Source organism: Scomber scombrus, chromosome 2 (genome assembly GCF_963691925.1).
Source record: "Scomber scombrus chromosome 2, fScoSco1.1, whole genome shotgun sequence".
In the NCBI taxonomy this organism is placed as follows: domain Eukaryota; kingdom Metazoa; phylum Chordata; class Actinopteri; order Scombriformes; family Scombridae; genus Scomber; species Scomber scombrus.
In genome coordinates, this window is record NC_084971.1 from 35,780,656 (window position 1) to 36,015,131 (window position 234,476).

At 39.9% G+C, this 234,476-nt stretch overlaps 10 protein-coding genes and 1 long non-coding RNA gene across 14 annotated transcripts in view; 5 read left to right on the top strand and 6 right to left on the bottom strand.

Moving 5' to 3' along the window:
• Positions 1-26,733, top strand: part of LOC133999141 (protein jagged-1a-like) — a 35,025-nt gene extending 8,292 nt beyond the window's left edge. The window contains exons 3-27 of one of the 3 annotated variants that reach the window (XR_009927372.1): positions 204-261; positions 4,602-4,859; positions 5,628-5,688; positions 5,928-6,058; positions 6,908-7,027; positions 8,369-8,482; positions 8,594-8,707; positions 10,659-10,772; positions 10,886-10,932; positions 11,965-12,138; positions 13,960-14,110; positions 14,806-14,970; positions 15,857-15,970; positions 16,072-16,185; positions 17,436-17,549; positions 18,379-18,495; positions 19,355-19,382; positions 19,901-19,986; positions 21,316-21,429; positions 22,366-22,475; positions 23,329-23,559; positions 24,255-24,386; positions 24,924-25,074; positions 25,240-25,992; positions 26,126-26,733. Coding sequence is in view for 2 of the 3 variants with exons in the window: in XM_062438317.1 (XP_062294301.1) it covers positions 204-261; positions 4,602-4,859; positions 5,628-5,688; positions 5,928-6,058; positions 6,908-7,027; positions 8,369-8,482; positions 8,594-8,707; positions 10,659-10,772; positions 10,886-10,932; positions 11,965-12,138; positions 13,960-14,110; positions 14,806-14,970; positions 15,857-15,970; positions 16,072-16,185; positions 17,436-17,549; positions 18,379-18,495; positions 19,355-19,382; positions 19,901-19,986; positions 21,316-21,429; positions 22,366-22,475; positions 23,329-23,559; positions 24,255-24,386; positions 24,924-25,074; positions 25,240-25,757 (3,336 nt within the window). In the remaining variant the exon portion in view is untranslated. Of the gene's footprint in view, positions 1-203; positions 262-4,601; positions 4,860-5,627; positions 5,689-5,927; positions 6,059-6,907; positions 7,028-8,368; positions 8,483-8,593; positions 8,708-10,658; positions 10,773-10,885; positions 10,933-11,964; positions 12,139-13,959; positions 14,111-14,805; positions 14,971-15,856; positions 15,971-16,071; positions 16,186-17,435; positions 17,550-18,378; positions 18,496-19,354; positions 19,383-19,900; positions 19,987-21,315; positions 21,430-22,365; positions 22,476-23,328; positions 23,560-24,254; positions 24,387-24,923; positions 25,075-25,239 lie in introns of all 3 variants that reach the window. The other 2 variants (XM_062438317.1, XM_062438328.1) reach the window with 2 other exon arrangements.
• A 30,580-nt stretch (positions 26,734-57,313) lies between these two features.
• Positions 57,314-68,021, bottom strand: LOC133999205 (NACHT, LRR and PYD domains-containing protein 3-like). The gene is made up of 9 exons (XM_062438395.1): positions 67,829-68,021; positions 66,507-66,699; positions 66,086-66,406; positions 64,620-64,703; positions 61,337-63,194; positions 60,777-60,950; positions 60,383-60,556; positions 59,527-59,573; positions 57,314-59,425 (listed from the first exon to the last, which is right to left on the bottom strand). Exons 3-9 carry the CDS (start codon positions 66,384-66,386, stop codon positions 58,872-58,874), a joined length of 3,192 nt encoding a protein of 1,063 aa, XP_062294379.1. The 5' UTR covers positions 66,387-66,406; positions 66,507-66,699; positions 67,829-68,021; the 3' UTR covers positions 57,314-58,871.
• A 4,969-nt stretch (positions 68,022-72,990) lies between these two features.
• Positions 72,991-181,990, bottom strand: LOC133999111 (uncharacterized). The gene is given in 22 exon segments (XM_062438276.1): positions 72,991-74,318; positions 75,280-75,326; positions 77,544-77,717; positions 78,742-78,915; positions 100,636-100,809; positions 129,149-129,322; positions 130,765-130,938; positions 131,258-133,028; positions 133,110-133,335; positions 133,410-133,488; positions 135,548-135,661; positions 159,783-159,956; positions 160,600-160,773; positions 176,629-176,802; positions 177,518-177,691; positions 177,971-178,144; positions 179,000-179,167; positions 179,429-181,211; positions 181,310-181,538; positions 181,623-181,696; positions 181,699-181,787; positions 181,890-181,990. Coding segments are annotated over 22 exon segments (6,942 nt in total). The 5' UTR covers positions 181,979-181,990; the 3' UTR covers positions 72,991-73,785.
• Positions 79,618-85,212, bottom strand: LOC133999400 (protein NLRC3-like). The gene is made up of 8 exons (XM_062438620.1): positions 85,039-85,212; positions 83,411-83,512; positions 83,209-83,313; positions 82,993-83,106; positions 82,673-82,786; positions 81,813-81,891; positions 81,509-81,737; positions 79,618-81,425 (listed from the first exon to the last, which is right to left on the bottom strand). The coding sequence occupies exons 2-8, from the start codon at positions 83,497-83,499 to the stop codon at positions 79,618-79,620; spliced, it is 2,538 nt and encodes an 845-aa protein (XP_062294604.1). The 5' UTR covers positions 83,500-83,512; positions 85,039-85,212.
• Positions 85,220-113,163, top strand: LOC133999532 (uncharacterized). The gene is made up of 10 exons (XM_062438744.1): positions 85,220-85,444; positions 86,760-87,095; positions 87,193-87,474; positions 91,798-92,127; positions 110,841-111,122; positions 111,234-111,320; positions 112,041-112,163; positions 112,249-112,280; positions 112,364-112,420; positions 112,587-113,163. Exons 1-10 carry the CDS (start codon positions 85,384-85,386, stop codon positions 112,656-112,658), a joined length of 1,662 nt encoding a protein of 553 aa, XP_062294728.1. The 5' UTR covers positions 85,220-85,383; the 3' UTR covers positions 112,659-113,163.
• Positions 116,184-143,805, top strand: LOC133999540 (uncharacterized). Its single transcript, XM_062438756.1, has 10 exons — positions 116,184-116,690; positions 116,802-117,137; positions 117,235-117,516; positions 121,789-122,115; positions 141,684-141,965; positions 142,077-142,163; positions 142,883-143,005; positions 143,091-143,122; positions 143,206-143,262; positions 143,428-143,805. Exons 1-10 carry the CDS (start codon positions 116,630-116,632, stop codon positions 143,497-143,499), a joined length of 1,659 nt encoding a protein of 552 aa, XP_062294740.1. The 5' UTR covers positions 116,184-116,629; the 3' UTR covers positions 143,500-143,805.
• Positions 127,061-127,896, bottom strand: LOC133996130 (stonustoxin subunit beta-like). Its single transcript, XM_062435694.1, has 2 exons — positions 127,803-127,896; positions 127,061-127,701 (listed from the first exon to the last, which is right to left on the bottom strand). The coding sequence occupies exons 1-2, from the start codon at positions 127,894-127,896 to the stop codon at positions 127,061-127,063; spliced, it is 735 nt and encodes a 244-aa protein (XP_062291678.1).
• On the top strand, positions 147,243-153,013 carry LOC134000071 (uncharacterized). 2 transcript variants are annotated; one of them, XM_062439377.1, is made up of 5 exons: positions 147,243-147,528; positions 147,640-147,975; positions 148,073-148,354; positions 148,576-151,644; positions 152,875-153,013. In XM_062439377.1, exons 1-4 carry the CDS (start codon positions 147,468-147,470, stop codon positions 148,608-148,610), a joined length of 714 nt encoding a protein of 237 aa, XP_062295361.1. In that variant the 5' UTR covers positions 147,243-147,467; the 3' UTR covers positions 148,611-151,644; positions 152,875-153,013. The 2 variants fall into 2 exon arrangements, with proteins under 2 accessions (XP_062295361.1, XP_062295366.1); XM_062439382.1 differs by having other exon boundaries at positions 152,872-153,000.
• A 7,168-nt stretch (positions 181,991-189,158) lies between the features above and the next one.
• Positions 189,159-199,121, bottom strand: LOC134000139 (myelin and lymphocyte protein-like). Its single transcript, XM_062439457.1, has 4 exons — positions 198,979-199,121; positions 192,011-192,178; positions 191,720-191,842; positions 189,159-189,351 (listed from the first exon to the last, which is right to left on the bottom strand). The coding sequence occupies exons 1-4, from the start codon at positions 199,066-199,068 to the stop codon at positions 189,277-189,279; spliced, it is 456 nt and encodes a 151-aa protein (XP_062295441.1). The 5' UTR covers positions 199,069-199,121; the 3' UTR covers positions 189,159-189,276.
• Positions 199,122-210,329: 11,208 nt separating this feature from the next.
• On the top strand, positions 210,330-225,313 carry pgap4 (post-GPI attachment to proteins GalNAc transferase 4). Its single transcript, XM_062439318.1, has 2 exons — positions 210,330-210,591; positions 220,546-225,313. The coding sequence occupies exon 2, from the start codon at positions 220,830-220,832 to the stop codon at positions 222,018-222,020; it is 1,191 nt and encodes a 396-aa protein (XP_062295302.1). The 5' UTR covers positions 210,330-210,591; positions 220,546-220,829; the 3' UTR covers positions 222,021-225,313.
• On the bottom strand, positions 214,580-217,469 carry LOC134000202 (uncharacterized). The gene is made up of 3 exons (XR_009927404.1): positions 217,286-217,469; positions 217,072-217,237; positions 214,580-216,618 (listed from the first exon to the last, which is right to left on the bottom strand). It is a non-coding gene; the product is annotated as an uncharacterized LOC134000202 (long non-coding RNA).
• Positions 225,314-234,476: the final 9,163 nt, after the last annotated feature.

Genomic DNA, 234,476 nt, shown 5'->3' on the forward strand with positions numbered 1-234,476 from the left:
CTAATTTATTAAGGTAATTAAATAGTGATTAGTTCTCTAAATGTAATTGATTTCTCTTTTTCCCGCCTAATTAATCAATTAGTGACATCACAGCTTCCTGGAGACTAAAGTGATGTCATCAGTGATGTCATCAGTATTTAACTGAAACTAATTCAGAGGATCAGTTTAATATTTTTAACCCTTCGCTCTCCGTCTCTCTGCAGAGATCGTACACGTTGATCGTGGAAGCTCTGGACTTCAACAACGACTCTTCATCCGGCAGTGAGTATCATCATCATCATCATCATCATCATCATCTTTTCATCTTCCTTCATCTTCCTTCATCTTCCTCATAGACTGTATATAAAATGGACGTAACATCTGTGACGTCACCCATTGGTTTGTGGACTGCTGCTCGGAGGCCAATAGTATCGGATCTGAGCAGCGCCATCTTGAACATTTCAGGTGCATGCTGGGAAAAAAAAAAACAGGGATTCTACTTATATGGGCATCAGGAGGAGCATGAGGCGCCCTCCTGAACCTGTGAACCAATCAACCTGTCAATCACCACGTAGCCACGCCCTAATGCATACCCTGCTTTATCGTCACATATAAAATCAGGGAGGCCAAAATGTCCCAAATGAACATCATACTGCATTGAAGAAGGCTTTAAACTAGCGATTGAGACCATAAACACATTTTGAAAACGTTTACTGAGGTTAGAAATCAAGTGAGAAGTTGGTGAATTCTCCATTGACTTGTATAGAGACGGAAGTCCTTTTGACACCAAAACAGTCGCCCCCTGGTGGCCTTTTGATAGAATGCAGTTTTAAGTTACTTCCACGTTGGCCTCATTTCAGAGGACCAGAACTCCCCGCCTGGTCTTCCTTCATCTTCTCTCCGCTCAAAACAAACATGACCTTTGACCAGCGAGCTCGCCGCTGCAGAGTGATGTCACGTCTATGTGAAAACCTGCAGAGCGTAAACACTGAAATATATCAGAGGTTATTATGGTCTGTTACAGTCAGAGGTTATTATGGTCTGTTACAGTCAGAGGTTATTATGGTCTGTTACAGTCAGAGGTTATTATGGTCTGTTACCATAGAAACATGTGAGAGTAATGAGTTAATAATTTAATGTTGAGCTTTAAAAGTTTAATTATCTGTTTATCAATTCCAATTAAGAACATTTAAAGACCTCAAACTGAACTTTTCAACTTTTTTTGACCCTTTACAAACTAAATGATTAACAATAAAAACACTTAAGGACATTTAAAGACATTTAAAGACACTTAAAGACATTTAAAGACACTTAAAGACATTTAAAGACATTTAAAGACACTTAAATACACTTAAATACACTTAAAGACATTTAAAGACACTTAAAGACATTTAAAGACTCTTAAAGACACTTAAAGACATTTAAAGACACTTAAAGACACTTAAACTCTGCGTCTCAGTCTGAATTTTAAACCCTTTCCTGGACTTCCTGTTTATTTATAGAATGAATATAATAATATATCCTGTGTGAGTGTCTGAGTCTCAGCAGCAGCACAGTGTTGGCTCCCTGCTGTATTTGGCGTCTCGTTAGGAACCATTATAGAGCCGGTGTGAAGCTGCTGCTGAAGAGGAAGAGGAAGATGAAGAGGAAGATTTTAGAGCTTAAAGGTCGAAGATGAAACTGCTGCCGAGCCAAAAGAGGAAAAACAAATATTTACTCAGAGTTTAACGTCAATGAGCCAAAATGTGTCCGAGAGGCTTTAATCTGCTGCTGCTCACAAAACACCATCATCCTATTTATAGTTTATTATTTATAGTTTATTATTATATAGTTTATTATTTATAGTTTATTATTATATAGTTTATTATTTATAGTTTATTATTTATAGTTTATTATTATATAGTTTATTATTTTAAATCTTATTATAATATAGTTTATTATTTATAGTTTATTTATAGTTTATTATTATATAGTTTATTATTTTAAATCTTATTATAATATAGTTTATTATTTATAGTTTATTTATAGTTTATTATTATATAGTTTATTATTATATACCTTATTATTTATAGTTTATTATTTATAGTTTATTATTTATAGTTTATTATTTATAGTTTATTATTTATAGTTTATTATTATATACCTTATTATTTATAGTTTATTATTTATAGTTTATTATTTATAGTTTATTATTTATAGTTTATTATTATATACCTTATTATTATATAGTTTATTATTTATAGTTTATTATTATATACCTTATTATTATATAGTTTATTATTTATAGTTTATTATTTATAGTTTATTATTTATAGTTTATTATTTTAAATCTTATTATAATATAGTTTATTATTATATACCTTATTATTATATAGTTTATTATTTTAAATCTTATTATTATATAGTTTATTATTTATAGTTTATTATTTATAGTTTATTATTCTATAATTTATTATTTTAAATCTTATTATAATATATTTTATTATTTTATATTAACTTTAAGAACCAAATACATTAAATTGTACTCAGTGAACACAGTTAAAGCTTCCTTAAACAATTATAAATAAGATACTAATAATAATAATAAACTTTATTTATTGAGCAGAGAAAAATACATAAAAATACAATAGAATAAAATAACAAGATCCGGCGCTGCAGTTCCTCTGACGGCCACCAGGTGGAGTCAAGAGTGGTGAGATTATTAAAGCGAATGTTAAAATATTAACAAATCTCTAATTTACAGCTTATTATTAAATCATGAAGAAACTTTTTTAAGGCTCAAACTTTCCCATGTTCAGTTTTATATTAGAACAACGATTAATAATCAACTAATACGATAATAAATTAATCGTTTTTCGACTTTTTCCCCCCCAAATTTTCTGATTCTAGCTTCATACATGTGAATATTTTCTGGTTTCTTGAGTCTAAACGAGACATTTGAGGTCTTTGAGAAACACTGAACCTCATTTTTTAATTTCACAATTAATCAATGCGTACACTTTGATTGACAGGTGTCTCGGCCAATCACAGTCGGTCGTGATCCATCGAGCATCTTCAGCCACTTTTAGTCCTAATGAGCTTTTTCTTCAGTTTAATTACAACAATAAAAACAATGAAGACGATGTTAATATAAAATAAATGAAGCATATTTCTACATATTCCATACAGAACATTTAATTATTATTAATTAATAAGTATAAATAATGTATAAAAGTCAAACTCATGAGACATAAACTGATATATAAACATGTTAAAGTTGGGTTTGGGTCTCTTGGAGTGGACAGGAAGGTCAGGCTGAGTTTGTCGTGCAGGTGTCGACTCCGCAGCTCGTCTTCATCGATGAAGTGCCAGCTTTGAATATTTACTCAAATCTTTCGGTTCGGAGCCGATCCAGCTGCGTTTTCTGCTGCCTGCGTGTTATTCTGAACCTTCCCGTGTCGATGTGAAGCATCACAGTTTGCTCTCAGACCGACGGCGTTTCGTTACCTGCTGCCTGCTTTCTGGATTCATGATGATTTCAGTCCAGCACACTTTCCACCCGGCTGGTGAAATACCACAGAACTGCTCCGAGAGTTCAGACCAACCACGCTGGAAGATTACAGAAGATTATTATTACTCTTTATTTCATTTTTAGCCCTTACATACTGCTGGTATATACTTTCCTTCCTTCCTTCTTCCCTTCCTCTCTTCTCTACATTTCTCCCTTCCTTCCATCTGTCCTTCTTCCCTTTCTTCCATCTTTCCTTCCATCTGACCTTCTTCCCTTCCTTCCTTCCTTCCATCTGTCCTTCTTCCCTTCCTTCCTTCCTTCCATCTGTCCTTCTTCCCTTTCTTCCATCTTTCCTTCCTTCCGTCCTTCCTTCCTTCCTTCCATCTGTCCTTCTTCCCTTTCTTCCATCTTTCCTTCCATCTGACCTTCTTCCCTTCCTTCCTTCCTTCCTTCCATCTGACCTTCTTCCCTTCCTTCCTTCCTTCCATCTGTCCTTCTTCCCTTTCTTCCATCTTTCCTTCCATCTGACCTTCTTCCCTTCCTTCCTTCCTTCCATCTGTCCTTCTTCCCTTTCTTCCATCTTTCCTTCCTTCCGTCCTTCCTTCCTTCCTTCCTTCCTTCCTTCCTTCCTTCCTTCCATCTTTTTTACTGATCCGGCCCACATGGGATCAAATTAGGCTGTATGTGGCCCTTGAATGACTTCCTTCCTTCCTTCCTTCCTTCCTTCCTTCCTTCTTTCCTTCTTTCCCTGTATGTGGCCCTTGAATGTCTTCCTTCCTTCCTTCCTTCCTTCCTTCCTTCCTTCCTTCCTTCCTTCCTTCCTTCCTTCCTTCCCTGTATGTGGCCCTTGAATGACTTCCTTCCTTCCTTCCTTCCTTCCTTCCTTCCTTCCTTCCTTCCTTCCTTCCTTCCCTGTATGTGGCCCTTGAATGACTTCCTTCCTTCCTTCCTTCCTTCCTTCCTTCCTTCCTTCCTTCCTTCCTCCCTTCCCTGTATGTGGCCCTTGAATGACTTCCTTCCTTCCTTCCTTCCTTCCTTCCTTCCTTCCCTGTACGTGGCCCTTGAATGACAGTGAGTTTGACCCTCCTGGTTTATATCCAACCTCTCCTGACCCAGTCTCTCCCGTCCTCAGGTGTGGGCGGCGCTCTGATAGAGAAGGCGGTCCACTCTGGGATGATCAACCCGAGCCGTCAGTGGCAGAACCTGAAGCACACCGGACCGGCGGCTCAGTTCCACTTCCAGGTCCGGCTCAGCTGTGACGAGCACTACTACGGCTTCGGCTGCAACAAGTTCTGCAGACCCAGAGACGACTTCTTCGGACACTACGAGTGCGACCACAACGGGAACAAGACGTGTCTGGACGGCTGGTCGGGTCCGGACTGCAACACCGGTGAGACTCTGAGCTTATTAACCTTCGTGTCTTTCCTTCTTCCTCCCTTCTTTCCTTCCTTCCTTCCATCCTTCCTTCTTCCTCCCTTCCATCCTTGTCTCTTTCTTTCCTCCTCCCTTCCTTCTTTCCTTCATTTACTTCCTCCCTCCTACCTTCCCTCCTTTCCTTCCTCCCTTCCTTCTTTCCTTTCCTCCTTTCCTTCCTTCCTTTCCTCTTTCCTTTCCTACCTACCTTCCTTCCTTCCTTCCTTCCTTCCTTCCTTCCTTCCTACCTTCCCTCCCTCCTTTCCTTCCTTCCTTCTTTCTTTCCTTCCTTCCTTCCGTCCTTCCTTCCTCCTTTCCTTCCTTCTTCCTTCCTTCTTCCCTCCCTCCTTCCTTCCTTCCTTCTTTCTCCCTCTGTCATTATTTCCTTCCTTCCTTCCTTCCTTCTTCCTCCCTTCCATCCTTGTCTCTTTCTTTCCTCCTCCCTTCCTTCTTTCCTTCCTCCATTCCTCTCTCCCTCCCTCCTTCCTTCTTTCCTACCTTTCTTCCTCCCTTCCTTCCTCCTTTCCTTCCTTCTCCCTCCTTTTCTCCCTTCCTTCCTCCCTTCCTTCCTTGAGGACAACAGGAGGGTTAAAGGAGCAGTTCACAGTTTCTAACCTGTTCATACTGACGATGCTTTCATTTATATTAATATGAACTGTGTGTGTGTGTGTGTGTGTGTGTGTGTGTGTCTGTGTGTGTGTGTGTGTGTGTGTGTGTGTGTGTGTGTGTGTGTGTGTGTGTGTAGCTATCTGCAGGCAGGGCTGCAGCACTGAACATGGATCCTGTAAAGATCCTGGAGAGTGCAGGTAAGAAAACACGTAGTTTACAGTTAGTTTATTATGGGATGGAAACACAGACTTTAGTTGAGTTTTTTGCATTAAAGATAAATAAATACTGTAACTGAAACCTTGTGTGTGTGTGTGTGTGTGTGTGTGTGTCTGTGTGTCTGTGTGTGTGTGTCTCTGTGTGTGTGTGTGTGTGTGTGTGTGTGTGTGTGTGTGTGTGTGTGTGTGTGTGTGTGTGTGTGTGTGTGTGTGTCTCTCAGGTGTCTGTACGGATGGCAGGGTGAATACTGTGATCAGTGTATCTCTCACCCCGGCTGTGTTCACGGCAGCTGTGTGGAGCCGTGGCAATGTCTGTGTGACACTAACTATGGAGGACAGCTGTGTGACAAAGGTACACACACACACACACACACACACACACACACACACACACACACACACACTATTATTATTAATATTATTATTTATTATTTATTATAACTTATTATATTATTATTTATTATAACTTATTATTATTTATTATAACGTATTATTATTATTATTATTATTTATTATAACGTATTATTATTATTATTATTTATTATAACTTATTATTATTATTTATTATAACGTATTATTATTATTATTATTATTTATTATAACTTATTATTATTATTTATTATAACATATTATTATTATTTATTATAACTTATTATTATTTATAATATCTTCTTCTTCTTCTTATTAGTATTATTTATTATAACTTATTATTATTATTATTATTATTATTTATTATAACTTATTATTAGTAGTAGTAGTATTTTTTATAACTTATTATAATTATTATTATTTATTATAACTTATTATTATTTCAGTAGGAAGAATTTATTTTTTTACAGAAATGTCGTCAGATTGGTTGAAGCTCTGAAGAGAAATGTGTTTATAACTGATTTATATTTATAATTGATTAATAAGAGTATTGATGATGTCATGTTGTTGTCTATAGATGATTAATAACAGTATTGATGATGTCATGTTGTTGTCTATAGATGATTAATAACAGTATTGATGATGTCATGTTGTTGTCTATAGATGATTAATAACAGTATTGATGATGTCATGTTGTTGTCTATAGATGATTAATAACAGTATTGATGATGTCATGTTGTTGTGTATAGATGATTAATAACAGTATTGATGATGTCATGTTGTTGTCTATAGATGATTAATAACAGTATTGATGATGTCATGTTGTCTATAGATTTGAACACGTGCAGGACTCGGCAGCCTTGCCTGAACTCAGGAACCTGCAGCAACACAGGACCTGATAAATATCACTGCTCCTGTCCTGAAGGTTTCTCTGGAGTCAACTGTCAGAGAGGTGAGGCTCATGTTATACTGTCAGAGAAGTTAGACTCATGTTATACTGTCAGAGAAGTTAGACTCATGTTAGTGACTGTTATACTGTCAGAGAGGTGAGGCTCATGTTATACTGTCAGAGAAGTTAGACTCATGTTAGTGACTGTCAGAGAAGTTAGACTCATGTTATACTGTCAGAGAAGTTAGGCTCATGTTATACTGTCAGAGAAGTTAGACTCATGTTATACTGTCAGAGAAGTTAGACTCATGTTATACTGTCAGAGAAGTTAGACTCGTGTTATACTGTCAGAGAAGTTAGACTCGTGTTATACTGTCAGAGAAGTTAGACTCGTGTTATACTGTCAGAGAAGTGAGACTCATGTTATACTGTCAGAGAAGTTAGACTCATGTTATACTGTCAGAGAGGTGAGGCTCATGTTAGTGACTGTTATACTGTCAGAGAGGTGAGGCTCATGTTATACTGTCAGAGAGGTGAGGCTCATGTTATACTGTCAGAGAAGTTAGACTCATGTTAGTGACTGTTATACTGTCAGAGAGGTGAGGCTCATGTTATACTGTCAGAAAAGTTAGACTCGTGTTATACTGTCAGAGAAGTTAGACTCATGTTATACTGTCAGAGAAGTTAGACTCATGTTATACTGTCAGAGAGGTGAGGCTCATGTTATACTGTCAGAGAAGTGAGACTCATGTTATACTGTCAGAGAAGTGAGACTCATGTTATACTGTCAGAGAAGTTAGACTCATGTTATACTGTCAGAGAGGTGAGGCTCATGTTATACTGTCAGAGAAGTTAGACTCATGTTATACTGTCAGAGAAGTTAGACTCATGTTATACTGTCAGAGAAGTTAGACTCATGTTAGTGACTGTCAGAGAAGTTAGACTCATGTTATACCGTCAGAGAAGTTAGACTCATGTTATACCGTCAGAGAAGTTAGACTCATGTTATAGGTATGTATATGTATATGTCGTATATCAACGTGATGACGTATGCAACCGTGTCTGAGTACACTTGAGTTTTGGGTAATGTGAGTGCGGGCCAGTGGGGATCAGGGGAGGGGGGACATCCGTGCTTCAGCACCGTACGGATCAAATGGCCCTAGTGTGAGTGCGCCCTTAGTCATTATTTAGTTTTCTGTAACAGTTAAAAACATCACTTTTAAATTGAGAAACTCTGATCAACTATTTAATAAACTAAACGACTGAATCAATTACATCAGATTCATTGATAATAAAGAGTTACAGTTAGTCAGACAACAGGAAATGTTAGTCTCATTATTTCCTGTATAAACCTGCAGCGTTGTGGCTGACTCTTCATCGTTCCTCTTCCTCTTCCTCCATCAGCTGATCACGCCTGCCTGTCGTCTCCCTGTCTGAACGACGGCCGCTGTGAGGAGACCGCTCAGGGGTTCGAGTGTCAGTGTGGCCCCGGCTGGACCGGACCGTCCTGCTCCATCAGTAAGGCCCCCCCCCCCCCCCTCCTTAAATAACCCCCCCCAACCCTAACCCTAACCCTAACACCCCCCACCCAACACTCTTTCTGTCTCTGACGCTTGTGTCTGGTTGCAGATGTGGACGAGTGTCTGGTGAATCCCTGCAGCCACGGAGGAACCTGCCAAGACCTGATCAACGGCTTCAGGTGCAGCTGCCCCCCCCAGTGGACCGGCAAGACCTGCCTCATCGGTCAGTGGGGGGGATATAAAAAGATTTAGTTATAAGCATACAAGTAATACATTAAAGAATAAGAAGACTAAATCTGAACTAGCAAATTCAAGGGAAATTTTGAGTGCCACGGGGCTGCTGCCGGAACGAGTACACGAAGCCCCGTGAAGCCCCGCCCCCTACCGAGTGTCACCTGTCAATCTAAGTCACCACCCCTACCCTAAACATGGATGCTATTGCTGAGAGCTAGCTCGGTTAACTGGCAAAACAGACAGACAGGAATTAGCTAATCACAAAGAAGTAGCTCAGTTTCTGCCCAGCAACAGGTTGCTAAGGGCAGCTAAGGTTCTACGGTTGCTACGGCGATGTGAGAATCTGCTGCCCAGAATTTGGCTTCTGACAAGGTCCCGAACAATTGCAAACTGTGAGAAAACCGTAACTCCTGTCCAAAAACCGAAAACACCGTGAGAGACACAGAAGCCGGCAGATTCTGTCAGTGTTTATTTTATTCAGATACTCCTTAAAATGAGCGCGTAAGCTCAGTGCGAAGACAGAGTGAAATTCATATGAAAAAAAAAGACGATTACATTACAGTCAATGGGGAGCGAGACAGGTATTACCGCCGGTCTCGGCCCCCCCGTTTAAATTTTGTGCAGACCCCGCCTGTCAATGTCACATTTTATGAATCCCAACACCTATGTCTACATTTTGACAAAAAATTATTTGTCTCCTTTTCACGGTTTGGCCGTGAGCTCGAGTTAAAAATAAAAATTAAGGTTATTTTTTACTGCTTCTCACACTCAAGCTAACTGACGCTTCCACTCTAACTTTGAAGAAAAAGTGATTTCCACTCCTCGTTTGACTGCTCATAGTTGGAAAAGTTTACATGTTATGTAAAAACAGTTTGGTGTTTTGGAGAGATCACAAGTTTTCCTCCGTTTTAAAGTTTGAATCACATTTCTACGTGCAGGTATGAGAGAGCTATGTGACTCCGAAAAAAGGTGAAATTTTGTGGTTTAAAAAAAAATTCCCATTCATTTTCAATGGAGAATTTTCCCGGTATTTTGGGAATAACTTGGGGGAAAATTGGAATTTGAAAATTCCAAATAATAGCACCCCTGTCCCGATCGAGGAAGTAAAGGAGGAAGGAGGGAAGGAAGGAAGGAAGGAAGGAAGGAAGGAAAGAAAGAAAGAAAGGAGGAAGGAACTTGCTTTGTGTGAGACAGAAAGCCTCATACAGCAGCAAGTACACCATCGCCTCCATGTCCTCCATTGTTTATGTGTTTGTGTCGCGTAGAAAACAATCGTGCAGCGTTGCTATGACGACGTCTTCAAGTTCTACCACTAGTCCAGTTGTTTCCTCTTTATATAAAACCAGTCCGGTGCTGAGGTTCCCCTCTAATCTCAGAGCGTCTCAGGAGGACTGATGTGGTGTTTGTTTAAGCTTAGCGCCTCCGAACGTTTCTCCGCAGCTGATCCACCGCCGACCGCCGACCGCACGACGCTCTGCCAGCAGCACAGTCTCATCTGCTCAGAGTTTAACACTGAAGACACCCAGCAGGGTTTATCTGACCTCTGACCTCTGACCTCTGGGTTATCACAGCGTCAGGATGAGAAAATAGAAAAATATAGAAAAGATTGAAGGGTGACAGTAAAGCTGGCAACTGTATTGATAATAATCTTTATTTATTATTTATTATATATCCTTATTATTTTATCTTTTTTTTAAAAGTAAATATCCCCCAAATGTTCCCATTTTCAGACTCTAACATCTGATTTTATTTGTCAAACATGAAAGAAAATGTTTTATAATGAACTACATTATTTGGTTTATTGTAGTTTTATTGTTTGTTTTTTGTAGTTTTTTGTTTAGTTTATTGTAGTTTATTGTAGTTTAATGTATTTTAATGTGGTTTATTGTGATTTATTGTTTGATTTTTGTAGTTTAATGTTTTTTATTGTTTGGTTTCAGACGCTAACGAGTGTGCAGAGAACCCCTGCGTCAACGCCAACTCCTGCAGAAACCTGATTGGAGGATATTTCTGCGAGTGTCTGCCGGGTTGGACGGGTCAGAACTGTGACAGCAGTGAGTAACGGGTCTGAACCCTAAACCCAAACCCACAGCCCTCCTCTGTGTGAGACTGGTTCTCTTTATGTTCTTTAAGTGTCTGAAATGTTTTAAACGTTTTATTTCTGCAGATATTAACGACTGTCGAGGTCAATGTCAGAACGGAGCCGCGTGTAAGGTGAGGCCTCTACTTCCTGTTACACACTCATATTTACCCCCATGAGCTGTGTGTGTGTGTGTGTGTGTGTGTGTATTACTGTGTGTGTGTGTGTGTGTGTGTGTCTGTGTGTGTGTGTGTGTGTGTGTGTGTGTGTGTGTGTGTGTGTGTGTGTGTGTGTGTGGTCTCCATGGCAACAGCAGATCAGATTACTCCGTACAGAAAACAAACAGTCTGTCCTCGTTCTTTTCTAAACGTTGATTGTTATAGTTTTTTTTTCTTCTTCTTCTCACAAAGAGTTTTTTGTTTACTGACAGAAGACAGATTATATTTCAGTTCCACTCAGACTGGACACAACTCAGCTTCATCTACAGGAGTTATGGTTCAGTGTCGGCACAGAACAGATCAATCAGAGGGAAAGTTACTGAGCTGCAGATTCATCTAAGTCTGTCTGTAGAGGATTTCATCTTTAACCCTACTGTTCTCCTCTAGTAGGAAGGAGGGAGGAAGGAAGGAAGGAAAGGAGGGAGGAAGGCAGGGAGGAAAGGAAAGAAGGAATGATGGAGGAAAGAAGGGAGGAAAGGAAAGAAGGAAGGATGCAGGAAAGAAGGAAGGAAAGGAAGGAAGGAAGGAAGAAGGAAGGAAAGGAAGGAAAGGAGGGAGGAAGGAAGGGAGGAAAGGAAAGGAAAGAAGGAATGATGGAGGAAAGAAGGGAAGAAAGGAAAGAAGGAAGGAAAGGAAGGAAGGAAGGATGGAAGGGAGGAAAAAGGAAGGAAAGGAGGGAGGAAAGGAAAGAAGGAAGGAAGGAATAAAGGAAGGAAGGAGGAGGGAGCAAAGAAAGAGGGAAGGAGGGGGAGAACGAAGGAAAAATTAAAGAAAGAGGGAGGAAGGAAGGAAAGAAGGAACAGTCAAAAGAGACAGGGTCAATTTGAAACATACAGCAGTGACATTATTCTCCTTTTATAATAAATACTAAAGTCCTCTCTTCTTCTTCTCTTCTTCTCTTCTCTGCTCTTCTTCTCTTCTCTTCTTCTTCTCCTCCCTTCTTCTCAGGATCTGGTGAACAGTTATAAATGTGTGTGCTCTCCGGGTTTCGGCGGCGAGCACTGTGAGGAAGACGTGGACGAGTGCGCCAGCGGTCCGTGCCTCAACGGCGGCCGTTGCCATGACGAAGTGAACGGATTCCACTGCCTGTGCCCACCTGGTTACTCTGGGCAACGCTGTCAGGTGAGCCGTCGCTAGGCAACAAAGCTGGCTAACAGTAACTGGAGATGCTAAATGACACAATGAACTTCTTCCAGCTTTAAGTTTAAAGACCTACTTGTTCTTTCTTTCTCCTCTTCCTCTTATCTTCCTTTCTTTGTTTCTTTCCTTCGTTCTTTCCTATTTTTTCCTTCTTATCTTCTTCCTTGTTTGTCTTTCTTTCTCTCCTCCTCCAACTTTGTGTTATTTCTTTATCCTCTTCCTCCTTTCTTTCTTTCTACTCTTCCTCCTTTCTTTCCTTCTTTCTTTCTTTCTTTCTTTCTTTCTTTCTTCTCTTCCTCCTTTCTTTCTTTCTTTCTTTCTTTCTCTTCTTCCTCCTTTCTTTCGATCTATCTTTCTTTCTTTCTTTCTTTCTTTGTTCCTCTTCCTCCTTTCTTTCTTTCTACTCTTCCTCCTTTCTTTCCTTCTTTCTTTCTTTCTTTCTTTCTTCTCTTCCTCCTTTCTTTCTTTCTTTCTTTCTTTCTTTCTTTCTTTCTCCTCTTCCTCCTTTCTTTCTTTCTTTCTTTCTTTCTTTCTTTCTTTCTTTCTTTCTTTCTTCTCCTCTTCCTCCTTTCTTTCTTTCTTTCTTTCTTTCTTTCTTTCTTCCTTTATCTTTCTTTCTTTCTTTCTTTCTCATCTTTTCATATGCAGAAAAAGGCCCAGTAAAGTAGTGCAACTCATCAAAATGCCTCAAAAGTGAAGCCCAAACATCTGGGTCGCCCCCTGCTGGCTGGCTGCAGTATAGCTCATAAGCCCCGCCCCCTCCATGTTAGCAGATGAGACCTGAAACAAACTAAAAAAATCCAACTACAACATGATTTCTATCACTGTTTGTCCAAGTTTGTTTTTAATTAGTTATAACGGGGGGATGACATCATGATTTACGGCTGACTCTGGCTCCAAATGATGTCAAACAAGCAAGATGGCCGCTCCTGGAAAGCAGATATTTTGGCTTCACAAGAAGAGAAACGTCATCTATTTTTATATACAGTCAACGGTTATGATTTGTGCTAATTTGATATTTTTACAGCAGTGAGAAACTAAACACTATTTCATGAAGAAGGTTAATTTACGACCTACCAGCGAAGGAATGTAAACCTTTGAACAGGACGTTATATTAACATCTGGCAGCTTGCACCAGTTTCCATCTGCTTTTGGTAACTTTTGTTTTTTGCAGATTTGAGCTGAATCCATAAAACTGGAAAAAAGGGGAAAAAATATTGAACTTCCAGATCTTGAAATAGTTGAATAGTTGCTGCAGAAACTTTTCACTTGACTTGAATTGAAACATTTCGCATGTTTAACCTTCGTGTCGTCCTCCCGGGTCAAATTGACCCCGTCTGTTTTGACAGTTCCTTCCTTCCTTCCTTCCTTCCTTCCTTCCTTCCTTCCTTCCTTCCTTCCGTCTGTCCTTCCTCCCTCCTTCTCTCATTCTTTCCTCCCTACGTTCCCCCCTTCCTTCTTTCTCCTGTCCTTCTTTCCTTCCTTCCTCTTTTCCTTACTCCCTCCTTCCTTCCTTCCTTCCTTCCTTCTTTCCTCCATCCTTCCTTCCTTTCCTTCCTCCCTTCCTTCCTTGCTTCTGTCCTTCCTTCCTTAGAGATATATTGTTTTTATCAACATACTGAGCAGATGTTTGACTTTAAATAAGAGATATCATATTCTATGTCATCATATACTGAGCGTGGATCTTGTTACGCTCTCAACGGTCGGTAACTAAGCTGTAACTGGTTACCATGGAGACGTGTATAGAAACAGTAAGATGCTGACATGTATTCTCTCTCTCTCCTCTTCTGTCCCTCTCCACAGTCGGACATCGATTACTGCCTGAACGGTCCGTGTCAGAACGGCGGTCAGTGTTTCAACCTGGCGTCCGACTACGTCTGTAAATGTCCCGAAGACTACGAGGGCAAGAACTGCTCCAGCCTGAAGGACCACTGCCGCACTACGCCCTGCAAAGGTTCACATCTCACTGATCTTTACATCTCATGCTCGGATAGTTTAGTCACAAAATACTTTAAATAGAAAATCTGCATAACTAAGTTCTTGGAAGGTTTGGTGTAATTTGGTGCTAATAACAATGTTCCTCTTTCAATGAATCCCAATTATCCTCGAGTCAAGGAAGGAAGGGAGGAAGAAGGATGGAAGGGAGGAAGGGAGGAAGGAAAGGAGGGAGGAAGGAAGGGAGGAAGGAAAGAAGGAAGGAAGAAAGGAGGGAGGAAGGAGGAAGGAAGGAAAGGAGGGAGGAAAGAAGGAAGGAAGAAAGGAGGGAGGGAGGAAAGAAAGACAGAAGGAGGGAGGGAGAAAAGAAAAGAGGAAGGGAGGAAGGAAGGAAGGAAGCTAGGGGGAGGAAAGAAAGGGAGAAGCAGGGAGGGAGGAAAGAAGGAAGAGAGGAAGGAAAGGAAGGAAGGAAAGAAGGAGGGAGGGACGAAGGAAGGGAGGAAAGAGAGAGGAAGGAAAGAAAGAGAGAAGGAGGGAGGGAAGAAGGACAGACGGAAGGAAGGAAGGAAGGAACAGTCAAAACAGACGGGGTCAATTTGACCCGGGAGGACGACAGGAAGGATCGTTACTTTTTAAACGATACCCAGCTCTATGTCTGAAGTACCAACGACCTCATACGAAGTCTCCCTCTGTTCTTCTTCTTCTCTCCTGCAGTGATTGACAGCTGCACGGTGGCGGTGGCGTCCAACAGCACACCTGGCGGGTTGCGTTTGATTTCGTCCAACGTGTGCGGCCCCCACGGTCGGTGCCGGAGCCACGCCGGCGGACAGTTCAGCTGCGAGTGTCAGGAAGGATTCACCGGCGCCTACTGCCACGAGAGTGAGTTCATAAAGAGTTTGACCAGGACTTTAATTTCAAATCTTGTTTTTAACCAAATTTTTCCATTTGAATTTTTTCTCAGTATTTTGGCATATTTTTGTATTTTCTCTTTTCCTTGGAGAACTTTACTGAACTTTGCTTTAGAGCTGCACTGATTAATTGAGTAATTCCTAATATATTAAATAAATGTCCAAATTCTCTGATTCCAGCTGCTTTAAATTAGCTGTTTATTTAGTTCTCTGTGACAATAAACGTCATCGCGGACTTTGGGAAACATTTTTTATTAATCAAAACAATAACAAACAGATTAATCAATACTGAAAATAATTCTTAGTTGTAGCTCTACTTTCGACTTTTTTCTCCTTAACCAAACATTTCCATTTGAATCTTTTCTCAGTATTTCTCAATATTTTTGTATTCTCTCTCTTTTTCCCTTATAGCACTCTACTGAACTTTGCTTTAGAGTTGCACTGATTCATCAATCAGTTGCCCACTTATTAGATTAATCAGCAACTGATCTGATAATAAATTTATAATTGAGTTAGAAATTAAAGAAAATGTCCAATTTCTAGATTCCAGCTTTTCAAATATAAACATTTTCTGGTGTTTTTAGTCCTTAGTGACAATAAACTGAATATCGTTGGGTTTATTTGGGACATTTGAGGATATTATTTTGGACTTTTGGGATATTAAACACCATTTTCTGGCATTTTTAGACCAAACAACTGATCGATTAATGAAGAAAATAATATAGAGAATTGGGTGATGACAGTAATTGTTAGTTGCGGCTCTACTTTGCTTAAATGTAATAAAATCTAAGTATTATAATCTGTGGTTCTTGTGTGTTCTCATTGGATTTATGTGTGTTTATCTTTGTGTCTTTCAGATATAAATGACTGTGAGAGCGCCCCCTGTCTGAACGGAGGAACCTGCATTGATAAAGTCAGTCTTTATCAGTGTATCTGTGCTGAAGGCTGGAACGGACCCAGCTGCCAGAACAGTGAGCTCCTCCTCCTCCTCCTCCTCCTCTTCCTCCTTTACTCTTCTTCCTCAGCTGTAGCAGTCTGAACGGTTTTACTGATTTTATTTATTTTATTTTAGATATCGACGACTGCAGCTCGGCTCCGTGTCAGAATCGAGGCGTCTGTCGAGATCTGGTCAATGACTTTTACTGCGAATGTTACGACGACTGGAAGGGAAAGACCTGTCACTCAAGTAAGCCCCGCCCACACACACACAGTATATCTCTGATTGATTTTCAGGTTTTTAGTTCTAAATAGATAATGTCAGAAGAAGTTATTGATTGGAGTGATTGGAGTCATCTCTAAGTGAAGGTTTTCTTTCTTTTCGTCATTCTGTCCCTTTAACGTTTCTACTTTATTACATCAGGAAAAGTAGTTTAATAAAAGATTCTTGTGTTCCTGATAAAGAGCCAGTTTGAGCTGCTAATGTTGTACTTTTCCTCATGGTTCAAGGTTTTTATTGTCATTTATTGTCACAAAATAACTTTTGAAAATAACTGTGCCTGAATATAAGAAATAGAAAAAAATAGACAGTAATAAATGCACAAACACAATCATCCCAAATCTATATTTATATGAAAAGCATTAAAAGCAGCATCAAAGCAGTGTTTCATAAGTTATCCCTTTATTGCACATTGAGTTAAGTTGTATTAAAATGACTCTCAGTACAGTTCATGACCCGGTGGTGGGACAGAGTTTGATTCTGTTCAGTTCAGTGTTGGATAAGAGCTGTCCTTCAGTCTGGAGCATCTACAAACCAACAATCATAGACATGAAATAGAAAGGAAAGAGCTCACATCTCATTAATCCACTGATTTATTTCTTTACTTTGAGTGTCCCGATTCTTTTTATTCTTTGTTTTTGTTGAACCTTCGCTCATATTCAGAGTTTAAAAGTTTGTCGGTGTTTACATCTCAAGTTTTAGCTGAGTTTATTATGTTGGCATGTTGGAGGCGTCCGTGCTGCTCTACAGTCCAACCAGATGTCTCATTTCATTTTATTTTGAGTGTTTGAAACATTTAAAGTTGTTGTTATATGGCTCAGTTTGTTGTATAATTTAAGCAAACATTAACTTATTATAAAATAAAACTGATTAGATTTTGTCACAGATTGAACAATAAAGTCCTGATTGTTGTAACTATTGTTCTCAAAGTCAAAGTTCTCAAAAATTGAACTCAACACAAACTCATCATAATATTTACTTTGCTGCCTTTAATTAATCCTGTGATCAGGTCAGTTTGGTTCAAATTAATCTGATTTTGAGCAGAATTTCTCGTTCATACCTGCTGACGTGAGCAGACTGTTAGGAATAGATCAGCAGCAGTTGATAAAGTAAAGGTTACAGTCTTTTGTAATGTGGTCTCCTCAGTGTTTTTGTTTCAGATGAATCCTGAGACTCTCGGCTGTAGTTTCATCTCACTGAAGTTTTATTTTTACTTCCAGGAGAGAGTCAGTGTGACGAGGAGACGTGTAACAACGGAGGAACCTGCTACGACGAAGGAGACGCCTTCAAGTGTCTGTGCTCTGCAGGCTGGGAGGGATCCACCTGCAACATCGGTCAGTGGAGACAGAAACGTCACGATATACGAACACGTCATCACGTACACATCACGATATACGAACACGTCACGATATACGAACATGTCACGATATACGAACACGTCATTACGAACACGTCAAGATATATGAACACGTCACGATATACGAACAAGTCACGATATACGAACAAGTCACGATATACAAACAAGTCACGATATACGAACAAGTCACGATATACGAACAAGTCACGATATACGAACACGTCACGATATACGAACACGTCACGATATACGAACACGTCATTACGAACACGTCACGATATACGAACAAGTCACGATATACGAACAAGTCACGATATACAAACAAGTCACGATATACGAACAAGTCACGATATACGAACACGTCAGGATATACAAACACGATATATGAACACATAACATTATACACGAACATATACACGTCACTATGAATACATCAAGATATACGAACACATTTGTTGAGTTAGCTGCGTGGCTAACGGTCGTGTTTGTGGAGTTAGTTGCGTGGCTAACAGTCGTGTTTATGGAGTTAGCTGCTGCGTGGGTAACGGTCGTGTTTGTGGAGTTAGCTGCGTGGCTAACGGTCGTGTTTGTGGAGTTAGCTGCATGGTTAACGGTCGTGTTTCTGGAGTTAGCTGCTGCGTGGCTAACGGTCGTGTTTCTGGAGTTAGCTGCGTGGCTAACAGTCGTGTTTGTGGAGTTAGCTGCTGCGTGGCTAACGGTCGTGTTTCTGGAGTTAGCTGCGTGGCTAACGGTTGTGTTTGTGGAGTTAGCTGCTGCGTGGCTAACGGTCGTGTTTGTGTCCACAGCGAAGAACAGCAGCTGTCTGCCGAGTCCCTGCGAGAACGGAGGAACCTGCGTGGTTAGCGGAGACTCGTTCAGCTGCGTCTGTAAGGAGGGCTGGGAGGGCGCCACCTGCAGCCACAGTGAGTCACTGCAACACATTTAACATTACTGTACATCCACTTTTATTTTTACTGTGCTGTCTTTTGTCATTATATGCTAAAGTTTAAATATTTACAATGAAATCTCACATATCTTTAACGTAGCATTGTGAAGATGAACATTTAAAGTACTTTTCAACAAGGCAAATATTGCTTTTTTTACATTACTAAAACATAAAAGGCATTAAAGGCATCACAAATGTGTAATTATTATTTAAAAGTAAAGTCACTGTGATAAACTCAAACATCTTTGAGTCCAAAAAACCCAACAACTCTCCACACTTAATCATTTTTATGTCTTTAAAAGAAACATTTAAATAGAAATTAAGAGTTAAAGAGAAAATAGAAATAAGATACAAAAGGAGAATAAGACAAATACAAAAGGAGAATAATAAATGACAGTACAATGTGAGATATTTCATTTTGTTGATTGACAGATTACACTTAATATTTCATCTAGTTAACATTTAGCATTTGGTAATGTTTGCATATTATGAGGTAATTTTAGCTGCAGAGTCCCTTTAGTAGTAGTAGTTGTTGTTCATTCATTAAACCTATAATATCGTCTCTTCTGCTATTCATACATTTTCAAGATTAATGAACTTTATACAGTTTCGGAGAGGGACTCATTGAATTTTAAAGGTTTTCTGTGACATTAGAGCGAATTATTGTATAATTTGAACATGTGACCTGTGGTTAGATTAAAAAGCTTGAATCCTCTGAGGAGCAGGAACATCTGTCTCACTTTATAACAATCTTTATTACAATAATTGGTTTGAGTTGGACCAAAGAGATCTGAACTGTTCTGATGTTTTGTTTCCTTTTTATTTTTTATTTTCAGACGCCAACAACTGCAGCCCTCAACCCTGGTGAGTCAAACACATTTATATCCTCATAAACACTCTGAGCTCTGTTAGCATAGTAGAATATATCTCAGAAGGGTTTTTGGAGGCTGGAGGTGTGAGCTTGTTATTACATGTGTAGTTGTGATGTTTTCAGTGATAAACGGTCTTATTCTACGCTATTATTCTTCCTCTCTGGCCTCGTCTTCATCGCTTGTTCTTTCCCCCCGAATCAAATCTGGAACCAAACGGGAACAAAACAACACAGCAGCTGCCAGTTTCACTTTTTATCTGCTTGGCTCTTGTCGTTTCTCTCCAAACCCACAAACTCAGAAATTATTCATATCTCTGAAAAACAAAAAGTCTGGAAGAAAAAAAAAGATGTTTCTTTGTCTGTAATTAAGATTTGGGGGGTTCGATGCCTGATGATTTATAGTGACGGGTTTTTTCTCTTGTGGGAAATTTTGTTGATTTTAAGGATTTTATAGTTTTTTTTTCTTTCTGACTCAAACAGAAGAATAATTCCTGTTGTGTTTTTCTTGCAGCTATAACAGCGGGACCTGCGTCGATGGAGACAACTGGTACCGGTGTGAATGCTCTCCGGGGTTCGCCGGTCCAGACTGCAGGATCAGTGAGTGTTGACCTTTGACCCCTTAACCTGTTTTTTTTCTCTTTAACTCTTATTTTCTACCCTTTTTTTTCTCTTTTGCATCTTATTTTTCAGTCTGTGTTTCTGCTTCAGGCTCCAGATCAGCGTCTGTTGAACCATTCAGATCATAAAAGAGGATTTTATGGATCTTCTGTTAAATCTCTAAAAATCACAGCAGCTGAGATCATATTTAAATACACCGCAGATATTATTCCAGAGGTTTCAAGTCAGTTTCATAAGCTGCTCAGTGACAAATATAACGGTTATCAAGATGAGCAACTCAAAAATATCTTAAAAAATAGTTTTAAAAGCAGCATCAATGACATTTGCACCATTTTTTACCAAAAGTAAGACCGAATGCTCCTGAAAATGTCAAATGGTGTAACCACAAAAGAATGATACATATTACATATTTTATCACCTACAGTGTATTTAAGTGGACTTATACTAATAATGACTTCATTTAAAACATGTAAATGTTTCCTGATCTCCATGGTTACCAGAGTAAATGTAATATTTAGAACAATTGTATTCCATTACCTTTATTTAATATAAAGTTATAATGTAAGATCATGCCAAACTAGTTGATATGGTGTTTTATTGACAATTTACTGTTTTTAAGCAAGTTGAATTATTTGGTACAAAGTTTTTATGGTTACACCACTTAGACATTTTTGGCATAATCCTCTAATATATTCTCTCAAAATGGATTAAAAGCAGAAATTTGATGCTGGGTCCACAATAAACGAATGTGTGCAAGTTATTCATACGTTTATTTTCACATTTTAACCCCTTTACATTTAATTAGCACTAATAACAGATCTGTATTTAAAGTTTTTTTTTTGCCTTTCTTATAACAAAATGAGTTGTTTAAAGGCTTCAGAAAACTGTGACTTTTATGACCAAATGAATGAAAATAATCTTTAGCTTTTGTTGGACTTCAACAGTGAAAATGTTTTTTAAAGATTTGACTCTACAAGCTGCAACAGGTCTAAAAACACACTTACGTCACATACTGAGAACTCATCTGCCAGCTGATCAGTTGAACCACTAAATAAACTTCTGTTATAATTTTTCCGATAATTTTTAGCTGCACGTTCTACCTGAACTTTTGACTTTTTGTCTCTGTGCAGCTGTGTGAACATCATATCTAATTATCTGTGCTGAGTGTCAGTGTAGAAACCATAATAACGAGCCGAACCGGTTCTCAGCCTTGACCTTTACCGTGTTACCAAACACAGATTATTAGATAATGTTACAGAGAACTGTTCAGTTTATAATAATGAGAACTGTCACTCTCTTCTCTGGCAGACATCAACGAGTGTCAGTCGTCTCCCTGCGGCTTCGCTTCGACCTGCGTGGACCAAATCAACGGTTACCGCTGCGTCTGTCCGCCAGGAAGAACCGGACCTCGCTGCCAAGAAGGTAAAATATATAAACTGTGATAACTCTTCACCTCTTCAGCCAGAGTCACAAGCATACGTCTGACTGTTATTGTACCAATGAGTCAGAAGAAACGTTGGATTTCTTTGGCTTCAGCAACAAAAAGAAGAAAAATCTAAATATTTTAAAGACATTTTTATAGAGCTGCAACTATGAATCAATTAGTTTGACCTATTTTAATAATTGATTCTTCATTTTGAGTCATTTTTTATAATAAAAACCAGAAATGTGACTATTTTCTGGTTTCTTTAGTCCTGTCTGACAGTAAACTGAAGAAACTATTTTTAAAGATGTTTAAGGTCTTTTTCTGCATTCATCGATTTATAAAACAATTACTAAACAATAAAATATTAATTATACATTGATCCAGTTTTCTCTTATTGATCTTTTTTTAATATATTAATTATATTGAACTGGGCATAACTCGGACATCCATGATGTCTTGCTGCTGAGTTCAGTCTGAATTTATCTAATTTTAATAATTGATTCTTCATTTTGTGTCAGTTTTTATAATAAAAACCAGATATGTGACTATTTTCTGGTTTCTTTAGTCCTCTCTGACAGTAAACTGAAGATCTTTGAGACATTTGAGGACGCACTGATCCACATTTTTCATCATTTTATAGACCAAACGACCTATTGATGGATCTGTTCAGTATTTTCTGGATTTAATTGATAATGAAAAATTAGTTGCAGCCCTAAAATGTTACTCAATAGCTCCGTTATCAGGTTTCTTTCTTCTAGGATGGGTCACCATTATCAGTTTTACAAGAAAAGGGAGTCTTAGTCACATTTTTCACATTTATTTCATGCATATACCTCTAGAATTTGGACTGATAGTCACTTAATTAAACCCAAAATCAACCAACCACTCATTAAAAAAAGGACTGGTGCTGATGTTGCTGCTTTGTTCTGCAGTGTCAGGCCGGTCCTGTTTGGTCGGAGGCTCGGTGGTTCTGGATGGAAGCAGATGGGATGAAGACTGTAACAGCTGCCGGTGTCACAACGGGAGAGTCTCCTGCACAAAGGTACAAAACACTCAGTCTGGGTTCATGTGTCTGTTAATGAGTAGTAAATGGCAGATTTATAAAGTGCTACAGAACTCATTGACTCATCTTCCCCCAAATGTCCTGCTTTGTTGCTCAGTGGGTCGTAATGAATAGTTATGATATTAATATTAAACTAGGTAAACATTTCGGTTTTTTAGTTATTTTTAAGGTAGTTTTTTTTTACGAGGTAGGAAAGAAGGACAGAAGAAAAAAGGAATAGAGGCAAGTAGGAAGGAACAAAGGGAGGAACGATGGAAAGAAGGAGGGAGGAAAGAAAGAAGGACGGAAGGAAGGAAAGAAGGAAGGAATGAAGGAAGCGAAGAAGGAAGGAAAAGAGGAAGGGAAGGAAGAAGGAGGGAAGGAGAATGGAAAAGAGGAAGGTAGGAAAGAAAGAAAGAAGAAAAAAGGAAGTAGAAAGTAGGAAGGAAGGAAAGAAGGAGTGAGTGAGGGCGGAAGGAAAGAAGGAAAGAAAGAAGGAGGAAGGAAGGGAGGATGGAAGGAAGAGAAAGGAAGGAGGGATGGAGAATGGAAAAGAGGAAGGTAGGAAAGAAGGACAAGGAAGGAAGGAAAGAAAGAAAGAAGGAGGGAGGGAGAATGGAAGGAGGAAAAAAGGAAGGAGGGAGGGAGAATGGAAAAGAGGAAGGTAATAAAGTAGAAAGGAAGGAAGGAGGGAGGAAGGGAGGAAGGAAGGTTAAATAACCACATTTAATGGGCCTTCATCAAAAATGTTTGTGTTTATGTAAAATCATGACGGCGTACACTCTGCTGTAGTTATAGTTTTGCAGAGAGTTTTACAACCATCTAACCTCCGTCCCTCTCTCTGGTCTCTCAGCTGTGGTGCGGACCCAGACCTTGTTCCCTCCACGGTAAGACTCGCGGCTCCGAGTGTCCGGCCGGTCACACCTGCATCGCCGTCCGGGACGAGAGATGCTTCGTCAAGCCGTGTCCCAGCCAGGGCGAGTGCTGGAGCCCCGCCCAACAGGCTCCGCCCCCAGCCAGGTGTCACCCAGAGAGCAGCTGCGCCAACATCACCTTCACCTTCAACAAGGATGTCATGACAAAGGTTGGTTTCACAGAGCAGCGAGGATCCTCCATCTTTAAAGAGCTCAGTAATCATTTTGAGTGTTTATTCCACCTTAAAAATACAAAAGACATTCAACACATCTTCAAAACTGAATATTTTGGAACTTCTTGACACCTTTTCATGCTTAACTTTTGTGTCGTCCTCCCGGGCCAAGGAAGGAAGGGAAGGAGGAAGGAAGGAAAGGAGGAAGGAAGGGAGAAAGGAAAAGAGTTAGAAAGGAAAGGAGGAAAGAAGGGAGGAAGGAAGGAAGGAAGGAAGGAAGGAAAGAAAGAAAGAGAGAAGGAGGAAGGGAGGAAAGGAAGGAAGGAAGGACGGAGGAAAGAAGGAAGGAATGAAGGTAGGTAGGATGGAGGGAGGGAGGAAAAAAGGAAGGAGGGAGGGAGAAAGGAAAAGAGGAAGGGAGGAAGGAAGGAAAGAAGGACAGAGGGAAGAAGGAAGAAAGGAAGGAAGAAGGGAAGGAAAGAAGGAAGGGAGGAATAAGAGAAGGAGGGAGGGAGGGAGGAAGGAAGGACAGACTGAAGGAAGGAAGGAAGAAGGAACAGTCAAAACAGACGGGGTCAATTTGACCCGGGAGGACGACAGGAGGGTTAAAACCAAATGCAAACATGCCACCAGGTGCAGCAGTAACCTTTACTCTCGCTGTTGTTGATGTTGTTCCTCTGGTGGTGTTTCAGGGTGTGACGGTGGAGCAGGTCTGTCGTGAGCTCAGGAGCCTCTATGCTGTGAAGAACCGTTCCTCTGACTCCTACGTGTCCATGACCTGCGAGCCGTCGCTCAGTGCCAACAACGAGATCCACGTATCCATCGTAAGTCACGTCTGAAAAGTATTCAGAGTCTAAAACAAGCATTACTGTCATTTTGTAGTGAAATACATAATGGTTTTGACCCTTAAGCTTTCTAAAGATTATTTAAACAAGGGGTTGGGAAGCACTGCTCTACAGGAACGTGTTGGACATCTTGATAACGGAGCCAATAGGATCAGTTAGAAGTCAATATTTTCCCTCCAGTCCTTTCTGTCAAAACATTTTAGACAAAATAATAATGTTGTTTAAAAAGTAAAAAGATAAGAACACCAACAGGGTACAATGCTGCCACAACTCGAAAGCTTCAAGTTTTGAAAAGTTAATGGTTTCTAACCGCTGCTGCTGCTGCTGCCGCCAGAGAACTGAAACACATCCTGTGTGCCAGATTGTTGGGAAAGACCAACCAGACCCCAAAGTGTTCAGAGCAAATGGAAAATCATTGTGAATCTGTGATTAGAGGGTACTGAAAGGAGAACTTACTTAGACTTAAATGTCACAGATAGACGGACCATAACGATGTTTTTGTGCTGAATGTTCCAGTCGACAGAGGACCAGCGGAGAGGCATGGCCTTCGTTAAGGACATCACAGACCGGATCATGGACCTGGTCAGCAAGCGGAGCGCCAACAGCTCCATCATCAGCGCCATCGCAGAGGTTCGAATCCAGAGACGACAAAACCTCGACCCCAACGGTGAGTCTGTCTAAATATGACGAAAACATCAACATCATGACGGACAGCTCAAAGGTCCACTTACTAACTTTTTTAGAAGCTGAGCTTATAGTTCATGAGTCTTTCAGTCAGGGTTGTTTCATCGTGTTTTGAGCTACTCGCTGACCTGCACTCCTCTCTGTTCAGCAGACCACCTGGTGCCGCTGCTGGTTTCCGTGGTGATCGTGATCTGGGCTTTGGCGGTCGCTTCGATGTTGCTGTGGTGCGTGAGGCGGCGCCGGAAGCAGAGCGCACACACAGGGGTCAGCACGCAGGCCTCAGCCATCGCGCCCCCTCCGGCCGAGGACAACAACGCCCTCCACAACAGCGTCATCGCCGCCCGCGAGCAGCTCAACCACATCAAGAACCCCATTGAGAAGAACCCACAGCAACACCTGCTCATCCACCACCACCTGTATGAGGACAAGAACTCCGTCAACGCCAAGATCAGGAAGTCAGACACAGGAAGCCTGTCGGAGGACGAGGAGGTGGACAAAAGGCTGCAGAAGGCCCGGTTCCCCCGAGCACCACCAGCGTACTCGCTGGTAGATCGGGAGGACCGACCCCCCCACCACACCACAGGGAGACCCCCACACTGGACTAGCAAACAGGACAACCGGCAGCTGCATTCGCAGAGCGTAAACAGGATGGAGTACATCGTATAGCCGACGGGGCCACGATGGCTGGACTTTTGTGACCTGCTGGGGGAGTTTTTGGTCATCTGTATCTTTTGTATGTTTTTTTGTACAGAACTGGAATTTCAAGATGGATTTTTGCTGTTTAATTTATGTTTTGACTGACACTGGCCTGAACGGTCCACTGCGGTTGGCTGGATCTCCGATATTGTGGACGCCGTCGTAAACAACAGAATCTGGACAGCAGAGTTGCTACGTTGCACCTGTAAGCAAAGCATCCCTGAAGCCTTACGATCAGCATCTCACATTCAACAATGAGTTTCATATCTAAATGTGCTGAACCTCGGCACATGACCAATTTGGAAAAAAAATATTTATTTTGTTTTCTTTTTTTCCAGTTGGAGAAAATTAAGTGAGTCAGCAGTTGCTGCCAATATGAAGAATCGTCCACGTCGAATGTTTCTGTTCAGATGTGTACAGAATTTTTTAATTAATCATTGTGTATATTTGATTTATTAACTTAATCGTCAAGAGCCTTAAGATATTCCTGTTTTTTAATTTATGAGTATTGTTTAGAGTTGAATGTCCGACAGCTTTGTAAGCTCATGACTTCTTGATGGAAATATTGTTTTCTGATATATTTTTCGTCAATGCCAAAAGTGTTCTTGAAAGAATAGTTTATTTTTAGCCGTTTGGATCTGGGCATTTTTGTGCCTCAAATAATGTTTTGTACATTGTCTGTTTGGTACAGTTTGTTGGCTGTTCTGTTGTAAGTACTTTACATGGAAATGGAAAGGGGGGGGGGGGGGGGGGTGATGGTGGGTTAGAGACTCATTGTGCTGCAGGGTCCTTTTCTCCCTGCTGCTGCTGGGATGAAGGCATCAGATACACCAGGCCAGCACTGAGAGGCTCAGGAAGAGCTTTTACTCTTTGGCCAATAGGATCCTAGATGAGGTCACTGCCTAAGACTGCCCCCACGACCCCCTGTACATTTTCACTTTAGTGTTTTTTGGACCTTGAGAAATAAAAGTCTTTGTGTTTGTTCCTGTCAATACTGTATTATTATTTTTTTATAGTCAAAGTTATATTTCTTTAAAGACATTATTGTGCAGAAACTTCAGAGTCTGAGTCATGTCTTAAAGCTGAAGTTTGATCATAAAAACAGAACTTTCAACTGTTCACAAATACAGAAAAATGCATGAACTCAAAGACCATTTCATGACCATTTATGTGACCAAATGTTGGCGTGTTTTTTTAACATCTAGCATTTAAAGTAAACTGGGGCTACAAAGGTTCTCCTAACATAACAGTGTTTTGCAGCTGCGTTTAACCAACTTGGAAAACCAGAATAATAAATAATAAACATTAGTGACTCACCAGCTTATCAAGACACAATATCTGCAGGCTAGTGTGTCCAGCTGTTAGCTAAACTGGAGCAAATTTAGCCAAATTTTGACACGATAAAGAACACAATCAGACAAAACATTGCCTCCAGAAAAGCACGAGATCATGTATGTTTCTTGGACTTTGTTGAGCTCTCAGAGATTTCTGGGCTACATCAGCTCTCACACTGAATAATTACACCTTGAGTTCAGATAAGAAAATTCATCAAAATCATGATATTAAAGACAAAGTCAGATTCTACATGATCACTAAAGATTTGAAGTGTTCAGAAACATTAAAAGCATAAAAGGTCAATTCTGGTGATTTCAACCTGACATATTTGCCTATAAATGTGTCCAGTGTGACTCTGGCTCATGCTAACTTTCAGTGGGGTCAGCTCTATGTTCCCACATTTCTAACTTTTTTTCAAAATTAGGCCTTATGTTCCCACAGGGTTAGGGTTATATTTTACAACTGCATCCATAACATTTCCCCACACTCGTCCAAAGTGGGAAACAAACCCCAGTCTCCAGCATGAGAGTCAGGCATCAGCAGATTGGATAGAACTTTAACATTTAAATGTTTTAAATTTGTGAAATTTGAAAATTCGGCTCAATAAGTCCCTGGTTATGCCAATGCTCAAAGCCCATGTGCCGTGCTGTATCAGATGGATTGGTCAACCCAATGAGGAGAAAAGCCTGGTCTACCTGATCTTGCAAGCGCAAAAAGAAGGCCCAATCAGGACAGCATTGTGCCCGCCCCAGTGCTTAATTTGTAAATTATTGCTCATGAGGGACTTTCACTCGTAGCCTCACAGAGGAACCAGGACGCCACACATGTCTGTGGCTGTGGGAAAATAGGGTCTACATTTTAATAATCTCTTAGAAATGTGGGAACATAGAGCTGTGGGAACATAGACACGCTCCCCTTTCAGTCAGACCACGTGGAAAGAAACAGAAGGGTCAGGTTAAATTCTCCACACAGGCGGCTAGTTTCTGTATTTGCTTTTGGTTTCGACTGAATCTGTACACCAGCAATGACGAGTGCAACGTTAGCATGATCCATAGAGCTGCAACAGCCAGATTTATGGTAAATTCATCAAGTTATAATAAACTGGCATTTCTGGCTTCAAGGGTAAAGATCAACCCTTAAAAACATAAACTGGACATTCATTGTGATTTGGCTTCAGAAAGTCTGTTGACTAAAGAAGTATTCGGTTTGCAGGCGAGCTAACTGCCAACTAACAAAAATTGGAACTTATGTAGCATACTTAGCACAGAGAACTGACTCTTCATTCACTGATATGTAACTTGTGTGGTGGTGTGTTGTGTTTTGGATCTGTTCCAGGTTGATTATATAACTGGATGGCTGGCTAAACCCCGAGGCTAATAAATCTCTCAATGATCCGGTGAGCGCTGCTTTCACTGGTTAAAATGAGTAACCATCACCGGTAGCAGAATATATCATCAGCTGTTGACAATAGAGACCAAAACCTTTCTGTGGTCTGGCTGTAACGTGGACTCTGCCGTCTGGTGTCTGTTCGCCTTTTCTTCAACCATCAACCAAAATATCTTTGCAAAAGGCGAGACTTGGACAACATTGGCCGTAACTCTTCAACCAATCGTCCAGTCATCATAAATCTTGGTACATAATGTCAGTCAGTGATTGGGAATCGGTCTACCGAAATATTTTGAGCGCGGCCAATGAGGAGCACCACAAATGTTTATCAGAATTTCACCAAAATTGGTTGGCGTGCTCTGAGGGTATTAACCAAAACACAAGCACAATACGGTTTGAACCTGCAAATTTCTGCTTGCCGCTATAATTATTATTTAATGTCATGCTTTCCACCTCAATATCTTACTAACCAAGATATATAATAATACCTTTTTATAAGGGTCAGTGACAAATAAGGGTTGGCAAGATAAGCAATGAATGAATGCTCCTGAAAATGTCCAATGGTGTAACCACAAAAGAATGAAATGATAAATATTACATATTTTATCACCTACAGTGTATTTAAGTGGACTTATACTAATAATGACTTCATTTAAAGCATAAATGTTTCCTGATCTCCATGGTAACCCAGAGTAAATGTAATATTTAGAACAATTGTATTCCATTACCTTTATTTAATATAAAGTTATAATGTAAGATCATGCCAAACTAGTTGATATGGTGTTTTATTGACAATTTACTGTTTTTAAGCAAGTTGAATTATTTGGTACAAAGTTTTTATGGTTACACCACTTAGACATGTTTGCCATAATCCTCTAATATATTCTCTCTAAATGGATTAAAAGCCGAACTTTGATGCTGGGTCCACAAAAAAAAATGTTGTGCAAGTTATTCATACGTTTATTTTCACATTTTAACCCTTTAAACACCTGAATTATTAAAGATTTACTTTTATACCAGCAGTATAGAGCCTGAGATATTAATCCAGTGAATATTAATAATCTTTGGTCTTTAAACTGGTTTGACTAAACCACATGGACACTAAACACCTAATTGAGCCAGATAAGTATATACTGTATATATCCTATGATGGTGACAGGCTAACGAGCATATAAGGATTCGGATTCAGTAAATTGAAAGAGAGTTTTGGTTAATGGTTAAGTGCTATCCACCCTGAACTTACTTTAATTGGCTTGTGCTTCCTCTAATACAGAGAAACAGAGTTTCACAACAGGACTGTAATAACAGCTTGTGTCTGGACACTGTCAGCTAGACACAGTGCTGTGAGGGAGTCATTAAATGTCCTCCCACACATTTGGACCCCCGACAGAAATGAAAAAGAGTCTTTTCCATAATTTGGCTCGGACATGCGCTTGGTCAGCGTGGGCCAAAGGATTCGGTTTGTTGCTCTTTTGACCCAGACATTTCGACTAATGAGGGCGTTTATCGTGGGCTAGCGAACAGAAGTCACTTTGTTTCTGTTTTCCCAGCCATCCTCTGCTTTCTCCTCTATCCTCCTCAGACATGTGAGAGCGTTTATAAAAGGCCTGTACACAGCACAACCAACCAACCCCTTACAAATAAACAACATGGGCATTTTGCATAAATGCTTTTCCTGCAGGAATCTCGGCCCCGATACCCAAACATGATCATAACAAACAAAAAGAGAGGAGCCATACAGGCTGCTGCAGTGCGGTCGAGTCGGAGAGGAAGGTTGTGTTTATGTGCATTTTTCTGTAGTTATTCAAACTTGCTGATTTTCAAAGAGAGTCTGGGCACAATCCAAATCAAAAGGCTGATAAGCACAGATTTTCTCGCTGTGGATACAAGCAGAGATTTACAGGACAGACGGAGTCGATCAGTTCAATCTGAACCTCTTTGTCTAACAAACAAGCAGAAACACCGGATTCAAACAAACAACAGAGAAGCTTAATTCTGGCTTTTCTTCCTCCCACAATTTACTGGCGACTGTAACGCTGATTAGTTACAGTTTATACAATCAGCAACTGGTGATGTTTGTAATTCTAACCAGCTAAAGCAACGGCCAACGACCACTACAAGTGAGAAAGCTGCGACCTGAATGTGTTGCACATTAATCTTTGCTTCTAAAAACAAGTGACACAGTGAATAAAAGGTTCCAAAAGAGTCGTGAAGTTTTTAGAGAATTCGGATGTTTTAGCGTCCGGATCCAAAAACAAACATCTCATTAATCACAACCTTCAACCTTTCTACAGGCGCTGTATATCTGTCTATATAATAAATTTAACACTAAGTGATACCATGACATGACTTACCGATAGTTTGGCTGTTCTTAAGAGACTTACCGGTAGTAGAGGAAAGGTCAGGGGTCAAATCATTAGGAATCATCCTCTGGAGAGCAGGAGCATCCTCACAGTGTTTCATAGCAGTGTGGACACATCTTGCTCTGCATGGACCGACATCACCGCCCTCAAGCTGACTGTCTGCTGGGTTAAAAAACAGTTTGTTTTCACATTTATCTGCTGAGTTTAAATCTCAGTTTAACACCCGACAGGTGACTGAGGCTCAGCAGGTAGAGCAGGTCGTCCACTAATCATAAGATCGTATCCCAGCTGCTCCAGTCTGCCTGTCACTGAGCCCTCAGGCGAGATACCGAACGCCAATTTGCTCCTGAAGGTGCCATCAGTGTGTCAGTGTGTGTTAAATCAGATCCTTACATGACAGTCGCTGTCATCGTGTGTGAATGAAGCGTGTCATGTGAAGCACTTTGAGCGGTTAAAAGACTAGAGCGGTGCTATAGAAGTGCAATCTATTCACCATTTACATACCTGCAGGATTTATGACATCAACTAGTTTGGAGCCAATCGTGTTCCAGTATGTAACATAAAGTGTGATGTGGAAACTTGAAGCTGAGAACTTTACAGTGAAGGAAACATCTGCAGCCCAGCAGGAAAACTTTATAAATGAGATTCTGTATTTTAATGACTATAATGGGAGAAGGAGGAGATAATGTTTTAGGGATGTTTATAAAGATAATGCTCTTTTTTTATGGGAAAGAAATGTTAGGCACACAACATTTAAAGCAGTCTTTTGATATGTCTTAAACTGTGTGTGGAAGGGATCTTAAAGTAAACCACTTGCACCCTGGAAGCTCATTTGAAAATCATAAATAATGTAAAATACATGTGATTTGTAGTTAACGAGCTAAAACATTAAAAAAAAAGAGAAGAAGTCTGGTTTGATGTTAGAACCTCGCACAGAAACACCCACTATCAGTAGCTTTAAGAGCTCCAAAACCACCATGGTTAAACCCAACTGTCTTTACTGTGGTGTCTGTACCACACACACACACACACACACACACACACACACACACACACACACACACACACACACACACACACACACACACACACACACACACACACACACACACACACACACACACACACATTTCAGTCACCAAACACAATCCAGTGTCCCTTTCCCTTTTTGTTGTTTTTAATGGTCCAAGTCGTGAAATGTGAACCTCTGTTCTTTGGCTGCTTCAAAGCTCATTGGCAGAGCAGAGCGAACGTGATCGTTAGGATCACCAACGCCGCCCGCCTCCACAACGCTCCTCTAATCCCCCTCTGAGAAACTCGAGTCTGCCTTTATGTCGAACACACGGGGAAACACGTTGGCACCGGCTTCACGTCAACTGAGATATTTCACGTTTTTTTGGTAGTTGGATTTTGGTGCTACAGGCCTCTGTGGAGCGAGGCGCTGCTCACACTGCTCACACTGCCAGCGGGTTTGGGGTTCAATGCCCGCTGTGACCGACTCCACTAATACTGTGAACAGATGTGGAGCTGTAAGGTTTCAACCCCGAGAGAATCGATTCAAAGTTCAACTGCTCTCTGGTTGTTATGGCTTTTGTAATTTAAGAACTGAGTGTTTTCACAAATTGCTCTGTAAGGGGTGTGGTTGGAGTGTGTGTGTGTGTGTGTGTGTGTGTGTGTGTGTGTGTGTGTGTGTGTGTGTGTGTGTGTGTGTGTATGTGTGTGTGTGTGTGTGTGTGTGTGTGTGCAGTATGACTCAGCTCATGCACAGACAGTTGTGGGAACTGCAGGAGTCTGGAGACAGCGAGGAGAAAGGGGACTGACGTCAGCTCCCTGAGGCTGAACAGAGAGAGGAGTAAATGAAACAACAGTGGTTCATCGCGTCATGATTCCTGACATGTTTTATTGTTCCTCTCGTGTTCTCTTAGCGCCGTCTGTCCACTGTCTTCTCTCTAAAAAGTCTAACATCTTGACTCAATTTCTCACAGTCAAATCTGCAAACTAAGAAAAGAAACAGAAGCCTGCACACAGCAGTTTGTTCTCTAAGTCAGAAGCTCCTCCTAAACACTTATTTCTGCTTGTTTCTTCTTCCTGGTCAAACTGATATGTCCGGTCATGTCAATATAAGACACTGTTTGGGGGCTAATCTTGTGCGGCTGCTTGCATTTAAAGAACATTTAACATTGGACAACTTTTCAGCTTCTTTTATTAAATGAAAAAAAGACTTTTGCCAGTGAACATGTTTATTACATGTATAATGGTGCATAAATGTTCGGTCTAGTAACATTTGGAAAGTCTAAAAAGCTGCAAGATTAAATTATTTTTTCCACATTCAAGTAAACAAAGAGCCAACGGGAAGTCTCACAACGAGCTGGAGAAGGAGTCTACTGGGCATGCTCAGTGGCCAAAAACACACAGACATGCTTCATGTGCCACTGAGTGACTTTCATAGGAATGAACGGCTGCCATCATTAAATGCAGTATCCAGTTCTCCTTAATAAATTCACACCACGTCCTCCTGTCACATCCCATCATGTCCACAGGAGACAGCGGCTCCATGTCACTGTGACTGTTGGCAGGAGGAAGAGCACCAAGCTGTAGCTGTGTTATCACCCAGAAAAGGTTTAGAAACAAGGGATGTAATATAACACCAGTGTACTCAGGCAAGCATTTGGAGTTCACAACCTTAAATACCAAACTTATCCACCAAACAGATGATAAAACTCAGAAAATGGACAAATCACTGAGGAGAGCAGCTAAGGACAAGGACTGCTGAAGCTCAAGCAAAGAAACAAATAAGACAAATGTAGAATAGAGACATCCACCTCTATGCCTGATGCACTAGACAGGACTGGAAGCTATTATGTGTAGTGCATTGCATGAAATTAATAAGTAGCTACAAGGAGACAAAAAAAAATCCCCTTCCAAGTCCCAGAGACGCTAAACGGGAAGTTTGTCTCAGTGAGTTAACAGTTCACAAAGCTGCACAGCTGATTTTAACATTACTTCTACTGGAGTCTACACGGTGTGACTTTTCTTACTTTTCTTACATCACATCGTGTCCAATCCTGCTTTTTCAAAGTGTGATTATAATCTCATTTTAAACTTAATTTCATCACAACTAAATAAATGGCTCTGAAGTTTATAAAGTGGTTTCATGACACACAGCAGACACACCTGGTTGAATACATTGTGACTCAGTGTTTGCAGGAACTCGGCCCATCTGCAAAGACAGGGGGATGCTGGGATATCGTTTGATGTCACAGTTCATTAACACCGTGTTCCACCCACATTCCTCTAGGCACTGTTCCTTCACACACACACACACACACACACACACACACACACACACACACACACACACACACACACACACACACACACACACACACACACACACACACACACACACACACACACACACAACTGCTGTGAAAAGTGCTGAGTTAACATTTTCCCAGCCTCCTACCTGCTGCTGCAGGTTTCTGGGAGGGAGTCTTTGTATCACTGCATCAAACACACTTATCACACACACAGTACAGAAACATCACGCTCCAGTTAGAATCTACACAAAAACTTAACTCAAGTGGAACAAGAGTCTGAAAGAAATCAGCCAATGGAAATCAATCCTTGGCTGCAATTGGGTGCATCTACGTCTTGAAAATGTTCATTGATGTACATTGTCCCTGTTGAGAAAGAAAAGATTAACAATGTGGGAATGTGTTGGTTGGTTGGTTGGTTGGTTGGTTGGTTGGTTGGTTGGTTGGTGGGTTGGTGGATGGGTTGGTTGGTGGGTTAGTGTGTTGGTTGGTTGGTTGGTGGTTTAGTGTGTTGGTTGGTTGGTTAGTGGTTTAGTGTGTTGGTTGGTTGGTGGTTTAGTGTGCTGGTGGGTTGGTTGGTTGGTTGGTTTGTTGGTTGGTTGGTTGGTTGGTTGGTTGGTTGGTCGGTTGGTGTGTTGGTGGGTTAGTTAGTTGGTTGGTTGGTTAGTGGGTGGGTTGGTCGGTTAGTGTGTTGGTTGGTGGGTTGGTTGGTTGGTTGGTTGGTTGGTTGGTGGGTGGGTTGGTTGGTTGGTTGGTTGGTTGGTTGGTTGGTGGGTTAGTGTGTTGGTTGGTGGGTGGGTTGGTTGGTTGGTTGGTTGGGGGGTTAGTGTGTTGGTTGGTTAGTGGGTGGGTTGGTCGGTTAGTGTGTTGGTTGGTGGGTGGGTGGGTGGGTTGGTTGGTTGGTTGGTTGGTTGGTTGGTTGGTTGGTGGGTGGGTGGGTAACTTTACATATAGAGCCTATTTTCCCAGGTAATCCATCCTCTTACATTCTGAGTCTTGTGGGCATCAGTAGAATCTATTAAAATCAACAGGATCCAACAGGATCCAACAGGATGGTAACATCTGTCTATAGACCATTACAGACCTGCACCCCTTCACATTAATCTGATGACTACTGAACATGTTGGTCTCATGTCTGAAGGACCCTGATGACTTTTACATAAATGTCATGACTGCAATCTTGCGATATCGGACCAGAAAAGTTTCCGTATCACTCTAAACAGAATGCTGTTTATATTATAACCTATAAAACATGCAACAGAATTCATCTTCTGATAACTTTAAGCGATGATGTTGACAGTAGGGGTGTCAGTGGATTCACTGAACAGTGAAAGTGAGCCTCCCTCATGCTCACAATGCTCATTAATTAAAAAGTTCAACATCAAAATGAGTTTTAAAATCTCTCATTGATGCCTGAGAATGAACACAAGTTCTTTGCTTTATCTCAGCTCTCTCCCTCTTATGTACCATGTGCCAAATATCACATGAGCATTGGCTCTTTCCGTAAATGTCCTGTCATGTGTGATTGAATCAGAATGTAAGAAACATTAACACAAATGAAGTCATCGATGTCTGAATGACCTCTGATCTTTCCTGTAGCCCACTCTTGTCCTGCCCAACAGTTTTTGGTCTCATTATTTTGTGTTTAGTCTTCAGCACTAATCAAAGCTCTATTTACACAGTCTCTATTGATATCTTCACTCAATTTGTTTCTTGCAGCAAAGACTTGATTTTCTCCTTTGAGGATAAATTAAATTCCTAATCATGTAAAATCATGCATCAGCACAGGCCAACAGTTTAATTCCAGCAGATGCGAAGCCAAATCATCTTGTCCAATCTCTCAATCTGAGCCCAGAGCAGAGACTGTTGTACATACCATAAATTCTCTCTATAAAATCCCACAGTGTGTGTATAAGTGTATGTGTGTTTTGCAATAGTGTTCAGTGTGTGTAATGACTACCACATGCTGCTGTATGTCGACCTGAGTGTTTGTTTCCAGTCTGACTCATAACATAATGGCTGAATCTTGAAGCCTGTGCATCTCCAAAGCCGCATGATGAAGAACAAAACAATTAAAACTCTGCCAGCTGAAATGACTCATTGTTAAACTGTCTGCTGCTGGTGATTTGGTGGCATTTCTGAATCGACTAGGACTTGAATCGGCTCGGTCCGGTTTGGGTGGTCTGTTTCTTCTTCTAACAAAGATGCGAATCTGCCGCTCTGAGCTCAGCCTGGCTCACTGTTCCCCAAATGGAGCAGTAGGTAGCGTTGACAGGAAAAGTACTGCTTAGGATGCAGTTTCTCTGCTTTGGTTTTGGGGTAAACATCTGCGGTGTTTCTCACCAGCCTCAGGGATCCTAAACCTGGAAGAAAGCCATGTGGGAGAACACGCAGCAGCCCGCCAAACCACAGTATGCACAATATACCACCGTCCTCCCAGCAGAAATATAAATGAGTTTGACACCAGCAGCATTAGCAGCGTTTTGGCGGAACGAACTGGGGTTTTATGAATTAGTTGCGGCTAAAAAAGGGAAGCGAAATGGTTACGGTGAAGTCGGGATCAAAGTCAGAATATGGAAATTAGCATTACAAGCTAAACAAGGGGTCAGGCAGTTAGCAGGGTGGTCTGGTGGTTTGCAAGATGCCTCAAAACCAAAAAAAGGTCAGCAGGTCAGCTCTGCACAATCTTTCCATCATCTACATGTCTGCTGAAGAACCAGAGCGACCAAATGCTTAAAATATAGATGAACTTCTCCAACTTTTCCACTCCAAGCACCAACGGACACGTCCAAGGGTTCGGGTCGAATCCCAGTGAAACTAAACCGTCCATCAGCTGCCACAATGTTCTCTCACAGTCCGACTCAGGAAGACGTTGGATCTCTGCCTGCTCGCTTATTATTGGATAACATTTATTAATATAACTCAGTTGTTTGTCAGATATGGGAAGATGGATTCATGCTGTGTGTCCTCCTGACTGAAATAAAGGCCTCCTCCTCCTCCTCCACCTCCTCCTCCTGCTCATCCTCCACCTCCTCCTCTACCTCCTCCTCCTCCTCCTAGCGAGGTAGGAGAAGGTCGGGTGGACAGAAGAGAAAGAACAGATTGAAGAGCTGGTTTTAAATAGGAAGACTGCTGTGTGTCCTCCTGACTAAAACAAAGGCCTCCTCCTCCTCCACCTCCTCCTCCACGTCCTCCTACTCCTCCACCTCCTCCTCCTCCTCCTAGCGAGGTGGGAGAAGGTCAGGTGGACAGAAGAGAAAGAACAGAGTGAAGAGCTGGTTTTAAATAGGAGGCAATAACTGTTGTGTGTCTTCCTGACTGAAATAAAGGCCTCCTCCTCCATCACCTCCTCCTCCTCCTCCTCCTCCTCCACCTCCTCCTCCTCCTTTTCATCCAACTCCATCTCCACCTCCTCCTCCTCCTCCTGCTCCTCCTCTACATCCTCCTCCTCCTCCACATCCTCCACCTCCTCCACCTCCTCCTCCTCCACCTCCTCCATCATCTCCTCCTCCTCTACCTCCTCCTCCTCCTCCACCTCCTCCACCTCCACCTCCTCCTCCTCCACCTCCTCCTCCTCCACCCCCACCTCCTCCTCCTCCTCTCTGAGAGACCAAACCAGCCGATCAATATCAGATTAGACAAACTGGCTCCTCCACCTCCTCCTCTACCTCCTCCACCTCCTCCTCCTCCTCCACCTCCTCCTCCTCCTTCTCCTCCTCCTCCTTCTCTCTGAGAGACCAAACCAGCGGATCAATATCAAATTAGAGGAACTGGCCGGCTCGCTCTGATCTATACGGCTTGCTTCCTCTCCCGGCGTTATGGGACCAATTACTGGTGCTGATCTGAAGTGGGTCCGGATCTGTTCTTGGGGCTGGAGGGTCGGGTAATAAACTGTTGGACGGTTTGGTCGGCCTCACGTTATCCAGCTCCTCCTCCTCCCCCACCTCCTCCTCCTCTACCTCCTCCTCCTCGTCGGCCTAACGTTATCCAGCCATGTCTTTAAATCTCTCATTTGTTCACATTTTCTTCCAGAACTTACGAAGCTGCACTGAGACATATTTATGTTTCAAACATTCAGTGTTCCTCCACCTCCTCCTCCTGCTCCTCCTCCACCTCCTCCTCCTCCTGCTCCTCCTCCTCCTCCTCCTCCTCCACCTCCTCCTCCCCCACCTCCTCCTCCTCCATCTCCTCCTCCTCCTCCTCCTAAAGCTGCACTGAGACATATTTATGTTTCAAACATTCAGTGTTATGAGATGAGGACTGAAAAGATATAAATTCTCTAAATAATCCTCCTCCTGCTCCTCCACCTCCTCCTCCTGCTCCTCCACCTCCTCCTCCATCATCTCCTCCTCCACGTCCACCTCCTGATCCTCCTCCTTCTCCCTCATCATCTCTTCCTCCACCTTCTCCACTACCTCCTTCATCTCCTCCTCCTCATCCACCTCCACCTCGTCCACCTCCACCTCCTTCTCTTCCTCCTCCTCCTCCTCCACCTCCTCCTCCTGCTCCTTCTCCCTGATCATCTCCTCCTCTACCTTCTCCACTACCTCATCCACCTCCACCTCCTCCGCCTCATCCATCTCCTCTACCACCACCACCTCCTCCTCCATCTCCTCCTCCACCTCCTCCACCTCCTCTACCTCATCCACCTCCACCTCCTCCACCTCCTCCTCCTCCTAAAGCTGCACTGAGACATATTTTGTCTTATTTATGATTCAAACATTCATCGTTATGAGATGAAGACAAAGATATAAATTCAGGACACTTTTACAGTTTTTATTGCAGCCGTGTAATCTGATGACTTAATAATCTGCATGTTAGTATAACGGGGATATAAAGACTGAGACATATTTATGTTTCAAACATTCAGTGTTATGAGATGAGGACTGAAAAGATATAAATTCTCTAAATACTCCTCCTCCTCCTCCTGCTCCTCCACCTCCTCCTCCATCATCTCCTCCTCCCCGTCCACCTCCTGATCCTCCTCCTTCTCCCTCATCATCTCTTCCTCCACCTTCTCCACTACCTCCTTCATCTCCTCCTCCTCATCCACCTCCACCTCCTTCTCTTCCTCCTCCTCCTCCTCCACCTCCTCCTCCTGCTCCTTCTCCCTGATCATCTCCTCCTCTACCTTCTCCACTACCTCATCCTCCTCCGCCTCATCCATCTCCTCTACCACCACCACCTCCTCCACCTCCTCCTCCATCTCCTCCTCCACATCCTCCACCTCCTCTACCTCATCCACCTCCACCTCCTCCTCCTTCTCCACCTCCACCTCCTCCTTCTCCTCCTCCTAAAGCTGCACAGAGACATATTTTGTCTTATTTATGATTGAAACATTGAGCGTTATGAGATGAAGACAAAGATATAAATTCAGGACACTTTTACAGTTTTTATTGCAGCCGTGTAATCTGATGACTTAATAATCTGCATGTTAGTATAACGGGGATATAAAAGTCATTTCTAGGAGACAGCCGCAGAATTTGGAAACATGATCGAGACAGTTTAAGGAATATTTATTAGAGCTGCTGAAAGTAAAACATTTTGGACTAAAATAAAAGATTTAAAACAAATTTAAGAATAAATAACGATGTTATTATAACCCTCCTGTTGTCCTCGAGTCAAGGAAGGAAGGAAGGGAGGGAGGAAGGAAGGGAGGAAGGAAGGAAGAGAGGAAGGGAGGAAGGAAGGGAGGAAAGAAGGAAGGGAGGGAGGAAGAAGGCAGGAAGGAAAGTGGGCCGGTTCTGGCCCACGGGCCTCATGTTTGACACCCCTGCAGTAAAGGTTGCATATCTTTAATGATCATTTGAACCCAAACATGATCTTTACATAGTTCTGATCAAGTAAACTAGACATTAACCACAGCGTCACACCTTAAAACATCATTATTTTCCCTCCCTAAAGATCCTCATGTGTGAGGGCAACAGTGGAAAATCATCGTCAAGGTTAAAAGTTCAATTAATCGTGATTTTGATTTTTGTCATAATCGCCCAGCTCTAATATAACCTAACCCTACCTGAACAAACAGCAATGTTTATGATTTCACTGCCACACTAATTATGTTTTGTTGCAACTTCAACTTTATCATGATCCCTAATTAAAGTTGGTCTGCAGCTGGTATCAAAGACGTATAAACACTGACAACAATAATCCAGGAGTGAAGCATCAGCTCAGGTTAAAACAAAGACATCACATTCAACCAGAGACTGAAAAACCAAAGATGGGAACAGTACGAGAGCCAGCGTGACGCACTGAGAGTGAAGTGCAAATTAAATGACTAAATCAACTGAGTGAAATGCTGTGCAGCGGCAGTAGATAAAATATAATAAATATGATAAATAATATTACAAATATATGATCCTGGAAAAGTTAGGCCAACAAATGAAACCTGTTAATAACAACCTGGGATAAAAGAAACTCGATCTTCCTCCTTTCCTTCCTTCCTCCCTTCCTTCCTTCTTCCTCCCTTCCTTCCTTCCTTGACTCGAGGACAACAGGAGGGTTAAATCAGTTGGTGCTTAAACCTTAAAAGGCCTTTTTCTACTCTGATAAGAATAAATTCTGTAAGATCATTTTTAGCATCATAAAAGTAAACTTTTCAAACTCGTAACCAAAACAAACTCTCATTGGTCAAAGCTGGTTTTACTGTTCACTTCACTGTTAATGTTTTGACATTAAATCAGAAATAGTACTCAGGCTCTTACCCTGAATAGAGAGCTGCTGGTTTCTCAGAGAGAGAAAAACCCGGTGATTCTTCATCCTGGGAAAAGGCCCGTGAGGTTTTTTCCTTCCTTCCTCCCTCCCTCCTTCTTTCCTTCCCTCCTTCCTTCCTTCCTTCCTTCCTTTCCTCCCCCTACCTTCCTCCCTTCCTCTTTTCCTTTCTCCCTGCCTCCCTCCTTCCTTCTTTCCTCCTTCCCTCCTGCCTTCCTTCCTTCCTCCTTCTTCCCTCCCTCCTTTCCTTCCTTCCCTCCATCCTTCCCTCCTTTCTTCCTTCTTCCTTCTTTCCTCCCTCCTTTACTTCCTTCTTCCTCCCTCCCTTCCTCCCTCCTTTCCTTCCTTCCTTCCTTCCCTCCATCCATCCTTCCCTCCTTTCTTCCTCCTTCCTTCCTTCCTCCCTCCCTCCTTTACTTCCTTCTTCCTCCCTTCCTTCCTTTCCTTTCCTTTCCTCCCTCCTTTCTTCCTTCCCTCCTTTCCTTTCCTTCCTTCCTTCCTTCCTTCCCTCCTCCCCTCTTTCCTTACTTCCTCCTTTCCTTGATGTGGTCTTAAACCTTAAAAGGCCTTCACTTAATTGTTAATGTTTTGACATTAAATCAGAAATAGTACTCAGGCTCTTACCCTGAATAGAGTGCTGCTGGTTTCTCAGAGAGAGAAAAACCCGGTGATTCTTCATCCTGGGAAAAGGCCCGGGAGCTGTGGCTGTCCACTTCCCATCATCCTCCACCCAAAACCTAAAAAACAAAACACTGATCCAGCTGAGGCTCAGTTATTCTGCTGGGAGGTAAAACAATCAGAGGAAAGAGCAGGAAAGGAATTTAAAAAATAAAAAAAAAAGGGCAGAAAAACCCGTCCGACCAGAGCCGATAAAAATCTAAACAGCTCAAACAAACCCAATGAAAGGGAGAAAGAATTCAAACAAAGCCGAGAAACAGCGGAGCCAATAAAAAACCACAACAAGAGAGAGAAGCGGGATTAGAGAAATGATTTTCTGTTAAAAAGAAAAATCTGCCAGCTGATGGAGAGGACAGAGAAAGACTTCATCTTCCTCTTCCTCTTCCTCCCCCCTCAGGACAGTCGACCACAGCCAAGGAACCAGGTTGACCTGAAACTTCAACCACCATGAAACCAATGTGAAGGCTGCAGTTCCTTCTAATGGCCACTAGATGCTGCTCCCAAAAAAACATCTGCACAGAAAAAGAGGTAAAGAATTTGAGCTAAAATAAAAACAGGGATTCTACTTATATGGGCATCAGGAGGAGCATGAGGCGCCCTCCTGAACCTGTGAACCAATCAACCTGTCAATCACCACGTAGCCACGCCCTAATGCATACCCTGCTTTATCGTCACATATAAAATCAGGGAGGCCAAAATGTCCCAAATGAACATCATACTGCATTGAAGAAGGCTTTAAACTAGCGATTGAGACCATAAACACATTTTGAAAACGTTTACTGAGGTTAGAAATCAAGTGAGAAGTTGGTGAATTCTCCATTGACTTGTATAGAGACGGAAGTTTGACACCAAAACGGTCGCCCCCTGGTGGCCTTTTGATAGAATGCAGTTTTAAGTTACTTCCGCATTGGCATAATTTCAGAGGACCCGAACTCCCTGCCTGATGTATTGTGTGTAAAGTATTGCTGTCAGCCAGTAAAACAACAATTACCAGAATGTGGTACAAAGTAGACCCCCCGACGGAGGAGCAGTGGATGTGCAGTGTGGAAGACACACATAAACTGAGACTACAAGAGACACAATTTGAGGATAAATGTGAAAAATGGACTGATTACAGAAGACGAGAAGAGGACACCTCCACTGCCACTGAACAATAAGGACATTGATATAAGGATGTTTAACTATGTATGTATGATGTTAGCTGACACTGTAATGGTTGAGAGAAAATTTGAATAAAAAAATAAGTTTAAAAAAACCACAAACATATACTTTCATTTCTCAAAAAAAAAAAAAAGTCACATTTTGGTCTCAGCAGCCAATGCAAAGGCTGAAATAAGCTTGTTATTTGATTGACAGGTGTCTCAGCCAATCACAGTCAGCCGAGGTACTTCGCCCCAAATTAGCGTTTTTTTGGCTCCAGCAGTCGAGCATCAAAGCGTGGAGTGGTTTCAGTTCCTTCGTTTGTTGTTTTTAGTTTATGATCTATTTCAAAACGTCTTTGAGTGTCTCTATAAATAAATGTTTGATTATCTTCATTATGGAAGGATTTGTTTTTTCTTATTGTCAACAAATCACAAACCAACAGAGACTTTGTTGACAATGTTCTTTGAGAAATTAACAATGAAGTACAAAGTCAAGAGGTTGGTCCTTCCTCCCTACCTCCTTCTCTCTTCCCTCCCTTTCTTCCTTCCTATCTCCATCCCCCTTTCTTCTTTCCTTCCCTCCTTCCTTTTCTTCCTTCCTTCCTTCCTTTCTTCCTCTTTTGCTTTCTCCCTCCCTCCCTCCTTCCTTCTTTCCTCCGTCCTTACTTCCTTCCTCCTTTCCTTTCCTCCTTCCTTCCTCCCTCCCTTCTCTCCTCCCTCCCTCCTCCCTTCCTTCAATCCTCCTTCCCTCCTCCCTTCCTTCCTTCTCTTTCTTCCCTTCCCTCCTTCCTTCCTTCCTTCCTTCCTTCCTCCTTTCCTTCTTCATCCCTTCCTCCTTTCCTTCCTTCCTTCCTTCCTTCCTCCCTGCCTTGTGATATGTGGCACAGCAGTGAAGCTGTAATCAGAACCAGGTTTCTGCACATGCTCAGTGGCGTCGGCCCTACACAGGACTACTCTCCAGAGACTGAAAGTAATGATCATGATATTCATCTTTGGAGCCGATTCCAAACAGACTAATGTGACCCAACCCTCCGTAATGAAGGAACATGTCACCCAGCGCAGCGCTGTGACTCGCTGATGTGTTAATAGATCAGTTCATTGTTGGTTTGACTCCAAACAAGATTTCTGTTGATCCTTTAAATCAAAACAACATCTGGCTGTTTGTTTTGATCCTTCATTATGAGGACTGTTTGTGTCCTGATTAATCTAATTTAGACAGGATGAACATCTCAAGGGGAAGGTGGGGGAAGAACATTTTTTCATGCTCCTCTGTAACTGAACTCATGTTTGGGGGAAATGACAGAATCTGGTCTGTAATAGACACGAACATTAAAGGTGCAGTGTGTAGAATTTAGTGGCATCTAGCAGAACAGACAGTATCTTTTAATTAATGTATAATCATCTGAAAATATGAATTGTTGTGTTTTCGGTACCTTAGACTGAGCCTTTATAGCTACAGATGGAGCAGGACCTCTTCAATGGAGCCCACCATGTGCCTGAACACTAAGGGCCTGATTTACTAAGATCCCAAATAAAGGTACTAAATTGCGTGCACGGTGCAATAGATTGCGCGTGCCGTTTGTGTGCGTTTTGCAGGTGATTTACTAAGAATAACTGTAAATGAAAACAGGTGCAACAGGTGCAGACAGCAGTATTTAAATGAGGGTTTTGTGTCTTTATGGAGAGTTTGGACGAGCAGAAAGCTGCAAGCACAAAATGAAATGTGATCAGGTTCTAGTGGAAGAGGTTAACTAATATATTGAGTTATAACAAAAACTAATATTACCAGAAAAACCCACATATGGGAGAGTATTAGTGACAAAGTTAATGTTAGTAAAACCACAAATATTCCACTTAAAACATATTAACACAGGTGGAAAACATCCGTCCTGTGTGTTTTCTGTCATTGTGTCTCTGTCTCCTCGTCTCCATGGTAACAGCCGGTTAATATTATTTATAGACGCAGTTACCGTCAGCAACATTACCTTCAGGTTTGGTAAATCACAATGCGTGTGCTAAATAACATATTTACATTTTCTCCTCCCTGTATTTTGCACACTGAGGTTGAAACGCCTCATTTTACATTCATTATGGTAAACTACTAAATAAACAGCGCGTATTATCTTTTTGCACAGTTGAAAGACGCAAACCTTAGTGCGCTGCGTTAGTAGATCAGCTTCCACATTGTTTGAGGGTGATGTCAAGTTTGCATGTTTTCACACGCAGACCTTTAGTAAATCAGGCCCTTAGTCAGCAAAAAAATCCATAAAAAGTTCTGGTCCCAACTTGAAGTGATTAGCAGTATCTTAATGCCTTTGACCTCTGACCTCCTGCAGGCCTGCAGCAGAGAGTGATATCAGCGCTGTGGGGTGATTGATGTTGGTGGAAACCAGCACAAGGTTCTTTATCTAAATCCAACACGACCAGAGAGCGAGCAGCAGGCGGAGAACAGCCGGGAGCGGTGGGACAGGTTCTGTGAAATCTGAACTGGATGTTTCTCATGTAGTCTGAAAACAACCGGAGAGGATGATGAGATCTGCAAGTTAAAAGGGTCAACTCACACAAACTAACAAACTACAAAGACATGTTCTCTCTTGCCTCCAGTGGTTTCTGTCCATGGAGGTAGTTTTGGTTTTAATCGTGAATGTTTGGAGATACAAGTCTCTGACATTACTGCCTATACTCATACACTAAATAAGCCCAACTGTCATCGTCTCTCTGTATCATACATAAAACACAGCTTTCATTGGAACTGCTTACTATAGACGAGTCCAGGTTGTAGGTGGAAATAGATAACTAGTGTAATAAGTGTTTGTAAAAACAAGTTTGTAAAGTAAAGTATTGTAAAACTTTTTAAACCTATTCTTTTAATGTACAAACTAAATGTTTAAACTTCAGCTGCTCCAACAACAATCTGACACCAGAAGCCTCTGCTCCATGAAATCTGACTTTCAGAAATATCCATTAAACTAAATCAAGTTTACACACATTTGAGATTTGTATGAAATTATTCATTTCATCTTATTACAGACACCAGAGGCGGTTCTAGATTCAAGATTCAAGAGAAATGTATTAATCCCTTGGAGGGCAATTCATTTGACAGCTCGCGCCACAACATACTCGTACTCATAAATAACAAAATAAAAAACACAGAAGTAAGAAGAAGAGTTGGCAGCTGTGTGCAAAAGTGCAAAAATCAATGTGCAAAGTCAGCAGGTCCTATTGTCCAATGAATAGTTCATTGAGAGGAAGCCTATACGTGTCAAATCATAAATAGCTTGTATGTTGCCCTGGACAGACCCCTGCACCCTTCCCCCAATATAGAAAATCTTTCCTGAAGGCCTGAGGTTGCAGCTCAACAACAACATTGAAAAATGTCACTTCCTGCTTCTTCGGGACATCACTCTGAGGCTCATCAAATGATTTGTATGAAAAGTGTAGAATAATCTCTACGTTCATATCCTCACAAATGTCCTGGGCTGACAGTTGTGCAGCCCTAAAGCCTGTTGCCCTGTAGTTGCTGAGACCTCTCTGTCTTTTGGAGAAGACTAACTGCAACATCTACATGCATATCGGGAGACTGTATCAGCTCAAGATGTCATACAACACCACTGTACAGATGCTGAAGAGGTATGAACCTGCCTCCGCTGACAGGGACTGGGCCTCAACCTTTATCACAGGGTCTTTGGTTTGATCCCTCACTTCAAATAGTGCCTCTCTCACTTTACTGTCCCACCATGTTTCAGTCCACATCGTCAAAGTGATAGTCCATCACTGTGATGAGGCTGAGAACGAGGTGTACAGCTTGGGTAAGTAACCTGTGGCATCAACAGAACTTTTGGCAGCATCAACCACTGTGTGCACCACATGGCACAAATACAGCTGTTGGATTCATTTCCAGGAGTCTGGCTCAGACACCTTTGGTATTGCTTCTCATGTTGGCCCCAAAAGACTGTCCTCTGCAATCTCTTTAGCTGGTCCAATCTTTTTAGAATCACGGATGCCAAATGGAAACCCATTAAATGTTCCTTTCTGTGGAACATCGGGAGTGCAATCTAGGATATCTAGCTTAACTGAAATCACCTTCCTGCTCAACAAATGAATGAGTTTTTTTATGTATTTTGTGGCCAACGTAGGTGCTGTGACTCTATTTTGGGACATGTTTAACCTTCGTTCCGTCCTCCCGGGTCAAATTGACCCCGTCTGTTTTGACTGTCCCTTCTTTCTTTCTTTCCTTCCTTCCGTCTGTCCTTCCAGCCTCCCTCTCTTTTGTTCCTTCCTCTCTCTTTCCTCACTTCCTTCTGTCCTTCCTTCCTCCCTCCCTCCTTCCCTCCTTCTTTTCCTTCCTAACTCTGGTCCAACAATCACACCGGCCTGCCGATCAGTTCTGTTTAAAAATACATAAAATTGAAAATATCAGCACACTGAGGACAAATTTTAGATTAAACCATCGTAGTGAGGTCATTTCTGTTGGCCCTCAAAGGGCTGATTGAGGGTTAAAGCACTGGTTCCCAACCTGAGGGTCCCAGTCTGGGGATCAACAGGGCAACATGATCCCAGTTCAGCCTGTTGGGAGAATGTGCACCAAATCTTATCTTAATCCATCCAATAGTTGTTGAGATATTGAACTAAAAATCATGTAAACATCATGGTGGCACTACTGGAAAGATTTCATCATCTGGAAATCACGAACGTCTGTATAATATTTTATCTTAATCCATCCGATAGTTGTTGAGATATTTCAGTCTGAACCGAAGTGGGTCGACTTTTCACTGCTAGCGTGACTGAAACAACCCGACTTCACAATAAAAGCAATTAAAAGTTGCTCAAACTTTACTTTATTTGATTTATTCTCCAAATCAATTAATGAACCCGGCTCCATAATCACTCTGCTGATTGTGTCGGCTGGTTTTCGCTGAATCTGAATGTAATTACTTCTTCTCATTCTCAGGCGTCCAGACAGATAATTAAAGACATTGATCATCCTCACGCCTGCAGACATGTGCTAAACACCAGCTAATGCTAATCTCCATGTGTTAGTATTGGCAACATGTGTGATTTATTTCATGTTTTTTCCGTTTTGGCTCACGTTGCTCCGGACCAATGAGTGAATGTAATGAGATCCGATACAAGAACCCTGCAGCAAGTTTCCTTCTGAGAGAGTTACAGTCAGAGAGAAGCTGATTCAGCTCTGTGATCATATTTAACGATGCAGTCTGTGCTGTTTAACTGGATTTCTTTAGGCTACAAGTGTTCCTGTTATTCTGTCTGTTTATATTCAGGATAAGACGCCAATATGTTTGATTACTTTACACCAATAACACAAAGAACCACTCCTGCTCAGTCGCTTTGAATCGACAATCTTCAGCATCAACTTGACTCTTTTTCAGCGTTGATAGAGACATTGTGTCTTCTGTTATCCAAGTTTATCCAGGAGAGCGACCTTTTCTTTACGTATGTATACCTGCACCTATAGTACCAGAGAATGTAGTCTCTCTGCTGGTTTGAGGGATTTATTGTGGTAAAAATGTCTCTTATTTGCATTATTTGTTTTCTTCAAGTTTTCAATTTTATGTATTTGTAAAAAGAACTGATCAGCAGGCCGCTGTGATTGGTGGACCAAAAGGGAGGAAGGAAGGAAGGGAGGAAGGAAGGAAGTAAGGATGGAAGGGAGGAAGGAAGGATGGAAGGGAGGAAGGAGGGAAGGAAAGAAAGAGAGAAGGAAGGAGGGAGGAAGGAGGGAAGGAAGGGAGGAAGGAAGGAAAGAAGGAAGGAGGGAAGGAAGGAAAGAAAGAAAGAGAGAAGGAAAGAGGGAGGAAGGACAGACGGAAGGAAGGGAGGGAAGGAAAGGAAATAAGGAAGGGAGGAAGGAAAGGAAGGAAGGACGGCGGAAGGAAGGAAGGAGGGAGGGAGGGAGAAAGGAAAAGAGGAAGGGAGGAAGGAAGGAGGGAAGGAAATAAGGAGGGAGTAAGGAAAGAATGAAGGAAATAAGGAGGGAGGAAGGAAGGAAGGAAGGAAGGAAGGAAGGAAGGAAGGAAGGAAGGAAGGAAGGAAGGAAGGAAGGAAGGAAGGAAGGAAGGGAGGAAAGAGAGAAGGAAGGAGGGAGGATGGACCAATCAATTTGACCCGGGAGGACGACACGAAGGTTAAAGGTGATGCAATGTGTTATCTTAAAAAAAGAAAAGGGAGGAAGAAGAAGGAAGCAAAGGAGGGATGAAGGAAGGAAGGGAGGAAGAGAGGGAGGAAGGAAGGAAGAAGGAAGGAAAGGAGGGAGGAAGGAATGGCGGGAGGAAGAAGGAAGGAAAGGAGGGCGGGAGGAAGGGAGGAAGGAAGAAAAAGGAAGCAAAGGAGGGAGGAAGGAACCACTGCGTCGGTTCAAAAGCAAACATACGCTTTTAACCCCTCCTGTTGTCCTCGAGTCAAGGAAAGAAGGGAGGAAGGGATGAAGAAGGAAGGGAGGAAGAAGGAAAGGAAGGAAGGGAGGAAGGAAAGATGGAGCAAAGAAGGAAGGAAGGGAGGAAGGAAAGCAAGGAAGGACGGAGGAAAGAAAGAGAGAAGGAGGAAGGGAGGAAGGAAGGAAAGAAGGAAGGAAAGGAAGGGAGGAAGGACAGAGGAAAGAAGGAAGGAAGGGAGGAAGGAAAGGAAGGAAGGACGGAGGAAAGAAAGAGAGAAGGAGGAAAGGAGGAAAGAAGGAACAGTCAAAACAGAATGAATGTAAGCAGAAATGTTTGTGAGCTGTTTGGTTTCTCAGCACTGAGGGAAACGCAGCAGACTGCTCCCCCTACAGGACGATCAGAGCACTGCAACAACACATCGCCTGCAGCTCAGACACAGAGAGCGTCAGCGGTTAAATCACTTCAGTCGAACACTCAGAGACGCCAACAGAAGGATGAACCTGGTCTGTGTGGTCTGATCTCAGGAGGACGTTCGGGGTCAGTTTGGCCTTCAGCAGCTGAACTGGAAGCATCTGACTCAACGACACTTCATCACAAAACAGAATCAGCAGGTCAAAGGAGTATTTTATGACTTCATTAAAAGTCCTGAGACAAACTCAGTTTTCAGTTCCCATGGTTGAGAAGCACTGGACTAAACTAGCTAACTGTGTATAAAGTAGTGTAAACTAGCTCCACCTCCAGCAGCTACAACAGTAACATGCTGCTCTAACACTGATGCTTCACTATTAATAATCTAATGATGTCATAATAATAATATATCAGTCAGAGGACCAAACCACTACTTTACTGTAATACTGCATACTACATCACTATAATACTGCAGTACTTTTACTGTAATACTGCATACTACATCACTCATAATACTGCAGTACTTTACTGTAATACTGCATACTACATCACTATAATACTGCAGTACTTTTACTGTAATACTGCATACTACATCACTATAATACTGCAGTACTTTTACTGTAATACTGCATACTACATCACTCATAATACTGCAGTACTTTTACTGTAATACTGCATACTACATCACTATAATACTGCAGTACTTTTACTGTAATACTGCATACTACATCACTCATAATACTGCAGTACTTTACTGTAATACTGCATACTACATCACTATAATACTGCAGTACTTTTACTGTAATACTGCATACTACATCACTATAATACTGCAGTACTTTTACTGTAATACTGCATACTACATCACTCATAATACTGCAGTACTTTTACTGTAATACTGCATACTACATCACTATAATACTGCAGTACTATTACTGTAATACTGCATACTACATCACTATAATACTGCACTACTTTTACTGTAATACTGCATACTACATCACTCATAATACTGCAGTACTTTTACTGTAATACTGCATACTACATCACTATAATACTGCAGTACTTTTACTGTAATACTGCATTCTACATCGCTCATAATACTGCAGTACTTTTACTGTAATACTGCATACTACATCACTATAATACTGCAGTACTTTTACTGTAATACTGCATACTACATCGCTCATAATACTGCAGTACTTTTACTATAGTAGGGTTTTTCACGCAGCACTTTTACTTGTAATGGAGTATTATTACCTTCCTGTATTAGTACTTGTACTTCTTCTGCTGTCAGTTCTTGCAGCAGATAAACTTCTTCTGGACCTTCAGCAGTGAAATCTTCCTGTAATCTGATCTGTAGAAAACAAAGTTACACGCTGGATTTCATGGTGGATTTCTGAGTGTTTAGAGACGGAAACATGTTTTCCATTCCTCTCTCACTCTGCACATCGCTCATGAATCACAGCACAGTTGTTTTATTTTGATTTTTTTCTTCTTAAATTTCAACCAACTCCAACACCTACTTCCATAAGTTTAATAATGATTTTGTCCAGTGGATATTTCTGATTCATTTTCTCAGCATGAACAGAGGCAGTATTATAAGAGTCTTGCTGATGTCAGAGTCTTTAAAACAGGTCAAAGGTCACTGAAGGGTTTTTCCACTCATTGACCTCCACTGACTTTTAGTTCCTTGCTTAACGTCACTGCGTCGGTTCAAAAGCTGTTAACCCTCCTGTTGTCCTCGAGTCAAGGAAAGAAGGGAGGAAGAAGGAAGGAAAGGAGGGAGGAAGAAGGAAGAAAAAAGGAGGGAGGAAGGAAGGGAGGGAGGAAGAAGGAAGGGAGGGAAGAAGGAAGGATGGAAGGGAGGAAGAAGGAAGGAAGGAAAGGAAGGAGGGAGGGAGGGAGGAAGAAGGAAGGAAGGGAGGGAGGAAGGAAGGAAAGGAGGGACAAAGGAAGGAAGGAAAGGAGGGAGGAAGAAGGAAGGAAGGGAGGGAGGGAGGGAGGAAGGATGGAAGGGAGGAAGAAGGAAGGAAAGGAGGGAGGAAGGAAGGAAAGAAGGAAGTAAAGGAGGGAGGGAGGGAGGAAGAAGGAAGGAAAGGAGGGAGGGAAAGGAGAAGGGAAAAGAGGTTAGAGTCTTTAAAACAGGTCAAAGGTCACTGAAGGGTTTTTCCACTCATTGACCTCAACTGACTTTTAGTTCCTTGCTTAACGTCACTGCATCGGTTCAAAAGCTGTTAACCCTCCTGTTGTCCTCGAGTCAAGGAAAGGATGGAGGAAGGAAGGATAGAAGGAAGGGAGGAAGAAATTCAGAAAAACATAGAATATTTAAATATTGATCCTTTAATCTGCTCAAACTGAGACATTAAGGACATTTTGGCAATACATTTTCTTCATTGAGGAATTTTAGTTTTATTGATTTACATGAAAATAATTTATCATCGAACATTTGAAACTGAACTGCTTCATGTGGATTTGCTCCGGTTTTTACTCACTGATTCCTTTTACTTTTGGTTTATTGATGTTTTGATTTCAGCTGCTGGTTAACTGTCTCCACTGTTCACACTGCAGTGAAACTTTACTGATGTCTCTGCCTCTTAAAAAAGGGAATTTCACTGTTAACTACAAAGAAATCTAGTCCAGAAATCAGTTTGATAAAGAAAAAAAACACAAATTATAAAGTATGATAAAGTCCGACTGTGTGAGCTGCTTTTAAAGTGTCTGAAACGCCGTCACAGTGTGAAGTGATTTAAATATATTTCAGCATGACCAGGAAAAACAGGAAACACTGACGATTATTGTGATAATACCGTTTGACGTGGTATTTTTATTTACCATAATCGCAACGTGAAAATGTGAAGCCTGCACTTCCGAAAACCATCAAACGTCCCTGCAGCAGCCGATAACGTAATAACTGTTCAATATTTTATAAATGTAATAGGAGCTGATGACGTAATAATATACTAATATCACTTTAAGCTAAATTTAAATAATAATGTAATAATATTAGTATATTATTACGTTATCGGCTCCAGTTATTACATTTGCAAGGATGTTTTTTACCAATCCAATAACGTAATAACTTTTTTCATTACTGGCAAAAAGTTGTTACGTTATTGCTTCAGAAATTCTCTTCCGTTATCGGCTTTATTACGTTAAAATATGGGCTAAATTATTACGTTATCGGCCGTTATTACGTCATTAGCTGCTACAGACAGAAGACACAAAATCCATCCATCAAAACAGCTTTTTTTACTGCAGTCATGTTTGTTCACACTTTTTCTCCGTTAGCGCCCTGGATCGTGTTTCTGCGAATGTTATCGAGTCGCTGTGCTGGTTACAGTCCGTCACTGTTTTCTGTCCTTCCAGCAGTAAAAAGTCTCATTTGTGTAAAATGTATGGATGTCAGTCCTCAGCCGGTTTCTGTTTGAGCGCCACCTCGGAGCGAACCGAGTTCTTCATGGTTCTCTGCATCAGCCACGTGACCAGGTGGATGGTGACGAAGGCGCCGCCGGCCGCCCACATCCAGTTCTTCCTGAGCCAGCTCTGATGCTTCATACCGACCCGTCTGCAGCGAGAGGAAGAGGAGAGGAAGACTCTGTTTATACACCGTTTAAAGAACTTTCTCAGAGACGCATATAAAAACCAGAACAACCTGCATGGACTGATGGAAGGACACTCACTGCATCCAACACAGAAAAACAATAGATATAATAGAAAGTATGATCACAAGGAAGTATGCACTGACTGTGAAACTCTGGGCTGACACCGATATATACCCTTTGTTTTGGATGATGTTACATTTTGTTGTTATTTATTCCACAAGAAAACAAAGAAATCATTGTAAAAAAACCTGAATTGTTTTAAGGTAATTCTGCCTATCACTACTCTATCTTTAAATGGTAAATGGACTCTACTTATAAAGAGCTTTTTCTAGTCTTTTGACCACTCAAAGCTCTTTTACACGACATGTAACATTCACACACATTCATACATTGATGAGAGGAGCTACCACACAGGGAGCCAACCTGCTCATCGTGGGAACCTAACAATCACACACATTCAAACACCATTGGTTCAGCCATCAGGAGAAATTAAGGGTTAAATATCTTGCCCAAGGATACATCTACATGTGGACTGGAGGAGCCGGAATTTGAACCACCGATCTTCTGATTGGTGGACGAAAGAGCACAAAAATTCATGAAATGATATTTAATAACTTTCACAAGAAATTATTATTTCTTTTATAAAAACAATTTCAAACATCCCTTCAGCCTGCTGTATAATTACCTACTTTCCTGTACTTCCATATCTACTGCTACTGTTGCTGCTGCTGTCTGAGTCTGAGATATATTGGTGCATCCCTAAAAATATTTAAATTTTAATTTTATTGTATTTTTATTGCTTTTATCTTTCTATTGTGTACTTCAGCTTTTATTGTGTTATCTATTTATTGTGTTTTATCTTGTTGTGCAGCATGAATCCAAATTCATTAATTAAATGAACAACATGTCTCCAGTTATTGTTGTTTGTGAACGTGCTTCTGTAACCGACCAATGGAGATAAATGAGAAAAACATGTTTTTTTGTCATTTGAGTGAACAAACCCTTTAATTATCATCAAAGACACATTCAAAGATTAACAAGAAGAATTTAAGCTGTTTAAACTAAATAGTTAGTAGTAGTAAACTAAATAGGAGAGGAGTAGAGGAGGCTTTTTCCCCGTTTCCCAGTTTAAATTGTCCTTGATCACCATCTAGTGGCCGTTACAGGGAACTGCACCTTTCATACAGGGGAAGCAGCTCAAAGTGCTTTACAGAGAAAAATAAATATAAAATAAAGCAACAGCAAATAAACTTAGTAAAAATAAGTTAAAATGACACTAATTAAAAGATTAAAGAAGATTAAATGAATGTGTTTTCACATCCCAAAAACCATTTAGAGCTTTAAAAACCAGTAAAAGAAGCTTAAAATGTATTATAAAAGATACTGGGAGCCAATGAAATGTAGATAAAACCAGAGTAACTATGCTCACTCTTATTTAGTTTTGGTAAAAGTCTAGCAGCGCAATTTTGAATGAGTTATAATATTTTAGTGGACCGCTTTGGTAGATTTGAGGAGAATCAGGGTTTCATACCTCAGACTGAGTTACTTGCTCTTGGCAGCAGGAGGAGGAAGAGGAGGAGCAGCTACAGGAGGAGAAACGTAAGCGACGATGCCCGGCTCGGGGATGTATTCCTCTCTGGATTTATGCAGCATTGGGTTTGACTTGAGATTGTACCAACCCCAGTGGATCAGTCCCAGACTCGGGCCCATCACAATCAGGACTTTGTAGTTCCTCCAGAACTCTCGCAGCCCCATGTTGGACAGGCGCCGAGCTGGGAATAAAACAACGGACGGACAATTGGATCGACAGACACAAAAATCTGATGTCAATATCAAGTCAAGTGTGATTGATTAGTTAGAACATAAACACTGTAAATGATACAGAGAGACGGGATATCATGGGATGTTGCAGGTTTGACCGCACAGTCCTATAAGAACCCAAAACCTGAGTAGTGTTCAGTTCGTCACACAGGTGGTATGATATTTTATAGTCATGTATAAAATGATATGAGTGTACCGAAACAGTAAACTCAATTAAAAACACAGTGACAGAGCAAAAAAACAAAACAATATGTACGTATATATTCAATTTGGGTCAAGAAAAAGCACCAAATATACATAAAATATTGGCACATATCAGACAACACATATGCCAATGCTGATATGTGTGTGATGGGCCAATATCAGCCAATCATATCAGCTGACTGATACATTGGCTGGACTCTACATAAACCAGCAGTCAGTTTTCCTAAATAACATTAAGTGTGTTTATGTTTACTGTAATGATTCCTCCTGTTCGTACTGACCATTAGAAGATCCCTTCATCATGTTTACTGTAATGATTCCTCCTGTTCATACTGACCATTAGAAGATCCCTTCATCATGTTTACTGTAATGATTCCTCCTGTTCATACTGACCATTAGAAGATCCCTTCATCATGTTTACTATGGAAGTGATGGAGGACTTCTAACTCTACATAATGAACCAAATTAAAGTCTAATCCCAACATGAAGTGTCTCTGTAAGGTTTTCCTGCTGTGGATGCTGGTGGATCAGCTTCACTCTTGAATCCTGCACATCTAAAAAAAGGATCATTGGAGTATTTTGGGATGTTTTTGGATCACATTTCTGCCCTAAAGCTGCACAGATAGTGTTCAGAGGACAGGTTCACTATTACTCAATGATGGAGGACTAAATCCACAGTCCTCCTTCTGTGGAAACATGGATTTAAAAGTTGATCTGAAGCTAATATGAAGCTTTAGTCGTCCAAATGAGTCAAATCAAGAGGATTTCTATCAACGTTTAGAGGGAATTTGATGCTAAAAAGACTGTAAATGTGTCAGATATCACTTGATATGACTAACTCAGACTGCTCAATAGAAGCTGATCATCTACTTCCTCCATCACTAAACACTGGAAGCACATTTGAAGGAGATCTTTTAATAGTCAGTATGAACAGGAGGAACGATTACAGAGAGGAAAACCTGACTGCTGCTTTAAAGACGCTGGAAAACTAGATTATTATTTAATATAAAAGCTGCAACACAGAGAAGATGATTAAAGGATCATTAACTCTAACTCAGCTATCAGACACACGAAGAAACCAAAGTTAAAATGTTTAAACTCACCTGTAGGATATATAACTGTACGCGCTCACCTTCACCGATCAGCTGTTTCATCTACGCACGCGCCAGTATCCGGGGTCCCGCGCTGGGCTCGAGCTGTCCTTAGAGGAGCCTGAACATAATTATCATCAGTTTGTTTATAAAGTCTTATAATATAAAAACACTGTTAATAATCTATTACATATGAAAGATCAATTAAAATAAATCCTAAAATATAAAAAGTGTTGATGTTTTATAACATGTTTTGTAACCAGGAAGCAATGTCAGTGACCGTGAACCGGTCACGTGACTAAATATTCAAATTCGGCAAAAAAAAAAAAAAAAATGTTTGGTCTCATGGAAAATATAAATCTTATTAGCCTATATTATATTATTATAATGGACAAATTCCATATGAATAAATGTAAATTTACAGGCAAGAAACCGTGCTGCTTTATTACAACTTATTTATTAAAACTGTAAAACACTGTTCTGTTAAAAATCTTGATATAGATCCCCTAGCGTTAATTTCTAGTTGTAAACATTTATTTTTTCCTTTTTTTGTCAATTAAAAAACGTGTACTTTACTTCAGTACAGTTTGAGGTACTTGTACTTTACTGTAGTACAGTTAGAGGTACTTGTACTTTACTGCAGTACAGTTTGAGGTACTTGTACTTTACTGCAGTACAGTTAGAGGTACTTGTACTTTACTGTAGTACAGTTTGAGGTACTTGTACTTTTCTGTAGTACAGTTTGAGGTACTTGTACTTTACTACAGTACAGTTTGAGGTACTTGTACTTTACTGTAGTACAGTTTGAGGTACTTGTACTTTACTGTAGTACAGTTTGAGGTACTTGTACTTTACTACAGTACAGTTTGAGGTACTTGTACTTTACTGTAGTACAGTTTGAGGTACTTGTATTTTACTGAAGTACAGTTTGAGGTACTTGTACTTTACTGTAGTATTTCCATGTGATGCTACTTTCTACATCTCAGAGGGAAATATTGTACTTTCTACTCCACTACATTTATTTGACAGGTTTAGTTACTTTTCAGATGCAGATTTGACACAATGGATAATATAACAAGCTTTATAAATACAACACATTGTTAAAGATGAAACCAGAAAGCAGTGTGTAGTCGGCTCACATTTCAGATGTCTATGAGTTGTTAACAGCTCCACCAAATACTGATTTTTCCCTCTAAACTTCTCACATGCTTTCATTTCAATAAATGTTCAAATGATCCAATATTTCAGCAAAAATCAAAGATTAAATTATAAATCACGCTGTGTTCCCAGATTTTTGGCTTCTGGCCCTTTTGTGGATTTCGTCCCCCATCAGTTACATTGCATTAGGTGTAGATCACCTGTCATCATCATTCAGTGTCGACAGCTCACAGCTGCTAAAAATAACCATGGAGGAGCAACAACAGTGAAAGCGGTTCATTAGATACATGAGGAAGTTTTACATTTAGTTGACATTCATGGAGAAGCTTCTATTGAAGCCAAACTGAAAATAACTTGTCATAACTGATTACTAGCAGCCATTTGCTCCATGTTTATGATTTAACCATCACACAAATCACATTTTTGCATTATTATACACATGTGAGGCTGTTCAGAACCTCAGTGGGGCTGAATACTCACAATCAAAATAACTCAATTTTACACTTTAAAAATTGTGTTCAGTCCAGGCGGGGAGTTCCGGTCCTCTGAAATGAGGCCAACGAGGAAGTAACTTAAAACTGCATTCTATCAAAAGGCCACCAGGGGGCGACCGTTTTGGTGTCAAAAGGACTTCCGTCTCTATACAAGTCAATGGAGAATTCACCAACTTCTCACTTGATTTCTAACCTCAGTAAACGTTTTCAAAATGTGTTTATGGTCTCAATCGCTAGTTTAAAGCCTTCTTCAATGCAGTATGATGTTCATTTGGGACATTTTGGCCTCCCTGATTTTATATGTGACGATAAAGCAGGGTATGCATTAGGGCGTGGCTACGTCGTGATTGACAGGTTGATTGGTTCACAGGTTCGATACTATTGGCCTCCGAGCAGCAGTCCACAAACCAATGGGTGACTTCACGGATGTTACGTCCATTTCTTATATACAGTCTATGGTTCAACATTTGCAACAAGACACTATAAATCTCTATAATACCTAATGTGACATTTGCAACTTTTTGCTAACTAATTATCGAGCCATTCACTCAACTCACTTCCTTCTAATAAGCCACAAGTCATTAAATAAAAGAAAGTCACATTATATTGATTCTCATACTTACCTGACAAGGATTGATGGATCACATTTATGTAGATTTACAGACTGTAGAGATGCTTGCACGTGTTGGAGTTGACACTTATTCAAAAAGTAAATGTGTCTCATATACAATTGACTGTCATCAGCATATATGTCATTGATGTCCATCCATCAGTGATTGGAGCATCTTACAGTTCAGTTTAGTGTCATACGGTTGCACTATTTGTGTTGAGATTGCACTGTGGCCGACCAGGTTGTAGAGGTCCACTGCGATGTGTGTGTTAAGTTAGCTGATGAGTCCTCAGATTTGTTGTTGTCTTTTTCACAAAGTTCATCAAACAGTCAACAGTTTGTCAATTTGTCAGCATATTTTCTCTCCTACACTGAGCACAGAGACACTGAGGAACCAGACTGGAAGCTAAACCCAAACCCAGCATACAGAGGTTCAGTGAATGTGGTGTTGAAGGTGTGGAGGTGGATCAGTGTGTCAGAGGAGACTCTGTAGAAGGACAGAGTGCTTGCAGGACAGTCCACATACACTGCTACTCTGTTAGAGACAGAGGAGGAGGAGGAGGAGGAGGAAGAGGAAGGAAGGGAGGTTTCTCTTTTATTGTGACAGACAGAGTAATGACCATCAGAGCACCTCAGACTCCAGGACTGATTATTCCCTCCAAACCTGCAGTCAGTATCGAATCCTTTCCGTCTGATTCCTCTGTAATTCACTGATATATGAACTGTTCCTCTCCATTCGACCTCCCAGTAACAGCGACCAGTCAGAACATTTCTACACAGCAGCTGATAGTAGACATCAAACCTCTCTGGATGATCAGGATATGGCTGCTTCTTTTTAACATGTGTCACCTTCCTGTTGTTATCAGACAGTTTGAGTCTTCTGTTGACTGTGTTTGTGTCCAGTGTGAGTTCACAGAAATCTGATGAAGAGAAGTTTACTTGTTGCTTTATTAACAGATTGTTTATTTCTTATTGTTTATTGTCTTTGGTATAGTTGTTGAATCAAAGAGCAAACACTTACACTTCCTCAGACCAGGCTTCAGCCTCTGCTCTCCACCATGATCCAGTCTGGAGGAAGAAACAAAGTCAGAATGAACCTTCAGAAGTTTCCTCATCAATGATCTTCATGAACCTTCACTCAGATCCAACATGAAGAACAAACAGCTGGATTTGAAGTACATTTTACACATAAGTTCATTCAAAATCCTCTTTGATTGGATTATTGTAGACTAGTTTATTTTGGTAGCTCTTTATATTGTTAAATCTGTTTGAAATTGGGCAATACCAATGAGTCCCATCTGGACCCCGACTTTCTAAATGAAATGGACAATTCAACAGACTGCTTACTGACTGATATTATTAGGTGCCAATGTCGAGATGAAAGTTAATTATTAGTTTAGTTTAATAAAGGCTTTTAAATGGAACTCAAGTACAGTATTTTTCTTTGTTATAGAACTTTCAGCCCATGATTCTCATATTCAGATTATACATTAAAACTAGCTCTGAAATAGAGTTGTTACTGTGATATGTATTGTGCTTTTTATCCAAGTAAGTGATTACATAAAAACTCTTATTTTCCTTTAAATTTTCTTTGGTTACAAGTTTCCCAAGTCTTGTCATTTGAATGCAGTAAGAGCACATCAAACATTGCAAAACTGTGATAAAAATATTTGATATTGTCTCAACAAAAAAAATCCAGGATCATGTATCGTAGTTTCTGCACATGATCCTGGAAGTCAGCCTCTGGGAAACTCAGCAAATCAGTTACTGTCTTCATTGTTATCAGCAGAGCTGCTGGTACAGACTGTGAACCAACAGTCCTCAGCTTGTCAGTGTGACAGAGAAACAGTGTGTGAGTTCATGATGTCTGTTCATACCTAAGAGTGTCCAGTCTCCAGTGTGGACCCTTCAGTCTAGTAGATAGTAGCTTCACTCCTGAGTCTCCTGGATGATTGTATCTCAGGTCCAGCTCTCTCAGATGGGAGGGGTTGGAGCTCAGAGCTGAGGCCAGAGAAGCACAGCCTTCCTCTGTAACCATGCAGCCTGAAAGCCTGTAGACATACACACACCTGATGATTTGCTTTTGTGTATCATTGGGTGTCCATTTCTATGTTAGAGTGAATAACCTGATTAGAAATTGATTCTGACTTGATTCTATTGAGCGTTTTATTTGCTGCACAATTAATGAACAAAATACATTTTCTCAGACAGTAATTTCCAGAACTGAACTTCTTTGTCAGGCAAAACTTAAATGACAATTTTGAATCTCACCCGAGAGTCTGCAGTTTACAGTGTGGACTCTCCAGTCCAGAAGAGAGCAACTTCACACCTGAATCCTGCAGGTCATTGTTGCTCATGTCCAGCTCTCTCAGTTTAGAGGACTTTGAGCTGAGAACTGAAGACAGAGCTTCACAACTTCTCTCAGACAGATTACAACCACTTAGCCTGAAGAAGAGTTAGTGATAAAACAAACAGTTTCTATTGTTTACAAAGATAAAGACATCACATTTCTATCGTTGGTAGTCAAATACTCATGCATTACGGTCTTGAATGACAGGAACTTTTTTGGATGATTACTGTATATTACTGATAACTAAAAGCCATTTATCAAAATTTTACAATCTTATCTTTGGGTTCACAGTTATTTACAGAAATATATTTTAACTACAATATAAACGACTACCGCTGTCTGTAAAGGTACAATCATACTGAAGAATCTATTTTTAACGATCATTCAATTAATCAAATAATCGATTACTTGAATAAGACAATTAGTTGAGAACAACTATACATGTGATACAGTTAGTATCTGCAGTTGTCTGTGTACTTACAGAGCTTTGTTGGAGGCTTTGACCACTGGCAGCAGCCTCAGAAGAACCTCCTCTGAAGCAGAGTATTTCTTCAGGTCAAACTCATCCAGATCTTTTACTGATGACAGTAAGATGAAGCCCAGAGCTGACCACTGAGCAGGAGACAGTTTATCTGTGGAGAGACTTCCTGATCTCAGGTACTGTTGGATCTCCTCCACTAGAGAACAATCATTCAGTTCATTCAGACAGTGGAACAGATTGATGCTTCTCTCTGCAGACAGATTCTCACTGATCTTTCCCTTGATGTACTTGACTGTTTCCTGATTGGTCTGTAAGCTTCTTTTCTTTTTCAGTACATTTCGTAGGAGAGTCTGATTGGTCTGCAGTGAAAGACCCAGGAGGAAGCGGAGGAACAAGTCCAGGTGTCCATTTGGACTCTGTAAGGCCTTGTCAATAGCAAACCTGTGGAGCTCTCTCATAGATGTTTTGCTCAAAACCATTCGTACATGTCCACCACAAGTTTGCCCTGGCTCAGACATGACATTCTTGTTTCTGTTAACAAGAGACTTCTCTACATAGAAAGCTGCCAGAAACTCCTGAATGCTCAGATGGACAAAGCTGAACATCTTTTCATCATTCTTCCTTCCACGCTCCTCTTTAAAGATCTGTGTGAACACTCCCGAGCACACCGAGGCTCCACTGACATCAATGCCACTCTCTATCAGGTCTTTCTCGTAGAAGATCAGGTTGCCGGTTTCCAGCTGCTCAAAAGCCAGTTTTGCTAATGACTTAATGTACTGAACACACTTTTCTGGTCCATATTTTTCTTTTGCCTGATCAATCTGGAACACCAGGAATTCATTGTACATCTCAGTCAGGGTCTTGGGCAGCTCTCCTCCCTCTCTGCTCAACACATCCTCCAGAACTGTAGCAGTGATCCAGCAGAAGACTGGGATGTGGCACATGATGTGGAGGCTTCGTGATGTCTTGATGTGGGAGATGATGGTGCGGGCCTGCTCCTCATTTCTGAATCTCTTCCTGAAGTACTCCTCCTTCTGTGGGTCATTGAACCCTCTGACCTCTGTCACCATGTCAATAAAATCAGAATGGATCTGATTGGCTGCTGCAGGTCGTGTGGTTATCCAGAGGCGAGCAGACGGAAGCAGATTCTTCTTGATGAGATTTGCCAGCAGCACATCCACTGATGTGGACTCTGTAACATTAAAGTATTCATTCTGCTTTCGATTAGTGAAGCAGTCCAGATGAAGGCGGCTCTCATCCAGTCCATCAAACACAAACAGAAGTTTGAATGGACTTTTGTCAAAGTTGGTGTTTCCTGATGACTGCAGAGTTGTAAAGATGTGATTCAGAGCCTCCTCCTTGATGTCTCTGGTCTCCCTGATGCATTCATGAATGAGCTCTGCCAAACTAAACGTTTCCTCCTTCAGTGGATTCAGCTGTCGGAAGGTGAAGGGAAAAATGAGATGCACATCTTGATTGGTTCGTCCTTCGGCCCAGTCCAACACAAACTTATGTACAAGGAACGTTTTTCCAATTCCTGCGATTCCATTGGTCAGAACTGTCCTGATGGGTCTGTATTCTCCAGATGGGTGCTTGAACATGTCACTGGGTTGAATTGGTTTCTCAGTGTCTGCTGGCTTCCCTGCTGTCTCAATCTGTAAGACCTCATGCTGTGTGTTGATGTGTACGTCACCACCTGCTGTGATGTACAGCTCTGTGTAGATATTATCCATACGTTGCTCATCCTTCTTCTGTACCCATCCCTGCTGCGCACACATAAATCTGTCTTTGAGGTTTGACTGAAGACCATCTTGGTAATATGATCTGGGTTGTGGCACTGGTACTGGAACCATCACGTCTTCGTAACATAAATAGTAAATAGGAAAAAAACATGTAAAGAAAAATACAAGATGCACTGCCCTTTTCTCACAAGCAGTAGCAAATAATCTTAATCTGTAGAATAACTAAAATACTATAGGCAATATGTATTTTACTCAAAAGGTGGAACACATCATTTTCTTTTAGTCACCCCAGTTTTACAACATTTAAATATTTACACAGAGGAGCTGCCCAGTACAACCACAACCCTCAAATGGTAACCAGTGAGCAGCTGCTGGTGTTGATGCCATCCAGTGGTACACCTGACTGATCTCCTCTTTTTATTTGCCCTCCTCATCTCTTACGTCCCACTTGTATGTTTGTTACCTCATATCCTGTCCTGCTGTAGCCCAAGTGTTAGAGCAGGTTGGCCATTGCTCATAGGGCTGGAGGTTTGATGCCTGACCTCTCTTGTTTCATATAATAACGAGTTCTTAAACAAGACACTGAACATCAAACTGCTCCGCATATGTAAGTCGCTTGAGTAGGATTTTGAATGCAGGACTTTACTTGTAATGAAGTATTTCTGACTGAAATGGTATTCTGTATGTACTATCTATTATTAGATTGTTGTTACTGATACATCAATGTTTAAGCAGCATTTTACTGTTGTAGCTGCTCAAGATGGAGCTAGTTTGGACTTCTCTAATACAATTGGGTATGGTGTCAAAGGTCCACTACTGGACAATATCAGGGCCATGTACAGAGACAGCAAAAGAAGGGCAAACTGACTGGTTTGATGTAACACCATGTGCCAGACAAGGACATTGTGTCTCTCTTGCTATTCATAACTTAAATGGACAAAGCAAACCTGGACCCAGAACCGGAGACCATGAACAAAGTGTTGTTCATTGATGAGTCTCATCAGTGAAGACATAGGGCTGCTACAAGACCAAAGAGATGAGCTGAACAATACACATACTGAACATCATGACAGAAAGTAGGAGACATCACTGTCAAACTGACCACTATAGCAGGTGAAGGAGTTTAAGAACCTCGGGAGTGTCTTCACAGAGATATAGAAGCAGAGTCCAAAGGGACAAAATAGGGATACAAATAGTTTTGTTTCCTTCAACTACTACATGTGTATTGTCCTATCAGAAGTTGGGATTGAGCAGTTTGTTGTGGCTTATCAAGGTTGGCAGTTAGTGTGTCTGAGTTTGTCTTATGTAAGCTAAGCGAGTCAGTGCTGTTTTTACACTGATGTTATTTTGCACCCCTTAAAAAAACTGGCTTTCCATTCAGTCTGAACACACTTTTGTTAGTGGATTCTATGGATCTCAAGCAAGTTCTCCTGCCTTTGCTTTACCACAGTTATAATGGAGTCATAAAGTCTCACACATAAAGTAATACTCACATTCAATTCTTTTGTATGTAAAAACAACAGTTTGTCTTCCATACATACCAGAGAATACAGCAACTTTGCCTTCAGTCTGTGAGGAAGAAGGTCCTCTTTTCTCTGAAGTCTCTTTACCATCACTGACATCCACTAAGACAGAAAGGGAGATACAATGTTTTTTTAATTGGACTTCTTGTTGTTATTGCGTTAATTAGTGCTTGTTTCTATAACACAAACTTTCCATGTTGTTTCTTGTTGGATTGAATGTGGTGTAACTGATCTGACTTAAATATTAAGTTTAAGGCTGTGTGAGTCTTCTCTTAACTTTACACTTTCTCCCATGATTGTGTATTACCATTGCAATCATGTTTCCCAGTTTCATATTTAATTTGCTGTAGTTCAAAAACACCTGTACTGTCCTCAAACCTGGAATCTTCAATATAAACATTGATGAAGTATCTTTGAGTAAAACACTGACATCCAATGGTTGGGCAGCACAACGAGGCATTAAGGTCTCAATCTCTAAATTAAGGTTTGAGGACAATAAGTGTGCTGTTGGTTATTTTGGAAATGATTGCTCCATTAATAAGATTTGAAGACTTATAGTAGCTTTGATTTCTGCTGTGGGTGTTGATTGACAGCTGTGATTGACAGTTGGCTCACCTGCTGCTCTCCCTGGCTCTGGGACTCGGACTCGGAATCGGACTATTGTCACAATATTTCATTATATTTATTATTGTTTAATGTTACTTGATTACTATCGTTAGCTGCAATTCTGGACCTCAAACCAGCTCCAATGCAAACCAACAGGTGACGTCACACACAGGCGGGGAGTTCCAGTCCTCTGACTTCCAACGCGGAAGTAACTTAAAACTGCATTCTATCAAAAGGCCACCAGGGGGCGACCGTTTTAGTGTCAAAAGGACTTCCGTCTCTATACAAGTCAATGGAGAATTCACCAACTTCTCACTTGATTTCTAACCTCAGTAAACGTTTTCAAAATGTGTTTATGGTCTCAATCGCTAGTTTAAAGCCTTCTTCAATGCAGTATGATGTTCATTTGGGACATTTTGGCCTCCCTGATTTTATATGTGACGATAAAGCAGGGTATGCATTAGGGCGTGGCTACGTGGTGATTGACAGGTTGATTGGTTCACAGGTTCAGGAGGGCGCCTCATGCTCTTCCTGATGCCTATATAAGAATCCGTATTTTTATTTTTCCCATCATGCACCTGAAATTTTCAAGATGGCGCTGCTCAGATCCGATACTATTGGCCTCCGAGCAGCAGTCCACAAACCAATGGGTGACGTCACGGATGTTACGTCCATTTCTTATATACAGTCTATGGTCACACATCATTACGCCCATCTATACAGTCTATGGAGGCAAAATTTTGATCAATGGACTACTGTATAAATTAAACCATTTTATTTTGCATCTTCAGTAACTCAAATGCTTTGCACAGTACATCCCATGTATATGCACCAACAATATAGATATGTATGAAATGTGAAGTTAAAGTGTGACTGACCTTGTGGTTCTGAGCTGGTGTCTGACAAACTCTGCACCAGATCCTTCCTGTTTATCTTCCCTAAAACCTTCTTGGTCACCTTCAGAGCTCCATGAAGTTTACAGGTCTGCACCATCAGATCCACGGTGTCCCGCCTCTCTGCCTTCTCCAGCCTGGACGCTTTGATGGTTTGGCAGCCTGTCAGGATGTCAGGCTGCTGCAGATACCATTTGAAGTCCTGGAATTCCTGGTGTCTCAATTCCTCCAGAGTGTTCAGGAGGTCTTCTGGTATCAGGGTGACACGCTGGTATAATGAGGTCATATTATCAACCTGGAGGACGACTGTAATACAAATGAAGCTTAGCGAAAGTTCAGTCAGTCTCTAAAACATACAGGCATAACTGGTAACTTTCTGCCTTCTTCAAGCATGCTCATCTATTACCTAGTTTTCTATGTCTAGGGCGCTATCTCAATCATCTTGTAGCGGTCCGTTTAAATGAGCCTTTCTCTCTCTTTGCTTCAGTCCTTCCCATCTCCGTCATTCTCTACAGGATCTGCAGTCTATTCCGGTCTGCCATCTTCTCTTCAGTCACATCAGCAATCACCACCACCAGTGTCTGGACTTCATGGGGGATCTACATATATATGCAGCCGTTCAGAGACGATTCCTCATGGAGTTCAAGCGCCAAAGACTTTGTCATTACTAAGATTTTGTTCATTACATATTTACAATAAATATCTTTCTATTCACTTGTCTCTCCTGATTGAAATACACAAAGCAGCAACAGGAGTGCTGAGTGCTGAGTGGTCAGCTGTCACTCTTCATTTACTATGTTACACTATATTTACCCTCAGAGTGTCCAAATGTCGACTGTGAAAATCTATCTACTATTTAGTACACATGAGTTACTAAGTTACTGTGGTACTACCTGCATCTGGTAGTTTGGGCCTTAGACAATTGAAATGATCTCTCTCTCTCTCTCTCTCTCTCTCTCACTCTCTCTCTCTCTCTCTCTCTCTCTCTCTCTCTCTCTCTCTCTCTCTCTCTCTTCTCTCTCTCTCTCTCTCTCTCTCTCTCTCTCTCTCAGTTCTCTCCTCTCTCTCCGTCTATCTCTCTCTCTCTCTCTCTCTCTCTCTCTCTCTCTCTCTCTCTCTTTCTCATTACTAACTTGGCTGACTACCATTATTTTATTGTAACTTAGGTTGATATTAAATGTTATTTTAGAAGCTTTATTCATGTGTGATTCCCTTTTTTGTCTTGGACTCTTAGTCGGTTCATGACACTAGTGAGAATCTGAATCTCAATTTCTACAAAGTTCAGCTGAGGTTGGTAACAGTCATGAGTTTTGCAGATATTTGGTCATAAATCAAAGTATTAATCAAACTGTAATTGACCTGGCGATGATGCTGGATGAAAACTAAGGTGATCTCCAAAGCTTAACAATTCATCCTGGAGGTGACGTGGATGTCTATAACTTATTTCTGGTTGTTTACATCTTACTCAAAACTACAAAAGTCAACCCGGTGATGGTGCCAGAGTATCACCAAAATCATTAAGATTCATCCTGAGAGGAAAATTTGATGTTTTATTCGGGAGTAGCTGTTATTTTCAAGTAAACTAAATAAAAAGGAAGTATCTATGTGGCTGCAGTGCAGAGATCTGTTCACAGTGATGTGGAAGTAAAAAAAACAGACCACGAGTTTGGCATTAAATTACAAATTAAGTCACTAGATTGTAATGAGTACAAGAATAAAAAGTCTTACCTGTCACTGAAGGTTTAGAGCTTATTAAAACCTGCCAACAACATCAAGTCCGGTCGTCCTGCTGTACGTCAGTCAAGTTATTTCATAAAGGAGATTTCTAAAATGAGGAACTACAGTCTGTGTGTCTAAAGACGTGGAACTCCAACGTTAGCTCAGCCCGGTTCCTCTTTCTTTTCCTTTTTTTCTTTCTTTTTTTTGCTGTTATGTTCTTGACTTCTGAACCAGAGCAAAGATACAAACATAACTTTTAACATATGCATATATGTGTCATTCATTATAGAAATTAAATTACATAAATTTGATCTGCTTTAATTTGCTTTTCCTCTAAACTTCCATACAATCTCAATAATTTGTCAAAAAGGAATTTTATTATCTTCATGCACCAAATTATATACACAGACTAAAACAGACAATCACAGGCATATGTACAGATAGACCTAATTAAGAGCTAAATAAAATAACCTCAAAAACAATAAAAGAGTAAAAAGACCAAAAAATGAGGTTCCTTTGTATTTACAGATATTGATCATCTGTGATTCATGTTTCTGCGACTCTACAAAGAATCGTAGATTAAACCTCATACTCGTTGGAAAAGTTTCTCTTTGTTATCTTCCAATAGCGTCCTTTCAATGTTCAGATAGTATTTCATTTATTTTTTCCATTGTTGAATTGTTGGTGCTTCTGTGTTTTTCCAATTCTGCCGTATTAATTTCTTATAAACTAAATATGAGAAAAGAATATATGCCATCCTGTTGAGTGTTGACAGCCATTTTTCATTGTCATCCCAAGTCTTCCTCATCTCTTCGTAGTACCAAAAGGCGTTGATAGCATACATTTTAAACAATGATCGGAGGAACAGGATTTTTTTATCTCTACTATAATATGTTCTTGTCATTCATTTATATTGTATTAAACACAGATTTTCATTGGTGGTAAATTGATAAGTAAGCATCTGATATATCTAGGTCTTTATTCCAATTATTAGTTATCTTTTAAGGATATTATATACATTTCTTTTTACCCCCGTTATTGAAAATCTCTCCTATTTCTGCTCTATTTCGGATGTCAAAGTTTCGTCTTCACCAACTTCACAGTTGAATATATTTTAAAAATTCAGTCTCTTTTAGTTTATATTTGATCTTGAATTATTATTTATAATATCTGATAATTTATGAATTCTGCATTTTATCCATGTGTTCCAGTGTAATTGAGACATTTGAATAGTTACCGATGGCTTATTCCAAATTTGTATGTGTTGTGCAAGTTGTATTTTTTGGCCTAATATGTTTTTCATTTTTTCTCAAGCATTTAGTGAACTTTTAATCAACTGGTTTAATTTGCTGCTAGAAGTAAATTATTTGGTTGTAATTGATGATTTGTTTCAACATCCACTCCCCCTCATCAATCTACAAGTTATCACATATAGTAAAAAATGAATAAATAAATAAATAATAAAAAATAAGGTTCCTCTTTTTCATGTGAGTTCCTCTAAATATCAACCCTACAATGTTACATCATCACGATGTCATAACGCTTGTTTTACTTTTCCCTACTAAACTAACTAAAATCATCCAACATGATGAATGTGTGCTGTGATCCTAGAGAATCTAACTTTAAATCCTAATGTTGGTCCCACTGTTCCCAAATATGTTAAATATTTCAGCCTGAATGTTAAAGAAACGTGTGTCATCTTAATGATGAAGGATGCTGTTGATGATTAATGATACGGCTTCAATGAAGAGTAACAGACTACACGATGGACAAATCTCAAGTTTCTTAATTTCATGTTTTTCCCACAGTTGGATTCTTTATGTGCGTCTTAGTTCCTCTCACTGAGAAAACTATGTGAAGAGAGAGGAAGTGAAGCATCACGTGAAGATACATCATTTCCTGTTGACGGAAGCAGCTGCAGCTTTAACCCTATAATGCAAAGTGAATCATATTTGATCCTTGAGTTTTAGAAAGCCCCAAATCATCAGTGTGAGAAACCTGGTGTATAAGATCAGATACATGTAGAGCAGATAAACCAATGCACTGTTGAATTACTAAATATATTGTAGTTAGTTTTATTATATTAACTATTATATTCCTGTTGAAAATGTGAGTATCAAATGAGATACAGCAGGTATAGAAGCTCATTTACCTGTTTGTATCATCAACATGCATAAAAAGTTTAGTAGGTGGTGATATGAGCTTCATACCTACTGTATAAGGGCTTTAAACATTGTATTCATATGTTTTTGTTTGTCTAAAATGAAAAATAAACTTCAAAAACTTCCATATGTATAAAAATATGATACAAAATAAAACTCATATATGCAAAGTGTTACATTTTAAATTACTTGTCAGAAGGTCTAATAAACACTCCAGTTTCAAAGAATTATAATTTTCTGGCAATTATTTGTTGGTTCAGACTTTACAGGATTAACAGCCGCAGAGACTAATGATAGAGTTTCTGTCTGCACACATGTGAACTAATATAAACTCACTACTAGCAGCTGTTTTCTCTCTGCAACCCCTTACTATAGTTGTTAAAAACCTGCATTCTATATTCATAATGTCCACTGTCTCCTGCTAAGTATTTATACTGTATGCTCAGTAAGTTCTAGCTCCTCCAGAATATCCCCTATAAGAGATTGTATCGTACCATTTCATCACACTACATTTGGGCCACAACTCAGTGAAGGACCTACCTGATAACATGAGGAGTTTCAGCTCCATCAATACTTTTCAAATCAAATTAAAGTCTTCTCAGTTCTAAAACCACTGACTCTACATTGTTTGCGATATTGAGCCTCAAGCAGCAACGTTCTCTCAAATCTCTCTTATATTTTCTCTTAAAGTTCTGTTAAGAGTCAACCAAACGTTCCTCACCACCCTAATCTGCTTTTACCCAGCTGTGCTGAATAATCCCAGTTGACCTTAAATTGGAGGCACCTGGCCGATTGTTTGTTATTTGCAAGGGTAATTCTACATCTTAGCCATTAATTCGATAATTAGTATTTCTCACTTTTAAATAAAAATAAAATTGAATTAGACAGTAGGACATTTAGGAATTGTGGCTATGCATGGTCTGAGGTAGTTCTAAGGAAACAAATTCAGGTAAGAAAATACTGATGTCAGATCCCAGATTTGTGAATCAAATGTTCGTACACATGGTTTAAGCACAGATTTGTGTAAACACATCATTTTATGAATGAGCCCCAATATCTGCCTTAAAAACAGACAAACCAGAGCCAAACATATTTATTTGGATAACTCTACTAAAAGTGGCACCAATATTAAAAGAGTGATGATATACAAATACGTTAGGACTTGAATTGATGAGAAGATATCTTTCAATAATCATGTATCATATTTAATGAGTAAACTAAGGCAAAATATTGGGTCGTCTTTAGGATTGAATCCGAAACTGCAGTGACATATTCGGCTGTGACTTTAAAGCCCCTTGATGTTGTTTACCATTCTGCACTCAGGTTTATTACTGGTGATAATTACATCTATGTTATATGTTATAAGAATATAAACCCAGTAGGGCTCTGAGATCTACTGACTCAGGTCAGATAGTGGAGCCCAGAGTTCAGACTAAACATGGTGAAGCAGCTTTTACACAAATGGAACAAACTACCAGCAGAACTGAAATCAGGTTAAAAAGCCTTCTCTTCTCCTGAGCTTATGATTGAGCTCTTTCAAAGCACTTTACATTGTAATCTTTCATTTGCACTGTTTCTCCTTTTAATGATTTTAAAGTAAATCATTATTTTATGCTGCAACCTTATATTTAATGTCAGGTTTTGTAGAAAGTTCGGACCCAAATGCAGAAAGTTCCAAATTCAAGAGTTTTTAATTGAACAGAAAAAGTCAAAAAACAACTCCAACAAAGAATGTCCCGTCAAACGGTGAAAAAACTCAACAAAAATGCAGGCTCTTGGCCACAAAACTGAAACAGGAGAAGAGCTGACAAACTAGAGGGCAGTCCAAAGAGTGGTCTAGAGGCAGGCAAGGGTCAGGTCCAAATAAGCAGTCCAAACAGGCAGATAATCCAAAGCGGCAGGCAAAATCCAAAAACCAGGTTCACAGGCAGAGTACAAACAAGCAGGTTGGCAGACAGGCAAAGCAGGTAACAACGGTAGATGTGCTCAGAACAAAAGACTGGGACAATCTGACAAACTGGGGCTGACAGAGCACAGAATAAGTAGGCCTAATCATTAGGAGTTAACGGAGTACAGGTGAGCACAAAATGGCCGACAATGACCACATGGAAGCATGACAGGTGAGGGCGGAGTCATTACCCAAAACAAACAAAAGCACATGGTTGCAACACACAAAATGTCCAGCAGGTGTCAATGAACATGCAAGGATACTGACAATTTAATGCTCTATTCTAAAAAAAAAAACATACTTTCTATGTTGTTTCCATGTTTCTATGTTATCTTTGTTTTTTTATTGGGGGGTGGTGGGGTGGTATGTATATGTTTACTATAATTGGGTTTTATTTTTATTTCTCAAATTCCATGTTTTTATGTTTTCTTTTGTTTTTTGTTTTTTGAATTTTCCAAATTTTTCTGTTAAATGTTTGTTTTATGTAAAACACATTGAGTTGCCACTGTGTATGAAATGCGCTATATAAATAAAACTGCCTTACCTATGTTTGTTTTAATTGATTGTCTTCTTTCTTGATCAACTTCAACTCTATGGTTTCAGAGTTTAAATAAAGGAAAATAAATAAAAATCTCTGGAACACTGACATGTTCCTTTACCCATTCATATTTACATTTACTTAATAAATTACCATTATTAAAAAAAAAAAATCCAAATATTTTTATTCAGTTGGTTTATTCATTCATTAAAGGGAAAGTGGCCACAGTAAGTGACTGATTTATTACCTGACAGCATAAGAAAATAAGTAAATAATAACAATAACAACAATATATAATAATGAAATAAATAAATAAATGTGTAGATACAAAGATAAGATATTCATTAAAGGAAAGGAAAGAAAGGTGGGGGCGGGGGGTCTCTCTCTCTCTCTCTCTCTCTCTCTCTCTCTCTCTCTCTCTCTCTCTCTCTCTCTCTCTCTCTCTCTCTCTCTCTCTCTCTCTCTCTCTCTCTCTCTCTCTCTCTCTCTCTCTCTCTCTCTCTCTCTCTCTCTCTCTCTCTCTCTCTCTCTCTCTCTCTCTCTCTCTCTCTCTCTCTCTCTCTCTCCCTTCTGTAAGAATCTTAACTTCTCTAACTGCAGACATTGCAGGTTTCACGTATCCAGCTGTTGTGAGTCGGATGAGAAAAATGTTTCAATTTGAGAAGAATGGTGCACCTGGCCAGCAGGGTAGTGAAGGCAATGACACGCTGTGTAGTAACGAGCACATTTTTGTTCGGATGGAGACCAACAAGAGAAGTCAAGGGGTTTGGTTGGAGCCTGTTTGAGAGTTTGGAATATATCGGTCCAAAAGTTAGTCAGCCTCGGGCACGTCCAGTACATGTGTGAATGGTCAGCTGAAGACTTACAGCAGTCACAAGCATCACTGTGATTGGGATATATTTTGGCATTTGGCAAAATGGTACCCTGTGTGAAGCAGGAAATGGTTATTCATAATTGATCGAATTATTTTGAAAAATAATTAATTTTCTAATACCAAAGGTTTTTATTTTCAACACAACTAGTCTACCACACAGGTAGATAATTACTGAACTCACAAACAAGTGCATTGTGTTGAGAGCCTAACAAAGCCGTTATAATTCAGCCTCAGAGCCAAACTCATTTTAGCCTCACTCAACCATGGATTAGGTGCACCAAATCAATTCACAAAAACTGTGGAATCATATTTTAAAAAGTAGAATAATTTGTACATTGTGTGAAAACAATAATAAAGAAAACCTAAAGCTAAAATATTTAGTATTCTATTATTGTGGTTGTCATCAGTGTGAGTGTTTCTCCACACAGGAGAAGACTCTTCCTCCTACACTGAACACAGAGACACTGAGGAACTTGACCCCCAGACCTTAAACCCAGCATACAGAGGTTTAGTGAATGTGGTGTTGAAGGTGTGGAGGTGGATCAGTGTGTCAAAGGAGACTCTGTAGAAGGACAGAGTGCCAGCAGGACAGTCCACATACACTGCTACTCTGTCAGAGAAGGAGGAGGGGGGATGGATCACTGTGTCATTATGCCAGACAGAGTAAGCATTATCATCATTGTCACACCTCAGACTCCAGGACTGATTATTTCTTCCATACATACAGTAGCGACTGTCTCCTTTCCTGCTGATTCCTTTGTAAGTCACTGAAATTTGAACATCTCCTCTCCACTCAACCTCCCAGTAACAGCGACCAGTCAGCTCATTCCTACACAGCAGCTGATACCAGTGGTCAAACCTCTCTGGATGATCAGGATAAGGTTGCTCCTCTGTCTCTGCTGTCACCTTCCTGTTGTTGTCAGACAGTTTGAGGTTTCTGTGTGCTGTGTTTGTGTCCACTGTGAGTTCATAAGCATCTGATGAAGACAACAAGACATGATACAGCAGCAGTTTATCATCTAACACGCCTGATTGTTTATTTGTTGATTCATTAAGAGACTAAATTAAATAGATACTTGTTAAAAGGATAAAATCTTCGAAATCACTTTTTTGTTGAGAGTTAAATGCAGATATACAAGCTTTTAAATTAAATTACTTTACAGCATATGGCTGGTGATTTTCTATATTTTTCATATTGTCAACAAACCCATGTTTGCATCCAAACCAACAATGAACTGATCTACTAACAAGTATTGTGTGTATCAAAGTCTGATATATCTTATTCATCTGTGCTGCAGGCCTCCATTATTGTCTAAAAACGATTAAAAACATGTCAGTGAGCCACACCGCTGCACTGAGTGATGTGTTGCCTCAACCACTGAATGCAGTGGTTACTGTAGCATTTGGAAACAGTTGCAGACTGTAAAAGCAACACCGTCATAACCCTCAGGAGAAAGCATGGCAGACACAACTACCACAGGAACAGGAGGAGAAGCTCCATTTAGAGCTACATATCACACTATTTGACTTTGTGCCACATTATAAATGTCTCAAACAGAAACATGCTTCTGTGTATACTCATAGTGCCTACCATATTAGGACCATGACCTCTGAAGTTTACTATCTTATTACCGTTTTAGAGCTGTTTCTGAACAATCTACTGTATCCATCTTCACAATGAAGGACATGCCACCCAGTGCAGTGGTGTGACTCATTAATGTGTTTAAATAGTTATTAGACAACAACAGAGGTTTATGGCACAGAGGAATACAATATATCAGGCTTTGATACACACACAATACTTGTTGGTAGATCAGTTCATTGTTGGTTTGTATCTAAACATGAGATTTGCTGAAAATTAAAAATTAAAAATTCACCACTCAAATCCTTTAATATATGCTGCCTTGTTTTCATGAATCGAAGTGTAAACAAACTTACATTTCCTCAGACCAGGTTTCAGCCTCTGCTCTCCACCATTATCCACCCTGGAGAAAGAAACATAGTCAGAATTAACCTTCAGAAACTTTTAATCAATGATCTTTACTTAAATCAACAATTGAGACAACAACGCTGTATTTGTAAAGCACTCTTAAAACACAAACTCATGTCAAACTATTTAGTGCTTAAACTTAATCTTCTCCATACTTATTCTTATTCTTTCACCAAATTTCAGCGCGTAACTCGTCCCGCAGCTTTGAGAAAACCCGACAATACATAAATCAAAACGTGCAGCTCGATCGGGAAAGAGATGCTATGACTTTTGGTGTTGAAATTCCAATTTTACCCAAAGTTATTCCGAAAAAAACGGGAATAATTCTCCATACGAAATGAATGGGAATTTATTTTTAAACCCACAAAATTTCACCCTTTTTTCTGAGTCACGTAGCTCTCTCATACCTGCACGTAGAAATGTGATTCAAACTTTAAAACGGAGGAAAACTTGTGCTCTCTCCAAAACATCAAACAGTTTTTACATAACATGTAAACTCTTCAAACTATGAGCAGTCAAACGAGGAGTGGAAATCACTTTTTCTTCAAAGTTAGAGTGGAAGCGTCAGTTAGCTGGAGTGTGAGAAGCAGTAAAAAATAAACATAATTTTTATTTTTAACTCGAGCTCACGGCCAAACCGTGAAAAGGAGACAAATAATTTTTTGTCAAAATGTAGACATAGGTGTTGGGATTCATAAAATGTGACGTTGACAGGCGGGGTCTGCACAAAATTTAAACGGGGGGGCAGAGACCGGCATCAATACCTGTCTCGCTCCCCATTGACTGTAATGTAATTGTGTATTTTTTTCAAAAGAATCTCACTCTGTCTTCACACTGAGCTTACTCACTCATTTTAAGGAGTATCTGAATAAAATAAACACTGTCAGAATCTGTTGGCTTCTGTGTCTCTCACGGTGTTTTTAGTTTTTGGACAGGAGTTACGGTTTTCTCACAGTTTGCAATTGTTCGGGACCTTGTCAGAAGCCAAATTCTGGGGGCATTTTGAGAATTTTTTCCAAGCAGATTCTCACATCGCCGTAGCAACCGTAGGGCCTTAGCTGCCCTTAGCAACCTGTCGCTGGGCAGAAACTGAGCTACTTCTTTGTGATTGGCTAATTCCTGTCTGTCTGTTTTGCCAGTTAACCGAGCTAGCGGCCGAGCTAGTATTGATATTCTATCTATATATGAATTATATTGACACTTTTACTGCTCAAATGCAGGCAGTAATGTGTGTGTGTGTGTGTGTGTGTGTGTGTGTGTGTGTGTGTGTGTGTGTGTCTTTGTCTGTGTGTCTTTGTCTGTGTGTGTGTGTGTGTGTTTGTACACACTGTGTTGTGTGCTAACACAGGGTATGTGTGAAGCGTAAAGTGCTGTAGTGTAGTGCTTAGAGTTAATACATGTTGCTACTGCCTTGTGCTCTGTGTGCTACTCTCTGCTTACATCTAATGTTACACTTGATACTGACTAGTAAGATGTACTTAATACTGCAACAGTAAAAGTTTCTTAGTTGGTGTTAGTGCAATTCTCAAAACCAGAATATGATCAGGGTGACTTTTGAACACTGGAAATAAATCATGTACTCATCCCGGCAGCAGCCCAGTGGCACTCAAAATGTCCCTGGAATTTTCTAGTTTACATATAATATTTGTAATAAAAACATTACATCAACTGAGGTCAAAAACAGGAATGGGTAAAAAAACTCTCCAATTATGAATTGATCCACAAATGTCAAAAATGTTTTTCTAAATAACGTGATGTTGACGGATCAAAAAAGGCAGAACTCAAATTTGAGGGCAGTGCAGCAGTCTACAGCATGCACACCAGTTATTGTGCCAGAGGTTGCAAGCATTTTTTTAATGTTTTATATGATATTTATTGCTCATCACACAATAATTAAGCAAATTAATGAAATTGTTCATGCAATAATTCATAACACCAACCCATACATTTCTACATAAACCAATATTCCCAGCTTTACTTCACAGTAGTGTTATCCTGGCATTATAGTCAAAAACTGTTTGTCCCTTTTGTCTACCAATCTGATATCTAATCAAGAAGTCCTACCCATGCCCCATATTGATTAATTGACATTAATTGACCTCTCTAGTAAATAGCTCCTTCTGCTGTTATCAGCAGCGCTGCTGGTTGAGTCCTCAGCTCGTCAGCATGACAGAGAAACAACATGTGAGCTTTCTGAGTTTTCTGTTCATACCTGAGAGTGTCGAGTTTCCAGTTTGGATCCTTCAGTCCGGCAGCCAGCAGCTTTTCTCCTGAGTCTCCTGGATGATTGTAGCTCAGGTCCAGCTCCCTCAGATGGGAGGGGTTGGATCTCAAAGCTGAGGCCAGAGAAGCACAGCCTTCCTCTGTGACCAGACAGCCTGAAAGACTGGAGACACACACACACACACACACACACACACAATTAATATTTGTGTGGGGGTTTTGTACCGATGAGTGTCCTTTTTCCTTGTATAAATTTCTAAACTCTGATTGTGTTAGATAGACTCATTGGTCCACTGCTTTAAAGTGAGCTTTTAATAAGTTAGGAATTTTATTGTCCACACTGTGGAAAATTATAATATAGTAATAGTGTAGAAACTAGCAAAAGACCACTGCACAACACAGATAAAATGCTGTGTCAGCAGACGAGCTGCACCCCCTTAAAATACAGTCATGTGACATCAAAACCATCATCAATAGAATCAGTGGATTTAATCATCTGGTGAGTGTTACATTTGCTAAAGTTGTGGGCTCCTCCTGAGCCACAGGGGATTTATTTGCTACCAGCAAAGCTAACAACCACATGTTCTGGCGTAACTAAGAAAAAAACCTACCTAACTATCTAGGGACCGAGATCTAATGAATGTGACAACTAACCCTGTTCTCTCCAACATAGAAACAAAAAGAAGTAATTTCATTCTAAACTGGCTAATTCTGGAACACATTGGGTTGATTAAGCAAGCTGAGATTTCTGAAGCAACATATTAGCTGAACTTTGGAACAAGGGCTGTGAATGTCGGCCCCCATTTATATTACAGTGAAGTCAGTATGGAGAGTAGGAATTGTTACTGTGTACAAGACCGAGAATTATAGCGTCAATATTAAGACAGACTTTTTTTAAAGCATGTCCTACTGTAGCCTATTGTTTAAGGCGCATGCCACACAACCATGATTCAATTCCAGTAGCACCTTTGTTGCATGCCATTCCCAGTCATTTTCTCTCCCCTCACTGTCATTAAATAGCCAAAATATATTTTAAAAAAACACTGATCCGTCTATGTCACATGGCTGCAGGTTCATGTTTACCAGACAGACACAAGTGGTGTCAGTCTTCTCATCAACTTTCTACAAGAAAGAAAATAGTTGTATTTCCAAAAATATAAAAAAGACTATTTTACACAGGTCCTGACCTTAGAGTCTCCAGGTTACAGTATGAACTCTCCAGTCCATAGGAGAGCTGCTTCACTCCTGAATCCTGCAGTTCGTTGTTACTCACGTCCAGCTCTCTCAGACTACAGGACTGGGAACGAAGAACTGCAGCCAGAGCTTCACAGCTTCTCTTCGATAGATTACAGCCACTCAGCCTGAAGGAAAGTTAGGGATAAATACACACACTGATGTTCCTTCTGCTAAATACAATTTTAAAATATACATTTTTCATCATTTTTTGAGTTTCTATATGTTACCCAATGAGTTGACGGGTGTTGGTAAAGAGATAAATTACAGATGCCCATTACTTCCTAGGATATGGCCAACAATGAACTCATCCTACTTACATGTATTATAAATAGTTCAGTCAAAAACTATTTGACTATCAGTTAGCGACACTACTGCACTGTGTGACATTTTCCATCATCATGAAGAGTTTCATCATGTTAGTTTGTTTAGATAAGTGATCATGTTTTCAGTCTTTGTTAACAGAACTGTGTTCCTCACTCAGAATTACTCTTCTGAGATTCAAAATGTGATTGCTGTTATTAATCTTTAGTTTTTGTAAAACAACAGAACAGCTGAATTAAATATATCAGAATGCACACAGATATATCCTTCAAGTTACATTTCTTAGAATTATTTACACAAATAGGTTTTGGTCCTCAGTGAGCAATTACATTTTGAATGTCTGCATTAATCTGTGAAAGTATAACAAACAATTTCGATTTGTTTCTGTTAAAATCACCAAATCAGTTAGTTTCCCATGTCTTGGGAGTGTTATTGAACTAAGAATTTCATGACATGAGAACAACCTTCACATGTGATACAGTTAGTATCTGCAGTTGTCTGTGTACTTACACAGCTTTGTTGGAGGCTTTGACCACTGGCAGCAGCCTTAGAAGAGCCTCCTCTGAAGCAGAGTATTTCTTCAGGTCAAACACGTCCAGATCTTTTTCTGATGACAGTAAGATGAAGACCAGAGCTGACCACTGAGCAGGAGACAGTTTATCTGTGGAGAGACTTCCTGATCTCAGGTACTGTTGGATCTCCTTCACTAGAGAACGATCATTCAGTTCATTCAAACAGTGGAACAGATTGATGCTTCTCTCTGCAGACAGATTCTCACTGAGCTTCTCCTTGATGTACTCAACTGTTTCCTGCTTGGTCTGTGGGCTACTTCCTGTCTGTGTCAGCAGACCTCGTAGGAGAGTCTGATTGGTCTGCAGTGAAAGACCCAGGAGGAAGCGAAGGAACAAGTCCAGGTGTCCATTTGGACTCTTTAAGGCCCTGTCCACAGCACTCTGGTAGAAACGTGTCAGTTTTGTTTTGTTTCTCTCTGGTTTAGGGTGCAGGGATGTTGAATGTTTTTCTTCCAGCAGATTGACTCCAGAGTTGATAAATGTCAGATGGACGTGAAGAGCAGCCATAAACTCCTGAACACTCAGATGGACAAAGCAGAACACCTTGTCCTGGTACAACCCTCTCTCCTCTTTAAAGACCTGTGTGAACATTCCTGAGTACACTGAGGCTGCTCTGATATCGATGCCACACTCTGTCAGGTCTGATTCATAGAAGATCAGGTTGCCTTTCTGCAGCTGCTCAAAAGCCAGTTTTCCAAGAGACACAATCATCTTTTTGCTTTTTTTATTCCAGGGTGGATCTGACTCAGATCCTCCATCATACTTGACGTTCTCCAGTTTGGACTGAACCACCAGGAAGTGGATGTACATCTCAGTCAGGGTCTTGGGCAGCTCTCCTCTCTCTCTGCTTTTCAACACATCCTCCAGAACTGTAGCAGTGATCCAGCAGAAGACTGGGATGTGGCACATGATGTGGAGGCTTCGTGATGTCTCAACATGGGAGATAATTGTGCTGGCCTGCTTTTCCTCTATGAATTTCTTCCTAAAGTACTTCTTCTTCTGTGGGTCAGTGAACCCTCTTACCTCTGTCACCATGTCGACACACTCAGGAGGGATCTGTTTGGATGCTGCAGGTCGTGTGGTTATCCAGAGGCGAGCAGAGGGAAGCAGTTTCCCCCTGATGAGGTTTGTCAGCAGCACATCCACTGAGGTGGACTCTGTAACATCAGTCAGGATCTCATTGTTGTGGAAGTCCAGAGGAAGTCGACACTCATCCAGACCGTCAAAGATGAATGCAACCTTGAACTCTTCAAACCTGCAGATTCCTGCTTCTTTGGTTTCAGTAAAGAAGTGATGAACAAGTTCCACCAAGCTGTACTTTTTCTCTTTCAGCACATTCAGCTCTCTGAAAGTGAAGGGAAATGTGAAGTGTATGTCCTGGTTGGCTTTGTCTTCAGCCCAGTCCAGAGTGAACTTCTGTGTTAAGACTGTTTTCCCAATGCCAGCCACTCCCTTTGTCATCACTGTTCTGATTGGTTCATCTCTTCCAGGTGAGGCTTTAAAGATGTCTTCTCGTCTGATTTTTGTTTCTGGTCTGACTGGTTTCCTGGATGCTGTTTCAATCTGTCTGATCTCATGTTCATCATTGACCCCTGCAGTCCATCCCTCTGTGATGTAGAGCGGTGTGTAGATCTGATTCAGAAGGGTTGGGTTTCCTGCTTTAGCGATCCCCTCAAACACACACTGGAACTTATTCTGCAGGTTAGTTTTGAGTTCATGACGACACTCTGCAGTACGAGTTCCTGAATGAAGATAAAACAAATAAGATCAGTGAGTAGATGTTTGTGACAATGTGAGAAAAGCATAGTTTGGAAAATCCTCTTACTGCTCAGCAGACAGTCAGCCAGCTCCTCCTCCTTCATTCTCCTCAGGAAGTACAGTGTGATCTTCAGAAATGCCTCTCTGCTGGTCCTCCTCTGCTCTTCCTCCTCACCTTCCAGCACGTCCTCATCCTCACTGTGCCTCTTTAAACATTCTGTGTAATCTGAACTCAGAACATTCTGGATCTTCTTCAGCTCGTTCTTCACAAAAGTGACGATGTTCTCCTCAAGATGCTGAAAAAGAATGAATGCTAAAATGTTAAATCATGTTTCTAGTTTCTCAGCTGAAGTTGTTGGATATTTACTCACCATAAATATGGAGTCCAGGTCTGTTGGATGCTGCTGGACAGACTGACCACTGGGAACCTCTGACCTCTGCTGCTGAATTCTGTGGAGAAAACAAAATATTAATAGATATACATTTTCATGTTGCTTTTCTGGACGTTTCACAGATTAGCGGACACATTTTTGTGGCATTCATGTAATGCCACCACTAGATTGAGCATTTCTGTGAGCATATTTTATACAGTAGTTGCAGAGATAGTTTGCTGCATGTTTTGCCTATGGCTATATCTCTAATGACCATTTCTAATGTGACGTTAGACCACAGCCATGATTTGTTTCTATGAAGGCCTGTTCATTTTGCAATCGTACCAATGCAACCTTTGAAAGAAATTGATTGCACCTTAAATAAAATTACTGGTTTTCTTTTCATTCATTTGAAATTGTTTTGCAGTAATCACAGCTTCAGCTAACAGTTTTAATATAATTTAATAATTCATTACACTATTTTTTATTTCACATACATTTTTATCCTTCTATTTTGAAGTTCACATGCATTTTCATCAATTAATTTTTGTTACTTCCAGCCCTCATACAATTCCTCACATTTGAGAAGCTGGAACCAAAGACTGATTAACATTGTTGGCTGATAAATGAACAAGTGATATTAAAATTGGTGGCCCTTTTTTCTGTTCATCTACTACTTGATTACTGCACTAATTGTTTCAGCACATGATGTAATGAAATTCTATGAGTTTTCTTTATGTAACAGTTTGTTTTAGAAATCTCCCTTGAATCCCGAATGTTCCTCTTTGAAAGTGAACATTAAATCAGTAGAGTATGAATGTCTTGTCAGTGGAGCTGCAGAATAATATTTAAATTCTTACCTTTGTTCAGCAGAGTGATGTTCATCTCTGAATTTAAGAGGTGGAATCATGGACTGGTCACTCTTCATGGACACACAGCTGACCACAGGAGAGTCTGGTCTCTGCTGTTGATCCCTGATATAAACACAGGATTGACAACAGAAGGACAGTTTGAACCTCAACTTAATGAAATGCTGTGGGAATATTCCCTGCTAGTTGGGACTGTGTTAAATTACTGAGACTCAGCAGAAAGTTCTTATTTAAACTTTGAAGGTGGATCATTTTTACTTCTTTTTCAGAAGAGTTGCAGAATCACAAACTAACGTGGTTGAAATTCTTACCTTTCTTCAACAGAGTGATGTTCATCTCTGAAGTTATAAGGTTCAAGCATGGACCAGTCACTCTTCATGGACACACAGCTGTGTACAGGTGAGTCTGGTCTCTGCTGTTGAACCCTGATAGAAACACAGGAATGACAACAGAAGGACAGTTTGAACCTCGAGATGATGAAATGTTGTGGAAATGTTTTTCTTATGGTTGAGACTGTGTTAACTTACTGAGTATCAGCAGTGTGTTCTCCTTTAAACTCTGAAGCTGTCTCCATGGTCTGGTGGCTCTTGGTGGGTTCTGGTCCAGCAAAGTCTGGTCTCTGCTGCTCTTGGCTTCAACACAACACATACAGATCTTTGAGTGTGAATAATGATGGTTGAGTGATGTGAGTGGAAAACAGTGATGGACAGTTAGAGATCCTCATCTCACCTCTGAGCTTTGGTCTGGCTGTCATGTTCCCCACACAGAGAGCTTTTAGAGGGAGGGAATCCCTCCTCTCTGTCCTCACACTGATCCATAGCAGAGAAACACCTTCACACAAACACAACAACATGCTGTCAGAACTCACACATTATCTCTCATTATTCATCTCAGTCACAAGACAAACATACAGAACTCTGACTGGGAGAAAACTGATGACACATCACCTTCGTATTTCAGCTGCTGGATGAAATTACAAGTGAAATAAACAGAACATGTTGCTGTTCACAGAGACAACAAAAAGAAGAAAAGCTCCTTCAATGTGAGATGTTGCTGCTTTGCTCTGCATCGAGTCTTCTTTAATTAGAACATTCTGTGTTGTTGGATGTCAGACTTAAGAAGTCTAAATAATAGATTTTTAAAAAACTGATTTAACAAAGTCGATAATGAAAATAATAGTTAGATTAATCCTGGAAAAAGAGAGATGATGCTTCTTATTGATCTATCAAAGTAATTAAACCAGTCTAACCTGCAGGCAGAAAGTCAGTGAGAGTCAGAGAACAGAGCAGTTGTTGTAGTTCTGCTATTACTCCACTAGATGTCCTCATTAATCTACAGGGAACTACAGAGCAGTTCAGGACTGAGATTGATCTCTGAGGGAGAAACTTTTATCTGTGAAATTCACTGACATGATTTGTTGTTGAAAAGTTGTTTCCACCTTCAGAAACATGTCAATTCCACAACACTGTCAGATTAAAAACGTAAAAACTCAATAGAGAGAGAGATACAAAAGGACAAATTATCAGTATTGAACAGAACAAAAATATTTAATGGAATGAACCACCAGGAAGTGGATGTTCCACTGTTATGCATTACATAAAACAAACCTCTCCACAATTTTAAAGCTAAGCTTTTTATGTACCATTTGCTTAAAAACAAAACAACATTGTGAAAGAAATTAAGAAGCAATATGAAAGAAAATATTATTTCCCTTCCTTAATGCACTCAGTTGACAGTTTCATCCAAACCACCTCATTCTGAACAAGGACATGTCCAGTTAAAGAAGACTGAGTGAAAACCAGGGCCAAAAAACACTAAAACACACTACTTTTAAACCCTGTTATTTCAGTTAAATGTAATAAGTTTTTTTTTTATAATGTAGCTCTGCTTGCGAACAAAGTTTGGCAATCTTCCTCCAAATCCAGGTCACTATTGTTCATGCTGCCATCAGCTGACTTGATTCACTTCACCTTTTTTGTGAACTGAAACAACCAAGTATGAATGCTCAAATGCCATAAATCCCACTAAAACACAAGAGTGTTTCTGTAACATTTTCACCATTTCTGTTGACACTGGGGAGAGCCTTACTTTTTTATTCATAAAGTTCAGTACACCTTCCCACCACAAAAAACATCCATCCGTCTGTAAAACTCCACTTTGTAACTCTAGCTTTTCTTTTCCTGCTCAAACAGACGCCATCTTTGGTTGTCAAAGGAGGAAGATGATATTCATGGTGAACTGAATTTCAAGCCGCTGAAGTTCTTAATGAAACATTTAGATATTTTGAAATAACAATAAATAAATGCATAAAAACTTTGACTATGAAGAGAATTCAGAACCAGCAGAGTTCCACTTACTGAATTTATTTCCGTGAAGTCCGTCAGTTCAGCAGCTCACAAGTCCTGTTCAGACCTGTGTAGGCAAAACAAGTTTACACTGTATGTGACTTCCTGCTTCCTGCAATAGAAACTCCGCCCAGCATTACTCAGCTGGTAAATATACACTATGGCCCGCACTATGTCTAGTGCATTTTAAGGCCAAGTCATCCTCCCCTTCCAACAAACAGACTTTTACTCCTGTACTGCTTCGCTTACAAAAAACATTTAGCTGGAATGAGGAACCAACAACCACTCAAATATTGCCAAATTTTGTTTGTAGGACCACACCAACGTTGACTGTTCGATCAGTCTCAGAGCAACAGGATGGGTGAATTCAGGTGGATTAAAATGTCTTTATTTCTGATTCTGCTGCTTCAGTTTAGAGGTAAGGATGCATATGAATATATCCTGCATATCCTCACTTGAAGATAACAGTCATGTCCTTATTTCAGCTCATTTTTCATGTTTCACGTCGTCTTCTCAGCAGCAGTAACAGGACAAGATTACTACATTATTGTCAGAGATGGAGATGATGTCTCTTTGCCTTGTAAAAATGTGATAAGACCATGGTTCGGGCCCGCCCAAGGATTGGCTGGACCCGTCCCCCCTCTCTGAGTGGCTCTGTATCTCCCTCTCCCGTCTCCCTGTCTGGAGCCTGACTGTGGGCAGTTTAGTGCTCTATGGCCAGGCTCTCCACATTGCCAGCATACTCCAGGCAGGCCTCTCAGTGCCAAGGACCAGCAAATTGTCTCGCGTTGTTATATTGTTGTCGATAAGGCTGTGGGTAGACATTGACAAACTTAGCTCTTTTACACTCAACAAAAACCCCTTTCCTGACTCTGGCCTGCAGTTCTGATCACAAATCTTATTTTCAACACTTTTCCACACAATGTATTACAGTTTTGAAAGACACTTCTAGGACGTAACTCACATTAGTGTGATGCTAACTAAGGGTTAACTCTTTCTCACTTCTGCTCAGCGCTCTTGGCGTTTCGCCCAGAGACTAACACAAACATATCATTCACGCAGCGGCTACTTTGGGGATATCGATATGGTAAAAACAACTCCGTAAAAGGGCTTGTTGCAACATCCCCAACTGGTTCTGCTGTTGACCTTTTGTCTCTCTTAGTGTTCTCACATTTTACCATGATGCTCACATATCTGCCTCTACAGTGATTAGAAATGAGAAGTACTTTGACACTGAAACACCACAGCAGAGAGGAGGAGTGTTGTGGTTTTGGCGGGTGGGTGTCAACTGCATCAACTCATATATTCATACTGTGACGTTTTCTGCTCTTGTTTCACTGTGACTGAGGGAAGAGTTTGATCCGTGCAGTCAGAGGAGCAGTGGCTTTTATCTTCACACTGAACTTTGGACTTTTGACTTGATTTTTTTGGCTGTTTCAGTATCTATAAGATATTCAATTTAGAGAGAATAGAAGTTAATAGGCTGTGTCTAAGGAAGTAGATGCTGTATCTCTGTTAAAGAAGTACTCGAACAGACACGTCGACCGTTCACAGCAACAGAATGGTTGAATTCAAATGGATTAAAATATCTTTATTTCTGATTGTGCTTCTTCAGTTTAGAGGTAAGGATACAAATAATACATATTTAACTAAAAGGAGCATTGCATTTGAATATATGTTCACTTTAACTTATTAAAGCTCATTTTTCATGTTTCTCTCTGTCGTCTTCTCAGCAGCAGTAACAGGACAAGATTCCTACATCATTGTCAGAGATGGAGGTGATGCCACTTTGCCTTGTAAAAATGTGATACAAGGTCAGGACCAATGTGACAGCACCACCTGGATGTACAGTCAAAGTGAAGGGTCACCTGAAGTAGAGCTGATTGAACTTGGAAATATTAGTAACAATGCCAAAGATAAATCAGACAGACTGAGTGTTACAGCGGACTGTTCTCTGGTTATAAAGAATGTCAAAGGTATCGATTTTGGTCGTTACAGCTGCAGACAGTTCGACACATCAGGACAACAACAAGGTCCAGGCGCTGGGGTTCATCTGTCTGTTGTTACCAGTGAGTATTTACATCATTTCTTTAAGTTTTCAGCTCAAACTGTCTTGTTAGAAGTTAATTTTACTCTTGTTGTCTTTTTCTCACAATATTTCCCCAGTTAATGAACGGAAGGATGCTGATGATAAGGTGACATTAACCTGTTCTATTGGGACATATGAACAATATCGAGGCAGCGTGTTCTGGCAGTTTGAGGGTAATATGGATGATTTCCCAGACATGGGGATGGCTGGAGTTGTCTCCAGAGCCACTGCGACATTTACAGCTTCCACTCCTGCTCAGAAGTCAAAATATTCAGAGTTATTTAAGTGTAAAGCGACTGCACGCAACACTGGGACAGTGCTGTTTAACCTCGCCCCTCAGTCTTCAAGTGAGAAACAGGGTAAGTTTGGATTTAAATTTATATGATGACTGTTTCTCAGTTACTGCAAATTGTATCAAATGTGATATTTTATCATCTTTTTTGTGTTTTCTTATTTCATTTCATGTTCAAATCTGGTAGTTTGGGGTGATATAACACAAATTAAAGGACTGCTCCATCTCAATTCAACATTTATTTGTTCAACTTTCACTCAGAATCTGTTTTTCTGTTTTTCACAGATGCATTTTGTAATGATAATCAGAGAAAGGTTTAGTCGCTTTTGGAATTTGGGCTCGGATGTATTTTTCCCATTCATTTAATGTTTTTTGTACTGGCTCAGTAAGATCTCCCAGCCAGTAGACTTTTGCACAGTCTGTTTGCACATGCATTTGGAAATCTAATCCTGAAGTATCAACATACACTCCTTGTGGAGTGCACCAAATTTGGACTTTTAGTTTGCATAGTGCATCTCTTCCCAGTAGGTTAACTGGAGTTTGACTGGACACTAGAATTGGAATTTTTATTTCTCCTCCTTTTGTGACCAGGCGTACTGGAGCTGTTGTTGGGGTTAGCTGCTTTAATTCCGAAAATCCTACTGTCTTGACAAATTTGCCTGACATGGGGCGGTGGGTGGCATATTCAGTACTCACACATGTGTACGTGGCTCCAGTATCTATTAACATTGGAGTTTGCCTGTTCTCTATTTGAACCTGCAGCATTGGTTCTTTATCAGCCGCCATGGTGGCCATTGGCAGCTGACCCTCCCCTTTAGGATTTTCTGGGCACCCCTATTAACCATGGTTCGGGCCTGCCCAAGGATTGGCTGGACCCGTCCCCCCTCTCTGAGTGGCTCTGTATCTCCCTCTCCCGTCTCCCTGTCTGGAGCCTGACTGTAGGCAGTTTAGTGCTCTATGGCCAGGCTCTCCACATTGCCAGCATACTCCAGGCGGGCCTCTCCTGCCAAGGACCAGCAAATTGTCTCGCGTTGTTATATTTTTGTCGGTAGGGCTGTGGGTAGACATTGACAAACTTAGCTCTTTTACACTCAACAAAAACACTTTTCCTGACTCTGGCCTTCAGTTCTGATGACAAATCTTATTTTCAACACTTTTCCACACAATGTATTACAGTTTTGAAAGACACTTCTAGGACGTAACTCACATTAGTGTGATGCTAACTAAGGGTTAACTCTGTTTCACTTCTGCTCAGCGCTCTTGGCGTTTCGCCCAGAGACTAACACAAACATATCATTCACGCAGCGGCCCGCAGAGAGTCGTAGGATTTACTACAAAAGGCATTCATACACAATCATTTACACAATACAGGAAAAAAGGAGTATAACACTGTGTCTTGAGGTTGATATTTTATATTGACCAATTTTAATTCATGCGCATGGAGTAATTATTGTTTGGCTGCAGCCTTTTTTATCAGTTTGATTGTAATTTTTCTCAATGGTAATTATGCTATCTCTACTTAATCCCAGCCAACTGGGACTTTTATTGATGATGCAGCAAACACAGCAGACACCAGCGAACTGGTGACAACAGTAGAACAGCCCAACAAACCCTGCACGTTAAAACACTTTATACTAGTGTTTTGCGTGCAGGCGTCATTTGTTTAGTTTGCGTGTGCCAGGTGACCCTGACCGGACGTGTTCAGCCAAGATCCGATTTCCTGGAAACCTAACAACTTTCTTGTAAGTGCTGGCTTCATGATCTCCTTTGGGGATATCGATATGGTAAAAACAACTCCGTAAAAGGGCTTGTTGCAACATCCCCAACTGGTTCTGCTGTTGACCTTTTGTCTCTCTTAGTGTTCTCACATTTTACCATGATGCTCACATATCTGCCTCTACAGTGATTAGAAATGAAAAGTACTTTGACACTGAAACACCACAGCAGAGAGGAGGAGTGTTGTGGTTTTGGCGGGTGGGTGTCAACTGCATCAACTCATATATTCATACTGTGACGTTTTCTGCTCTTGTTTCACTGTGACTGAGGGAGGAGTTTGATCCGTGCAGTCAGAGGAGCAGTGGCTTTTATCTTCACACTGAACTTTGGACTTTTGACTTGATTTTTTGGCTGTTTAAGTATCTACAAGATATTCAATTTAGAGAGAATAGAAGTTAATAGACTGTGTTTAAGGAAGTAGATAATAATAATAATAATAATGCATTTTATTTAAAGGCGCCTTTCAAAGCACTCAAGGACACCTTACAAGGCTCATAAAACACAACAACAGTACATCAAACAATATAAATCAGGTAACATTTAGTGCAAAGATGAAGAATAAATATGAATGTGACTATAAAGTGCATCAGTACAATAAATAAACAAGAACGTGATTGCATAGTTAGTGTGAGACAGAGTGTGCCACTCTGTATAGGTGCGTTTTCAGGCGGGATTTAAAGGTGGAGACAGAGTCAGAAGTGCAAATGTCTGGTGGGAGACTAACCCTAATCCAAAGGCGGGGGGCAGATCGGCTGAAGGCTCTTGACCCCATGATGGTAGTTAAGTTGGCAGATGGAGCAAAGAGCTGGTTGGCAGAGGAGGATCGTAGAGTTCGGGAAGGTGTGTAGATGTGAATAAGTTCCGAGAGATATGATGGTGCCAGGTTGTAAAGGATCTTGTAAGTGAGGAGTAGAATCTTAAGGTCAATGCGGGATTTGATAGGGAGCCAATGAAGTTGCTGCAGGGCAGGAGTGATGTGTTCAATAGAGGGAGTTCTGGTTATGATACGAGCAGCTGCGTTCTGTACCAGCTGGAGTTTGTGAAGAGATTTCCACGGAAGACCAAAGAGGAGAGAGTTACAGTAGTCCAGACGGGATGTGATCAGGGTGTTTACCAGGATAGCGGTGCAGGTTGGTGAAAGTGAGGGACGAAGTAAATGGAAGTATGCAGTCCGAGTAACGTTATTGATGTGGGCTTAGAAAGATAATGTGCTGTCCAGAATGACACACAGGCACTTTACCTGAGGGGATGTAGGAACAGTGGAATTGTCGATGGACATGGAGAAAGTGTTGAGTGTTGCTAAGGTTGATCTGGTACCAATGAGACAGAGTCCTGGGGAACACCACTAGAGACTGGAGAGGAGCCGGATCTCGGGTTCTTGAGTTGAACAAACTGTGTGCAGCCAGAGAGATATGATCTGAACCAAGCCAGAGGGATGTCAGTGATTCCAATGGAGGATAACCTGTCCAGGAGGATTTCATGGGAAACGGTGTCGAAAGCTGCGCTCAGGTCGAGGAGAACCAGAATGGAGAGAAGTCCAGAGTCAGATGCCATCAGGAGGTAATTGGTGATTTTCACTAGGGCTGTCTCGGTGCTGTGAAGGGGACGGACCAGACTGAAATTGTTCATAGAGATTGTTGTCAGACAGATGGGTGTGGACCTGAGCTGCAACAGTTCTTTTTAGTATTTTGGAGAGAAATGGCAGGTTTGAGATGGGACGGAAGTTGTTCAAATCAATCGGATCGGCGCCAGGTTTCTTGAGTGTTGGTGTTATTGCAGCAGTCTTTAGTGATGATGGAACAACACCAGAAGTCAGTGAGGAATGAATGATGTCAGTTATTAACGCGAACAGGGCAGGTAGGCAGATTTTTACCAGGTGGGTAGGTAGGGGGTCTAACTGGTCATGAAGGCATCACACTGTGTAACTGTCAGTAAGTGAGGTGGTAGAGCATCAGGTGGTTTCAGAATATTGTTGAGAGTTGAGAATAAGGCTCTAGTGTTCCCATCAGCTGTCCTGATTAAGGTTGAGTAGTATGTGGTCTTGGCTGAAGAAAGAGCATCCTTGTATTGAAGTATGTGATTATAATACATTTCTTTGTGAACTGCAAGGCCGGTTTTTACATAAAGGCGCTCCAAACAACGGCCTTTAGTTTTGAGCTGGCGTAGTGCTGGTGTAAACCAAGGAGCAGATTGGGTAAAAGAAACAGACTTATTTTTCAGAGGTGCAAGAGTATTTAGCAGTCCATGAAGTCCATCAATGTAGTGAGATACCAGTTCATCTGTGGTGGATACATTTTCTCTGCTAGGGAAGTCATCAATTCCATTGGAGAGGGCCAACAAGTCAATATTCTTAATGTTTCGGAATGTGATAGAGCGATGCATATTAGTCTTGGATAATCTTAGATTGACATTGCAGGATATTAACTTGTGGTCTGAGATAGGCAGGTCTGATTGTGCTTCTTCAGTTTAGCGGTAAGGATACAAATAATACATATTTAACTAAAAGGAGCATTGCATTTGAATATATCCTGCATATGTTCACTTTAACTGTGAAGGTAACAGTCATTTCCTCATTAAAGCTCATTTTTCATGTTTCTCTCTGTCGTCTTCTCAGCAGCAGTAACAGGACAAGATTCCAACATCATTGTCAGAGATGAAGGTGATGCCACTTTGCCTTGTAAAAATGTGATACAAGGTCAGGACCAATGTGACAGCACTACCTGGATGTACAGTCAAAGTGAAGGGTTACCTCAAGTAGAGCTGATTGAACTTGGAAATATTAGTAACAATGACAAAGATAAATCAGACAGACTGAGTGTTACAGCGGACTGTTCTCTGGTTATAAAGAATGTCACATTTAAGGATGTTGGTCGTTACAGCTGCAGACAGTTCGATGGACAACAACAAGGTCCAAGCGCTGGGGTTCATCTGTCTGTTGTTTTCAGTGAGTATTTATTTCTTTGAGTTTTCAGCTCCAACTGTCTTGTTAGAAGTTAATTTTACTCTTGTTGTCTTTTTCTCACAATATTTCCCCAGTTGATGAACAGAAGGATGGTGATGATAAGGTGACATTATCCTGTGCTATTGTGACAAATGATCAATATCAAGGCAGCGTGATCTGGCAGTTTGAGGGTAATATGGATGATTTCCCAGGCATGGGGATGGCTGGAGTTGTCTCCAGTGCCACTGCGACATTTACAGCTTCCACTCCTGCTCAGAAGTCAAAATATTCAGAGTTATTTAAGTGTAAAGCGACTGACCGGAACAGTGGGATAGTGCTGTGTAACCTCGCCCCTCAGTCTCCATGTGAGAAACAGGGTAAGTTTGGATTTAAATTTATATGATGACTGTTTCTCAATTACTGCAAATTGTATCAAATGTGATATTTTATCATCTTTTTTGTGTTTTATTTCATTTCATGTTCAAATCTGGTAGTTTGGGGTGATATAACACAAATTAAAGGACTGCTCAGCATCTCAATTCAACATTTATTTGTTCAATTTTCAATCAGAATCTTGTTTTTCTGTTTTTCACAGATGCATCATAGTGAAGATGACGATGTTACGGTGAACTATGAAAACTTCGGAGAAAATTAGGCTTCTGTCTGACTCCACAACTAAAAGCAAACAGCTTCAACACCGACATCACCTAACTAAAAGAAAAACAAACCAAAGATTATTCCATCACAAAGTTAATTATCTAGAATCATAACATCATTTTGAGTCTTTTTTTAGGTGTTGAAAAGCTTAAAATTAGCTTCCAGCTTTACAGTTTAGAGTCCATTTCAAGATTTGACTCATTGCTTTTGTAGTTGTAGCTTTGCCTGAGTTTCTTATTTTTATTTTATCTCTTTGCAAACACAAGAAATACATGAACTTTCATTCACAGTATTGCTGTAAACATGTTTATATACTTGTAATGTGTGGTTGAATGAGCTTTAAGCCTTGACAGAGTCTCTTTTCCTTAACTGAGAATTATATAATGTGGAAATTAAAACTGCTTGATAATCACCTGAACCATATATGATGTATTTTGTAAAACAGTATAATGGCTTTACTGTTAAAGGTGAATATTGCTTGCAATAAATATTGATATACATTTTAGAGGGGCAAAAGTCTTGTTTTGTATTCTTTCCTAAGACAATGTTGTAATTCATTCAGTTTGGTTCAAATCTTATTTGCAAGATAGAGAATATCTACTGTTATGGATGCATGGTTTTGGATTTTTGCTGATATTTTCCAACTCCTTTTTTGACTGATTGATCATGTCCATACTGATATATACACATACCCAGAGAATATTAAGCATAGATTTCACTAAGTATGATCAACAAAGACAATACATGAAGGAGAAGCTTTAATAAACCATGTGGGTGGAGCAGAAGAGTTTTCTTTGCGGTAATAAGACAGACAGGTTTAATTATTAGGATTTAATATCTGATCCACACTCTGGAGCACAAGGTGGCAGTAATGCACCCAATAAGCTGGTTGCACAATGCACTTATAAGCCAAAAAGAAGAAAAAGTTTCTTTCAAACACAGTGGTACATCCTGTCAGCTGTGGTGTTTCCTATCTGTGCAGACAAATAGACCTGCTGCTTCTTCTTCCCACTTTAACCTGAATACTAAACTGGGGCTCCGTCCTCCGGAGGGATCCACAGCCTGTGGAGGAAGCACTTAGACTGAGAGGGTGAAACAGTGTCGTTCCATACTTCACACAACACAACGTACACTGAAGGAGACTGAACAACAGTTACATGGGCTCAGTGCAAAAAGGCCTAGAGTCTAACCTGCTGCTCTGTCTATATAGATGGAGAGAAACCTTCCCCTGAGTCACCATTGGCCGGTGTGGCCAGCCTGTAGCCGTTAATTGGCTGAAGCAGGTGTCAGTCCATGTCTGCAATCACTGCCTCCATTGTGTTCACCTGTGTCAATTAACTCAAACTAAGAAAAGGCTGCACTCAAAATGATAACTAAAGAAAGCACTTAAACACAAACATGTAAATAAACAAAATACTCAAACACAACAAACAATGATTTCAACTGCAGACAGCAACACAACACAGCATAGTACTCAGTATGACAAGAAGACAGAGGAGTAACAGAAAAGCAACCAAATCTTTCTAAATGAATGATTGACAGGTGTTAGCAGCATATGACTCTTATATAACTTATAGGTATCTGCCGGAACTACTGTAAGTCTCTACTCAGTTTATATTAAAGTTCAATTAAATGCAACTGTTTCTCTTATGTGTTAATAAAGTGTCTGAAGTCTGAATGTCACACATCTAGATTAAATTAAATTCTAACACTAATTTCCAGTTTCTTGAAGTGAAAAAAATAATTGAATGAATTATTGATTCACCTCATAGACTACTATATATAGTTAAATGGAGACTGATTTTTTTTGACCATATTAGACATCTAAGTACAAATAATTAGATGTTTATTATGTAAATAAATTGTTTTTACTAACAATTAATGAAGGAAAATAACAGATCATAAATTGAAATATATTGTTTGTTGTTCAGATTTTGAACTAGATTGTGAATCAGACTCAGATAAAATATATTAACTTTGGGAGTGAAACACTGGAGTTAAATCTGTAATCTATCTCCACTCTGTGATGTTGTGATGTATCAGATTAGTCCAATCACATGCAGCGTCCAATCAACAACTGATATTAATAACATGCGAGTCAGCCAGTAAAAGTCTTGTGTGGAGGCTGCTCCTGTGTTTCCTCTATCATGGCTCCTCAGAGATCCTTCAGAGCAGAAATTACAGCTTTGAGTCTCAAAAATGACAGACCAGAGTAAGAGTTCAATCAAGAAAATATCAAATAAGAGACTTAAGATGTATCCAATGGGTATGATACTGTCACACAGTGTGGAGAAATAGGTTTTTCTAAACTTTAAACTGGAGGGTAAATAAAGAATTTAAGAGGCTTAAGCAAAACACAGGTGGGCAAACTCTCTGAACTTCGTTTTTACATGTGACACCAGATCTGAAATCCCACTTCCTGTTAGCTTTTGTTACAGCTTTAATTTCTCTGACAGGGTTTCTTTCATCAGTCTGTTTGAAAAGAAATAGGTTTGTACAATAAGTTCAAAACAATAAGTTGACAAGAATTTCTTCTTTGACTAAAATGACACACTGATTCTCTTCTGGCTGAAAGCAAAGATGATTTATTGATCCATGTTGTTCTGTACAAAGTGAACTTACTCCAACGTGAACAATCGAATTAAAAAACACAACCTTGTATCCATATAAACATAATACGATCAGGAAACTTTGTGGCTCCACTCATCATGTGAGTTACAAACTGTACACCTGTGCCTGTGTCTATCCACGGCAGAAGTTTCCTGTCACAATTTCTCAATGGCGTTACTACTAATAACCAGGTGGGGAGTTCCGGTCCTCTGCAATGAGGCCAACGCGGAAGTAACTTAGAACTGCATTCTATCAAAAGGCCACCAGGGGGCGACCGTTTTGGTGTCAAAAGGACTTCCGTCTCTATACAAGTCAATGGAGAATTCACCAACTTCTCACTTGATTTCTAACCTCAGTAAACGTTTTCAAAATGTGTTTATGGTCTCAATCGCTAGTTTAAAGCCTTCTTCAATGCAGTATGATGTTCATTTGGGACATTTTGGCCTCCCTGATTTTATATGTGACGATAAAGCAGGGTATGCATTAGGGCGTGGCTACGTCGTGATTGACAGGTTGATTGGTTCACAGGTTCAGGAGCGCGGACAGATAGACTGCAGGAAATAGCCGTGAACTTGTTTCACACCGACAGTTTTCTAATGTACATTACATATCATAATTACAAATACAAAGAAATATAAATGTGTAAATACTGTGACCGCAAAACATGAATTTTAAGATAAATTAACATCAATCAGTCAGCACTTTCAAAATATGATTTATATGATCAAACAACAACCCTTTGATAGTTTCATTTTCAGATAATCTCTTCATAGTATATTTAAAACTTTTGTAATAACTGGATAAAGTAAAAACAGTGTTGGAAGACAATGTCATGAAACAAATCTCAAAAGGGAAAAACGGGCGGTTGTCAGAAATAGGAGGAGGTTTGATAGAATAAAGAAAAAACAGATAATGGCAGGAAACCTATGGCAACACGGTCAATCTGTAAGAGAGAACAGAAAGGAAGCATGGTAGGGCTCACTGAGGACGACTGGTGGACAGGCAGGGAATGACAAGCACTGAAACTAAATGTTCAGTAAGTGAATTTTGTTATTAAAGTTTCCTGCTATCTCATGGTCCATCCAACAACAGCTTCTAGTTGGGCTGGTCATACATTAAACTAAAGGAATCACACAAATACATAACATCAACAGAAAAAAATGAAAAGAAAATGAAATAATAATAATAATAATCAGCAACATCCAAAATAGTCATCAACCTCTAACTGATACAAAGCTTGAAGCAGCGGTCTCAGTAGTTGTCAGAAGGCATATTTTCCCAAACTGTCAATTTCTTGGGAGCACATTAAAAAAATCACATCTTGGATATTTCAACCTTCCTATCATCAATGACACATTTAGAACTTGAATTTGTCTGGTTAAACATGTTCACATCATATTTACAAAACCTGTAGAATCATATCTGTACAACATGAAACATCTGGCCCATAAATAAAATAAACGTTTTATATGTCACATGCCTCTTTCACTGAGCACAGAGACACTGAAGAACCAGGACCTAACCTAAACCCAGCATACAGAGGTTCAGTGAATGTGGTGTTGAAGGTGTGGAGGTGGATCAGTGCGTCAGAGGAGACTCTGTAGAAGGACAGAGTGCCAGCAGGACAGTCCACATACACTGCTACTCTGTTAGAGACAGAGGAGGAGGAGGAGGAGGAGGAGGAGGAAGAGGAGGAGGAGGAGGGGAGGACTGTTTCTTTCTTATCGTGCCAGACAGAGTAACGACCGTCATCAAAGCACCTCAGACACCAGGACTGATTATTCCCTCCAAACCAGCAGTCTGTGCTGTTTCCCTTCCTTCTGATTCCTCTGTAACTCACTGATATATAAACTGTTCCTCTCCACTCGACCTCCCAGTAACAGCGATCAGTCAGACCATCTGTACACAGCAGCTGATAATAAGCATCAAACCTGTCTGGATGATCAGGATATGGCTGCTTCTCTGTCACATATGTCACCTTCCTGTTGCTCTCAGACAGTTTGAGGTTTCTGTTGACTGTGTTTGTGTCCAGTGTGAGTTCACAGAAATCTGATGTAGAGAATGAGACACAATATAGAAACAGTTTATCATCTAACACACCTGATGGTTTATTTGTTGCTTTATTAACAAAGTGAGAATGAGACTGAATGAGATGAAAAACTTCATAACAAACTGATAATTGAATGCAGATAAACAAGCTTTTGATTGAAACTACTTTAACATGTGCTGTATTGTTTTCACAAATCAAAATGAACACTTACACCTTTTTGGAACAGGTTTCAGCCTCTGCTCTCCACCATGATCCACTCTGGAGGAAGAAACAAAGTCAGAATGAACCTTCAGAAGTTTCTTCATCAATGATCTTCATGAACCTTCACTCAGATCCAACATGAAGACAAAACAGCTGGGTTTATGAACACATGAAAGCAGCTTCATCCAGAGGTCTGTAGGATTAAAACTGGATCACATCATCATTGATGACATTACCTGTTGCCTTATTTAATTTAACCTGACAATCTAACGAGTCCCTTTGACAGGACGCAGCAGATCAGTGGTGGATAGGGTTTTTGGCTTGTTGGCGTTGTATATCTGTCAGGAGCTCTGTCATAACTTCCCATTTCCCCATTTTTTATCCAGTTTTATGTCATATTATACATAAAATTGGCAGGGACTGTCGTTACACAATGTGGCAGTCCCAAAAACTCTTACAAATAAGTTGTAGTGCACATAATGGTTCTCCACCAATATGACTTCATGTGTATAATGTGCCCAGAGCTGACAGTGTGTCACTGGTCACCGAACATGTCCAATACTAAACGTGTCAAATAAAACTCAGACTCTACTCAGCCAAAGGGCCAGGCGGTGTTTCATCAGACGCTTTCCCCGAGAACGTTACAGCACTGTGAAGTATTTGCACCTGCAATCTGCTCCATTTTATGGGCCTACCCACCAAAGATTTTGCGCTAATCTGCAGCTGAGAGCAACACACAGCTTGCTGTAACATCATACAGCAGCTGAAACAATAAGTGATTTAAACACGTGGTACAGCAGCGGTAACTTCATTAGAACCGGATCGGCCAGGATGTAATGTTAATTAATGTTCTATCTTCTGCTGCACATCAACATAGATCAGTTGTTACACACAGACTCAGGTTTATATGTGGGATTGTTTGTATTAAAGCAGAATTTATGGATGAACCCTGAGCTCTGTCAGAGCTGTCAGGACATTTTATTTTGAAGTAACCGAAATTTGAAATTATTTTAAGTAGCCTAGAGTCTGACTGGAGATTTCACCACTGATAGTATGTCAATTCAAAATCATTCAAGCCTTGAGAGAGAAAGAGAGAAGTGAATGTGCGCACAGTTAACACCAACTCTCTGAACACACTAATATCTCCAACATAACTGCAAGTGGCTATTTGCACTGGTCTTTGTGAATTAGATGTTTTTTTGTGACAAGGCTTATTTGCATTTGCAATTTTGCACCAAATTTGCTGTCTTCACTGTTATCAACAGTGCTGCTGGTACCTACGGTGAACCAACAGTCCTCCTCAGCTTGTCAGCGTGACAGAGAAACAGTGTGTGAGCTCTTGTTGTCTGTTAATACCTGAGAGTTTCCAGTCTCCAGTTTGGATCCTTCAGTCCGGCAGCCAGCAGCTTCTCTCCTGAGTCTCCTGGATGATTGAAGCTCAGGTCCAGCTCTTTCAGATGGGAGGGGTTGGAGTTCAGAGCTGAGGCCAGAGAAGCACTGCCTTCCTTTGTGACCAGACAGAATGACAGCCTGGAGACACACACATACACACACACAACCAGTATCAGTCGTGTTCAATACATATATAGTAACATATATATAACATGTCAGCAACATATAACATATGTATCCTGTAACTAATCAACAACCTGTACAACCAGTGATGTATACTGATAGTAATCAATGATATATAATGTATATCATTAGGTCTCATTAGGTCATTAGCCCTTGTGTTAAGGCCTTGGCTTGGTAACCATTCTCGGAGTGTGGGGTTGATGATGTTATATCCCCTCTGACCTGTCGTCCTGGCTCCCCCTTACCGTAGCACGTTCATTGTACCTCAATCACCTCAACAATCTCTAGTTGTGATAGCAGTTGCTGGTTGCGGATGTTGGAATACTTTGTTAGCCTAGATGTTGGGTTTAAAAGCATCCATATATCCCACAACAGGTACATATTATCTGCCCTACACCTGCCCTGTCCTCCACCATGTCTTGTTCCAGTAGCCCATTTCTCATCAGGTTGCCCTGGTCCCTCAAAACCTGACGCGGGCAACGTCCGAGCCGGTATGACCCTTAAGTTTGCAGTTCCACTCATCCTAAGGGAGGCCAGTAGCATCAAGGACCTTGCTTAAGGGTACACCATCGATATGTGTTATGTTAACCACTGAGCTATCCATCTGTTCTGTTATAGTAGTAGTAGTAGTAGTATTATATTACAGTTTAATAATATAGTATGAGCCAGCACTTTCCCCATATATCTTCATAAAATATTATTGCTGCAGAAACATTTTGTCAGAATGGCACCTTTCTCCAATTCTTGTGATGCAACTGCTCCACTCTTTTTGAAGTGTCATGTACTATCAATTTTTGATATTAATATTTTTTAAATATGCACTTTTATTTTTAAGTTGAAATACATGAGTACAGATTTACCAAAAAGTTTCAAAACTTTTTTATTTGTAATTCTCAGGTCAACTATTATCCACCTAGACATATCAATGATCCCCTCCAATGTACCATACAATGTACCATACATCTCAAGGTCAGTATTTAATAAGATACTGTGGAGCCCATTTATGGAATAGAAATTTGCACTTACTCACTGATTCTCGGTGTTTGCCGAGATGCAAAATAAAACTCAAAAATGCTCTGATGACAAACGATTCTAGTACATAATCCATATTTTGTAATGTTTGTCAGTTTTGTTTGTTGTTTTGTTTTGAACTTATAATTTCTGCTGTTTGGTTTTAATTTATTTCATATTGCTTGTACATGATATTAATTAGGTTAATGATATTTATGTTTATTCTGATATTTTCTTTGCATTGTTATTGTGTTTTATCTCTTGTGATAGTGGGTTTCTACCTCATCCGCACGTGTTTTCTTTTTTATTTGCTATTTTTCTCTGACTTCTATTGTACAACCCTAATAAACCAATAAACAAATATGCCATAATGTGGCATGGCTTTATAACACACAAAAGTATCTGACCTGAGAGTCTCCAGTGTACAGTGTGCACTCTCTAATCCAGTGGAGAGCTGCTTCACTCCTGAGTCCTGCAAGTCGTTGTTGCTCAGGTCCAGTTCTCTCAGTTCAGAGGACTGGGAGCTGAGGACTGAAGACAGAGCTTCACAGCTTCTCTCTGACAGATTACAGTCACTCAGTCTGGGAGGGATTAAGTGGTAGACAAATGCTGAAACGCTTTTCGTTTACAAAGTTTTAAAAAGTCACAGTTTCAGATATGCTTTTTCTCTTTCTAGAAGTCATTGGGAATATATATATATATATATACATTATGGGAATGTTTGTGAATTTGTTGTTGATGCAATTCATTTAATAGTTGTCAACTAATCTATTAATCAATGATGAACATTTTAGCTTTACTTTCAGAACAATAATAATATTCTCATGTGATACAGTTAGTATCTGCAGTTATCTGTGTACTTACAGAGCTTTGTTGGAGGCTTTGACCACTGGCAGCAGCCTCAGAAGAGCCTCCTCTGAAGCAGAGTATTTCTTCAGGTCAAACACCTCCAGATCTTTTTCTGATGACAGTAAGATGAAGACCAGAGCTGACCAATGAGCAGGAGACAGTTTATCTGTGGAGTGACTTCCTGAACACAGGGACTGTTGAATCTCCTCCTCTAGAGAACGATCATTCAGTTCATTCAGACAGTGGAACAGATCGATGCTTCTCTCTGCAGACAGATTCTCACTGATCTTTCCCTTGATGTAATCAACTGTTTTCTGATCGGACTGTAAGTTTCTTCCTGTCTGTGTCAGGAGACCTCCCAGGAGAGTCTGATTGGTCTGCAGTGAAAGACCCAGGAGGAAGCGAAGGAACAAGTCCAGGTGTCCATTTGGACTATTTAAGGCCTCGTCAACAGCACTTTGGTAGAGATGTGACTTTTTTGTTTTGTTTCTCTCTGCCAGCAGATTGACTCCAGACTTGATGAATGTCAGATGGACATGAAGAGCAGCCATAAACTCCTGAACACTAAGATGGACGAAGCAGAACACCTTGTCCTGGTACAGTCCTCTCTCCTCTTTAAAGACCTGTGTGAACATTCCTGAGTACATTGAGGCTGCTTTGATATCGATGCCACACTCTGTCAGGTCTGATTCATAGAAGATCAGGTTGCCTTTCTGCAGCTGCTCAAAAGCCAGTTTTCCCAGAGACTCAATCATCTTTCTGCTCTCTGGACTCCAGGGTGGATCTGTCCCAGCTCCTCCATCATACTTGACTTTCTTCAGTTTGGACTGAACCACCAGGAAGTGGATGTACATCTCAGTCAGAGACTTGGGCAGCTCTCCTCCCTTTCTGCTTTTCAACACATCCTCCAGAACTGTAGCAGTCATCCAGCAGAAGACTGGGATGTGGCACATGATGTGGAGGCTTCGTGATGTCTTGATGTGGGAGATGATGGTGCTGGCCTGCTCCTCATCTCTGAATCTCTTCCTGAAGTACTCCTCCTTATGTGGGTCAGTGAACCCTCTGACCTCTGTCACCATGCTGACACACTCAGGAGGGATCTGATTGGCTGCTGCAGGTCGTGTGGTTATCCAGAGGCGAGCAGAGGGAAGCAGATTCCCCCTGATGAGGTTTGTCAGCAGCACATCCACTGAGGTGAACTCTGTAACATCAGTCAGGATCTCAGTGTTGTGGAAGTCCAGAGGAAGTCGACACTCATCCAGACCGTCAAAGATGAACACAACCTGGAACTCTTCAAACCTGCAGATTCCTGCTTCTTTGGTTTCAGTAAAGAAGTGATGAACAAGTTCCACCAAGCTGTACTTTTTCTTTTTCAGCACATTCAGCTCTCTGAAAGTGAATGGAAATGTGAAGTGTATGTCCTGGTTGGCTTTGTCTTCAGCCCAGTCCAGAGTGAACTTCTGTGTTAACACTGTTTTCCCAATGCCAGCCACTCCCTTTGTCATCACTGTTCTGATTGGTTCATCTCTTCCAGGTGGGGCTTTAAAGATGTCCTCTTGTCTGATTGTTGTTTCTGGTCTGACTGGTTTCCTGGATGCTGTTTCAATCTGTCTGATCTCATGTTCATCATTGACCTCTGCAGTCCATCCTTCTGTGATGTAGAGTGGTGTGTAGATCTGATTCAGAAGGGTTGGGTTTCCTGCTTTAGCGATCCCCTCAAACACACACTGGAACTTCTTCTTCAGCTTAGATTTGAGTTGACGTTGACACTCTGCAGCACGAGTTCCTGAATGAAGATACAACAAATAAGATCAGTGAATGGATGTTTGTGAAAATATGAGAAAATTGGTCTGAAAAATCCTCTTACTCTGCAGACGGTCAGCCAGCTCCTCCTGCTTCATTCTCCTCAGGAATTGCAGTGTGATCTTCAGAAATGCGTCTCTGCTGCTCCTCCTCTGCTTTTCCTCCTCACCTTCCAACACATCCTCATCCTCACTGTGCCTCTCTAAACATTCTGGGTCATCTGAACTCAGAACCTTCTGGATCTTCTTCAGCTCATTCTTCACAAAAGTGACAATGTTCTCCTCAAGATGCTGAAAACGAATGAAACCTAAATTTTTAATCATGTTTCTATTTTTTCAGCTGAAGTTGTTGGATATTTACTCACCATAAATATGGAGTCCAGGTCTGTTGGATGCTGCTGGACAGACTGACCACTGGGAACCTCTGACCTTTGCTGCTGAATTCTGTGGAGAAAACAAAATATTAATAGATATACATTTTCATTTTTTTTGTTACTTTTCTGGACATTTCATAGATTAGCAGACACATTTTTGTGGCATTCATGTAATGCCACCACTAGATTGAACATTTCTGAGAGCATATTTTATAGTTGCAGATATAGTTTGCTGCATGTTTTTTCTATGGCTATATCTCTAATGACCATTTTTTAATGTGACGTTAGACCACAGCCATGATTTGTTTCTATGAAGGCCTGTTCATTTTGCAATCGTACCAATGCAACCTTTGAAAGAAATTGATTGCACCTTAAATAAAATTACTGTTTTTTTTTAATTCATTTGAAATTGTTTTGCCTTAATCACAGCTGCAGCTGACAGTTTTAATATAATTATTTAATTCATTACACTATTTTTTATTTCACATACATTTTTATCCTTCTATTTTGAAGTTCACATGCATTTTCATCAATTAATGTATGTTACTTCCAGCCCTCATACAATTCCTCACATTTGAGAAGCTGCAACCAAAGACTGATTAACATTGTTGGCTGATAAATGAACAAGTGATATAAAAATTGGCGGCTATTTACTTTCTGTTCATCTATTACTTGATTTCTGCAAAATATGAGTTTTTTTCATGTTACAATTTGTTTTAGAAATCATTTGAATCCCGAATGTTCCTATTTGAAAGTGAAATTTAAATCAGTAGAGTGTGAATGTTGAGATGAGTTGGCAGATCCTTGTGTGTCGTGGGTTTTTCAAGGAAGCTTCATGATAACATCTTAATTCTTACTGTTCTTCAGTAGAGTGATGTTCATCTCTGAAGTCATGACGTTCAGGCATGGACCGGTCACTCTTCATGGACACACAGCTGGGTGAGTCTGGTCTCTGCTGATGAACCCTGATAGAAACACAGGATCGACAACAGAAGGACAGTTTGAACCTCAAGATGATTTAACTGAGTTAATAGGGAAGATAATGGTCACATGCAGCCTGAACAAAGAGAGAGGATGCTTCTTATTGATCCATAAAAGAAATCAAACCAGTTTAACCTGCAGGCAGAAACTCAGAGAGAGTCAGAGAATTACAGAGCAGCTCAGGACTAAGATGAATATCTAAGGAGGAAACGTGTATCTCTGAAATTCATTCTTTGTGTTACATTGCATGAAAAGTGCTGCACTAAGAAAATGTCAAAGACAGATAGATTGATATATAAAGTTTATTCAGTAGCTTTTTAAAAACAAGAAATCAATTGGAATACTTGGTTAATTCAACACACAGTTTTTTACATTCACCCAGAATATATGCACATTTTTTTGAGTCAAATGTCATGCTTTTTTGAGACCACAACAAAGAATATTAAATACATTTTCCAGAATGAAGAAATGCACATAAGGGCTGGGCGACACCTCTTAAATCAATCACAAATTAATATGGATATTTTGATAAGTATCTCCATATGACAGATACAAAAGCACATATGATCAATATTGAATAATCTAAATCCTCTCCACACTTCTAAAGCAAAGCCTTTCATTTGCTTTAAATCATTCATTTGAACTACAAAAAGTTGTAAAACCAAAATGATTTCCCTTCCCTAATGCACAATACTGACAGTGTGGTCCAAACCATCTCATTCCGAACAAGAACAAGTCTAGGTGAAGAAAGAGTCCAAATGAAGATCAGACTGAAGGAAGACCAGGGCCAATAAACAGTCCTATTCCAAGATTAAGCTTTAGCCAGTATTCAGAGTTTAATGTGATATAACCTGAAAAGTTATTTAAAACAACACTGTGGCTTTAAACATTCAGGATGAGGGAATCAGGAGAGTCTGGTCTCTGCTGATGAACCCTGATATAAACAGGATTGACAACAGAACCTCAACTTAATGAAATGTTGAGGGAATATTCCCTGCTATTTGGGACTGTGTTAACTTACTCAGCAGAAAGTTCTTCTTTAAACTTTGAAGGTGGATCCTTGTTACCTCTTTTTCAGAAGAGTTGCAGAATCACAAACTAACGTGGTTGAAATTCTTACCTTTCTTTCACAGAGTGATGTTCATCTCTGAAGTCATGACGTTCAGGCATGGACCAGTCACTCTTCATGGACACACAGCTGGTTACAGGTGAGTCTGGTCTCTGCTGTTGAACCCTGATAGAAACACAGGAATGACAAAAGAGGGACAGTTTGAACCTCGAGATGATGAAATGTTGAGGAAACGTTTTCTCCTTGCTGAGACTGTGTTGACTTACGGAGTCTCAGCAGGAAGTTCTCCTTTAAACTCTGAAGCTGTCTCCATGGACTTGGTGGGTTCTGGTCCAGCGGAGTCTGGTCTCTGCTGCTCTGGGCTTCAACACAACACATACAGATCTTTGAGTGTGAATAATGATGGTTGAGTGATGTGAGTGGAGAACAGTGATGGACAGTTAGAGATCCTCATCTCACCTCTGAGCTTTGGTCTGGCTGTCATGTTCCCCACACAGAGAGCTTTTAGAGGGAGGGACTCCCTCCTCTCTGTCCTCACACTGATCCATAGCAGAGAAACACCTTCACACAAACACAACAACATGCTGTCAGAACTCACACATTATCTCTCATTATTACATCTCAGTCATATGACAAACATACAGAGCTCTGACTGGGTGAAAACTGATGACACATCACCTTCATATTTCAGCTGCTGGATGAAATTACAAGTGAAATAAAACAGAACATGTTGCTGTTCACAGAGACAACAAAAAGTGTGAGATGTTACTGCTTTTCTCTAGATCAAGTCTTTTTAATTTAAAACAAGATCGCGGGTACAAGCGGCCGAATTGAGCTTCCTCCGTAGGGTGGCTCCCTAAAGCCGCGTGCAGACCAAACGCGTTGATCGCTTTAGAGATAGGGTGAGAAGCTCGGTCACCCGGGAGGAGCTCGGAGTAGACCTGCTGCTCCTCCGCGTTGAGAAGAGCCAGATGAGGTGGCTCGGGCATCTAGTTAGGATGCCCCCTGGACGCCTCCCTGGTGAGGTGTTCAGGGCACGTCCCACCGGGACATGCCCTGAACGTACCGGTGGAGCGACTATGTCTCTCGGCTGGCCTGGGAACGCCTCAGGATCCCCCGGGAAGAGCTGGCCGAAGTGGCTGGCCGACCCCGGATAAGCGGTAGAAGATGGATGGATGGACTTAGTATTGTCCAAACAATTGAAACATTTTTGAAAAAACTAATAAACTGTGTTGATAGTGAAGATAATGGTCAGACGCGGCCTGAACAAAAGATAGGATGTTTCTTATTGATCCATCAAAGAAATCAAACCAGTCTAACCTGCAGGAAGAAAGTCAGTGAGAGCCAGATAATTACAGAGGTGTAGTTGTTGTAGTTCTGCTATCAGTCCACTAGATGTCCTCATTAATCTACAGGGAACTACAGACGGCTCAGGACTGAGATTGAGAGAAATTTGTATTCACCTTTGAACATGTCATATAATTTTATACCACTGACTGTCAGATTCATTTTTTGACATTGTTACACACAAACAGTAGCAGAATACAAAAAGAAAGGGAGGGTCTTACTTTTTCTTTCCCAGATGTATTTCATTTTATTCTTCCCTTGATTTACCATCAAATGTTTGTTCATTATTTATGAAGTTCATTCTGCAGCTTGCATTAAAAAAAAGAAGATTGGCTGGAATGGAGGATAATTGAAATCTGTTTTTTTTAATCATTCATGATATTGATATGAATATTTTACCAATATTGAGTATCTCCATTATCTGGATTACAAGCCGCCGCAGCCCTTAAGGAAACACCTTAAGGGCCGTATTTTAAAAATGTAAAATTAATAATCATGCCATACATGAACATTTCTAGAAGCAGAAAAACTTTAAATACGAAGAAAATTCAGAACCAACAGAGTTCTACTTACTGAACTTAAACCCATGAATGTCCGTCAGGTCAGCAGCTCACTAGTCCTGATCCGGTCTGTGTAGAAACAGGTTTACACTGATCTCAGGTTTACAATCTACTTCAATAAAAACTCCACCCAGTCATATTTAAAAACCATAAAGCAGTCTGAGCCTGCAGCAAAGGACAAAGGTCAGCTTGTATTGTATAACTTGTGACGCCTTCATCCAGAGCAGCCATCCCCATTAAAACATGTTCATCTTTCACTTTTCTTCCTCTTTGGATAAACAGAGTTTTATCATTTCTTGAGGAAATGGAAATGATGGATGAATGTCTAACAAAAAACAATTAAAGAAAACTGACTTCCAGAGTGTAAACCCAACTACTTTTTTGTTACACAGAGAAAAACATCTTAGTCTGTAGTCTACAGATGTGAAACCCTGGCAGTCCAAATACCTGACAGATCAATAAAGTAAATTGTCTTGTGTTTGTGCCTTTCTTACCTGTGTATTGTGATTTATGTTTGATGTTTTGAATTTCTTGCTCAGGATGTTTGAGGTCTGAATGACATCTTGAAATCTACAAAAACAAACACACCTCACATTTTCATCTGATGATGAGGACTAGGAAAAAGTTTGTGCTTTGCTGAGATCATTAATCAACTGTTTAGTGATGACAAGAAACCACATCAGAAAAAAAATACCTCCAGCTGTCTTGTTTCACTTCAAGTATCTAAAAACTTGGCTGACAATGATGGAGAGGTAACTCATTGTTAAGATTTTACTTGATATAAAGATTCAAACGATGCAACCTTTAGAACTCTGTGTCCAACAGAGGCCTCAATAAACACAATAATCAGGCTTCATAAAGTAATTTCAGTATGAAAGTCCAATCAACATGTCCACGACAACATTTTAAAGGTTTATTGTCCCCTTACAGTTTGAAAGAGTCTGCCAATAGCTTTAATATGCTGATGGTTCCATATGGGTGCATCTCTAAATATTTGTGTATATTTTCTGTGTTGCTGTATTTCATTCTTTGACATTTATTAAAGTTACAGCTATAAGTCCTCCAGAGTCCCCCTACTGTCAAACACCCCTGGTAAATTATCATGCACATGACTCTATGGGTGTCTGGAACAATTCTATCATAGTCAAGTTATTCCACTGACATTTTGAACAAATATGAGTCCTGGCAGTCTGGCATTCGTCCTAGGGATTGAAGCACTGTGCTTTGACATTATAGACTAAACTGTTCTCATATTCCTGTAAAGTGTGTGCAGCTGGAAAGTACAGTAATGCATTGATAGTGTTTGTTTCTTTTCATTGAAAAGGCTCTGACTAAAAGTTGTAAAGCCAATGTTATCTGTTCATAACTGTCTCTTTTAAAATGATGCTAAAGATGAGCTTGCATACTAGTTTTTAGTCAAATAATGCAAGATTTCAGACACACAATAATGATTCCCTATTGAGTGGCTGGTGAATTTAAACATGTATCTGTCAGTGGCTGGTAGATGTTCACATCTTTAAAAAGTTCCCATACTGGATGTAAAGCCCTGACAGTCTAAATGTCTGTGCTTTATTTATTCTCTCCTTGTTTATTTAAAATATGTTTTGAATTTCTTGATCAGGAGGGAAGGGTTTTTCAGATAGATAGGTCAGGAACTGTCTACTTCCTGCTCTGACTGACATCTTGAAAACTACAAAAACAAACAAACCTCATGTTTTCATCTGATGATAGCCAGGAAAAGGTTTGTGTTTTTTGCCGAGATCATTAAAAACTGTTCAGTGAAGTGGCACAGTGAGAGGTCACTCACTGTTAAGATCTTACTTCATTCAGATTCAAACAGTACAACCTTTATAACTCTGTGTTTAATAAAGGCCTCAATAAACACAATAATGACCATGAAGGAATTTCAGTATGAAAGTCCAACCCTCCTTGCGGCAGCTGGAAAAACGTCTCAATAAATCAACACTTTTATGGCTTGTGTCATAATACCTTAATATTTTATTTTCTCCTGAGGGTTCAAGCAACGTGATCTGCATTCAGCTTCAATGTGCTGACCAACACTAAACTGTTAGCAGTGACAGAAAGGATTGAAAACTCATTTTCATGTAAGAAATAAACAACTTTCAGATGAATAAAAACACTGACGCTGATTTGGTTTGAGCTGGATTTTGGGTCATATTTACACTTAACAAAAATTGAATCAGAGTCCGTACAGTATGTTATTAATTGGTAAATCATTAATGAGGTGACATTTGTCTGTATAATGAGAAAACTGTAGCCATTGTAAATCCTCATCTGAAATCCCAAAGCTAGTTTTTCTCTTTCATTATTTTCTGTTTAGCCTTTGGATGATGATTCAACTGTTTCCTACAGGAAATAAAACTGTGCACAAAGCAACAGAAATGTGCTCATCTTAAACCATTTCACAAGCATCCTCTTTGAATGATATTTTAACCATCTAATCATCGTCTATACCATCAGAGCTCACCTGAGAGTCTGCAGCTCCACCTACCTGTGGACAACTGTCACTGCTGCAGGTTTCTCCATAAAATGATCAAACAACATTCACAAACAAATCATGTCAGGCTTATCTGAAGTCATTATAATGGTTTATGTAGAAACAAGACCATGCCCCACTCTCTCATACTAATCAAACACCTGTGCCTCCCTGTTAAGGTGTTTCCAACCTTCTTTCCTCCCATTCTCCTCCTTTCTCCTCAAGTGGGCAGCACTGTGGCTTTGGTTAGAAGGATGAGTGTAAGAGAGAGGATGCTTCTTATTGATCCATCAAAGAAATCAAACCAGTCTAACCTGCAGGAAGAAAGTCAGTGAGAGCCAGATAATTACAGAGGTGTAGATGTTGTTACCACAGTCAAACCTCAACACTTCCCTGTCGGTTCTTACATAAAACATTTAGCTGGAATGAGGAACCAACAACCACTCAAATATTGCCAAATTTTGTTTGTAGCACCACACCAACGTTGACTGTTCGATCAGTGTCAGAGCAACAGGATGGGTGAATTCAGGTGGATTAAAATGTCTTTATTTCTGATTCTGCTGCTTCATTTTAGAGGTAAGGATGCATATGATACGTATTTAACTAAAATGAGCATTGCATATGAATATATTCTGCATATCCTCACTTGAAAATAACAGTCATGTCCTCATTAAAGCCCATTTTTCATGTTTCTCTCTGTCGTCTTCTCTGCAGCAGTAACAGGACAAGATTCCAACATCATTGTCAGAGATGGAGGTGATGCCACTTTGCCTTGTAAAAATGTGATACAAGGTCAGGACCAATGTGACAGCACCACCTGGATGTACAGTCGAAGAGAAGGGTCACCTGAAGTAGAGCTGATTGAACTTGGAAATATTAGTAACAATGACAAAGATAAATCAGACAGACTGAGTGTTACAGCGGACTGTTCTCTGGTTATAAAGAATGTCACATTTAAGGATGTTGGTCGTTACAGCTGCAGACAGTTCGATGGACAACAACAAGGTCCAGGCGCTGGGGTTCATCTGTCTGTTGTTATCAGTGAGTATTAATTTCTTTAAGTTTTCAGCTCCAACTGTCTTGTTAGAAGTTAATTTTAATCTTGTTGTCTTTTTCTCACAATATTTCCCCAGTTAATGAACGGAAGGATGCTGATGATAAGGTGACATTAACCTGTTCTATTGTGACAAATGAACAATATCGAGGCAGCGTGATCTGGCAGTTTGAGGGTAATATGGATGATTTCCCAGGCATGGGGATGTTTGGAGTTGTCTCCAGAGCCACTGCGACATTTACAGCTTCCACTCCTGCTCAGAAGTCAAAATATTCAGAGTTATTTAAGTGTCAAGCGACTGACCGGAACAGTGGGATAGTGCTGTGTAACCTCGCCCCTCAGTCTCCATGTGAGAAACAGGGTAAGTTTGGATTTAAATTTATATGATGACTGTTTCTCAGTTACTGCAAATGATATAAAATGTGATATTTTATCATCTTTTTTGTGTTTTCTTATTTCATTTCATGTTCAGTTATATCGACAGTAAGCACGACAACAGTGGACAAGAAAACATCTGATGGTCCAACAAAACTACCCGGTAGAGACTCAGTGAGACATGGTATCATCTTTTGTTGTCTTTTGTTATTTAATGTCATATTCAGCTAAATCAGATCAATCTTGTACACAGCAAGTTAAAAGTGACCCCAAAATTTCCAGGTATGAAAGAATCTGTCCATATGAGTCCAAAGAGCACCTGTTTTTCAGCAGCCTTATTGTGCAAACATGATCATTAGATGTTAAAACCACCAGCGCTCTGCTGATGTTGTAATAACAGTCAAAAAAATATTTAGATGCAATGAGGAACCAACAATTATGTTTCATAACTGCTAGATGTGGAAATAAGCAGCTGTTTATTGTTCATGTCAGTGTTGTGTTCACTGCTTGTTTCTGCTGCCCCCAAGTGGCCAAAAACACTCAGTTAATAAAGGTTTAACACACATTACAGATCACAACAAGTGAGATTTGTTGTGTTTATTGGAGAATATCTGAATTAAACATTTCAAAAATGTTTTCCATCAGTTCAAATTTCAAGCAGAAAAAAAGGTAAAGAGTAAATACTGTCTTAGCATGAATTGCATCCTAATGATTGAAACCTGCAAATTCTGATTCATTTATTTTATATGATACGTATGCAACCTGTTCATTGCTTTTATTTTGACTGCATACACAAACCTGCTCCTTAAAATGTTTTAAATTTGACAAAAGCTCTTAAATGTTTATTGGAAAGGGAAAAAAAGGTTTCAGCTCATTTCTTCTAAAACTCAAACTTTATTCACAGACACATTTCTAGACTCCACAGCTTGTGCAGATTGTTCTGCTCTGAGCTACATAATGTTGGTGATGCGTGTGGCTGAACTCGTCCTCATCACTGTCGTTACTGTTCTTCTCTTCAGAGCTCGAGGTGAGAAAATGTTCACCAACCTTTGTTCAGTCTGATTAACACAAACTGGAAGTTTAGAGCTGAAATGTTCCTCTGATTTGTTTAGCAGGGAACCAGAGACCACCTGATGACCACACTGTGAGTTGATGTATAAAATCAACTAATAACATCCATGTTACTGTAATGCAGGACTGAATGTCTCACTGTTTGTGTTTGTGCAGGTTTCTTACTCAGTAAGAAGCAGAACAGCGAGGCGTTCAGGTCCAGCAGCCAGTCAGGTAAATATCTGATGGTGCGTTCAGGGTCTGCTGAGTCTGTGAAATGTAAAAAGTTTGAAAACAGTTTGGGGTGATATAACAAAAATTAAAGGACTGCTCAGCATCTCAATTCAACATTTATTTGTTAAATTTTCACTCAGAATCTTGTTTTTTCTGTTTTTCACAGATGCATCATAGTGAAGATGACGATGTTACGGTGAACTATGAAAACTTCGGAGAATATGAGGCTTCTGTCTGACTCCACAACTAAAAACAAACAGCTTCCACACCGACATCACCTAACTAAAAGAAAAACAAACTAAAGATTATTCCATCACAAAGTTAATTATCTAGAATCATAACATCATTTTGAGTCTTTTTTTAGGTGTTGAAAAGCTTAAAATTAGCTTCCAGCTTTACAGTTTAGAGTCCATTTCAAGATTTGACTCATTGCTTTTGTAGTTGTAGCTTTGCCTGAGTTTCTTATTTTTATTTTATCTCTTTGCAAACACAATACATGAATTTTCATTCACAGTATTGCTGTAAACATGTTTATATACTTGTAATGTGTGGTTGAATGAGCTTTAAGCCTTGACAGAGTCTCTTTTCCTTAACTGAGAATTATATAATGTGGAAATTAAAATTGCTTGATAATCACCTGAACCATATATGATGTATTTTGTAAAACAGTATAATGGCTTTACTGTTAAAGGTGAATATTGCTTGCAATAAATATTGATATAACTTTTAGGGGAGAAAAAAAATCTTGTTTTGTATTCTTTCCTAAGACAATGTTGTAATTCATTCAGTTTGGTTCAAATCTTATTTGCAAGATAGAGAATATCTACTGTTATGGATGCATGATTTTGGATTTTTGCTGATATTTTCCAACTCCTTTTTTGACTGATTGATCATGTCCATACTGATATATACACATACCCAGAGAATATTAAGCATAGATTTCACTAAGTATGATCAACAAAGACAATACATGAAGGAGAAGCTTTAATAAACCATGTGGGTGGAGCAGTAGAGTTTTCTTTGAGGTAATAAGACAGACAGGTTTAATAATTAGGATTTAATATATGATCCACAAGTTAAGTCTTAAAATAATCAGTCCAAGAGAGCTCACTGTCATACTCCCAGTCCTTGCTCTAGCGCCCTCTATCCAGTTGACATCGGTCAGGCCCACACCACCAAAGGTCCCTCTTATCCACTTCTGGAACTAAGAAAAACAGCCAGCAGTCTGCACTTCATAGACAGGGTTATGTCAATTGTGAGCAGCCTCACCAACAGACAGTGAACTGGTTATAGGGAAATCACAGCTTTGGGCAGAAGCTCCTGCCTCTGCCAACTGCGTTCAAAGGCCTCCAGTGCACTGTTGGTCACAGGCGTCCGGCCTGCTCTCACCCCTCACCAAGGCCTCCTCTGCTGACTCAACACCTCCAGGTATCATCCACTGGTCATCCAAAGGCCTCCAATACACTACTGCGTCTGTCCTCCGGCCTGCATGGGGGTCCTCCATTACTTGCAAGGTGTGTGGGCTCAGTGCAAGAAGGCCTAGATCAGGGGTGGCGAACCATGTGCCATGGAGAGCCATGTGTATGCAGGTTTTCCTTCCAACCAAACACTTCAACAGGTGATTTCACTGATTAACACACCTCTGTGGCTGAAGCTGTGTTAATAAGTGAAATCACCTGTTGAAGTGTTTGGATAGAAGGAAAACCTGCATACACATGGCTCTCCATGGCACATGGTTCACCACCCCCTGGCCTAGAGTGTAACCTGCTGCTCTGTCTATATAGATGGAGAGAAACCTTCCCCTGAGTCACCATTGGCCGGTGTGGCCAGCCTGTAGCCGTTGATTGGCTGAAGCAGGTGTCAGTCCATGTCTGCAATCACTGCCTCCATTGTGTTCACCTGTGTCAATTAACTCAAACGTGCATGTCAATACACTCAAACTAAGAAAAGGCTGCACTCAAAATAATAACTAAAGAAAGCACTTAAACACAAACATGCAAATAAATGTTGAACATACATGTAAATAAACAAAATACTCAAACACAACAAACAATGATTCCAACTGCAGACAGCAACACAACACAGCATAGTATTCTGTATGACAAGAAGACAGAGGAGTAACAGAAAAGCAACCAAATCTTTCTAAATGAATGATTGACAGGTGTTAGCAGCATATGACTCTTATATAACTTATAGGTATCTGCCTGAACTACTGTAAGCCTCTACTCAGTTTATATTAAAGTTCAATTAAGAGAGTGAACCCAGAAATGTTGCCATGAGTTCAAAGAGCAACTGTTTCTCTTAAAAACATATTTTGCCTGGAGGCAACAGACATCCCGACCTGCAAAAAGTCATTTCAGGGAGGTCCTTTCAGGGGGGGGGGTTTGAGATAATGGCATTAAACAAAATGATAGCAAGCGTGGCCGTTATCTGCTTCCTTATGAACCTTACAATATAAACTTGGTCATCATTAGAGAATAAAACCTCCACAGTTTGGCTGATGTTGTTACCACAGTCAAACCTCAACACTTCCCTGTCGGTTCTTACAAAAAACATTTAGCTGGAATGAGGAACCAACAACCACTCAAATATTGCCAAATTTTGTATGTTGCACCACACCAACGTTGACTGTTCGATCAGTGTCAGAGCAACACGATGGGTGAATTCAGGTGGATTAATCGAAGCTTATGAAGTGCAGTTTCAGGAGCGGGAAAAACACCCCAATTACACTCCTTCCGGCTCCTATATAAACCAGCCTAACCCCTCTTCCCCCTCTTTCGCTCTCGTATTTGAGTTCCCCCACCCCCCCCGCCCTCTCTTTCTGTTCTTCTCTCCTTTCTCATAGGTTCCAAGGGGGTCCTCTTTGCCCGGGCGCAGCAGCGGATCCTTCATACGGCCTCCCCACACCGCATCAAGAGCACAAACGATTCATTCAAATCTTGTTAATAAATTTCTCAAACGTATCTCATTGGTGGTGTGGTCCTTGCTCGTGAAAATGTCTTTATTTCTGATTCTGCTGCTTCAGTTTAGAGGTAAGGATGCATATTATACGTATTTAAATAAAAGGGGCATTGCATATGAATATATCCTGCATATCCTCACTTGAAGATAACAGTCATGTCCTTATTTCAGCTCATTTTTTATTGTTTCTCTCTGTCGTCTTCTCTGCAGCAGTAACAGGACAAGATTACTACATCATTGTCAGAGATGGAGATGATGTCTCTTTGCCTTGTAAAAATGTGATAAAACCATGGTTCGGGCCCGCCCAAGGATTGGCTGGACCCGTCCCCCCTCTCTGAGTGGCTCTGTATCTCCCTCTCCCGTCTCCCTGTCTGGAGCCTGACTGTAGGCAGTTTAGTGGTCTATGGCCAGGCTCTCCACATTGCCAGCATACTCCAGGCAGGCCTCTCCTGCCAAGGACCAGCAAATTGTCTCACGTTGTTATATTGTTGTCGGTAAGGCTGTGGGTAGACATTGACAAACTTAGCTCTTTTACACTCAACAAAAACCCTTTTCCTGACTCTGGCCTGCAGTTCTGATCACAAATCTTATTTTCAACACTTTTCCGCACAATGTATTACAGTTTTGAAAGACACTTCTAGGACGTAACTCACATTAGTGTGATGCTAACTAAGGGTTAACTCTTTCTCACTTCTGCTCAGCGCTCTTGGCGTTTCGCCCAGAGACTAACACACACATATCATTCACGCAGCGGCTACTTTGGGGATATCGATATGGTAAAAACAACTCCGTAAAAGGGCTTGTTGCAACATCCCCAACTGGTTCTGCTGTTGACCTTTTGTCTCTCTTAGTGTTCTCACATTTGACCATGATGCTCACATATCTGCCTCCACAGTGATTAGAAATGAGAAGTACTTTGACACTGAAACACCACAGCAGAGAGGAGGAGTGTTGTGGTTTTGGCGGGTGGGTGTCAACTGCATCAACTCATATATTCATACTGTGACGTTTTCTTCTCTTGTTTCACTGTGACTGAGGGAAGAGTTTGATCCGTGCAGTCAGAGGAGCAGTGGCTTTTATCTTCACACTGAACTTTGGACTTTTGACTTGATTTTTTGGCTGTTTCACTTCTATAAGAAATTCAATTTAGAGAGAATAGAAGTTAATAGGCTGTGTCTAAGGAAGTAGATGCTGTATCTCTGTTAAAGAAGTACTCGAACAGACACGTCGACCGTTCACAGCAACAGAATGGTTGAATTCAAATGGATTAAAATATCTTTATTTCTGATTGTGCTTCTTCAGTTTAGAGGTAAGGATACAAATAATACATATTTAACTAAAAGGAGCATTGCATTTGAATATATGTTCACTTTAACTTATTAAAGCTCATTTTTCATGTTTCTCTCTGTCGTCTTCTCAGCAGCAGTAACAGGACAAGATTCCTACATCATTGTCAGAGATGGAGGTGATGCCACTTTGCCTTGTAAAAATGTGATACAAGGTCAGGACCAATGTGACAGCACTACCTGGATGTACAGTCAAAGTGAAGGGTCACCTGAAGTAGCGCTGATTGAACTTGGAAATATTAGTAACAACGCCAAAGATAAATCAGACAGACTGAGTGTTACAGCGGACTGTTCTCTGGTTATAAAGAATGTCAAAGGTATCGATTTTGGTCGTTACAGCTGCAGACAGTTCGACACATCAGGACAACAACAAGGTCCAGGCGCTGGGGTTCATCTGTCTGTTGTTACCAGTGAGTATTTACATCATTTCTTTAAGTTTTCAGCTCAAACTGTCTTGTTAGAAGTTAATTTTACTCTTGTTGTCTTTTTCTCACAATATTTCCCCAGTTAATGAACGGAAGGATGCTGATGATAAGGTGACATTAACCTGTTCTATTGGGACATATGAACAATATCGAGGCAGCGTGTTCTGGCAGTTTGAGGGTAATAGGGATGATTTCCCAGGCATGGGGATGTTTGGAGTTGTCTCCAGAGCCACTGCGACATTTACAGCTTCCACTCCTGCTCAGAAGTCAAAATATTCAGAGTTATTTAAGTGTAAAGCGACTGCACGCAACACTGGGACAGTGCTGTTTAACCTCGCCCCTCAGTCTTCAAGTGAGAAACAGGGTAAGTTTGGATTTAAATTTATATGATGACTGTTTCTCAATTACTGCAAATTGTATCAAATGTGATATTTTATCATCTTTTTTGTGTTTTCTTATTTCATTTCATGTTCAAATCTGGTAGTTTGGGGTGATATAACACAAATTAAAGGACTGCTCAGCATCTCAATTCAACATTTATTTGTTCAACTTTCACTCAGAATCTTGTTTTTCTGTTTTTCACAGATGCATTTTGTAGTGATAATCAGAGAAAGGTTTAGTCGCTTTTGGAATTTGGGCTCGGATGTATTTTTCCCATTCATTTAATGTTTTTTGTACTGGCTCAGTAAGATCTCCCAGCCAGTAGACTTTTGCACAGTCTGTTTGCACATGCATTTGGAAATCTAATCCTGAAGTATCAACATACACTCATTGTGGAGTGCACCAAATTTTGACTTTTAGTTTGCGTAGTGCATCTCTTCCCAGTAGGTTAACTGGAGTTTGACTGGACACTAGAATTGGAATTTTTATTTCTCCTCCTTTTGTGACCAGGCGTACTGGAGCTGTTGTTGGGGTTAGCTTCTTTAATCCCGAAAATCCTACTGTCTTGACAAATTTGCCTGACATGGGGAGGTGGGTGGCATATTCAGTACTCACACATGTGTACGTGGCTCCAGTATCTATTAACATTGGAGTTTGCCTGTTCTCTATTTGAACCTGCAGCATTGGTTCTTTATCAGCCGCCATGGTGACCATTGGCAGCTGACCCTCCCCTTTAGGATGTTCTGGGCACCCCTATTAACCATGGTTCGGGCCTGCCCAAGGATTGGCTGGACCCGTCCCCCCTCTCTGAGTGGCTCTGTATCTCCCTCTCCCGTCTCCCTGTCTGGAGCCTGACTGTAGGCAGTTTAGTGCTCTATGGCCAGGCTCTCCACATTGCCAGTATACTCCAGGCGGGCCTCTCCTGCCAAGGACCAGCAAATTGTCTCACGTTGTTATATTGTTGTCGGTAAGGCTGTGGGTAGACATTGACAAACTTAGCTCTTTTACACTCAACAAAAACCCTTTTCCTGACTCTGGCCTGCAGTTCTGATCACAAATCTTATTTTCAACACTTTTCCACACAATGTATTACAGTTTTGAAAGACACTTCTAGGACGTAACTCACATTAGTGTGATGCTAACTAAGGGTTAACTCTGTTTCACTTCTGCTCAGCGCTCTTGGCGTTTCGCCCAGAGACTAACACACACATATCATTCACGCAGCGGCCCGCAGAGAGTCGTAGGATTTACTACAAAAGGCATTCATACACAATCATTTACACAATACAGGAAAAAAGGAGTATAACACTGTCTTGAGGTTGATATTTTATATTGACCAATTTAAATTCATGCGTATGGAGTAATTATTGTTTGGCTGCAGCCTTTTTTATCAGTTTGATTGTAATTTTTCTCAATGGTAATTATTCTATCTCTACTTAATCCCAGCCAACTGGGACTTTTATTGATGATGCAGCAAACACAGCAGACACCAGCGAACTGGTGACAACAGTAGAACAGCCCAACAAACCCTGCACGTTCAAACACTTTATACTAGTGTTTTGCGTGCAGGCGTCATTTGTTTAGTTTGCGTGTGCCAGGTGACCCTGACCGGACGTGTTCAGCCAAGATCCGATTTCCTGGAAACCTAACAACTTTCTTGTAAGTGCTGGCTTCATGATCTCCTTTGGGGATATCGATATGGTAAAAACAACTCCGTAAAAGGGCTTGTTGCAACATCCCCAACTGGTTCTGCTGTTGACCTTTTGTCTCTCTTAGTGTTCTCACATTTGACCATGATGCTCACATATCTGCCTCTACAGTGATTAGAAATGAGAAGTACTTTGACACTGAAACACCACAGCAGAGAGGAGGAGTGTTGTGGTTTTGGCGGGTGGGTGTCAACTGCATCAACTCATATATTCATACTGTGACGTTTTCTTCTCTTGTTTCACTGTGACTGAGGGAAGAGTTTGATCCGTGCAGTCAGAGGAGCAGTGGCTTTTATCTTCACACTGAACTTTGGACTTTTGACTTGATTTTTTTGGCTGTTTCAGTATCTATAAGATATTCAATTTAGAGAGAATAGAAGTTAATAGGCTGTGTTTAAGGAAGTAGATAATAATAATAATAATAATGAATTTTATTTAAAGGCGCCTCTCAAAGCACTCAAGGACACCTTACAAGGCACATAAAACACAACAACAGTACATCAAACAATATAAATCAGGTAACATTTAGTGCAAAGATGAAGAATACATATGAATGTGACTATAAAGTGCATCAGTACAATAAATAAACAAGAACGTGATTGCATAGTTAGTGTGAGACAGAGTATGCCACTCTGTATAGGTGCGTTTTCAGGCGGGATTTAAAGGTGGAAACAGAGTCAGAAGTGCAAATGTCTGGTGGGAGAGAGTTCCTGAGGCGGGGGGCAGATCGGCTGAAGGCTCTTGACCCCATGATGGTAGTTAAGTTAGCAGATGGAGCAAAGAGCTGGTTGGCAGAGGAGGATCGGAGAGTTCGGAAGGTGTGTAGATGTGAATAAGTTCCGAGAGATATGATGGTGCCAGGTTGTAAAGGATCTTGTAAGTGAGGAGTAGAATCTTAAAGTCAATGCAGGATTTGATAGGGAGCCAATGAAGTTGCTGCAGGGCAGGAGTGATGTGTTCAATAGAGGGGGTTCTGGTTATGATACGAGCGGCTGCGTTCTGTACCAGCTGGAGTTTGTGAAGAGATTTCCTTGGAAGACCAAATAGTAGAGAGTTACAGTAGTCCAGACGGGATGTGATCAGGGTGTTTACCAGGATAGCGGTGCAGGTTGGTGAAAGTGAGGGACGAAGTAGATGGAAGTATGCAGTCCGAGTAACGTTATTGATGTGGGCTTAGAAAGATAATGTGCTGTCCAGAATGACACACAGGCACTTTACCTGATGCGATGTAGGAACAGTGGAATTGTCGATGGACATGGAGAAAGTGTTGAGTGTTGCTAAGGTTGATCTGGTACCAATGAGACAGAGTCCTGGGGAACACCACTAGAGACTGGAGAGGAGCCGGATCTCGGGTTCTTGAGTTGAACAAACTGTGTGCTGCCAGAGAGATATGATCTGAACCAAGCCAGAGGGATGTCAGTGATTCCAATGGAGGATAACCTGTCCAGGAGGATGTCATGGGAAACGGTGTCGAAAGCTGCGCTCCGGTCGAGGAGAACCAGAATGGAGAGAAGTCCAGAGTCAGATGCCATCAGGAGGTAATTGGTGATTTTCACTAGGGCTGTCTCGGTGCTGTGAAGGGGACGGACCAGACTGAAATTGTTCATAGAGATTGTTGTCAGACAGATGGGTGTGGACCTGAGCTGCAACAGTTCTTTTTAGTATTTTGGAGAGAAATGGCAGGTTTGAGATGGGACGGAAGTTGTTCAAATCAATCGGATCGGCGCCAGGTTTCTTGAGTGTTGGTGTTATTGCAGCAGTTGTCAGTTATTAACGCGAACAGGGCAGGTAGGCAGATTTTTACCAGGTGGGTAGGTAGGGGGTCTAACTGGTCATGAAGGCATCACACTGTGTAACTGAGTAAGTGAGGTGGTAGAGCATCAGGTGGTTTCAGAATATTGTTGAGAGTTGAGAATAAGGCTCTAGTGTTCCCATCAGCTGTCCTGATTAAGGTTGAGTAGTATGTGGTCTTGGCTGAAGAAAGAGCATCCTTGTATTGAAGTATGTGATTATAATACATTTCTTTGTGAACTGCGAGGCCGGTTTTTACATAAAGGCGCTCCAAACGACGGCCTTTAGTTTTGAGCTGGCGTAGTGCTGGTGTAAACCAAGGAGCAGAGTGGGTAAAAGAAACAGACTTATTTTTCAGAGGTGCAAGAGTTTTTAGCAGTCCATGAAGTCCATCAATGTAGTGAGATACCAGTTCATTTGTGGTGGATACATTTTCTCTGCTAGGGAAGTCATCAATTCCATTGGAGAGGGCCAACAAGTCAATATTCTTAATGTTTCGGAATGTGATAGAGCAATGTATGTTAGTCTTGGATAATCTTAGATTGACATTGCAGGATATTAACTTGTGGTCTGAGATAGGCAGGTCTGATTGTGCTTCTTCAGTTTAGAGGTAAGGATACAAATAATACATATTTAACTAAAAGGAGCATTGCATTTGAATATATCCTGCATATGTTCACTTTAACTGTGAAGGTAACAGTCATTTCCTCATTAAAGCTCATTTTTCATGTTTCTCTCTGTCGTCTTCTCTGCAGCAGTAACAGGACAAGATTCCAACATCATTGTCAGAGATGAAGGTGATGCCACTTTGCCTTGTAAAAATGTGATACAAGGTCAGGACCAATGTGACAGCACTACCTGGATGTACAGTCGAAGAGAAGGGTTACCAGAAGTAGAGCTGATTGAACTTGGAAATATTAGTAACAATGACAAAGATAAATCAGACAGACTGAGTGTTACAGCGGACTGTTCTCTGGTTATAAAGAATGTCACATTTAAGGATGTTGGTCGTTACAGCTGCAGACAGTTCGATGGACAACAACAAGGTCCAAGCGCTGGGGTTCATCTGTCTGTTGTTTTCAGTGAGTATTTATTTCTTTAAGTTTTCAGCTCAAACTGTCTTGTTAGAAGTTAATTTTACTCTTGTTGTCTTTTTCTGACAATATTTCCCCAGTTGATGAACAGAAGGATGGTGATGATAAGGTGACATTAACCTGTTCTATTGGGACAAATGAACAATATCGAGGCAGCGTGTTCTGGCAGTTTGAGGGTAATAGGGATGATTTCCCAGGCATGGGGATGGCTGGAGTTGTCTCCAGAGCCACTGCGACATTTACAGCTTCCACTCCTGCTCAGAAGTCAAAATATTCAGAGTTATTTAAGTGTAAAGCGACTGACCGGAACAGTGGGATAGTGCTGTGTAACCTCGCCCCTCAGTCTCCATGTGAGAAACAGGGTACGTTTGGATTTAAATTTATATGATGACTGTTTCTCAATTACTGCAAATTGTATCAAATGTGATATTTTATCATCTTCTTTGTGTTTTATTTCATTTCATGTTCAAATCTGGTAGTTTGGGGTGATATAACAAAAAATAAAGGACTGCTCAGCATCTCAATTCAACATTTATTTGTTCAATTTTCAATCAGAATCTTGTTTTTCTGTTTTTCACAGATGCATCATAGTGAAGATGAAGATGTTACGGTGAACTATGAAAACTTCGGAGAATATGAGGCTTCTGTCTGACTCCACAACTAAAAGCAAACAGCTTCAACACCGACATCACCTAACTAAAAGAAAAACAAACTAAAGATTATTCCATCACAAAGTTAATTATCTAGAATCATAACATCATTTTGAGTCTTTTTTTAGGTGTTGAAAAGCTTAAAATTAGCTTCCAGCTTTACAGTTTAGAGTCCATTTCAAGATTTGACTCATTGCTTTTGTAGTTGTAGCTTTGCCTGAGTTTCTTATTTTTATTTTATCTCTTTGCAAACACAAGAAATACATGAACTTTCATTCACAGTATTGCTGTAAACATGTTTATATACTTGTAATGTGTGGTTGAATGAGCTTTAAGCCTTGACAGAGTCTCTTTTCCTTAACTGAGAATTATATAATGTGGAAATTAAAACTGCTTGATAATCACCTGAACCATATATGATGTATTTTGTAAAACAGTATAATGGCTTTACTGTTAAAGGTGAATATTGCTTGCAATAAATATTGATATACATTTTAGAGGGGCAAAAGTCTTGTTTTGTATTCTTTCTTAAGACAATGTTGTAATTCATTCAGTTTGGTTCAAATCTTATTTGCAAGATAGAGAATATCTACTGTTATTGATGCATGGTTTTGGATTTTTGCTGATATTTTCCAACTCCTTTTTTGACTGATTGATCATGTCCATACTGATATATACACATACCTAGAGAGACTATTAAGCATAGATTTCACTAAGTATGATCAACAAAGACAATACATGAAGGAGAAGCTTTAATAAACCATGTGGGTGGAGCAGAAGAGTTTTCTTTGAGGTAATAAGACAGACAGGTTTAATTATTAGGATTTAATATCTGATCCACACTCTGGAGCACAAGGTGGCAGTAATGCACCCAATAAGCTGGTTGCACAATGCACTTATAAGCCAAAAAGAAGAAAAAGTTTCTTTCAAACACAGTGGTACATCCTGTCAGCTGTGGTGTTTCCTATCTGTGCAGACAAATAGACCTGCTGCTTCTTCTTCCCACTTTAACCTGAATACTAAACTGGGGCTCCGTCCTCCGGAGGGATCCACAGCCTGTGGAGGAAGCACTTAGACTGAGAGGGCTTAAACAGTGTCGTTCCATACTTCACACAACACAACGTAGACTGAAGGAGACTGAACAACAGTTACATGGGCTCAGTGCAAAAAGGCCTAGAGTGTAACCTGCTGCTCTGTCTATATAGATGGAGAGAAACCTTCCCCTGAGTCACCATTGGTCGGTGTGTGTAGCCCGTAGCCGTTAATTGACTGAAGCAGATGTCAGTCCATGTCTGCAATCACTGCCTCCATTGTGTTCACCTGTGTCAATTAACTCAAACTAAGAAAAGGCTGCACTCAAAATAATAACTAAAGAAAGCACTTAAACACAAACATGTAAATAAATGTTGAACATACATGTAAATAAACAAAATACTCAAACACAACAAACAATGATTTCAACTGCAGACAGCAACACAACACAGCATAGTATTCTGTATGACAAGAAGACAGAGGAGTAACAGAAAAGCAACCAAATCTTTCTAAATGAATGATTGACAGGTGTTAGCAGCATATGACTCTTATATAACTTATAGGTATCTGCCTGAACTACTGTAAGTCTCTACTCAGTTTATATTAAAGTTCAATTAAATGCAACTGTTTCTCTTATGTGTTAATAAAGTGTCTGAAGTCTGAATGTCACACATCTAGATTAAATTAAATTCTAACACTAATTTCCAGTTTCTTGAAGTGAAAGAAAAGAATTGAATGAATTATTGATTCACCTCATAGACTACTATATATAGTTAAATGGAGACTGATTTGTTTGCTATTCAGATATCATATGTGGACATGGAGCCAGACTGTAGTGGAAATACCACATAATCAAAAAGTCAAATCATTACAGATTATCAGGTTTCCTACACATTTTCTACTTCTAGGTAGATCTTTCAGACCATATTTGACATCTAAGTACAAATAACTAGATGTTTATTATGTAAATAAATGTTTTTTACTAACAATTAATGAAGGAAAATAACAGATCATAAATTGAAATATATTGTTTGTTGTTCAGATTTTGAACTAGATTGTGAATCAGACTCAGATAAAATATATTAACTTTGGGAGTGAAACACTGGAGTTAAATCTGTAATCTATCTCCACTCTGTGATGTTGTGATGTATCAGATTAGTCCAATCACATGCAGCGTCCAATCAACAACTGATATTAATAACATGCGAGTCAGCCAGTAAAAGTCTTGTGTGGAGGCTGCTCCTGTGTTTCCTCTATCATGGCTCCTCAGAGATCCTTCAGAGCAGAAATTAGAGCTTTGAGACAGTCTTAAAATGGCAGACCAGAGTAAGAGTTCAATCAAGAAAATATCAAATAAGAGACTTAAGATGTATCCAATGTGTATGATACTGTCACACAGTGTGGAGAAATAGGTTTTTCTAAACTTTAAACTGGAGGGTAAATAAAGAATTTAAGAGGCTTAAGCAAAACACAGGTGGGCAAACTCTCTGAACTTCGTTTTTACATGTGACACCAGATGTAGAGATCTGAAATCCCACTTCCTGTTAGCTTTTGTTACAGCTTTAATTTCTCTGACAGGGTTTCTTTCATCAGTCTGTTTGAAAAGAAATAGGTTTGTACAATAAGTTCAAAACAATAAGTTGACAAGAATTTCTTCTTTGACTAAAATGACACACTGATTCTCTTCTGGCTGAAAGCAAAGATGATTTATTGATCCATGTTGTTCTGTACAAAGTGAACTTACTCCAACGTGAAAAATCGAATTAAAAAACACAACCTTGTATCCATATAAACATAATACGATCAGGAAACTTTGTGGCTCCACTCTCATCATGTGAGTTACAAACTGTACACCTGTGCCTGTGTCTATCCACGGCAGAAGTTTCCTGTCACAATTTCTCAATGGCGTTACTACTAATAACCAGGCGGGGAGCTCCGGTCCTCTGCAATGAGGCCAACGCGGAAGTAACTTAGAACTGCATTCTATCAAAAGGCCACCAGGGGGCGACCATTTTGGTGTCAAAAGGACTTCCGTCTCTATACAAGTCAATGGAGAATTCACCAACTTCTCACTTGATTTCTAACCTCAGTAAACGTTTTCAAAATGTGTTTATGGTCTCAATCGCTAGTTTAAAGCCTTCTTCAATGCAGTATGATGTTCATTTGGGACATTTTGGCCTCCCTGATTTTATATGTGACGATAAAGCAGGGTATGCATTAGGGCGTGGCTACGTGGTGATTGACAGGTTGATTGGTTCACAGGTTCAGGAGCGCGGACAGATAGACTGCAGGAAATAGCTGAGAACTTGTTTCACACCGACAGTTTTCTAATGTACATTACATATCATAATTACAAATACAAAGAAATATAAATGTGTAAATACTGTGACCGCAAAACATGAATTTTAAGATAAATTAACATCAATCAGTCAGCACTTTCAAAATATGATTTATATGATCAAACAACAACCCTTTGATAGTTTCATTTTCAGATAATCTCTTCACAGTATATTTAAAACTTTTGTAATAACTGGATAAAGTAAAAACAGTGTTGAAAGACAATGTCATGAAACAAATCTCAAAAGGGAAAAACGGGCGGTTGTCAGAAATAGGAGGAGGTTTGATAGAATAAAGAAAAAACAGATAATGGCAGGAAACCTATGACAACACGGTCAATCTGTAAGAGAGAACAGAAAGGAAGCATGGTAGGGCTCACTGAGGACGACTGGTGGACAGTCAGGGAATGACAAGCACTGAAACTAAATGTTCAGTAAGTGAATTTTGTTATTAAAGTTTCCTGCTATCTCACGGTCCATCCAACAACAGCTTCTAGTTGTGCTGGTCATACATTAAACTAAAGGAATCACACAAATACATAACATCAACAGAAAAAAATGAAAAGAAAATGAAATAATAATAATAATAATCAGCAACATCCAAAATAGTCATCAACCTCTAACTGATACAAAGCTTGAAGCAGCGGTCTCAGTAGAAGGCATATTTTCCCAAAATGTCAATTTCTTGGGAGCACATTAAAAAAATCACATCTTGGTTTTTTCCACCTTCCTATCATCAATGACACATTTAGAACTTGAATTTGTCTGGTTAAACATGTTCACATCATATTTACAAAACCTGTAGAATCATATCTGTACAACATGAAACATCTGGTCCATAAATAAAAACAAACATTTTTATTTGTGTGACAATAAATGTTTTATATGTCACATGCCTTGACAAACAGGGTGCTCCTACACTGAGCACAGAGACACTGAAGAACCAGGACCTAACCTAAACCCAGCATACAGAGGTTCAGTGAATCTGGTGTTGAAGGTGTGGAGGTGGATCAGTGTGTCAGAGGAGACTCTGTAGAAGGACAGAGTGCCAGCAGGACAGTCCACATACACTGCTACTCTGTTAGAGACAGAGGATGAGGGGAGGACTGTTTCTTCCTTATTGTGCCAGACAGAGTAACGACCGTCATCAAAGCACCTCAGACACCAGGACTGATTATACCCTCCAAACCAGCAGTCTGTGCTGTTTCCCTTCCTTCTGATTCCTCTGTAACTCACTGATATATGAACTGTTCCTCTCCACTCGACCTCCCAGTAACAGCGATCAGTCAGACCTTCTGTACACAGCAGCTGATAATAAGCATCAAACCTGTCTGGATGATCAGGATATGGCTGCTTCTCTGTCACTGCTGTCACCTTCCTGTTGTTGTCAGACAGTTTGAGGTTTCTGTTGACTGTGTTTGGGTCCACTGTGAGTTCACAGAAATCTGATGAAGAGAATGAGACACAATACAGCAGCAGTTTATCATCTAACACACCTGATGGTTTATTTGTTGCTTTATTAACAAAGTGAGAATGAGACTGAATGAGATGAAAAACTTCTTAACAAACTGATAATTGAATGCAGATAAACAAGCTTTTGATTGAAACTACTTTAACATGTGCTGTCTTGTTTTCATGAATCAAAATGAACACTTACACCTCTTTGGAACAGGTTTCAGCCTCTGCTCTCCACCATGATCCAGTCTGGAGGAAGAAACAAAGTCAGAATGAACCTGCAGTAGTTTCCTCATCAATGATCTTCATGAACCTTCACTCAGATCCAACATGAAGACAAAACAGCTGGGTTTATGAACACATGAAAGCAGCTTCATCCAGAGGTCTGTAGGATTAAAACTGGATCACATCATCATTGATGACATTACCTGTTGCCTTATTTAATTTAACCTGACAATCTAACGAGTCCCTTTGACAGGACGCAGCAGATCAGTGGTGGATAGGGTTTTTGGCTTGTTGGCGTTGTATATCTGTCAGGAGCTCTGTTATAACTTCCCATTTCCCCATTTTTTATCCAGTTTTATGTCATATTATATATAAAATTGGCAGGGACTGTCGTTACACAATGTGGCAGTCCCAAAAACTCTTACAAATAAGTTGTAGTGCACATAATGGTTCTCCACCAATATGACTTCATGTGTATAATGTGCCCAGAGCTGACAGTGTGTCACTGGTCACCGAACATGTCCAATACTAAACGTGTCAAATAAAACTCAGACTCTACTCAGCCAGAGGGCCAGGCGGTGTTTCATCAGACGCTTTCCCCGAGAACGTTACAGCACTGTGAAGTATTTGCACCTGCAACCTGCTCCATTTTATGAGCCTACCCACCAAAGATTTTGCGCTAATCTGCAGCTGAGAGCAACACACAGCTTGCTGTAACATCATACAGCAGCTGAAACAATAAGTGATTTAAACACGTGGTACGGCAGCGGTAACTTCATTAGAACCGGATCGGCCAGGATGTAATGTTAATTAATGTTCTATCTTCTGCTGCACATCTACATAGATCAGTTGTTACACACAGACTCAGGTTTATATGTTGGATTGTTTGTATTAAAGCAGAATTTATGGATGAACCCTGAGCTCTGTCAGAGCTGTCAGGACATTTTATTTTGAAGTAACCGAAATTTTAAATTATTTTAAGTAGCCTAGAGTCTGACTGGAGATTTCACCACTGATAGTATGTCAATTCAAAATCATTCAAGCCTTGAGAGAGAAAGAGAGAAGTGAATGTGCGCACAGTTAACACCAACTCTCTGAACACACTAATATCTCCAACCTAACTGCAAGTGGCTATTTGCACTGGTCTTTGTGAATTAGATGTTTTTTTGTGACAAGGCTTATTTGCATTTGCAATTTTGCACCAAATTTGCTGTCTTCACTGTTATCAACAGTGCTGCTGGTACCTACGGTGAACCAACAGTCCTCCTCAGCTTGTCAGCGTGACAGAGAAACAGTGTGTGAGCTCTTGTTGTCTGTTAATACCTGAGAGTTTCCAGTCTCCATTTTGGATCCTTCAGTCCGGTAGCCAGCAGCTTCTCTCCTGAGTCTCCTGGATGATTGAAGCTCAGGTCCAGCTCTTTCAGATGGGAGGGGTTGGAGTTCAGAGCTGAGGCCAGAGAAGCACAGCCTTCCTTTGTGACCAGACAGAATGACAGCCTGGAGACACACACATACACACACACAACCAGTATCAGTCGTGTTCAATACATATATAGTAACATATATATAACATGTCAGCAACATATAACATATGTATCCTGTAACTAATCAACAACCTGTACAACCAGTGATGTATACTGATAGTAATCAATGATATATAATGTATATCATTAGGTCTCATTAGGTCATTAGCCCTTGTGTTAAGGCCTTGGCTTGGTAACCATTCTCGGAGTGTGGGGTTGATGATGTTATATCCCCTCTGACCTGTCGTCCTGGCTCCCCCTTACCGTAGCACGTTCATTGTACCTCAATCACCTCAACAATCTCTAGTTGTGATAGCAGTTGCTGGTTGCGGATGTTGGAATACTTTGTTAGCCTAGATGTTGGGTTTAAAAGCATCCATATATCCCACAACAGGTACATATTCTCTGCCCTACACCTGCCCTGTCCTCCACCATGTCTTGTTCCAGTAGCCCATTTCTCATCAGGTTGCCCTGGTCCCTCAAAACCTGACGCGGGCAACGTCCGAGCCGGTATGACCCTTAAGTTTGCAGTTCCACTCATCCTAAGGGAGGCCAGTAGCATCAAGGACCTTGCTTAAGGGTACACCATCGATATGTGTTATGTTAACCACTGAGCTATCCATCTGTTCTGTTATAGTAGTAGTATTATATTACAGTTTAATAATATAGTATGAGCCAGCACTTTCTCCATATATCTTCATAAAATATTATTGCTGCAGAAACATTTTGTCAGAATGGCACCTTTCTCCAATTCTTGTGATGCAACTGCTCCACTCTTTTTGAAGTGTCATGTACTATCAATTTTCGATATTAATATTTTTTAAATATGCACTTTTATTTTTAAGTTGAAATACATGAGTACAGATTTACCAAAAAGTTTCAAAACTTTTTTATTTGTAATTCTCAGGTCAACTATTATCCACCTAGACATATCAATGATCTGTACCCTCCAATGTACCATACATCTCAAGGTCAGTATTTAATAAGATACTGTGGAGCCCATTTATGGAATAGAAATTTGCACTCACTGATTCTCGGTGTTTGCCGAGATGCAAAATAAAACTCAAAAATGCTCTGATGACAAACGATTCTAGTACATAATCCATATTTTGTAATGTTTGTCAGTTTTGTTTGTTGTTTTGTTTTGAACTTATAATTTCTGCTGTTTGGCTTTAATTTATTTCATATTGCTTGTACATGATATTAATTAGGTTAATGATATTTATGTTTATTCTGATATTTTCTTTGCATTGTTATTGTGTTTTATCTCTTGTGATAGTGGGTTTCTACCTCATCCGCACGTGTTTTCTTTTTTATTTGCTATTTTTCTCTGACTTCTATTGTACAACCCTAATAAACCAATAAACAAATATGCCATAATGTGGCATGGCTTTATAACACACAAAAGTATCTGACCTGAGAGTCTCCAGTGTACAGTGTGGACTCTCTAATCCAGTGGAGAGCTGCTTCACTCCTGAGTCCTGCAGGTCGTTGTTGCTCAGGTCCAGTTCTCTCAGTTCAGAGGACTGGGAGCTGAGGACTGAAGACAGAGCTTCACAGCTTCTCTCTGACAGATTACAGTCACTCAGTCTGGGAGGGATTAAGTGGTAGACAAATGCTGAAACGCTTTTCGTTTACAAAGTTTTAAAAAGTCACAGTTTCAGATATGCTTTTTCTCTTTCTAGAAGTCATTGGGAATATATATATATATATATATATATATATATATATATATATATATATATATATATACATTATGGGAATGTTTGTGAATTTGTTGTTGATGCAATTCATTTAATAGTTGTCAACTAATCTATTAATCAATGATGAACATTTTAGCTTTACTTTCAGAACAATAATAATATTCTCATGTGATACAGTTAGTATCTGCAGTTATCTGTGTACTTACACAGCTTTGTTGGAGGCTTTGACCACTGGCAGCAGCCTCCGAAGAACCTCCTCTGAAGCAGAGTATTTCTTCAGGTCAAACACGTCCAGATCTTTTTCTGATGAAAGTAAGATGAAGACCAGAGCTGACCAATGAGCAGGAGACAGTTTATCTGTGGAGTGACTTCCTGAACACAGGGACTGTTGAATCTCCTCCTCTAGAGAACGATCATTCAGTTCATTCAGACAGTGGAACAGATTGATGCTTCTCTCTGCAGACAGATTCTCACTGATCTTTCCCTTGATGTAATCAACTGTTTTCTGATTGGACTGTAAGTTTCTTCCTGTCTGTGTCAGGAGACCTCGTAGGAGAGTCTGATTGGTCTGCAGTGAAAGACCCAGGAGGAAGCGAAGGAACAAGTCCAGGTGTCCATTTGGACTATTTAAGGCCTCGTCAACAGCACTTTGGTAGAGATGTGACTTTTTTGTTTTGTTTCTCTCTGCCAGCAGATTGACTCCAGACTTGATGAATGTCAGATGGACATGAAGAGCAGCCATAAACTCCTGAACACTCAGATGGACGAAGCAGAACACCTTGTCCTGGTACAGCCCTCTCTCCTCTTTAAAGACCTGTGTGAACATTCCTGAGTACATTGAGGCTGCTTTGATATCGATGCCACACTCTGTCAGGTCTGATTCATAGAAGATCAGGTTGCCTTTCTGCAGCTGCTCAAAAGCCAGTTTTCCCAGAGACTCAATCATCTTTCTGCTCTCTGGACTCCAGGGTGGATCTGTCCCAGCTCCTCCATCATACTTGACTTTCTTCAGTTTGGACTGAACCACCAGGAAGTGGATGTACATCTCAGTCAGGGACTTGGGCAGCTCTCCTCCCTTTCTGCTTTTCAACACATCCTCCAGAACTGTAGCAGTCATCCAGCAGAAGACTGGGATGTGGCACATGATGTGGAGGCTTCGTGATGTCTTGATGTGGGAGATGATGGTGCTGGCCTGCTCCTCATCTCTGAATCTCTTCCTGAAGTACTCCTCCTTCTGTGGGTCATTGAACCCTCTGACCTCTGTCACCATGCTGACACACTCAGGAGGGATCTGATTGGCTGCTGCAGGTCGTGTGGTTATCCAGAGGCGAGCAGAGGGAAGCAGATTCCCCCTGATGAGGTTTGTCAGCAGCACATCCACTGAGGTGAACTCTGTAACATCAGTCAGGATCTCAGTGTTGTGGAAGTCCAGAGGAAGTCGACACTCATCCAGACCGTCAAAGATGAACACAACCTGGAACTCTTCAAACCTGCAGATTCCTGCTTCTTTGGTTTCAGTAAAGAAGTGATGAACAAGTTCCACCAAGCTGTACTTTTTCTTTTTCAGCACATTCAGCTCTCTGAAAGTGAATGGAAATGTGAAGCGTATGTCCTGGTTGGCTTTGTCTTCAGCCCAGTCCAGAGTGAACTTCTGTGTTAAGACTGTTTTCCCAATGCCAGCCACTCCCTTTGTCATCACTGTTCTGATTGGTTCATCTCTTCCAGGTGGGGCTTTAAAGATGTCCTCTTGTCTGATTGTTGTTTCTGGTCTGTCTGGTTTCCTGGATGCTGTTTCAATCTGTCTGACCTCATGTTCATCATTAACCCCTGCAGTCCATCCTTCTGTGATGTAGAGCGGTGTGTAGATCTGATTCAGAAGGGTTGGGTTTCCTGCTTTAGCGATCCCCTCAAACAGACACTGGAACTTCTTCTTCAGCTTAGATTTGAGTTGACGTTGACACTCTGCAGCACGAGTTCCTGAATGAAGATAAAACAAATAAGATCAGTGAATGGATGTTTGTGAAAATATGAGAAAATTGGTCTGAAAAATCCTCTTACTCTGCAGACGGTCAACCAGCTCCTCCTCCTTCATTCTCCTCAGGAAGTACAGTGTGATCTTCAGAAATGCGTCTCTGCTGCTCCTCCTCTGCTCTTCCTCCTCACCTTCCAGCACATCCTCATCCTCACTGTGCCTCTTTAAACATTCTGTGTAATCTGAACTCAGAACATTCTGGATCTTCTTCAGCTCGTTCTTCACAAAAGTGACAATGTTCTCCTCAAGATGCTGAAAAAGAATGAAACCTAAAATTTAAATCATGTTTCTAGTTTCTCAGCTGAAGTTGTTGGATATTTACTCACCATAAATATGGAGTCCAGGTCTGTTGGATGCTGCTGGACAGACTGACCACTGGGAACCTCTGACCTTTGCTGCTGAATTCTGTGGAGAAAACAAAATATTAATAAATATATATTTTCATGTTGCATTTCTGGACGTTTCACAGATTAGCGGACAGATTTTTGTGGCATTCATGTAATATCACCACTAGATTGAGTATTTGTGAGAGCGTATTTTATACAGTAGTTGCAGAGATAGTTTGCTGCATGTTTTGCCTATGGCTATATCTCTAATGACCATTTCTAATGTGACGTTAGACCACAGCCATGATTTGTTTCTATGAAGGCCTGTTCATTTTGCAATCGTACCAATGCAACCTTTGAAAGAAATTGATTGCACCTTAAATAAAATTACTGGTTTTCTTTTAATTCATTTGAAATTGTTTTGCAGTAATCACAGCTGCAGCTGACAGTTTTAATATAATTATTTAATTCATTACACTATTTTTTATTTCACATACATTTTTATCCTTCTATTTTGAAGTTCACATGCATTTTCATCAATTAATGTATGTTACTTCCAGCCCTCATACAATTCCTCACATTTGAGAAGCTGCAACCAAAGACTGATTAACATTGTTGGCTGATAAATGAACAAGTGATATTAAAATTGGCGGCTATTTACTTTCTGTTCATCTATTACTTGATTTCTGCAAAATATGAGTTTTTTTCATGTTACAATTTGTTTTAGAAATCATTTGAATCCCGAATGTTCCTATTTGAAAGTGAACTTTAAATCAGTAGAGTGTGAATGTTGAGATGAGTTGGCAGATCCTTGTGTGTCGTGGGTTTTTCAAGGAAGCTTCATGATAACATCTTAATTCTTACTGTTCTTCAGTAGAGTGATGTTCATCTCTGAAGTCATGACGTTCAGGCATGGACCGGTCACTCTTCATGGACACACAGCTGGGTGAGTCTGGTCTCTGCTGTTGAACCCTGATAGAAACACAGGATCGACAACAGAAGGACAGTTTGAACCTCAAGATGATTTAACTGAGTTAATAGGGAAGATAATGGTCACATGCAGCCTGAACAAAGAGAGAGGATGCTTCTTATTGATCCATAAAAGAAATCAAACCAGTTTAACCTGCAGGCAGAAACTCAGAGAGAGTCAGAGAATTACAGAGCAGCTCAGGACTAAGATGAATATCTAAGGAGGAAACGTGTATCTCTGAAATTCATTATTTGTGTTACATTGCATGAAAAGTGCTGCACTAAGAAAATGTCAAAGACAGATAGATTGATATATAAAGTTTATTCAGTAGCTTTTTAAAAACAAGAAATCAATTGGAATACTTGGTTAATTCAACACACAGTTTTGTACATTTACCCAGAATATATGCACATTTTTTTGAGTCAAATGTCATGCTTTTTAAGACCACAACAAAGAATATTAAATACATTTTCCAGAATGAAGAAATGCACATAAGGGCTGGGCGACACCTCTTAAATCAATCACAAATTAATATGGATATTTTGATAAGTATCTCCATATGACAGATACAAAAGCGCATATGATCAATATTGAATAATCTAAATAGTTTAAGCATATTTAATTTAATGAAACAATCCGCTCCACACTTCTAAAGCAAAGCCTTTCATTTGCTTTAAATCATTCATTTGAACTACAAAAAGTTGTAAAACCAAAATGATTTCCCTTCCCTAATGCACAATACTGACAGTGTGGTCCAAACCATCTCATTCCGAACAAGAACAAGTCTAGGTGAAGAAAGAGTCCAAATGAAGATCAGAGTGAAGGAAGACCAGGGCCAATAAACAGTCCTATTCCAAGATGAAGCTTTAGCCAGTATTCAGAGTTTAATGTGATATAACCTGAAAAGTTATTTAAAACAACACTGTGGCTTTAAACATTCAGGATGAGGGAATCAGGAGAGTCTGGTCTCTGCTGATGAACCCTGATATAAACAGGATTGACAACAGAACCTCAACTTAATGAAATGTTGTGGGGATATTCCCTGCTATTTGGGACTGTGTTAACTTACTCAGCAGAAAGTTCTTCTTTAAACTTTGAAGGTGGATCCTTGTTACCTCTTTTTCAGAAGAGTTGCAGAATCACAAACTAACGTGGTTGAAATTCTTACCTTTCTTCAACAGAGTGATGTTCATCTCTGAAGTCATGACGTTCAGGCATGGACCAGTCACTCTTCATGGACACACAGCTGGTTACAGGTGAGTCTGGTCTCTGCTGTTGAACCCTGATAGAAACACAGGAATGACAAAAGAGGGACAGTTTGAACCTCGAGATGATGAAATGTTGAGGAAACGTTTTATCCTGGCTGAGACTGTTTTAACTTACGGAGTCTCAGCAGGAAATTCTCCTTTAAACTCTGAAGCTGTCTCCATGGTCTGGTGGCTCTTGGTGGGTTCTGGTCCAGCAAAGTCTGGTCTCTGCTGCTTCTCTGGGCTTCAACACAACACACACAGATCTTTGAGTGTGAATAATGATGGTTGAGTGATGTGAGTGGAGAACAGTGATGGACAGTTAGAGATCCTCATCTCACCTCTGAGCTTTGGTCTGGCTGTCATGTTCCCCACACAGAGAGCTTTTAGAGGGAGGGACTCCCTCCTCTCTGTCCTCACACTGATCCATAGCAGAGAAACACCTTCACACAAACACAACAACATGGTGTCAGAACTCACACATTATCTCTCATTATTCATCTCAGTCACATGACAAACATACAGAGCTCTGACTGAGAGAAAACTGATGACACATCACCTTCTTATTTCAGCTGCTGGATGAAATTACAAGTGAAATAAACAGAACATGTTGCTGTTCACAGAGACAACAAAAAGAAGAAAAGCTTCTTCAGTGTGAGATGTTGCTGCTTTTCTCTAGATCAAGTATTTTTAATTTAATTTTAACTGTTTTTTTAAGGCAAACTTAGTAAGTAGTCCAAACAATTGAAAATCTTTAGAAAATACAAATAAACTGTGTTGATAGTGAAGATAATGGTCAGATGCAGTCTGAACAAAGAGAGAGGATGCTTCTTATTGATCCATCAAAGAAATCAAACCAGTCTAACCTGCAGGAAGAAAGTCAGTGAGAGCCACATCATTACAGAGGTGTAGTTGTTGTAGTTCTGCTATCAGTCCACTAGATGTCCTCATTAATCTACAGAGAACTACAGACGGCTCAGGACTGAGATTGAGAGAAACTTGTACCTGACAGTAAAGTATATTGGAAATGTATCTGTGTACATATGTATATGTTTTGTATTTATGTATTACTGACTAATTATTTGACTGCATAGTTGTATTCACCTTTGAACATGTCACATAATTTGATACCACTGTCAGATTCATTTTTTGACATTGTTACATACAAACAGCAGAATACAACAAGAAAGGGAGGGCTGGAAAAAAGATTGGCTGTAACGGAGGTTAATTGAAATCTGTTTTTTTAATCATTCATGATATTAATATGAATATATTACCAATATTGAGTATCTCCACAGCCCTAAGATACTGATACTGTGCTTTTTTATTCATAAAGTTCGATATTCCACCCCAACACAAAATATGTCCTTCCGTCACTAAAATACCATTTGGTAAGTCTAGTTTTTCTTTTCCTGCTCACACAAACACCACCTTTGAGCGAGAAGGCAGTTGATATTTGTGTTGAAATCATTACTGGATTACAAGCCGCCACAGCCCTTAAGGAAACACCTTAAGGAAACACCTTAAGGGCCGTACTTCAAAAATGTAAAATTAATAATCATGCCATACATGAACATTTCTAGAAGCAGAAAAACTTTAAATACGAAGAAAATTCAGAACCAACAGAGTTCTACTTACTGAACTTAAACCCATGAATGTCCGTCAGGTCAGCAGCTCATCCGGTCTGTGTAGAAACAGGTTTACACTGATCTCAGGTTTACAATCTACTTCAATAAAAACTCCACCCAGTCATATTTAAAAACCATAAAGCAGTCTGAGCCTGCAGCAAAGGACAAAGGTCAGCTTGTATTGTATAACTTGTGACGCCTACATCCAGAGCAGCCGTCCCCATTAAAACATGTTCATCTTTCACTTTTCTTCCTCTTTGGATAAACAGAGTTTTATCATTTCTTGAGGAAATGGAAATGATGGATGAATGTCTAACAAAAAACAATTAAAGAAAACTGACTTCCAGAGTGTAAACCCAACTACTTTTTTGTTACACAGAGAAAAACATCTGAGTCTGTAGTCTACAGATGTGAAACCCTGGCAGTCCAAATACCTGACAGATCAATAAAGTAAATTGTCTTGTGTTTGTGCCTTTCTTACCTGTGTATTGTGATTTATGATTGATGTTTTGAATTTCTTGCTCAGGATGTTTGAGGTCTGACTGACATCTTGAAATCTACAAAAACAAACACACCTCACATTTTCATCTGATGATGAGGACTAGGAAAAAGTTTGTGCTTTGCTGAGATCATTAATCAACTGTTTAGTGATGACAAGAAACCACATCAGAAAAAAATACCTCCAGCTGTCTTGTTTCACTTCAAGTATCTAAAAACTTGCCTGACAATGATGGAGAGGTAACTCATTGTTAATATTTTACTTGATATAAAGATTCAAACGATGCAACCTTTAGAACTCTGTGTCCAACAGACGCCTCAATAAACACAATAATCAGGCTTCATAAAGTAATTTCAGTATGAAAGTCCAATCAACATGTCCAAGACAACATTTTAAAGGTTTATTGTCCCCTTACAGTTTGAAAGAGTCTGCCAATAGCTTTAATATGCTGATGGTTCCATATGGGTGCATCTCTAAGTATTTGTGTATATTTTCTGTGTTGCTGTATTTCATTCTTTGACATTTATTAAAGTTACAGCTATAAGTCCTCCAGAGTCCCCCTACTGTCAAACACCCCTGGTAAATTATCATGCACATGACTCTATGGGTGTCTGGAACAATTCTATCATAGTCAAGTTATTCCACTGACAATGTGAACAAATATGAGTCCTGGCAGTCTGGCATTCGTCCTAAGGATTGAAGCACTGTGCTTTGACATTATAGACTAAACTGTTCTCATATTCCTGTAAAGTGTGTGCAGCTGGAAAGTACAGTAATGCATTGATAGTGTTTGTTTCTTTTCATTGAAAAGGCTCTGACTAAAAGTTGTAAAGCCAATGTTATCTGTTCATAACTGTCTCTTTTAAAATGATGCTAAAGATGAGCTTGCATACTAGTTTTTAGTCAAATAATGCAAGATTTCAGACACAATAATAATGATTCCCTATTGAGTGGCTGGTGAATTTAAACATGTATCTGTCAGTGGCTGGTAGATGTTCACATCTTTAAAAAGTTGAAGTTCCCATACTGGATGTAAAGCCCTGACAGTCTAAATGTCTGTGCTTTATTTATTCTCTCCTTGTTTATTTAAAATATGTTTTGAATTTCTTGATCAGGAGGGAAGGGTTTTTCAGATAGATAGGTCAGGAACTGTCTACTTCCTGCTCTGACTGACATCTTGAAAACTACAAAAACAAACAAACCTCATGTTTTCATCTGATGATAGCCAGGAAAAGGTTTGTGTTTTTTGCCGAGATCATTAAAAACTGTTCAGTGAAGTGGCACAGTGAGAGGTCACTCACTGTTAAGATCTTACTTCATTCAGATTCAAACAGTACAACCTTTATAACTCTGTGTTTAATAGAGGCCTCAATAAACACAATAATGACCATGAAGGAATTTCAGTATGAAAGTCCAACCCTCCTTGCGGCAGCTGGAAAAACGTCTCAATAAATCAACACTTTTATGGCTTGTGTCATAATACTTTAATATTTTATTTTCTCCTGAGGGTTCAAGCAACGTGATCTGCATTCAGCTTCAATGTGCTGACCAACACTAAACTGTTAACAGTGACAGAAAGGATTGAAAACTCATTTTCATGTAAGAAATAAACAATTTTCAAATGAAGAAAAACACTGACGCTGATTTGGTTTGAGCTGGATTTTGGGTCATATTTACACTTAACAAAAATTGAATCAGAGTCCGTACAGTATGTTATTAATTGGTAAATCATTAATGAGGTGACATTTGTCTGTATAATGAGAAACCTGTAGCCATTGTAAATCCTCACCTGAAATCCCAAAGCTAGTTTTTCTCTTTCATTATTTTCTGTTTAGCCTTTGGATGATGATTCAACTGTTTCCTACAGGGAATAAAACTGTGCACAAAGCAACAGAAATGTGCTCATCTTAAACCATTTCACAAGCATCCTCTTTGAATGATATTTTAACCATCTAATCATCGTCTATACCATCAGAGCTCACCTGAGAGTCTGCAGCTCCACCTGCCTGTGGACAACTGTCACTGCTGCAGGTTTCTCCATAAAATGATCAAACAACATTCACAAACAAATCATGTCAGGCTTATCTGAAGTCATTATAATGGTTTATGTAGAAACAAGACCATGCCCCACTCTCTCATACTAATCAAACACCTGCACCTCCCTGTTTAGGTGTTTCCAACCTTCTTTCCTCCCATTCTCCTCCTTTCTCCTCAAGTAGAGAAGGATGAGTGTAAGAGAGAGGATGCTTCTTATTGATCCATCAAAGAAATCAAACCAGTCTAACCTGCAGGAAGAAAGTCAGTGAGAGCCAGATAATTACAGAGGTGTAGTTGTTGTAGTTCTGCTATCAGTCCACTAGATGTCCTCATTAATCTACAGGGAACTACAGATGGCTGTTGGTTCAGTCACACTATCCCGAAAGGCAAGAGGGCGAGGACTACAGAGGAGTCTTTGGGTTAGGGTTAGTCTCCCACCAGACATTCACACTTCTGACTCTTTCTCCACCTTTAAATCCCGCCTGAAAACGCACCTATTCAGAGTGGCATACTCTGTCTCACACTAACTATGCATCACGTTCTTGTTTATTTATTGTACTGATGCTTTATAGTCACATTCATATTTATTCTTTATCTTTGCACTAAATGTTACCTGATTTATATTGTTTGATGTACTGTTGTTGTGTTTTATGAGCCTTGTAAGGTTTACTTGAGTGCTTTGAAAGGTGCCTATAAATGAAATGCATTATTACTATTATTATTAATATTATTTCACTGACATTGCTGTCAAAGTCTAGATCAAACACAAATTACATGAGCATGAACTACAAACATATCTACAGGTTTCACTGGAAATAAGTTCCTCTCCTGTTTGACTCATCAAAGTGTTCGAGGTGTTTGAAGGCATCTACGCCCCAACGTGCTCAAGGATGCGAGGTCCCGCCCAACGCTGCTTGCAGCTTTAATTAAAATATACATTATGCCCTCGCTTCACAGATATTGTATTTTGTTGTTATAGGCTGAATTAGATAAATTAGCTTGTGATCTTGAGATAATGGCATTAAAAAATTGATAGCAAGCATGGCCGTTATCTGCTTCCATATGAACCTTACAATATAAACTTGGTCATCATTAGAGAATAAAACCTCCAGTTTGGCTGATGTTGTTACCACAGTCAAACCTCAACACTTCCCTGTCGGTTCTTACATAAAACATTTAGCTGGAATGAGGAACCAACAACCACTCAAATATTGCCAAATTTTGTTTGTAGCACCACACCAACGTTGACTGTTCGATCAGTGTCAGAGCAACACGATGGGTGAATTCAGGTGGATTAAAATGTCTTTATTTCTGATTCTGCTGCTTCACTTTAGAGGTAAGGATGCATATGATACGTATTTAACTAAAATGAGCATTGCATATGAATATATCCTGCATATCCTCACTTGAAAATAACAGTCATGTCCTCATTAAAGCCCATTTTTCATGTTTCTCTCTGTCGTCTTCTCAGCAGCAGTAACAGGACAAGATTCCAACATCATTGTCAGAGATGAAGGTGATGCCACTTTGCCTTGTAAAAATGTGATACAAGGTCAGGACCAATGTGACAGCACCACCTGGATGTACAGTCGAAGAGAAGGGTTACCAGAAGTAGAGCTGATTGAACTTGGAAATATTAGTAACAATGACAAAGATAAATCAGACAGACTGAGTGTTACAGCGGACTGTTCTCTGGTTATAAAGAATGTCACATTTAAGGATGTTGGTCGTTACAGCTGCAGACAGTTCGATGGACAACAACAAGGTCCAAGCGCTGGGGTTCATCTGTCTGTTGTTACCAGTGAGTATTTATTTCTTTAAGTTTTCAGCTCCAACTGTCTTGTTAGAAGTTAATTTTACTCTTGTTGTCTTTTTCTCACAATATTTCCCCAGTTAATGAACAGAAGGATGCTGATGATAAGGTGACATTAACCTGTTCTATTGTGACAAATGAACAATATCGAGGCAGCGTGATCTGGCAGTTTGAGGGTAATATGGATGATTTCCCAGACATGGGGATGTTTGGAATTGTCTACAGAGCCACTGCGACATTTACAGCTTCCAGTCCTGCTCAGAAGTCAAAATATTCAGAGTTATTTAAGTGTAAAGCGACTGACCGGAACAGTGGGATAGTGCTGTGTAACCTCGCCCCTCAGTCTCCATGTGAGAAACAGGGTAAGTTTGGATTTAAATGTATATGATGACTGTTTCTCAGTTACTGCAAATTGTATCAAATGTGATATTTTATCATCTTTTTTGTGTTTTCTTATTTCATTTCATGTTCAGTTATATCGACAGTAAGCACGACAACAGTGGACAAGAAAACATCTGATGGTCCAACAAAACTACCCGGTAGAGACTCAGTGAGACATGGTATCATCTTTTGTTGTCTTTTGTTATTTAATGTCATATTCAGCTAAATCAGATCAATTTTGTACACAGCAAGTTAAAAGTGACCACAAAATTTCCAGGTATGAAAGAATCTGTCCATATGAGTCCAAAGAGCACCTGTTTTTCAGCAGCCTTATTGTGCAAACATGATCATTAGATGTTAAAACCACCAGCGCTCTGCTGATGTTGTAATAACAGTCAAAAAAATATTTAGATGCAATGAGGAACCAACAATTATGTTTCATAACTGCTAGATGTGGAAATAAGCAGCTGTTTATTGTTCATGTCAGTGTTGTGTTCACTGCTTGTTTCTGCTGCCCCCAAGTGGCCAAAAACACTCAGTTAATAAAGGTTTAACACACATTACAGATCACAACAAGTGAGATTTGTTGTGTTTATTGGAGAATATCTGAATTAAACATTTCAAAAATGTTTTCCATCAGTTCAAATTTCAAGCAGAAAAAAGGTAAAGAGTAAATACTGTCTTAGCATGAATTGCATCCTGATGATTGAAACCTGCAAATTCTGATCCATTTATTTTATATGATACGTATGCAACCTGTTCATTGCTTTTATTTTGACTGCATACACAAACCTGCTCCTTAAAATGTTTTAAATTTGACAAAAGCTCTTAAATGTTTATTGGAAAGGGAAAAAAAGGTTTCAGCTCATTTCTTCTAAAACTCAAACTTTATTCACAGACACATTTCTAGACTCCACAGCTTGTGCAGATTGTTCTGCTCTGAGCTACATAATGTTGGTGATGCGTGTGGCTGAACTCGTCCTCATCACTGTCGTTACTGTTCTTCTCTTCAGAGCTCGAGGTGAGAAAATGTTCACCAACCTTTGTTCAGTCTGATTAACACAAACTGGAAGTTTAGAGCTGAAATGTTCCTCTGATTTGTTTAGCAGGGAACCAGAGAGCACCTGATGACCACACTGTGAGTTGATGTATAAAATCAACTAATAACATCCATGTTACTGTAATGCAGGACTGAATGTCTCACTGTTTGTGTTTGTGCAGGTTTCTTACTCAGTAAGAAGCAGAACAGCGAGGCGTTCAGGTCCAGCAGCCAGTCAGGTAAATATCTGATGGTGCGTTCAGGGTCTGCTGAGTCTGTGAAATGTAGAAAGTTTGAAAACAGTTTGGGGTGATATAACAAAAATTAAAGGACTGCTCAGCATCTCAATTCAACATTTATTTGTTAAATTTTCACTCAGAATCTTGTTTTTCTGTTTTTCACAGATGCATCATAGTGAAGATGAAGATGTTACGGTGAACTATGAAAACTTCGGAGAATATGAGGCTTCTGTCTGACTCCACAACTAAAAGCAAACAGCTTCAACACCGACATCACCTAACTAAAAGAAAAACAAACTAAAGATTATTCCATCACAAAGTTAATTATCTAGAATCATAACATCATTTTGAGTCTTTTTTTAGGTGTTGAAAAGCTTAAAATTAGCTTCCAGCTTTACAGTTTAGAGTCCATTTCAAGATTTGACTCATTGCTTTTGTAGTTGTAGCTTTGCCTGAGTTTCTTATTTTTATTTTATCTCTTTGCAAACACAAGAAATACATGAACTTTCATTCACAGTATTGCTGTAAACATGTTTATATACTTGTAATAAACACTTGTAATGTGTGGTTGAATGAGCTTTAAGCCTTGACAGAGTCTCTTTTCCTTAACTGAGAATTATATAATGTGGAAATTAAAATTGCTTGATAATCACCTGAACCATATATGATGTATTTTGTAAAACAGTATAATGGCTTTACTGTTAAAGGTGAATATTGCTTGCAATAAATATTGATATAACTTTTAGGGGAGATAAAAAGTATTGTTTTGTATTCTTTCCTAAGACAATGTTGTAATTCATTCAGTTTGGTTCAAATCTTATTTGCAAGATAGAGAATATCTACTGTTATTGATGCATGATTTTGGATTTTTGCTGATATTTTCCAACTTGTTTTTTGACTGATTGATCATGTCCATACTGATATATACACATACCTAGAGAGACTATTAAGCATAGATTTCACTAAGTATGATCAACAAAGACAATACATGAAGGAGAAGCTTTAATAAACCATGTGGGTGGAGCAGTAGAGTTTTCTTTGAGGTAATAAGACAGACAGGTTTAATAATTAGGATTTAATATCTGATCCACAAGTTAAGTCTTAAAATAATCAGTCCAAGAGAGCTCACTGTCATACTCCCAGTCCTTGCTCTAGCGCCCTCTATCCAGTTGACATCGGTCAGGCCCACAACACCAAAGGTCCCTCTTATCCACTTCTGGAACTAAGAAAAACAGCCAGCAGTCTGCACTTCATAGACAGGGTTATGTCAATTGCGAGCAGCCTCACCAACAGACAGTGAACTGGTTATAGGGAAATCACAGCTTTGGGCAGAAGCTCCTGCCTCTGCCAACTGCGTTCAAAGGCCTCCAGTGCACTGCTGGTCACAGGCGTCCGGCCTACTCTAACCCCTCACCAAGGCCTCCTCTGCTGACTCAACACCTCCAGGTATCATCCACTGGTCATCCAAAGGCCTCCAATACACTACTGCGTCTGTCCTCCGGCCTGCATGGGGGTCCTCCATTACTTGCAAGGTGTGTGGGCTCAGTGCAAGAAGGCCTAGATCAGGGGTGGCGAACCATGTGCCATGGAGAGCCATGTGTATGCAGGTTTTCCTTCCAACCAAACACTTCAACAGGTGATTTCACTGATTAACACACCTCTGTGGCTGAAGCTGTGTTAATAAGTGAAATCACCTGTTGAAGTGTTTGGATAGAAGGAAAACCTGCATACACATGGCTCTCCATGGCACATGGTTCACCACCCCCTGGCCTAGAGTGTAACCTGCTGCTCTGTCTATATAGATGGAGAGAAACCTTCCCCTGAGTCACCATTTGCCGGTGTGGCCAGCCTGTAGCCGTTGATTGGCTGAAGCAGGTGTCAGTCCATGTCTGCAATCACTGCCTCCATTGTGTTCACCTGTGTCAATTAACTCAAACGTGCATGTCAATACACTCAAACTAAGAAAAGGCTGCACTCAAAATAATAACTAAAGAAAGCACTTAAACACAAACATGTAAATAAACAAAATACTCAAACACAACAAACAATGATTTCAACTGCAGACAGCAACACAACACAGCATAGTACTCAGTATGACAAGAAGACAGAGGAGTAACAGAAAAGCAACCAAATCTTTCTAAATGAATGATTGACAGGTGTTGGCAGCATATGACTCTTATATAACTTATAGGTATCTGCCGGAACTACTGTAAGCCTCTACTCAGTTTATATTAAAGTTCAATTAAGAGAGTGAACCCAAAAATGTTGCCATGAGTTCAAAGAGCAACTGTTTCTCTTAAAAACATATTTTGCCTGGAGGCAACAGACATCCCGACCTGCAAAAAGTCATTTCAGGGAGGTCCTTTCAGGGGGGGGGGGTTTGAGATAATGGCATTAAACAAAATGATAGCAAGCGTGGCCGTTATCTGCTTCCTTATGAACCTTACAATATAAACTTGGTCATCATTAGAGAATAAAACCTCCACAGTTTGGCTGATGTTGTTACCACAGTCAAACCTCAACACTTCCCTGTCGGTTCTTACAAAAAACATTTAGCTGGAATGAGGAACCAACAACCACTCAAATATTGCCAAATTTTGTATGTTGCACCACACCAACGTTGACTGTTCGATCAGTGTCAGAGCAACACGATGGGTGAATTCAGGTGGATTAATCGAAGCTTATGAAGTGCAGTTTCAGGAGCGGGAAAAACACCCCAATTACACTCCTTCCGGCTCCTATATAAACCAGCCTAACCCCTCTTCCCCCTCTTTCGCTCTCGTATTTGAGTTCCCCCACCCCCCGCCCTCTCTTTCTGTTCTTCTCTCCTTTCTCATAGGTTCCAAGGGGGTCCTCTTTGCCCGGGCGCAGCAGCGGATCCTTCATACGGCCTCCCCACACCGCATCAAGAGCACAAACGATTCATTCAAATCTTGGTAATAAATTTGTCAAACGTATCTCATTGGTGGTGTGGTCCTTGCTCGTGAAAATGTCTTTATTTCTGATTCTGCTGCTTCAGTTTAGAGGTAAGGATGCATATTATACGTATTTAAATAAAAGGGGCATTGCATATGAATATATCCTGCATATCCTCACTTGAAGATAACAGTCATGTCCTTATTTCAGCTAATTTTTTATTGTTTCTCTCTGTCGTCTTCTCTGCAGCAGTAACAGGACAAGATTACTACATCATTGTCAGAGATGGAGATGATGTCTCTTTGCCTTGTAAAAATGTGATAAAACCATGGTTCGGGCCCGCCCAAGGATTGGCTGGACCCGTCCCCCCTCTCTGAGTGGCTCTGTATCTCCCTCTCCCGTCTCCCTGTCTGGAGCCTGACTGTAGGCAGTTTAGTGGTCTATGGCCAGGCTCTCCACATTGCCAGCATACTCCAGGCAGGCCTCTCCTGCCAAGGACCAGCAAATTGTCTCACGTTGTTATATTGTTGTCGGTAAGGCTGTGGGTAGACATTGACAAACTTAGCTCTTTTACACTCAACAAAAACCCTTTTCCTGACTCTGGCCTGCAGTTCTGATCACAAATCTTATTTTCAACACTTTTCCGCACAATGTATTACAGTTTTGAAGGACACTTCTAGGACGTAACTCACATTAGTGTGATGCTAACTAAGGGTTAACTCTTTCTCACTTCTGCTCAGCGCTCTTGGCGTTTCGCCCAGAGACTAACACACACATATCATTCACGCAGCGGCTACTTTGGGGATATCGATATGGTAAAAACAACTCCGTAAAAGGGCTTGTTGCAACATCCCCAACTGGTTCTGCTGTTGACCTTTTGTCTCTCTTAGTGTTCTCACATTTGACCATGATGCTCACATATCTGCCTCCACAGTGATTAGAAATGAGAAGTACTTTGACACTGAAACACCACAGCAGAGAGGAGGAGTGTTGTGGTTTTGGTGGGTGGGTGTCAACTGCATCAACTCATATATTCATACTGTGACGTTTTCTGCTCTTGTTTCACTGTGACTGAGGGAGGAGTTTGATCCGTGCAGTCAGAGGAGCAGTGGCTTTTATCTTCACACTGAACTTTGGACTTTTGACTTGATTTTTTTGGCTGTTTCAGTATCTATAAGATATTCAATTTAGAGAGAATAGAAGTTAATAGGCTGTGTCTAAGGAAGTAGATGCTGTATCTCTGTTAAAGAAGTACTCGAACAGACACGTCGACCGTTCACAGCAACAGAATGGTTGAATTCAAATGGATTAAAATATCTTTATTTCTGATTGTGCTTCTTCAGTTTAGAGGTAAGGATACAAATAATACATATTTAACTAAAAGGAGCATTGCATTTGAATATATGTTCACTTTAACTTATTAAAGCTCATTTTTCATGTTTCTCTCTGTCGTCTTCTCAGCAGCAGTAACAGGACAAGATTCCTACATCATTGTCAGAGATGGAGGTGATGCCACTTTGCCTTGTAAAAATGTGATACAAGGTCAGGACCAATGTGACAGCACTACCTGGATGTACAGTCAAAGAGAAGGGTTACCAGAAGTAGAGCTGATTGAACTTGGAAATATTAGTAACAATGCCAAAGATAAATCAGACAGACTGAGTGTTACAGCGGACTGTTCTCTGGTTATAAAGAATGTCAAAGGTATCGATTTTGGTCGTTACAGCTGCAGACAGTTCGACACATCAGGACAACAACAAGGTCCAGGCGCTGGGGTTCATCTGTCTGTTGTTACCAGTGAGTATTTACATCATTTCTTTAAGTTTTCAGCTCAAACTGTCTTGTTAGAAGTTAATTTTACTCTTGTTGTCTTTTTCTCACAATATTTCCCCAGTTAATGAACGGAAGGATGCTGATGATAAGGTGACATTAACCTGTTCTATTGGGACATATGAACAATATCGAGGCAGCGTGTTCTGGCAGTTTGAGGGTAATAGGGATGATTTCCCAGGCATGGGGATGTCTGGAGTTGTCTCCAGAGCCACTGCGACATTTACAGCTTCCACTCCTGCTCAGAAGTCAAAATATTCAGAGTTATTTAAGTGTAAAGCGACTGCACGCAACACTGGGACAGTGCTGTTTAACCTCGCCCCTCAGTCTTCAAGTGAGAAACAGGGTAAGTTTGGATTTAAATTTATATGATGACTGTTTCTCAGTTACTGCAAATTGTATCAAATGTGATATTTTATCATCTTTTTTGTGTTTTCTTATTTCATTTCATGTTCAAATCTGGTAGTTTGGGGTGATATAACACAAATTAAAGGACTGCTCAGCATCTCAATTCAACATTTATTTGTTCAACTTTCACTCAGAATCTTGTTTTTCTGTTTTTCACAGATGCATTTTGTAGTGATAATCAGAGAAAGGTTTAGTCGCTTTTGGAATTTGGGCTCGGATGTATTTTTCCCATTCATTTAATGTTTTTTGTACTGGCTCAGTAAGATCTCCCAGCCAGTAGACATTTGCACAGTCTGTTTGCACATGCATTTGGAAATCTAATCCTGAAGTATCAACATACACTCATTGTGGAGTGCACCAAATTTTGACTTTTAGTTTGCGTAGTGCATCTCTTCCCAGTAGGTTAACTGGAGTTTGACTGGACACTAGAATTGGAATTTTTATTTCTCCTCCTTTTGTGACCAGGCGTACTGGAGCTGTTGTTGGGGTTAGCTGCTTTAATTCCGAAAATCCTACTGTCTTGACAAATTTGCCTGACATGGGGAGGTGGGTGGCATATTCAGTACTCACACATGTGTACGTGGCTCCAGTATCTATTAACATTGGAGTTTGCCTGTTCTCTATTTGAACCTGCAGCATTGGTTCTTTATCAGCCGCCATGGTGACCATTGGCAGCTGACCCTCCCCTTTAGGATGTTCTGGGCACCCCTATTAACCATGGTTCGGGCCTGCCCAAGGATTGGCTGGACCCGTCCCCCCTCTCTGAGTGGCTCTGTATCTCCCTCTCCCGTCTCCCTGTCTGGAGCCTGACTGTAGGCAGTTTAGTGCTCTATGGCCAGGCTCTCCACATTGCCAGTATACTCCAGGCGGGCCTCTCCTGCCAAGGACCAGCAAATTGTCTCGCGTTGTTATATTTTTGTCGGTAGGGCTGCGGGTAGACATTGACAAACTTAGCTCTTTTACACTCAACAAAAACCCTTTTCCTGACTCTGGCCTTCAGTTCTGATCACAAATCTTATTTTCAACACTTTTCCACACAATGTATTACATTTTTGAAAGACACTTCTAGGACGTAACTCACATTAGTGTGATGCTAACTACGGGTTAACTCTGTTTCACTTCTGCTCAGCGCTCTTGGCGTTTCGCCCAGAGACTAACACAAACATATCATTCACGCAGCGGCCCGCAGAGAGTCGTAGGATTTACTACAAAAGGCATTCATACACAATCATTTACACAATACAGGAAAAAAGGGGAGTATAACACTGTGTCTTGAGGTTGATATTTTATATTGACCAATTTAAATTCATGCGCATGGAGTAATTATTGTTTGGCTGCAGCCTTTTTTATCAGTTTGATTGTAATTTTTCTCAATGGTAATTATGCTATCTCTACTTAATCCCAGCCAACTGGGACTTTTATTGATGATGCAGCAAACACAGCAGACACCAGCGAACTGGTGACAACAGTAGAACAGCCCAACAAACCCTGCACGTTCAAACACTTTATACTAGTGTTTTGCGTGCAGGCGTCATTTGTTTAGTTTGCGTGTGCCAGGTGACCCTGACCCGACGTGTTCAGCCAAGATCCGATTTCCTGGAAACCTAACAACTTTCTTGTAAGTGCTGGCTTCATGATCTACTTTGGGAATATCGATATGGTAAAAACAACTCCTTAAAAGGGCTTGTTGCAACATCCCCAACTGGTTCTGCTGTTGACCTTTTGTCTCTGTTATTGTTCTCTCATTTGACCATGATGCTCACATATCTGCCTCTACAGTGATTAGAAATGAGAAGTACTTTGACACTGAAACACCACAGCAGAGAGGAGGAGTGTTGTGGTTTTGGCGGGTGGGTGTCAACTGCATCAACTCATATATTCATACTGTGACGTTTTCTTCTCTTGTTTCACTGTGACTGAGGGAAGAGTTTGATCCGTGCAGTCAGAGGAGCAGTGGCTTTTATCTTCACACTGAACTTTGGACTTTTGACTTGATTTTTTGGCTGTTTCAGTATCTACAAGATATTCAATTTAGAGAGAATAGAAGTTAATAGACTGTGTTTAAGGAAGTAGATAATAATAATAATAATGCATTTTATTTAAAGGCGCCTTTCAAAGCACTCAAGGACACCTTACAAGGCTCATATAACACAACAACAGTACATCAAACAATATAAATCAGGTAACATTTAGTGCAAAGATGAAGAATAAATATGAATGTGACTATAAAGCATCAGTACAATAAATAAACAAGAACGTGATGCATAGTTAGTGTGAGACAGAGTATGCAGCTCTGAATAGGAGCGTCTTCAGGCGGGATTTAAAGGTGGAGACAGAGTCAGAAGTGTGAATGTCTGGTGGGAGACTAACCCTAATCCAAAGGCGGGGGGGCAGATCGGCTGAAGGCTCTTGACCCCATGATGGTAGTTAAGTTGGCAGATGGAGCAAAGAGCTGGTTGGCAGAGGAGGATCGTAGAGTTGGGGAAGGTGTGTAGATGTGAATAAGTTCCGAGAGATATGATGGTGCCAGGTTGTAAAGGATCTTGTAAGTGAGGAGTAGAATCTTAAAGTCAATGCAGGATTTGATAGGGAGCCAATGAAGTTGCTGCAGGGCAGGAGTGATGTGTTCAATAGAGGGGGTTCTGGTTATGATACAAGCGGCTGCGTTCTGTACCAGCTGGAGTTTGTGAAGAGATTTCCTTGGAAGACCAAATAGTAGAGAGTTACAGTAGTCCAGATGGGATGTGATCAGGGTGTTTACCAGGATAGCGATAGCGGTGCAGGTTGGTGAAAGTGAGGGACGGAGACGGTTGATGTTCCGTAGATGGAAGTATGCAGTCCGAGTAACGTTATTGATGTGGGCTTAGAAAGATAATGTGCTGTCCAGAATGACACACAGGCACTTTACCTGAGTAGATGTAGGAACAGTGGAATTGTCGATGGACATGGAGAAAGTGTTGAGTGTTGCTAAGGTTGATCTGGAACCAATGAGACAGAGTCCTGGGGAACACCACTAGAGACTGGAGAGGAGCCGGGTCTCGGGCTCTTGAGTTGAACAAACTGTGTGCTGCCAGAGAGATATGATCTGAACCAAGCCAGAGGGATGTCAGTGATTTCAATGGAGGATAACCTGTCCAGGAGGATGTCATGGGAAACGGTGTCGAAAGCTGCGCTCCGGTCGAGGAGAACCAGAATGGAGAGAAGTCCAGAGTCAGATGCCATCAGGAGGTAATTGGTGATTTTCACTAGGGCTGTCTCGGTGCTGTGAAGGGGACGGACCAGACTGAAATTGTTCATAGAGATTGTTGTCAGACAGATGGGTGTGGACCTGAGCTGCAACAGTTCTTTTTAGTATTTTGGAGAGAAATGGCAGGTTTGAGATGGGACGGAAGTTGTTCAAATCAATCGGATCGGCGCCAGGTTTCTTGAGTGTTGGTGTTATTGCAGCAGTCTTTAGTGATGATGGAACAACACCAGAAGTCAGTGAGGAATGAATGATGTCAGTTATTAACGCGAACAGGGCAGGTAGGCAGATTTTTACCAGGTGGGTAGGTAGGGGGTCTAACAGGCAGGTAGATGACTTGGATTTATGAATGAGACCAGTTATTTCAGAGACAGTTGGTAGTATGAAGCTGGCGAGCGGAGAGCTGAAGGACGATGTAGGCCAAGAGTGCAGAGAGGATGCAGAGTTATTTGTAGCAGTCAGTGTCTGGTGGATATTTTCAATTTTGGCATTGACGAAGGTCATGAAGGCATCAAACTGTAACTGTGAGTAAGTGAGGTGGTAGAGCATCAGGTGGTTTCAGAATATTGTTGAGAGTTGAGAATAAGGCTCTAGTGTTCCCATCAGCTGTCCTGATTAAGGTTGAGTAGTATGTGGTCTTGGCTGAAGAAAGAGCATCCTTGTATTGAAGTATGTGATTATAATACATTTCTTTGTGAACTGCAAGGCCGGTTTTTACATAAAGGCGCTCCAAACGACGGCCTTTAGTTTTGAGCTGGCGTAGTGCTGGTGTAAACCAAGGAGCAGAGTGGGTAAAAGAAACAGACTTATTTTTCAGAGGTGCAAGAGTATTTAGCAGTCCATGAAGTCCATCAATGTAGTGAGATACCAGTTCATCTGTGGTGGATACATTTTCTCTGCTAGGGAAGTCATCAATTCCATTGGAGAGGGCCAACAAGTCAATATTCTTAATGTTTCGGAATGTGATAGAGCGATGCATATTAGTCTTGGATAATCTTAGATTGACATTGCAGGATATTAACTTGTGGTCTGAGATAGGCAGGTCTGATTGTGCTTCTTCAGTTTAGAGGTAAGGATACAAATAATACATATTTAACTAAAAGGAGCATTGCATTTGAATATATCCTGCATATGTTCACTTTAACTGTGAAGGTAACAGTCATTTCCTCATTAAAGCTCATTTTTCATGTTTCTCTCTGTCGTCTTCTCAGCAGCAGTAACAGGACAAGATTCCAACATCATTGTCAGAGATGAAGGTGATGCCACTTTGCCTTGTAAAAATGTGATACAAGGTCAGGACCAATGTGACAGCACTACCTGGATGTACAGTCAAAGTGAAGGGTTACCTCAAGTAGAGCTGATTGAACTTGGAAATATTAGTAACAATGACAAAGATAAATCAGACAGACTGAGTGTTACAGCGGACTGTTCTCTGGTTATAAAGAATGTCACATTTAAGGATGTTGGTCGTTACACCTGCAGACAGTTCGATGGACAACAACAAGGTCCAGGCGCTGGGGTTCATCTGTCTGTTGTTTTCAGTGAGTATTTATTTCTTTAAGTTTTCAGCTCCAACTGTCTTGTTAGAAGTTAATTTTACTCTTGTTGTCTTTTTCTCACAATATTTCCCCAGTTGATGAACAGAAGGATGGTGATGATAAGGTGACATTATCCTGTGCTATTGTGACAAATGAACAATATCAAGGCAGCGTGATCTGGCAGTTTGAGGGTAATAGGGATGATTTCCCAGGCATGGGGATGGCTGGAGTTGTCTCCAGTGCCACTGCGACATTTACAGCTTCCACTCCTGCTCAGAAGTCAAAATATTCAGAGTTATTTAAGTGTCAAGCGACTGACCGGAACAGTGGGATAGTGCTGTGTAACCTCGCCCCTCAGTCGCCATGTGAGAAACAGGGTAAGTTTGGATTTAAATTTATATGATGACTGTTTCTCAGTTACTGCAAATTGTATCAAATGTGATATTTTATCATCTTTTTTGTGTTTTATTTCATTTCATGTTCAAATCTGGTAGTTTGGGGTGATATAACAAAAATTAAAGGACTGCTCAGCATCTCAATTCAACATTTATTTGTTCAATTTTCAATCAGAATCTTTTTTTTCTGTTTTTCACAGATGCATCATAGTGAAGATGACGATGTTACGGTGAACTATGAAAACTTTGGAGAATATGAGGCTTCTGTCTGACTCCACAACTAAAAACAAACAGCTTCAACACCGACATCACCTAACTAAAAGAAAAACAAACTAAAGATTATTCCATCACAAAGTTAATTATCTAGAATCATAACATCATTTTGAGTCTTTTTTTAGGTGTTGAAAAGCTTAAAATTAGCTTCCAGCTTTACAGTTTAGAGTCCATTTCAAGATTTGACTCATTGCTTTTGTAGCTGTAGCTTTGCCTGAGTTTCTTATTTTTATTTTATCTCTTTGCAAACACAAGAAATACATGAACTTTCATTCACAGTATTGCTGTAAACATGTTTATATACTTGTAATGTGTGGTTGAATGAGCTTTAAGCCTTGACAGAGTCTCTTTTCCTTAACTCCGAATTATATAATGTGGAAATTAAAATTGCTTGATAATCACCTGAACCATATATGATGTATTTTGTAAAACAGTATAATGGCTTTACTGTTAAAGGTGAATATTGCTTGCAATAAATATTGATATACATTTTAGAGGGGCAAAAGTCTTGTTTTGTATTCTTTCCTAAGACAATGTTGTAATTCATTCAGTTTGGTTCAAATCTTATTTGCAAGATAGAGAATATCTACTGTTATTGATGCATGATTTTGGATTTTTGCTGATATTTTCCAACTCCTTTTTTGACTGATTGATCATGTCCATACTGATATATACACATACCTAGAGAGACTATTAGGCATAGATTTCACTAAGTATGATCAACAAAGACAATACATGAAGGAGAAGCTTTAATAAACCATGTGGGTGGAGCAGAAGAGTTTTCTTTGCGGTAATAAGACAGACAGGTTTAATTATTAGGATTTAATATCTGATCCACACTCTGGAGCACAAGGTGGCAGTAATGCACCCAATAAGCTGGTTGCACAATGCACTTATAAGCCAAAAAGAAGAAAAAGTTTCTTTCAAACACAGTGGTACATCCTGTCAGCTGTGGTGTTTCCTATCTGTGCAGACAAATAGACCTGCTGCTTCTTCTTCCCACTTTAACCTGAATACTAAACTGGGGCTCCGTCCTCCGGAGGGATCCACAGCCTGTGGAGGAAGCACTTAGACTGAGAGGGTGAAACAGTGTCGTTCCATACTTCACACAACACAACGTACACTGAAGGAGACTGAACAACAGTTACATGGGCTCAGTGCAAAAAGGCCTAGAGTCTAACCTGCTGCTCTGTCTATATAGATGGAGAGAAACCTTCCCCTGAGTCACCATTGGTCGGTGTGTGTAGCCCGTAGCCGTTAATTGGCTGAAGCAGGTGTCAGTCCATGTCTGCAATCACTGCCTCCATTGTGTTCACCTGTGTCAATTAACTCAAACTAAGAAAATGCTGCACTCAAAATGATAACTAAAGAAAGCACTTAAACACAAACATGCAAATAAACGTTGAACATACATGTAAATCAACAAAATACTCAAACACAACAAACAATGATTTCAACTGCAGACAGCAACACAACACAGCATAGTATTCTGTATGACAAGAAGACAGAGGAGTAACAGAAAAGCAACCAAATCTTTCTAAATGAATGATTGACAGGTGTTAGCAGCATATGACTCTTATATAACTTATAGGTATCTGCCGGAACTACTGTAAGTCTCTACTCAGTTTATATTAAAGTTCAATTAAATGCAACTGTTTCTCTTATGTGTTAATATAATATAATGTCTGAAGTCTGAATGTCACACATCTAGATTTCAAAATTAAATTCTAACACTAATTTCCAGTTTCTTGAAGTGAAAAAAATAATTGAATGAATTATTATTGATTCACCTCATAGACTACTATATATAGTTAAATGGAGACTGATTTGTTTGCTATTCAGATATCATATGTGGACATGGAGCCAGACTGTAGTGGAAATACCACATAATCAAAAAGTCAAATCATTACAGATTATCAGGTTTCCTACACATTTTCTACTTCTAGGTAGATCTTTCAGACCATATTTGAAATCTAAGTACAAATAACTAGATGTTTATTATGTAAATAAATGTTTTTTACTAACAATTAATGAAGGAAAATAACAGATCATAAATTGAAATATATTGTTTGTTGTTCAGATTTTGAACTAGATTGTGAATCAGACTCAGATAAAATATATTAACTTTGGGAGTGAAACACTGGAGTTAAATCTGTAATCTATCTCCACTCTGTGATGTTGTGATGTATCAGATTAGTCCAATCACATGCAGCGTCCAATCAATAACTGATATTCAATAACAGGCGTGTCAGCCAGTAAAAGTATTGTGTGGAGGCTGCTCCTGTGTTTCCTCTATCATGGCTCCTCAGAGATCCTTCAGAGCAGAAATTACAGCTTTGAGTCTCAAAAATGACAGACCAGAGTAAGAGTTCAATCAAGAAAATATCAAATAAGAGACTTAAGATGTATCCAATGGGTATGATACTGTCACACAGTGTGGAGAAATAGGTTTTTCTAAACTTTAAAGTGGAGGGTAAATAAAGAATTTAAGAGGCTTAAGCAAAACACAGGTGGGCAAACTCTCTGAACTTCGTTTTTACATGTGACACCAGATGTAGAGATCTGAAATCCCACTTCCTGTTAGCTTTTGTTACAGCTTTAATTTCTCTGACAGGGTTTCTTTCATCAGTCTGTTTGAAAAGAAATAGGTTTGTACAATAAGTTCAAAACAATAAGTTGACAAGAATTTCTTCTTTGACTAAAATGACACACTGATTCTCTTCTGGCTGAAAGCAAAGATGATTTATTGATCCATGTTGTTCTGTACAAAGTGAACTTACTCCAACGTGAAAAATCGAATTAAAAAACACAACCTTGTATCCATATAAACATAATACGATCAGGAAACTTTGTGGCTCCACTCTCATCATGTGAGTTACAAACTGTACACCTGTGCCTGTGTCTATCCACGGCAGAAGTTTCCTGTCACAATTTCTCAATGGCGTTACTACTAATAACCAGGTGGGGAGCTCCGGTCCTCTGCAATGAGGCCAACGCGGAAGTAACTTAGAACTGCATTCTATCAAAAGGCCACCAGGGGGCGACCGTTTTGGTGTCAAAAGGACTTCCGTCTCTATACAAGTCAATGGAGAATTCACCAACTTCTCACTTGATTTCTAACCTCAGTAAACGTTTTCAAAATGTGTTTATGGTCTCAATCGCTAGTTTAAAGCCTTCTTCAATGCAGTATGATGTTCATTTGGGACATTTTGGCCTCCCTGATTTTATATGTGTCGATAAGGCAGGGAATGCATTAGGGCGTGGCTACGTCGTGATTGACAGGTTGATTGGTTCACAGGTTCAGGAGCGCGGACAGATAGACTGCAGGAAATAGCCGTGAACATGTTTCACACCGACAGCTTTCTAATATACATTACATATCATAATTACAAATACAAAGAAATATAAATGTGTAAATACTGTGACCGCAAAACATGAATTTTAAGATAAATTAACATTAATCAGTCAGCACCTTCAAAATATGATTTATATGATCAAACAACAACCCTTTGATAGTTTCATTTTCAGATAATCTCTTCACAGTATATTTAAAACTTTTGTAAAAACTGGATAAAGTAAAAACAGTGTTGGAAGACAATGTCATGAAACAAATCTCAAAAGGGAAAAACGGGCGGTTGTCAGAAATAGGAGGAGGTTTGATAGAATAAAGAAAAAACAGATAATGGCAGGAAACCTATGACAACACGGTCAATCTGTAAGAGAGAACAGAAAGGAAGCATGGTAGGGCTCACTGAGGACGACTGGTGGACAGTCAGGGAATGACAAGCACTGAAACTAAATGTTCAGTAAGTGAATTTTGTTATTAAAGTTTCCTGCTATCTCATGGTCCATCCAACAACAGCTTCTAGTTGTGCTGGTCATAAGTTAAACTAAAGGAATCACACAAATACATAACATCAACAGAAAAAAATGAAAAGAAAATGAAATAATAATAATAATAATCAGCAACATCCAAAATAGTCATCAACCTCTAACTGATACAAAGCTTGAAGCAGCGGTCTCAGTAGAAGGCATATTTTCCCAAAATGTCAATTTCTTGGGAGCACATTAAAAAATCACATCTTGGATATTTCAACCTTCCTATCATCAATGACACATTTAGAACTTGAATTTGTCTGGTTAAACATGTTCACATCATATTTACAAAACCTGTAGAATCATATCTGTACAACATGAAACATCTGGCCCATAAATAAAATAAACGTTTTATATGTCACATGCCTCTTTCACTGAGCACAGAGACACTGTAGAACCAGGACCTAACCTAAACCCAGCATACAGAGGTTCAGTGAATGTGGTGTTGAAGGTGTGGAGGTGGATCAGTGTGTCAGAGGAGACTCTGTAGAAGGACAGAGTGCCAGCAGGACAGTCCACATACACTGCTACTCTGTTAGAGACAGAGGAGGAGGAGGATGAGGAGGAGGAGGAGGAGGAGGAGGAGGAGGGGAGGACTGTTTCTTTCTTATCGTGCCAGACAGAGTAACGACCGTCATCAAAGCACCTCAGACACCAGGACTGATTATTCCCTCCAAACCAGCAGTCTGTGCTGTTTCCTTTCCTTCTGATTCCTCTGTAACTCACTGATATATAAACTGTTCCTCTCCACTCGACCTCCCAGTAACAGCGATCAGTCAGACCATCTGTACACAGCAGCTGATAATAAGCATCAAACCTGTCTGGATGATCAGGATATGGCTGCTTCTCTGTCACATATGTCACCTTCCTGTTGTTATCAGACAGTTTGAGGTTTCTGTTGACTGTGTTTGTGTCCAGTGTGAGTTCACAGAAATCTGATGAAGAGAATGAGACACAATATAGAAACAGTTTATCATCTAACACACCTGATGGTTTATTTGTTGCTTTATTAACAAAGTGAGAATGAGACTGAATGAGATGAAAAACTTCTTAACAAACTGAGAATTAAATGCAGATAAACAAGCTTTTGATTTTAACTACTTTAACATGTGCTGTCTTGTTTTCATGAATCAAAATGAACACTTACACCTCTTTGGAACAGGTTTCAGCCTCTGCTCTCCACCATGATCCAGTCTGGAGGAAGAAACAAAGTCAGAATGAACCTGCAGTAGTTTCTTCATCAATGATCTTCATGAACCTTCACTCAGATCCAACATGAAGACAAAACAGCTGGATTTATGAACACATGAAAGCAGCTTCATCCAGAGGTCTGCAGAATTAAAACTGGATCACACCATCATTGATGACATTACCTGTTGCCTTATTTTCTTATTTAATTTCACTAATTCACTCTCAGAAAAACTGGATGCTAATTCATTGGTTATTCTGATTGATTTGGGGATTTTTTTTTTTTGTGAAGAAACATAAATAGTTTTTTTCTGCAACATCACTATGCTGTACTCTGGTCCCATGTATGCTCACAAATTCAAAAGTCTCATATCTGGATAAAATCTAGATCTGATTTAATACACTTTTGTTTCCATGTAGTCACATGTATGTGTCTTTGTTCACCAGATCTAAAATTTGATCACAATCCTGTTTTCTGGTTATGTACAAATCAGTCCAGCAGGTGGTCCTGATGCACCAGAAGCAGTTTCGTAACTGACTAAAACATCTTAGCAGCTAGTTAACAACTACTTAAACCGACTCAAACATTTGAATAAGACAGTTTCTCATCTTTGTGGACTCTCATGTTCGTCTCACACATCATTCAGTGTCTGAACTGATCAGAGATAACATAAACACCACAGCAGCACATTAAACCTTGGATCACATGAAACAATTCAATATAACGAGGTCATTGTTCATCAGAAATTAAATCATGATTTCTCCCATGATTCTTAGGGAGAGAAACCAACAGTCTTCAGCTTGTCAGTGTGACAGATAAACAGTGTGTGAGTTCTTGTTGTCGGTTCATACCTGAGAGTGTCCAGTCTCCAGTGTGGATCCTTCAGTCCAGCAGACAGAAACTTCTCTCCTGAGTCTCCTGGATGATTGAAGCTCAGGTCCAGCTCTCTCAGATGGGAGGGGTTGGAGCTCAGAGCTGAGGCCAGAGAAGCACTGCCTTCCTCTGTGATCATACATCCTGACAGCCTGGACACACACACTGAAGTTGGTCAAGGTCAAGGAAATCACAGAAAATAAATCCTTGGCAGGTAAGAGGAGAAAGGGCAGTGTGTGTGAAGTGGTTAGAGGAGAGTAGAGGAGGACAGGCTCCTGCTGTCCTCCTTAGGGCAGGATCTCTAATATTAATTTAATGTACTTCTTTTTTTCATGCTAATGTGTTATAGGCTAAAAATGTAAAATGATGCTCAAAGGGAGGATGTCCTCCTAACCAATCAACAACCAAAATATAATATTGACATTATTAATGCCGGTTGGTCCAATGACAGTTTCCAAATTTCATCTTCAATTCCCTACCACTGTATGGGGTAAAGTGATAGATAGATTCATACAGTAGCATATTAGAAAATAAATTCTAACATGTAAATTGCAAAGTACTTCTGAACACATCACAAAAAATTTGTGGGCCTTTTCAAGAGTCCAAATTTCCTACTTTCAGATTTATGTTTCGTTTTTTTAATCAAGCTGTAGATAACTACTTGTCGTAGCCAACACAACATTTAGCTTGTTGTAGCAGCCCTGAAGGGGACTGTTAAGGCCTGTTAACAATGTGATTTGTGATTGTGACATGGCTTTACAGCAAACTGTTACACAAAAGCAAATGTGATCCGACCTGAAAGTCTCCAGTGTGCAGTGTGTACTCTCCAGTCCAGCCGAGAGCAGCTTCACTCCTGAATCCTGCAGGTCATTGTTACTCAGGTCCAGGTCTCTCAGACTGGAGGAATGGGAGCTGAGGACTGAAGACAGAGCTGCACAACCTCTCTCTGACAGATTACAGCCAGTCAGCCTGAGGGAGAGTTTGTGAGTGAGTTATTAAGACAAATCTTGAAACAGTTTTTTGTTGTTTACAAAGTAAAAATAACCACAATTAAAGTTGCAAGAAGTGATGAACGTGCCCTCGCTCCGCCGCCCCGAAATTTGCCGCAACACCATGCCCATCAGGTTTAACGGAGGCGTTAAAGATTTTGCTAACATTTCATGTCCAGGTCTTAAGATGACAGAGCAAATGTGAAGTTGGTCGGATGAAATCTGTACGAGGACTTTGTTAACGTACGAGGCGTGGCAAGTGTGAAAATGGCGCCAAAATTAAAATTTGAATCAAGATAGGTGACTTCCCGTTTGAGTTAGGGTATGGGTTCAAGAGACTTTTTTTGTGTGTTTACATTATATATATATGTGTACCAAATTTCGTTTGACCAGAGCAATCTGGAGCCAGGGGCTCAATTTTTTTCATTTGCATAGGAGGCGCTGTTGAGCCATTTTCTTTCATTCAGTGATGCTCAAACCCTTATTCATGCTTTTGTCTCAAGAACATCTAGATTACGGCAAGTCATTATTTGCCGGACTGCTGCAGAAAACAATCAATCATCTCCAACTTGTACAAAACACTGAAGCATATGGTCCATACGAGGACCCGTAAATCCAACCATATCTCCCCTATTTTTGCTTCATTGAACTGGTTACCTGTAGTGTTCAGAATTGAACTGTCTTGCCCCATCCTACATTACTGACCTTCTCACCCCCTACACCCTTCCTCGCACTCTCAGATCTGATGACTAGCTGTTGCATGCGGTCCCCAGAACAAGGTTTGAGAAAGAGGGTAGTAGGGCATTTGCTGTAAGGGCTCCTCAGTTGTGGAATGCACTTCCACTGGAAGTCAGATAAGCTACCTCAGTGTCCCCTTTTAAAACCTTCTTAAAAACGTATTTTTATAGGTTGGCTTTAAACTAATGAGTCCTTTCTGACCTAGCCTTTTATTATTGTTCATTACATTAATTTATTCATTGTCTTTTATCTTTGTTTATTTTTTGCAAACCCTGAACCACAACACCTCCATGTTGCATCTCTTTTACCCTCAAATAAAGACACGAAATTCCCTACAATGTATAAAAAGAAATTGATTGTAATGTATGTTGGACGTTTCCATTAAACCAACCTATCAATTAATTGACTAAATGATATAACTATCAGTTGACTCAATGCTGTATTTAGGGCTGCAACTAAAGATTTTTTTTTTTTTTAATTTCTTTCTCAATTAAATGATTAGTTGTTTGGTCCATAAAATGTCAGAAATGGTTAAAGATGTTGATCACTGTTTCCAATAGCCCAAGATCACATCCTCAAATGTCTACAACCCAAGGATATTCAGTTCACTATCATAGGGGACTAAAGAAGCCAGACAATATTCACATTTGAGAAGCTGGAACTGAATCCACAGAATTTCTTTAAGAAAAATGAAACTGATGAAAACGATTGATGATAAATTGATTGTTGAGATAGTTGGCAATTGATTTAATAGCAACTACTTGATTAATTGTTTCAGCTTTAATTTCATTAGTTGAGAACAACCCTACACATGTGACAAAGTTAGTATCTGCAGTTATCTGTGTACTTACACAGCTTTGTTGGAGGCTTTGACCACTGGCAGCAGCCTCAGAAGAGCGTCCTCTGAAGCAGCGTATTTCTTCAGGTCAAACACGTCCAGATCTTTTTCTGATGACAGTAAGATGAAGGCCAGAGCTGACCACTGAGCAGGAGACAGTTTATCTGTGGAGAGACTTCCTGATCTCAGGGACTGTTGGATCTCCTCTTCTAGAGAACGATCATTCAGTTCATTCAGACAGTGGAACAGAGTGATGCTTCTCTCTGGAGATGGATTCTCCCTGATCTTCTTCTTGATGTATTCGACTGTTTTATGATTGGTCTGTGAGCTACCTCCTGTCTGTGTCAGCAAGCCTACCAGGAGAGTCTGATTGGTCTGCTGTGAAAGACCCAGGAAGAAGCGGAGGAACAAATCCAGGTGTCCATTTGGACTCTTTAAGGCCTCGTCCACAGCACTCTGGTAGAAACGTGTCAGTTTAGGTTCATCTCCAAACAGTTTAGACCACCAGGGTGATGTTTGTTCTTCTGCCAGCAGATTGACTCCATAGTTGATGAATGTCAAATGGACATGAAGAGCTGACAGAAACTCCTGAACACTCAGATGTACGAAGCAGAACACCTTGTCCTGGTACAGCCCTCTCTCCTCTTTAAAGACCTGTGTGAACACTCCTGAGCACACTGTGGCTTCTCTGATATCAATGCCACACTCTGTCAGGTCTGATTCACAGAAGATCAGGTTGCCTTTCTGCAGCTGCTCAAAAGCCAGTTTTCCCAAAGACTCAATCATCTTCCTGCTCTCTGGACTCCAGTGTGGATCTGTCTCAGCTCCTCCATCGTACCTGACATTCTTCAGTTTGGTCTGAACCACCAGGAAGTGGATGTACATCTCAGTCAGGGTCTTGGGCAGCTTTCCTGCCTCTCTGCTTTTCAACACATCCTCCAGAACTGTAGCAGTGATCCAGCAGAAGACTGGGATGTGGCACATGATGTGGAGGCTTCGTGATGTCCTGATGTGGGAGATGATGGTGCTGGCCTGCTCCTCATTTCTGAATCTCTTCCTGAAGTACTCCTTCTTCTGTGGGTCAGTGAACCCTCTGACCTCTGTCCCCATGCCGACACACTCAGGAGGGATCGGATTGGCTGCTGCAGGTCGTGTGGTTATCCAGAGGCGAGCAGAGGGAAGCAGATTCCCCCTGATGAGGTTTGTCAGCAGCACATCCACTGAGGTGGACTCTGTAACATCAGTCAGGATCTCATTGTTGTGGAAGTCCAGAGGAAGGCGACACTCATCCAGACCGTCAAAGATGAATGCAACCTTGAACTCTTGAAAGCTGCAGATTCCTGCTTCTTTGGTTTCAGTAAAGAAGTGATGAACAAGTTCCACCAAGCTGTACTTTTTTTCTTTCAGCACATTCAGTTCTCTGAAAGTGAATGGAAATGTGAACAGTATGTCTTCATTGGCTTTGCCTTCAACCCAGTCCAGAGTGAACTTATGTGTTAAGACTGTTTTCCCAATGCCAGCCACTCCCTTTGTCATCACTGTTCTGATTGGTTCATCTCTTCCAGGTGAGGCTTTTAAGATGTCTTCTTGTCTGATTGTTGTTTCTGGTCTGTGTGGTTTCCTGGATGCTGTTTCAATCTGTCTGACCTCATGTTCATCATTGACCCCTGCAGTCCATCCCTCTGTGATGTAGAGCGGTGTGTAGATCTGATTCAGAAGGGTTGGGTTTCCTGCTTTAGCGATCCCCTCAAACAGACACTGCAACTTCTTCTTCAGCTTAGATTTGAGTTGACGTTGACACTCTGCATCAATAGCTCCTAAATGAAGACATGACAAATAAGATCAGTGAATGGATGTTCGTGAAAATGTGTTAGAAGTCGAATTTGAAAAATTCTCTTACTGCTCTGCAGACGGTCAGCCAGCTCCTCCTCCTTCATCCTCCTCAGGAAGTGCAGTGTGATCTTCAGAAATGCCTCTCTGCAGCTTTTCCTCTGCTCTTCCTCCTCATCATCCAGAACCTCCTCATCATCACTCTGCTTTGCCAAGCATTTTGGGTAATCTGGACCCAGAACTCTCTGGAACCTTTTCAGCTCGTTTTTCACAAAAGTGATGATGTTCTCCTCCAGCCACTGAAAAACAATAATTCCTAAAATGTCTCATATCAAGGTTTCATCATTAGTACCTTGAGGGTAAATTTGTTGTTGAGATGGTAGATTCAGCATCCCAACATTAAAAACACGACATTATATACAATAAAAGCAACTATGGAGACAAGTGGATTCCTGAGGCCATATTTCAACCTCTTTAATATGGATCTTTTCTCTTTAGAACATATTTATATGTGGGGAGCAGGAGTGTGGTCAGCAGAACCTAAGAGGGGCAGGGGAGATTGATTGATTTATATGCTCCCTTGACTGTACCGTAGCAGAGAAGTAACATTTTATTCTGCCTTGTTGAACAAGTTACATATTGGTATTTGTCAAAAACTGTTTTAGAGACACACAATTAAGTGCAATACTGTACTTGTTGCAGTGGCAGGATTTGCCTTTGCATGGATACACACAGATGTTGTGGAAATTAATGGGGCAAATAGAACGGATGGAGCAACATTGATAGAAGTTCAACATCAGGTAAGCAGAATCTTTCTCTGACAGTAACAGAGCTACAGTAATGCTTGTTAACAAATAGTCACATGTCCCCACCTCTGCTTTCCAGTCCAGGCAAAATGGAGTACCAAATATATCTATGGAAAGATCGTTATCCAAGTCCAGCTTCATGAGCCACTGTCTCTGAGAACTGTCTCTGTCGTTCTGGAGAAATTAAACATTGGACTGGACATTTCCATGGAGGGCAGGGGACTGCAGGTGAGCTGCTGTTTCCTTAGCTGCAGTCTAACAGCTCCTCTTTTCCCTTGCTTCCTTTTCTTAACTCCACTTGAGTGATCAAAAGTTCAAGTTTTAATGTAGTCCCTTCATTAATGGCTAATAGCAGCTGAAGATCTAGCGTTGGCCCAGTGAGTCGACTCTGTGTGTTCCATTGCAGTGGTAACTCTTGAGTATACGGTGTTCTCAGAGAAAAAAGGGGGACCCCGTTGCAGACAAGAGTTAGGTTGATCAAAACTGTCTAAAAGCACTAAAAAAAGACACTAAACCCACTGCAGATCACCGCATGACCATGCAACCCCTTTTATTTCTATATTATTTTCAGCTGAAGTTGTTGGAAGTTTACTCACCATAAATATGGAGTCCAGACCTGTTGAATGCTGCTGGACAAACTGACCACTGGCAACCTCTGACCTTTGCTGCTGAACTCTGTGAAGAAAACAGGGAGTGTGACGTCTCCAAATATCAACAGATACACGTTTTATATGTTGCTTTTGAGGACATTTTATAGACTGTCTTATACAGTTTTCTGGTATAAACATAACACAACCAATAGGTTGAGCTAAGAAGCTGCCATTTGTGAGAAAATATTTTATTGACAATGCAATTCCTTGAAGAAAACCATGTTGTTCTTGCAGTGAAATTGGTCCCGATGTTTGTACTGCATCTGATGCAGAAACAGTGCCCATTGTTACCTGTAGCCTTCCAATACACGCTGTTGCTATTAATGCGCATATCTTAAGGTTGCAGAGATAGTTTGCCTACATGCTTGCCTATGGTTATATCTCTGACAACCATTTATAATGTGATGTGATGTTTTAATGAAGGTCCATTTATTTTGCAATACACCAGTTCAACCTTTGAATGAAATTGCTTGCTCCTTGAATAAAATTGTTCAGTCAATCAAAAACATTCAGTTCATGATGATATAAAACATGAAAAGAAGCAAATAAGGAAAAGAAGGAGATACAACATATACATAAATAATATATTAATACTATCATGGACTGTTCACTCTTCATGGACACACAGCTGGTTACAGGAGAGTCTGGTCTCTACTGATGATCCCTGATATAAACACAGAATTGACAACAGAAGGACAGTTTGAACCTCAACTTAATGAAATGTTGTGGGAATATTCCCTGCTAGTTGGGACTGTGTTAACTTACTGAGACTCTTCAGAAAGTTCTTCTTTAAACTTTGAAGGTGGATCATTGTTACCTCTTTTTCAGAAGAGTTGCAGAATCACAAACTAACGTGGTTTAAATTCTTACCTTTCTTTAGCAGAGTGATGTTCATCTCTGAAGTCATAAGGTTCAGGCATGGACCAGTCACTCTTCATGGACACACAGCTGGTTACTGGTCCAGCAGAGTCTGGACCAGTCAGTCTCTGCTGCTCTGGGCTTCAACACAACACACAGATCTTTGAGTGTGAATAATGATGGTTGAGTGATGTGAGTGGAGAACAGTGATGGACAGTTAGAGATCCTCATCTCACCTCTGAGCTTTGGTCTGGCTGTCATGTTCCCCACACAGAGAGCTTTTAGAGGGAGGGACTCCCTCCTCTCTGTCCTCACACTGATCCATAGCAGAGAAACACCTTCACACAAACACAACAACATGCTGTCAGAACTCACACATTATTCCCCTCAGTTACAAGATAACATATGTTTATACATACTTTCTGGCTCTCTGGTTTAATGATTGCCTGTAAAACATTTAAGTCATAACTTCACTATCCAACTTGAAAAACATCAGGATGATCTGAAATAAAGTAAAGTATATTTGTACCTATGTATATGGAAACAAATGTGTGTTTTGTCTGTTCAAAAGGGAACCATAAAGACACCAAAACCAGACCCTGATCCCAACCGCATCCATAACAAAACAGAGAAAAACTGAGGTTGTGAACACACTTTTGTACCTTAACAAAGAGAAATGCAACATTTTCATGAAAAACATGCATGATAAGATGTTAGGTTATTAAGATATATAAGATATGATTGACCAACTGTTGGTGGATCATATCTTAAGTAGTAAGCATTGAAGCAGCAGTCAGAAACTCAGTCTGAGGCAGAGGCCTTAGATCCGCTGATGTGGTTCTGCTGTTTGTCCACTAGATGGCGCACAGTTACCACATTATATCCACAGACCCGAGAAGCAGCACAATGGAGGACTGCAGTCAGCAGTCAGAGCAGCCTCACATTATCTTAACTTAACTAATGTTTTTTTTTTTTTTTTAAATGTCAGCACTGGTGTTTTGTTTGTTGTCCACAGCTGTTTTGAGTTTGTCAAATAACTGTAGTCATCATACAGCAGCACAAATGAAGCATGTCTCTTTCTGTGAGCAGCATGTGACAGCAGCAACTTCAAGTGTTCCTTATGATGCAATGCAATTGATTTGTCCTGTTATTGAGATATTCGTTCATAAAATACCTGCATACACATTTATTGCAAATGATGTCCGGGAAATTTAATTTGAGGTGTTCACAGCATTAAATATTTGTTTTTAAAAGTAAACTTCTCTCTTTATAGAATCTGAATCAACTGTGAACAATTTGCATGAAAATATCAAATGGTTGTTGTTTTTTTTCAGATGTGGCCCTAATCCTCTTCCGTACAAACTTGCTTGTCAAACACAAATCATAATAGATGACTGTTATAACTGTCACAAGAAGAGGGCAAAAACGGGAAGTTACACAGAAAATGTCGTGAAGTTACATTTTAAACGATCAACTGTTACTCTCTTGTCCCTCGTCTTGTTTTTTTTTTATTCTGTTGTACCTCCATTTAAGTGCCAGTTGGAACCGTTAAGTATTGTATATGCACCGATTCATATGGAAAATGCACCTTAAGTTCCCGGAATGTGTACGCAAGTAAAGCGAAGTTCCAGTAAACGCGGGCTGTTCTGAGTCACCGAAACCACAAGAAAAACACGTAATGTTCATTTGGGCTACTAACTGTTTTAAGACTGAATTAAAACATTTTTAAACATTCATTCATTGTAATGAGGTAGTTAGTAACAGATATGTCAAACACTTAAATGCTTCACCTCCCTCTAAAATGTTGAACCTCCATTAAGATCATAAATCATAACTCCCTAAAAGGAACAATCAGTCTGTTTCAAACCTCTTCTGCTAAAACATTAAACAAATAGAAGAGCCGAGCGGTTCACGCTGCTGATATACAACACTTGACATCTCTGAATCTGTCTCTGATATTCCAACAGTTTTACTCTGATAACAACGAGTTGCATAAACAATCAGACATGAGTCATTAAAGAGAAAAAAGAAAAAGTTAAATTACACATTTACCTTAATCTGGAGGGAGAAATTAATGTGCGACACGAGGAGGAAGAAAGTGAAAGTTAAAGAAGACTGTGGTTGACACCGGTACTTGACTCTGTGGTAAAACCAGCAGCCCGTAAATTTCGAGTGCACAAGTACCTTTATAGTAAATGCACTGAAACAGACCAGAGGAAGCTGACTTTATTCCGTCTGATGGCTCACTTTCCTGAGACAAGTGTTGCAGAATGAAACTGTCCTGTAGAGAGGCTCTGACATCTTTATTCTACCTGAGCACAACAAATAGGCAACAAGACAATTCATCAACCTTTCAGCACTCACTCTGGCATTGTGCAATAATCAGCTGACAAACAAACTATATAAACAAAACCAAAATAAATAAATTTTTTATTAAAGTTTAGCAGTCTAAATAAGCCAAATTTACGATACAATGGGCCAGATGCAAGAACCACTCGTACGCACAGATTCGTTCTTAAACCACGCGTACGAGTGATTTACGAGGATGATATATAATAATATTATATTGTCAGTATTTAAGAGACCCCTGAGTAATGGGTGTGAACTACAGGGGATGTAATGAGCAAGTGTATACTATGTCCTGTTCATTAAATTGCACTTCTGAATCCATAATCATGAGGACATTACTCTGTTTTTAAAATTATTAGGCTATTTAGTAGAAAGAAGTAGGCTATTTAACAATGTAGGTAGATATATCAGTCATTTAAATTCACCCTATGATATAATGCAAGCTTACAATATAAATATTAGCGGCCGAAACTACAACGTGACTTGTCCACAGTTACTTTTCCACAATATAAACTGACTATTTATGAATAACTGTTATTCATTTAATTGAAATATTGCTTATCGAAGTAATAGTTTAACTCCCTGGCTGATGACATCCTCTGGTATAATTCATGTTCAGTCACTTTTGTTTTTATTTCTGTGACGGTGCAACAGCTGAGACAGCGTTCACAGCACGGGTCATTTTTCCTCATTCTTTGTCTTTCTCAGGACCTTTAATTCCACTAACACTAAATAATAATCTGTGTTTCTGTTGATCTATTTCTGAGAGCTCGTAAAGTTCTTATTCTTAGTCTTTAGTGCCATTTTCATGAATGCAGCTTCTCCACAACCTGCCGGTCGTCTGACCTTATATGGTATTTTAGGGGCGTCATTCATGTTAATTTACTATTCTCGGGAACGCGCGTTCATATAGAACAGGTGGGATTCATCACGTTTACGAAGGTCATTTACGACTGTTTCCTGGTGATACGAGTGTTTGGTGAATCCGACGTGGCTCACTCGTAAATTCCACCTCACGAAAAAAGTACGACAGATTTAAGAAGAAAAATACGAACATATTCTTGCATCTGGCCCATTGTGTTGGTGTCCTTATATAAATAAAACACCATGTTGAAAGAAATTTGAACCATCCAATGATTAATACTGAAACAAAAATACAATTTTGTCTGATTAGATATATAACTGCTTTATTTTCCTTGATTTACAAAAATTGAAGAATATAGTACAGATAAAATGATTGGTACATTTGTTTTTGTATCGTATATTTAAGTATTTCCATAGTGAACCCATAAACATATGGACAAAACTAAAATACATTGATAATAACATCTCCCCCAACACCCAATCCCATTACAACAAATAATTACAGGTTACATCCTATTCAGCTCTGTGACAAAAACTGATGCCAGAGAAACCAGCCTAATGCAATACAAAGCTAAAAAGAACAATAGCTCCAAAAGGATGTAAAACCAAACTACTAAAAGAAGGTAAACAGTATTAGATGATGTATTATTTAAATGCATATAGAGTAAGATATTTTTGAATGTTTAGAAAACTTAAATTGTTGCCTACACAAACTGATGTACATCACCATCTTCTGCATGTGGCAAGAATGCATATAACATAATTACAATAATTGCTTGTGGTGTTCATGTGAATGCTCAAATGTGTGCCGGTAGAACATGTGATACAGAAATAAAGAAACCTGCTTATCCAAGAACTTGCCACTAACTTGACACCCGACACTAGTAGTCAAAGAACCCACAGCGTCTGTAAGAAGGAGTCAGTGTGAGAGTTTCTTTACACACGAGGAGACTCTCCTTCCAACACTGAACACAGAAATACTGAAGAACCAGACCACAACCCAAACCCAAACCCAGCATACAGAGGTTGAGTGAATGTGGTGTTGAAGGTGTGGAGGTGGATCAGTGTGTCAGAGGAGACTCTGTAGAAGGACAGAGTGCCAGCAGGACAGTCCACATACACTGCTACTCTGTTGGAGACAGAGGAGGAGGAGGAGGAGGAGGAGGAGGAGGAGGAGGAGGAGGAGGAGGGAGGAGGAGGGATTTCTCTTTTGAAGCTGTCGTGCAAAACACTGAAACCAGAACCTTTAGAGGAGATCAGACTCCAGGACATATTATTCCGTCCAAACCTGCAGTCTGGACTGTTTCCTTTCCTGCTGATTCCTCTGTAACTCACAGCTACATAAACCACTCCTTCCAACTCGACCTCCCAGTAACAGCGACCAGTCAGCTCATTTATGCACAGCACCTGAAGCACCTCATCAAACCTCTCTGGATGATTACGATAACGCTGCTTCTCTGTCACTACTGTCACCTTTGTGTTGTCGGACAGTTTGAGGTTTCTGTTGATTGTGCTTGTGTCCAGTGTGAGTTTACAGAAATCTGATGAAGAGAACGAGACACAATACAGCAGCAGTTTATCACCTAGAAGCTATTTGAGTTTGAATATTGAAAGTGTCTGGTCATAGATTTTAAGATATGGACATGTACAGTAAGGGTCAATGATGTGACACTCAAGCGGGGAGTTCCGGTCCTCTGAAATGAGGCCAACGCAGAAGTAACATAAAACTGCATTCTATCAAAAGGCCACCAGGGGGCGACCGTTTTGGTGTCAAAAGGACTTCCGTCTCTATACAAGTCAATGGAGAATTCACCAACTTCTCACTTGATTTCTAACCTCAGTAAACGTTTTCAAAATGTGTTTATGGTCTCAATCGCTAGTTTAAAGCCTTCTTCAATGCAGTATGATGTTCATTTGGGACATTTTGGCCTCCCTGATTTTATATGTGACGATAAAGCAGGGTATGCATTAGGGCGTGGCTACGTGGTGATTGACAGGTTGATTGGTTCACAGGTTCAGGAGGGCGCCTCATGCTCCTCCTGATGCCCATATAAGTAGAATCCCTGTTTGTTTTTTTACCCGGCATGCACCGGAAATTTTCAAGATGGCGCTGCTCAGATCCGATACTATTGGCCTCCGAGCAGCAGTCCACAAACCAATGGGTGACGTCACGGATGTTACGTCCATTTTATATACAGTCTATGGTGACACTACTTTTTTTGTGTCAGTGTGGTTTAGTTTAAATTTAAAGGGTTAAAATGTGAAAATAAACGTATGAATAACTTGCACACATTCTTTTTTTGTGGATCCAGCATCAAATTTCTGCTTTTAATCCATTTTGAGAGAATATATTAGAGGATTACTGACTAGTTTTAAAGATAATTTTAAATGTATCATCTTGCCAACCCTTATATGTCACTGACCCTTATATCATATAATCGCTATAGAGCCTAAAAATATTGCAACATATTACTCACCTTATTTATTGTCATTTATTTTTGTATTTTCATTATAATTTGGATGCTTTAAGTAGTCTGACAGAAGGGAGGGTGTGACTATTAGACAAGATACACAAATGTGATTAAAATTCTGAGGCTTCCGGGATGACAACTCTCTCCTCATTAATTTAATAGTATCTCAGGGAACTTTACCAGAAGGATGAATGTGAAAGTGTGTTTTATCTTCAAAAAGTTATTTTACAAAAACAGGTGTTGGAAAAGGAGGGTTGTCTCATATGGTGGTAATGAAGGAAATATAATGTTCCTTCGTCACCATGAACACACACTTTAGTTTATTTTGACTGATTGTTCTGTTGCCAGAAATACTCACTAGAGCACCATGTGTGGATTCATCAACCGCTGAAAATAGTCCCCAACAAATGTACTATTTCCTCCTGTCTGGGTACAGTGTGCTTAAAAACTGTTTCAGGAAATTACTGAGCCTTTTTAAATGAAACTATACATTTACAAATCTTTAAAAAAAAATGTTTAATTATATACATCATTACCAATGAGCGTGAAGCTGAGAACCGAAGTCAAAGTATTGAGAGATGAACACATTCTTGGGTTTGGTCTTTCCAATGAGAAATAAATACATTTAGACACACTTACACTTCCTCAGATTAGATTTCATGATTTGCTCTCCATCATGTTGCACCCCGGAGGAAGAAACAACATCAGAATCAACCTTCGGTTTACAGTGTGGATCCTCAAGTCTAGGAGACACCTGCTTAGCTCCTGAGTCTCCTGGAGGATTGTAGCTCAGGTCCAGCTCTCTCAGATGGGAGGGGTTGGAGTTCAGAGCTGAGGCCAAGAAAGGACGACTTTCCTCTGCCTGACAGTCTGAAAACCTGCAAAAACACACATATAACATAAAGCATACATATTTAAGCTAAGAATTACCTGATTAATATGCTTCTTTACAAAAAATTCTTACTAAGAAGTTCTCGCATTAAACAAAAAGTTCCAGAAACCCTGGAGCAACAGGAACTACACTCAGGGTCGAAGGAACTACAAATCCCTTTCTGCATTCCCTTTTCCAATGCATACAAGGAACGTTTGTACTTTCTTGCAGTTGTAATCAAACCAAAGAGTGATGTACATGGTACTTAAGTACACTTGTACATTACTGCAGCAAGGTGAGGAATTCAGTTATGTTTATACTTCTCTAGAAGTTACAACAAAAGTTAATAGTTAATATTAATAAATAGTCGTATGTACTGCTCTTCCAAAAATCAAAGCTACACAAATGATTCAACAAATGAAACAGTACACAAATTGTAGTTGATACAGTTTGGCCAATCAGGGCCCTTACACTTCCTAAAATATCAGAAACTACTACTAGGCTTTTGGGGCTGCAGCCCTGAATCTTTTCTCAAAAGCCCCAAATCTATTGAAAAAATAAAAATATCAGGTTAAAGTCAAGTTGACTTCAACTAGCTGCTGACTGAATCAGAGTGAGTTTATAACAATCGTGATTCACAGTGAAACTTCTGAGGACATTTCAAGTAAGGCAGTGTTAAGCCGTGTTCAGACCAAACGCGATGAACGCAACAAAGTTGCGCGACAAATGAGAATCTGTCGCGCTATAACTTGAGTTTCGACGCGTGACCATAATGTCAAATGTGCGTCATTGTGCGTGTAGCGAGCCCACCCATTTTCACTAGATAACAACAACAATGCTTCTTCAATCATCAACCATGGCTGAGATCACTTCCTCTTTTCTCTCATATGTCCCTGAGGCTCCTGAGGCTCGTCCATTTCCTGCGACACACGTCAACTGACAAAAACACATAAATTAACTGTTGAATCTATACATCAGTGACGTTGGGAGAATCTCAACGCTGATAGGCTGTCGCGGCACGGCGTCACGCGATGTCGCAGCAAAAGTTCAAAATGTTCAACTCGCGCGTTGACGCGATTTTCATGGCGTCGCGTGTGACGCGTGATCGCGTCGCCCGGCGCGAATTTGCGTCTAATGCATTGACTTTACATGTAATCTCAAAGAACATGTATAAAACTGTCCTCAGCTCTGGGAACTCTGGGCTTAGCCCCTAAATCTGCCCTGCCTGAAACTATTGTAAAGAAACTAATTTTAGTGCCCAGTTCCTCTGGTTTAAATACAGATTAACTTCTGGATATGCCCTTAAAGGTTTGGTCACAGGAGAAAGTTCTTGTGATAGAAGCATATTAGATAACATAATGTGTAAACATGATAATCTGTTCATGGTCAAGGGAGAGACCAAAGGAAACACTATGTTATACTGTGATTGTCAGGAAAGAATAAAGTTGTCTTTGATTCATCTATATGTTGCTTGCAATATTAAAATCCCACCAGAGTCTGACCTGAGAGTCTCCAGTGTACAGTGTGGACCCTCTTTCGCTCTCCAGAGCCTCTTCCGTCCTGAATCCTGCAGGTAGTTGTACGTCAGGTCCAGTTCTCTCAGAACAGAAGACTGCAAGCTGATAACTGATGACAGAACGTCACAGCTTCCATCTGACAACTTACAGTCACTCAACCTGTAGAAGATTAGTGATAAAGAATAATGCTGACAGTTTTTGATGCATGCAATGCTAAAAACATCAAGATCTTTTAAATGCTTTTTTTAGCAGAGAACAACTACCCTCCTAAGTTTAGACAGAGTTGATTAAACCTGGTTATTTGAGCTAATTTTTAAGGCTTAACAAAGTGTTAAACACAAAAGCATCACAGTGTGATCTGACCTTAGAGTCTCCAGTCCACAGTGTGGACTCTCCAGGCCATCAGAGAGGAGATTCATTCCTGAATCCTGCAGGTTGTTGTTACTCAGGTCCAGCTCTCCCAGACTAGAGGACTGGGAGCTGAGAACTGAAGACAGAGCTGCACAGCTGCTTCTTGACAGATTACAGCCACTCAACCTGAGGAAGAATAAATGATAGTTGACAGTTTATGTTCACAGTATGCTCTGCCACCTTCTGTGGAATCCCCCTGCAGTAAAAAACTATTAAAAATTGATGTGTAAATCCGTGCACACCGATTTGTACACAAAGCCAAACAGGGAGGTAGTTCTGGTGGTTAATTCGCTGGATTTTCAATTAGGAATTTGGGGTTCAAAACATATGATGCAGAGAAATCTTTAATTTTTTAGACTGATGATGATGATTATTGTTATTGTTATTATTTGATTCAATTCAATTCAATCTTTTTGAGGACACAGCTCATGTGTGGGTCCATATCACAAAAAAACACAAAAGAACACAAATACAAAGAATAAGTAAATAAACAAAGAATATCTTTATGTATGTTTGCAACATTTCACAACTCCCTTGCTCCTTTAAAAATCAATCAATCTTTATTTATATAGCGCCAAATCACAACAAAAGTTTACACTTTACACAGAACAGGTCTAAACCGAACTCTTTAATTTATGTTAAAGAGACCCAACATTCCCACATGAGCAGCACTTGGTGACAGTGGCAGGGAAAAACTTCCAAATGCAAAAACTACAACTGGACTCAACCCCAGACATCTGACCTGTTTAATTGATGGTGAAATAAAAAAGGAATTGTTCACACCTTTGTTCACACCAGTTTTCAAATCTGTCTGTGAATGTTCTCATTCGTCCAGGTCATAGTTATCTTTGGGAAATTAAATCGAGAGCAACTAGACTAGTAATACAGCTTGAAGACGTTTAGCCTCTTATCCAATAGGCTTCATCAGTTGATGTCTGACTAGTCTGGGCTAGTCTGATTAATTGGTGGAGTAACCAGGTATTAACCTCTGTGGATGTGTTCACAAAAGCCACTTGAATGGCCGTTAGTGCTCCAAGGTGTGGTTTAGGTGATGCTTCCTACGACAGACGGAGTCATGTGAGGCCAATGTCATTCACAAGTGGCCTCACATGACTCCAAAGACTGTTGTCGGGAGCATCACCTAAGCTACACCTTGGAGCACCACGACTCAGGTGGCTTTTGTGAACACCTCCACAGAGGTTAAATACCTCGGTTACTCCACCAGTTGGTCAGACGTGCATGAACTGATGAAGCCTCTTGGAGGCGAAACGTCTTCAAGCTATACTATTAGTCCAGTTTCTCTTGATTCAATTTCCCAGAGATAGCTTTTAAATCAATTTTCCAATTATGTATAGTCCCCTCAAAAAAGGGTGGGACATATTAATGAGCTGTAATTCCTAAACCCTTTCTCCAATTTGGTTGTGAATGTCCTCAAATTAACGCTGAGATGCTTCACCTTAAATCCATATTAATTATATAGCTGTAAGTAAATATGTTTTGGTAAACAGGTAAAATAACAAAAGTTTTGTCAGTGTCCAAATATATATGGACCGAACTGGATATGCATTATGTATTCAACCTAGCGTTTGAGGTACAACACAGGGAAACAAAAGCATCACAGTGTGATCTGACCTTAGAGTCTCCAGTCCACAGTGTGGACTCTCCAGGCCTTCAGAGAGTAACTTCACTCCTGGGTCCTGCAGGTCATTGTTACTCAGGTCCAGCTCTCCCAGACTAGAGGACTGGGAGCTGAGAACTGATGCCATAGCTATACAGCTCCTCTCTGACAGGTTACAGTTACTCAACCTATAAAAGAATAAGTGATAAAAAAAATAATGTTAACAGTTTATGTTCACAATTTTTGAGTTGCTTTCTCAGCAGAAAGCAGGCATGCTCCTGGATCGTGCAGATTGTTGTTACTGGGCTAGAGTCCACCTTTCTCAGACTAAAGGACTGAGAGCCTAAAACTGATAAGAACTTTTCACAGCACATCTTTGCAAGAAAGACATGATTAACCCTGGTTATTTAACCTAATATTTGAAGCATAAAAAATGGTTAAACACAAAAGCATCTGTCACGACCTGGCTCTAAAGCTCTGACAACACAAACAGGGAATGCAGGCTAAAGGCAATAATGTAAATTATTTATTCAAAAATTAACATATGAAAAAACACAAACGAACTAAGGAAAGACCATGAGGTGTGAGTATCAGTTGAATCAGTGGTGAGTGCATGTGTGTACATTAGTGTGGAGTGTGTGTAAGATGCTGATGTTGGATGGGTGCAACCAAAACAACAAATGCAGTGAGAGCAGCAGAGAGAGTGAGAGAGAGATGACAAGAAGGCAGCGTCTTTATAGGCGGGCAGCACCAGGCCCAGGTGCATCCAACTGAGGTTTTGATGAGACCCCACCCACCCTTACTTGCTTCACAAAAGCAAAAACAGAAAGAGAGAAAGCTGAAAACAAATGGAACACTAGAGACGGGTCAGTGGACCGTCAGAGCATCACAGTGTGATCTGACCTTAGAGTCTCCAGTCCACAGTATGGACTCTCCAGGCCATCAGAGAGGAGATTCATTCCTGGGTCCTGCAGGTTGTTGTTACTCAGGTCCAGCTCTCCCAGACTAGAGGACTGGGAGCTGAGAACTGAAGACAGAGCTGTACAGCTTCTCTTTGACAGGTTACAGTTACTCAGCCTATAGAAGAGTAAGTAGTAAAGAATAATGTTGACAGTTTATGTTCACAATTTTTGAGTTGCTTTCTCAGTAAAAAGCAGACATGCTCCTGAATCCTGCAGATTGTTGTTACTAGGCTATAGTCCACATTTTTCAGACTAAGGGACTGAGAGCTGAAAACTGATAAGAAGTTTTCACGGCACATCTTTGCAAGAAAGACTTGATTAACCCTGGTTATTCAACCTAATATTTGAAGCATAAAAAATTGTTAAAAACACAAGCGTCACAGTATGATCTGACCTTAGAGTCTCCAGTGTACAGTGTGGACTCTCCAGGCCATCAGAGAGGAGATTCATTCCTGAATCCTCCAGGTTGTTGTTACTCAGGTCCAGCTCTCCCAGACTAGAGGACTGGGAGCTGAGAACAGATGCCAGAACTGTACAGCTTCTCTCTGACAGGTTACAGCCACTCAACCTGAAAAAGAATAAGTGGTAAAGAATAATGTTGACAGTTTATGTTCACAATTTCTGAGTTGCTTTCTCATAAGAAAGTAGACATGCTCCTGAATCCTGCAGATTGTTGTTACTAGCCTAGGGTCCACCTTTCTCAGACTAAAGGTGGATTTAGGCTTCTGCTTCGGAACGACGCTGTCGCTACGCCGTCGCTCTGACACCGTCGTTGACCTTTTGAAGTTCTGCGTTGAGGGAATGCGTCGTGTTTTGTCGTGGTGCAATTCACCGCCAGAGCGGTAGGGGGATGTGCTCCTTTCCTGAATAGTTATCGGTGTCTCTAGTTGATTCTTTGTTTAGTTTCCGGCTTTTCCGGTCACAGTAAACAACAATGGCAACCGAAAGAGAGAGGATCTTGCTGCAGTCGCAGTTGTTGAATGTTGAAGAAAATATGCTTTTATTGCACTTGCTCAATAAGACGCTCTTCTACTTGGTCCATTTTCTTTGTGTTTACCTCCCTGATCCTATGGCGGGTATAGGCAGGCGACCGGAAGTTCACGATACCGGAAATACGTCTCTACCAAGCAAACCAATCACAGCCCTTGCAGTCTGCGTTCCCTCGACGCGTGGTAACATTTCTAGGGAGGTGCACGTCAGGCGACGGCGTAGGGGTCCGCGTCGACGCAGAGAGCTCTGCGTAGGTACGCCGTCGCTCCGACGCAGAAGCCTAAATCAGCCTTAAGGGACTGAAAGCTGAAAACTGATAAGAACCCTTTACAGCACATTTTTGCAAGAAAGACTTGATTAACCCTGGTTATTCAACCTAATATTTGAAGCATAAAACATTGTTAAACACAAAAGCATCACAGTGTGATCTGACCTTAGAGTCTCCAGTCCACAGTGTGGACTCTCCAGGCCATCAGAGAGGAGATTCATTCCTGAATCCTCCAGCTCATTGTTACTCAGGTCCAGTTCTCTCAGACTAGAGGACTGGGAGCTGAGAACAGATGCCAGAGCTTCACAGCTGCTTCTTGACAGATTACAGCCGCTCAACCAGAAGAAGAGTTGGTAATAATGAATAATGTTGATAGTTTCTGTTGTCTTCAGAGTAAAACACACCACAAATGTTGAATTACCTTTTGTGGTCACATGGTAGAAAGAAAACATCAATGCATAAATCCAAGGGCACAGATTTCTAAACTGTGCCAATTTTTACACAAATCCAAACAGAGACGATGTTGTAGTGGCTGACTAGTTAGTACGTTGGACTTTCAATTGGGAATTCAGGGTTCAAAAACGTTGTACTTACAGAGCTTTGTTGGAGGCTTTGACCACTGGCAGCAGCCTCAGAAGAGCCTCCTCTGACGCAGAGTATTTCTTCAGGTCAAACACGTCCAGATCTTTTTCTGATGACAGTAAGATGAAGGCCAGAGCTGACCACTGAGCAGGAGACAGTTTATCTGTGGAGAGACTTCCTGATCTCAGGTACTGTTGGATCTCCTCCTCTAGAGAACGATCATTCAATTCATTCAGACAGTGGAACAGATTGATGCTTCTCTCTGCAGACACATTCTCACTGATCTTCTTCTGGATGTACTCGACTGTTTCCTGACTGGACTGTGAGCTACTTCCTGTCTTTGTCAGCAGACCTCGTAGGAGAGTCTGATTGGTCTGCATTGAAAGACCCAGGAGGAAGCGGAGGAACAAGTCCAGGTGTCCATTTGGACTCTTTAAGGCCTCATCCACAGCACTCTGGTGGAGGCGTGTCAGTTTAGCTTTGCTTCTTTTTGGGCGCAGCGATGTTGTTTGTTCTTCTTCCAGCAGATTGACTCCAGAGTTGATGAATGTCAGATGGACATGAAGAGCAGCCAGAAACTCCTGAACACTCAGATGGACGAAGCAGAACACCTTGTCCTGGTACAGCCCTCCCTCTTCTTTAAAGATTTGTGTGAACACTCCTGAACACACTGAGGCTGCTCTGATATCGATGCCACACTCTGTCAGGTCTGATTCACAGAAGATCAGGTTGCCTTTCTGCAGCTGCTCAAAAGCCAGTTTTCCCAGAGACTCAATCATCTTCCTGCTCTCTGGACTCCAGTGTGGATCTGTTCCAGATCCTTCATCATACTTGATGTTCTTCAGTTTGGACTGAACCACCAGGAAGTGGATGTACATCTCAGTCAGGGTCTTGGCCAGCTTTCCTCCCTTTCTGCTTTTCAACACATCCTCCAGAACTGTAGCAGTGATCCAGCAGAAGACTGGGATGTGGCACATGGTGTGGAGGCTTTGTGATGTCTTGATGTAGGCGATGGTGATCCTGGCCTGTGTCTTATCTCTGAATCTCTTCCTGAAGTACTCCTCCTTCTGTGGGTCATTGAACCCTCTGACCTCTGTCACCATGCCGACACACTCAGGAGGGATCTGATTGGCTGCTGCAGGTCGTGTGGTTATCCAGAGGCGAGCAGAGGGAAGCAGATTCCCCCTGATGAGGTTTGTCAGCAGCACATCCACTGAGGTGGACTTTGTAACATCAGTCAGGATCTCATTGTTGTGGAAGTCCAGAGGAAGGCGACACTCATCCAGACCGTCAAAGATAAACACAACCTGGAACTCTTCAAACCTGCAGATTCCTGCTTCTTTGGTTTCAGTAAAGAAGAGATGAACAAGTTCCACCCAGCTGTACTTTTTCTCTTTCAGCACATTCAGCTCTCTGAAAGTGAATGGAAATGTGAAGTGTATGTCCTGGTTGGCTTTGTCTTCAGCCCAGTCCAGAGTGAACTTCTGTGTTAAGACTGTTTTCCCAATGCCAGCCACTCCCTTTGTCATCACTGTTCTGATTGGTTCATCTCTTCCAGGTGAGGCTTTTAAGATGTCTTCTTGTCTGATTGTTGTTTCTGGTCTGACTGGTTTCCTGGATGCTGTTTCAATCTGTCTGATCTCATGTTCATCATTGACCTCTGCAGTCCCTCCCTCTGTGATGTAGAGCGGTGTGTAGATCTGATTCAGAAGGGTTGGGTTTCCTGCTTTAGCGATCTCTTCAAACAGACACTGAAACTTCTTCTTCAGCTTAGATTTGAGTTTACATCGACACTCTGCAGTACGAGTTCCTGAATGAAGATACAACAAATAAGATCAGTGAATGGATGTTTGTGACAATGTGAGAAAAGCATAGTTTGGAAAATCTTCTTACTGCTCAGCAGAGAGTCAGCCAGCTCCTCCTGCTTCATTCTCCTCAGGAAGTACAGTGTGATCTTCAGAAATGTATCTCTGCTGCTCCTCCTCTGCTCTTCTGTTTCACCATCAGACACCTCCTCATCTTCACTCTGACTCTTTATGCTTTCTGAGTAATCTGAATTCAGGACCTTTTGCATCGTCTTTAGCTCAGTCTTCACGAAAGTGACGATGTCCTCCTCAAGGTGCTGGAGTAAGATGGGAAAATAATACATAAGACTTCAAATGAAGTTTGTTTTGATGTTTAACTGTAGTATTGGATGTTTACACACCATAAATATGGACTCCAAGTGCGTTGGATGCTCCTGGGCAGACTGACCGTTGGGGGAATCTGACCTTTGTTGCTGACCTCTGCGGATGAAATCGGAGCATGTCACCAAATATTAACAGACATACTGTAAAAGCCCAGAGCAGCCCAGAGTCTGGTCTCTGCTGCTCTGGGCTTCAACACAACACATACAGATCTTTGAGTGTGAATAGTGATGGTGGAGTGATGTGAGTGGAGAACAGTGATGGACAGTTAGAGATCCTCATCTCACCTCTGAGCTTTGGTCTGGCTGTCATGTTCCCCACACAGAGAGCTTTTAGAGGGAGGGACTCCCTCCTCTCTGTCCTCACACTGATCCATAGCAGAGAAACACCTTCACACAAACACAACAACATGCTGTCAGAACTCACACATTATTCAACATCATTCCTCTCAGTCACATCACACACATACTAATAATATATATATATCCCTCTCACCCCATGGAGGGGTTGTGTGTCTTCCTCAAGCTCGGGTCCTCTAACAGAGGCCTGGGAGTTTGAGGGTTCTGCAGTATCATAGCTGTTCCTATGACTGTACTCTTCTGGACAGAGACCTCAGATGTTGTACCTTAAATCTGCTGGAGCAACTCTCCGAGTTTGTGGCCCACAGCTCCCAGTGCTCCCATCACCAATGGCACCACTGTTACCTTTACTCCCCACATCTTCCCTTGGTATCCTTTGAGTTTTCTCATGTTCCACCCATATACATAATATATAATGCACTGCGTTCAGTATCACAAACATAAACTTGAACTTAAACTTTCTCCTTACAAAATAACAAAAGAGCTCACTTGTGTGGTTAAAAGACATTACTGATCTCTCCTTCTCATCATGAGTTCAACCCACCTGTCTCCAATTACTCATTTATAGGATTGGTCACTCCCACCTCTAAACCACAGGTGCAATACATATTAAAGGACAGCAGGGGGAGACCTTCAACTATACATATTCATAAGTAATAATAATATAATTAGGTTATCACTCTTACACCCACCAAAGTAATTAATCAAACAATAATATCTTAACAATATAATAAAGTCAATCATAATCATGTGAAATGGCTCCAACACACCGGACTGACAACAAAATGACAGTTTGAATCTCCAGAGAAGCATATTTTTTTCAGCAGGTCAAATCTCTGAACCAGGCAAAATATCTGTGCAAGAGGAACTTCATCATCTGTTTGCTTTCCGCTTCACTGTCAGGTTTTAGATTATTTCAACACACACATGCCAGTACTGTAGTAAAGCACTGTTATCACTGGGGGGCAGCATTTACTTGATTTTATCAGAGGAGCTTTTGTCAGCCTGAAGTGCATGACACTGAAAACTTCATCACCAGTTTCTGGTGACATGAAAAAATCTCTCCTGTTCATAGACTGAAGTACGACGGCGTATTAGGGCCATATATTATTAAAAAACTCGGGGAAAATGTGTTTTATTCTGCCAAGCAATCACCTCTACAACACTGGAGAAAAGTCGCTCCTGCATTATGCTGCAGTGGAAGAACTGATTTAATTGTGCTTTTCAGTTGGGTTTAGTAATAAGGAGATAAAATAGACACCCATACTTACATAGGTTATAAAATAAAAACAGGAAGGCCACAAATTTATTACTCTTCACTTTTCTGATAATACGTTAATTGCTGGACATCCACATACACTCACTTCCGTTATTTAAAAAAAACAACTTATATGGCCCTAATACGCCGTCGTACTGAAGACATGTTGGATAAACTGTTTAACCTGACAACATTGAGACCATTTAGAGGCATTATTTCATAACAGCTTCTTGTATAATCAACCCCATTAATGTATCTGACTGCATTAGGTCTGTGTTGGCAAGGATGTAAATCATGATCGAGCGTAATTATGATTATTTATAAGATTTTTGCATCAGTGTGATAAAATGCTGGAAGTATTTCATCTATTAACAGTTTCTAAGATGGTGTTCCAGAAAATGTACCTTTGTGAGAACCAGTCCAGAAAAAGTATCATGTGATTTCAGACAATAATCAGTTCCTGTTGGTGATAACTGCGGCTTTTGTAAATGTCTTTACCGCAACCGAATAAACTGTTACAACTAAAATGTTTAAAACACAGTGTTATGTTGTTTTTTAAAATAAAATCGGGATTGGAGCAACATGAACTTCAACGATTGATTGTTTGCTTTCAGACAATAAATGATGTTCATTGAATTACTTCATTAAACTGATTACATTAATCATGTTGTATTGTTTCTTTTGTTTTAAGCTACAAACCTTGATGAGCTAAAAAGAGGAATACAACAATAGATGAGAGTTGAATTGAATTGAGAGTTTGAAATTATAAATATCAGCAAGATATTAAAAATAAATATTATAAATGAAATGTTCCTTTAACAATAAAATGATGATGTGATGTCTTAGGAAGTTCTCCTTTACAGTATAGGAGGACAAAGTCCATCATGCTGAGTCAGTGACACTCAGTGATCACTGCTACTGGAATTGAACATGTTTTTAAACATATAGTTTATAGTTAGTTAGTTTTAGTTAGTTTTATAGTCATTAAAAATGAAAATGATTAGAAAAATATCAGAAATCAGTTGCTGTAGAAGACAAACAAAAGCTAATTTCAGCTGGACTTTAAATAAAAGACATGATTTCCTTTTCAAATACTTATATACAAGATTCGACTCTTACCTGTTTCAGGTTCAGAGAATATGAGAATAGGTCCGGTTACCCTGCCGTCTGAGAGACATGATGAGGAACTACATTTAGACTGTGTGGAAGTGAGATTAATCTGTGGTTCTTTCATGTTCCTCTTTTTGTCAGTTTTCTGTTGTGGTTTCTGTGCCAGTCTGCACTGCTCAACCATACATCAGCAGGAATGTCCAGGAAAACTTTATTTCTTCTTTATTTCTTTATTCCATAAGACTTTATTTATTTTGTATTTGCTTAACTTTAGTTGTTATTTACCTTTCTGAGCTGTGCTTCGATCCCCTGATGCTGAATCACAGTCGTACCAACCCTCAGCCACATCATCCTGCCTCAGCTGCAGATCTGCATTATTGCTTTTTTAATATTATGCTGACAGATTTAGTTTTACAGCGGTCTAAAACCGCTGGTAGCTCTGTCACATGTTGTTCAGACAAACATTGTTCAAGCTCATCATACTTCACTGTAAATAACAAAATGTCATACTGTGAATCTAGAGACCCCCTTGATTTGTGTGTGTGTGTGTGTGATTCAGTTAATTTAATAATTTAATTTGCATTAGTTCATTCATCAGTTAAGCGCAGTATAAGTTCCGCCACCAGGTGGTGCTGTAGAGTCAATGACATTCAATAAGAAACGAGTTGTAAAAACACAAAGTAGAAGAAGAAAATCTCAAATTTCGCAGCTGAGCACACACTGGTAAATGGACTGTACTTATATAGCGCCTTTCTAGTCTTTACGACCACTCAAAGCGCTTTACACTACATCTCATTCACCCCATTCACACACTGATGGCAGGAGCTACCACGCAGGGTGCCATACCTGCACATCAGGTGGAAGTGAACCATTTACACACATTCATACACCGTTGGCACAGCAATGGGAGCAATTTGGGGTTAAGTGTCTTTCTCAAGGACACATCGACATGTGGACTGGAGGAGCCGGGAATCGAACCGCCAGTCTTCCAATTGGAGGATGACCGCTCTACCTCCTGAACCACAGCCGTCCTGGTGGACTGTGAAAGAGAACATTCCCTCCTTTATCTTGTTGTCAATAAATAAAAACACTATTAACTAAGGTCCTGCTTTTTACTGAATCGTTGGCTGTAACATCATCAAATTTAAAGCTAAATGAATCTCAGTTATTCTTAAGATTATTGATACTGGCATATCAATAAATGAAACAGATCACTAACCATCAGATATGAAGTAGAAACTGTGTAGTAAAAGTAAAGCAGGAGAAAAAAGTTAAAGGCAGTAAAACAATCTCAAACGGACCTTTTATACTCTTTATTGGAGCAGAATTGGTGATGTTTTACTCTTTAAATGTTTAAATTGAGCTTTTCTGGAAACTGCCTGGGTACGAGTGACCTACTGTTACCTCGAGTCTTCCTTTTACCCAGACTGCACTGCACCACCCTGCAGATGAGAAAGGTCGGGGTGGTTTGCAGAGTAGCGACATTAGATGATCACAGCAGGGTCTCAAAGAAAGGTGCAGTCTGCAGAATTCAGAGTCACATCATCAGTTCACATCATCAAGACAGTACTGTGTTGGCCTTTTGGTTTTTTCTGCTTAAATGAACCAGGCTTCCTGACAGCAACCCTTCAGCAAAGACCCAGAGTCTCCCCAGCTTCCCCCTCCACAACCTAAACAACCTAAACAACTACCGTCAGACTGAAATGCAGTGTTCACCCTACACACACTTTAAAGATGCATCCACCAGCTACCTCTGCCTGGACCGTTAACATTGGGCTGTTTGTGGTCTAGTGAGAAAAAATACCCACCTCCCTATGAAGAATGGACTACAACAATGGCACAGCTGGCTGCTTTCGAGAGGGTGACATACTCCCTACTGGACAGACTGGATCAATATAGGTTTACATGGAGCCCTTTTACTGACTGGCTGTCTGTAAATGAATGGTTGCCTTGATAATGCAATGCTGTCAATGAGTTATTGTGCTTATCTATTGAGAAATGTCAGTGTGGTGGTCTATGTTGTGTCATTTGTCTATCTATCTATCTATCTATCTATCTGTCTGTCTGTCTGTCTGTCTGTCTATCTATCTATCTATCTATCTATCTATCTATCTATCTATCTATCTATCTCATCAGCTTGTCCAAACAGGAACGAGACGACCACATACTGTTGTGTCATCTTTGTCGGTGTTGTGTGTCGTCGTTGTTTGATTGACGTGAACGTTGTCGTCGCTGTCGTCACTCAGACAGGCTGAAGCCTCTCAGAGCTTCCAGCGTCTTCGGTTTCATGGAGCTGCTCCGCTATTATCACCTGCTGCCTTCCCCTCATCTATAATACAACACTGCTACAGTTTACTGAGCTGCCATACCTGTGTGTGTGTGTGTGTGTGTGTGTGTGTGTGTGTGTGTGTGTGTGTGTGTGTGTGTGAGTGTGTGTGTGTGTGTGTGTCAGCCTGCCCTGTATTTACTTGCTGCCATACTCCATTAAACCTGGTTTTATTTGCTCTCAGTGGAACAACAACAAGTCTAATTCCAAAGTACTGAAGCTAAAACGGTTTAACTACTTTTATTTAAGGATTATTCTGTTTAGTTCAAATTTGAGTTTTAATTTTTTTCCTTCTTTCCTCCCTCCCTCCATCTCTCTTTCTTTCCTCCCCCCTACCTTCCTCCATTTCTTCTTTCCTCTGTCCTTCCCACTTCCTTTCCTTCCTCCCTTCCTTCTTTCCTTTCCTCCCTCCCTTCTCATTTCTTGTTATAGTTTGTGTGTTTTCTTGCTGCTAATACAATACACACACACACACACACACACACACACACACACACACACACACACACACACACAGTAGAGACTCAACAGGTTAGTTATCACACTGCCCCCCCTCCACCCCCGTGACCTCTGACCTCCTTGCTTCACCTCATGTTGCCGCTGATGAAATATTCACGCGTGTCAACCGCCAGCATCACCCTTCACCCGCTTCCGTAACCATGGAGACCCGTACAACGGCGCCTTGTTGTTGTTGCAACTGAAAATGAAAAAACGTGTGACGGAGCATTAACACGACTGTATTTGTTGTTCTGTGGTCTGTGAAGCGTGAAGTCCTGCTGGTGTCTTCAGACAAGCTGCAGCGTTTATTACAGACACTAAAGAAGAAGAAGAAAAGACAATAATATAAAAATCCAGCTTTTAAACACAACTTTAAACACAACACTTTATCCTACATTTTTGTTTTTGGCACTCATTAACAGACTTCATTTCCCACAAGCCCAAAAAGATGAGGCCTAAAGACAGACTGAGACCAGCACGTTTTATTTGTGTCCATGTGGTTTAATTTAAATTTAAAGGGTTAAAATGTGAAAATAAACGTATGAATAACTTGCACACATTCTTCTTTGTGGACCCAGCATCAAATTTCTGCTTTTAATCCATTTAGAGAGAATATATTAGAGGATTATGGCAAAAATGTCTAAGTGGTGTAACCATAAAAACTTTGTACCAAATAATTCAACTTGCTTAAAAACAGTAAATTCTCAATAAAACACCATATCAACTAGTTTGGCATGATCTTACATTATAACTTTATATTAAATAAAGGTAATGGAATACAATTTTTCTAAATATTACATTTACTCTGGTAACCATGGAGATCAGGAAACATTTACATGTTTTAAAAAAGTCATTATTAGTATAAGTCCACTTAAATACACTGTAGGTGATAAAATATGTAATATGTATCATTCTTTTGTGGTTACACCATTTGACATTTTCAGGAGCATTCAGTCTTACTTTTGGTAAAAAATGGTGCAAATGTCATTTCAAATTATATAAAACCAACAAAAATACTAAATGTACATTTTAACAAACCTGATGCTGCTTTTAAAACTAGTTTAACTGATTTATGAATTCATCATCTTAACAACACTTATTATTACTGACCCACGTTCCTCTTGTTCATACTGACTAATAAAAGATGCCGTTTAAAACTATTTTTTAAGATATGTTTAAGGTCTTTTTCTGTTTTCATCCATTTATAAAACAATTATTAAAACAATAAAACCTTAATTACACATTGATCCAGTTTTCTCTTATTGATCTAATATATTGATTATATTGAACTGGGCGTAACTCGGACCTCCATGATGTCTTGCTGCTACGGACGTCCATGATGTCTTGCTGCTACGGAGCCGCTGAGTAGTGGAATACAATTGTTCTAAATATTACATTTCATCTGGAGAAGCAGTTTTCTTTCTTTCCCTCTCTTCTTCCTCCGTTAATCTTTCTTTCTTTCCTCCTTTCTGTCTTTCTTTCTTTCTTTCTTTTTTTCTTTCTTTCTTTCTTTCTTTCTTTGTTTTTTTCCCAAAAACATTTCTCTTTCAAATGTTTCAGAACAAACACATTTATTCATTTTCAAGTCATTCAGTATTTTCAAAAGTTTACAAAAGTGAAGCTAACTTTACAAAAAAAAAACAACCCAAAACATCCTGCTTACATTTCCTGCTCTGATTTCAATTTAAATTAGTTTTATTTTATTTGACAGAATTAATAAACTTATAAAAATATAAAACGAGCCACATCAGAGCTGAGAGCTCTATGCTGTAAAAACCAAACTGCAACATGAGGGTGGACAAAATAACAGAAACCCTCAGAGCAGATCAGATTCAACAGACTGAGTCGTTCTGTTATTCTGTGTTTTTTATATTTACAGCGTCAGTAATAAGTGATGTTAGCAGGAAGCTGCAGCCTGAGTGGATGAAGGTAAAAAATCTCAGCAGCTCCGTGAAGCTCCGACTGTCATCCATCACTTTAATCCCTGAAACTCTTCCTGCCTCCACCAGACTGATGATGGATGGTGCGTTCACTTCCTCTCCCAGAGTGTCAGAGCGCCGCGCCTCTATGTACAAGCTTTAAGAATATAAATCAGTTCGTGAGGCTCTGCAGGGAGGAAACCTCTAGAAGGATTTCCATCGGATTGCGGACAGGATGGTGTGGATGAAGTAGAGTAAAGTCGCCACGTAGGAGAAAACCTGGAGGAGGAGAAGAGAACATCAGTGAGCTTTAAAGTGCTAAATACTATCATGGACTTGTGGTTCTGGGACTCTTTGTGTTTGTTTTTTTTGTTTTTTTTATGACTGCAACCAAAACCCCTGCAGCCCGTCCCCTTCCACACTGAGAATTATGGCACCCAGTCCCTCGCCACGGTGCTAAGAGTAAATACCCCTGCGCCTACTGTCGTGCCCTATGCCGAGAATAACGAAGAATTAAATTCTGGTTAAAAGAAATCTTTTTGAAAGCAGCTACTTTACTTAATTCCTGAAGCCAGTCATTGAGCAAGGGCCCCTCCGGAGACTTCCACCCCCTCATTATTATCTGCCTGCCGATCATGATACTAGTTTGTATCCAGTCTGCTACAGGTTTTGAGATATGCAACAACACCAGACAAAAGGTGAGGATTCCCAAGAACGTATAACCCTGGGCCAAATTCGTATTCGGTCTCCGTGATAGCCGCAATTTGATCGTGAATACTGTTCCAAAAGTCACTAATCTTTGGGCATGTCCAGAGGGCATGCATTAAAGAGCCCTCCCCTGCCCTACACTTCCAGCAGTCTGGGTTTTCTTTGTGTTTGTTGTCACTTGGTTTCACTCGATTGTTCCTTAACTTTTCTTTGATGGACTTTCTGTGCTGTTGTGTTTTCTGGGTTTTGGTTTGGTCTTGTGCTCCTCCTCACAGCTGTTCCTCATTCCTTCATTAGTTCTGTTAGTATTTAAGTCTTGGTTTTCTGTTCAGTCTCTGTTTGATCATTTTTCTACTTTGTTCCAGTTCTGCTCCGTGTTTTCAATCCCTTATATTCTGTTTTTGTTTAAGAATAAAGACTGTTTCCTTTCTCTGTGTTTGAGTCCACCTGCTCCTCGCTCTCAGAAACTGGCAAAATTACTCACTGACTTAACACAGTGTATTAATCATTAGTCCTGTTCAGCTCTGGAACCAGCAGCAGCTTCTACATATTGAGTCTGAAATATGTTAAAGAGCCACAAACAGTCACTAAATGCTCCATCTGACTCTCATTCAAATAACCTCAACTTCTCTCTGGAGATTTACTGGCTTATTTTTGTGTAGACAGCCAGCTATGTTATATGTCAAATGTCAAATGTCACAATTGACGTTTATAAAGAATAAAGGTATAACCAACGTCAATCCAACTTATTACCACAGGTTTTACACATACGTTTGGAAATTATGGTCAATAGGCCTAATTTAAATGAAATAACACCTCATTTTTGAGTTGATGCCTCTTCTGTGCTAAAATTAACCCGAAGGTAACAGGACGGTTAAAGTGTTACTGGAGGATTCCACTAGAGGGCGCAGCAGAGACCTCAGGATGGAAACACAACTTTCATATTTACCAGGCTTGGAGTTCCGGTCCTCTGAAATGATGCCAACGTGGAAGTAACTTAAAACTGCATTCTATCAAAAGGCCACCAGGGGGCGACAGTTTTGGTGTCAAAAGGACTTCCGTCTCTATACAAGTCAATGGAGAATTCACCAACTTCTCACTTGATTTCTAACCTCAGTAAACGTTTTCAAAATGTGTTTATGGTCTCAATCGCTAGTTTAAAGCCTTCTTCAATGCAGTATGATGTTCATTTGGGACATTTTGGCCTCCCTGATTTTATATGTGACGATAAAGCAGGGTATGCATTAGGGCGTGGCTACGTGGTGATTGACAGGTTGATTGATTCAAAGGTTCAGGAGGGCGCCTCATGCTCCTCCTGATGCCCATATAAGTAGAATCCCTGTTTTTATTTTTCCCAGCATGCACCTGAAATTTTCAAGAAGGCGCTGCTCAGATCCGATACTATTGGCCTCCGAGCAGCAGTCCACAAACCAATGGGTGACGTCACGGATGTTACGTCCATTATATATACAGTCCATGATATTTACACGTAGACGTTACATCTGAGACTAGTCATGGTATTTTTGCAGCTTCTAACATGCTACTGATATCACAAGCTGCCATGTCCTTATACTGTCTCTACACTGTCTCTGCTGTTCATTTATGCATCTTGTGGACGTAGTTTCTAAAAGGACGCAGGATACATGATGGAGCCATTATTTATTAGTTATAAAGTATATTTCAGGCTTCAGTCAGTCATTGTTTTTTTTTTATCGAGTCATTCTGGTCTCAATCTCTAAACTCAGAGCTTAAAGAGACAGGAGCCAAAACAGCCTGTTAATAGACAGAGGCTGAACTGAGCGGCTGCCTAAAGGACCAGTAGAAGATAAATAAGGAGTTTTTAACTGGAAATCATGCAAAGATATTCAATTAGAGACACAGAATATAAATATAGAGCAGGAGATGTTTCATGGTTAGGACGTGAAAAACTTTGACTCACCACTGCAGCAATGTCCAGCTGGTAGTTTTGGGGTTTCCCGTCTTTAATCTCCAGAGTCACTTTGGCCAAAGCCACCGAAGCACTGAGGTAGAAGAAGGCAGCGAGGCCGTGGTACACAAAGTCCTGGGAGGAAGAGGAGGAAGAGGAGGAAGAAACAAGACATTGAGACTTCATAGATCAATACTGTGATGGTTCCCAGCAGGTAACAACTACAGATGACCAGTTGACCAAGCTGAGTTTTAAAGGTGTTTGCAGTCCAAAGAGGATCAATTGAGAGAGGTGTGATCTTACCGCTGCAGCCCAGCCGCCCTTGTTGTGATGCCCCCCGCAGGCAAACACCACCAACCAGATGAAAGTCATGATGAAGCAGAAGACGGACACGAACATGACCCAGCCCTGAGGGTTCGCCGGCACCACCAGCGTGCACGCAACCAGGATCCACACCAGACCGCCGAAGATCTGCAGGAACAAGTTCAATCCATTTATATCTTATATCACAGCAGAAGTTATCTCAGGGTTCTTTTCATACAGAGCAGGTCCAGACTGAACTCTTTAATTTAATTTAAAGAGACCCAACAACTATTTTACTACATATTTCTTACTATTATTGTTCTTATAGTTTTTGTTGAACCTGAAGAGTTTGGTTTAGAACCTGCGCTATGTGTTAAGTGCCTTGAGATGACTTTGTTGTGATTTGGCGCTATACAAATAAAGATTGATTGATTGTGTAGCGACTACTTTTCCAAAAGGCCGCTGAGAGACTTAGTAGGCTCTTATCTGTGACACGTCCACAAAATCATACTGAAGTCCTGATGATGTTTTACTGAAGTTTATTTGAATGAAAAAATCAAAAAGGACTGACAAGCAGCTGTTCCACAAACATATAAAAACCCTGATGTGATCCGACTGTGAGAATAAAGTGATGAAAGACGATGGTGATGATGATGACGATGGTGACGGTCAACAGAAAATATCGGAGCTCTACTAACTCCCTTTGTCCAAATCTCCCGCCGCCAACCAAGTGAACAGGTAAAATAAGGGGAAACCACACCCATGTGTCAATCAATGCATGTGACGCAATACGTGCAGCCCAAGCAAATATAAACATAAACAAAACATATTTTGGCTCCTACAGATTGATTGACCAGACTCAATTTCGTGCTTTAGTAATTTAGATATGAATGGTGATGACAAACCCACAAAGCATGGGAAGGAAAGTTCATAAATGTTCCAAACAAACCATCAATAAGACCCTAACCCTAATGTCCACATTTCAGCTCTGCAACAAAGAAAGCAGAAGTTCTTATCCAAGTTCAACATTGTTTTAAGTTCACGTTTCTACAAATTAGCGGCACAAATGAGACTAATGGACCAAAGGCAGAGGACTTCCTGAGTGATCATCATATCAACCTAAATATAAAACATAGATTCAGGTTCTTCTGGACGACTTGAATCCTGTTATTTTGGTCCGACTCCATTTATGATGTTTGATTTAAGAAGTGTTGCTTAAACTTTTGTTATTGTTCCTGATGAATATGAATGACTAATAAATCAAACGTCATCCTGAATCTCTGCAGAGCTTTATGACATTTAAACATATGAACTATATTAAAATGTGACTTTTCCTCTCTGACTCTGTTCCAACAACTCAAACCTGTCAGATTGCCATGTTTTATCTTGTCTTGTCAGTTAATTAATCATCAGTCCTTCCTGCTGTCAGTCGGTTAAACTCACAGAACAATTAGAACAAAGATCAAACCCGACAACAACGGCAGCATTTCTAGATGTAGAGATAGATGATGGATATTAATCATGAAGGAGATTCACGTGAAGTAGCAGCAGAATGTTACAGTAGTAAATATATCAGACAAGTTTTTAATCTCCATGTTTTTTAGGAAGCACATTGTGTCTTTTTGTATGAAACATGCTTATAAACAGGGTTGGGAAGGTTACTGTGTAAATGTAATAGATTACAGATTACTAGTTACTCTGTTTAAAATGTAATAAGTAATGTAACTATTTCAATGACTTCATCAAAGTAATGCAACTTATTACATTTGATGACTTTTCTAATTTTGTAACCAATGTTTTCAGCTGTTAGGGTAAATGTTCCCTCCATCTCTCCTTCCTTCCTTCCATCCATCTGCCCTTCCTTCCTTCCTTCCTTCCTTCCTTCCTTCCTTCCTTTCTTCTTACCTTCCTCCTTTCCTTCCTTCCTTCCTAAGATCTAAGTTTAGCTGTTAGGGTAAATGTTCCCTCCATCTGTCCTTCCTTCCTTCCATCCATCTGTCCTTCCTTCCTTCCTTCCTTCCTTCCATCTGTCCTTCCTTCCCTCCTTCCTTCCCTCCATCTGTCCTTCATTCCTTCCTTCCTTCCTTCTTTCCTTCCTTCCTTCCTCCCCTCCTTAAACATTTATTTTGTGTATAAATAAAGTTTATATTCATTATTATTGGACATCACTCAGATTCAACTGGATCTTTTTCTTATGTTATTGTGTCTTCTGAACTGTTTCCATTATTTTGTCCACCTGGTTTTGCAGCACAGAGCAGGGCGTCATTCTGCAGCTGATGATGACTGATAGCCTGTATTATTCATGGAGCTCCACCCTCCTTGTGTGTGTGTGTGTGTGTGTGTGTGTGTGTGTGTGGATATTAATGCGAGATAACACATGCAGCATTCCTCTTCCTCTGTTGGTAGCGTGACGTCTTTTCTTCTTTTCTCTTATTTCTGTTCTGATCTCTCTTCATATCTGCTCGTATCTAACACACCTGTCTGGCAGCCGTGACCTCTGACCTCTCTGACACGCTCGGCTGGTATCTTGTAATGTCTGTGATGCAGGAGAATGATTCACATGAACACTCAGTCACGTTTGTACATTCCTGTAAGTCTCTGATATTCAGGCGAGCCGTGTCGTCTGCTGCTGAGCGACACTGATCCATCTTTCATCTGCTGGCACGCCTCACTTTCTTTAACCTTCCTGTCGTCCTCCCGGGTCAAACTGACCCCGTCTGTTTTGACTGTTCCTTCTTTCCTCTCTTCCTTCCTTCCGTCTGTCCTTCCTCCCTCCTTCCTTCTCTCTTTCTTTTCTTCCTCTCTTTCCTCCCTCCATCCCCTATTCTTCCTTCCTTCAGTCCTTCCTCCCTCCTTTTGTCTTTCCCCCCTCCTTCTTTCCTCCCTCCCTCCTACCTTCCTTCCTTCCTTCTTTCTTCTGTCCTTCCTTCCTTTCCTCCTCCCTTCCTTCTTTCCTTTCCTTTCCTCCCTCCCTCCCTCCCTCCCTCCTTTCCTTCCTTCCTTCCCTCCTTCCTTCCTTCCTCCTTCCCTTCCTTCTTCCTTCCTCCCTCCTTTCCTTCCTTCTTCCTCCCTTCCTTCCTCCCTCCTTTCCTTCCTTCTTCCTTCCTCCCTCCCTCCTTTCCTTCCTTCTTCCTTCTTTCCTCCTTCCCTTCCTTCTTCCTTCCTCCCTCCTTTCCTTGCTTTCTTCCTCCCCCCCTCCTTTCCTTCCTTCTTCCTCCCTTCCTTCCTCCCTCCTTTCCTTCCTTCTTCCTCCCTTCCTCCCTCCTTTCCTTGCTTCCTTCCTCCCTCCCTCCTTTCCTTCCTTCTTCCTCCCTTCCTTCCTCCCTTCCTTCCTTGACTCGAGGACAACAGGAGGGTTAAAGGTGTGCTGGAACATCACTGAACAACCTCCGTGACGTGTATCAGATCAGGTCCTTGATAAAAAGCCAAATCTACATGGGTGATCCGAGCCATCCACTGTGGTACGAGGTCATGCTGACACAACTAGATACAAAAAGGTTCAAGAGGTTGTTTACTCCTGCTCTTAACCCTTTAGTCTGCTCAGCTGGTAGAAGGTAGAAGTCTCTTTGTGTCATGATATCTGGTCAAAAACTAAGGTTATGTTTACGATCTGAACAGAAAACGCAAAAGTGGCGTTGCGTTCTCACTTTTTATTCTCCATATTATGTTTTTTGGGGGGAAATCTGCGTCCATACGATGACGCAAAAGTTTGTGGAATTCAATGTTGTATGCATGGCAGGCGGCCACAACACCACAAAGTCTCTGCGCCTGTGTAGAACCTTCCCTCTACTTCTCTCCCTAGTAGCACGAAATGGAAAACCAAACAAAAACTGACCATTTTGTCTCGGACTCCACTTCTCTCCCCTCCTCTGTCATTGTCGGCCCCGCTGCAGCAGACAGGTATCAGCAGAAGGAAGAGCGTCTGTCACCTAGGTTACAGCTTCAGACCGCAGCAATAACTCCACTGCATTTAAGGCAGACGGTGGTTGTTTTTAAGATTTCCGCTCTGCAGGGTGGTTTCACTTTTTTGCGTTTTTAAGCCTCAAAAACGGCGTCACCGTCTAAACGAAAGACACATCCGATAAAATATATTGTTGTTTTCACCCGCGAGCGTTGTCGGGTAAACAGGGCCTCAATCTATCTAACATTAACTTTGTGGTCAATCTTTACCACTCCTATGAGACATGCAATGCACAGACGGACCATCGGATTGTGTTATGGTTGCTATGGATACCGACCATGTTAGTGTTCAACCAACGAAGAAAAACACAAGACCGAAATCATTGCTGACATGATGATGATCCTGCTGTTGAAGTTGAGTTTAATTTGTCCACTCTCAGAGGGGTTTACTGAACAGAGTGAGACCCTAACATGCTCAACCATTTGGTAATTTAGGGTCGATAAGAAAAAAAAAGTATGTTTTATGTCGTTATGGCCCCAAAGAGGCAGAAAAAGCAAATCATATTTTAATACCATTTTGTTTGGTGTGACCAACAAAGGGTTAAAATTTAATTTAGTATTTATTCATTGGTTGTGTTTTTTATGTTCGAATGTTGTTTGTAAATCAGATCCCCCCCCCCCTTTTCAGATTTTCCCCTTTTGTTACCTTTTATTTTATTTGGGTATTTTTCATTTTTACATGCTTATCCTACCTCAGCTGATTCATGAGAGTTACGACAGCATTTCCTAATTTCCTTTGTATTGTTTTACTATATAAAGCACTTAGTGTAAGATTACGAGGTATGGACAGTGCTATACAAAGTTTGATTGATTTTAGAGCTGCAAATAACAGATATTTCCATCATTGATTAATCTGCTAATAAATCTACTGAATTTCTTTCTATTGTACATTTTCATTGTCAACATTTTCTGGTCTGTCCACTTATTTTAAGGGGGGGGGGGGGGGGGGTCAGTCTCAGCTGATGTTGGGGGAGGGGCGTGGCACACCTGGACAGGTTGCTTGTCTATCAGAGAGCTAAAAAAAAGACCATCACACACACATTCACACCTACAGGTAATTCAGAGCCATCAGTTCATCTGCAGGTTTTTGTTCTATGGGAGGAACCTGAAGAACCCGGAGAACCTGGAGAACCCGGAGAACCCAGAGAGAACCACATAGGCTCAACGTAAAGCCAGTCGACGGGTTCGAACCCTTAATTCATCAATGTGATTTTAAATTGTTGTTTCTTGTTGATGTGATTTATGGGGACTCAGACTAGAGACCAGTTTATGGGAACTGATGATCATTCAAATACAGAATAAAGATAATTTACTGTCACATAAAAACTCACATTTAAGAAGGCGGAAATGTTTGATATTTTTGCTTAAAAATTAGTTTATCAATTATCAGAACAGTTGCCAGTTAATTTCCTGTTGATTGATTAATGGAATAATTATTGCAGCTTTAGTCTAATTTCTTATAAACAAAATTACAAACATGTTTTTGTGAATCAGGTTACATTTAAGTGACACAGTTTTACTCACAGACTCACTAATTCTACAGCATTTGTTCAATATATAAACATTTATTCTCTGATCTAATATCCTTTTTATGTTTGCCAGCGTATTAATTAGAAAATATCGGTCTGGTTTCCTGCAGACAGATCTAATTGAACCTTTAAAAAGCTTCAGAAAACGTCAGATTTTAAACTTTCTGGTGTTTCTGGAGCCACAATTTGTTCACATTTGCTTCCAGATCGTTGTTGATCCTTTTAATAAAAAAATATACAGAATTTCCTTTTCAATATGATTTAATGAACAGTATTTGGGGTTTTAAAGTATTAGTTAGTTGTCATGTTGGAGGTTAATCAGCATCAACTCATCACACAATGCTCTACACTGTAACATCTGGAGCATAAAGTGTTGTTCCTCTTATAAATGAATAGAAACTGACATTGAAACCAGAATCAGACATTTAAATATCTAACTTAAATTCAGACTGTCCACATTGTTCTGTGCTGTGCGTGTAAAGAATGTGAAGATCTTAAATTAAATGATAAGTAGAGTTGAAACATATCAGGAACAAGATCTACACGTTTCTTATCCATTCATATAAAACCTGTCATCACACTTTGAGCTCTTTAAACCTTTTCAGTGTAAATTTAATATATTTATCAAATGAAATAATAAGTACAGGTGAGAATAAGAACGTTTTATCGCCTCTATTTGACCTCATAATGATTTATTTTTATTAAACATAGAAAATAAATGTTCTGTGTCTCTTATAAATAAAAACACTGAAACCGGAAATACTACACTGGAATAAAGCGTTATGTTTTTTACAAGTTGTTGAAACAAATTGGGTTTTTATTTGGATTTTTATAAGAAGCAAAGACTGTTTAATTATTTGTTTGTTTTTTTAGCAGAGTGATCTGAATAAAACACATGTTCACCCATCAGTGAGTCTGTCAGTCTGCACACAACTACTATTAACATCTCTGTCTTTCACTAACATAGTCACCAAATATACTAGTGATATATTATTATTAAATGTGTGTTTTAACATTTAACGCTGCGTAACAGTGGCGTCAAACAAACCTGATAGAGAATAAATTAAGTCATGTTTAAACCTTTTAAGTTGAAAATGAGATGAGAAAATGATTTTGATGTTATTAGTTATTAGTCATTTGCACCTAAGTAAACATTCCCACAAATCATTTTAAACATATTTTGGATACATTGCCCCTATTAAGGTATAAAACATGTATCTGTGTGTGTCTCGCGCACGTTCCCTGTTTAAGCGTTAAAACCACCGGAGAAGAAAATTATTCTTTTTATTGACTTTGATGTTATTAGTTATCTCATTTGCACCTAAGTTAACATTTCCACAAATCATTTTAAACATATTTTGTATATATTGGATTTTATGAGTTGTATCTCCACCAGGATACGTTGCCCCTATATTAAGGTATATAACCCTCGCGCACGTTGCCTGTTTAAGCGTTAAAACCAGCGGAGAAGCTTCCTACCAGCTCGGGCACGTAGAGGATGTCTGGGATAGTTGTGCATATTCCGATCCCGCTGGGGAGGTTTCCCATGGTGGCAGTGTTGGAGGCCATGCTGCTGCTGCTGCTGCTGGTTGCGGTGTTGATGATCAGACTGAAGCAGACTGTTTCAGCCGCCGTTAAAACCGAGAGGAGCCGACTGGAAAAACCGGACTGTCCATGAGACACGCCCGGTGGCCCGCACAGTCTCACCGGGGCCGAGCACAGTGTGTGAGAGCTGCGCGAGCTTCAGTGTGATGGAGAGTTACTGACACTTATCAATGACTGACCTGTAGGACTCATTTATCACCATGACAACCAATAACAACAACAACAACAACAACAACAACAACAACAACAAACAAACAAACAACAACAAGCTAACACTGACATAACGATAGTAGAGTTTTTATTCTCTTGTTCAGTTTGAGTTCATCTGTTTGTCTTTGTAAATAACTTTATAATCTCTGGTAAATAAACGTTAATTAATATTATTATTAGTTAATTGTTCCTATGTATGTTAATTTATGCTTACGATAAAATATGTCATCATCACTGGTAACGCTAATAGTAATAACTATACAATATGCATGTGAGTAATTATTAATTTATATAGCAGATTAGATATAGATTTATATACTTTATTCTAATAGAAGACACTATATAGAGTCTATCTGGCTACTGTCAGCATCCTGAACACAGCAGAGAGACTGAGAAGATAGATAGATAGATAGATAGATAGATAGATAGATAGATAGATAGATAGATAGATAGATAGATAGATAGATAGATAGATAGATAGATAGATAGATAGATAGATAGATAGATAGATAGATAGACAGACAGACAGACAGACAGATAGATAGATAGATAGATAGATAGATAGATAGATAGATAGATAGATAGATAGAAACACATGACACATCAAACTCTACAAACAACATGCACATCAGTTTCCCTTCAGCTGGTCCTTGATCTGTAGTATGAACCTTGACTTAGATTCAGTGTTCAGCATAAGGAGGAATGCTGCAGCCTCATCTATTGAATGAGGATTCTCTGAATCTACAGTTTGATGGAAACAGTTCATGGTTCTGATTAGAGATGATGTTGTTAGCCAGCTTTAACATGTTGTTGTGAGGCTGGTTCATAGAGTTTCGGGAGGAGTTGGCCCACAGTCTTTGAGCAGATGTTTAATTGCTGTGACTATTTGGCTCTTAAGGTTGTAGACAGACTCTTTAACCATACGATGTTGCAGTACGATGCTAATTATAAACACTGTGAAGAGCCAAGCTACACATATGAACTGTGTTTAATGTGGAATGGGATGTTTTATGTTGTATGTCTGCTTTTATGTTGTCTAGTGTGTTTGTTTTATTCTATTCTATTCTATTCTATTCTATTCTATTCTATTCTATTCTATTCTATTATATTATATTATATTATATTATATTATATTATATTATATGACAGATACAGTGTGATTGACAGGTTCTTTATACACACGCAAACAAACTGTCGTGATCAACAGTGAAGAACAACACAACTACAGTAATGACATGCACAAGAGAGAAAATGTTTCCCATTCATAGTGTATGTAGTAATAATAGTAGCAGTGTCAGCAGTATTTAACTGTTTGACTTAAAGCAGGAAAAGTTCAGTTAAATTAATAATAAATAACATTAAAGGCTGCAGTGTGTTTGTTAGTTCCAGTCATTGTTGTGACTGATACACATCATGAAACAATATTATTATTATTTGTTCCACATGTTTCTCCTGTTTGGACACAAACACATCGGGTGACGTAATCACTGAGCAGATGGACTGATAGGTTCAGGTTAGCCTAGCTTAGCTTATTTTAGATAAGCACAAAGACTAGAAGCAGGGGGAGTGTTAGCGTAGCCACCATCAGACAGCATCAGGTGTAAATGTATGTAGGTGTGAATATAACAAGCTTTATAAATACAACACATTGTTAAAGATGAAACCAGACAGCAGTGTGTAGTCGGCTCACATTTCAGATGTCTATGAGTTGTTAACAGCTCCACCAAATACTGATTTTTCCCTCTAAACTTCTCACATGCTTTCATTTCAATAAATGTTCAAATTATCCAATATTTCAGCAAAAATCAAAGATGAGAGAAAAGGCTGAATACAGAATTGTGTATCAGAACTGTTGTTGTTTTTCTTCTTATAATGGGAGTCTATTTGTAAATGTTCTGAATACTTCTGTCACCTCTGTCTCTTTATCAGTTCGTCTCTATCAGGAGTCTCATCTCTGATCCGAACGTCACAGTGACGTTAAACTCCGACACAAACACAGAAAACATCTTCAGTAATGTGAGCGACATCAGATCTGATCATCTGTCAAACTGTGAGTGACGTGACAGAGAATTAATCAAACTTTGTATAGCACTGTCCATACCTGGTAATGTAACACAAAGTGCTTTATATAGTAAAAAAAACCCAAAGGTAATTAGGAAATGCTGTCGTAACTCTCATGAATCAGCTGAGATAGGATAAACATGCAAAAATGAAGAATACCCAAATAAAATAAAAGGTAATAAAAGGAAAATTTGGAGAAAAAATGGATCATGATTCTCAGATATGATGTGAAATTAAAGTTTCTCATGTAAACTAAAGACCCTTACTGAGCCGAGCCAAGCCGAGCCGAGCCAGGCTGAGCCGAGCGGCTCCACTTGGCAGGAGACACACTCATCGTAAGTTTTTTGTCACCGTCCACGACTCCACACCTGTCAGACACCTGCAGGATGGTTGACTGGTTACAAGCCGTCTGGTAACTAAAACCTCATCACAGCCCAAAGAACCACAACACAAAGTTAACTGAACAATTAAGAGTGAAACTGTTTCTGTCTGTAAAACAAAGCCGACCGACTTCTGTTATACTGTGAAAAGGTTTCAGGGACTAAAAGTCAAGTGAGGAAGCTTTGAATGGTTTTTATTGCTCTAAACTTGATTGAACATCAGAAAGTTAAAGTAAACCCGTATTATCAGTGAGCAGCTGTTTCAGGTAGTCGGCAGGTCGGTTGTTGTTCCTCCATCTTGGAAAGGTCGCCACAGTTCTTCTTCTTCTTCTTATGTGGATTTTGGGCATCTCAGCTGCTTCATGTTTATCCCAGACTGACTCCATGATGTTGAGATCAGAACCATCAGCTGCAGTACTCCTTGTTCTTCAGGTTGGACCATCAGACACTTCCCTGATGTTACATTATGGAGAAGAATCTAAACATCTGCCTAAATCTGTGTCACATTGCTGTATATCTTGGAAATTGTCTGTTTCCATGTAAATGAGATCTTCAATAATTAGTCGATTAATCGATTGGTTGCCAGCTACTAAATCAATCAGCAACTATTTTAATAATCAAGGCATTTTTAAAAAATCATTTCTGGTTTATGATGGATATTTTCTGGTTTCTTTAGTCCTCTGTGACAGTGAACTGAGTATCTTTGTGTTGTGGACAAAATCAGACAATTGAGGACATCTTGGACTTTGGGATCATTGATATTTTTCACCACTTTCCGACATTTTATGGACCAAACATCTAATCATAATTGTTAGTTACATTTACCCTAAAGTAAACAGCCTAACAGCTTTCTAGCTGGTTATCTGTGAAATTATATGAAACCTGTCAAACATCTTCATGGCCCTCAGATGATGATGATGCTGCTCTGTTTCATTTTACATCCGAAGTTAGAAGTTGGAGCTGGGAAAGATGTCACATCTGAGTTTTAATCATTCCAGTTGAAGAAAACAGAAAGCCTGTGGTGATGCAGTTTAAGATTATTATAGTGGTAGTTGGGGAGGGAGGGGTGTTGGGGGTCAGAGTTCAGTTGGTGTATGACTGAAGGATAAAAACTGTTCCTCAGTCTAGAGGTGCAGCACATCAGGGCCCTGTAGCGTCTCCCAGAGGACAGGAGTGTAAACAAATGGTGGAAGGGGCGAATACTGTCTTTAAGGCTCTGCTGTGGCAGTGGTGTCTTCCGGGTGGGGGTCCAATTATTTATTTGTGCTGTGTTGACCCTCTGAACAGTTCCCATACCTGGCCGTGATGCAGTATGTCATTATTCTCTCCACTGAGCAATAGTAGAAAGACTCCAATAATTTTGCAGAGAGGTTGGTCGTCCTCAGCGTCCTGAAGAAGTAGAGTCTCTGTTTGATCAAATAGACAGCGTAGCATTAGATAGAAGATAGAAGTTGGACAGTGATGTGTGTACGACACAAATAAGACAAAACAGGATATTCAAACTGGATTTTGAGGTCCGGACTGTTGAGGTTTGTCTGACTTCAGAGGTGTTCCAGTTGAAAACTCAGACTGGGAACTCAGAAATTACGACTTCTGAGCACAACTGGAACGCACCATAACTCCTAATCAGCTGTACATAAGGAATATCTACATTTGCAGTCAGATCTCCATGAACTGTCCTGCTCTCCAGAGGATGAACCACCTCTCCTCTAGCGCCACCATCAGGACCAACTTCACCATTACTCATGAAGCAGGATGTAGGATGTAGTTAAAAGTCTCATCCCTACTTTAACCCTCCTGTTGTCCTTGACAAGGAAGGAAGGGAGGAAGAAGGAAGGAAAGGAGGAAGAAGGAAGGAAGGGAGGGAGAAGGAAGGAAGGGAGGAAAGAAGGGAGGAAGGAGGGAAGGAAGGAAGGAAAGCAGGGAGGAAGGAAGGGAGGGAAGGGAGGAAGAAAAAAGGAAGGAAGGAAGGGAGGAAGGAAAGGAAGGAAGGACGGAGGAAAGAAGGAAGGAAGGAAGGAAGGAAGGAAGGAAGGAAGGAAGGAAGGAAGGAAGGAAGGAAGGAAGGAAGGAAGGAAGGGAAGAAAGAAGGAACAGTCAAAAAAGACGGGGTCAATTTGACCCGGGAGGACGACAGGAAGGTTAATGCAGAAGCTGTTTCTAGTGAAGCTATGAGACTGAAACATACTTTATTTAATCTATTTTTGGAGTATTGATCCAGGACTGTAGCGTTTATCATCTGATCATTAAATATTCAGCGCCGAGTTCAGGCTCTGCTGATTGAACTGAAGATTAGATAACACAGAGTCTCCCAGCAGGCCGGCCCATTACCTGATAACACCATCAACAGGACAATAGAGCAGGAGGGGAAAAGAGGAATTCACCTGCAGCTCAGGTTGCATCACTACTAGAAACTGAATCCTGGAGGAGCTGTGACGGACAGGTGGAGGAGGGTCACTGGATGGAGCAGAGAGGGAAATCCTGTTTTCTACAACTCAGTTCATGACGATTAGTTCAGTTTTCATTTTCTGTTGTTAGTTTTATATTTTATTGTGATATTGTGACATTTACCCCCCCCCCCCCCCCCCCCCCCATGAGCTGCATCCTTCCAACTGAAGTTTTATAGCTTCTAAAATGTGATGTTTTCATGTTTTTCTTTGTCCTCTATTGCTATTTTGCTATTTCACTATGTATAGCCTATTCTTTATATTTATTATGTTGCTATCTTAGTATGTATAGTTACCGTATTTAGTATATCGTAGTATATGTATCGCCACTATGTGTCCGTGTAATGCTGCTGCTACACTGACTATCTATCTATCTATCTATTTATCTATCTATCTATCTATCTATCTATCTATCTATCTATCTATCTATCCATCCATCCATCCATCCATCCATCCATCCATCCATCCATCCATCCATCTATGACAGATAATTGAATATCTGAAGGTTTGAGACTTTTAGACAGAAACAAACAAACTGAAGTCATCATTGTGTCTCTGAGAAGACGTTGACGCCATTTTTTCACTATTTTTTCAATGATTTTTCAAGAAAATAATCTGCCGATCAATCGATAATGAAAATGATCCCAGCCATAATTGATACATATTTTAGGTATTGTTTTTATTTGGGTCTGAATTAGCTGTTACCATCGTAACAATTATGTCATTTGTGGCCTTTGTGTATCACCTGAAAGCACTTTTGTTTTACTATTGATCTATTGGTTTATTTGAATCATATACTTAGACTTGTAACACCTTAGTTTTTATGTATTTGTCTGTATGAACTTACGTTTTCATGTTGTATGTCTCACCATTGGAGGGCCAATGTATGATTTTCAATGAACTTCTAGAAATACTTTTTTTTAATCATGTAACAAACAGTAATATAAAAACATCAAAGCTACAGCAACACTTGTAGTACACACTGTAAGCCCGAACAGTACTACTACTAGCTTATAAAGACTGAGGTCACTACAGTTAAAATCTGTTGCTGAGTTAATCCACCTTTAAACTATTAATGTCTATGAACAAATATGTATTTTTATGTTTGTGTGGCTCAGCATTTCTGAGTAAACACCGCTGGTTCGCTCACTATTTTTAAGTGTACTGAACTTACTGGGGTTTACAGTGCAGAACAACTTTATCATTAGACTGTGGATTATCCTGATGAAGACAGCAAGCAGAAACATGTTGGTCTAACAATGAAGTTGTTCTGTATTGTACAAGTGTTGCTGAAGCTTTGATGTTTTTAGACCTTTTTCTTTTCTCCATGAACCTTAGAAGTAGGTGAAGTTGTTCCAGAAACCTCCGCTCTGCTTCTACAACCAGTAATATATAAACATAGGATCCGGCTGATGATGTAAGTCGGTACAGCACAGAAGAAAGTTTTGGTCTCATCTCATGGGTTCGGTTCCTGTGTTGAGTCTCCTCGTCCTCTTTGACACGTGTCCACCGAGCGTTGTCTCCATCAGGAGTAGGTTTCCTGAGCAGGAGGATAAGATGTCAGCGGCAGGAAACCAGATCCAGCACAGCGATTGTCTGAGGTGTTTGTCCAACAGCTCACCTGCCAACATGGATGCAGGTTGTTTCCATGGATCAGTTGTTTACAGTGTGAGGTGTGAAAACCTGCAGAGTCTCAAACAGGACTGAGCTGCTCACATGTTATTCAATATTATCTATAAAGTATTTCTGCATGTCAGACAGTGAGAAGTGCAGGAATGTATGTCTTTATGCCGTCCATAAAGTACTGAAGTCATGAGTATTATGAGTGATGTAGTATGCAGTATTACAGTAAAGTACTGCAGTATTATAGTGATGTAGTATGCAGTATTACAGTAAAAGTACTGCAGTATTATGAGTGGTGTAGTATGCAGTATTACAGTAAAAGTACTGCAGTGTTATGAGTGATGTAGTATGCAGTATTACAGTAAAAGTACTGCAGTATTATGAGCGATGTAGTATGCAGTATTACAGTAAAAGTACTGCAGTGTTATGAGTGATGTAGTATGCAGTATTACAGTAAAAGTACTGCAGTGTTATGAGTGATGTAGTATGCAGTATTACAGTAAAAGTACTGCAGTATTATGAGCGATGTATTATGCAGTATTACAGTAAAAGTACTGCAGTATTATGAGTGGTGTAGTATGCAGTATTACAGTAAAAGTACTGCAGTATTATGAGCGATGTAGTATGCAGTATTACAGTAAAAGTACTGCAGTATTATGAGTGGTGTAGTATGCAGTATTACAGTAAAAGTACTGCAGTATTATGAGTGATGTAGTATGCAGTATTACAGTAAAAGAACTGCAGTATTATGAGCGATGTATTATGCAGTATTACAGTAAAAGTACTGCAGTATTATGAGCGATGTAGTATGCAGTATTACAGTAAAAGTACTGCAGTATTATAGTGATGTAGTATGCAGTATTACAGTAAAAGTACTGCAGTATTATGAGTGATGTAGTATGCAGTATTACAGTAAAAGTACTGCAGTATTATGAGTGATGTAGTATGCAGTATTACAGTAAAAGTACTGCAGTATTATGAGTGATGTAGTATGCAGTATTACAGTAAAAGTACTGCAGTATTATGAGTGATGTAGTATGCAGTATTACAGTAAAAGTACTGCAGTATTATAGTGATGTAGTATGCAGTATTACAGTAAAAGTACTGCAGTATTATGAGTGATGTAGTATGCAGTATTACAGTAAAAGTACTGCAGTATTATGAGTGGTGTAGTATGCAGTATTACAGTAAAAGTACTGCAGTATTATGAGTGATGTAGTATGCAGTATTACAGTAAAAGTACTGCAGTATTATGAGTGATGTAGTATGCAGTATTACAGTAAAAGTACTGCAGTATTATGAGTGATGTAGTATGCAGTATTACAGTAAAAGTACTGCAGTATTATAGTGATGTAGTATGCAGTATTACAGTAAAAGTACTGCAGTATTATAGTGATGTAGTATGCAGTATTACAGTAAAAGTACTGCAGTATTATAGTGATGTAGTATGCAGTATTACAGTAAAAGTACTGCAGTATTATGAGTGATGTAGTATGCAGTATTACAGTAAAAGTACTGCAGTATTATGAGTGATGTAGTATGCAGTATTACAGTAAAAGTACTGCAGTATTATGAGTGATGTAGTATGCAGTATTACAGTAAAGTACTGCAGTATTAGAGTGATGTAGTATGCAGTATTACAGTAAAAGTACTGCAGTATTATGAGTGATGTAGTATGCAGTATTACAGTAAAAGTACTGCAGTATTATGAGTGATGTAGTATGCAGTATTACAGTAAAAGTACTGTAGTATTATAGTGATGTAGTATGCAGTATTACAGTAAAAGTACTGCAGTATTATGAGTGATGTAGTATGCAGTATTACAGTAAAAGTACTGCAGTATTATGAGTGGTGTAGTATGCAGTATTACAGTAAAAGTACTGCAGTATTATGAGTGATGTAGTATGCAGTATTACAGTAAAAGTACTGCAGTATTATGAGTGATGTAGTATGCAGTATCACAGTAAAAGTACTGCAGTATTATGAGTGATGTAGTATGCAGTATTACAGTAAAAGTACTGCAGTATTATGAGTGATGTAGTATGCAGTATTACAGTAAAAGTACTGCAGTATTATAGTGATGTAGTATGCAGTATTACAGTAAAAGTACTGCAGTATTATGAGTGATGTAGTATGCAGTATTACAGTAAAAGTACTGCAGTATTATAGTGATGTAGTATGCAGTATTACAGTAAAAGTACTGCAGTATTATAGTGATGTAGTATGCAGTATTACAGTAAAAGTACTGCAGTATTATAGTGATGTAGTATGCAGTATTACAGTAAAAGTACTGCAGTATTATAGTGATGTAGTATGCAGTATTACAGTAAAAGTACTGTAGTATTATAGTGATGTAGTATGCAGTATTACAGTAAAAGTACTGCAGTATTAGAGTGATGTAGTATGCAGTATTACAGTAAAAGTACTGTAGTATTATAGTGATGTAGTATGCAGTATTACAGTAAAAGTACTGCAGTATTAGAGTGATGTAGTATGCAGTATTACAGTAAAAGTACTGTAGTATTATAGTGATGTAGTATGCAGTATTACAGTAAAAGTACTGTAGTATTATAGTGATGTAGTATGCAGTATTACAGTAAAAGTACTGCAGTATTATAGTGATGTAGTATGCAGTATTACAGTAAAAGTACTGCAGTATTATGAGTGATGTAGTATGCAGTATTACAGTAAAAGTACTGCAGTATTATAGTGATGTAGTATGCAGTATTACAGTAAAAGTACTGCAGTATTATAGTGATGTAGTATGCAGTATTACAGTAAAAGTACTGCAGTATTATAGTGATGTAGTATGCAGTATTACAGTAAAAGTACTGCAGTATTATAGTGATGTAGTATGCAGTATTACAGTAAAAGTACTGCAGTATTATAGTGATGTAGTATGCAGTATTACAGTAAAAGTACTGCAGTATTATAGTGATGTAGTATGCAGTATTACAGTAAAAGTACTGCAGTATTATAGTGATGTAGTATGCAGTATTATAGTGATGTAGTATGCAGCCTGCAGAGAGATTGAAGGTTCAGCTTTATTATCACTGTACAGGACTGCCCAATAAAATGCAGTAGTATCTTTATAATGAAGCACCACGTGTTCATGTAGTCACTGATTGGCCAGAACAGCTGATTAAACTCTGCAGAGCTTCAAATCAACATCACGTTGGCTCTGCTGCCACCTGCTGGTCCTACAGGTCATCACAACTAATTACATACAGTCTGCAGCGTGCACTAGTATTTTATCCATTTAATACTATAAATGTTAATACTTAATAGTTTGATGACAATTTACTGGACTTACAGTCAATTTTACTTACATACAATTTTGGAATACTTCTACTTTACTTGAGAATTTTAACTTTATGCTGCTTTTAATTTCTCTGCATTATTAAAGATTAAACCAGCCGTTCCCACACTGCTTTAAATCAGTGTGTATTTGTGTCTCTTTATCATATTGCAGATGTTATATGAGTCATTTCCCCTCACATGGTTTCAAATAAATAACTGTGTGTCATAAAAGTCATAATAAAGTAAAGGTACATTAGTATTGGGGCTAAATTGACTTAAAGTACTGAAATAAAAGTACTAATTGTGGCCAATTTTCAGTAGTATTATTTTAAATGTGGGACTTTTATTTGTAATGGAGTATTATTACTTTGTGTTATCGATTATTTTACTTACTAATGATTATTAGCACTAATAAAACTACTGGTGCTCCAGTGTGATATGTTCATGTAGGATGGATCCAGAGCATTTATCTCTTTTCTATTAGATTATTTTAACCCTCCTGTTGTCCTCAGGTCAAGAAAGGACAGGAGGAAGGGAGGAAAGAAGGAAGGAAGGAAGGAAGGAAAGGAAGGAAGGAAGGAAAGAAAGGCGTAAGGAGGGATGGAGGAAAAGAGGAAGGGAGGAAAGAAGGAAGGAAGGAAAGAAGGAAGGAAGGAAGGAAGGAAAGGAGTAAAGAGGGATGGAGGAAAAGAGGAAGGGAGGAAGGAGAGAAGGAAGGAAGGAAGGAAGGAAGGAAGGAAGGAAGGAAGGAAGGAAGGAAGGAAAGGAGTAAGGAGGGATGGAGGAAAAGAGGAAGGGAGGAAGGAGAGAAGGAAGGAAGGAAGGAAGGAAGGAAGGAAGGAAGGAAGGAAGGAAGGAAGGAAGGAAGGAAGGAAGGAAGGAAGGAAGGGAGGAAAGGAGGAAGGGAGGAAAGAAAGAAGGAAGGAAAGAAGGTTCCTTTTGAGTACAATATCCAAAAATTGTCCTCTGGTTTAACAAGGAAACATCTCAGGGATTTCATAATGATATTATGTGTTGATATAATGTGTTGGATTCATATATAAATAAGCTAAACAAGTCAGAATAGCAAAAAGTGTCCCACATGACCCTAATTGACCCTATTTGTAGTTCCAGGTTGCGCAGCGCCCTCTGCAGACCAGCAGCGGTAGTGCATTAATCCCTGCCGCCTGTATTGGCAGTATTACGGTATCTATTTTTAGATGTGTGCTTTCCTGGCGCCTTTAGTGCAAACATTACAGTATTTTCTCTGTGCATTATTTCCTGGCACCTGTAGTTGGAGTATAACGGTATTTAAATGCGGGTTATTCCGCTGCGCATGTACTCCGAGTATTACGATATTTAAGTGCGCGTTAGTGGCCGTCGCTGCCGTAATGGAGCCGTGCGCTCTGTCACAGGACCTTTGATTTTTTTTTAGGACATGGCAGCCATCATCATCTCTCTCTCCAGCTGCAGCTCTCCAACTCTCCGTGAGTCTCTCTGGTTTTTTCTGTCCAGTCCTCCACAGCCTCCAGGTCCTTTAGCCTCGCGCTTAGCCGCCCGCAGAGCCTCGTTACCGGGGAGATTCCTCGTGACTCTGCGGTGTTTGAGTGGAAGTGATCAGACACGCTGAGAGACAACAGAGCTGTGTGTGTCTGTGTGTGTGTGTGTGTGTGTGTGTGTGTGTGTGTGTGTGTGTGTGTGTGTGTGTGTGTGTGTGTGTGTGTGTGTGTGTGTGTGTGTGTGTGTGTGTGTGTGTGTGTGTGTGTGTGTGTGTGTGTGTGTGTGTGTGTGTGTGTGTGTGTGTGTGTGTGTGTGTGTGTGTGTGTGTGTGTGTGTGTGTGTGTGTGTGTGTGTGTGTGTCCAGTCCGACTCTCACACTGTTTAAATGAGTGATTTAACGCAGTGTGTGTTTATTCAGTGCAGAGCGGTAGATGAGACTTTATATCGCAGCTCTTCCTTCTTTATAAGCAACTATGAGTCAATAAGTAAACATGCTTCCGTTACAGTAGAGCAGGGGGTTTTCTAGGGCCTCTAAATGTCCTTATTATAATGTTTTATTATAGAAAACACTGCCTAAGAAAGGTGTAAAACATGTTAATTTAGTGTAGTGTTGCTATCACATGTGAATATGGACTTTGGACTGTTCGTGCTGCAGCTGTAGATCATCTACATGTGAAAGTAAAACGTCAAACCACAGATATAACAAGGCCTACTTTCATGCTTCAAACTTACGTGACTCAAAGCCAGCAACACCTAACTGTCAGTTTCATTTTAAAAGAAACTAAAACATGAAAATCCAAAATAACTAATAAGATATTTAAATTCACTGTGCTTGAGACAGCTGATGTTACAGGAATGGTAAACAGGTTGAATTAGGTAAAGTCAGGTTTATAGACTTATATTGATATATCAAGCTGTAGATGATCTGCATGTGAAAGTAAAAAGTCAAACCACAGATATAATAAGGCGTATAATACTTTCATGGTTCAAACTTATGTGACTCAAAGCCAACAACGCCTGACTGTCAGAGTTCCATCCAAATAACTCAAGAGAGATCTCAGTTTCCTTTGGAGGTGTAAAAGATACACAATGGGTGAATTTGCATTGTCACAGCAGCAAGTGGATAGTAATATAATATAAGAACTATGTAAACATCATGGTTTGGGTTCAAATGATCATTAAAGATATGCAACCTTTGCTGTCATGGCAACAGTGAACACCACGATTCATTGACATGAGCAAGATTAAGTCGATTAGAGTTTCTAAATGTCGGTTTCCATTATTTTTCGATTAATTGCCCAGCCCTAGTATTGAGTGGTAATATAGCAGATATTCTTATTGCATTAGATTAAAGTGAAATAAATATATATGTATATTATATGAATATTGCACACAATTAAAATTATTAGTGTTGTCCGTATACATGAAATACTAATAATGCAGAAGATTGGACATAAAAATGGAGTGTGTCCATTCTTTCTTTCATTAATAATTATAATAATAATTAATAATTAATTTCGGTAAGAGATTTTTCCATTTTGAAATTTTACAATAAAAATACATTGAGACTGTAAAAGATGGCCTTTAGCACATTTTTTATGGTTGCTTTTAATCTTGCATCAAATAGTGACAAATAGTACAAATCACCAGCAGTAAATATTGTGCTAGTATTGAACTACAAGAAGCAAGACAGTTGCAAGCTTTTAGTTAGAGTTAGGTAAAACTTTTGATGGGACAGTAAGGTCCTAGAGATGTGGTGACAACAGCTGGACAGAGGTTTGATTTTCATGTCATGGGACCCTAAATTCCTGGCGGCGCCCCTGTGTCGAGGTTGGGCGGGGGGGGTTGGGGTTTACTGGGAGCAGTGCTGATTGTACAATCTGACAGCTGCAGGGAGGAAGGAGCTGCGATATCACTCCTTCACACATTGTGGATGAAGGAGTCTGTCCTTTAAAAGGTTAAACTAGGTCTGTTTTATGAGCCATTTTAATAAGTAAAGTCAGGTTTATATCAGGATTATATTTATACATCAAGCTGTAGATGTTTGTCTTAAATAATGTGACTCATGTTGGACTTCTCTGCTGTGGCTTCATCATCATTTCATTTATTTACATATAAAGACAAATGTGCCAGTTACTCCTTTTTGATGAGATACCTATGAAGTGAAGCAGGGGTCCTTTAAGCGTCTTTAAATACTGTGAATATATGAGTTTGGTCTTTTAATACCATGGAATACCGCTGTAGATAATCTGCAGGTGAAAGTAAAAAGTCAAACCTCAGATATAATAAGGCGTATAATACTTTCATGGTTCAGACTTATGTGACTCAAAGCCAGCAACAGCTGACTGTCAGAGTCTTTTAAGGATGAATGTGCTTCAGTATGTTGTTAAAAAGCTGAAGCTCTTATTAGGATTTTATTATAGAAACAAATCAAAACAGAAACTGGTGGAATCGACCTTTTGACCTAATATCGACTACAGAGATCTGCTGTATAAGTCAGTGGTTCTCAACCTTTTCTCAGCCCAGACCCTCCTAACCAGCTCAAAGCATATTTGGTTGAAAAAAAGACGTAAAACACTTCAGTGTCATCAGTGTCAGATTTTTTGTAACTGTGCAAAACATTCAGCTTTTTCTTGAACTATTTGGAAATAAAAATATATAAAAATAACTAAAGAAGAAAAAAAGAACTAACTAAGAATTAACTTAGTTATAAATGAAGATTTGTGCACTTAAAAATAATGATCAACCTCTTTTAGGATTATAATAAAGATGTTTTTAAACTGAATTCATGAACTCAATTCTTGATAAATAAACGTCATTTTAAAGGATTTTTGAATTGATGCTATTTTTAAAATATATATATCTTTAAAAATCTCATGTACCCCCTGGAGTGCCTTCAAGTACCCCCATTTGAGAAACACTGCCTTAACCCTCCTGTTGTCCTTGAGTCAAGGAAGGAAGGGAGGAAGAAGGAAGGAAAGGAGGGAGGGAGGAAGGAAAGGAAGGAAGGGAGAAAAGGAAAGAAGGAAGGGAGGAAAGTCTTCACATGTTGGATATTGTGTATCATGAGGAACTAAGATTTATATCTGGTTATCGTTACATGCTCGTCTCCTCAGTCTCTGCTATATGATGTTCTTCTATAAAGCCTAACCCTTCTTACTTATCTTCACTTCTAATTTGGAAACATGGAGGCCATAATCTCAGCTCAACTGGTTGTTCCCAAAGTAAGAACAGAATTAGGAAAGAAAGCTTTTAGGTTTTCATCCCCTGTTGGTTTGAACAATCTTTAAACTGAACTTCATCTCGAACCTTTGACTGATTTTAGAGATCTGGTGAAAACTGTGGAGTCCAGTCTCTCTGTATGCAACTGTTTAAAATAAGTATGTTTTTATTTGGCTTATTATTTGTTGTCCCATTTATTTATTTTTTTTGTAATTTAAATTGTATTCTTTTACCCACTTTGTCCTTTTATCTGCATTTCTGATGATTATTTATCAAAAATCTCATTGTGTGAATATTTTGTGAAAGCACCGACAGTCAACCTTACAGTATTATTGTGATATTCATATCGAGGTTTGTGGTCAAAAATATTGTTATATTCGATTTTATCTATATTGCCCAGCTCTAGTCTATAATACTAACGGTTATATTGAGCAAGTTAGGTAGCTAGTATGAGTGTTTTATTGTGCTGGTAATACAAGCTAACGTTAGTAGGAACGGTTCATTTAAAATATTCGTCCCCTCGGTACGCTTGTCACAGTTTGGGGCAGATGTGTATTGTTTGGTTGCTTCGGCGTTATTTCGACCTAGCGTCATATGCACCATGAGGTCTATCTAATCACAGCCTCAGCCCTTTTTTCCCATTTTGTCGCAAACTGGTGGAGTTAGAGACATCAGTTGAATGGCTTAGTACAGGCGCTAACGGACCCACCAGAGTATCATAAGCCTTGTACCAGTAACCCAGTGAAGGTTGTTTTTCTCTCATTTGGTTCGAGGAGGCGTGGAGCGTTGAGCGTTGAGCGTAGACACAGGAGGCCCATAGTTAGAGGACGCAGCATTGTTTCCTTCTCCTGTGTGGAAGCATTCTTGATTTAATGTTACTATAATGACAGTGGTAGAAAAGTGGTGGATTAAACTGAGACTGTGTGCAAACACTGTCCAACACGTGTTGCTTATGCTAGCAGTAACACTTAGAATATGTTAGCTCATCTGCGGAGACACGAGGAGGAGAGAGTCGGGTAGGAAAGGCAAGACAAGGCAAGTTTATTTGTCTAGCACAGTTCATACACTGGGTAACTCAAAGCTTTACAGAAGCTGGAAACACATTATTAAAAAAAGCCTCACTTGCTCTGCTCTTGAGCAAAGAAAGGATCTATTGATAGAAGTTAAAAGAAAGAATAAAATAGTAAAAATTGGGATAAGAACAGATAAGGTTTAAAGGAAAAAAATAAATAGGAGCTATAAAAACCAGCAAGTAGGCATTGAATTTAAGAGAATGCTGCAGCTGATAGTTTGAGCAGACCTCAGATCTACAGGAAGTTTGTTCCACAGATGAGGAGCATAGTAACTCAATGCTGCCTCACTTTGTTTGGTTCAGTTTGGTTCCAGATGACCTGAGGGGCCTGGATGCTTCGTAGGGAACTAATAGATCTAGCATGTATTCTGGTCCAAGACCGTTCAGTGTTTCGTAGACCAGCAATAAGATTTTAAAATCTATCCTTTGACTCACAGGAAGCCAGTGTAGTGATCTGAGGACCGGTGTAATATGGTCCAGTTTAATGCTGTTTGTAAGGACTCTGAATCCGCTGCAGCTGCATGATTGATTTTTTGTTCAGACCTGTAAAGACACCATTACAGTAATCCAACCTACTGAAAATCAATGCATGAATAAGTTTTTCCATGTCTTGTTTGGAGCTTCATTCTAGCTATATTTGTCAGGTGGTAGTAGGCAGATTTGGTGATAAGCTTTAGATGGTTGCTAAAGTTCAGGTCCGAGTCAATAATTACACCAAGATTTCTGGCTTGATGAGTAGCTGTCAATGACATGGAGCCAAGCCGAGCGCTGATCTTTGAAAACGTAACGTAGTCGATAGCGTTGGCAGAACCATCTGCACCAACACATCGGCAGCAAGGGAAGAACCGACGAGGCTGGAAACCCTCAAAAGGAGAACAACCGAGGTTTGTAGCGTTATTTAATTATATTCGTACCCGTCCTGCACCATATTAACAATACCAAAACAACAGATAGCAGCTCTGTGCTTTATATTACTGAAGTCTGAACAGGTTGATGTAATGTAGCAACACTTAATGATTATAATACTCTGTAGGAACAGTGCCATGCAGCCATATTTAGCCTACATTTCATATTCTGCACTGACATATATATAATATTTCTAACATATCATGAAACTTAAAAACTTAAGAAGTCTTCTCTGTCTAATCTGATTATCTTTTCTTTACACAGGCAGCTTAATGGGGAAGTGAACACCTTGGTAACGCATCGGTGCAGTCGTGGTGCCGCTCCTTTTACAGGAGTGCCTGGCATGCCAGGAGTGCCAGGCGTGCCAGGAGAGCCTGGTCTACCTGTTTGAACATGTCTACAGACTGGAAGGAGAAAAGCTGAGGCTAACCTGCAGATTGTGTGAACCTTACACAGCCTTTAGAAGCTTCTGAATTGAATTGACTTTATTGTCCAACAAAGTGGGAAATTTGTCTTCGGCTTCTTCCAATACATTAAAAATACAAACAATACACATCATATCATGAAGACTTTAAAACACATACAGCAACTGACAGGCAGGAAAACAGCAGCAGCAACCGTTGTAATAAGTTACAACCTGTTAACCTTCCTGTCGTCCTCACGGGTCAAATTGACCCCGTCTGTTTTGACTGTTCCTGTTGACCTTCTGTCCTTCCTCCCTCCCTCCCCCCTCCTTCTTTCCTTCCCTCCTCCCTTCCTTCCTTCCTTTCCTTCCTCCCTTCCTCCCTCCCTCCCTCGTTCTCTCTTTGTTTCCCTCCTCTCTCTCTCTCTCTCCTCCCTCCCTCCCTCTTTTCCTTTCTCCCTCCCTCCCTCATTCTTTCCTCCCTCTCTGCCTCCTACTTTCCTTCTTTCCTCTGTCCTTCCTTCCTTTCCTTCCTCCCTCCTTTCCTCCCTTCCTCTTTTCCTTTTTCCCTCCTTTCCTTTTTTCCTCCCTCCCTCCTTCCTTCTTTCCTTTTTCCTCCCTTCCTTCCTTTCCTTTCTCCCTCCCTCCTTTCCTTCCTTCTTCCTCCATTCCTTCCTTCCTCCCTTCCTTCTTTCCTCCTTTCCTTCCTTCTTCCTCCATTCCTTCCTTCCTCCCTTCCTTCTTTCCTCCTTTCCTTCCTTCTTCCTCCCTTCCTTCCTTGACTCGAGGACAACAGGAGGGTTAAAAGGTCATAGTGCATTCATTTCTACATTCAGTGCCTGTATGGCATAAGAGATAAAATACCTCTTTTTATGCAGTCACAGGCAGTACTGGGAGGACTTCACAGTATTTAGCTAAACCAGGGCGCCTGGAGATGATAGCTGGAGTATTGTTATATACTAATGTACCTGTAGACATTTCACCTATTGGCAGCATGGCTCTTTAGGTACTGGTGTGCTTTCCCCAGCTGCTGTGTTTGGAGGATCAGGGACTAGTTTCTGATCTCTAGGGACAGTACACTGGTTTCACACCTGGCCTCCGAGTTTCCTTCCAGACCCTCTGAAATGTTCATCATCAAGGCCTCAAATCATTTGTTCTATATTTGGTATTTTTATGTTTATATGCTTGTTCTACATATTTTCTATATTAATATAGTTGATGCATAATTATAAGGTTTTGTTTGTATATTCAAAGTTTTTGATTTCAAAGTTTAACTGAATAAAAGATATTCATCAGATGTACATGTTGTGTTTATTGTAATGATATATTAACATAAACTATAACTATGCCACTTCTTCCCTGCAGTGACAGCATATTATCATTACCAACCACATAATTAAAATGTCAAAAACAACAATTACACTACTGTTTGTCATATACATCTTAAATCTGACAGAAACATTTGTGCAGAACCTTTTCAAAGGAAAACACAAACATGCAGCTTCTACTGTTCAAACATACGGACAGTTTGACAGATTATTCTCCTTTGTTGAGTTGACACAAGAATCTGTTGCGACCTGAGAGTGTTTAAACAGAAAATAAAGCAGTGTGATTACATTTATCCATTCACCCTCCAGCAGTCAAATAGCTGCATGTGGCCATGGCGTTTCTGACGCATTGTATGGGAGCAGGAAGTGACCCACACCCTGAAAGCATAGCGTCTCAGCTGTCCTGTTTACTCTGGGCTTGTCCGAGCAGGAACAACACCGATGACTCACTGCCACTGCTGTCCGTCATCTGCTGCAGGAGCCGAGTGCAAAGCAGCTGCTGCATGGAAACTGCTTCTGTTGGCAGTGCCATGACACAGTTATACATGTGGAAATAATGCTGTTTAATCAAAGAGGTACAGGGTTAGTTCATATGCTGCAAAGGCTCATAAATGTGCATCACTTACCTTGGAATTCGTGATATCAGTGAATGCTTATCAGCTAATTATGTTTAATCTACTCCAATACTTGTTATTGCCACTCACAACCAAAATACATACTAACAAACTCCTCTAAGGGTCCCTGCAATACATGGGATAATCTTTCATAAGGAAGAATTGATAGGAGTGCATCATACCACACTGATAATGTACATCAAGCCGAGCATGCAGGATTGAAAGTCGTGCAGCTTGATACTTTTCTCCATTATTCTTGATCTCTATTTGAACCAGGCGGGGAGCTCCGGTCCTCTGAAATGAGGCCAACGTGGAAGTAACTTAAAACTGCATTCCGTCTCTATACAAGTCAATGGAGAATTCACCAACTTCTCACTTGATTTCTAACCTCAGTAAACGTTTTCAAAATGTGTTTATGGTCTCAATCGCTAGTTTAAAGCCTTCTTCAATGCAGTATGATGTTCATTTGGGACATTTTGGCCTCCCTGATTTTATATGTGACGATAAAGCAGGGTATGCATTAGGGCGTGGCTACGTGGTGATTGACAGGTTGATTGGTTCACAGGTTCAGGAGGGCGCCTCATGCTCCTCCTGATGCCCATATAAGTAGAATCCCTGTTTTTATTTTTCCCAGCATGCACCTGAAATTTTCGATACAGCATAGTATCGCAATATTTTGCATGACAATATTGTCTTTTATTGTTTTATTATAGAAATTTGCAGTGGGGAAAAAAGCTAAGGAATTGCAATATATCACAGCATAAGGCAATAATATTGTATGGTGACACAAGTATGGTGATAATATCGTATCGTGGAGTCTCTGGTGATTCCCACCACTAATGTCCACTAAAGCAGGGAGAAACAAAACATACTTTATAATTTAGGCACAATGCTTTTGTGTTTGAACCTTTGTACTCAATGGCACATGATGAAACCCCCTGACCTTAGATAGATAGATAGATAGATAGATAGATAGATAGATAGATAGATAGATAGATAGATAGATAGATAGATAGATAGATAGATAGATAGATAGACACTTCAGGATAAAGGTATAAACAATACCATGGACCACTTATTAAACTTACAGAAGCTGTCTTTTGGCACCATGCCACATTAATTGTATCTGCCTTCGTCTGGGTTTGTGAAGGGTGGAATAATTTAATTTTACTACATTTTAATAATCTTTTCACCACGTTGTATTCATGCATCATATTAGATGAGTATTTCCTCATGAGGGTAAGGGTTAGGGTTTCCGATCTGGGTATACGACAGAGTATAAGGGCGAGGCAAAAAAAAAAAAAAAAAGAAACCAGGAAGAAAAAAGAAAAAGTCCGGCACAAGAAAAAAAAAAAAAAAGCCAGGCAAACGAACAGGCAGGCTTACTGCGGAGGCTTGACCACAGTAGCAGGATCAAGGATCAAACCAAGTTAGTAGAGCGACTGACTGCCAGCAGCTGAAGTGTGAAGGTGATTTTCTGAAGTGGTGCAACTGTAACTGATAAATGTATCAGATCAATAACGTAAAGCCGATTCATTCTCTTTTCTTTTCATGTGCTTGGCTTCTTTTTTTTTGTTGCCTGGCTTTTTTTCTTTTCTTTTTTCTGCCTGGCCCTAATACTCCGTCGTAGGGACTGTGCATCGGTGCAGATCTCTGCTCTCTTTATCTCTGATGTTAGTTTAACAGTCTGGATAAAAACCCTCCTTCACATGATGACAGAGCTCCAGGATGTCTGCCTCTTGTCTGTGGTGGCAACATGAATGATCTGCTTTGTGTTATTTTCCATGGTGGTGTAGCTGCAGGATTTGTTGAGTCATTTCCTCAATCTGCTAAAAAAAAAGTCATACAAATAAAATACAATCACACTGCCATTGCCTAATCTGTTCAATAATGATATCACATAGTAAACAAAGATTTAAGCTACTTACAAGGACCACAACTTGAAGCCAAATAGCTTGATATTGATATGATATATGATATGACTATGATTTTACACTTTTTGAAATTGTGTAGTAACAGTGAAAATTAGGGTTTGTTTGGTTGAATTATTTTTCCTTTTTTATAGTTTAGTCTCCATCTCCTTTTGAGTTTTTTTACTGTTGATTCAAAAATAAACCTAATTGTTTAATGGTGAATTTTGAAGTCTGAGCGTCCTTTTCATATGTTTCTATCTCTAGTCGAGCCTGTGTGTTAGAGGGACTGCAACAATCATACTTATTACAATCTATGAATGCATGCATGGCAGTCATCTCTGTATCAGCAATCGGATAAAATGAGTTGGAAAGTATCAGATATCATGCAAAAAATCCAGTATCATGCATCACTAAATATTATTGATTGAACTCTTGACAGACGTAACTGAGAGGAAACTTCTCTCGTGTCATTTCTCTCCACAGACAGCAGAACAGAAACAGACGACCAGGGCCGGGCTGAAATTCTCTCTTCTCCGTTTACAACAAGAACAACAAGTGCCAAAACTCGACTCATTTCCTACAGAGATATGACTTCACTCCAGTTTCATCAGGTTTCACCACATCCGTCAGCGTTGAGGGTTTTCTGAAGCAAACTGCATGCTGGGACTGTAAATGTTGAGCTGTTCTCAGTTTGGTAAAACCCCCCTCCTTCATCAGTCGTCTGACTTCCTTCTGCCACTGTGTGGTTCCTCCCAGCTGAGTCACCGATGCCTCGATGGAAAGCGTTCTTCAGTCAGTATTTACGATGGTCGAGCACCGTCACTCAAGCCCTCGTCCTGGCCGTCATCACTTTTTGTGTGGTTCTCCCTCTGTCCTGCCACCGGCTGCTTTACTCGTACTACTTCATCAAGTCCATGTACCTGGACTCCATGAGCGAGGAAGTCCTGCGGGGGAGCCTCGACCGGGGTCAGGACGCTCTGCGCTTCTGGCAGAGCACTTCCACTGTGGTGGCATCCAGATTCAACGACATCGCCCAGCATCCTGAGCTGCTGGTTACCGTGGTGACCGCCAGGCGGAGCGAGGGGCGGGACTTCCACTACCTGCTTCAGGTGATGCGGCAGCTGAGCAACTTATTGGGAGGCTGCGGGGAGCAGAGGTGCGCAGAGGTGCTGGTCTGCGACGTGGAAAATGGCCCGTATGAAAACCAGGACGCCAAGCTGTTGGAGCACCACTTCCGGGTGATCCGGCGATCACCTCTGGAGCAGCAGAGGAACAGGGAACAGGTCAACACCTTCGAGAGGGAGAAGAGGGATTACGTCTTTTGCCTGCAGAAAGGACAGGAGCTGGTGAAGCCCAAACACATGGTGGTCCTGGAGGATGATGCGTTGCCAAAAGAGGATTTTTTCTCAGTGGTGAAGGATTTGCTTTCACGTCGCTTCTCACTCCAGACTCTTTACATCAAGCTGTATCACCCTGAACGACTTCAGCGCTACTGGAACCCTGAACCCTACCGCATCCTGGAGTGGGTTGGACTCGGGATGATTGGAGCCACAGCCCTCCTCCTCACCTTTCCTTATTGGAATCGTTGTTCTTTCTCCTTCACGCTGTCAGCCGCCCACTTAGTCTTCTTCACTCTTTACTTCATGGCTGCCGCTGAGCTAGTGGGGCGACACTACCTCCTGGAGGTGCGGCGCCTTTCCCCACAGCTCTACGCCGTGTCTCCGGCCACCGAGTGCTGCACGCCAGCCATGCTGTACCCCGGCAACGCCTCGATCAGGGTGGCCGAGTATCTGGACAGCTCGTTCTGTGTCAAAGGAAACGCCAAAGACATGGTTCTGTATCGGATGGCCAGAATGATCCCAGGGGAAAGTTCTCACAGCGTGGAACCCAACCTCATCACTCACATCGGGGCCTATTCGTCAGTCAGGCCGAACCCATTCAGGCCAAGACTCCTCTGACAGGGAGGAACCAGGAGGAGGTCAAAGCAAAGCTGGATTTAATCATGTTCCTCCTCACTTAGTTCAGTGTTTTTGATTTTTTTTTTTTTTTGTGCCATGTTTCCTTTTGGATTCTTTCTATCACAGCGAGTGTTGGTTTGGTCATTTGCAAGTGAAAAGTTGTCATGGCAACAAGGTGAAAAGCAGGTTGAAACATATTTTTAGATCTAAAAATTCAACTAAACTTTCTTTTATCATTTGAAAGACAACATATCAGTGTGTTACAGGTCTCACAATAGAGTTTTTACCTGTAGTAGCTACTTTGAACTTACACACACATACAGATGAAGCGTTAAACATTCCTAACAATGGTTTCCTGTGAATCCACTGATTTACAGTTGGCTCTTGTGTGCCAAGAAACGCAGCAATGCACAAACAAAAGCAAGTAAACAAACTCCCAACAGTTCATTGTGGTTTTTGGACAGAACTTGGAGCCCTTTGCATCTTTTCATCAGCAAATCACCATAATCTCATTACTGTTGGAATATATATTGAATCAGTTTGGGGGCGGCGTTCATGTTTTCTACACTGCTGGAGGATCACATGCTGCTGTACTGTTGGGATATTTCTACTGCCTGAGCTAACGCTACTCCTCAGAAACCCATCAGACACTGTCAAAACACATCATCATTCACCTGTTAAACTTATTGAACATGATTTTTACTCATCAAGATGTCACATGGAACATGGTGAGATCTTTAAAGGATTTGTTCACTGTTTCTATTCTACACAAAGAACTTATAGAAACAAGGGTTGGGCTTCAAAAGCATTTTACTGAATGTCTCCAGCACAGATTATCTTGAGCCATCGTTGGTTTGCAAAGGGCCAATTAACCAGACGTCAGCTTAAAGTAAAGCTTTAAGATACTTAAAGTGAATTTGCTAATGGAAATTAAAGCTAAGAACATTCATTAGCTTTAGAGCACAACAAATCCGGATGTTTTAGCAACAAGAAACCGGGTCCAAAATGGATCTAGTAAATGAAACCCAACTCTAAATATTATTTCCCATCAAGTATAATCATATCAGAAGTTAATTTAAAGATGTTTCCCAGTGTGACGATCAATGAGGCCTTCCAACAGCACGATCAGTCTGTTCTTAACAAACTAAAAACCTCACAGTTATCACACATATCTTCATCTTCTCAGGTTGATAAGCAGCCCTTTGCCTTTATTTCTATTGCCTATATTCATATTGGAAACAGGAAATCATATGAAGGTTGAAAAACAGTGAACACATCCTTTAAAGGGAGTAATTAAATAGGTTGATCTCAGTGTCTTTACAGTAGTTTCTGTCATTTCTGTGTGGATCAAACATTAAGCATTATTGAATCCAGACAAAGATTCACTCATTAACGTTTGAGGACAGATTATGATCGTAGTTTATTTTGGCCTTTTTTTCGCTTTTTTGACACACGTGTGTTTTTGTACTTTCATTATATCAAAAGAATTGTGAAATAGTGACATCACCCATCTCTGTAGGACAATGTGCTGCCACAGAGGACAGTAGAGTGTCGAAGCATTTATATCATATCAACCTTTTAAAACAACAGTCTGACATTGAGAGTAAATGAACCATTCGCCAAAGCCTCGACCATCAGCTCCTTGTTTCACAAAGCAAATCTACAGTTTACAATATCAGTTGTTGTAATTCAGTTCCTCCTTCATTGTCTGAAAAAACTTAGACTAAAGCATTTCCTCTTTTCTAGCAGTCAGTTGCACTAAAGTTACGACTGTCGCTAGCAGATCTTAACCCTTTACATACTGTCCATATTCTGACTCGTCACAGTTTTAACATAATTCGTCTTTATAACAAACTTCTGAACCCCAAATCCTTTATAAAGACGTCATCAGTCACAGATAAACAGGATTTATCCTTCATGAAGCTTATTAACTATAATAAAGACATTATATTATTATCCAATGCTACATTAAAACATGAGAGCTATTTCAATTAATTTAATTAAATGTGAAGGGTTAGATGAATATGGGTCAAATATATTTACTTTTTTGTATATTCTGGGTCACATTAGGGGAAGATATCAAATTTCAGACTTAAAGAAAAAAGTATTATTACAGCTCTCGGATGTAAAAATGGGTCAAATTGGACCCTGAACAGTATGTAAGGGTTAAAAACAAATAGTTAGCTTGAGAGCATTTTTCACTCGTTCATACTGCTGTAGTTTCTATTAGCAGATGTTTTACTGCTAGATAAGTTGTTTCTGAACATCGTACTCGCACGTTGAGTATCAACATTTTTGCAATTTGCCAACGTTTTTATTTTAATTAACATTTGAACAACATGTTGAGAGAAAAATGTGATTCAGCAGTTTTCAGTTTCTAGCTAAACATGTTAGCTTTGCCAATTTAGTCGAATATTGAACGTCATTTCTAACTGTTGCCAAAACACAACAGCTTCTAACAAGATGAAACTAAATCAGACAGAACTGGATTTGTTGGAAATCTTCATTATTTTCTCTTTACGTGGAGCTCGGCTAGCAGTTTCCCTCTGCTTCCAGTCTTTGTGCTAAGCTAAGCTAAGCTAAGCTAAACACATGCTGGACACGTCTCCTTTTTTATATTTACTAAAAAATGTCAGACTGTTAATTTGTCACTAACCGCTCGGTATCACTGATTGTGCCTTTAACCGTTCGGACTTTGGACATTAATAGAAATTACACTCTAAAGATGATGTGGTGCAATATTTAACTTTAACTAACTGCCTTCATGATGATTATTATTATTATTATTGTGTAAAATGCTAAAAAAAAAAAAAATATTGCATCATGTACCAATTACAGGAAGTAGCTGCCAAAGTTGAACCAGTAGGCTCCAGTCCGCCAAATGTTGAGTTTTCAGATCTGATGTTTACCAGTTTACTATATACTGTATACTGGGAGAACTGGGAGATTCAGGAGCTCAAACTGGTTCCTGTTATCAGAAATTAATAGTGTCTAAAAATCAATTACAAACCATTTGATCAATAATTAGCAGCACCAAATGTAGCACAACTAATGTCACTTTTTAAATGGACATTTCGTCGTGAAGAGTTTAAAGAAACAAACGTTTAATTTTTATTAAAGTCGGTTAATATGATGTTTTTCTGAGGAATCGCATTAAAAACATTAAACACATTATTTTATCAACACATTTAACCTTCCTGTCGTCCTCCCGGGTCAAATTGACCCCGTCTGTTTTGACTGTTCCTTCTTTCCTTCCTTCCCCCTTTCTTCCTACCTTCTGTCCTTCCTCCCTTCCTTCCTTCTTCCTCCCTTCCTTCCTTCCTTCCTTCCTTCCTTCCTTCCTTCCTTCCTTCCTCCATCCCCCTTTTCTTCCTTCCATCTGTCCTTCCTCCCTTCCTTCTTTCATTCCCTCTTTCCTTCCTCCCTCCTTTCCTTCCTTCTTCCTCCCTTCCTCCCTCCTTTCCTTCCTTCCTTCCACCTTTCCTTCCTTCTTCCTCCCTTCCTTTCTCCTTGCCTTCCTCCTTTCCTTTTTCCTTCCTCCCTTCCTTCTTTCCTCTGTCCTTCTTTCCTTCCTTCCTCCCTTCCTCCCTTTCCTTTTTCCTTCCTTCCTTCCTCCCTTCCTCTTTTCCTTTCTCCCTCCCTCCTACCTTCCTTCCTTCTTTCCTCTGTCCTTCTTTCCTTCCCTTCCTCCCTCCTTTCCTTCCTTCTTCCTCCCTCCTTTCCTTCCTTCTTCCTCCCTTCCTCCCTCCTTCCCTTCCTCCCTTCCTTCCTTGACTTGAGGACAACAGGAGGGTTAAAGGAATCATCTAATTGTGATGAGACATTAGATTTCATTCATATATGTAACTTAATATTCGCCTTAAACTGCTTTAAACTCTGAACTGTAAATAATAATTAGCTTTTTTGTGGTTTTGGTGAATGTTTAACATCCATCTCACACCGGCATGAGATCAACCTTCCTGTCGTCCCCCGTCTGTTTTGACTGTTGCTTCCTTCCTTCCTCCCTCCTTCCTTTCCTTCCTCCCTTCCTCCCTCCCTCCTTCTCTCTTTCTTTCCTCCCCCCTACCTTCCTCCCTTCCTTCCTTCCTCTGTCCTTCTTTCCTACCTTCCTTCCTCCCTCCCTCCTTCTCTCTTTCTTTCCTCCCCCCTACCTTCCTCCCTTCCTTCCTTCCTCTGTCCTTCTTTCCTACCTTCCTTCCTCCCTTCCTCTTTTCTTTTCTCCCTCCCTCCTACCTTCTTTCCTTTCCTCCTTTCCTCCCTTCTTTCCTCCCTCCCTCCTTTCCTCCCTCCTACCTTCCTTCTTTCCTCCATCATTCCTTTCCTTCCTCCCTCCCTCCTTTCCTTCCTTCTTCCTCCTCCCTTCTTTCCTTTCCTCCTTTCCTCCCTTCCATCCTTCCTTCCTCCCTTCCTTCCTTCTTCCTCCCTTCCTTCTTTCCTTTCCACCCTTCCATCCTCCCTTCCTCCCTTCAATCCTCCCTCCTTTCCTTCCATCCTCCCTTCCTCCCTTCTTCCTCCCTTCCTTCCTTCAATCCTCCCTCCTTTCCTTCCATCCTTCCTTCCTCCCTTCCTTCCTTCCTCCCTCCCTCCTTTCCTTCCTTCTTCTTCCTTCCTTCCTCCCTTCCTTCCTTCCATCCTTCCTTCCTCCCTCCCTCCTTTCCTTCCTTCTTCCTCCTCCCTTCCTTCCTCCTTTCCTCCCTCCTTTCCTTCCTTCCATCCTTCCTTCCTCCCTTCTTCCTCCCTTCCTCCCTTCTTCCTCCCTTCCTTCCTTCAATCCTCCCTCCTTTCCTTCCATCCTCCCTTCCTCCCTTCTTCCTCCTTTCCTTCCATCCTCCCTTCCTCCCTTCCATCCTTCCTTCCTCCCTTCCTTCCTCTACTCGAGGACAACAGGAGGGTTAAACAGATGTTTTAATGTATTAATCAAGCAGCTCAGAAATGATTGTAAACATAATTTATTACTTCTGCACTTTGATGAAAAATAAATAAATAAATAAGGATTAAAATATAAAGTAACAGAATCACAAAGGTTAGTTTTTTTTGTTTAATAATCAAAAGATGTAAAGAAATAATCTCAGTATTTTATTATATTTGTGCCAAATGAAACGATTCAGTGTGAAATATAAAAGTTAATCTGAATAAACTGATTAAATCTGTTTAATGTTGATTTATTTGATTTATTTAAGGTTTGACTGATGTTTGCTTTGATTTCTAACATTTATATTTGATTCTTATCGACGTGATGTTTGAGATGTTTGAGATGATCATTATAAATGTCAGTGTTTGTATATAAAGCTGTAAAACACACTCATGATGTATAAACATTGATCCCAGCTGGACCAGATCAACTTTCTCTTCTTTTTAAAGCTTTACATTTATCACAAATAAGCAAATAACATCTTTAATGTTTCTTTTTCTACAGGTTTAATTCATAGAGTCTGAGAGTCTTCATGTGGTGCCTTTATACAGAGCAGGAGATAATTATTATATTATTGTATTATTATATTATTATATTATTATATTATTGTATTATTATATTATTATATTATTATATTATTATATTATTTTATTATTTTATTATTATATTATTATATTATTGTATTATTATATTATTATATTATTTTATTATTATATTATTATATTATTTTATTATTATATTATTGTATTATATTATTATATTATTGTATTATTATATTATTTTATTATTATATTATTTTATTATTATATTATTGTATTATTATATTATTATATTATTATATTATTATATTATTATATTATTATATTATTTTATTATTATATTATTATATTATTTTATTATTATATTATTGTATTATTATATTATTATATTATTATATTATTATAGTATTGTATTATTATATTATTGTATTATTATATTATTATAGTATTATATTATTATATTATTGTATTATTATATTATTATATTATTATATTATTTTATTATTATATTATTATATTATTGTATTATATTATTATATTATTATATTATTATATTATTATATTATTATAGTATTATAGTATTATATTATTGTATTATTATATTATTATATTATTATATTATTATAGTATTGTATTATTATATTATTGTATTATTATATTATTATAGTATTATATTATTATATTATTATATTATTATATTATTTTATTATTATATTATTATAGTATTATATTATTTTATTATTATATTATTGTATTATTATATTATTATATTATTATATTATTTTATTATTTTATTATTATATTATTATATTATTATATTATTATATTATTATATTATTATATTAAGGCTGCGTATCATTTAGATAATAATGATACCAGTAACCAATCCCAGTGATGAGTCCTTCACCTTTGTGTCGTCCTCCCGGGTCAAATTGACCCCGTCTGTTATGACTGTTCCTTCTCTCCTTCCTTCCTTCCTTCCTTACTTCCTTCCTTCCTTCCTTACTTACTTACTTACTTACTTACTTACTTACTTACTTCCTCCCTCCTTCTCTCTGTCTTTCCTCCCCCTACCTTCCTTCCTTCTTTCCTTCCTTCCTCTTTTCCTTTCTCCCTCCTACCTTCCTTCTTTCCTTCTTTCCTCCTTCCTTCCTTCCTTCCCTCCTTCCTTCCTCCCTCCTTTCCTTCCTTCTTCCTTCTTCCCTCCTTTCCTTCTTCCTCCCTTCTTCCTCCCTTCCTTCCTTCCATCCTTCCATCTTTCCTTCCTTCCTCCCTTCCTTCCATTATTCCTTCTTCCTCCCTTCCTTCCTCCTTTCCTCCCTTCTTCCTTCCATCCATCCTCCCTTCCTTCCTCCATTCCTTCCTTGACTCGAGGACAACAGGAAGGTTAAAGTGATACTGATACCAACTCAGTACTTCATTCATGTGAATAGAAGCAATAAATTGAATAAAATGTCAGTAAGTTCATACAAATACTCATATTTTCTATCTCTGGGTGCAAAAAGGATGGATTGCAGGTATCGTTTGACGGGAGACGTTTAAAACCCCAATTCCAATGAAGTTGGGACGTTGTGTAAAATGTAAATAAAAACAGAATACAATGATTTGCACATTCTTTTCAACCCATATTCAATTGAATACAAAGACAAGATATATTCCAATGAACCTGTTCACCTGTGGAACCCAAACAGGTGTTTTTTGAGCATTCCTCTTGTGTTGCCCCTGTCCCAGCTTTTTTGGAACATGTTGCAGGCATCAAATTCAAAATGAGTGAATATTTGCAAACAAACAACAAAGTTTATCAGTTTGAACATTAAATATCTTGTCTTTGTATTCAATTGAATATAGGTTGAAAAGGATTTGAAAATCATTGTATTCTGTTTTTATTTACGTTTTACACAATGTCCCAACTTCATTGGAATTGAGGTTGTAGATTTTACTTGGTATTGATTTATTTCGGTCGATACTTTAAAGATATCGAGTACAGATACTCAGACGTAGCTAAACTCCCCTATCAGGCAAACATACTGGAATCACTGGTTTTACCCTCACAGTAATCTGTCACCAGTCTGATTTCAGCCTGATGTATCCGTCTCGTCTCTGCTGTTGTTTAGTTTTCATCACGTTCGATACAGTCAGTCATTTTCTGCTGATTCAGAGATGAATGCAAGAAAAACAAAGTATAACCAAACCTCTGCACGCTGGATGGTTGCAACAATGAGAGTCTGAAACCTCGTTCACTCCTCCCTGTAAAATAAACTCAGCAGCAAATCCAGATTTCAGACTCTAACTAATCGTCACCATCAGCTGTACAGTCATGTGACGTTACTCTTTTGTTCTATTGTTGAATATTTGAGGGTTTTTATATAGTGGAGATATTTATACACTCAGCATTTAGACAGGAAGGAAGGAGGGAGGGAAGGAAGGAAGGAAGGAAGGGAGGAAAGGAGGGAGGAAGGAGGAAAGGAGGGAGGAAGGAAGGAGGGAGGAAGGGAAGAAAGGAGGAAGGAAGGGAGGAAGGAAGGTAGGAGGGAGAAAGGAAAAGAGGAAGGGAGGAAGGAAGGAAAGAAGGACAGAGGAAAGAAGGAAAAGAGGAAGGGAGGAAGGAAGGAAAGAAGGACAGAGGAAAGAAGGAAGGGAGGAAAGGAGGGACGGGTGAAGAAAGGAAGGGAGAAAAGACGGAAAGATAGGAAGGGAGGGGGGAGGATAGAAGGAGAGAGGGTAAATGTTAAACAGAGAAGTATCAGACAGGCTCTTTGTGTTTTTATCACCAAACTGCAGTAAAAACATCTTGACTTTGAATGAAATGAAAAGTATATTTGAGTCTTTCTATCAGGATTAAAATCTACTTACATGCTTCTTCTTCTTCTTCTTCTTCTTTCACAGTAGAGCCGGTTTATCTTTCATTACCAACGATCCCTAAAACACTGACTGTTGATCCTGTATGAGGAAGCTGGTTCTGGCTCAGAGGTTTAATATCTGTCATTGGACCTTTAACAGCTTCTATAAAACTGAAGCACTCAACTTTACTTTATTCTTCTTAGTAAAACTGCTCAGGTTCTGTCGGGTTAGACGAGTATCAACATGAACGGGTCTTTTCAAGTCCAGCCACAAATCCTCTACTGGACGGAGGTCTGGGCTTTGACTTGTTGTCTTTTAAACCGTTTCTGTGTAACTTTCGCTGGATAATAAATCTTAGTTCTCTTACAGAGTGAATCAGATCATTCTCACATTTGACACTTTTTTTTTTTGGTAAATTCTTGTCAAAAAAGTATGACGGAGTATTAGGGCCAGGCAAAAAAGAAAAAAAACGTCAGGGAGGAAAGAAGGAAGAAAAAAAAAAAAATCAGACAAAAAAAAAAATCAGGCAAAAAAAAAATCAGGCAAAAAAAAAGTCAGACAAAAAAAAGTCAGACAACGTTATTATTATTATTATTATTATTATTATTATTATTATTATCATTATTATTATTATTATTATTATTATTATTATTATTATTATCATTATTATTATTATTATTATTATTATCATTATTATTATTATTATTATTATTATTATTATTATTATTATTATTATTACTATTATTATTATTATTATTATTATTATTATTATTATTACTATTATTATTATTATTATTATTATTATTATCATTATTATTATTATTATTATTACTATTATTATTATTATTATTATTGTTATTACTATTATTATTATTATTATTATCATTATTATTATTATTATTATTATTATTATTATTATTACTATTATTATTATTATTATTATCATTATTATTATTATTATTATTATTATTATCATTATTATTATTATCATTATTATTATTATTATTATTATTATTATTATTTTCAGCTTGTCAATCAAATAACTGTAAAGTAGACAAACATTTTTTATTAATTAATAAATAGTCTCATCTGATTTATTTGTGAGTTAAATGTTGTTCTATAATATTTGTGTGAACTTATAACTTTACTGGTACTTTAATCTCACTGAGTATTTTATTATAATACTATATATAATATATACTATATAATATTTAATTTATATAAATAAACATATGTTTGTTTCATTAGAACAACTTTTAGATTATTTTAGTAAAACATTCTCAGTTTGTTCCATTAATAGAGATGTGATGTGAGATGTGGCTGCAGTACCGCAGACTGACCAGCAGGGGGCAGCAGCGCCACAGACATGCTGAGAAACAGTCAGGAAAACTCAAAATGAGAGAAATGATTCATACTGGGAGGAGCTGGGAGGTAATGGAAGCTACTGGGGGCTACTGGGGGGTAATGGGAGGTACTGGGATGTATACTGGGAGGTATTGGGATGAGCTGGGGGGGTACTGGGGGGTACTGGGAGATACTGGGGGGTACTGGGGGGTACTGGGAGGGATTGGGAGGTACTAAGAGCTACTGGGAGGAGCTGGGCGGTATTGGAAGCTACTGGGGGCCTACTGGGGGGTAATGGGAGGTACTGGGATGTATACTGGGAGGTATTGGGATGAGCTGGGGGGGTACTGGGGGGTACTGGGAGATACTGGGGGGTACTGGGGGGTACTGGGAGGGATTGGGAGGTACTAAGAGCTACTGGGAGGAGCTGGGAGGTATTGGAAGCTACTGGGGGGTAATGGGAGGTACTGGGATGTATACTGGGAGGTATTGGGATGAGCTGGGGGGGTACTGGGGGGTACTGGGAGATACTGGGGGGTACTGGGGGGTACTGGGAGGGATTGGGAGGTACTAAAAGCTACTGGGAGGAGCTGGGAGGTATTGGAAGCTACTGGGGGGTAATGGGAGGTACTGGATGTATACTGGGAGGTATTGGGATGAGCTGGGGGGGTACTGGGGGGTACTGGGAGGGATTGGGAGGTACTAAGAGCTACTGGGAGGAGCTGGGAGGTATTGGAAGCTACTGGGGGGTAATGGGAGGTACTGGGATGTATACTGGGAGGTATTGGGATGAGCTGGGGGGGTACTGGGGGGTAATGGGAGGTACTGGGATGTATACTGGGAGGTACTGGGAGGTACTGGGGGGGTACTGGGGGTAATGGGAGGTACTGGGATGTATACTGGGAGGTATTGGGATGAGCTGGGGGGTACTGGGGGGTAATGGGAGGTACTGGGGGGTACTGGGGGGTACTGGGATGTATACTGGGAGGTACTGGGAGGTACTGGGGGTAATGGGAGGTACTGGGATGTATACTGGGAGGTATTGGGATGAGCTGGGGGGTACGTGGAGGTACGTGGAGGTACTGGGAGGTAATAAAAGGTACTGGGATGTATACTGGGAGGTATTGGGATGAGCTGGGGGGTACTGGGGGGTAATGGGGAGGTACTGGGGGGTACTGGGGGGTAATGGGAGGTACTGGGGGGTACTGGGATGTATACTGGGAGGTACTGGGAGGTACTGGGATGTATACTGGGAGGTATTGGGATGAGCTGGGGGGTACTGGGGGGTAATGGGAGGTAATAAGAGGTACTGGGAGCTGTGGTGTGGTGTTAAAGAGCCTCTGAGCGCTTTGAGGTACGTTGATGTTAAAATACAGAAATCAATAAGAAATGAGAAGAAATCTTAAATAAAGTAAGTTTGTTTTATATGTGGGTTTTTTCTGTTTCCTGTCCAATCATCTCATGACCTCTGACCCTGGACAAAATATGTCATCATTTATTTTATTGGGTCTGTGATGTAAAAGGTTTGTGTTTTATATTTTATTCTGTTTTATCTAAATAAAAAAAATTTAAAAAGTAATCTAGGTTTTATTTTACTCATTTTTTATTATTTATTGATTTTATTACATTTTATTTTCTCTCTTATTATTTTACTGTCTTTGTTATCGACTCGTCAGTAAAGTTCACAGCTGATTATAAAACAGAACAAACATAAAACATAAAGAAAAGGAATAAAAATAAAGAACAAATGAAAAGATTTAAAAAATTGAGACCAATGTACACAAGAGAAAATAAAAATGATAAAAATGTTAAGAAAAATTAAAATAAAATAATTAAATAAATAAAATAATTAAATAAATAAAATAATTAAATAAAATTAAATAATTAAATAAATAAAATAATTAAATAAATAAAATAATTAAATAAATAAGTAGAAAATTTGGTTAGAATAGATTAAAAAGACAAAATAAAAATAAAATAAAGTTTAATAAAAGCTAAAGAATAAAACTAGGTTAAAAAAAGATTAAAAGACAAAATAAAAATAAAATAAGATCAAAGTTACAAAATGATAAAAAATAAAATAATGAAACAAATAAAAACATTAAATCAAATATGATAAAATAGAAATTTCAAAACAATATAAACTAATAATTCAGTTTTTAATCAGAAGTCATTTAACAAACATTTGAATCCCTAAAAAACAAAAAAAATCAGTCCTGCTGGTGACGTCATCAACTCAGATTGCATGACGTCACTGCTCAGGTGTGTTTTTATTGGTCCTTTGATGTTATTTTAATTACAGAAGAGATGAAATGTTAATAATTAAAATAAGTTTGTGAGTGTTTTCATGTCTCTGTTTTTTCCGTTATCCTGCAGCTGGGTCACATGACGCCTCGTGCTGCGTTCACGGCCTCTGAATAAAGTCAGGACATCTGAAACACAAACCTGGGTTTATAAAATACAGTTAAAAAGTAGAAACTAAAGGAAATAAAGAATAAAAAGGTAAAAACAGCTGATAAATAAGCATAATATTAAGATATGCAGGTGACAGAATAAGCAGAAAATGATTATTTTAATAATTTAATAAGTTTTAAAGCACAATGCTCAATATATTTGTTATATTTTTTTTACTTTTTTCTTGTTTCCTTTTCATTTAATGTCTTTAACCCTTCACATAATGTTCATATTCTGACCTGTCACAGTATTTCCTCTCATAATTAGTCTCAATAACAAACATCTGAACCATAAATCCTTCATAATTCCTTCATCAGTCACAGATAAATATGAGATTAATCCTTAATGAAGCTTTCAGAGAGAAGA

What these genes read in the sequence shown, in the direction of transcription:
- LOC133999205 (XM_062438395.1), bottom strand. Translation starts at nt 66,386, where the DNA reads ATGACCTCATTATACCAGCGTGTCACCCTGATACCAGAAGACCTCCTG. An exon ending in TGTAAACTGCAGACTCTCGG is followed by an intron (nt 60,557 to 60,776) that starts GTGAGATTCAAA and finishes GTATGTCTACAG; the next exon opens with GCTTTCAGGCTGCATGGTTA. An exon ending in GAAGCCTGGTCTGAGGAAGT is followed by an intron (nt 59,426 to 59,526) that starts GTAAGTGTTTGC and finishes TCTCTTCATCAG; the next exon opens with ATTTCTGTGAACTCACACTG.
- LOC133999400 (XM_062438620.1), bottom strand. Translation starts at nt 83,499, where the DNA reads ATGGATCAGTGTGAGGACAGAGAGGAGGGATTCCCTCCCTCTAAAAGC. An exon ending in AGCCAGACCAAAGCTCAGAG is followed by an intron (nt 83,314 to 83,410) that starts GTGAGATGAGGA and finishes GTTGTGTTGAAG; the next exon opens with CCAAGAGCAGCAGAGACCAG. An exon ending in GGCTGACTGTCTGCTGAGCA is followed by an intron (nt 81,426 to 81,508) that starts GTAAGAGGATTT and finishes ATCTTCATTCAG; the next exon opens with GAACTCGTACTGCAGAGTGT.
- LOC133999532 (XM_062438744.1), top strand. Translation starts at nt 85,384, where the DNA reads ATGGGTGAATTCAGGTGGATTAAAATGTCTTTATTTCTGATTCTGCTG. An exon ending in TCATCTGTCTGTTGTTTTCA is followed by an intron (nt 92,128 to 110,840) that starts GTGAGTATTTAT and finishes ATATTTCCCCAG; the next exon opens with TTAATGAACGGAAGGATGCT. An exon ending in GTCTCCATGTGAGAAACAGG is followed by an intron (nt 111,123 to 111,233) that starts GTAAGTTTGGAT and finishes TTTCATGTTCAG; the next exon opens with TTATATCGACAGTAAGCACG.
- LOC133999540 (XM_062438756.1), top strand. Translation starts at nt 116,630, where the DNA reads ATGGTTGAATTCAAATGGATTAAAATATCTTTATTTCTGATTGTGCTT. An exon ending in TGTGCTTCTTCAGTTTAGAG is followed by an intron (nt 116,691 to 116,801) that starts GTAAGGATACAA and finishes TCGTCTTCTCAG; the next exon opens with CAGCAGTAACAGGACAAGAT. An exon ending in TCTTCTCTTCAGAGCTCGAG is followed by an intron (nt 143,006 to 143,090) that starts GTGAGAAAATGT and finishes TGATTTGTTTAG; the next exon opens with CAGGGAACCAGAGAGCACCT.
- LOC133996130 (XM_062435694.1), bottom strand. Translation starts at nt 127,896, where the DNA reads ATGAGGAAACTACTGCAGGTTCATTCTGACTTTGTTTCTTCCTCCAGA. An exon ending in GAAACCTGTTCCAAAGAGGT is followed by an intron (nt 127,702 to 127,802) that starts GTAAGTGTTCAT and finishes TTTGTTAAGAAG; the next exon opens with TTTTTCATCTCATTCAGTCT.
- LOC134000071 (XM_062439377.1), top strand. Translation starts at nt 147,468, where the DNA reads ATGGTTGAATTCAAATGGATTAAAATATCTTTATTTCTGATTGTGCTT. An exon ending in TGTGCTTCTTCAGTTTAGAG is followed by an intron (nt 147,529 to 147,639) that starts GTAAGGATACAA and finishes TCGTCTTCTCAG; the next exon opens with CAGCAGTAACAGGACAAGAT. An exon ending in TCATCTGTCTGTTGTTACCA is followed by an intron (nt 147,976 to 148,072) that starts GTGAGTATTTAC and finishes ATATTTCCCCAG; the next exon opens with TTAATGAACGGAAGGATGCT.
- LOC134000139 (XM_062439457.1), bottom strand. Translation starts at nt 199,068, where the DNA reads ATGGCCTCCAACACTGCCACCATGGGAAACCTCCCCAGCGGGATCGGA. An exon ending in TCCTCTACGTGCCCGAGCTG is followed by an intron (nt 192,179 to 198,978) that starts GTAGGAAGCTTC and finishes TTGTTCCTGCAG; the next exon opens with ATCTTCGGCGGTCTGGTGTG. An exon ending in AGGGCGGCTGGGCTGCAGCG is followed by an intron (nt 191,843 to 192,010) that starts GTAAGATCACAC and finishes TCTTCCTCCCAG; the next exon opens with GACTTTGTGTACCACGGCCT.
- pgap4 (XM_062439318.1), top strand. Translation starts at nt 220,830, where the DNA reads ATGCCTCGATGGAAAGCGTTCTTCAGTCAGTATTTACGATGGTCGAGC.